Below are 288,358 nucleotides of genomic sequence, written 5' to 3'. Positions count from 1 at the left end.
ATATAACAGTGCAGAGCTTAAACAGCTTTTAGGAACAGAAACGCACATATTGTTTGGATTATAAGAACTTTTATTTATTATTACTTTGCTAATTCTTATTAAATTTAAAGCCGTTTCTTGTCTGGTAAACTTTATAATTTTTGAAGTAAATACACCATTTAATATGTGGTATATGTATGTAATGATTTTTAGGAGTATTTATTTTACTTATACGGTGCACCTGCAGTCAAACAACTCGTTGCGTCCGTGTAGATCTTGAGGTGCATATACGATAAATGCTTATAAATAATGTAGCAACGTGAAATTCCCATTTATCATCGATAAACATTATGCGTTGACTCCATCAACATCTACCATATATACACACACACACACACACGCGTAAAGCAAGAGCTAAAGGCATCATGGTCCCTAGTTGACCCTGATTATTTGACTTTGCCAAGCAATGCAATAAATAAAAGCAGCGTGTGTGTGCAGATTAAGTTGTGCGCTGTGAATTGCACTAAAATCGCCAAGGAGCGATTAAACTACTATAAAATTACACTCCTATGTAGTTGCACTCTACTACGAGCTAACATAAATTTAGTGACCGAAAGATAGCCAAAAGTTGTTGCTCGAAGTAAATACGACAAACGGGAATTGAAATCGCCAACCAGAATTTTCGTTGTCACAGCAAAGTAAAGACGAAGACGCGCGGGTGTGTCGCCACCGAAGCTGATTTACCGCAGCTTGACTTTGATGTTGAGTTGATATTGCAGTTATTTTCTTTTGGGCCACTTTGTTGTCAGCTAAGTATACTTGAGATACTCAAAGAACAAATTTACTTCACAGTTCTATGGAAGACAAGATGGTTTGTGGCGTGCATTACCTTCAACTCTAAATATCAGTATTACTAGTGTTACTGAATTCTTGCTTAATTTACCAATCACAAACCCCTCTCACACTTGGCTGGTATGCTCATTGATAGAGTGCATTTGGATGCATTGTCAGGTGGTTTGGAAATTTTTCTCTTGAAATGTGGTTAAATGAGTTAAGCCTTAGTATAGCTATCACCACTCTATCCGGGAAAAACTGACGCTGTCTAATACTACTCACCACACCTGGGAACAAGACGCACACTCACACCATACACGGACATACCACACGGGATATCACCACGCAGGTTAAGACTGCACATTATAACACCCCAAACCCCAATTAATAAAAAGCTACTCCTGTGGAACAATTCGATCAACCACAGCGATGTTGCAACCGTTACCTATCATCATTTCTTTCACATTTCGTTCCGCATCGAATCGTTATTTAAATTAACTCATTATTCAAATTAAAGTTACGTTCAGTGAGATTTGTAATAAAAATAAATTATCACTTATTTGTATCTGACACAAATCGCCCTTTTATTTATAAGATCAAACGCGAGTGTAAGTGACGCATTACATATTTACAGCGGCTTGTGCTTACCACAAAAAATCAAAATTAGGGTACTAAAGTATCATTTTCCATTGACATGTCGTGTGTTTTTTTTTCGTTGCAGCGTGTAATATGTATATTGTATATGTCTCAAACACTCTGTGGCATAATGACAAAAGTTGCAATGACAACAAAGCAGTCTTGAAGTAACAGTTAATGGAGTAAAAGTAGTTGTAACGGATGCGTTGAGTACCGCAAGCAACAACAAAGTGAACAAGCAAGAATGGTCGAAAGTAAGCAACTCTCCCGCGCTAACAAGCAAAAGTTTCGCGTTGCAAAGCACAAAAGTACAAAAGTATACATAAATAAGAGTAATAATAATGGATATGTACCAAACTGTAGTAAATTATACAGGAGAAATATTGTAATGCAGCAGTACAAGTTTGTTAAAGCGCAATTTTAACAATGTTAAGCAACGAATGAAAGTTTTCTCGAGGCTCGAAAAAACTTCTTTGGCAACGTTTCATAAGTGGCTACCTCCACGTTTTCATTATACTTGTGTAAATATGTCTATAGCTCCATACGAAGGCCTTCGCTAACTAGATAAACTTTTCGAAGATAAATTTAAAGTAAATCTTTCACACAATATTGCATTCAATATCGTAAGAAGGAAATCACTTATACTTTTCATATGCAATTAAAATTCAATATTTTCATAGTAGCTGTTTTCGCCAAGTGTTGACCAATTCCCTTAGAACTGCTCGTAGCGTGGAGGATCGCTTTGGATGAGGTGAACAATATGGACTATACAATTTTGCTTCGTGGTTGTGGCGTCTATGGCCACATTCTGTCGGATATATAAAAACATGAATCGGTGTATATAAAAATTTATTTCGATGTTATTGCCAAAAATAGATATAGGAACTAAAGAATTTCAAAAATATTTAAACAATTTCACTGCGTAAAGAGAAATAATTCTTAGCTTTAGCTTATTGATCCATTAGAAGACCTGCAACTGCAGATGCCCCTAGCCGTTAGAAATGAGAGAAATTTCATTAGACCTTGCTCCTTTTTAAAGCGGCTTGGTCACACAATTCAGTTTGGTTTTGATTACGTTTTACTTCGATTTGAAACTGACGCTTTGGTTGTCCAGGGATTGCCCGTCCAGCGGGCAAAGAAATTATTTTATATTTATCCAAAACGTTTGTTACCAGCAGCGTCACAGGGCTCGCTGTCTGAGATGGCAAGATACAGTGTGCAGGAGCTGTTGATATCTTACAACTCGAGCCGGAGATCAATGTTTTAGTTGTTGTCGGCAGCTGTTTCAACGACTTCTGGCTTTCTTTGTTTTGAATGACGTCCTTACAGAGTTCCCCAAATAGTTCATTCATGCACGCGCTGGGCTTATTCAAAGTCATATCGTTATTTTTTACTTCGGACAACACCAATTTATCCGGTCTCTCAGGCAAAAGCATTGCCTTCTGTTGCTCCGATGAGCCATGCGCGGTTTCGCATTGTCGCACGTTTGATATAAAATTCTGAGTTGATGTTTTGTACTCCGACTTGGAACGCGTGGACGAAAGCATGGACATGGTTGGGTCTTCAGTCGCCTTATTTGTTGTGGTGGCATCTTTTTGGTCGGCTTTTTGCTTGTTTTGCTGTAAGTCGGTTGATGCTGAGGGGTTACTTCTTGACATAATAAGCATCGAAAGGGGTTTGCTGGGCTTTGCGACACACAATTTACTGTAGTTTTCTGCTGACAGTTGTCTTTGTGGCTGTATTTGTTGTTTTGAACTTTTGAGGCATTGTTTTTGCAGTTGCAACAGCTTAATAATCGACTCTCTAGTATGACGGAGACTACTCCCAAGCAAAGGGGACGACGAAGCGACTTTTGGCGACGCCGAAAGCTCTTGTCCTCCACGAAAAATGAATGCAACCACTTGTTTTGGCGTTCTACGGAAACTCCCTGCACCATGTACGGTTGCGGCACCCGTTTTATGTACATTGCCATCAGCCGTGTGAGATATTTGACGCGGGCTTCGGGACGGCAGCGGTTTGCGTAAGAAATTCGGTTGCCCCGTCCGAAGTTCACGAAAGCTTTCGGACAAGCGCGACCAAAATTCGGCACGCGCCTTGGCTGCTGCTTCACATGCCAGCGTTTTTTGTTGCCTGTGAAGGCGGAAAGCGTGCACCGTTTCTACGAAGGCGTTGCCCTGGCGCACTATCTTTGCATATTGCATGGCACAAAGCCATCGAAGGTAAGACATTTCGACGTAGTCACCGTCTCTTTCCGGTCCTCTTTGCTTTGTGTTATAAGTCTCTTGAATCTGCAAGCACTACTTCACATAAAATTTAGTTTAACCTTTTATTATTAGAACTTTAGTGTTATTTTGTTCAATCGAAATATTTTAATGAAATTTTCCTGTTTACTTAAAATAATTTTCAAGCGAAGACAATTAAAGAAATCTAAAACAGTTTCAAATATATACATTTATTCCAAGGTACAGTAGTTCAAAAGAAACCGTTGAGAAGTGGAAATGTTGCCTGTAGAACTGGGATTATTTACATATTCAATATCCGCAAAAATAATGTTGGTAAAAATAGGCTTGTGTAAATTTTCGGATCGCAAAGCCTCAGTTAAAGCCAGACGATGTCGGCAGCAATTAAAATGTAACCAAAATAGACGGCATATCATTTTAGAATCCACTTAGCTGCTATCGGATGCTAATGTCATTAGTATAAAAGTCGGCAATGACTTCATGAGCGTTTGTATGACCGTCTACGCAATTTGGCTGAAGCGTGTCTCAAGAGCTAATCAATGGCTAACGAAGGATAATAAAGGATGACAAACGTGTGGTTGCAAACAGTTCTGAATACTTGTTATTGTCACTTAAGAAAGTTTTTGGCTGCTTGTATCAAAATATGCATTGACAGAAGAATACGTTAATAGATCCGGTAAATACCTGAAATTTGAAGCGTTCTTTATTGAAAGCTTTCATAAAGAGTGAACACCATAGTTTCGAAGCAAACAGTGAGTGGATATTAACTGCTAGCGTTGTATGACTTTGTTGTTTTACTCGAACACAGGATTGTAGTTACTTTCAGAGCAACGAGAAATATGCCGTCATGAACTACATGCTACATCTGTGTGAAGAATTGCTCAGATAGTTGGCACCAAAAGTGAGGCACTACATTAACCATCTGATTGCTGGTGCCAAGTGTCGACATCAATGATTTTAAGTAAACGTGACTGGCAATAGCAATATCCAAAAATGAGGATCGTGTTAAAATCTATGTGAGCTGTAGTCCATTAGACATTGCCAAGCTATTGCTTAGAAAACAGAAGGAGATAAGGAGCAGAATTGTCATAACTTAACGTTTAAAACTGTACATGTACAAAATATGCGTTCTACATGTGTGTGGATGTATTTATGTATGTATGTGTATGAATGACACATGTGTATATAACTGTTCGTGTGTAGATTCCCAAGTCGTGCAGAACGTGCAGCCTTTAGTAATACTTTCCTGGTAGAATCAAGTAGGCAGCGAGTAGGCATATAGAGTTCGGTATACATAAAAGTGTGAACGTGCTAATTACACACATTATTGCACACACACAATCGCATAGTTGCTTTGAAAAAATATAGCTACTCAAAGGCAAAGCAAAAAAAGATGTTTGCTAACAGCTTTGTGTCTGAATGATTATGCCAAGGCATGCTATTACTTTAGAGAATATTTCGGGAAAATTAGTCGTGCGTTTTCAATAAAGTTCTTCCTTTGAAGCAATTGTTTTTTTCATGTCATATGTGAGTGGTAGTGGATTGCGGCTGATTCGGTATTCCGCAAGGGTTCTTGAACATGTCTAACTAGTTTGGAATACCTACAAGTATTACTAAGCGATGTAGGCGAATTTGTGTTGCAGACTGCTTTTGTGCTGAAATAGGCTGCAATGCCCTTTATAGTGAAATGCCTGGTCACGCGATACTTAGTCAAAATTATGCATTCGTTTCATTTAACTCAGCCGACGACAGCATTGTTGGCGATGAGGTGGTTGATTGTGTCCAACGCAAGTAAGATAAATGGCCTGGAACGCCAACATGACGCTGCTATCGATTAACCCATACGCAGTGTTTGCGCCGTATAATAGAACGGAGGATTTTGTGTCAGACTTAATTACACATACGTGTGCCTTAGAAGGTATAGCTAATTAATAACATCTACATTACTCGTATGAAACAGTTAGGCGAGGAGAGATAATTGCGCTTTATTCAACTATCAGCGTATCATTAAGAGTTTATAAGGAAAACGTTTAGGAGTCGTTAAGTTATTATGAAAGCGTGTATTAGTTATATTGTTGTGGTAATTAAGCACAATAACGTTATTCGATTACTGTTTTCAGTAAAAGTCCTAATTAAAGAAATTGCACTGATAGACGTGAATGTGCTTCGTAGGAAAGATAAAACTAAAAAAATTCATAATTTTCCCAAATTAAATATGAAATTACAGAGCAAATCCTTTGTACCTCTTACGTTGATCGGCTATAGTTATTATCTATTATAACGCATTAACAATTATATACGATAACAAGTATTTTTTCGAATTGAATTATTAGTTAAGGTGACGCCCCAGACATAACGACTTCTGCACACCAACCAAATCAAATAAATTAATAAATATCAGTTAATGAGCATACAGAACGGGTCAGTAGTCCACCTACAGCTTTTGCGTTCTTCTATATATATGTATGTACACGTCTGTATATTGCGGTTAAATTATAGTATACAATTAGTGATAGTATGCACACAATAAGTTAACAAGTTAAACCAAGCACTAGCAAGGATCAGAGGAATGCTAGACCGCAACAACAAATTAGCAGACAATGTGCTAAGCGGCAACAATTTAAATTGGACCGCAAATACATTTACAAAGCAATTTAATAGAATGTGTATTTTTTGGTTGGAAGCTTTGTTATTTGACCACATTCTAATGTAGAGTTAATAATCTGCTGCGCTTGATAAAAACAAATAATACAAAATTAATAGCCGAATTTGTTTGGGTGTTTATTTCAAATTATAAAAGAAAAAGTAAAAAACAATGAAAAACATTTTCACATATCTTTCAAAAATTCTTTAAAGCCGATTAGTGAACTGCTGTCACCCAACGATTAGGTTTATATGCCGTTTTCGTTGTCTATGAGTAAGCAATTTTGTGAAAAATTGTAAAATAATTTGATGTTATTAATATAAGCCATCATATGAAATGGCAGCTTAAATCGAGCTGTTCGAGAAATTATATGCTTGATTAATAATATTGAATACCTTAAAGTTTAAGCCCGTTATGATAAATTAAATGTTGCAAATCCATAAAAGACAAATGAATACATACATACATAACATATCTATTAGACAATATTAGTTATACCCACAGTATACAGTAAACCAGCTAAGAGAAACAATAAATGCAAATATGCCTATTTCACAAATTATTTGCTTGTATTGGTTGATATTTCCTTCATAGTTTTCACAAACATTTTTCTGTCTTTTGCTGTGAAATTATTTTTCAAAAAATAAATAAAAACAAAAAAATGCCAAAAAATTATTGTAATTTAAATTGGTTAGATTTATTTTTTTAAACCAGATCAAAAAATCTCAAATCTCAAATTAAAATTTACATTACATATTTTTGTGATTTTTTTTTAAACAAGGTGCATTTTAGGGGTAATAAGAGAAAACTATTTGTGCATACAAGTACAAGCCCGTTCATGTATACATTGTCAAATAAGCATACTGCCAACGCACAGTGATTTCGCTTGTAAGGAAGTCGCGGCCATAACTATTTTTATATTAATAAATATCTATAAAAATATGAGAAATATATTATAAAAAATTGGGCACATTGTACGATTATATCCTATAGCTTTTCATAGTAACATTCACACTTTTTAGAATATTCGCAGTGATGTTGTAATAACAGAAAAGTAAACCAAGAACAACATTTATACATTCATATTGATATTGTCTCATCAAGTAAATCTATATTTGACTTTAGTAGCCTTTATTTGTGGTTATAAGCAAGTTTCCGTTGCCCGGTAATAACGGGATCAGCGCTTAAAAGCAATCTGTTCATTGAATCTGTATTTAAAGCTACGCCTAAAAATTTCCGTGTCTGTTGTAATCTGTACCTTTTTTTATCTCTAATCCTTGTCTGCCAGCTTTTTCAGAAAGCTCTTCAATCGGAATGAAGCAATGTTTTATTACTTCAAAGCCATGAAATAAAATTGCACTAGCGGTGCAGTGGGAATTACAACCAGGGATATATGCCAACCAGCTGCTTTGAGCTGATTCAAGAGCATAGTCGCCAAATTTTGCTGAATTAATCTTGCAACCCGAAGATATCGCTTGCAACAAAGTTGAGACTCTGAGTATTAAATCTTTATTAATTTCCGTAATATCGGCAGATATATCAGGATTATTGAAAACACACAAAAATACAGCACAAGAACAGGGCAAAGCAGCAAAAAGATGACGTTAGTATATTGCACATAACTCGTACCTTGAGACACACACAAATACACTGATTTTGATGCGACATTTGCTTGTTGCCGTTATCCGACGCGGAAATGTTTGTCGCAGTAAAATTCTCTTCAAACACACAGTTCTTAAATTTGCAAACTTTAGAAAAAAAAAATAAAAATTGATAAATTTTTTAAGCTTTGAAATGCCTTCGCTAGGATCGCAATCCTAAACTAAATCACCTTTTACTTTTAACATGTATTGCTTTATTTCAGTTTCTTTAAAATCATATTTTAAATAATGGTTTATCTTAATTTTATCTTCATAAAGTGTAGTGTGCTAGTATATATATGTGTATATACGAGTACCCGTGTATTAAGTATTAGTTGTTCAATTCACACATACTCGTCTCTGCTCATAAATACCAATTGCAGTATGCTTTTTGACTTCAATAATTGCAAACAATTGACGAAGCTATTCTAATATTAATGCTTGCAAATGCTTAGCAATCGAGTTTAATTGAAATACTTTGCAGTTTTGCACAAGTGCTAGCTATCATCGCTAATTCGCAGCCCATAAATCATGTGAAATGTGCGCAGTTTATACACAAATAAAAGCCAATACGAGTAATAAAGCCATAAATTAATTTATATGTGCGCAACACAGCTGCGGCTTGTTTAAATGTTTCAGCAATTTATTCTTCAATATTGGTTCAACTGAAAATTTAATTGAGCCTGAATATCGCACATCACAAACTTTCTCTTCCTCAATTGCGAAAATGTGCACAATATTAAGTTCATATAACACCTTTCCACTATTTTATTGTCGCAATGAATATTCTTATGAGCATTTATTGCATTATTTCAGTCTTTAATCGCTTCAGACTCGAGGCGTTTTACCTGCGCGTATTTTTTTACTTCAAACAACTGAAACTCAAAATAAGTGTGGTGCTTGGCATTCAGCTAAATATAGCTGCAAAAGTGCTAATTTCTCCGAATCGAAATTTTCTCAGAAATTTTAACTAAAGCTAAAGTCTTTATGTTTTTACTTTGAGCGAAATTCCGTGTAAAATGTGTGGCAAAACTTTATTATTGAAGGATAAAGGAAGTAAATTGACATTAGGTGCGCGCTTTTACAACCGAGTCACAAAAGAACACTCCTTATGCAATAGTACTCGCATAGATACAAGCCAAAATTTAATAATACTGAGGGATCATTGGCAAATACTTTTATTGACTGATTAAAAGTTTTAGTCAGCGTCACATGGTTGATTAAGGAAATTCATCGCAAAACCCGTTATATAATATTAGGTGAACTGAGTTAATTTGGGGTTTCTATTTTTGCTTTGCATGTACTCGTATTTAGTGTTATTTTGGAAGCCGGAAATGATATTAAGCTTAGCAGGGCTCCAAGAAGTCGTAAGCTAGAAAACAAATACATTTTTACATATTTTCGGGTTAAATAAAATTGTAAAATTTAATTTTTATAGCTTGTGCTTGCACAAACAAGAGCGCTGGAAAATTGCGTTATAAACAAAATGAAAGCAGATGTGGTCCTATTTTATTCATTCTTAAACTGAAGCTAAATTTACTTTATATCTGGAGCATAAAATGTGTAAAATTTGTGAAATTTATTTGATTATTCACCGAATTTCGTCCAACTTCACTGAAGTGGCTTGAATATGTTGTAACTAAAATTTCAGATACCAGGTTACAAGACCTCTAGACGTGGAAACCATAAAGGTCTGCTTTGTAGCTTAAGCTGCTTACGACTGCTTCGCCAAGCCCACTTCCATTTTCATGACAAAGGAATAGTATATTTCACTGGCAATTTGGCTATCTTGTGACAATTGCTCTTACGCACATTTTAGTAATTAACACTTGACCTATGGCGTAATTACATAGATGCACAAAGAGACTTTGTACTCAAAATTTGCTTCGCTTGTTGTGCTTCTTGTGCTCTTTGTTGTACATAGTTATATCTATAATAGGGGGTTTAATGTTGTTGCCATGAAATCGTGTTCGCTTCGTATGTCTTAAGCGCTTAACATCATCAAATGGAGAGCCTGCTTCAAACGTCATCAATTTGAGCGTATATAAACGTGCTAGTCGTGATAGTCGGACACTTCTAAGGCTTGACTTTCGTGGCTATTCGTATTATGGTGTGCAGTAGCATTTTAGCCAGCACTCTGGTTGTTGACTTCTTGCATTACAACAATACTACATTCGGATTTGAGCCCTTTTTGGAATTAGCTGCTGCTCATGTCGTAATTAATATTAAATGCAACCCGTGGCTAATTGAAAATTATCGAAATTAAGAAGTGATTATACTTTTTTTTTCATACTGTTTTTTAATGCAATTGGCTTAGTTAATGAGCGTTAGGTTATTGCATATTTAATGCTCGGCTCTTTTTTTAATTTGTATTGTTATTTAATTTCCGTTTCAAATCATCTGAAACAAGCTCGTTATTCAGTATTCAATTGCAGCACTGTTCGGAAAAGTCAGAAAAAGCACAAAAACGAAAAGTGCTGGAAATCGTGCGTTTGAAACTTTGTGCAACATGTTTTATCAAAAATTTATGCTTCATTATATTTATAGTAATATTTACAGCTTAGTTTGGCTTCCGGGCGGCTGAATGTGAACTTAAGCCTTGCAATTGCACAAAAAAAAAAATTATTTAAAAATTTAAATTAATAAAATAATTTTGGTCGGTTTATTGAATTTTTCAAATAATATTTAATTTTGTTTAATGTGAAAAAATAATTACTCTTAATTAATACTCATTTAACGTTTTTTACACCCAATCATAACCGCTAATTTAAATAAATTGCATGCATTTTGAATTATTATTAATTAGTTCAAATGGGAGCAGCAGTTGGTGCTTTCGTTACGTGAATTCATGTGTTTAATATTTATGTTGGGTTCATATATATATGTAGGGCTAACAGATGTGTATACTAAATTTAGTTTTCCCTAGCGCTTTGCATTTGACTGCAGTTAATTAAAATAGAAAATGATAAAATGTATTACTTATGCATTAAGGCAGATCAAACAAGAAAAAAAGGTAAGCTTCGGCTATAATACCCATCACATTTGCACTTCTTTTCGTGTAAAAGGGTATAAAAATTTTTATTTTGATTTTGATCGTTCAGTTTGTATGGCAGTTACATGATATTGTAGTCCGATAACGGCGATTTCAACAAATGAGCTGCTTGGGAAGAAAAGAACGTGTGCAAAATTTCAGAGCAATATCTCAAAAACTGAGGACTAGTTCGCGTGTATACGGACCGATAGACAGACAGACGTATATGGCTAAACCGATTTAGCTTATCATGCTGATCATTTATATATATATTTTATATAGTCTCCGATGTTTCCTTCTGGGTGTTGTAAATTTCGTGGCAAACTTAATATACCCTGTTCATGGTATTAAAACAACCATAATTATGTATGTATACAGCATTATAGCCACAAATGAAGCAGAAAACTGCTGTTTATATGCCCTAAAATTTCTAGCATTTTCCAAGCGGTGGGACGATGGGTAAAGCAAAGAAGGTCGCACTGTACATGGTGCTCCACGTAGGTTATAGACTACTTCGAAATATGATAAAATGCGAATAAGATATGTGGTCTAACTACCCAAGGCCACATAGTCCAACACGTATAACAGCGGACTACATCATGGGGTATCGGCGGGAAGCTATAATACTTTCATAACTACCTTTTTCTAATTCATAAAAATTCCTAAAAATATAAATATATATTAAATCTATATTTACTTTGATATTCATAGCAATAAGCAGAGTCTACTAAGTTTGAATGCGTGTGTATGTCATTATACACTTCACCTGCTGTCGGGTGAAATTTCGTTAATACTCTCTACGCAAGCAGATTTGATTAGCTGCAACGGAACTCCAAGCATTGCAGCATTTCTGAAAGTTCTTCCTACATGCATACAAATACACACACATCGAATGTTTGGAATGTCACACTCTCATACTAAGAATAGTCGGAATGCCTACTCCACAGCCTCTTGCAGCCAAATATAGATCCTTCTTTATCAGACAAACGGACTCACCACCAATTTCATTTATGACTACTGCAATTCCTGATCAATAGTTTATTGTCAGTTTGTTTTCTAAACATGTTGCTATTTTGCATGCCGATTTGGAGTGAAAAATTGCTCGACGCCCTTAGCTGCTATCGCATGATAACCTCTGAGATACCTTTGAGCACTCGTAGGCATCAATTCATTAACTCTGCCCACATTTCGTTGATATACATACGAGTACATAGCTGGCGTCAGTAAGCTGAAATCACATTTCAGAGAACGACGTTTGTGGCATGTTTTGCTTATTTTGGCAGGGTGCCCAAGATTGCAGAAACTCTATTTCTCGACAGTGTACATGCGTACGCAGTTTTGTAGTCAAAAGTCACAAGTAGGCAATTATGGCACTTTTAAATGGCTCAGCTTTAAATTCTTTTTTAAATTTCGCCTTCAAAGTTTTTTAGAAGGCATTAAAAAGTTTCTGCTGATATCATGATTTGAAAAGAATACTCAGGAAATTATTCTTCCTTCATACTCGGAAAGAGAAAATGACGAGTTCCATATTTGATCGGACCGCTTAGAAAGTATTTGACTATTGTGGCCTAGTAATAGCTCAGCAACTCAAGCAAATCAGTGCTGTGGTTTTATAAATACGATTTAACAATTAGGAGGCAAATTACTATTTTGCAAATTTTATTTGATGGTAAAATACTCATTTAGATAGTTTTTTTTTAATTCGGGCAACAGCAGCGATCGCATGCCTTGTTGGAAAATCTAAGAAAAAACAGAAGATTAGCAGCAATTAAATTATTATTTCAGATTGATAAAGTTTTTTTTTTTTTTTTTTTTTTTTTTTTTTTTTTTTTTTTGTTTTTTAATTGCCAAAGTTTTCGAGTGGAAAGTGAGGTCGAAATATCTCGTGGTTTTCTTCTCGATTGTCTGAGATTGAAATATCATTCGATGAACGCGAATTGGCTTGTATTGACATTAGTTGGCTCAACTTGTTTGTGTTAGACTCAAGAAGCTTGAAGCTTCGTCCATACATGAATGTCTTTAGATCCAAAGACCCGGTTTACAACTATTCCAGTGGAGTTCTTGTCATCGCTGTTGGAAGGATGTACTTAACAGTTTAACAGTAATCAATAACCATGTGGAGCTGCAATATTGACGGAATGAAAAGCAGTAATTATTGCTAAATAACTATTTACAACTTAACGTAGTAACTTTATTGCAACAAATTAACGCTAAGTGTTGGCCCGCTTGCCATAAATGCCACAGCAGGTCACACCACCTCCATAGAAGCACACAATCGCACAATACAAAAGTGACAATGTTTACAAAACGCTGGTTCGTGACTTCACTGGTTCGTGGGAATGCGAGCAACGCTTTGCGTCAATTTTTTAGTGTCGCCATTTTTTTTATAATACTTTATCCCACAAACATTTACTGTTTTGCTGTTGCGTTCATAGTTATTTAACGTTGGAAAAAGCCATAAACAAGTCACAAGTTATAAATAACAATAAAAAGGCCAACAACAATGACCGTTTTTGTCGTTAAATGAAAAAAGTGGGATTTAATTGTTGCAGTTGCAATCAACTCGCTTCGCAAGTTATGCAAAGGGATTTACAACAATAGCAACATAAAGCATTCTAGTGCACAAATTTACTTACGACTGCAAGTTGTTGTGTTTGCTTGTGCTCGACAATGCCGCATGTGTGTCAAATTCATGTGGCGAGAGCGTGGCTGCTACGGCATGCGACAACAGCTGTTTACTGCTGCACAAGAGTGCTGCACTACACACACACATACAATAACAATGCACGCATACACAGATTGCCACTATTAACTAGTCCTCAACCATATCCAACTCCAGCCCTCCGCCACCACCGTTTGTTATGCAATTTAGGCTGGTGCTGGGCATGTGAAAGCAAGATTGCAACTTTGTTTCAGCAATGCAGCCAATTTGTGCTAACTGCCCGCTGCCCAGCCTCACGTTCAGTCGCTGTCCGACAGCCGTTGCCCCCAAATGCTCGTTAGTATGTTAAGTTAGTTTGTCCACTGTGCTATATGCGGCATATTGTAGCTCTGTACACAGTCGACTGGTTGGTCAAAGGCATCTCGTTGTGCTGCAAAAGAGCATGAAAGAGGCTTTAAACGAGTTTAATTAGTTGCTTGCTTACATATTTAAATGAGGCGTATTTGTGTGTGTGCGTGTGTGTGAGCTTGTTGTTTAACTGCATGAGTACGCGGCTGTGTATGTGTGCGTTTAACATATAAAGAGCTTGTAATTAATGTGGCAACTGCGGTCGTAGCCACTCAAAGTAACTTGAAGCCATACCGTGCACAAAGCCAGCAGAGAAAGCCTACTTTTCGGCTTAAATGTTTTATTCGATTAAATTTACATTAAAGATTTTATTATGTACTTAATTGTATTTGTTAAATTCGGTATTGGCAATTTGTGTGTTTGGCATCAGAATCGCATTATCCTCTCAAACGCATCTCATTGCTCCACTTTTGTGCATAAATAAAGACATTTTGGGAAAATTTAAATACTTTGGTGTTGCCAATTAAATGTATTTAGTTGCAACAAAGCGAATATATTATATTACGGAATTAGTTGGATTTTGACTAAGCCGGTGAGTAAAATAGGTCAGTAAATGATGCAGCAAATACAGTACACACTCGTAAGTATACCCTGTAATAGAGGTTTTCTTTCAGTCATAAAGTGCATAATACATCAGACAAATGTATTTTATATGCCATCTGTGGCTGGCTCTCACTCAGTGTTTATTTGTGATGGCAAATGTTTAGGTATCACAATTGCTGGCTTCCTCTATATGATTGACATTGTTTGCGCATTTGAATATTAGATGCTTGTATGAATGTTCGTGTAATGCTGCTGTATATTCGAAGCTAATATAGAGCAGTTTATAATGGTCGAGAAAGCAATCTTTCTATTGCTGTCTTTTAGGCATGAAATTATAAGCAAATACAATACACAAAGGCCTTTACAACTTTTTGACTGTTTGTAGCTTAGAAAAAACTTATTTCCAGAAATCGTTTTTAAATAATAAATATAAATAATATAAAGATTTTATTATAATATATAATAATTGATATTGCATATTAAATGGACTTAATCTGTGCGCATAATGATAATAGCATATGGAAAATGAAAAAAATAATACCTAATAGAAATGTGAGTAAATTTCTGAAAATTTATGAGATTACAATTTAACAGATTTTTGAACGCCGGAAGCCCACACTGCTTCGAGGGCAAAATCAAAACAGATATGCGTTGTATCTATTAAAATATTGGCGCTAAAAATGGCCGATATTGTCGGAAAAATCGTGCGCTTAACGAGTTTAAATTTGTCGATATAGTAGGCTAACACATATGTACATATACTTGTATGTGTTGCGCTGGCCTACTGCAGCCTCATCAATAACCCGAAAACCAACGTTAACTAAAAGGGCGAAAAGAAACGAAACCGCAATTTTAGACGGGTAAACACGGCGACCGGGCAAGCTGTCAGATGAGCACTGCAGGGTTAATGTACAATAGTAAAGCTAGGTGTGGAGGACACATAGGTGAGTCGCAGCAAACAATTTTGTTTAAATTCAACGCTATACGTTTTAATATATAAGCGATATGCAGACGTTGTCATGCAAGTATGTATGGTACTATTATAAGAGCTCAGTTGTGAACCGAGAGGTTCTCCAACGTCAATGTCCGCCTTTCTAGTGTGTTTCTGATTAGTGTCCGACAACTGCAGTTTGAAGACAACTTATAACGACAAACGTTTAGTACAAAAAGCCCAACTCCGAAGTACGTAAGGATGGAGAATTGGCATTGCCTCACCAAATAAGAATTGAAAATTCGAAATTGTTTTATACTTAAGCAATGAGTTTTTAATTAATTTCTCACTGGGATTGAGCTTGCGTGTACGTGAGCTAGTGTTTCAGAAACCTACTTACATACTTTTGCAAACAAATAAACATGTCTGCCTTTGTCGGTGAATATACGAAAATCGATAGAGTTAACACTCGTAGTGCAATGGAAATGTCGATGCTAATGACGGTGTTGGCACTTTAGGCCATGGACGAGTTCACATGCATATATGTACATGCGCATATATGGCAGTTTTGTTGCAAGTTGTTTATACCATAGAGTTGTGTGCCTACGCACATTGAACACGCTTTATTTGTTGAACATGCGACTGCGAAAGAGAGTGAATGCAAAATAAAACTTGGCTTAATTAACCTGTACTCACATCGAATAGCCGTGCATTGGCTAACGGCCATAAGAGGGGTAAAACAAATAACATTGATTGACTGCGTTGCATTGACCTATTCCATTAGCCAGGCAGACAGACAGCGACAGTTGGCTATTTGAAACAACTACATCGAAATGGGAAAAGTCGAATTTATTCGAAAGCCTATATATACTATACACAAATATTACACAAAGCAATGGTTGTCGTGAGAGAGTGTCATTAAAGAATGTGTATCCTTTACAATAGTTGGTAAAAGCAGATGATCTTGCGAATTGAGGACCGTTAGGTGAACAAAACTGTTCTACTCTGCAGCAACATGTTGCAAGAGTATACAAATTCCCAGCTTACCCATGAGTATTGTAAATGGAGCACGAAACTGAAATGTTTGCTAAACGTTGTTAAGCAAACGCTGTGGTTTCTGGCTAAAGTGCATGACCGATGACGGCTGGTGGCATCAAAAATATGGCCAAGCTCAAACGTAAATATTTTGTAAACAAAACTTGCCCGCATGTATGCCAACAATGGTTGCATGCTGCACTTAATACAGCCAACGCATCCATGGACCAAACCATAAATTATGATGCAAACACATGGGCTCGTGTAGTGGGAGCAGTAAACAACAATAAAATGCGCGTGTGACAGGAAATAATAGCTTTTACAGCTGGCGGCGCAGAATCCAAATATGTACGAATGGAGTTTGGATATTGGGCTCGATGCGACCATTATCGCTTTGATCTGGACCTTTGTTCCTTTAGGCTATGCGTCAAAAACCAACCAGCAATTCGGCAGCCGTAATGCTGGCAAATTAGTGTGACTACTCAAAAAGGAAAATCCAAATTGGTCAAATACTATCCTCTGCAGTAAAATTTTCATATGCTCACATTGGAAGTTACATGCGTATAATAAACTCACCTACAAGTCGCTCTATTCTCATTTCTCATAATATTTGAGAACAATTTTATATGAGAAATGAGTGTATTGCGGTTATGAATATGAGCTGTTGCACTTATTTTATATCAAAAGTAATGTATTTAGCAAAGTTCTTTGAGATATAGAAGGTAAATCAAAGGCAATGTTGGAGGATATTTATGCCATTTCTTAAATGAGGTTACTGCTATACAACAGTTTTTAATATATATGTCAACCATACCTAAGCTGAATAGTACACAACTTTTATCGATATAGTTTCTTCTTTTCAACTTGAACAAATATTTTATCTATATCTAGCGATAAGTGTTCGAAATGTAAACTTACCACACTTCTGCCCTTCAGTAAACCATTCGCTTTGACGGTCAACTAAAGCTATAAAATCTTTAAATTTCAACTTTTACTGCTTTACTGTTCGAAACGTATACATATTGTTACTGCTGTTTGTATGCCTTCTAAACCGTTCCATGTCAGCAATCGATACAGATCAATAATGGGTGTCGACTGTGGCCGAGTGTAAAATCCACATTTCATCTGCGTTGAGAAGTTAAGAAGTTTGTTAAAGTTGCTGACAGGACATGCATCCATTTTGATGAGTTTCATCTGGGCTATAAGGGAATAAACCCAAATATATACTCGTGTCCAGAGTGCTCATGTAGGCAGATGTGTGAGCTGCTGTTTATAAAGGCAACACTTGACGGACAATATAATGTAATTGAAAAGTGCATGAAAGTGTGAGTGTTTGTAAACATTTGGTTTAGTAGAAACAATGAAAAGTGGTTGATGTAACGCAACTTTGTTTGATTTGACTTTGTTTCATCAAAATTGCAGTTTTGCTTTACTTGCTATGAAAACTTTCTTTACAGCTTCACTGAACATACAAGCCAAGCTAATTTCTACAGACATTTTTTGTTGTGGCTGCTTTATGGGTCTACGTTTGTATTACACAGATTTATAACGTTGATTTGTGTATAATATTATATTTACTAGAAATATCTAATCGAAAGATAAAGGCTTCACCAAATGATTTTAACGTGAAGTTTAGGGTCTAAAGAGTGTGTTTAATTGATAGAATTGCGAAAAAATTCGTTGCTAGAATCACTGCCGCTCGTTAAGGATTTTTTGAAAAATTTGTTACGCAATGCTAAAGAGGTTTGTTAGTTTAGCAGTCGGCATTTTGCATTAAATGTCAATAAACTCAAATACAAGTTTCGGTGATAAAGACTGCAAGAGATAAATTCGATTTAAGTTTCCTTACGCCCAGCATAAATTGTCAAGGTTAATTACACTTACACTGCTTAGCAAAGTTAGTATCATTCGAACCACAATTTAGTTTTCTTTCAATATAATCCTCTTTCCTTTAGAACATTTGGAGAAGAAAGCACTAAAAATTGGACTAACTTTCGTCATAACTGCTACTATCATAATTGAGAGCGCTAAAGGGTTTGTTTTTATTCAGCTACTTGTCAAAAATTTATGCTAAAAGCACGTTTCTGAAAATAAGACTTTCAGTGTGAGAACTGTCATCAAATTTTGAATCACTTAAGAATATTTACTAAAAATTCGTAATATCCTTTGACGTATCTTCTTTAACGTTGACGACGATGAAGCTGTTTTCATTTTTAAGTACTTTGTTGTCGGCGTTCAAGTTTACTACTTGGAAAATCTACCTTTATATTTTTATAAGCATATATAAGAAGCGCTTTAAATCAATTTGTGCGAGTTTCAAGCATGCTTATGTATGTTTCCATTTCACTTATTGGGTTATATTATTGATTGTATACCAAACACTTAAAAGTTCATTGCACCGCTACTGAGGCGATGGGCGCCGTTGAATGGTCTCATTCATTCACTTTCAGCACATTTTGGCACGATTTACACCTTAATCCAAAAACCACCACACCTTCCATCTTTATTATGTATAATGTAATAAAATTCGCTGGCCTAGTTTTGGCTCGAAATTGCGAAATGGCGCTTGAGCAACATCTTACCGCAGCACACCTGAAGGCTGCAAAAGAGAACATACAACTTTTGAGAATATGCTGAAAAGTGCGCGCCAAAAGTGTCCATACATACAAATATTTTTGTCTGAAAAACGAGAGAAGTAATGGCCGAGAAAAGGCAGTTGGCGCGTTGGCATTCTGGCGCGTTGCCAATGTTGCAACGGTAACGAGAGCTTTCAAGTACCTTATGTGTATGCGTTAATAGTGTATGTGTGTGCGTGTGCGCATAGACTCGTGTTTTCGGCTGCGCGTGTGTATGTATTTGTGTGTTCGAATTGTAAAAGTGCCAGAAATTCGCTTTACATGCTCGAGTAAGTACGGAAATTCTTCGAAGCGACGCATCTCAAAGGTTGATCATTTGAAGCTGCAGCGGAGCGGCTGGCAGCGCTGGCACATGCGCTGGCTGTAAGAAATGTAAACGTGCACGGAAATTCGTTAAGTGTAGTTAAAAAGGCTGAAGCAAAGGCCTGCAGGGTGGTGTAGGGTGGCGCCGGTCAGGGCATACATGCGCTAATTGACGGCATACGGTGTGATACATTAATCAAAGGAGTCCTAACGTTGAAAAAGCGCAAATAAATATCAGCGTTGCTGCCTATAAATACATATATGGAGTTACATATAATGTTACACTAGAGATTTAAAATTCCGCAGACATTTGTCGTTTTAATTAAATTTTCGCCTGAATATGTAATAAACATATATATGTGTGAAATAATTACAATTTGGAACAGTATACAAAAAAATTACGCATTTTCTTTTATGTTGCATGAGTAAGCAGCAAAGGAGTATAGTTTGCGATTAGTTCATAAACCGCAAAGACTTTTAGCAGGCCTGAAATTGCGCTTTAGACACACAAGCGTTTGGCTAGGCAAATGCCGAATTTAATTTCTTTGTTTAGTTTTGTTTGTGGTACTGCTGGTTGCGGTTGTTTTGCCTTTTACTTGTTGTTCAATCTGCACCACAATGTTGCTCTCTTTTCTACTTTACGTTAGTTGGTGATTTTCAAGGACGTGGCTTTTACCGAAATTCCCACATGTATTGCGACCATTTCGAATCATTCATGCTTGGCTTACACGAACCAATAACCGAATGCAGAGCTACTTGCTTCCGCAGCAAGCGCTTCAAGCGTCTAGCAGATTTTAGTTAGAACTCGCATTCGGAGATGGCAATCTCTGTTTCAGTATTTATGCGGTATAATTAAAATATCGCAAAACAAAACGGAAATTTGTTTCAGCTTCCAAAGTTCCTGTCATTTTCTTTTTAGTAAAAGGGATGTTTACGGTTTACCAAATCTGAGTTTACAGTCTTTAGTATATCTTCTTTATAAATTTAATTATACCCTGAACAGTCCATAAATTTTTAAGCTGTCGCTCTGAAATTTTTCACCTCTCATTTTCTTACTAAGAAGCTGCTTGTTTGGTGGTACTTTCGATATTGAACTACCATAGCATATAGCTGCCATACGATGGCATCTGAACAATCAGAGTAATGAACTTGTAAGGGAAACTTTTTTATTTGACGATGTATCTTCATGAAATTTGGAAAGGATTATTATCTAAAGTAATAATGAAATCTCCGAAGAAATTATTCAGATTGGATAACTATAGCATATAGATGCCATATTAACTGAACGATCAGAGTAATGTACTTGTATGGGAAACTTTTTTATTTTTTGCTCGTTTTTACTTATTTTTTAAGATCTACTTATATTATGTCTTTGTAGATTATTAAATACGACTTTTTTTTTGAGAAAAAGGCTGGCTAGTAAATAAATAGTATTGTATTGAATATGGCTTGGATTCTCGTATTTGCTGAAGTAAAATGCGATTGTCCGAATTTGTAAATTATAAAACATTTTTGCATACATTACGTAAGTGTATACATATGCGGTTTTCTGAAATACATTCCATTCATGTTTGCTGTCAAGCGCAAAAATAAGCACGATCAAATTGCTATCGAATATGTTACTTTTCAATGTTTAGTTTTAATTTGCTTTTCATAAATTGCAGTCTGCTCATAGCAATTAAATGTTCATAAGTGACATGTGTATTCGTTTTTCCAGCGAAAGTGGCGTAGTGGGTGTGTTTACCAATACGAAATGTAATATTTGAAATTTGATTATGTTTTTGCTAGAGTGTGAATTTTATATAAAAACTTTAGATTTTCATATTGATTGCTTGCTAACAAGTGAATGTGTGCATAATGTAGCATGTGGGTTTTAATAGAAAAATTAATACATTCTGATTTCGAATCGCAATTTTCGTTTAACAGCACCACAAAGTTGCTTAGTCAATTTGAAAAGTTGATTATATTCAAAATCACGCATTTGCAAATGAAAAAGAAAAACAGGTTTCGAGTAATAGAGGCGTCTCTACAAGTTATTAAAGGCAGTGACAATTATTAACAATGACTGTTGATGAAGCGGTTGAGTATCACTGAGTTCTCTCGAAAGATTCTGTGCACAAACAAACCTTCAATTGATACGTGCAAATTATGTCTTTGTTGCTCATCATCTGAAATGCCTATTGCACTGGTGTTTGTAGGAATATGTAAGATACGCTTTTGCTTATGAGTAACTGCAGGTTCATTGTTTTGTACGATCTTTTGATAATCGGCTGTATATTGAGCTTGTGTCGGCATATTTTTCCTGAATCGAAGTGACGCCTGGCGGCTGTGACTTAACAACGAATTAATATTGATTGCTTTGTAAATGATTATCAAAATGACGGAGTCTTTAGACCTGATATATATATTTTTCTTAAACATTATACATTACAGAATTATTTTATCTTGCTTTTGTTTTTGTTGTATCACTTTATTGCATTATTCATAAAGCCACGCTGTAGATCTCTCTTCATAAGTTCTCACATTCAGTTTAGTAGAAGTGGGCCGTATAACCATGTGCATAATTGTGCTATGCGTTTTCGTTGCCTGTGCCTGTGCAACAGGCGGGAATAGCGATGTCTGATAGCATGGTGAGGCGCAAGAAAACCGAAAAAACACAATGTTAGGGTGACTGTAGTTCTTTATATGTTTCTTCAACCGAACCCTTTTTGCTAGTTTTTTTTGTTTTTTTTTGTTTTACACTTTCTTCTTTCACTTTCATCATGACATTTTGCTGTTTTCCTGAACCTCAGCAACAGTCAACCTATTGGAGGCGTCGCTATTGTCATTTATTGTGACAGCAGCGACCGGTGTCCTTTGCTCTCACTATCCTCTAGTCCCTCTGTATATATATATATATATATGTGTGTGTGTGTGCCTGTGCGGGCGTGTTTGCATATATTAGGCAAGCCGTGCGCCCTCGATGCTAAAGCTGATGTCTGTGATGCCACTAATGACAGTTTGTGAGCAGCGCTATCAACATTACCAACACCTAAAATAGCAGCAAGACCCTTGCTATCGCCTAATCCTTATCAGCATTTGGGCAAAGGCATTAAGCCAGAGTACAGACTTGACGGTTTTAGTGTGCGCTTATCTGCTGTAATTTTTTCATTTGCTTTTCTTTGGACAAGTTCCATATTCACTTGGATTGTGTTTTATTTTGGTGGATTTTTATAACAAATTTCCATTCTTTCGCTGCTTTCGTGTTTATTGTGTACTATAATGGAACGAAAGTTATAGTTTTGCGTGCAAATTTTACACGAAAACCATTACACATACAAACTTCAAGCCACAAACAAATACATGCACATATATATTCTCGCTTTCAGTTGAATTACGGTCCCTTCATCTGCTAAGTGCTATTGTTACTGAGGGTATTTTTTCTGATTACAATTTAACCCTTTTTCTGCGTTTACTTGTCAGGTCCACTCCCGCTGCCTGGCTTGTGATTTTAGATATGCTATCAGCTTAAAGTCGCTAAGCTTCAACATAGTCAGTGCTTCAAGTAATCAAAGTGGTTGAGTGTTTAGATTCCTTGCATGATGAGGAACTGGAAATTTTAAATGCAAGCAGTATAGCGGAAGTGCTTTCAAGTTCGGACAGAGGGTAAAAACAATAGCAGGAACTTTCTTTCGCAAACATTTTAAAAAATAAGTATTTCAATTGCTCGCAAACTTTGGATATTTCTTTCGCAAATATAGAATTTGGTATTCAATCGTAGTCGTAGATGAATAAACTTATTAAATATGCAGAATCTGTACTTTTCTGTTCTCTAGCCACATGTTGCACAAAATTGTAATAGCACTGTTCACCTAACGGTTAGGTCAGATAACACTTAACCTTTCTTTAACTAGCCTTATCAACCCTATTGAGTTTGGGGCTAACGTAACAATGCCTTCTCCAGCCTTGTACCCCAAGTACCGTTACCGTTTCTTCTACTTGGTTACTCCACCGGAGTTTGGGTCTAGCTCTAAGTCGTTTACCACCGACCCTACCATCGAAAAAATTTTTTTCTTGAACGTAGATGTTTAATCGCTGGACAATGTTAATGGCGTGGTAAGGCTCATACAGCTCGTCGTCGCAAGTTTCGGAGAGGTCAAAGGTGTATTCATTTTACATATTGTCTGATCTTTTTCAGGATTTGGCCAATGTAGAAACGTCCAGGTCTAAAGCCGCACTGATAAGGTCTGATCAGTTTGTTGGCAAGTGGCTTCAGTTCACACAGCATGTTTGACACTTAGATAAACTAAGCCATTACATATGGCAGATACGTTGGACCTGATGTATTACTTTGCACTAAAATTTGTAGAACTGTTGTTGTGATTGTTGCATCCAAAGCTATAGTTGTTTTCATACCACGAAGAACTTAACGCAATTCTGTTACAAAACTATGATGTATCTCCATTAGCAGGAAAATAGCGGTATATCAGAAAATGTCTAACGAAACACACACGAAGGCATTAGTACTTCGATACGGTTGTGTGTATATGAAAGCACAATGCTGCAAAAAGGTAAGCGAGAGCACATACTTATATGGTACACACTTATTCGTGCGTGGGTGCCAACAACAATTTGAGCTAAACCGGTAGTTCGGAATATTACATCATTTATCAAAGTCAGCTGACTGGCAGTGCAAATCTATTACATCTACCCCAATATGTAAGAGCACTGGATCGAACATAAACATACATACATATATGTATGTCTATGCTGATGGGAGATTTTTGCAACGGATGAGAAATAATATATTCGGGAATTAATTCGACTATATAATAAAGTGATTGGTGCGCTCAAATAGCACCGTATGTGTTGAAATTATTAATGTGAGTGATTCAAGTGGAAAATTGAAGCATTTTTGCTGACAAATTCACGCAGAAAAACAATAAAGTTGTTCGACAAATGTATGCAAATAACCGCGCGCTTTTCATACACAAATATTCAGCTGCCAAGGCGCACACATGTGCACAATTTTGATGGTGTTTTTTCGTGTGTGTTTCTGAGCTGCTTTAATAGCATACAAATTTAGGGAATACTTGAGCGTTTTCATATAAATAAGTTGCTGCTATGGACATGCACTATAAGTCCACAGGCTGCTAATTATAATATTATATATTAACCTGTTTACCGAGTCATTATTGCATGAGCAGCATCTATATACATATTATGCATGCTGTTAAAAATTAGTTTTTTAAAGATCGTGAATTCGCAATATGTGGTACATGTGATTACAAGTGCAAGTGCTAATATATGTACTTATATGCTTATATATATTCTTTTTATACGCGTATACTTATACTATGCCAGTCCATGCGATGTAAGTGCCCTGACCTCACGTAAAGTTACGTGCCGATATGTGGGCACATGTACGTTTATGCAAGCCTCTGGATTCACATTCGGCGCCTACAAACAAGAAAGTAACATTGAATTTAACAGGAATTAACAGCGTCACGCTTTGACGGTGCAAGGCAAGACCTTATTGTGGTTCCCGTACGTGTTTCGAAGGCACTTACGGCTTGGAGTCGCTAGCGAAACTAGATGTATGTACAAATGTGCCTACGTGTTGTTAAGAGATTCATAGTATTTTAGTTTGCCTGCAAGGTGTTGTCTATTTGTTGTGTTTTTGTTATTCAACTCAATTATTTGTGTTTGTTTTGGTAACAAATACAGCACGGCATCATCAGCTAATTAATATGTGTGGACATCATCAAACACACATAGCTAGACGCTTTAACGAATAATAATGCAAAAGTTTCAAATATCAATATTTTGGTATGTCTTATAAGAACCACGAGGTATTTCAAAATTATTTAAGCAACATTTAAAAGTACTAAATTTAAAACTGAATTATTGGAATACACATAACCTAAGAACTTCCGGTAAAAATTAGCTTTTTCAAAATACAAAATAAACTATCTTTAAAGCATTTGCATATAACTTTGCTCACCTTTTTTATTTTTAAATTTGGCTATTCCTCTTAGCAGTCTTACTTAGTGCCTTTCTGAGCGAGAAAAAAAAGTCGTTGGTTAGCTCTTCCATAAATATATTGCAAATTGGAGTTTAATGCCTGCAACAAATGAGGAAATTAATCGAGCCCAGTATAGTATTTGAAATAGAACCATAGAAATTGATATCTGTAAGTATTGTTCCGCAGTTGCTTGAAACTCTCAAACCGCAGCAAAAGTTTCTTACAACATTTCACAAAATTATCAGTTATCGCTGTGCACTATAGCAGAGGTTTAGTACTACATTTTGCTGCAACTATGTGGCTGTAAGTATGAAGGATGCTGTCGACAGCTGCCGTCGAACAAGAATAGATTTTCCATACAGTGGGCGCTAACGCTCGAAGAAATCGATACTCAACTTAAATGTGCCTGTAAAGGAGTAAAAATGCTGAATGGTTTCGTGTCTCTACGTTAACTTTAATATACTTTATACTCGTATATTAGGATAGTCTGTTGGCACTGATTGCACACGACTTCAAACTAGTATGTACTTGTATATGTAGTTTCGAACCACACTAAGCTGCACTTTTAATAGTTAAGACTGCCTCACGAATTGTAATACAACATCAACAAAGGAGTCGTAAAATATTTGTGGTGTCGAAAATTCAGCGCTTCACTATCATCACCTGCGGATTCTGCGCTAATACCGTCATATTACGATTTAGTAGTGTTGTTTTTCGCTATATCTTATCTAACCTTGCTTTAGCCCATTTAAATTCACGTTTTGCGCTTATTTGCGCGGTGTCTGCGGTTTCATTACACCTTTGTATATGCGACATGCCGTCGAATTTTTAATGCAAATTAGTCAATGTGACGCTCAACGCGTGCACAGCGTGAATATTTGTAAACTCACGCCTCTGTCTGGATACATAAGATTTGACTGCCGCGGCGTATACGTAACGTCAGCCAGACGGTGCTATGTGTGCCCACAGCTATTTAACAAAAGCGCACATGACATGTGTGAAAATCTTCCAACAACGCCGCGGTAGACATTATTGCTGCATGCTGCATGGTGACAACTAATTTTATATGTGTGTCATTTTAGTTGTATGAGACTGTCGCGCAATTTGTGATTTGGGTTGTGTAACTTTGCAAATCGCTTTCACGTGTGTGCCAGTAGTGCGGTATTGTGTGGTTTTAATCCTTAGCTTGGAGCTTACGTGAGGTGTTAACAAGCAAGGCGCTGATGTATCAGTAAGTGCGTAAAAGTCTTATTAATTGTGGGAAAATAGTGGTGTTTAAATGATACTATTTTATATATACGAGTATTAAAGGGCACACCTAGTATGACAGCTTAAAAACATGTCGTTCTTTGGAAATTTAAACAAAACAGAAATAACTATATTATCGATTATTTTAAAATGTTCAGGATATATTTATACATGTTTCAAAAATATACAGTGAAAGTTTAAAAAGAAAAGTTAAATAATAATTATTGAGTTACTAAATCTCCGAGTTACTAGTTCCACTACAGTGATTCCGGCCTTTTCCGTGGATGAACTCTAAAGCCAAACAAGTAAGGAAGTACTAAATTCCGGTGTAAGCAAACATTTCATACTTTTGTAACTTGTCAAAGCCAGAAAAATACTTTTAGTAGCAAAACGTCAACCAGAGGAACGGAAGTCAAGCAATATTAGAAATATATAACTCATATACTGACCATCATTTAGTTGGGGTAATTATGGACCAATTTTTTATATTTTCGGCACTAAACTACAGTATATTAAATATTATACGTTCAGTTAATTTTGCTAAGATATCTTACATATTGACCAATATATGTATATATAATATAAATCCAACCAGAAGTTTGAAAATCTTGCATTAGGTATATGGGGGCTGCGAGAATTATTGATCCGATTCAACCTATTTTTGACATTCAGGCATACAATTATCAGAAAAAGTTTCTCTCGTAATTTCTATAATATATTATATCTCATAGATTGACCGATATTTTCAATCAAAAAGTGGCGTCCAGATATTCGGCAAAATTAATGCATGACAAAGTGCCGGATCAAAAAATCATTTAAGTCATTGTATGTAGAATTATATACAGAACAAGCAGAAATGCCATGTTGATCGGATCATTTGTCTTCGAGTTGTCATTGTAGCACATGCGATAAATGTTATTTGGAGAAAAACGCGTTTGAAAATAAACTAGTGGACCGGCTGTAACTCAAAAACTGTTTGAGTTACCGATTTGAAATTTTCATATGTTTTTTTCTATGATATAAACTAATGAAATATAAAATAAATTGATCTATTCAAAATGTCATGCTTTAATATGTCAAAATTTCCTCATTACCGCCGTTTGTAACAGTACATTACTTAATTATGCATTAATTAATGAATGAAATATAACAGTAACTGCGTCTAAACTGTCTGAAAAATTTAGACAGGCTTGTCAAATCAAATTTCTTGTGTGTCCTGTTGTAAATTAGTTTTTCACGTATTATAAATAAAAAGGGTAAGCTCTAATAGCCAGTAACTTTCCTACAATTTAGGCAATTGCTCCAGTGCAAACAACAAACCTACATATATGTAAATGCTTTCAAGTGAATTGGTTGTCCTTAAATTTCCGCTGAAAATGTAAACATTACTCATATCAAAATACTCAACCTACATGCCAAATTAGAAGAGAAACTTCAGAAAGTTTAGTGAAACTTGCATAGTCAAACAAAAGCTATAAACGAAATAGCAAAAAGTTCACATATTATATATAATGCAATACCGCCCACACGCCCTCACCATATAAGTGCAGCACGGCAACTTTATCAAAACAAAACTTTCAACTGCTTACGTTACTGCTGTCCGTTATCCGCCGGCAGAGTGAAATTTCAAATTCTTAAATGTCATAATTTAAGCAGTGAACACAAATGTATGCATGCTTCTTGAGAACTTATTCAACAAGACCAGCAAGATAGACCATTACGCACCATAATAGACGAGGTAGGAAGGCGTAGGGACAATGTTAGCCATAGCTAGACTAAGTAAACGAAATCTAGTCAGCTTTAAGCTGTGCGACAGCTTAAGCTGCTTAAAGACTTTGAAGTGAACAAATCGCAGAGAAAAAAGTAAGCGATGACTAAGACTACATAAATTGTATATATATAAGTATATAGAAGAGAATTACTCCCAACTGCATGCAAAGATTGGCAGAATTGTCAGAGATAAGAAGCGGACAGAGAGGTGTTGTCGTCCACGGCGCCATTAAGTGTTTATTAAACTTCTAGGACCCACTTCATTTAAATTTTCACAGACCCACCTACACACACACACACAGACTAAAACCTTACGAATAATTTACAAGCAAGGCAGTATACACTGCGTATACTTAACCTTAATTGATAAGGTGAAGTTAAATTGTATGTTGGTGAAAGTTTTGATGTCGCTAAGCTCCGGCAGCGCTTTGTGGGGTAATGTTTGAAATTGTTGCACATTGAGGTAAGTGGCGGAGACAATAAGTGGCGGGTTGGTGTACTGCCTGTGTGCGGGTGTTTTGGAAAATAAACGCAGTGGCTTCTGGTAGCTGAGTTAGTTGCAGCTGCATTTTGTGGTGCTAAAATGTATGGAAAAGTTATAAGCGCTTGCCAGTCGAAATTATAAATGTACAATGCTTGATCTTCAAAGTTTTAACATAGTAACCTCATTTAATATAAAATGCTAGAAATTGCACATTGTCTCCGCGCAATCGCAATCGAGAATTAATAAGTTCACAAAATGGTGCTTAGAACAATATTCTATATACTCTCTAGGCGCTAAGTCCTAAACAATAGCTATCAAAATATTTTGAGAGGAATAGTATTATGCAAAAAAAAAAAAAAAATAATAATAAATATGATCTGGAAGACTTGACGTGGTAAACATGAGAGCTTCAGCAGCGGTGTATGTCTGAACTTTATCGTTGGAGGATTGCGCGTGTTTGGCATTTTTGGAGCCAACAACGCCCCACTCCCCCTTAATTTTGCTGCTGGAATTATCCACTGCGCTCACGGCAATTACTATGCAGTACGACGTGCATGTAGTTGTTGTTTGTATATTGCGTGTACACTTGCAACAAACTGCTGCATGCACACGTACGTGACCGTTTTGGAATAAAGTCACGTAAAATGATTTTTGGCAAGTGAAAGGGAAAATGCGCACACAAGCGCTACCAGCTGCATGTGTGTGCGTGCAGAGCAGCCAGCAACGGAAAACTTGCAGCTAGCAATACTAAGTATGACAAGGATTTTCATTACTTTGCCAACGCAGCAAGCTCAGCAGAGTACATAAGTGCAAGGACGCGCACGCACACATGCACGCCACCCTGGATGATTAACAAATGTCTGTATGTATGGGTAAATATAAAGCGGATCCGCTGCCAAAATAGCAAACAGATGGCGGCTAAGCCGGTGAGCGGGGCAAAGGGAATTAGGTAAAAAACAAAGTTAATGAAGAAAATGGTGATGATTGCGGCGGTTGCGGTATGAGCGCGGATGAGGTGTGCAAGTGGGGGTTGCAGAAAAGCTTTAAAGCGCGGTTAGTTTATGTTGGTGTTTGGGGTGGCATGGTAAGCGGAATGCGACAACGGATGCAAGCTGGAGGTTATTTGCCATTTTTAGTGGCAGGAAGAATAGTTAACAGTAATTTCATGCTGTTGCATGCACCAGAAAGGGAAAAAGGCAGAAAATAAATGAATTAAACAAAAGAAGGGAAACACAGTGCATGAAAATTAAAAGTAAGCAAATGAAAGAAGTGTGGCGAAGGTGAGAGAGTGTAAACATGTACGAAAATATTTATTTTGTGCCACACGCAACACATGTTGCACCATTTGTATACGCAGTGCGCTTATATCCGTAATTTGTTGCCGTTGATGTAAGACACCCACACAATCATAAGTGTGTGCACACACAAGCGCCTGCACATGAGATGACAGCACCATTACGACACAGAACAAACTGTTATACACTTGCATCATTACACTTTCCCAATTTAGTGGTCCACACAAGCATACTTGTCTACACCCACTCACATATACATACTTGCATTAAGCGGAAAGTCATGCAGCAATCATAGTCGGATGTGATTATTTTGTTGTTGGCGCATTTTAAATAACAGTTTGTTGCACACCATTTAAGGCACCTAACGGATAAATTCAGAGGAGAAACTTTGCTCACAGCAATGAAAGCGGAACGCTAATTAGTACTCACTTAAACCAAATATTAATGAAAGCAACCATAAGGTGTGCATTTTCAATTCCCTTATGACATTATGAGCGCTTTCAAATTGTATATAAAAAAATAAGCTTCTTAAGCTTCGCAAATATCAAATGGTGTTCGTTCCCCGAATAACATGAGCCCGTAAGCCACTGAGTATGAGTCACGTGCTTTGCGCATGTGAGCGCCGACCGAGTTCATTCTCAATTGAATCAATTCTGTTCTCTTGACTTAACCTATTTAAATGTAAAATTTTTTGAGAACGTAAGAAAAACACATTTTGGCGTTAGTAAATGGCTTGAGTCTAATTTCTTCTTTTCATGCCCTTATTCCCTTACTGGGCATATATACTTGTACATGTGCGCAACTGTCATGGCATGTGTATATGATATTATGAAATAGCTAAATGGAATTCGTTAAAAACAAAACATGTCCACACAAACATTGAAGCAGAGAAAAGTCAGCGGTAGCGAGATTCGAAATGCCACATTGCCACTTAATTCTACCACTGCTGTATTTCTTTACCTATCTTACTGCTACAATTCATATAATATTTCCACCATATACATATGTGTACATGCACATATATACTGCGTGTTTGTAAACAAAAGCGGTAAGCACATAGTATTATTACAAATATACATATGTATGTATTTCGCTGTACGTGAAGCATTCAACGAGCACGGCCACTCAATGGCATTAAAGCAGTGCGTACCGCGTGGCATACAAATGAAAAGGAGCGCCAACTAACGTAGGAGCCTCTGTGGAAAATGCAAGCATAAGAGAATTAAATAGAAGCGATTAAAGAAATTTTGTTAATATTGTTGGTATTTTTCGTTGTAAGCCACGTAAATGCTGTTTATGATTTTAAAGGCACAGCTAGAGCATGCGGAATTCATTGACATATTTAAGTCTACATGGTGCAAATAGCGGCGCTAAAAGTCGATAAGATGATCTCATAGGTCTCTGAAAAAAGGTTCGCTGACTTTAAGACGTACATAAAATGTACCAATCTCAAACTAATTATTGCAGTGGAATTTGGCACTTTTCGCTCTGTAATATGTAACATTGATGTACATATTTCCTAAAGTACTCCAGTTAGCCAAGCAAAGTTCAGCTGAAACTCTCTAATCGACTAATAATCGTTAACACCCACCAGTATGAGAGCTAGCTCAATAAAATTTGATAAAAATGCGTTAAGTACAGTGTAGTTTGACACTAAAATGCTTCAAATCGGTCAACATGCAGTTTATATGTATTGATTTCAGTAAGTCCGTACGATTTTAAAGCAAACCTATTTCGGCTTCTGAGCAAGATATTTCGGTAATAAATTAATTTTCTATCTTCATTTAAACTAATTTGTTATACCAAAACACTGTTTATAACACGTATGCTAGATAACTGTACACATCATGCCAACATATAAAAGCTTCATACATTAAAATTTCATTGCTGAAATCACAATTTTTGTGCCTTCAAATCTTTATGCTGAAATTTGATTTAACTGATAACAGAAAGTGTATGTATAATTATAGACCTATATTTAAATGCAATACATTATTATCTCTAGTCAATGTAGAGAAGCACAACAATAGTTTGAAGTGTTGAAAGACATTTCACATTGGTGAGATAAGCCATTGTATCGTATGATAATCTTATATGTGTGCGTGCACTCACTTGCAAAGGGCTTTAGCTCTTTAGCTAGTCTGTCAGTGCAGGTGTTCAAAATTATTTAGAAATCCGAACAATAGTGGTATTTCTTTTGTCAAAATTTATTGCATATGACAGCTGATGCACAAAATTTGGCAAAAGCAATGTAATAACGTCTTAGTGTGAGTAAATAAATTCAAAATAAATAGGCAAATACATATACAAGTAAGTGCATGATTTGTAACGGGTGATGCAAGTAGAGGCAATTTTTCAATTGACTTTTTTTGACAAATCACGCGTGCGTCGAGTCAATCTACCATGTTATTTTTATTCAGTATTGTTTGGCATTTCATCATGGAAAGATCTACGCTTGAACAACGTCTACAAGCTATATTACAATAATTCACGTTCTGTAAAGAATGTGATTTACGCGCTTCGCTCAACTTATGGTCAACATAATCGGCCCACTGAGCGTACTCTTCGCAACACCATCACCCATTTTGAGACCCAGCATTCATTATTGGATAATATTCGACCAAATAGACGACGTTCAGCACGCAGTGAAGAAAATATAGCGGCCATAGCTGAGAGTGTACATGAAGATTGTGGAGAGTCGCCGTTCCAAGCAACTCGGACGTATGGACTGATTTCGCGCATTCTACGTCCAGATCTTGAATTGGAAGCGTACAAAGTGCAGCTTGTGCAAGAACTGAAGCCGATTGACCTTCCGAAGCGACATCGCTTCGCTCTATGGGCTCTTGAAAAGTTCCAAGAAGATTCGACGTTTTAATGCTTGAACGAGTCATCGATAATTAGACACAACGGATGATCTATGCAACGGGATATTTTTTCAAGCAATTGGAAACGAGATTTGATTTTTTCTATTTGATAATAAAAATAAAATAAAAAACTGTAAAGCGTTGGACCTTCCCGTTACAATTGAGAGCTCATACTTGGAGAGCATTTCTTAGAGGTATCTGAGAGCCTATTTTTCTGAGTACCAAACGAAAAAAAAAAAAATAATAATAAAATAATTTATATACAACATATTTATGAGCTAGACAGTTGGAAGTGTGCCTTGAATAAACGATCTATAAATAACCGTTGAATTATATCTAAAAAAACGTACGCGACAGAAATGTCACTTCTTTAAATAAAAACCATTAAAAGTTAAACCGCCGCTTGCGACACTACATAATAATAATTTTAGCGCGAAAGCAGTGTGGAAGGGAAGAGCTACGACGAAGGCGTCAACATTAAATGAGCTTTAAATCAAAGGCATTTCATATCGATAACATGATTAATAGTGAAAGCCATGGCATTTTAGTTGCTGCAAACGGAAGATGTGACAAGAGGGGTGTATAGATATGCGTTGATCTGGCAAATAGGCAGACTATCAAGAGTTCTAGATAGGTTTACAGTTTTCGTAAACTTGACATTTATATATTTATGTATTTTTATTTACGAGTAACCATTGCCCGGTAAAATATTTACGTAATTTTCACCTTTAAAAGCTCCACAAATGGCCCTTCTTGCTCCGAAATGTTATTCGTCGAATTGTCGAAACGCAACTGTCGCAACAAAATTCACACATTCACCACGAGTAGCCGTGATTGGGGCGAAAATACTGCCGCACAATGAACTGCGGATTTCCGGCGATAAATGCCGCAGAAGCGAGTAGGTACAGAGAGATAGAGAGACATAGAGATGGACAAATTGAGAGAATGACATGGACCAAAGTGCGCAAGGTAAGCGAGTCGCTCAAATTTATTTTATTGTTCATACGATTCACGGCAAAAAAGAGTTATGTTAAATGAAAGCTTTACTGAGTCCGCTATGGCGCTCACATGACTACAGCGAAGTCTGAACAGGCAATGCGACAGGAAATGAGAATTGCTGGTTTGTAACGAAAGTTTTGAAGAGCGAATGAGCAATTTATTGTATATGGCATCTCCAAAATTACAATTTAATGCCGAAAGCCTTCCTTGGTATTAAGCTAACACAAGCTCCATATACTGGACGAAATTACAGTGGCATTTCTACAGTAGCAACGTTGACATTAAAACGAGGCTTATTATGCTTTTGGAACGAAACAGTAGAACAGCAATGGTTTCTTTGAAGTATTTCTTTCCGCGGACGGATTAAATCTACTCGTTTTTCTTACTAACCATGTGGCTACTAAAACGAAGGCGAGATAATTTTTTTTTAGATTGAATGGAATTGCTTGTTGCTTTTGTGTTTTGCTTTCACATCACCTTTTAGTACCACTGTTTATTTTAAGTTTCAGTTTACAGCCTTTGACGTTTTCCATTATCATCGGTTTTGCTTTTCTTTCTTCTCTCCTACTGTCAGCCACATAATAGCACCACATGTACGGTCTGCCAAATACTTTGCTCCTCTTACTTTTACTCACATGCTTTTAGGTGTACGGGCGTGTTTGTGGTCAGCGGCGATAGCAGCGTGCAAACATTCGCACGACACGGTAGACAGGTTTGTTTTGCATGCTGCTAAGAGCTCAGGTAAAGACATGTCAAACAGCTCCTTCTTGTTTGCTTTGCGCGCGTTCAGTTTCTGGTGTACGTGCGTATGATGCGGACTTTATGTGCGCATTGTGTGTGTCAATGTCATAAATGCAACACTGATTGCTGCCAGATAAGGACTGCTTCCACTTGTTCATTTCCTCTCTGCTTTCATGTGAACTGCGATCTCATTTGTGTATCATATTCGAGTTTGGTGCCGTAAAATAGCAGGTTTTTAGGAAAATTCGAATTCTGCGAGAAGACCTAGTGATTAAACCAGTTGCTTGAATTTAACATTAGGTTCTCTATTGCGTTAGATATATTATGAAAACTCTTACTGTGTGCTGCTCACTTACTAGCATAACACCGCAAACAAATCAGCTTAGCATTTAGTAGTAGCAACAAGCAAATCCTTGAAAAATCCCACTGAACTAAGCATTTGCGTCAACTTTGTCCAATTTGTACAGCTTGTAATCAAACTAAAAATCATTTGCCATAAACACACAACATATCACCACAACCAACCGCATGAACGCTATTGAAAATGAAAACGAAAACGAGTGCAGAAACATTTACGAAAATTCAAGTTAAGGCGATTATATCGGACAGTTAATAGCTCGACCAACAAACCAAAGAACGAATTGCGTCGATGTAAGTCGGTGGTGAGTGGCTAAAGGCGCTGACTGGTGTTGGCAGAGCATGCAAATGAGCCTTCTTTATGCAATGTTCAAAAATATTGGCAATAAAAAACGGTTCATAATTTGATAAGTTCCGATTGTGCGCTCTAATAATGTGTAAATGTGCCCATTTGCCAAAACAAGCGCTAGCTAGTAAGCGTAAATGAAGTATGAGAGAATGTTATAAATATTATTAAACAAGAAAAGGTTTTAGCTTGCATTAACTGCATTGAAGATATAATACCCTTCACAGGGGTATTTTTTATAGCATAAAAGTTTTACACCCTTTTATCTTGATTTTGATAGATCAGTTTGGATGGATGCTATGAATATGAAATAGTGGTCTGATCTGAACAATTTGATCGAACATTGTAGCGTTGCTCTGTGCAATAATCTATGTCAAATATCGGGACGATATTTGGTCAAATATTTTCCATACAAAGGCTTAATTTTGATTGATCAGTTTGTATGACAGCTATATGCTATAGTGGTCTGCTTTCGGCGGTTCCGATAAATGAGCAGCTTTTTGGTGGTGAGAAAAGGATGTGTGTAAAATTTCAGATCGATATCGCAACAACTGGTTGACTATATGGCACATATGCAGACGGACAGACGGACCGATATGTTTAATAGTATATCTATAGTTGATAGGGTCCGACGTCTCTTTCTGTGTGTTACAAACTTCATGAGAACTCGTTATATCCTCTTCAGCGTTTAGGGTATAGAATAAAAGCCAAAGAAAAATTAGTTCATTTCAAGATTTAACCAGCACAATGAAATTCGAATAACTTTGGTTGGCATGGCCGTGCAACAACTACAAAGCGCTTTGAATTCGGCGCCAGTAATGCTATCAAAGTAAAATTTATGACGCCCAGCCCATGTTTTGTGGCATAAAAGCACTCCTACCGAGACGGCCGAATTGGAACATCTTTTCATACCGGTCCGACGTTGCTTTGTCCAGAGCGCCGAGCAGTAAGTGCCAGCGTCTTTTCTACTAGCGAAAAGACGCTGTACTGATAAGAGATACCTCAAGCAAATATAAATGTTTATATTTTATTGAAAAATCCATGTTTGTGTTTAGGCAAAAAAAAGACATTACTTCTAGATGATCTTAGTAGTGTTAATCCTTACTGGTTAAATTCAGTACTCTTAAACTGTTGATACTGTTATCTTATGATAGCTAATACTCCCGCTCTCCTAAAAGTGTCTACAATAATTGGTGGTGGCATGTTGATGAATTGTTCTGTGGCAGATCAGCGAGGTGAAAGGTAAATAATAAACCAATGGTTGAAATAAAACATTCCTGCAGGGTATTCCATAATTGTTATACAAGCTATCGTTTCAATGTGTGTGTGCCTTATTGTGTTAAGCTGTTTACGTACATTTCATTAACCTTCGTTAAGCTAAAAATAAACAACCCTAGTAAAATTGGTGACGCATGTGGACCATTCGAGTTTTTTTGGATTACTTACAAACGGCGCCACTCTGATTTTATACTTGTAAGTACTCATGCCTTTCAAATTATTGTCACGAGAGTAGTTGCGAAATTATTCTTCTGTCTGTACTCCATAGAGTACTCTGATGTTAAGTAGTGTCGCTCCTAGCCTATAACCACATATGTTTTGTGTATCCTGATTAATTTCGGAGTACTCCTTAACAGCGTTAGAATATATTTTATTTTGCATGCATGAATCACTCGCGATATTAGCTGGGTTGCAGCTTTAGTAATTTGCTATTGCTGTCAATATTTTTATTCCGATGTACTTAAGACACCTGTAAAAGGAAGACCATATACTGCTGCCATGAATTCGCATTCTTCATGCTATTTTGTAATTTTTTTTTTGCTTTTTTCCATCTCAACAACAATTCTTTTTTAGATTTTTTTATCTAACATGAGTTTGCCTTTAGCAGTGCTCTTATTATCGTTTAGCAAACACCTAAGATAATTTTCATCTTCAGCTACCGTCGCCTAGTTTTATGCTCATCATTTTATAATCTCTTTATCTCCCCCTTTGCTTGCTTGTTTTTCTTTTTACCAATTAGGTGGACCAAAGAATGTTGCTAATAGCTGCAGCAAAAGTGCTTATATGCGCCCATTAGTGCTCAAGTTGGAGTTCGGAGAATCATGTGTTAATTAATTAATAAAGTGTTATACGTAGATATATATTGTTATATGAACAAATAAATATTCGTATATGATATTTGAGATTTAAAATGGTAAAGGTCTCGATATAACAAAACTTTTCTACACTTGTTGGCAGAGTATACCAATATTCATCTAAGCGTAGTTCTTAAAAAAAACAATTAGTTATATATACCATATATATAATACATAGACCATGTATATATACCAAATATATATATATATATCAAAAGGGTCACGCTGGATTGGTTCAAATATTGGGCGCTCTGCGCAGGGTCTCCAATTTTTAGATAAAATCCTTTAAAATACTTGTATTACGGGAGAAGATATCGAGAAATCACAAGAAACCTAAATAATTGCCTTATTAAATATTGGTCAATTTAAGAGTTATTTTTATAAAAACTTACTCTTCACTAAACCTTAGTTTAATACCCAAACGAGATAACAACGGCCTTATCCTTACCTTATTATTGTATAATATAAAGTATTTCCATGCCTTCGATTCTTATAAATCGTCAGAGACAACCTGCGGCTGCATCTGTACTTACTGCTTACTTTTATACTTGTTACTTACTCGTTTATTCCATTTGCGGATGAACTGGCTCCTATTACACATCTTATTGAAAAGTCTTTAATTAAACTATTTCCAAATAAACCCTTTAATGACTGTCCATAAAATAAATGGGTATGGTTTTAAGCGCTATGCAATAGCGAAATATATATTATGAAAGAGTGCGAGTGAGTTCTTTCCACATTCATTCATAGCAAGTCGTTAGCAAATATATTGTGCGCAATAACGGCAACTTCACCAAAGCTGCGTTTGGATGCGAAACAACAGTTAGCAATATAACAGTAATAATTATAATTAGCTCACTTGTGTTGTCCGCTGTGCGCGCTGCAATTATGTGGGTGAGTGACCAAGAATTTAATTGCTATGTAGCTACCACTCGGCATATGGACAAACATTGTGCACCGAATTAGGCTAAAACTTTTCAACTGATTGCGGAGTTCCGCTTCTAATTGTCGTACAATAAATTGGATAATTTTCAATGGATGCTGGGTAGTGGCCGTTAATTTGTTTACGCATTTATGTCGGGCTAAAGTTTAAAACAATAACAGACAAATAAATGCAGACCGCACATCACGGCTAAACCGTAGTGTAAAGTTAGAATGTAGATAAGCTTTGAGTGGGTCATATTTGCAACACTCTTTAATGACCAAAGTTCTAAAAATGGGTTTATTACGAATTCATATGCCTCTGTATAGATATTGACATTTGCGCCATTATTGGAAGCCTCTTGATAATAAACCATACACAAGAACGAACACATTTTTCAAAGGCGCAGTCATAAACCGAATACGCTATGGTGTGATAATGACGTATCTAAATATAAACAGAAAATAGTAGGTGAGACCCAGCTGCAAGTGGGTTCACTTATGTCTAGGAATATCCGAATTTTGCGTAGCTTCGTAATGACATACAATACGCTTTCAAGTCTGTTATAAAATTTTCCCGAAAAGAATATAAACTTTTACGACCTTTTATGCGCCAATAAATACACACCTCTCACTTGCGTGTGCTGGGCTTTGCCTTAGAATCTGCTAACTGATTTGTCATTCATTTGTGCGACATTGCCAGTGGTTAACTACAGAGACCAGAGCTGTTGCCAAGTGAATGCATATCACACCTTTATTCGCGAAGTAATAAATAACAGCGAAGATTGAATACAATTTACACATCGTACATATTCATATATATATATTATTACTCAGCAACTTAATCATGAGGAGAGAGTGTGGGAAAAGTTAAACACGCATGCAGATCATAAATTTTATGGAAAAATAAAAATTATTCTTAGCAATCTTCCGTGAAACCTTATCCTCGCTGTTGACACAACACAAAGCAGCTGGGTTTCACACATATACGACGACAGACAAGTCCGCGCTTAACGTATGTATGCAAGGACGTAAAAAGCGATTCGAATAATGTATTCGAGCGAATAAAGTACTTCACACCAAGTACCCAATTTGGATGCAATCAATTGTGTTCGGTACATAAAAACACACTGTGCTATGAGAAAAAGATATGCACGAGTGTTGTAAGACAAAGTCATTATATGAAAAAATTATTGAAAAAATTATTGAAAAAATCTACGAGTTGCCGAGTACATATCGTATACTGCGAAACATACTGAGCAGCGCAGGTTTTGGGTTAATAGCAGATTTAAGCTTTCGCTATGCATGTTGTGCTTATTGGTTTCCTCGAATCGGTAGATGTAGCCTAAATTACTTCCAAACGCTTGATGGTTGTGAACTGGTTAGAATTGGTTTGTTGAACGTAAATACGAAGTCTTCAAAAACGTGCGCCGAGAGCTGCTTTAGAAGAATATTGTAAAGTATTTTTAGAATGAATACACAACGTCGTGTGTATCAGTGCTATAACTCGAATTTCTTAGGCTCAACATAGGTTAGCTTGGTCTTTACATTGACGTTGCAGTATAGCCCTTTGCGCCATGTTATCAAATACTCGCATATCCAATATACAGTTTTATCCCTTCGCACACTGCTCATACATACACATGTTTTCTTAGGCCTCTGCTTTATGTATAAACATATTGGCATGTGTTAGCAACTCACATACCGGCCCTACATCTCAAGCTCTTCGACAATTGAATTTATGATTGCCACATTTCCATATAACGTAATTAATTTCGGTAGCTTTGCTGGGGCCCTTCGCCCTCAGAACCTTTGATTTTCACTTTGTTGGGTTCTTTGTTTGTTCAGCGACGTACAAGCCGATTTGATATAGAACTAAGCTGCATTCACATACTCACACGCATACAGCCAACCTTTGTATGTGTATGCACGCACGCATTGACGTAACGTAAACACACCAATTCACCCGTGCCACTCAGTCATTCACAATGAGAGCTTCTGCAGCACCATTATATGTCTGATAAGGATGTTTATGCTGGTGTAAGCAAGTGGATTTCTGTTTTCATATGTAGCTTTGTATGTGTGTTTGTATGTATTAGGGTGGAGTGAAATGTATTAGGTTTTGGCTTAGACTAACCCTCAGTCAATTTGTACAATAGATTATAAAAAAAGAAAATTTTTGGACAAAAAGAAAACTTTTTTAACATCTAGAGGCAGCCTCTCTCTCAGTTTTAAAGTAAATTTCGGGTGTTTTTGGTTTAAACTCTTCCCATTGATATAAAAATAACCGAATTTGTGGGTTTTTGACTCAAAATTTATTTTAACGCTTAAGGAAAGCATGTAGTCGCTTAAGACTTTTTTTTAAAACTTCAATTGACCACAAACATATTTTTTAAGTTGATAACTTTTAATTGAACAGAAAGAGGAGTCTCCACAGCTTCTAGAACACTTATCAAAAGTTTTTTACGAAATAAAAACTGTAACTCGAAATTTACTTTAAAAGTGAGCGAGCTGTTTCTAGATCTTAAAAAAAGATTTTTCTCCAAAAATTTTTTTTTATTATAATCTACAAATTTTACCCTCAGGCTAAGTAAAAAAAAATATTTTTTTCGCTCCACCCTAATATGTGTATACCTTGGTTCATACGATCATGTTGAGCCTAGTAGGGCACTTAGCGCCGGTTGTTAGCAATCTTAAATGGGTTAACCGGCCTTGTAATGAATTGCAAAGTTGTAAATTACTAAGTTGGAATTTTTAATATTGGAGCAATGGATCGAATGGTAGAGATGAAGTGCGTCAGTAAGCATCCTCGATACCGGTGCAATTAGAAGAATGGAATAATTAGAATTATGCACAACGTTAGTTACGTTTCTTCTATGAAATCTGGCGCAATATCGAACGCATACGTTGAAAGTGATCTATTTACTACTTATAGTCATCAAAATGAGTTGTTGGAAAACATTTTTTTAATGATTATGATAATCCAGACGGTGATGTTTGCACAATTGATTATGGCTTAAAATATAATTTTTCCATATTTGTGTTAAATTTGTTAAAGTGAGGAAAGTGTTAGCAACAGGTTCCTGTGTTAAGCTTACTGAAATTACCCGATACTTTTTGACTGTTCTTCGAAATTGAATAAATTCGCACACGCAGTTGCTGCAATAAGCAGCAGATAATACAATTTTTGTATTAATGAGCGAATTTAAATTTTAATCTACTTGGTACTAGCTTAAATCAGTATTATTGTACTAAATTTAAAGCACTGCTATTCAATTTCATGATTTTTACTTCCTCTTCGACTAATGCTGAGAGATAGATGATATTGTTTTTGTCGGCTCTTTTTTCCACACTTGACGCGATTTATTGCAAACAATTAATTTGTTAAAATTGTATTTCACCCTTAAGACTGCTGTGTTACCGAGCGATTCTGTATTCACTACACAGCAAAAACCGCAACTCGCGAGCCACACGCCAGTGCACAATGTGACGCGTAAAACAACCGAATAACCATCCATCTGCCAATTTACCATTCATGCCGGCGGAATGGCTATTTTGTGTTGGGCACTAAAAGTGGCCGAAGAAAAATTGCCTCCAGTGCAAGACAGGTGAGGGCGGTTGTTATGGCGGCTAACGAGGTTAAAGGCCTGCCACCTCGGGCTTGCCGTTACAGCAGGTGGCTTATGCGCCTGAAGTTAGGCAATGAATTCTCGCTATTTATATTCGCTGATGTTCAGCGTTGTTTAACGGTGCTTCGTAGCTAGGGCGCTTAATGGTGTAAATGCTAAATTAATTTAAATTGTATACTAATGCATCTTATGAATGGTTTGTGTGTTCTTGCCTGTAGACCGCTATGTGTGTGGGGACTTGGCTTTGCCATGTACTAATTTCAAAATGTATCGCTTTTAATGCGTCGATTTATAAGTGTGTATTCGCTTTTGAAGACAAATGTTTTTTCAAGCGTTCAGCAAATAGCTGCAAGAAACTGTAGCATGTTTTGGCAATACCCAATAGATATCTAGCTCTGCTGCTCTTGTTACCCAATGAAAATTTACAGCGTTGCGCCCATTAATTTCGTTCAAGTACATAGCCGAACAAGATAAGAAGTCGAATACATAACGGTAAAATAAACAGTTGCTGGGCATAATCACACTGAGTCAACTGTATTTGCTATTGCTTTTGTTTGTATTCAAACATCACATGATTGACTGGAAGGACAACAGCATGCGGCCGCTATATTAACTACAATTGCAAATTCGATAATAAATGTCTGTTTATTACAATTTTAACAGGCATTAGCTATTGAAAAATAGTGGTCTAATCCACCTGCTATCATGTTGATTAATAGGCTAAAGGATTTATATATTGTAATAAGAATAGACGAAAGGCAAGGTTGAGGCACAGCTTTCCCGATATTGAAGTTATACCTAAAAGTTCTAATATGAATAGAACGTACTCAAATTTGTTGTTATATTCCATCTAGAATTGGATTGTTTATGAGGTTCTCCAACTAATTTCAGCTCCCACCACTTTTAGGTAAAACATAGACTATACTAGTGGCTATTAGCATACCGTTATCTGTGTAATGAGCGTGATAATATCGAACAAATTATGTGAGAATGCAAATTGTGTCATTGCTATATAAAAATTATAAATTTAAATAAACTTTTAGTTTTTTCATGCACTTTTTTACGTTTGAATGAAAGCTTAGTGCCGAAACCGACAAATATATCACTATTCCATTGCAAACAAAGTGAGCGTAAAAGATGAGCCAAATTTATTTTTCAACATCATTGTATGTTATAACGGTTCCACCGAAAAATATCTAGGGGGCGCGAATGAGTGAGTGCCGAAAAGAATAATAAACGAGCAAAGTGAACAAGTAAGAGTAAGAAATTTAAAATGTGCGTCAAGCGCAATGCCTTGCAGCTGAAGATGAAAACATACCAGCAACCTTTGATGAATTATTTAATATGGCGCACACAAATACATGCATACGCTGGAGCTTTCACTGTACGTGATGTGAACATGTATATACCATATACCGTCATTTGATAACCCATAACTAACCTTCACATCCAGAATATATGAATTATTTATAGACATTCACCTCGAAAGCAACGTATATGTATATGTAGGATAAGTGTGCTTCTATGCACACATGCTAAAAGAAAAGTAGGGAACGCTAAGTTTCCAGTTCGTAAAAATTAATTTATGTTTTCTATTTGCTGAGTAAAAATGTTTATTGAACATAACGCTTGCACGTGGACGGACAGACATATTACTAGATAGCATATGGAAAACAATTTGTCTCATTATCTCTATAATTTATATAAATAACTACATATCTATCTCGATAATTTTTAGGTGTGCCAAACAACTGTTAAATAAAAAAAACGTTTATACTTTGTACAAATGTTGTTTTGTTTGTGGCATAACTTTCACATAAAAAATTTAGCACATTCATATTAATTTACTTAAAGCCATTTTTTTCAGTTTTATAAATAAATTGATAATTTTGTGTACACAACTTTTTGGTTCTCGTAACACAAAACACAACGGTTTTTCTAGTGTGAGCGGTGGATTCCCATTTGGAAATATTAAATTTTACTGGGAATTTGCGAATCTGCATATGGAAGTGCTAGTCTTTTCCAATTAAGCGATCAAAATATAGTAAAAGATTTTAGTGAAAGTTTGGCATGAGTAGCTGAAAGTTGTACGTTGAAGCTATTATAGTATGTATAGAAATTTCATTTTGCACCGCAGTGCTTTGTTTGTGTACATTCACCTCCATTTAAAAAGGCATATATTGCTATATAGGCATTCCGCATTCGAAAGGATGAATGCGCATATATGAGGTAGAAGAGAATTTGTTGAAAAATTCTTGCAACTCCATTAAAATTTTCATTATTTTGCAATCAGTCTGAATGGCATGCGATATGAGTTGGCGAAAATTGAGAAACGTAACACAACCAGCAGCAGTGATAACACTGGCAGTCGTGTTAATGTACCGGTGTCAGCAGTCGAGTAGGTTTGAGCGGGTAGCGGTGGCGTGTGTCACTCACATGTGTTGAAAAAGCGATAAATCAATTATGAATTCATCAGCAGCAAAAAAATGTAGTTTATATATGCATAAACGAAAAAATTGCTGTTCAAAATAAAATGCAACCAAAATAGGCCGGCGCATATTCGAATCAATGAAGCGTGAATTTACATTTAAAAATTATCGGCAAATAAATGAAAAGAATTGGCATACATATGCACTTACAATTCATAGTATTTGTGTATGGAATTGTGAAAATTGCTTATTAAATCGGTGCGAAAAAATTTTACAATCAATAACTTACTAATTGGAAAGCTTAAAGCAACTTTAGGCGTATTTATAGCGAACTAATTGACAGCCCCGAGCAGCCACGAGCGATTTTCAGTAAACACATTTGCTCATATGGGGACGTATATAGCGGTATAACCCTCAAATAAATAGATTAAATGCGTCGTTTACCGTGCCATTAAATTCATTTATGTCATTGTTTCGGATGAGGTGTTTAAAAAGTATCGAAATATGCATACCCAATTCGCATTTAAGCGTTGGCGCTGAGCTACGCTCCATGCTACTTCGCGGTTTGACAGAAAGACTAGTGGTGAATCATCGACAGTGTGGAAGCGTATATTTTACGTAACTACAAAGCTTGATACTTAATACCATAAAATGTGAAATTGAAAAACGTTTGCAACAGTTTTTAAGTTGAAGCATTTTGTGATGAAGTGGGAGGTCTCAAAAAACTAGCACATGAGCATACCCATAATTTTAACCCTCCTAGTCATCTGAAATGAAAAAAAAAAATTATCAGTCTGCAATGGTGTCCCGATTGTATGAACTAGCGATAAGTAAAAAAAAAAAATTTTTTTGACAAATAAAACAAATGTTTGAAAATAAAACGATTTATTTTTATTTTTTTGTATATTTTTAAAATTGTAAAAATTGAATTGTGGCTCGTTGATACTTGAGAGGTCTATAAAGAAGGTACTCTGAAAATTTCAAGTAAATCGGTTCAGTAGAACTCGAGTAATCGTGGGTATCGTATTAAAAAGTCTGGTCTGAGAAAAACGCATTTAAAGTTTCGCGTAAAGTCTTTTGTTTGAGTAGACCTAGTCGAACCAGTTTGGAGACCGTGTCTGTAAAATGTCTATATCTCCAAAAATAATTTAAATTTTCAAAAATCCCCCTTTTTTTTAATTCAACACTAGAATACCCCCTTAAAGAAAATCGGAGCTTTGCCACATCTGCAGGACGGTAATGGGTGAGGGCCTAAAAAAAAAATCATTGTTTTGTTGCGAAAGTATGCAATGCCCACACCACTGCACAAGAAGTTTCCACTGGTAATAAAAGTGGCGAATAAGCAAATTTCCTCAATCAAAATATTTATGCTTGTTGGGTACATATATAAAGACGAGGAGTGCGCATGAATTAATATGCATATAGGGAAATTTGTTTTAATATCAACAAAATATTCGTAGAGGGTATTGGTAGACTGACTCCTGTCGCTTACAGCAGTTAGATAAACATGCGGAAGGACTGGTGAGTTGCCGCATTACAACACAGTCAAGCAAAAACAACAAGTATATTATATATAAGCTCAACGCGATGTTAGTAAAGTCGACATAATTTATCAGCTATTCATCGTTGAGCTGAGCTAAGTGCGACAGTGTAGGGTAATCATCACGACAAATTAATTTTTATTTTAATAGCTTGGATAATTATTTGATTGTTGATCATCGTAAAAGCAAAACTTGTCAGAAATTTTTATTTATTAACGCACTACTAATCGTGATATAGATGACTTTCACGTGTCTTGGGATTGGTATTCAATGCCATTTGGGCAACAGAATATGTAGTCTTTTGATGTGAGAAGCTGAAAACGGTCTCGGCAGACATTAGTTACAGAATATATTCCATGTCATTGCTTAGGAGTTAGGTATGCAAACTACTGCTACTAATAACTTTTTTGTGAGTGTTGTGCAAACTAGCGGAAATGGAATGCAAGCCAAGGTATCGCTTTTTGAAAGTTGGCAACACTGTACACGATTGCTTACCGTTGTGCTGCAAAATACCACAACACCATTTACTTTGGCTTCGTGTCGCCGTGAAAGTGGGCGTGCCGTTGCGGAATGGGGTTCTTGCATTTGCTACGCAGTTCACTTACTAACTTCTTCGCTGGATCAACTTTTGCCACAGGAACGTTTCTTGCATAACTTGCTACCTTTGCCGTACGCATATGCCAAGCTTAGCATTTCTGGTGTATTTGTATGCCACTGCCACAGTCACCGCGTGTTGAAATGATAATGAGACCCCAACCTTATGCCGCATTATTTAAATACCAAATGCGAATATTTTATGACTTCAGCGAGCTGGAATGAGGCATTGCGTGTATATGTGTGTGTTTGCGCATTTGTAGAAATGCGCAGAAATGTAAGCGTGACAAATTGCCTGCGCGCAAAATGCAGGGTGTTGATGTTGGTGTTGGTGTCTCCATGCGCCTGCAAGTAGGCTACAAAAATTTGTGCACGATAATTAGTTGTATCCAAAGGTATGCATTGCAACTGCCGCCTGCCAAGGCAGCCGTAATTTATGATCGCTTTGCCTGCTTCCTGTTTGTCGTTGTGGCTTCACAAGAATACATTTCCATTTCCAGCTTTTTTGCGTTAACTTCTCTTATTCGCCGCTGGCCACATTGACATTTAATGGGCCATAATTCAGTTTAATTGCAATTGTTTGCCTGTGTAGAATGAAATTCATTTTCAATTAAATGATATTCTCTCAGACCATTATATAATATAAAAGGCTTTATTTCTTTTTTGCAATTAAGCGCTTATTAATGCAGCGATTTGCACCTGCCGTTTTAATATTGCAATTATGCTCGCAGAATTATTGCAATTAATTGGGTATTTTTGTTAGGACTATTTTCAAAAATACGCAATTAATTGTAGCAATAAGCAACAGATTTATACGCCTTTAAATTTTTATGTTAAATTTATGCATAACAATTGAAAAAATGTTGTGAAAACAAGCTACTTATTTCATATTCAACTATTTATCTTAGCATTTTGTGTAGCCGTGGTGAGCTGTTGGCGGTCATCAACCCTCATACGCCATTGTTATACTCGCACAGTCATTGCCTGCGGCAAACAATCCGCAAAAATGCAGGTGTGAAATTTGTATACAGGCCAAATGCCAACAATAAATCACTTACACGCACACGCCACGCAGAGAGACACAACAAAGCGTGCGTTCACAGCGAAATGATGTACTTTTTTGTTTACAGCAATAACAACGCTTTTATAATAGGTGTAGACAAAAGCGAAGTCTGATAGCGATACATGCCATCTACAAGCACAAATTCACCACTGGAAAGCGAGAGCAAAATACGAAAATAATGTTTGTTTACGTAATTCTTTTACAATTTTGTATTCGCATTTCTTTGATCAAGATATTAGCAATTTTAGCGTCTGAACTCGCGCTTATCGGGAGCGTTTGTGTATTTCCAAACCACTTTTGTTTATCACTGTATTTATATCTATTTTTTGCGAGACAAGTTTATCAAAATATTTTACGTGTAAGATGAAAAATACACATTACAAAAACGATATGACTCACAGAGCTGATAGAAAACTGGAATTCTTGGCATTGTTTTTTTATGTTAGAAAAATATAAAATAAGTAGCGATTAATAGTGAAGGTAAGTAAGTGATTTGAGATTATGTCTGTGGACTTCTAGGCTACCTATCAATTTTAAAACCTTCAACATGTTTGCTTTCAGAGATAAAACGAAAGGTATATAATGGTATACTCGTATATCAAGTCAACCAGCTTTGGCATTCTATGCCGGCAACTGTACTTAAAACTGTAATTTAAAAAACAAGATAGAATTTTGTGGAGATTTTAAATATTACAGTAAAAGTATGTACCACATATGCGGGCGTCATCATTTTGCACTTTATTTCAGATAATAGTAATATTTTTATAAAAACAAGAAAAATGTTAACTTCGGTTGCACCGAAGCTATAATACCCTTCACAAATTAGAAGGGAAGGCCTTAGACAATAATCTATGCTACATTTTGTGAAGATACCTCGTCAAATAAAAAAAGCTTGCCATTCAAGCACTTCATTCCGATCGTTCAGTTTAAAGGCAGCTATATGCTATTGTGGTCGAGGAACTAATTTGCTTATACAGACGGAGAGGCGGACATGGCTTAATCGACTTAGCTCGTCACATTGATCATATATATATACGTTATGGCGTTTCGAACGTTTCCTTTAGGGTGTTACCATCATGGTAAACTTATTAATACCCTGTTTCCAGGTATAAAAAAATTATCCTAAAAACTGTGATCTTAATTTAATAAATCAACTTAAACGCGACTGTTCCACTGACATACTTCTCTGTGTTTGCATGTATTTGTATATTAATCACACAACATTTCGCATTATAATCACATATGCCCATTGGCATTTATCTAACTACATACGAAAACTCGCACGGTTAGTGATTAGCTGTTATCGGATTATAGCCTTAAAGATATCATTATTTATGTAAGGGATTTCGTACTTTTTATTGCACCTAATAAATGGAGGAGCAGTTCGCACTTAATAACGCAAAATATTTAATATGAACAATGATCTCGTGTGACTAATTCAGTCGTATCCCTGCAGTGACATAAACTAGTTATAAACTACTTACGACTAGTCGGAACTACTGGACCAACGGGTCAACCGACTGTATTTTTATTGCAAACAAGCTATTGGCATTTTGGCGCGGCAACTGTCAGACTTTGGTAAAAATATACCAGTCTTATACTAAATCATAACAGATGCATAACTTTTGAGTCTTGAATATTTCTTCAGAAAGCGGTATTATCAGGTCATTCAATATGCATGTTTCTTCGAATAGAAACCGAAAAGAATACAATCAAATTTGGTATTTCACTAACTATGTATATTCTAGGTCGGAGACTCAGTTTCAATACTACTTGTTGCTTGTCCGAAATATTAGTATTTAAATGCACCTATTTAACTTAAATGAGTCATATGTGACTAATGAAACGCTTTATATGGTATATAGTATATGGGTGCTAGGGTAATTTATGGTATTATACTTTCCCTTCATTTTGCTAAGATATCTCACATAGGTTTCAAAATATTGTAGTATGTGGTTGCTAAGTCAAGTATTGAACCGATTTTACCAATTTTTGACATAAGGGAATGATGTCATCACAAAAATATTCTCCCCAAATTTCAACACTAGACCTCACAGATTGACCAATACGTTCCATAAGAAATCCGCTATATGCACTGTGGTCAACATATTTGGTGTCTAGGTTCTTGAAAATTTTTAGTCCGATTTCGACAATGGCGTAAGATGAAATAACTTGAGAGAACTATGGGTGCAAAGTTTCATTCTGATCTAAATACTGACGCCGACACACCAGTGCCCTCTTTCGGGATCAATACCCAGCTTTTCGGACTGGTTAGTTTTTAGGCAGTAAATGTTGTTTTCTTGACCAGTCTGTGTTTCACTCATGCCGCATGCGTTCCTACGTACATAAACATGCATACAGCAGCAACTAGCGTTTGGCTGGCATAATGGCTAACATAAAATATAACTACAGCTGACATGGTGTGGAAATTCATAAAATCTATAGCTCGTAACAAGTTGCCAATACTTAATATGCTTATTGTTGGCCAAATTATTTGCTAATATGAACTGGCGCTTTGTATGGGCCGAAACGGAACGAATAAAAAATCTTGATAGACTAAGGGTGGTATATGTGTATATGTATATAATATGTGTTGTAGGTTAATTTTGTGCCACATAAGTTTTTATTGTCCTATCGACAGAACGCAGGGGCGAGAAGGAATTACCAGAGTGATTATATTCTTTTGCTCTGATCTGCTGTGCTGTTCGATAAACAGAGCCATGTAAATTGCTAATAATAAACAAAGCCCAGCTCTGTCAACAAATGCAGACACGTTTTCCGTATTAGCATATTTGATTGTACTTTGTTGTTGCCATTGCTTGTGCTGTGTTAGATGGATGCACATGTTTCGAATAGAGATACTAGTGAGGGGTGGCTGAGAATATAAGTAAGAGGGAGGTGGCTGTCCGTGGCGTAGGCAAACTTTTCCAGCAGCGCAATTAATATTTCAAAATTGGCTTGTTTTGAGCCGAAATTGAGTTATTGCTGATGATTAACAATTTTTGAAAATTAATTGTGTTATTTTTTGTTAGTAACTTCATCACCCGAAATACTGATGAACGGCTGGAGTGGATACTGGGGAGAATTTAAATGAGGAAAATTAAAAGGTTTCATTTATTACTGATAATTATCTGAAAGCAGACTTGCGAACCTTTCTAATCGCTTCGGTATACGGTTATGGGCTTCTAAAACTCTTGAAACATGTTGCTACAGAGTGTAATAGTTTTGTTCAGTTAACGGTTGTTGATTTCGCCTAAAACTAATATATGGTAAGATACAAGCGTGTTATTTCGTACAACGAATTGCACTAGAGTGGGGCATCTATGATTGAAACAATTTTTTCAAAGTGGGCGTGGCAGCGCTCTCTAATAAGTTTAATGAACATTTCTCATAAACCATTCCAGCTGTAATAACCATACTTGCTTAGGCATACCTACCAACACTGTAAAAATGGCTGATCGGATGATAAGCCCGCCAACTCCCTATATAATGGTTCTGCTAAAAACTACTAAAAGCAAGATAAATCAATAAATGAATACGTTATTTGTTTTACAACCAAGTTGGTAAATAAAAGAGCTATATGATGATGAAACCGGCTCCTATATTCATATTTGGACGTTGAGCGTGACACAGCCGAAAATATCGGTCAATTTGTGAGTTATGTCATAGATATTCGTAGATAATACTTTTCTGATTACAGTTATACGTTAAATCGGTTCAATAATTCTCCTACCCTGCATATGCTTAAAAGAAAGATTTTCGAACTTCCGGCTGACTTTATACCCCATATATCGGCAATTATGTGAGTTTTCTAAATAAATTTGAGAGAGCATGTTTTTCTAATAACAATATACCTTTATACATAAAAAGGATCAAATTGGGTGGAAACTTGTCCCATACCCCAAATAACTAATATCAAAATTAAATGCTTAAAGCCAGACACTTGTTCATATAAATCCGAATATACTCACTCGACTTTTTTTTGTAGGTTGCCTTTTAATTAGAGTTCACTCAATAAATCCAGACTCTTTTATTTCGTTAAAGATTTAATTTTAGTTACTTTTTCCAATAATATGCGCTACGACATATGCTTTATTCCCAGTTCCCACGAGAATTTCGCACTAAATTTATCGAATATTTTTATATTGAGTATTGGCTTTCTGGTTGTAACAGCGGTGACAGCTTGCTGCACATATTGTCACATAACAGCCGGTTGATTATGTCGCAAGAACGCTTCATATGTTTGTGAGCGTGTGTTTGCTTGCCTCAGGCGCGCAAAAAAACTTAAGCTGAGTTCAGCTCACAGGCTGACAAGGCTAGGGGAAGGGGTTAATATGTCTGAATCGAGAGCTGTCTCATATAGTGTTGCAGGTTGAAGGTTCAGACTTAAATGCCCGTTGGTAAAGTGGATAAAAACAAACGCATATTGAGAGTAGGTCGCCTCTCAGCCAAGTAGTACATTTTATTGGATTTTTATTTGGTTAAGAAAGATTATAGCATTTGAAGAAGAAAATCTGCAAAAATGGCTACCGGTGCGATATTCTGAAAACGACATGGAAATATTATACCTTTGAGTAGCAATAACAGAATCCAAATATAAAATATATAAAAAGTTTGTAAAAAGCTAGTAAATTTTTTATATGCTTAAATTCAGTAAAACCTTCGTTAACTTTCCTAATTGTGAAAGAAAGGAGCCAACCAAAAACGGGTTTGTGCTATTTTAGTGCTATTAGAGGTATTCTATTTTGCATTGCCTTCTATAATAATACTCGCATATGCATATATTCGTGAGTGTGTACCATTTTGCTGTTTCCTGCATAAAAATACCACTGAAAATATCGTATTTTGTGGACACATTTCACATCGACCGACCAATGTACGTCCACAATATGGTATACTGATGGTGTGAGTTATCAAAATTTCAGGTTGGTTTTTATAGTGAACTTTTCATTTGCAAGTATTTGTTTATCCATGGTTGTATACTGTCAGCAAGTGCATTGCCCATATTGACACCATAACCATTCGGGTCGGAGTGTCCTTTGCTGCGTACTCTTGATTATTTTTCCCCTTGTTGCTCTTATTGTTGTCGCTACTTTAACAGACGCTCATTCATATTTACGCTGCAATAAACGAGCATATCCCTTTGGGTTACCACATTTGCTGACCGCGCATACATATGGAATATTGGAATATATCCGCAGGCTGTTTCAGCAACAAAGTATTCTTGCCACACACCATATACCACGCGCTCTCCCAACCTCTCACTCAATCTCGCGCTTACGTTCGCTGTTCAGTTGTTGTGTGAACTTTGGGATTTGTGTGGGCTTATGTTGGGTTTATTCACATTTTTATGCACTTAAACGCCATTCAGCATAAAACATTCACAATAACCCACATATCTACAATATTCACAGCATTCCATATTCAATATTCAATATTCACGAAACTAGCATTGGAATTGTGCATGTGCGAACTGGCGGGGGCAACTCGGCATTTACAGTTCGATTATTGGATATCATTTGAAACGTGTTTACGACTATTTCCGCACAAATACATCCATATAAATGTATGCGGACAGATATGAACCGTGCAAAGCGTGGCTCAACTGGGGTGACCGCATGTGTATGTGAGCATGCGTGCGCGTGTGCAGTGAGCTGCTACTTTGTAATGCATAATAGAAAGTATATAAAATTTCATGCGTTATAATGTACCGAATATGAAGTTTAACTGCGTACAGTATATTTTAGCTGGTTATGCATGTGAGAGTATGTGAGATTAGCTGGACCGAATTTCAATGTTGGGAAATGTGGCAAATGGTGTTCTGTGTTGTTTGGAGCAAGACTGACCGCAATAAATGCCTAGTCCGGCAATTTCTATGCGAAATGCATTGAAATATTCATAAATTTTTGACTAAGCAAGGTGAATAAAATTGACCCTAAACGAGTACTGCAAATACATTTACATAACTTTATAATAATATGATCTCCAACTTTGGGATTGGCTTTCTATGCCCAACTCATCTTTGTATGTACAATAAAATATTTATGTTTTCACCTGTCAACTGATAATTTCGTATTTTTCTAAACACCTGGCTTAGGTAATATACTAATCCCGTGCTTATCTGAGCCGTACCACAGAATTGAAATTACGAGTGTAATTTATTTTATGGGTCAATTGCGGTCAAAATTAAAAATAAACGATTTTGTATATATATATATATTTTTATATATATATAACGATATTACTTCCATGCAAATAAGCACATGATTTTCGACAAAGAGTGTTAATTTGCAAATAATTCAATAAAATTTAACAGCGCAACAGAACCAGAACAGTGTGTCCCTCGACTCAAAAATTTTTTTATATCAGCTGTTGAAGTTGCTTACCTCAAAGCTAACATGGTAGCAAACATTTTTATGCTATCGCAACATGTTGCAAAGAGTAAAATAGTTTTGTTCCTCTTACGGTTGTTTGTATCACCTAAAAGTAATCGCGCTAGATATAGCAAAACTGTTCAACTAAACTTTCCTGAAACATTACCGATTGACACTTCCTTTTACAGTTTGGAAAAGATGGATCGGATTAATAAAATTGAGTGTACGCAAATATTTTTCCAACCATAATTTTTCTTCGCAAAGAGAATATATGGTATTAAATTTTGTGCCTTGTGGTTTCCAACACCTGAAAATATTTCTTCGCATTTGATTCTTGCTAACCGTGACTGAATGTAGCTTTTTGTTACACTCGAACTTAGCGCTTTCTTACTTGTTATATAAGTGATTTGCATCAATTTGTAACACAAACCAGCATTAAAACTTTTCTTCGCGTAGTTCGACAACAATAGTTACCCCTACCGTCATGCTGCTTGCGTGAAGCATAGCTATCGACAACATTGATAACACCACAATGCAACCATACCCCACTTACTGCAGTCATTCCTCACTATAATCCTGCAATCGGTAGTACGCACTTACTTCGAGTGCTTCGAGTTTCAGCCAGCACACACGCAAAGCCATGGAAACACCGAAAATGTGCCCGCACACTCTTTGTGCCTTGCTGCAGTTGCCTACTCGTTCCCGAATTCGAGTAGTCAGCAATTTACAGCTAACAATAGCCTGTGGTGTGAGCACTCTCATATTCAGCGAATTTCAATGCAAGTGATTTTTTATTGTTCAAAACTGCGTTCGTTTAACGCGCAGCTCAGCGGAGATCATCAGAAGTTGCTAAACAATAAAAAGTTTGACCAGCGATGCAAGAGGCGATATGATGGCGAAGGTGTATAACACGAGGCTTTGATGAGGTCGATTTCAATAGCCAAAATTTGAGAGATTCACTTGTGCAAACAATGGAATAATGGAATTTTCAGAAAGCGATGAAAGCAGCGGGAACTTATAGAAACTTTACTGAAAACTTATCTAATTGGTATAATTAGGCTGTGAGTGTAGTTCAAGTCAGCGAAAAGAGCTGTGCTGTGGGAAAGTCTTTAAATAAATTGGCAGTAATTAATAGCTTAACTTAAAAGAGGTTAAAAATTTCTAATACGCAGCTACTCGTAGCGATGAAATGTTTGCACAAATATTTATAACAATAATATTCTCTGTGTACGAAAAGAGGGTGACAAAACTAAAAGCGGAATATACTCGTGCAATAAAATGTTTTAAATGCCTATATTAAGAACGAGCATAAGCATATAGCATGCGTATTCATTTTATGTTTTACAAATCTTAAGATCGGCCACGGTCTTTACGGACAAGTGAGTTCCCACAAATAATTGAATATCTCAACACAAAGACGTGGAAATATTTCCGGGTATTTGCCAAACTTAAAAAAGTTTTGAATATTACTATATTATGTTGTGAGTGTTGCGAGAAGTTATATGTTAGTTATACTATATGTACAACAAAAATTTTTACTACCGAATCATCTAAGACGGGGATATCTGACTTACTAACACATATCAATAGATATGTATAAAAAAGGAAGGAAATCTGTGACATAAAATCAACCGAAATAACGACAATCATTATATTATTGTAGATATGTGGGGTGTTAAAAACAAGATCTTGTGAGATTATAAAAAAATATATGGTTCAAAACTGAGACTGAGGTCTCATCGATCAATATTACGTGAAATTTCATACCTTAGATTATATATTTTCACCAAATTCTTATGCTAGTTGCATTTTCCAGCCCACATATTTTCCCCAGTTAAATTTGAGAAGAAAGACTAGGTTTAAATTATATTTTACTGTTCTCGTAGGAGTTGCGTGCAGTCGACATCCTTTTGTAAATAATACCGCTATTTCAAAAAACGGCTGTGTATACAAGCTTTTTTTAATCGAAGTATAAATAAAACAAGTAAGGAAGGGCTAAGTTCGGATGTAACCGAACATTTTATACTCTCGCAAAGTCAAATGGTATACTCGTTTGAGATTTCTTTGTGGATTGACTGATATTTTCGGTAGAAGGTCAACTATAGGCACTGGGGTCCACATATTCAGTACCTAGGGGCTTGAACAGTTTTGGTTCGATTTAGAAAATTTTTGGTCACAAGGTGGCATACTTTAAACGTATTATTCACGCAAAGTTTTGCGCCGATATAATCCTCGTTGCTTGATTTGCATAGTGGAAAGTGAAAGAATCACTATTTAAAATGGTGTCATATGGAAAATAGGCGTGGTTGTAATCCGATTTCGCCCATTTTCGCACTATGACATAGAAACATAAAAAGAACGTTACGCACCGAATTTGGTTGAAATCGGTTAAGCAGATCTCAAGATATGGGTTTTCACCTAAAAGTGGGCTGTGCCACGACCACTGTCTAATTTTGAACGCGGTTCCTATAAAGTCTTCTTATATCATCTCAGAGATAAAATTTAATGTCTCTGGCGTGTTTAGTGCTTGATTTATCGCGCTTTTAGTAGTTTTTAACAGTACCGTTATATGGGGAGTGGGCGGAGTTGCCACCCGATTTCAACTATTTTCACACCGTCAATAGAAGTGCTAAAAACATTTGCTTCTAGTGAATTTTTTTATTATAGCATTAGCGGTTTAGGAGATATGCACATTAAACCTATTAGAGGCGGGACCACGCCCACTTTTAAAAAAAAAAAATTTAACTGCAGATGCCCCTCCCTAATGTGATCCTGTGTACTAAATAACAGTCTTGTATCTTATTGCGGAGCTTAGTTATGGCAAGTTATTTGTTTTTGATTAATGACGTTTTGTGGGCGTGGCAGTGGTCGGATTACGCCCATCTGCAATACCAACCGTCTCACGGTACCATGAAACATGTCTACCAAGTTTCATAAAGATATCTCAATTTTTACTCAAGTTAGAGCTTGCACGGACGGACGGACAGACGGACGTACGGACAGACAGTCACCCGGATTTCAACTCGTCTCTTCATCCTGATCATTTATACATATATAACCCTATATCTAACTCGATTAATTTTAGGGGATACAAACAACCGTTAGGTGAACAAAACTATTATACTCTGTAGCAACAGGTTGCGAGAGTATAATAATAAGTTAAGTGGAAACATGTTACAAAGCTGTAAAGCCAAGCCACAACTATATTCCATTGGTGTAATCATTTCAGGGAATATTTGCAGCTGAAAAACCACACAAAATCACAAACTCTCTCTGTGTGTAAATTAGCCGAGAAAATACTGTTTGGAAGATGTGTTTTCTATGAGCTTATGTGTGTTTGCACGCTTGCATGTGGTTTGTTTGAGATATGGTCGCATGAATAAAATAAACGTTTGTTGTTACAATACCTGAGTGTGTTACATTCACTCCGGACACCTTACCTTCTGTGTAAGTGCCCTGCAGAAAAACGCAACGATTCGTGTGCACGGATTCTTCATAAATATAGTGGATACCGCATAACCCTACAAACAAAAGACTGCACTGGTTAAAGTCCGCATTCCAATTAGATACAATAAGACCCCGAAATACGTTCTTGACTGTCGTCGCCGTCTGCAACCAAGCAGCTTTGTGTTTTTCGGCGTGGAATTGCTGTGCTGAAGTTTAGTTGGTAGTTTAGTAATTTATAAATCACATTTGTAATTGCAGAGCTATACTAATTTCATGCAGGTGTTGCACGTGCGATTAATCATACAGCTCGGCAACGCCTGCAAAAGTTTTAGTGACCAATTTCATTTATCATGCGAGTATGTGCAATAAAAACATCGCCCTACGCTTTGCTGTTGCTGAAAGTGCTATTTATCTGCACACAAACGAGAACGAGTTTATCTAAAGCAAACCGTGAAAAATTGCGGTTGAATCTCATATGGTTAGTGTGGCATGCCGCATGTGATTTTAATGACCTTTCCGCTTTACAGCACACATTTCGTGGCAGCGTCAGTTGACGCAGCGCTCTCGGTAAGTACTAAATGGCCTCCGTTCTGGAAACCATGTGTGACTTTTATTTGCATGTCGACACCTTTGCTCACTAAAAAAGGTATTTTAATTTAAAATTTCCAAAACAAAAAGTCCTTTGCTGCCAAATGTAGAACGCTCAGCGTGTCAAAGGCCCCGCAACTGCGAAGGACATGAATTAAGTTGCGTGCATATTCTCCCAAGTGTCAGTGCATGCATTCGTATTCCTGCACATGCACTCGTATCTATAAGCTTGCGTGCGCATAATTGCCTTTGTGCGTGAGAAATTAGTCAAAAGGCGCATCGTGGTGTGTTGCAAGGGCATTGGGGTGTAGTGGGGTCAGCGTCGACGTTGCGTGGTCGTGTAATGTCTGTTTACGTTTTACTGCTTTGCATTGGTGTGTTATTGCATGCACTTTGTGCTGGTGACAGAATTGATGTACAGCACTCCATATATATCCATATAGTCAGTTTTATTCGCCTTTTACTTATTAACTGTTCTGCAATGCCTCTAGGTCTAATTCCTCGCACGGTAATAGGATTCGGTTCTTGCGGTTGGTTTCCCACCTATACTACCATATAATGGAAAATGTAAAATACTTTCGCGTCGGCCAAGGTGTAAATTTTTTACCATATTTATTCGGTTTAGACGAAATATATTGCTTAAACGCATAGCGAACTCTGAAAGCCTCCAATTTTATATCAATCGTAACTAACTTAGAAAGACTATAATAATTTTTGAACGTAAAAATTCCTTAAACAAATCTCTAATAGGCGCCAATTTATCTCTTGCAAATCTTACCATTCGCATTTGTTTTTCGTCAACCAGTATCATGTCTTCGAACTCATAGTCAATCGAAATGTCTTCGGAGCCATCTGCCTTTGGCATTGAATCGAAGCCCAGAAGTGTTGTTATTTCTATATTATTTGTCTAAGAACACTTTCAGTCTCTGTGAAGTTTCTCAAGAAATAAGAACTTATTCGATTTAGTTACTTATTTGTAGACTTTACAATTCGATTTATAACAGACTCCGAAAAATATAACTTCTAAATATCACCAGGTTGCTAAAAATGTTTTGCTTTTCCTTTAGTTCCGGGAAGTTGTGTCACTATGTTTCTAGCGCGCCCTACTGTATCTGAAGCAGGAGTTTTATTCCATCTTTCATTTCCATTTTATCAGCCTATCTCCAAACACACCCATCTCTTCATCATCATCTTCTTGTTTGGTATTGACAATACTTTAGGTAAAGTAAAAAGTTCGTTCGGTTTTTTATTGATTTTTCAAAAGATGATAACTTTGTGTACATTTGTCCGATTTAAGTCAAATATGCGCCGTTTTGTTCGCAAAACTTGTTGCCAACGAGATGCCAATATATCATTATACCCCTCTCGTAGAAGACTGCGTCCCTATTGCCAAAAAACTCGGAGAGCAAATTATCACAGGCCTCTCTTGAGGCCAACTTCTCACCAACAAGCGCGTTCGCCATGGACAAGAAAAGATGGTAATCACTTGGTGCCAGGTCCGGACTATAAGGTGGGTGCATTAGAACCTCCCATCCGAGCTCCAGGAGCTTCTGGTGAGCCACCAAAGACGTGTGTAGCCTGGCATTTTCCTGATGGAACACAATTCGGCCTCTGTTGATCAAAGATGGCCTCTTCTGGATGAGTGCTGCCTTCAAGCGGTCTAGTTGTTGGCAGTAGAGGGCCGAATTGAGCGTTTCGGTCCATCAATTAAATAAGTGCTCACGTGCCGGTCTGTTTCCACTATTTCCATGATTTTATCGCAATTTTCAACGACAGGCCTCCCGACGCGTGGTGCATCTTTGACATCGAAATTACCGGAACGGAACCTAGCCAACCACTTTTGTGCTACACATTCGTTTACGGTATCGGACCCATAAACTAAATTAATGTTTTCAGCCGCTTTGGCTGCTTTTTCGCTTTGATCGAAGAAAAATTGTAAAATATAGCGAATTTTCTCTTTGTTGGTGTCCATCTTTGACGAGCACTCACAACGAACTGAGTAAATCAATCAAAAAACTGTCAAAGACAAACTTTTAGCGCGAATAGACACGTTTTCAGCGCCGTATAGTATGACATGATGCGACACGTAACACTAGTACTATGGACAATAACGCCATCTCTTAGATAAAAACCGAACGAACTTTTTACTTTACCTAATATATATAATAATATATATATAATTCACTCTAAAAATACATACTATTACAAATTTTTTTTTTCCAAAAATTTTCTTTTTTTATAATCTACAAATTTAACCTTTCGCTCCACCCTAGTACAAGCTCCCAAAGTTCTGAGTATATTGAAGTGCAGCCAGCAGCAGACACGGCGTCGCAGCAATTCGAAGAAACAAATTATAAACGAAAATGTATTTGAGCGGTCACAGAGACCGACGCGCATGTATTGGAAGGTTAATATGAAAACTTTTCGAACAGAAATGTACATATTTTAAACGTTAATTATTATAATAGAAAGGTGCTGTTTATTTGAAGAATAGGGGATTTACCTAAAACAATGACCTGAGAAGTGTCACCTGAAAGTGAAAGATTTTCACACACTTCGTATGGTAACTTCTAGAATACAAAATCTAATTATCGTTATTTTATGATTTATAATTTACTTTTCAAAAAAGATGAGTACATGTGTGTATATTAGTATGTTCGTTATTTCCCAATATGAATTATTTTTTACCAACACTCTCTGAATTTTCTGTTTTCACCTTCAAACAAGGTTCCAATACAAACAAATGCATTTATTTTCAAATTTAACCGTGCTTAAAACTTTTTACCTTTCCCATATACATATTTAAACTGGAATTTTTGAATATTTTGCAGAGCAAATAAACCTAAAACTTTCAAAAAAAATTATATTATAATACAACATTTTTCGATCTCATGAAAAAATTTCTTAAAAGTTATACGCAGTTAAAGTTATGCAGCAAATGTATTGAGTATTCATGCAAGTGCCTTACAAATTATGTGTTGCTCATACGACATGGTGCCCTACGAAAGCTCAGTTACTGAATTACTGAACCTAAATATACTTGATGTATAACTTTTATAGCAATATTATTTTGGTAAAAATCATAACGACCCTTTTTGTATAGGGGACATGTTTGTACTAAAATATTATTTTTTTCACGGTTGTTAGCTTACTTGTTTAATGCCAAATATAAAAAAGATCCCAAGATCCCATATTATATACACTAGGCACGTTTTCAATTGAAAGTAAAGAGTTTGTTTACATTGCATCCTGTTTTTAGGGCAAAAACTGTAATTCCAGGGGGCGTTTGCAAAAAAAAATCAACTTGGGAAATAACAGATACCGCATAAATCTTCGTAGATTCGTTAGTATAATGTGGACGTGGTACAATGAAATTATTTAAATGTTATGTTGTTGCCCTTTATTGTACGTATAGAAGGTTTGATTAATGAAATATATCGATTGATGTCATAATAATTCTTTATGGCTAAGGTTGTGTAAATTGAACCCTAAAGCATGCGAGCGATTCGAATGCTCTATTAAATATCATAAGCAGATAATTTTCAAAACAAATTAATTTTGATCCTGTACCAGTTCAAATGTTTGCTTTGTTTATCATTTTCATACCGCTCATAAAGTATGCATTTTGGTCAACTCAAAAATATATATTTCTAGCACACACCTTTTTACCAGCCTTATTTGTGTGTCTGTGTTGCCTCATGAGTAAGAAACAGGTGAGAGTCAAATTGCGCTTTTGCACACTGATATTTCAGTGAATTATCTCCTTTGCATCGTTCCATTAATCTTGACGTTTCCTATCGTTTCATATAAGTTTCATACCTTCTTCATAAAAATGGTATGCTATAAATAATGCCGTTTTCATAGACTTTTATTTCTGCTGGAATAATAATATTTCCATTCAGTATATACTATAAAGGACTTAAGTGCTTACAAAGTTGTTTGTGCGATATGTTTTTCCAATTAACTATGACTAAAGGGTCATCCGTCTACCTAATATGAAACAAGCTTATGGTACATAGAATTTATATATAAAGATAATGAGAAAATTGTGACTAAAATATTGTGGTAATAATGGAACGTGCTGTGAATTAATTACTCAAACTATAAAATTATAGTTATGTTAACAACAGCATTTATCAAATGAAATTTTGGCTCAAGAAGAATACAAAGAATCATTAAAAATAGATAATTTTTGGACATTTAGACATACTCCGGATTCAAATAACGCTATGTAATAGTCTTACTTATAAAAATACATATAGAAATAACATAAATATTACACAATTCATCATATACCAAAGCTGAGTCCAAGAAATTTATGAAACAAATATCTATTACGCAATAACTATATTTTACAACTGTATTTTTTACTCCAAATTACTCGAAATATGTGCAAAACGACCAATATTCTGCATCTGTAAACAAAAGCCGTTATACCTATATAATGCTGCAAAAACTGCAATCATACCTATACAATTTAGTGCGGCTTCAAGTGCGGTTTCCATTATTTCCATTCCTTGATATGCTTTTCAAAAGTATGCATTGTATTTATATATATGCGTGTAAGTCATATTTACTGCGCTATATTCCCTTGAATATTTCCATTCAGTTGTTTATTCATTATTTATTGTGTACAAATTTATGTTGCACTAACAGGTATTACTTTTCGTTGTTGTTCTGCTGTTGAGGTATGCGGCCATATGTTTTTTGTTTGTGTAAATCCTCAAAGCTGCATATTGCACTACCGTAAAAAGCGAAGTTCCAAATAGCGGTTTACGTCCTAAAAACTATACATTTTAGTTGAACTAGTTGCGAGTAGCATAGCCGAAGAGCAGAGGCATACACATATGCACATACATTATGCGCGATGTTGCAAAAATAGTGGAGAAACCCATTCGGTTGTGACTACAAACCTAACTGTGTTTACAAACCTAACCTTGCGTCTATGTGGATACCTTAGCATTTTGATGCCACATGAGATATTTAGGTTATGCTGCTACTGCTTAATTCAAGCTTTTTATACGCCTATTCTAATGCACACATACATATATAACACATATATATTTAATACATTCGGAAACAAAAAGTTGCGACAGATTATATAATATCTTTGCTTGTCTAGTGGAATAACCATATATTAGATAATTATAGATTTATAAAAATATTTAGAGAGCGAGTTGATTGAGAGCAGGTATTTGTGGACAGTTATTAAAGGCGGAGTTGAAGTTTAGATGTCTTAATAAATTGCCGCCGCTTTGTCCAGCATAGGGTATTAAAAACGATCCACAAACAAAAATGTTTAGATAAGAAATGACTCTAAACACACGGAGTAATCAAAGATTTTGCAGTTTGGCTACATTCAATCATATTGTGTTTTCTTTTCCCGATAAAAATTGGAACTCATTATATGGTAACATTATATTAAGGCTCCATTATACATTGTTTAGAGAAAAAATCATGCAAATTTGACGACAGAATAAATACAAAACTTTTGTGAGAAAAGAAAATGCTATAAGAATTTTTTAACAACGGTGGATGTCCTGCACTTTCAAAAGCTTTTATTCGTTTTGAGAACAACTTTTATTTTGTATTGTAAATCGATATAAATTAGCGCTGTTATCGAGCAAAGGCTGCTTAATTGATCAATTAACTACTGTGCGAAAAGACTATTATGGCATTAATTTAATGTCCATCTACTATTTACGCCCTGAACAGGGTGTATTAAATTTGCGACAAAGTTTGTAACACCCAGAAGGAAACGTTTGAGACCCTAAAAAATATATATACATAAAAAATTCGTCTCTTTGTTTGTATATACGAGAACTAGTCTATTTTAAAACATCGATCTGAAATATCTGTGTTAATATATCTTCATGAAATTTGGAATATATTATTATTGCCCAAGGCAACGGCATAATCTCCGAGCAATCGAAATCAAGACACAAATCTTTTTATACGCTTTGATGCTATATGAAATACACCTGTGAAGGGTATTATAATTTTGTTGCAATTGAAGTTAACAATTTTTCTTGTTTGACGGTGCGATATAAAGTTATAATATTTTTTAAACTTTTTGATTTCTAATACAGAAAAGTTCATTTCCGTATAATTTCTTCCACATTTGAGCTTACATACAACCCGGCGTCTATTTCCAACAATATTTTCTTGAAAAAACGTAAACTTCATTATTTGCCAAAACGGGAGCCCAAAGGCTCGGTGATACTCAGCCAACTAAGTTGTAATTCTTCAACAACCTTACGGCAAATGAATGAAATGGCGAGCCGAAAATTGTGGACTGCCTTTCAGTCAAAGTTGAAAAAATTTAATAACGAAGTTTTGGCCATAGCTGAACTTATCCCTTATACCCGCTCTCGGATGCACATATTTTTAATGTGAGCGCATTGCAGCAAAACTTGGGTTTTTATCTTTCGCCCTTTTAATAAAAATAAGAGCTCTTTTTGCTGCAGTTCGCACTTAATAGCAAAGTTTTCTGGAGTGTAAATATTTTGACGCCTAAATGCAACGCACTGTGCACAAAATTACCAACTAACTAACTCAGACACCCACTACGCCTTACCCTGCCAATTCATCCACAAAACATACTAGCAGAGAACTACATTTTGGCAATTGCGGTACAAAAAAAAAGATCCTAGAGTCTCTTGGCCAGCATCAGCACCGAAACGGCAACGCAGTGCCATAAGAGAATTCGCGTTGTGCTGCCCGGCGACGATAAGTGTAAGCGAAAACAGCGGAAATAAAACAATTCGAGAATTTCAAACTGGTTTTGAGCTTGGCGTCCGGCGCTTTTGCTCTGCAACGTGAAATAATTCCTTGTTGTCGGGTAGTTTAGTGTAATTACAATTATTTGTAATGTAATTGCTGATTGCTAGTTTCACCGCTCAGTCTGAGAGCGACTAGTTTAAAGCTGAGTCAGACAGCGCGCGACCGTCGGAGAAGCGTGAAATCGCTTACAACTCATAATCAGTGTAAGCTAGTGTGAATAATTTGAATTTGTTGTAGAAACGAGGATATTTAGGAAAGAGAAAAGTGTTGGCGCATGCGACCATTCAGCTGCTTGAATGTTCTTGAATCAGTAGCAAATTGCGTGGTTCTTCGACAAATATGCGTAGCTTGAATGTATGAGGCGGTACAAGTTGCCAAAAGATAGTGATGTGGAAAGGCAGAATGTTGAAATGACAAATGTTTAATAGAAGAATAGTTTAAAATAAATGTAAATTTTAAAGAGATTTATAGGTAGTAAAGAACGCCCTAAAGAAAACAATGTACATTTTGACAAAGCATTAATTCCGAGATCGGTTCACAAAAATTCTCACTTTTTCTTTCTTACGTTCCGTCCTAAAAAAAAAAGACAAATATGTAAATAAGCTGCATTTTTCCATATAACGCGATGCTGATCTTCGATTTGCCTCGCGTTGGAGAGTAGCGAATCGAAAATACTACATGCTTAAATAAGTTAACTCGATATCTCTGTTGTTGCATATAATTTTTTTGACAAGTAGCAGCGATCAAAGAAATCCGAAGTCAGGGAAATCAAAAACTATTAAGTAAAATTGAAAAAGAAGAACTTGGGTAAGAACTACAATCATAAACATTATTTGCATATTTCTGTTTCAGCTCGATTCCCAACTTAATTTCTGAACTACTTTTTGATGTGCTTTTAAATTTTGCTTCTATGAGAAAGATGTCTGCCATGTAATAAGGGATCAAAAGATGTTATGCCGGCATTTGATTACAATTTTTTTACATTTTTCGCGTTGAGTCAACACCGTTTATTCGATCATAGAAATAGCAGAAACCATCACTCGCTCTGTATTTACCTATCCTTAGTGCAATTGTATGAGTATATATATATATAAATATATATTATAAGTATATAGAATTGTATTTGCAGCTGAGCTTGTTTTTGTCAACATTGAAACTGACACGTACGCAAACTGTGATTCATTAGGTAAATGCGAGTGAAGTGCAAACAATACTCCAAAAGCTGTAAATACTATATTAGTACAATATGAAACAACAACAATACTAACAATGATAACAATAATAAACATGCAAACGTCAACTAGCATTGACATTATATATTGTACAATTAGGGACAATACGCATTACTACAACAGAAACAATAATTAGTGTAAAACATGGAAGGCAAATAGCAGTTGACGACAGCGTATAGATATATGTATGAATATACATATACAGAGAAATGCGGGTAAATGCCAACACCATAGAATATAAACCGCTCGATGTTTAACATTCAGATTCCAAAATTTTCAACACACATGTATTTAAACTGATTTCATTTCTACCAGGGATTGCTGCCCTCAATTGCTGAAGAAGCTAATCAAAACTAAAAACTATGAAATACTAAAAGGAAATGAAAATGGCGATACAAAGCGCTCAATTATTAGTTCACATTATCTAGCGAACGCTGTATTCACAATAAATTCATACACAGTTGCACATACGTGCAGGAAATGGGCAGTTTGACGCTACAAACAATAGAATATCAATAACTCTCATAATATTTCGTATGCGAATTTCATAAACATTGGTTTATGTTTGCAGACATGCAGTTGTTGGTGCACATGTGACTTGGCAGCTTTGGAGCTTCAGCGCTTCAGCGCTTTGTAATAATTCCAATAATTTATTTCACAACAACAACAACATGTTTAAAATTAACAATTGCACAACAACAAAATACCGCTGAGTAAATAAACAATAGCGAAACAATGGACAGACAGAACACGCCACTTGCCAAACACAGCCACATCACACTTATGCACATTTGTTGAACATGCAGTCATTTAAATTGAGGTGATAAGCTGATTGCAACACTTCGCTGCTGGCACCCAGTGACATTTGCTGGCGTGTAAATACGTTCAGTGGAAGGAAAAAGGAAAAAATACCGTGAAACATGCGCGAGCGCTTTAATAAAAATAATAATTTTCATAGCTGCAACACGCCAAACGTCAATTAAATGTCAAAGTACGACAGAATTACAGAACGAACGAAAACTCGTGGCCATTGTTGAGGTGTTGGCATTTAAATGGCGAAGCATTTGTCTGAAACACACGTATCACCTCTAAGTGTTCCTCGAAATCACATACAATTTTGAGTATTAATGATATATTTATCGATAGTTTCTGAAGGAAGATAGCAGTAGGTTTGGGCAACTAGGGCAGTGCATTATGTGAAGTCTTAACTTCTCTTAAGCGCGGAATAATAATATTAATATTTCTGTCTTAACTGATAGGTAGACTATCAATCTTACTCAATGTATCCAAGTTTCGTCAGGTTAACTAAATTTTTATTTGCACGCTCGCTTGCCCAAAAACTAAGTGTGTGCAACTATTAACTTTAGGCCTAAAATTTAAAAAAGTTGAATGCTTCAAAATACTTTTAAAGCATATGATCGAAATGTTCTGCAATTCCCTTGCCATCTTCGATTTTTGACCACTCTTATACATATATTGCGCCAATGCTTCAACACTCCAATATCGCTTACTGAAATGAGTAACATGTCTTCGCATAGCTGCTTGATGTCACAACAGCAGTCAGGAATCGATAATTGGCATTAATTAATCTCCACTGCACTGTCTTTCAGCGGGCGATGCGAGCTGCAAGCTGAACAGAGCAATCACAAGAACAATAACAATGGGTTTGACACATTGAAACATCAACATGAACCGACAACAAAAATTCCAACATGACTACAGTGTTAGCACCAGCAGACAGTGAGGTCAACATCAGCTAGCGATCGCCAGTCGATTGCTAGACCAGTAAAAAGACATACCAAAATGAAGGCATAAATAGGCCGAAATTTTGCAAAGCAGAATATGGAAAATTGTAAAGTTGGACAGACGAACTGACATATGAAGTAGCGGCAATTGTCGGGGCGATGGCAGGAAAAGGCATATTGAAAGCTGAAATGCCACTAAAATTACCACAAGTACATTTGCCAGAAGCGATTTGCAGCTGTCATTTGCACTTGCAACGATTTTAACTGCATCAACTGCTGTAGCAATCGAAGGGCAGTGAAGGCCCTTCATGCTCAGTGGCCGACCAATGGCACACACATTACAAATACTTTATTGAGGTTTGGAGCGAGACTCGGGTCGCCGGTAGGCAGAGCCAATGAAGATGTCATCACTGACAAAGGGTGCTGAAAATGACTACGAAATGACACTGTACACTGCGCAGCCTGTACTGTGCCATGTATGAGGCAATGTTCCATGGCGATGTGCTGGAAGCCAAAGTCGATCGACCAGCAAAGGAAACAGGACTGACAGCGAGCGGCGAAATCGTTTGGTCACTGAAAATTGCATTAATGCAAATTTCGAAAGTCCATGTAAACCAGCGAGCCTTCGAGCCAACAAGTAAGCATATACTGTGGAACACACTTTTGCGTACGTATGTACGTATGTGCCCAGCGTAGACCACCGCTGATGTCGTTCCCATTATGCAAATTCAATATGGTGTGAGCTCAAATTTCATTTTATTCTTAATTTCTTTATAAGCGCTTCGCTTATGGAATGTAGCATAAATTGACATCTGAAGCAAAATCTCAAAAAAAGTGAAAATTGCATTGCCTACGAATATGTATCGTGGGAAAGTTGAATCGCTTCCGAGAATATTTATGATATATTTGTGATATTGTGCGTGAGTTCAACTATAAAAGTAGAAGGGGTGTTGACCTTAATTACGACCCATCAGTACAGCTCTGCAGGTTATTTCAATAAAAAAATAAAGCTGTCATAGTTAACTTTTGGGGTCGGACTGGCACTCTCTGACCAAGATATATTAAGCAACACTTAAAAGGAAATATCGGAGACCCTACAAAGTATATATGAGTATACCATATAAAACATCAGCGTAATGAGCCATACCCGTCTGTCTGACCGTCTTTAAATATACGAAATAGTCCCTCAGTTTTTGATATATCAACCAGAAATTTTGCATATGTCCTTTACTCACCAAGACGCTGCTCATTTGTCGGAACCGCCAATATCGGACCACTATAAAGTATAGCTGCCATACAAACTGAACGAACGGAAACAAGTGCTTAGGATACACTTTTTTCATTTGACCAGATATCTATATATATAGCTTCGGTGCCGCCTTGTTTCTACTAGCATTATTTAATTATCAACAACGCTAAGCGATCCGCCTTAGTTATTAAGCTTTTCTGGACAAGCAGTCAAAATAGGAGTTGGAGCTGGAGCTGGAGAATACAAGTATATGAAAAGTCTCAGCTTTCGTTAGTGTAAGTACAAATTTGAAAAATATGCAAAACGGTGCGAAATAAATAAAGCATGGAATTTCAAAAATAAATATTGTTACTACAAAATTCAACGAACAACCACAAATATGTAAACCGTGGCGCAGCCACGTAACATTGCACAAGCAATGGAGCAAAGCAAGTGCGATAAAATGGAACTTCTCTAAAGAAATATGTGAGCAAGCCAAAAAGAGTAAAAAATACACTTGCACCGTAAGTTAGCTGCTGCAGGTGAGCAAGGACCTTGCTAGTTGGCCGGGGTATATCTACATGCTGTACAGCTGAGGAAAGATACAACGCCTGTAGTTATGCTGGCAAATATTTACTACTATAGGGGTGAGCGAGCGGAGTAGTCGGATTGTGACCAACAGCTGGCCATAAAGCTAGCCGAGTGGAGAAACAACCCAAAAAGCAGTCGGATGGTAGACACGAGTACGCCGCGCACCTGCAATGGCCTAGGCGAATAAATAGGGCAGGAATTTGCGTTGTAATGTTGCGGATGTTGCCACAGATAACGTTGAATGGTTGCAAGTAATAAATTCTTAAAATATAAGTCATTTATAAATATTTATTTGGTATGTAGATAGTGTTGCAAGCGATATACTACAGGTGCGTTGCGAAATTAATACCAATAACAGGCAGTAAGGCCTTTCTGTGTCCATGTACTTATAGATGGAAAGTAATGATTATTATATTATCGCTAGAATATCTGATTTTCTATATTTAACACTTTAAAACGATTTTGGATAGCATAAATCCTTTTCAGCGTTTCAGCCGATTTTATTTTTCTTGAGAGATTTTTCTTCACAGCGATGCGATTAGTTGGCCTCCTCACACATTTCTTCCGCGCCATTGCAATCTTTGAATATTTACAACGCTGCTCTCACTTATGACCCCAGCAATGGATGGTGAATAAGATATTACGACGGTAACATGGCAGTTATGAAAATACAAAAAAGTCAGAATGCAAAAAAATGAAAAATGCTTAAAATGAAAATCATAAATTTTATTGTTGCAACAACGAATGGCAAATGTCAGGGCAGGAAGTGTGTGGTGAGCGAGTTACCGGAGTGGCATAAAAATTGAACGCAATAAAATGCACATAAATATATATCTACACATAAAAATCAGCAATCGGTAGTGCAAACCCAGTCGATTGGGTGCGTGAGTATGCATGTGCATTCGAACATTTTATAAATTGTCCATAAATTTATGGTGGCGCTTTGACAAAGAAGGCAGCGACAAACAGCAGGCAAGTGGCCCGAACTATATGATAGCACTATGCAACTCCACGATAATCGATGAAAGATTTGCCAGCAAAAAGGGCAAGTCACTGGAATTTTACAATGCAACAACAAATATGCTCTAGCAAATAAAATAAATGGATAGCTTTAAGGTCGATGGTAATTTAATATTCTCAGTGTTAAACGCCACTTACATACGAGGGAATTTGGTACATTTATTGATAAAAAATGATCTTATCACCTAATGCTGGAAGCACATACTTGCTGTTGTACTAAATCGACTGAGACTCGGGAAAATATTTCTTTTCATATATAATTTCGCAGTAGGGTTTTTGGTTATGGAAAGCGTATCGCCGTGAAATCGACTCCTAAAATAGCGCCGTGAAATCGCTCAAATTGTGCATGTTGTTGCTCTCAGACCCAGCCGAATCAGTTTGGAGGCCGGATCAGTAAAATGTCTATAGCTCCGAAAATAACTGAAATTTTCAAAAATCTTCTGGTAGACAATCCTTAAATAGTTAATTTTTAAAAATATGAAAAAAAATCAATCTTTTTGAAATTTTACACTAGAATACCCTTTTAAGGTAATACTCACTTTACGAAGCGATAAAGACTGTTCGATGTCAATACGCGACAGCTTCACAGTCAATAATCCATGCCATCAATATTGGCATATGCATTGAAAATTAAAATAAAATATAGTGTGAATTTTGATAAAATATAATTATATATAAAAACACTCATACAAGAAACTCGCCTTCTTTACTCAAACAGCTATTATATATAAATATATTCAATACAATAAATAAATTCCCGAATTCTCTAATCTTAATCTAATCTTAAATATTATACACATACCCGTCAGCCACATATCGCTTATTGCTGTGAGGAGGAATTGATAACAAAAAAGTTCGAAGGTTATCACAGATCTAGGTATACGTTTCCATGTATAATATGGTGAACACAGATTGCAGTGGGACAAGGCAACATTTGAAATATTTTTAATAAAGTAATACATAAATTTTTAATAAGGTATACATAAATAATTAAAATCCGCTACGAATGATGGTTAAATAAAAGCATTGGAAATGCTTTTTTTCAGTGTAAACATTTTTCATATCATATTGAGTTGTGCTTTTTTGAATAATAATAGAATACGTGAAATGTCTCACTGTAAGCCATATCTTGCCCGGTATATACAAGCATTTATGTATATTGATAATTTGAATAAGTTTTGAGCTGGCCAGCACAGATTTGATGCAACAGTCACTTAGAGCGAGTTGCTTAAATTAAAATGCTCAGCTATTTATCGTTGTTATTACTGCAGTATTTATTGTGGTTTCCCGCTAAGAACGCTTGTGGTGAAACCCTTGATTCAAGCACGTTTTCTGATTGTAATTGTGATGTGCAGATAGATGTCGTTAAAACGTTGCTTCAAGAATTGGAAGCTGTGCGAAAGCGAGAAGATGATATTTTGACACAAATATCACTTATTCAAACCAAATTGCAATCGATTGACGAACAGCATAGGTACTGCAATCTATTTTAAATATTATTCGTGTTATTTTTGTGTAATGTTCCAGTGTTCGAAAATTGGTGCCTTCAAATTGTTTGGAGGCAGCAGCTGGAAGCTTGAAAAGTGGCGTTTACAATGTAACATTGCAGAAGTTTAGTGCCACGCCCTTTGCCGTGTATTGCAATGAAGAGGCAGACTATGGTGGTTGGTTAGTTATACAACGACGTGTTAGTGATTCCGTGAACTTTTACAGAGATTGGCGAGAGTATAAGGAAGGATTTGGTGTGCTAACTGAAAATTACTGGATTGGATTGGAAAAACTGCATGCGTTCACCAGCAGTTGTCAACATGAGCTGTATATTGAATTAGAGAGGTTTAGTGGCGCCAGTTATTATGCACGCTATTCGGAATTTGTAGTCGGCAGTGATTCGGAAGGTTATTCACTAAAAGTATTGGGTACTTACATAGGAACTGCCGGCGATAGTTTGAAAATGCACGTGGGTATGAAGTTCACCACCCGCGATCGTGATAACGACAATGCCCCCGTCAATAATTGCGCTGTTGATTACAAAGGCGCTTGGTGGTTTGCAAAGTGTTACAATAGGTAAGTTGAAAGCTGTTAATTTGTTTCAGTGATTTACGAGCATATTTGCAGCCATCTTAATGGAGAATATGGACAAAAGAACCCAAGCGTGAATTGGAACAGCATCAATCGGAATGAAGCTTTAAAATCGGTGCAAATGATGATACGTCCCACAGAGAAATGCATAAGACGTATGTCGCTGAAGACCACATAAAATAAAAAAAATGCCAATATTATTTGATTTTATAATTATATAATGCTTATTATTTAAGATATTTATATTTATAAACACAATTTACGACTCAGCTATTGGCTTGCAACTGTTCAGTTGTAATTGCCTCCTGAGCATAGCCTTTTGTGTTCACGTACTCGAACAAAAATGTTCTAACAGAGGCAACAACAAAAGAAGTTTCTTTCCATAAAGTTGTTGCACTGTCTCTTAAGGGGCATACCTAGTCTGACAGCCTAAAAAACTCGATTTTTGGGAATTAAAAAAAAAAAAAACTGTATCGATTGTTTTGAATTTTTCAGGACAATTTTACACATATTTCAAGAACGCTCAGTGCAACTTTCAGCATTAAAAATGGTCTTCCACTGCTGCAGTGATTCCGGCCTTCTCCGTGAGTGAAAAAAAATCTAAAATTTGCAAAACGGCGGTATCTAAAAAAAAAAGTTGAATGTTACCCCCAAAAAACAAAAATTTTAATGATGATCGGATCATTTTTCTTCGAGTTATTACTGCTGTAATTTCGTAAAATGCTGTTTCGAAAAAAAAGCTTTTAAAGATAAACTGTTGCAGCTGATTGGAGTGGAACTGAGGGTTCACTCTTTAAATGGCTGTAACTTGAATACTACTTGAGATAACTATTTGAAATTTAAGTAGTAAGTTGTTTTAAAGGTATAAAAAAAATCGATTAGGTCTGCCTCTTAAAAGATTGTACTCGATTTGTGGAACCAAAAAGGCGGAATCAATTAAGCGTTAGTACCATATTCAGTTTAAATATATAGTAATATATAATGCCCTCATCATGCAAACCATATTTTATGTTTTTTTAGGGTAGGAGTCTATAGCTGCTGCACGTTGAATCAGAATATGTTCTTATTCTGAAAATTACTTGAAGGTGCGAGTTTTGAAATTATGTGCACAATATTAAAGATCAAGGTAAGGTTAAAAACATGTATTTACTTTGACATCTGGTTTGACATATAACAACCTATAATAACCTATACCTCTACAACACACACCGTAAATTGAAAATCAAATTGAATTGAGTTATATGCAATATTTGGACTTTTTTCACATTTCTTGTGTACGCGCATTAAATTACACTTTATTCACATAACTGCAATTTAATCTATAACAGTTTGACTGGCAGATGGACATACTACAATACATTGCCTATACGCGATTAATTTCACATTAAATGCTGACAGATTTGACAGCCATTCTTGGTGATCAATTGCGCATTTAATTAGTGCTTTCATGACGGCTTATTTTAATGAAATCACAAACACTCAATTGAAATATCAAAACAAAAAATGCTTAGCATATTTGCGGAAATATTATCTGTATGTGTATATATCTCAGCATATTTCATTTGCAATTGAAAGTCCGAGTTCTGGTTTTGTGCACTAAACGATGACCTTTGCAGCAAATACATATGTATTTGTGTGTGCATAGCATTTATGAAATATTCACGTAGCATGCACACATCAGCACTAAAGCGCCAACCTCGGTGTGGTTTGCTCCGTAGCGCAACACGTCAGCAAATCACGTCGCCCTGTCGCATTGGCGGTCCGTTGACATGCGCGCCACTTCCGCTCGCGCCTGCTTACATGACTACAACCGTTAGCTACAATAACTGGCCGTTGTTGCTGTAGTTTTTTCTTCTCAAATTATATATATGTGTGTGTTATATGCACACATTTCACCTTACGGCTGTTAGACTTCCCATCGCATTTCACCTGTCAACCGAAATGTCGAACTTATTGCGCTCACTTCGAAAGTATTCGCTTGTCATTTATTTATTTTGCGCATTCATATTTCATTTACTCGTGGAGATCCTTCACCTTCCTATCAACAATATTTACTAAAAAGCGTTACGTGCCACAGAAAATAGCAGATTAGCTGAGCGCAAAAATATGAAATGAAACCAGGCTGAAATTCGGGTTATAAACCTGCTGTTTGCTCGCCCTTCAGTCCCTCTTCAGTGGGTCTTTGTAATCGAGTTTTCTACTACTGATTTTACTGTACACACATATGTACATATGTATGTATGTACACTTTATTTTGTATTGTGTGCTGTATACCATATTGTATTCGATGTATTGCTGTCACCTGCAGCCGACGGATGTTTGCGACTTTCGCAACAAATATTAGTCATTTCAGGTGAAAGTGAGTATTGGAGCTCCAACGGTTTATTCATTGTAGAGTTCATCTCAAATGCGTATAAAAATACCTATATAAATTACCGTATACAATTTTTTTTTTTACTGAAAATCAATAGTGTATTCGGCAATGCCACTATTATTAGTTTTCTCAATACTCCAGCCATAATTCAGTTTTTTCTAGTAGAAGGGGATTTACAAATGTATTAATGTTAAATTCAATGTTATTTTAATGAATACATGTCTTTCACTTCATATATCATAACAAGATCTAATTACTGCATTATTCAATATATTTGTTAAAATATTAGCAAAACTTAACCATTTGGCGGTGTATATTGCATATATTTAATTGCCGTTAAAAGTGTTTTAATACTATCGTCATTTTCTGTGAGATTTACAGAATGTGCCAATGGCATAGATGGAAATATAAAAATAATTATATGTATATTTTACTTTTAGACTTTTTGTTGAGCTTGTAAGACAAGGAATACCAATTTATTCAAATGAAACTCTCACTCTAACTCTGTTTAATTTTTTGATAAATTTAAGTCTCTTATTAAATCATTGAAATCTTCAGTGTTGATGAGACATGAAATTTTTGGTGTGTGCGCGAATAGCAAAAATGCTTAAATCATGCTTATTGCTTGAAAAGCAAATAATTTCGATTTGTAAGCATCTTTTATAATATACTTTTTGCTTATACACGTACGAGTATTAAGTAAAACTCATGCACAAAAACAATTTTCTTATTGTTGATCTGTGTTATCATTATTACATTTTTTTTTTGCTATTTCTACTTTGTAGTTAGTTAGTATCTGAGCAGCCGCTATAACCAACATGTGTAGCTTTATACACTTTTGACTAATTTCCGGTTCCTTGTTCTTTTGCTTTAATGCCGTGTCGTAATTCCATCAAACACAGTGCCAACGGTTTGCTCAATTTCAGTTTTAGTTTTCGATTGTTCAATTGTTGCCACCCTTTGCCAACATTTTCAGTTTGATTTTGACTGCAGTTTGTCCTACTTTTGTTCAAAAACTGCTTATATAGGTGAGTGTGTGAGTATGCGTTAAATGTTCACTTTTTGTTTTCAATAGTTTATACATTTTTGCAGTTGCTGTTTTTGTTTTTGGTTCTTTGTATGTTGTTCTTTTGTTTAATGTAGCTTGAAATCACATACCAACAAACTGTGCTTTGCTTTCACAAGTATATGCATTTTTTATCAGACAATACGATTGCTATTTTCACTCTTCTTTCACCAGAAAGTTGTGCAGTTTTTCGGCAGTAGCTGCGTTGCTTTATTTCTATTTCTTTAGGTATTGCTATTTGCTGTTTTTTTGCTTTTAAAAATATTGCATACAGCCTGCTGTTGTCAACTCTTGGATCGGTCTAAACATTGGCGGCTTCTTAATTCTTATGGAAATCATTAATGCACACTGTTGTTTAATTTGCGAAAGTGTTTTCTGAACAAATTGTAAAATTACAGAATATATGAATACTTTCACCGCTGTTTTACGATTTATTCCAAGTTTTTGCTGCAGCTTCGTTAATATTCTTAGAAGCATCGCCTTGGCTTAAATCAAATACGGTGCCTCCTTCTGCTGTAGTAATCTGCTAAGCAAATGCGCTAAAGCTTCATGAAATTCACGCTGTCACTGCTACAGTAAGTGTCGTGACAACAACAATAATAACAAGCACAACAATGTCGGTAAGTGTTTGGAGAGTATGAAGCTAAATATTCATCGCTGCCAAGTGGCAAACAGAATTCACTTTGAGCGGCGTTTCACTTTATTTTATTTTTATGCGCTTACCTAATGCTTGCGCGCTGCCTCCCACTCCCGCTATAGTTTTAAATAAATGCTGTTGCATTTTGCTTTTACCAGCGTTGCGCAGTTTGCTGCAAGCGTCAATTTTGTTGTCGTCGTGTTGCAACTGCGTGGCAAGTGCTGTACTTTCTTTGCTTTGCACGATGGTTTTGGCTCTTCTTTTGAAGGTTGTGCTTGTGTCGCTGTCTTTTCATGCAGTGTAAGCAACGTGTTTTACGCGACTTTGTCACGGTATTCTATTACTTTACGTTCTTTAGCTTTCTAATATTAACATAAATGGCGTGGCGCATGCGGCTGTGTCACTTTTGGGCCGCGTTTCCTATTTTAAAGCGCGTTCCTGGCGTGGCCTATTGTTCTAACATCTTACTTTTTGCAAGAACTTCAATTTAGTTTCAAATAGATATTGCAAATCATATCAATATAAGCCGATTGTATTGTTTGCTTGTTTCGCTTGGTTTTCTTTCGACGCGTTGCAGCAGGAATTGAGTTCGCGATCATTTGTCGCTTGTTGCATCAACAACGAGTACTTCGTATGCGATAGATGAGCACATTTATAAATATAAATTCAAAAATTTTTTCTTAACGCTTGTTGTTGTTTATGTTGCATTTGATAAGAACTTCGTTTGACTTGCCACAAGCATGTTTCAATGTAGTCGAGCATTACTTAACGACACTTTCATTTGCATGCCTTACACTAGCGCAAAAATAAATGCTTTTCATTAATATTAGTACACGAAGTATGATAGAAAGTAAAGCAATTTGAGTTCTAGCTCACTTTTGGCTGTTGCATTGTGTGCGTGCACGATTATAATAGCACCAATAATAAATAAAGGTTTAACTCTTGTAGAAAACACACATAATATAATATTAATCGAGTTGCAACATTTAGACAATATTTCGAAGCATAAATGCCAATGTGTATAAGTCAACTCAGCCATGTGTGCCAACAAAAGTGCAATTGCGCATGGCTACTGTCACAATGGCTCATAAATAATATTACGAATGTATGTGTACGCATGCAGTAGTAAAAATAGCATTCGAGTATAACAAAATTAATAACTTGTCAAATTTTATTACGATAACAAGACCAGGCACTGCAAATGTCATTTAATCACCGAATACCAACACAAAGCAAAATGCCAGACACAGACATGCGCATTCATATAAAATACATGTCATACTCATTTTACGAGTATGTAAGTATTTTTCATTTTTATTACTGTATGAGTTGTTATTTTTGCTACCAGCTATTTTGGCCATCATTTATCAACACAATTGAATAAATCACAATTATTATTGGCCTCATTCATGCACAAATTCTCCAGGTCGTTAACTAAATTTACTTTATTAACATTGTGTTGGAGCCACAAATCGGCAGTCAACAGACATGCAGACACCACACGTCATAAGTGTGCGGCATTGTTCTTCATTCACACAAAATTAATTTCTCCTACGACTAAGACATTACATTAAATCTGGCGTTATGAATAAAGCCCGCTTTAGGTGCCTACGATGCAAGAATGTGACATTTCCTAAATGAAATCACAATAATTTTAAGAAAATGCTTGTTTTTTTTTTTTTTTTTAAATAGCAATGCAATAATGTTTTCTGCATCAAATTTTGTTACATAACCGTAATTCTTGTAGAATATCGCATTTCAAAAATTTTAGTTGCATTCACCGGCTGCTGACAGCGCGCTTATTATAAAACTATTTATTTAACATATAAACATGCTGCCGATATCGGGCGGATAGCTGTCATACAAATTGAACGATCAAAATCAAGTTCTTGTATGGCAAACTTTTTTACTTCTCGAAATTTGACATGGATTATTGTTTAAGAAAACGGTGCATCGATACAAACTCCGAACAAATTGTTCAGATCAGACCACTATAGCATACAGCTGCCATACAAACGGATCGATCAAAATCAAGTAATTTTTTGGAGACCTTTTTAATTAGGTTGTTTTATTGTAATATTTGTTGCTAATTATACCAACATATGTTTTTATTTTATTTGTTAATTTTTGTTTTTTATTTTTATTTATTTTTTTTTTTATAGTTGGTAGCTTTAGGAGCTTATAAAGCAGCTTCCTTTGCATATACTCTTTATTTGGAACTGGAACTTATGACTGCATAGATATGATCCAATGCCATATCTTCGGTAAACTTTTGAGGAGAGAGAATAATAAATATCAAATTTCGGTGAAATATTTCAGGGTTTTTCAAGTGTTGCGCGCTAATACAGCTGCGTATGTGAAGAATTGTGATCATGAGATTTGCTTGCAACAAGTTATGTCATTTGTTTGAAAAGAGAATACTTAACAACAACTGACTATGTAACTTGTCAGCACAATAGGTGGCTTTGGCCCAATGCAATAAAGTCAAATAGTTGGAAAAAAAAACATTGCTATCTTTGCAAATTTCTAATTCAATTGTTAGATTACAAATGCAAGAGAGTTGTGGTAAAAACGATAACAAAGCAACATTTAGAAACACGTTCTCAAAGTTACAGGTAGATAAAGGCAATTAATACGACAAAAGAGCGCTGCTTCCAAGCAAGAGTATGACATGCATGCTTTGCTGCTGTGAAATACCCAACCAGAGGGGTAAAGAAAGCACCTAAAATTAGAATTGTATGCACAAAATTGGCACATGTTACTTTTTTATTTTTTCAGTTGTTGTTGTTGTTGAAGCTAACTAGCACTACATAAACACAAGCATTCAGCGAGCTTCACAAGTGGAAGAGGCAATAGTGGAGCAAACAAACTAAATCAACAAAATTTGCCTTTTATCCTGTACAATCGCAGTGATCCGCATCATACAGAGGTGAGGTGAGCTAGGACGATGGCGTAAGCAACAATTTGCTGCTTATTTTTATAAGCGCAGTGCCAGGAGCTGGCAGCACTAAATGTGAAAATACAACGAAGGAAGTAAGTCTGCAAAACTTGGGGCAAAGGCTAATAGGCGACCTGCAACTGCATACCTACATGTATTTGTGTATATATATATACTATGTATACTTACTTATGTACATATGTATATATGTATATATCTAAGCATGTGCTACTTTATGCTGCTGCAATACTTGGCGTGGCTCTGTGCATTGTGTTGAATCAGTGCGCCTTTTGAAGGATTAGGAAATTGGAATTATTTGCTTTGGAGTTAAAAGTATGCCGTTAGCTTTTATGCTTATGTGTTTTTATGTTATATACATATTTAGCTTGATAGCTAAGCGTTGCACGATTTGAAGATTTGTAAAGCACGGTAAATAGGAATGCTCACTGTGCCTCGTTAACTTTTTTTATTTCTACAATTTTGCCTGTAATCCTCGCTATGCCAACTGACACATTTTGCGGCTGGTTGTTATCCCTTTGCTGTTGGCCATTTGCAGGCTAAGTAAAGTAGGCAAGCGGTGTGCATAAACTAACACACTAGCATAGCTGTTGTGAAATACATATAACATATAAGGGAAAATAATAATAAATGCCATGTGGTTGCCACTTGTATTTTTATTGTTGCAGCAAATGTAGCAAATCCGCAGGCAGATAATATACGACACGTTTGTTGCCATACTACGAGATTGTGTTCAGACATAACGCTCATACCAGTTGAAAGCACGGTGCATTCCACAAAAACTCGTCACTTACCAAATGTGAATTAAAGTAAAAATTTGGCCGGAACCGGATAATAGGTATGATTGGTACTATGCTATCTACAGTCTTGAATGTAAATAGGTTAAGTGCAGCACCGGAAAAAATTGCCACGTTAAAGACACTTATGAAAGGTATTTGCTAATTACAAGTAACCACTAACTACTTCAGCCGTTTGCGCTGAAGGGTAATTTGCGTGTGAACTTTGTAATGAAGTGAGCGCGAAAAAACCCAATTTTATTCTTTGCTCTTGCTTTAGCGTCGTAGTAAAGAAAGAAGCGAACCGAACAAAAACCCAGCAGCGCAAAAAGGTAAATAAAAATATAAAATTTTAAAATAAATTTCATTCCTTTGTGCTTAAAATAGCCCATTCACACTGTGCTGTGTGCAATAATTCAACGATTTATTTATGTGTTTCTGCACAAAATACAAACCAACCCTCGAGTGAACCAGTAAAATAATGAGAAAGCGGGTGTTTGCATACAAATACATAAAGACACAAATTAGACGTCCCAATCCCTCACAAATGCATGCCCGAAGCTTTGTGCTGGATATCTTAGCTGGACAGAGCTTTCGCCACATATATCCATCAAGCAACCACTTCGGGTTGTTATTGTGCCGCATAATGACGGAATTGGAACGACTCAATTCATTGTCCGAAACAATAACAGGCCAACCAAAGAGATATGTGTACAAACTTCAAAACGGTAAACGAATATCAAAAGGCAAAAGAAGTTAAGGCCACAGGCCAAATGTACAACAACCAAAACCATGTACAAATGAGAAGTGAATTGAGCGCAATCTGCATTTGCAAAAGGGCCGTGTGTGACTTAAGAAAAGTGTGAGGTGCACGGCTTCGCACACAAATATGCACACATGTCCACCTATTTAAACAGAGTACCCGTAAAGTGAGTTGACACAAGCATAAAGCAAACTGAGGTTGGGCTGAGAGGCAGTAGCAAAAACAGCGTTGAGTTCCTTGGTCTCGTTGCTCGTAGTTGTGGCACCTGCAGCTCCTGCCTACCGCCTTAACAGCAATATAAAGTGAATCAAGCAGAGCGTGTCGGACACATTTACATTTGGCCAAATGAGTTTTGCGGTCACAGTAGCTTGAGCATGAACGGTCGCTGATGTTCAGCCAGCTTCAACGTTAGCGCCAGTCTACTTTGTTGTTGCAAGCTACATACCATTTTATGTAAAGCATTCTAGCTTGTATTTGTTATATTCTGCTGGCCAAGTATTGTTTTGTGGCACAAGTTTCGTTTGAGACAATTAAAATTCAAAGGCGCATTGACACGACGTCAGCCAGTTGCTACTCGAGATTGGTTAGCGCCTTGCCGGTTGTTTCTATTACATAATGCGGTCGGCATAATTGCAGTGGTGTTGTTGTTGTGTGATGTCACGGTTTGCTGGAAGAAAATGTCGACCGCAACGAATTGCGTAGTACATTTGCGGAAGCTTTACCAGTCAGCGTGCTGATTATTTCCGCAGATGAGTATTTGATATGCACAGTGAATGGGTATAAAAGCGCCAAAGTGAACATATGATATGAAACCGATAAACGTGCGGTAAATTATTTGGCAATACAAAAACAATGGTTGCATACTAATGCGCTTTCAATAGAGTGAATAGTGTCTTTAGTGGCTGGTAAGCAATTGTAAATGTTATCAATCTCAACCCAGGCCTATATAATACAATGGATTCTTAAGTGTGCGGTTGCTCACAAGTAATCACTGAAAACAAAAAAAGATACGTGTGGCACTCAGGGGCTGCCGCGGTGAAGCTATTGCATAGCATTTTTTATCAACTTATGCAATTATAATTATTTATTTATTTTTTATGCAGTATTTTTTTCATTGATATTAATTCAAGCTTTTTTTTGATATTAATTCAAGTTACGCTTTTTGAGCGTGGTGACTGATAAGAAAACAATGTTTTTCTTTTATTGAATAGATGAAAAGTTAATATTGCTTAAAATATCTTTATTATCTTACAATACATGTAGGTTAGTCCGGAATTTTTATCATTGAAACTATAGGCTTATGGTAACTGAAATAAGAAACCTAAGTTTGAGACTTGATATCCGCTATATATCTGAAAAATACCGCGGCATTGACGGTCCTATATTTTGTTGTGGATTCTTGTGAATCATAATTCAATTTTTCCAAAAGAAAAATTATCAACCGCTCTGGTTTTTTATTAGAGAAGTTGATGTTGAAATCACCAGCCAAGATAAGTGGACATTTGTTACCATTGATAATCCGATTGAAATACCTAATTTCAATTGTGTTGTTCAATTCAAAGGAGATACAGTTCCAAAAGGTGGGGTAGCTATTTAACAAAAAAATAATAATGTTACTAATATTATGACTCCGAACATTGCATAATTTATTTTCTATTAATTAAATACTTTTTAAATTCCATATTTCTATTTGCCATTAAACAAATTGTACCAAAAATATTTTCTCCGCTTGAGATATGCCTAAAAGTAGTCGATATGCCCAAAAGTATGCAAACATTTTGCGCATACTTTGTGATCGCGTTAGGTTTATTTCCGTTACGGAATCTCTTGATTCGGTCCCCAAAGTCCGCGATAGAAGCTATGCAATAGCTTAATAATGCTGTTGCAATCCAACAAGTGTTGATCGCTCCAATAAATACCAAACCAGCTAGCTACAGCATACTACTCTACTCTCTTGAGTCGCGAAGTAACGAGTAGTCGAAACGCATCCGACGAGATAGTCTTTATGATTTTATATTTAACATCACACATTAACTACAGCAAAGAACATATGAACGATGGACCAGGGCTTAGCCTCTGTAAGTGAAAGAAGAAAATCCTCTATTGGTTAGGACAGAACCTCACATCTGTAGGTTCCATTGTATGTGTTTACTCGTTAGATCAGCTGATTAATATGATAAGTATAACCAAAGTTTTTGTGACAATGTTCAATCTCAACCTTGCCACATATTATACCACACAACTACGCTGAAAATAAAACTGAATAAGTGGCAGCATTTGCAAGAAAATACGCCGAATTGGCAATTACATTACGAAAATTCGGTAAGTTAGAGAGATTTTTAATAGTGATACCAACTTTATAGTTTAACGAGTTCGCGATGGCGGATATTAATATACCCAGTTGGAATTCCGTGCTCCATTATTTTTGCTTAGTCGAATGCTACGACATGCATGGCAGTGTAAGCAAGTTAGTAATGTGTACGAGTTAGTTACTTTTACATATATACAAAATTGTATGAAAAATTTAATGCTTCAAAGTGAGTAACTTATGTCTCTGAGTTCTTGTGAGAAAAGTAAATTCCAAAACTTACATGTTGCTCTCTTTCTAAAGCACGGAGTGTATAAGGCACAAATGACAGATTACTTAACGGATCACCAAACATCATTGATTTTTCCAGTTGGGTGCACTTGAGCGTGTGCAAAGCTTTCAATAAACTTTTCAAGTATTTATACATAATTCATTCTAAGTGCCGTTGGCAAGAACCTTGCAAATAGAGTGAGGTGGAAATTAAACTCCGAAAAATAGTTGTGAAACTATTTTCCGATTTTGCGAGAACATGCTTATTTTAAATACACAGTAGATAGAAAAAATCCACAAGTTGTTGCTTGAAACTTAGTTGCATACATTACGCTCCCACGCTAAGAATATTAGTTTTAATTAATTTCAAAGTCTAATTTCTAAAGTTACCGAAAATTAATTACAAAATTTCATTTGCCACGGTGCATTTGCTTGGATTGTTAGGTGTTGCAAGTTGCCATTGACATATGTGGTTGCCACGCCCACAGTTATGTATGAGGCAGTCGAGGTGCCGTTGCCAAGTTCTTAAGCCGCTTTGTATTGTGGAGAATGGCTGCACCGCATGCACATAAATTAGGTTAGTGCAAAGACATATTAAGAATTAAAATTTATTTGCTAATGGGTGTGTGCGTGTGTTAGCAGGATCCATAAGCTTTCTATAATTTATTTGTTGCCATGCATTGGTGTACGTTAGCAAAGCCGCTTTGATATGTTGAGGAGCCTTGCAACTAATTGCACCTTTGAGGGCGTCTTCCTGCGACTAGACAGGAAGTGAAAATTCAACGAGCACATAAATTAAACAAGTAACCACAACACACGCACACATACAAATGTGCGCGCATGCATTTGATGGCAGGCAACATGCGTTTCTTTGCTACATTTAGCCAACACGCGGAGCTGTGGAAATTTCAAGTGCAGCTACAGCATGGCGAGCACAAAGCATGCAAGTGCAACGGCATATGCACTTGCAGGCGTGGCGGAAAAAGCGAAGCCTTGCTGCAGTTTGCTATATTTTGATTGCACTTGTTTATGGCCTCTGCCTGCCCAGCCTTCGCTTCCTTTAATTGCTGTATTAGTTCGCAGCACTCTTTTAATAATTTACGAGTTTGCATTTTGCCCTTGCCGCATACGCCCAACTCGCCACGCTGCTGCATGGAGTGGAAATTAATTTCAGAGCATAATTACGGGCGCTGCAACGTTCTCACCGTACCATTGGTGGCATGTTGGGTATGCCTTTTAATATACCATTGCAGCCGTTAGCTATCAAGTTGCGAATATTATTTCTAAGGAAGTTGCTGTTTTGTGATACATGCGCTATGTAAAGAGTGTTTAGTCGACAGCAACGCCGTACTGAAAGCATGTGTATATGTGTTGTTGTAATTTTTCATATTCTGCTTAAGGCTCTGTCACAGTATTTTCTTGAAATATTGAAACTCTTGAAATAAATGAAAGCAATTGAGAAGGCGGCACAGCTTTAGTTAAAAGGCACATTATTGAAACAAATATCGGGATTGTAGCAAGGCACTAATTGCTTTTGGCCTAGTATTAGCCCATAGGCGCCGTTAAGTCACATATGTAATATTTTAAAAAACCATTTGAATTCTTTCGAAATAAATTTTTTACAGCCTACGAAATGTTTTAGTTTTTTTAAGTGGAAATCTCATTAATCATTCACTCATTGCTCAAAAGCAAAAAAGAAGCCAACAAACATGAAAAACAAGGAAAAAAAAACATTTTCTGAAAATCTCCAGTGTTTCTACAATCATACTTGAATAATAAATATGAATATTTATCAATGCGATTGAGTTAAACTGCCCGCAATTAATACCAGCTACCGTAATTATTCAGCCAATATTACTCTTGGCCAAATTGACAATGACGTATGATATAACATGTTTTTGTAATTCATTTATGCACAAACATATACCTTATACCTTGAGTCTAACATAATCAACAGGACTGTAAAGTTCCCGGAAAGTATTCCAACTGACAGTGGATATCAAAATTTGCATAGATTGCAAATATGCATATGCACAGGTGCAGGTATGAGTGCTTGCATGTTGCTGTTAATTGAGTAGCGGAACATGCAACATGAATTGCATCTTACATTTGCCGTTACCACAACGCTCACAGTTGTCGTTTAATACCCGCTGCCGGAGGAGCAAATTTTGCATTTTCAATTGCAACTTTTGTTGTAAATACGCAGTAACGTGCACATACACACAAAGAGATGAGCATGCATTTTGACTGCGTATGCACAAAGTTGTTTACCTTTAACGGCAAAAACAAAATATTCGAGCAACTTGCAAAAGACATGCATATGCATCAAAATGCTTGTACAGAGTTTGCATTTGCACATGTAAATGAATTATAACCGAAACTGAAAATACATAAATTCCACATGCTGTTTACCAAGGAGCGCATGCCCGCTCAAATAAAATTGAAATTTTTGTGGCTGCCAGAGAAAATTGTTTGCCTACGGCTGCCCTGTAATGTGAGCTATGTGCGCATGTGTGTATGTGTGCGTGAGTGCGTGTATAGTCATCTGAGCTTTGTTATTTTCCATATAATCAAAACGACAAGTCAACGCATACACAAACACGCAACAACTGGCCATAGAAGATGGCCAAGCCAAGCAGCTTTCTGACATTTTTGCAATAACATGTTCTCTGCTTGCAAATATTTGTTCATAAAATAAAACATATATCAAAACAAATAAACAGCTACCACACAGAAGTAATTTCAAATGCCACACAGCTAAATCAATATGCAAATAATCATATTAACTTGCGCTCAGTTGGCTTTTATTTACCTCAAGTGTGCATTCTTCGTATGGGTGAGTGTGTGTATGATCTGTGGTTGCTTGTGTAAGGCAATTGCAATCAAAAGTAGCAACAAAGAAGCGCACAAGGCAGTGAACACCTTGACTTACAAGCAATTGCGAATGTGTGTGTGTGTGTGCATACATGAATAGCTGCAAATGCAGTCAGGCATGCGCAAATAAATGCCAACAAGTTATTTATACGTTTTGCCCTGCAACTCAGTGCAGCGTAAGCGAATTTGTTTTGTGCAAATAATGCAACACTTTAAATTGCAAATGAGTACGACTTTCGTGCCAAACAAATGCACGCTAATAAATTTCTTTGTGATAATTGTATCGTAAGTCACATGTTAAATAAATAAGCTTGCCGAGAGCGACAAACGCTTTTATTATTATACAAATCGCCTTGACTTTTCGTTAGCCAACTCTTTACACTTTAACAAATTTGTATATAGTGGAGTCATAACTGAAGGTAAATATTTGCCAAAATACGACCGAGTACTAAAACTTTCGCTTTTAATTAAGAATTCAAGTTAATTTGATTTTTTGTGCAAATATATGCATGAAATATTTTATTTACAAAAGACATAACAACTAAATTTCCGATTTTGAAAGAAAATGTTTTTTCACAGGAAGTTCTCTTCGACTTACTTGCGAACGAGAGAGACTGGCTGAGGTGGAGTCGAAAATTTAAAAACGCCTCCAAATCGTGGGCACAAGAGAGTGTGAAAAATTTCGCTTTTAAAATTTTTATTATTATGTAGCGTGTGCTCCTAGTTTCAACCCATGCAAAGTACAATGCTAACTTAGTTTTATTAAGCGGTTATTGTAGTGTTGAATATTAAAAAAAATCAAATTTCTCTTTCATATTTTAAAAGTTTAACTATATAAGAATATTTCTACGAGAGATTCACTTGAATGTCCAAAAATAATAGTGTTCGGTTTGCAAGAGCTAGGAGGTGATATTGTGACACCACATCAGACTATGCTCAGCGTGGAACATACAATTCAGCTAGAAGTTGTTGCTAGCACGACCATATGCGTTTTTCAAAATTTGGAACTGCCGTGTGGGTGGGGTGATTTTCCGATTTGTCCTATTTTCTCACCAGAACACAAGTGATTAGTTGATTTCGCTGTCAGTTCGTTCCATCGTCATGATCATTTTGATATATTACGTTTAACACATAAGCTCATAATTTTGAGTTCATATAAACCGCATTATTAGTATAAGCTTCCCAATAGCGTTATATTATATATTGGATCTACGGTAATATGGTTATAAAATAAAATTTAAATAAATGGTTTGGTATTTGAAAAAATATAACAGCTGAGCTGCATTTTCAGTTCTTTCTTATAAAGTGTGAAAATAATATTTAATATTCGGATTTGCAATGAATTCTTGGCATTTCATAATTATTGAAATACTTTTTGCGTTTTACTGCTATAAATTAACATATATTTTCTTCTGTAGACTATAAATTTCCAATTAAGTGAGGCGAGATCGCTTATGTTGCGTTGATTTCATTTTTATCTCAATATTCAGGCGATTTTCACGATTAATATTGTTAATAACTTTTACGTCGGTTTCCACGAACACATTTTAATTTGTGCGCTTTTACGCTTTTTTCTTTTTTTAAGCTTTTATCCTTCACAAAACTCACAGCATTTTTTCACAAATGTTTTAATCATATCTCGGGAAAATTGCCTCGACGAAAGAAAATAAGAGGAAATAAAAAAAGGAAAGCGAAGACAGGTACTCCAAAGTTAAGAAGCGAGACTCACGCAACGTACAGAGAAGCTGAATGAAAATGCGAGGTGAATGAGGGCCACAATTCTTCGGTGGGCCAACGGCGTGTGTAAGCGGCAAGTGCTGGCATAATGCTGTTATTTCTGCGAAAGGCAGAAATCTGTGCGTTGTTTGTACGAAAAGTCGCGCGCGTCCGCGTCTGTGCCGCTGTCTTAACAACAACAAGAATAAAAAGTTAACGTGAACAGGCGAACAAATGAGCTAATTATAGCTTTCTGTTTAATGAATGAGTGGTTGGAACGCCTGAGGAGCCACAGTTGCTGAGTCGCTGAGTCGCTCTGGAAAAGCGGAAATATGATTTTGGCCCAATGGCATAATGTCGGAAATTAAAAGCTGGACTTATTAAACTATTGCATTTTTTCACGAGTTACAAACGAACACACCAATTTGAAAATGCCACGCGCGCTCTGAAAATAAAATAAATCGCAGCTTCCTTTGTTACCACAAAATTATTTTAACACGATTTAATTACAGTTGCTAATTATCGGGCTTACTTAAACTCGCACACTCCAAAATAATAGCAAAAATAATTTGTGCTGGTTGGAATGGAATTTAATGGGTGTCAGTCAGTAATTGAATAACGGTTAAGCTAATTTTAAAGTTGCAGTAAGTTCTGTAGGTCTCTTGTTGCTCTTTCACTGGTCAAACTGCAGATTATCAAGTAAAGTTCAGCATTGACATTTGACGAAAAGTATTCGTGTACAAATTGGTTTTTCTGACAGCTGAAGAATACCTATCGCACACTAAACACAAACGAGTCACAACTCGAAAATTGGCAAATGTTCAGAAATCAGAGTACGCAATTAAAGCAAAAGCCTAACGGTAAATTTTCACTTAAGTAAGATAGTGATGACAATGAAATTTCTTGGGTAGATAGATATGTGCTCAGTGTGCGATATACATATGCACGTATATGCGTGCTTACTAAAATAAAGTAACACATGTATGTACATATAAGCATGTAAGCAATTGCCAAACACCACCTTTTTCTTTTCTTTCAAACAGACACATATTTCTGGCAGTTGTCTGCAAACACTACAGCATATGCCAAGTCGCATTTTATTTGTAACCAGTTGAACGAAGCTGACACAAGTAGTTGCTGACGATGGCATGCGCAACAGCAACAAATTTAAGTCACAAGCAAAGTCAAACAAAGTTTAGTTGTTGTTGCCATAGTATTCTCCACTGTTGGCTTGTCATCGTGCACGTGTTGGTTGTGGCATGCAACACCAACTCCTAACTCAATAATTTCAATTTAGCTGTGACGATGCATTGGTGCAGTCAACCACTCTTGATATAACAAAATGTTGTCAATATACTTAAAGGCAATTGCGCTTTTGTTGTTCTTATTGTAAACATTGTTCCAGCCTTCGGTCCGATGCAGTGGCAATTTTATTGCAGTGAACTTCTAACAACACGATTGGTCATACGCCACATGCAACGTCGTGTGCGCATTTTCAATTACTCTTGCAAAGTCACACACGAATTTATAGCTAAATTTTTATGTACATATATATCTGTGTATTTATATATATATGTATTTATGTACACATATTGTCCCATTATGCAGGGTATACGAATCTAAGAACTATAGCTTTGACTATATACGTATCCACGGAACATGAGCGCCAGTGCGGCTGTGCTTGATCGTGTGGAAGCGTAATACGATCCGGCATGTTTTCGAATGAATATATGTTTTAGAGAAAATCAGTTGAATACCATAACAAATTCTAGGCAGAATCGATCATCTTATAACTATGTTTCACTTACAATTAATTTTTGGAAGTATTTACACAGTTTCTCAATATTCAGATTACATTGCCAAGTTTCTTGAATGAAATAGGTATGTTTGAATGGCTTGAACAATTTTTTATAAGCAGCACTGCATTTAACTCATGCTTAACGAAAAAGCTTGTTGGGTTCGTGCACGTATCCTCGTGTGTAATGTGTAGCAAGGCACAGCTTCTAACAGTGACTACGTGCGACCACAAGTAATCTTAGCAAATAAATGAAGCGTAATTTTTATCCCAAACATTCTCGGCCATATTTTGGCAATGCTGACTAAGCTGCAGACCAAAAGAAAAGTCTGAAGTGAAATTGCTGCGTTTGTCTAGCATTTTGGTGATCGACCGCATGAGCTCGTGCGCAGCCAGCCAGCTAGCCAGCTGCAAAAGTTGCAGCAGCCAGGAAGATTGAATGCTTCAAGATTGGAAAATTCAATTTGTCTTTGACAAAGGGGTGATTTTTTTCGTTTTAGTGTGAAACTTTTATTTCCAAGCCATTGGTGATGAATTACGACATTCTTACCGCTTACAAGAAGCATACTAAAGCATTTCGCTTGAATATACACAAGTATTGCTTTTAATTAACGCTAAAGTTAGCATTAAACAAAATACAAGATATGCATTAACACCTTGCCTACATATGCGAAATATATTTACTGGAAAATGCCTTATGATTTTAAAACAAAATATTCACCACAATCTCGATTGTTTGACTGTCGTTTTGTCATGTTTTAAATAATAATTTACAATTATTTTCATTATAAAAGATTTTTATTTTTAAATATTGTGAAATAATAACTTTATTATAATAATTTGGAGTCGAGAAAATTTCCGAACGGAACAAATTATATCTAAACTCAGTTGGAATTCGGCAATACATTATCTTGCCACAATAGCAGCGATGCAGTCAAGCATGCAAAGGGGTATCAATATGACGCATAGACAAAACTAAACTTAAGTAAATCTATAGCCACACCCATATCCATATCGGCATTTCTATCGCAATATAATTCGAAACCACACAATTCCACGCTGTTGAACACAAATGATTTCGATCAAGCACAGATATGCCACGCATAGTATAGCTTTCCATACAGGTATACGTATGGAATGCATATATAGTGGTCTGCTGGCAATTATTTCAGTCCATTCAGTAAAATGTGCTAACGCTAATATTCTTTTTTAGAAGTCGCTAAAAGTGTAATTTTAAATTTAATACCATTATGCTAAAATTACAAAACATTGAACAGCGTTCGAGTAGTAAAGTTCCGAAAGGGGAATTGATTAGTGCTTTCCTGACAACGCTCGACTAGTGATTTCGCGCCAAAACTTTCTTGCAGGCTTCATCTGTAGTCATTTATCGTCGAAATTTTCGTATGCAGCTGCAGACGTGTGTCAGTCTGGTTGTGGCAAATTTTACCACACAGACTGCAAAACTATTCATATTGTAGACCATAAGTGTTGTTGTTGGTTGCTGTAACTGCAATGCTAAGAATTGTCGAGAGCTTGTTTTGACCAAAGCTTTCGGCCACTGCTCTAACCCTTATTGTTTTATTGCTGCTGAGCGGTGAGTTGTTGTTTGCGAAATTGGTAAGCTCGTCACCACTTGTTTGTAGGCAAGATAATCGGTGCTATCATCTTTCCTACTTTAGCTGCTTTTCGAGTTTCACTTCTGTCCGTAGGGAAAATTTAAAAAGTGGCGAGTCAAGTGTCAATACTGGTATAGGTAGTAGCTAGGTAATATTAATATGATACATAATTCAATAAAATTTCATAACAATAATATGTGTAATGAACAAATATCTTACTATATATATAACCTTACCATATGCTAGATATATTTAAATTATTTGTGTAGAGTACTAGATTTTTCAAACATTGTGACAGCCTATGGCTCAAAATTAGTACACGAAATTGCCGTAAAATTAAAATTGAAATAAAATTTTTTTTGTATTGCTAACCTGCATGAATGTGTTGGAGAGTTAATATTTGCTTGAGATCTATTGCATTGCGATGCATTCCGCTTGTTAGCGATGAAACACGCGATGTCGTGATTCCATGCAACTTAGATAGATCATAAGTATGTATATTGAAAGGCAGACTGCATCTTTTACAAGAATGTGAGTCTATAATGAAGAGTTTGTTGAAAAAATAGATTCTGAATTAGGTCAGAGCACATTTTTATGATTATTTAATAGATTATATAAGATAAGCGGTTGGTTGGGAGAAAGGATAGCCTTACATCGCTGCACAGTAATTTCCGTGAACTGTCAACATTACCCAATGAGAAGCCTATCTCTGTCTAATAAATGTATAAAGGTAGTATGGTAATGACTTTCTGGGACCTGATATAGGTATGCGCCGATTTTAGCCGTCTTAATGATTTCGGGACGATATTAGTAATGTTCATGTTTATTTTTGTAATGGATTTTGTTTACTGCATATATATAGATGTATACTTATATATCAAGAGTTTGCTGCCATAAATTTCATTAAATTTGCTAATGGAAAATGTTGAATTGTTTGAGTTGGCTTGTCGGTTTTCCACATAAACCGACAGAAACAATTTTTTGTTCAAATAAATTTATTGTGAACTGTGTCTTTTAACTATTGTTCCGGGCATGCTGAAGGTGGCGAGTAATGTCAAAAATCTAACCGAATAAGTGTTTACACACATAATTCTGTATGTCTAGTTGTAGTTGTGAGGACGGAAACGTAAATGTAATTCAAGTGATTTTCAAAATTCTCAACTGAATTGAGAGCCTGTGTACATTTTGTGCATTATCCCGTTAGTAAATATGCATGTAGCATTAGAGCAAAGAATTTATGTAGCAGCTGAGTGTTGCTGTTTGCTTTCGGCCTGTGTTATAACCACATTTCCTAAGCGATGAAATAAAATTTATTAAATGTAAGCTGTTGAAAGCTGAATACCCGACAAATGCATTTCCAACACACTCATACGAGCACAGCACAGCTAAGCACAACCACAGTTATGTGTGTGAACATTCTTTATGAAATAATCTAAAATAGTAGGAACCACAACCCACGTTTTGTAATGTTTGGTATTTTTACGGAGAAGCATAGTGGTAGAAGCATGTGATTTTACACCAAAGCTGATCATTTTATGGCGAAGTGAAAATGCTATGAAAAACCACAGTTATATCAAGTGAAACATGTTTGTTTTCTTTAACGGGAACATATTTACTAAAACCAAAATATCATGTTCTTTGCATTCTAAACAGAACTCAATACAATACTTTAAATATATTCTAAGGACGTTGCTCTGAATTTCAGTGATGATGCCACCACTGCTAGGTGTTTGTTCGCCGGTCGCGAGTGATGTTGTGTTGTTAATTGAAAGGGAAGTTTTAACTAGCTTCAACCCTGGTTGTTAACAGCACATTTGGCCTTAATGGTAGAGGAATTACTAACATTTGTTAAATATTACTTGGAAATATTAATAAATAATTTCAAATTTGTGCCTCAAAGTTATTCCTGATACCATCACCTCGCTTCCTCAAAGTGTTTTAGTAACTATAAGAATCGTCAAAATACGAGCAATGATTGTATAGCAATGAGCTGTTGGTCCAATGCTGCATAACAGAGACCACTCCAATATCCATTAGCCAAAAAATGGACCACTTGGTATAACAATATGTGTAGCATTAGTGCTAATAAATTAAAGAAACACACACAATGCGAGGCCTAATATGAGATTATACATCGAGAAAGATGTCGGTAGAGATATGTTAAGTATATATATATATATACTAACTAAGCAGTTTAGGCTTTGTGAATGAATATACATATTTGATAATGTAAGAAACGTCAACACTTTATGGAAGCCTATGAAAGAACCATGTAAGAATCTAGTGCTCAAATCATTTGTTCAGTTTTATTTCTTATACTTTTCGTTGAGTCATAGCAGCTAGGCGTACATATGTAGATTTGACAATGACCACTGAAGAAGGCAGGAAAATGTGTTCAGTATTCGAACTCACAACTAAAAGCAAAATCGCGCTCTTTAATGCTTGTTAACATTCCTAGTGGTCCAAATAATAGTAATGACAGGGTTTTGGTAATTCTGATGAGTTTTGCTGCACAACTGAAATATTTCATACGGCTGCTTGTGTCACATCTGCGTCCATTTTCCCAGGGGCAAACATACATTTATTTGGCCAAATGTAGAACTTGTAGATTAGACGTGTGTCATTAATGTGCAAATATGTATAGAAACCTCTAAGCGAAAGCTTACGCCTAGCAGAAAAGAGGATTATATTATATGTTGTTGCATTATGAATCTCATGTGGATATGTGGCCTTTTATGCATGTTATCAACTGTGTATGCGTTTTTGCATAAGCCTTGCGAAAATATGCAATTGGTGTACTTTACATGCAAGAAATTTTTCCCATTCAACTAGTTCAAAAGAATTTGATAATTTTAATGGTGTAGACTTCTGCTCTGGAGAAGTTGGTTTCTTCATTTGACTATTAGAGTTGGCTTCCCTCTAGCAGCATTTAAATAAAGTGAAGGAATTGGAATATATGAAAATTGCAAATATCTACGGTAAATATTTTAAAGTCAACTTTTGTTTCTCTAACTCCAAAATGCGTTACGATTTCCTTTCTACAATTTTAAGTAATATTGCAGCGTGTTGACAGCCGGTTTTAGATGAACATCATACATTCGAACTCTCCAACTTGCAACTGTATACAATGCAATCGATAAACACAAAAACTTCTCCAGTTGTCTCACTGTTGCGCTGTTGTCCGGATTGGATAAGCACGTTACCCATCGGCGTTACCAAATATGAGCGAAAGCTTTTCCATGCAGTCTTTGGAGCTGCTTTCTGTTTCAAATATTTCGCGTATCTACAATTGGTCTGAAAACACGTGAAAATTCGTCTGTGATTTTTTTATAACAAAAACAGTTTAACCTTTTCATGTTATTGCTACATTGGCGAAACTGTTTGTGCCAGTTAAACCAATTACGCGAATCGAACATTGCATAGCAAAGTGCATTTCGATTAAACAAGCATGTGATTGTTGCAACAAATACCATGAAATGGATGGCACTCCATGAGAGTATTAAGGTTGCCACAATACGCTGTCGACATGTGCAACACGTGCTCTAGTGGCATACCTGAATGATATTGTCAGTTACCTGCAATGAGACCATTCATATTTTTCGCATTTCGCTGTTCATATTGGTTGCTGCTGACGCATAGCTCGAGGCTGCAGGTTCTGTGTCTAACACTCGACGTTTGCCCTACTGCAGCATGTGTGTTGCGGGCGGGTATGAATATGCAAGCTGCAATTGAAAGCTCTTCGCTTGTTTGTTGAAAGCTGCTTAGTGGCATGACCGCCATTTGTGGCGTCACTGCACCGCATGCCGATTGCCGGTACAAATAAAAAATAAAAAACTCCGCCGACGACTGCTATGAATTTGCATTAACAATGTGTGTTGCAAGTGTAATTTAACACCATAAAAGCCTGTCGTTGTTCACGATAGCGCTTGAGTAGGCTTAACAAGTAATTGGTTGCCTTTTAATTGCCTTGTTTTGCATTATTTGTTTAATTTTTTACTTAGTTTTTGGTAACTAGTGTGCACCTATCACGGTTATTCCCAAAATTTTACCTGCTACAAAATTATTTCGATTAATCGGTATGGGCATTTGCCATTTGAGGTTGTTGTGAAATTGCTGAATGTGTTATGGCCATTAAATTTGCTAATTGCTGAATTTAGCAGAGCCTTGAGCGACGCATGCAACACATAATTCGTGTTAATTAACTATGTGTCGAACGCAACGTGGAGTCCTTTATATTTTGCTAATATTTTTCAATACCAAGCCGTACTTGAGTTTCAACAAATTTGTATTTTGATTACAGTAAAAGCAAACAATTTGATTAATTTAAAGCTTAAATCCATGCTTTGAAGTTGCAGAGATTTCGTCTTTTAAATGTACAAAAATAATTCTTCAAAAGAATTATGTCTGAAGAGACAAATATTTCTTTGCTAAGATTTTCAAGTTAGTATTAAAAATGTATATACTTTGTACCAAATCAATACTGAAGAAACAGAAAAATGCTGCACAGTCGTAAAAGCCATGTGCAAGAATATTTTTATGGAACACAGATATTTCTTTGTTTACTTTATAACCATTTTGTTGAGTCTCTACTCCCTGCCACCCGAAATGCAGTTTGGCGGCAAGAATCGCACTCATAAATGCGCTATAAAATCAGGCAAATGTATTCTTAAACTACTCATATAAAATAGCAATACTAACACATACTCAGGCGATCCACTTTCAAAGCTTCTATTTGCTTTCTCAGTTCATAACTGAGATATACTAGTACAAGTATTGTGTGTACTGACACTTCAATAATAAACATGTGCGTCTTGCCACGTCGAATGCAGCGACGTGCAACTTTTATTGACTGGTAGCACATAAAACCATTCAGCTATATTTGCAAAAGAGAGCAAATTCATTTTTGTGGTTTTCACACACATATCACTTGTATGGCGTTTCTGAGAATAGTGTTGACTTAATTTTTGAACGAAATCACTTTTTGTTATTACTATTTTTTGAGTGTCATATAACGGAAAAAGTCGATGGTATTATTACATAAAAGTGCATAAGTACAGAGTATAATTATCGTAATTATAGACACTGATTTCTGTTAATTTATTGCTGAAAACATCGAATTATGGTATTATTACATACGATGGTATTATTACATAAAAGTGCATAAGTACAGAGTATAATTATCGTAATTATAGACACTGATTTCTGCAAATTTATTGCTGAAAACATCGAATTAAAATAAGTATGTTAAATCACTGCCTAAGCAGTTCCCACCTTTATGGTCAAGTGTTTCCAATAAAATTTATATTATATATGTTTAAATCGGATTTATGAAATATTTGCTGAGAGCGCCAACAAATTTAAAATTTATGTTTGTATATTAATATGCATTGAAACCACATATTGCAGCATATGGCTTTAAGGGCATGCTCATAAAAGGTAGTGCTAATGGAATCATTAAGTGTGCACGAATAACAAAGAAGGTAATAAATTTTTTCCGTCTGTATTGCGTCAAACCAATAAGTGTACATGTCTACGCATACACTCACCGGTTCTTTTTGCTGTTGTTAACTCAAGCGTTTAGCCGAATAAGTAAGGACTAGGGTGCCCGTTATTTCCCAAATTGATTTTTGGCTCTGTAGCGCCCCTAAAATTTTTAATAAATGCCTTAAAAAAATCATGAAACCCATTTGAGCTATTAATATTGATAATAACGCGTGCCGCAAAGCAAATTCCTTTCCCATTCAAATAACATAGAGTTTTCGTACTTTTTGCTATTAATTTTTTCTTTGCGAAGCCAGTTTATACATTGCTGCGACATCGAGTAATTTTGATAGAAAATTGAACGCTCTACAAAAATGCTCTGTGACATTTTTCACAAAAATTACTTGCGTCAAAATTATTCGAGATCAGAATTGAACTAAAAATTGTACCGCATTCATATAGTACACCATGCCGTATGAGTAACATAGAATTTATAAGGCACCTGCATGAATGCGCAAGTCATTTGATGCATAACTTTAATTGAGTATAACTTTTAAACGAAAGATTTTATGAAAAAAATGATTAAGACTTTTTTTATAGAACAATAAATTTGGTATTAGAATATCACTTCTTCAAAGTTGTAAATTTAATTTCTTAATGCTAATGTTATATACATGAGAAAAGAAAATTAATTTAGGCACCGTCTAAATTAAAAATAAAAAGCTTGTTTATGTTGCATTCTTATTTTTAGGGCTAAAACTGTAACTTCAGAGGCCGTTTGAAAAAAAAAAAAAACAATTGCGTTTGCCAAAAAAACAACTTGGGAAATAAAGGACACCCTAGTAAGTACACGTGCCGGTACTTTTTTAGTCCTAGCAAAAAAGTCGAACTGTGAAATGAGAATGAAGGTAAGTTAAGTTACGTGTGTTGAACGTTATTTGACAATGCAGCAGAGAAATTTGTGACTGAACTGTTTTACAAATGAATGCTTTTGTCGCTAAAGTTGGTGTGTGGAATTTGTTTTCCTTCAGTGTTGGAAAATGATCGCGAGTAAGTACTACATAAGGGTTTAATATTTTATGTGTATGCTCTTTTATCATTGTACTCTCAGCTACAATGTAATCGAATTCACATAAAACCACTTTTATATACAACATAGCCACTATTTAATTGTTAAGATAAGAAAATTAATGCTCTGTGCACCTGTCATTTGTAGGAATTTTAATGGAAAAAAGTAAATATAAAATATGTGGTATATTTAAGAAAACTAAGTTCATATAAGTTATACACAAGAATGTTCAATTCTGCATGTGTTCGTTGTCAAACTCTGCCACATATTTGAAGGCCAAATTGGCGGCGCGGCCTGCATGGCGTATACGTTATGCGCGGCTGTGTATGCCGCCAGCATCAATACAGTGGAAAAAGTCGCTTTCATTTGTGCCGTGGGCGTGCTTTTCGTACGTGCTTGTACAATTACAATTACACTTATGCTATTGTTTACATTAAATTAACACAAAAATATGTGCTTGTTGTTCGTAAACTTTAGCAAACAAACCAATTGCACGCATACGAAAATATGCAGAAACCGTATTTATGACTTACTCTGTACAAACACACATTTTTTTTTGTGCAATACCACTCTTTGCACGAAATACGTGACTGAATCGTTATTTCTTTAACTTTAACAAGTTTTATGATTACGTTGATACTAAATTAATTTTATGTGAAAAATTAAAAACAAGTATAACGTTGCTAATTTTCTGCAAGAAATCTCTAGACGGAGCGCGGAACTGCAACGGAACAGCTTAGTCTACGTAAACTAAGTGAACCCGAATCATTTCGAAGCAAGTACAACTCTTTAAAATTTGACATACATGAGTTTCATTCTACAAAGCAAGTCTTTTAGGCGACCTTTGTACTAATAAATACATTTTCATAGATCCTGTGCAACACTCTCACTATTTTCCAGAATTGGGTATCGCAAACGGGTCTGGGGCTGAAACTGAAGAAAGCGGAGTTTCTTGTTTTCACAAAGAAATATTAAATCTTCGCTTCGGCAAATGGCACAGAACTCACGTGCAAGAACCACACCAAGTATCTTTGGGTAGTCTTGGACAGCAAACTGTTGTGGAAGCGAAATGTAGAAAAAAGCGTAAGAAAAGCTTGCAATGCCTTATAAACATGTAGGCAGATGTTCAGCACAACCTATTGATTTTCTCTTTCTCTTTCTCATGCACTGGGGCTGCAGTGGAATACTAAAACCAATTCTGCTCTACGTAGCTATAGTGTGTTGGGAAGGTATATGGATATCTACTTAACGGAAGCCAATGGAAAGGGTTCAACGGGTAGCTGCGCTGTGCATAACGGGAGCTCTAAAAGTCACTCCAATGGCGGTTTCGCTAAAAACTGCTCGGCCATATTGGTGGGATGACTACTGGCGGCAGGGTCAAGCACCAACCCTTCTGAGGCACCCTTCTAAGCTATAGGACCACTGCAGTTTATTTCAAGCAGTGGTATTTGCTATTGGGAACGCCGCAGAGCTAGTCTCTAATATATCATCAGTTAACTCTAGAGCTAACATATACGTAGACAGCCAATCAGCAATCAAGGCAATAACCTCAGTTCGTATATCACCCAAAAGAGGCTCAGGAAGTAAAACAGGTATAGAGAGTGTCGCCAGGAATAAGCGGCTTAACTTCCACAGGGTACTAGGTCACAAAGGCTTCGAGGGTAGCGAGATTGTGAAGAGTGGTGTACGCCTAAGAGTTGGAAATGTGACCGGCAATGGTAAGCCCATTGTCTATACGACGATCTAGACAGACAGAGAAGGCACTGTAGGAAAATGGTAAGAATGCTCACTGGTAACAGTCTGGTGGCGACGCACGCCTCCTGACACAAAGCAGACAACAAGCGCTAGTATTCTAATGGATGACTACTTTTCATCGACTACGTGACGGCAATGCAGCTGGTATCGCTAAGGACCAAACTCGTCTATGCTTAGCTTATTAGCCTAGCAGACTAACATAACTCAACCTAACCCATAGACATTACCGGAATCTTTTAATAAATATTTTTGTTAGGGTAAAGACGTTGAATGATGGATCTATTAATACGCTTAAATACCTTGCTATGGAATTGTAGGTCTTGAAATAGTGCTTGTAAAACAAAACTTTCTGGAATTGCAAACTCTAATGGCTTAATAATTTGTTGCAATATTTAGCCCACATAATATATAAAATAATAATCAAGTGACAACATTTCAACAATGTCATTGAGAATGTGATGAAATAAATGACGAAAACATTAAAAAATTCGCCACAAACTGATGGACGACACAACAAATGTGCTGCTTACAATGTGTCGCAAGCGAAAGGAAATTGAAAAATGAGTGACAGGCAGAGCAAAGGCAGACGGAAACAATTTTATCAATTCATATTTTTTATACATAAGATGGTGGGGAATGCAAATTTTGCGCGTGATCGGATGACATGCGTAAGGCAGAATAATAAACGTTGCATTCTCAGATTTCTCAAATATTTGTTACGTTTAAGTAAAAGGTATTGCATGTGAGAGTAATTTCAGTGATTATTCTGTTGAAACGACAACAAAGTAAGGTATTTTGACTTTGCGCCTGTAGCTCATAAAAAATTTATTTATTTGCAAAATACTTCAAGGAGAAAATACTTGTATGTTAGCACAAACACCAAGTGGTTGTTTGCCTTTTGAAAGCAACCCACGCCAGTGTAGGCCTCTTGCAGTTTAATATCTAGATTTAATTATTTCAAATTATGAAACTGATCTGGCAGCTTCTATGTTAATCCACAGTTTAATTTATAGAGTAAACTGACGGTGTTAGAAAATAGAATCCCTTGTACGTAACGAACTGGAAACACTCCATAGAGAAAAGTATGCGAACTGTGTGTGGAATAAATAATAATAAAAACTCATCAGCAAAGTGAGCGCTCGCAACCACTCCCACGAACACGACAATATATACCCGTACAACGGATAAGTGCGCGTAAGTAGACGCGAAACAATGCATGAAGCGCAGGTTGCGGTTGTAATGGAACGAAGAAGAAGAAGAAAATAAATAAATGTATGAAAATAACTCATGCTCTGTCATTATATACTGCACTCCACCAATATTTCTGTGCTATACAGATTGCTTGATTATTTTTTAAGTATTATGCTGCTATTTTTTTTTACACTTTTTTCTATGATTGCACGCTCTCCTTTTAAGTTATGAAGATTATTAAAATGAATAATTGTAAGTTGCGGTTCGCACGCATACACCGATATGCGCTTAACCACCGCGGCTAACGAGCGCTGGCATAATAAATTCTCACTTTAAAGTAAATGACTGAAATCGTGCTGTTCAGTTATGTGCTCGTACTACTTACGCAGCACGAAGCGGGGCGTATACGTAACCTCGCTTGGCATGAACTCAAAGTGTGCTGTCATATGTTGCTCAATTTGAGTGCGTATGCGTGTGTGTGCTGAAAACCATTATAAGCGCGTGCGGTTCCATTGCGTTTACACATCCATTTGAAAATTTTGATAATACTTTTCCACGCTTAAATATTTCAAAAACTGCACTTGAGATTATCGTGCGGAAGTTTACACTTAATAAATGATTTTCACCGCTGTTGATATATAGCAGCACATATACCAGTGTAGAAGAAAAATAATGTTCTAGAATTTTCATATATATATGTATCTATGTATATAGGCACGAAGCTCTTACGTGCGAATTAGTGTCTACGTTTGAGCTCTCGCAGCATTGTGCGTGACATAGAAGGATTGGAAGCGGTGCAAAACCGCGAGCGAAGTGTCAAAGATAAAGTTGTGTTGACAGCACTACCAGTCTAAAAGAAATTTTGTGTTTGATATCAAAGTTAGTCCGCAAGGGATGGTTGATCGTCGAACAGTTGCTTTTTTTACATGTCATTCGTATTTTATGCCGTCATATTATATAAATGAAATTTTTATATTTACACGTAGCTTAAGTGATCTTATGACCAATGAGTCCCCAAATCGTATGTGTTTGAATTGTGTATAATCTTAATAAAAAAGAGCGCTGAAGGAGAGATTATAATTAGAATAAAAAATTTACCCAAATAAACCATTTCATCCATACTAATTGGTTACTCGAACTTAATTAGCGTCCTCTTGGAAATATTGCGTACTTAAGGTAATCCTGATTAAAATATCAATGAGTTGTGCATGGACATGTGTTGGCTGGGTATCATTTCAAAATTACATTTAATTTGACCACTTCACGGTAATTAGATGCACACAAATCTCTTTTAATATATTTTCCAGCTAAAACAGTCAGTGTTGCCGCACGACACCTGTCAAAATGATTGCACCGTCATCTAAATAGGACAAAATTATAAAGGTTTTTGCCAAATGAGCCAGAAAATACAGCTTCGTATAGCGTAAAGCAAACACTGCGGGTACATAAATGATTGATAATATGTCTGGCGGCAGGATTAATACCACTTACTCCATTCATTAACGCAATTCAATAGATTTCCAGTGTATTTGCGTTTATTCTAATTCGTCGACCATATTTTCTTTACACGCACATTTATGTGTATGTGTGCGTGCGTGTAGGCATGTGTGCGTTTGCTATTCTATTTGCAAAACGTTTATATGGAAATGTATTTGGTGTTTTGTTGTTGTGTAATGCTGTTTCCTTCTAATTTGTACCTAATGATACAGATTCACCGCTAGCGGCCGAGTTCGCTGATTCGATTGTTTTCCCGTTAGAAGTGACGGCACACACAACTGTTACCAGACCACACGTTCACGTTGAGCTTAACAGTACATTGACCACATCGAAAATAAATGCGTCGAAATAACGGTTTATCTACTCGGCTTAAAATTTAACCTTTTTGAGGGATTTTGGTTGCTTTAGTGCAAATGCGGCACTTCGGTAGAAAAGTGTAATCACATGAAATCAAATACAATTGGAATGAGAAACATGTGCAGATATAAAGCTACTTTTTAGCAACTGAGTGGTGAAAGTAGTAATACATATATGATGATTTTTAAAAACAATATTTATAACTTGACTCTAAGTATACATAAATATGAGCCTTTAATAATATTCTAAATTTTAAAATGCATATTAATTTGACTGGTAAATATTAGTGGAAGCCAGTAATCGTTGTAAGGCCATATTAGTGTCGCATATTCCACTATTTCGTAACTTCAAAAGGAGCCAAAGCTCAGTTTGTGCAAAATCACAATTGCATTGAAGCTCAACGGCTTCTTTGGTAGCACAAATACAATAAAATGATAAATACAAAAATTTTCATACTTGCTTTGTTCTATTTTACTTCGCCTGCTAGATAGAAATCAGAAAACCTTTTAAACAAAGGCTGTAGCCAAGCATCACAGATAAAAGAAGCCATTGCGGTTGAAAATCATGCAAATTTCTAAATATTGTTGAGCATACAATACACTTACACAAGCATGGTACACATATAAACATATTTATCGTCATTATACAAGTATGGGCTCCGTAGAGAGTAATATGCGAGTAGGCTTGTGTATAACATCGGATTGCAACAGTTCTCAGTAGTCGAATCAATTCAGATGCTGTTTTTATATTGACTCTTCAAATCGTTTTCTTTCACTTCACCGCGCCGTATACTGACAGTTAGGTTGGAGTACATGCATGCACATAAACACTGCCGCTGTAGTACTCAGCGTTTACTATTTTTATTATCTACACACATATAACATAGACTAAGTTTTTGGGTTAGAATTAGAAATAGTGAATGCTGTATAGTAGGACAGGAATAATGAAGCGCACACCCACAAATTGTCTCGCTGCGACAAACCTTTTTCATGTTTACGCATTTTTGTGACAACTGAGCCAGCAGCTATGCGCCATACATACACACACATACATACGTAGAGATTATGGTCGTGCGACCGCCTATTTTGCTCTGGGGCCGGCAACACCATTCTGTAGGCTTTATTGCCTTTGAAAAATTGCGCAAATCCGAAACTCTTGATTTGGGTAAGTCTTGTTGGGCAGAAGCGGATTTTTTGCGGCGTGTACAAGAATTGTTTGTTGTTGTTGCCACTGTTATTTTGCTGTGAAATATTCATTCGATTGTGCTATTATTACGCGCAGCGATGTTGAGATTTGATAAATGGAAACGCCGAAAGGATTGATGGCTCAAAGTCATTTGCATAAAAATAGGCAGAAACGTTTATGGCGAAAAACTTTATAACTACAATAACTGCGTGATTCGTCCTTTTTCGGCACAAAAAAAAAAAATATGTTAAGCCAGCAAACACTCAAACTTGCTTGATTAGATTTCGTGCTTTTTGGTTCCTTTTGCTTTATTTTGGTCCCAGCAGTAATATCAAATGTATTTAAGAGCAAAATTAAGAAATATTTTTTTGGCTAAGCTTTAGTAGTCATATGTAATTTTGTGATATTTTGAATGCAGTCAAATTTATAAAATCATTTGAAATAAAATTCTTTATCTTGCACATGTTTGTGTGAATAATAATGACACTATTCCCGTTATAAGAGCAGCTTAACAATTATTTGAGAGGCTAAAAGTTGTCTTAGATAAGGAAAGGCAGCAAGGGTTACTCATTACTATAACAAATAGAAGGAGTAATAAAACTAATTTAAACCCCGCTACGTTAGCTAAGTTCAACAGTGCGGCATGGGCTGTCATAAATACTCAAAGCCTCAGCATCCATAGGCGAGTAGGGTCAAAGTAATGCTATTTCGGCTGAAGCGCAACGTATGAGATCAATATCTATAACGTAGTTTACCCACTAAATTAAAGATAGAAAGAGAGAGAGAGATAAAATTAAAATTTTTGCTAAGCAGGGCGCAGTTTATTTCATGATCTTAATGCTGGAAACAGTCACCGACGCAAAACCGTAGACCGACTCTGCTGATACGACCTATCTTATGAGAGCGCAACGTAAATGAACACTCACCACCACTTCTACCGTCCGCTTGTATAGAACGTACTATGGGATATCCGCGAAAATTGGATTTTTCCCGTAGAAATCAGTCAGCTGATTGCGCTCTTGCAATACAGGCTTGCCACTCTCGATATTTTGTAGTAATAAAAAAATAAGCTTGAATATATTTGGAATATTATTCAAATAACTCAAAATCACAGTCGAATACACTCATTTATAAATAAGTAGACTACTTTTAATAATTGCATTTTAGTTTTAAGCTTTTACATTGTGAAAAATTATAACTCAAAAACTAAATGTGTGCGAAATCATGTATACAAACTAAGCAATGGCAACATTAGTAAAATGAAAAAAAAAGAGAACAGCTGATTTCTATGTTCCCACTACGGCCATAACTTTTGACAAATTTTGTTTTATACGGGCGGTAAGTACGGAAGGGCGGTACTTCGGTGTTCGTTTCCAGCATTATGCTGAATTAATAACTAGAACTCTCTATAACGCCATATGCCGAAGAAACGTAGAATATTTCATGCACATCTCTTGTAAGGAAGTACAAGTTTCCGTTCCAATTCGCTAGTGCCTCAAACTACTCATTAGCTTCCGATTTGAGTCTTTTTTTTTATGGAAAATTAAGTTGTGTTTTAAGAAATTTAGAAAATATTGTGCAATTTAGCTTGTTTTTGTTTGATAAGTAAATTAAATTTTGGCCAGGTATGTATATAAGTTTGGGCTTCTATTTTATTGCAAGTTTGCTTAAAACATTACATGTTTGTCAGTAGCATACGTCTGTCTTCGTTATACTTCGGAAATTAATTTGTATTCTTATAAATTAAATAACAAGCAAACGCTTCCTACAATTTGCATACTTAACGAATGCATAGAGCACTGCTTCGAAAAAAGTAATGTATCTGCTCGTCCACAGGCGCCAACAGGTTACGTAATCCAATCTTACGCAGCCAAATCCTTCAGACTTAATTAGGCGTTCCTTATGTCAAACTCATCAATATAAATACGTAATTGGCTACTCTTGAGCGTGTGGGTGGCACAATATTTATATTTTACCACACCATTTCTTATGGCTGAGCTTTGAAGTACTTAATTAAGTGGCGTAAATTTTGCCGAAAACTAGAATGAAATAATTTGCATGCTCAGCTCTAGTTCATCTACGTTTTGTTGCTATATTCATACTTCAATAGAATTTTTGATATTTTTTCTCCTCGCTACTAGGCATATTCGGTTGTGGCTGTTCGTCGCCTGTGCCACCGTTAAGCATCGCATTCTCTCCCTTTCGTCTGTCGTCTGCCATTTCTCTCATTACTCACTTAGTTGCGATAAATTTGCCAGTGGCGTACGCTCAAGCGAATGAAGATTTTGCGCAAATCCACCGAACTGTTGCTGCATTCGCTTGGTTGCGTTCATTGTTCGCTGATTTGTGCCGCGCTGGCTGCTGCACTTGACTGCTGTGGTTCGTGTCTTGCTGTTCCGCTGGTGACTTCATTTCTGCCACATTTCGTGAATTATCCATGTCTTACTTTGCGTTCATTTCCCGCCATTACCAGCGTCGTTTATACTATGTTATTCCTAGACGGCCGCAGCGGTCGCGTTTCAGTTTCGGTTTTGCTCAGTGGCTTATGCACGACTAAATTTTTACAATAAACGAATTTCGTCTAACCAATGGCGCTTGTGTTTTGCTTTATTTGCAATTTAGTCTGTACAATTTGCTGTGCTTTCGTAAAATAGAACAGTTATAGCTTGTGCTTAGCTACTCACTCGAATGCAAATTGAAATATCGTAATTGGTATTTATATATGAAATTCAAATATTTATTATGACTTAACTTTTCATGCAGTGGAATGATTTTAATTTTGACTTCATTTTATTCTTTGCGTTTTGTGGGTATTTTTGATTAAAAAATAACATGAAACAAGTAAAAACGTTAACTTTAAGCGTATAACTGATTTATATTTTCTGGTCACGTGGTTCAATATAAACAACCTTCGAGTCAGACTAAGGTTACTTTATATTAACTTGGTTCGATCAATTTGAACGACAGCTATATGCTAAAGTGGTCTGACACCGACGGTTCCGATCACAAGTATTTCCAAGTTTCGCTGAAATATCGCATATTTATAAGAAACATTTATTTAACATAACAACATTGTGTTTCTGATAGCATTCGTTTAGTTTTGTCATATATCGTAGCATATAATTCCTTGTATAGTTCTATGAATATTTTGCACAAAGGGTTGAAAGCAGCGACAATAGTTCGTTGACATTTGGTGCCGCCCTTTCGCTTAAACTACAAGTAGGTGCAGACATGGCTTTTTACTTAACAACGTGGTAAGCACTTAAATACACATGGAGAAGAGTTAGGAGTGCTTTCGTTGCCACCTTTTTCCAGCACTATTGGGCAACGCATTACTAGAATAGTTAAAGCAAGCGGTTTTGTAGTTTGGTAGTTTTGTAGAGCACGCATGACGCCGCGCTTTTGCTGTTTACGCCTCCCTTTGGAGTAATAGACTAAGTGTTTTATGGCATTTCATGTTAAGCAAAGCGCGCTTGAAAACTCACAGGTGACAACACGCCAACAAAACCCTTCCAGGCATTAACAGGAGCACTGCGTTTGCTCATTTGAAAAAAAAGTGTGTTTGATATTAACAACAAATATACCTGGTTAGGTGAAAACGTAAGGGCCGTAAGCGTTATACAAATCTATGCACAAAGCAGACACATATACGGATTGTGTGTGTAAGGTGAGAAAATATTGGCGACCTTGCAACAGCAACAATCTACTAAAGCAACGTTCAGTAGGAAATTGCCGAAAATATATTCAGATGTTGTCTCTTGACATTTCCTAAGTGAATGGTGCAGCTAAACCAGTTTTAAACGAATACATTTTCCTGCAGGGTAATACAAACTTAACACAAATAAAGCTTCATTTACATCGCACACGTGCTCGCAGACACAGTTCAGGGATCGCCCAATCACGATTCAAAGAAGTGGTGATTACGACACATATATTATACTTCTCAGTTTCTTCCAGCTATCGCTAATAGTGCGTATGAATGACCGGCGTCGGGTACACGCTCAGCTCGTATGGAGCAAGCAAAGTCAGAAGTACGCCCCTTAGCACACGCATGCAACCAGCAATTACGCCGATTAGACAGACAAACGAACACACCAACTGTTTCGATTATTATTTCGTAAAGAACAAAATCTGGCTGGGCGGCAACAGCCAACGACAAGTCCACGCACTACAGTGAATATGCGATAAGAATCTTCTATATTTAAGTGACTATGCACGTTCGCCTGCGGTGGTTATCATACGCGCGGCTTAGATGTGAATGAGGTTGAAATAAGCGTGTTTTCCATTTGTTCAGTTGCTACGCATAAGTTTCAAATTCCCTCGATGATTTGTTGCTGGTGGATTAGGGGCGTTCACTTCGCGCTTGACCTGTCAACTGCTAATAATGCCACGCAATACGGACTTTACTGTTCCGAATGGATTTTTCGGGTCTTGCATGGCAAATTGTTAGCTATACAGCGCTATCTTATTGATCGGCTCATATGCTACGATAATATTACCGGATAAGCAAAGGGTTTATTTATATTTAAGCTAAAAACCATATATCCAAATTTATTTACATATATCTATATACCATATAGCTATGTGTCTAAACCGTTAGACAATCAATTAGTTAGTTATTAACTCGGCTTGGCTGTACACGCTGTACATGTGCAAAAGAAATATTTTCTCGGTTTTTACTTTTTTTTTACTGAGTTTTAGTGCGTCATCAAGATCGCGCCAATTAGATAACAGAAACAATAAAACAAATTTATGTTATGTCACAAGCTCCAAAACATAAACCAGTGCGCACTTTAGTCCATTGAAATCACTCGCTGGCTACTTACACATAAACGGGATATAAGAACGAACATGTGAATATTATGGCTTTCTGCTTGAAAACAGACACATTTTGCCTAATTTGGCTTCTCCCGGGAGTAATTCTGCCTTGTCTTGTCATCAAATGTTAATGGATGCGTTGTGCTAGCGCTAAGGGCGTTCCTAAAACAAATGCACTAAAAGTACTCGTACGTATCAAATATGTATAAACCATTCTGCTTTGTGATTCTACCCAAGCGGCGCCTATATGACATAAGTTATTAATATACATACATACATAATATGTACATATGTATGTATATGTTTACACAGAGACATATTAATTTATGAAGCGTAGGTTAAGTAGCGGCCAGCTATTCGGTGAAAGTAATAAAACAAGCTGAAGGGATTGGCGAAACAATTACGGCTAATACAGAGGGAGACAGTATTACTACATATCTATATACATATACATACATATACATAGGACACTAAGAATAGCGAGGAGCGCATGTGTTAATGTGGAACATGGATTTGCCAGATTTTAGCCACATGCGTAAAGTGATAATGGCAAATTCACAAATTATAAAAACGGAAGCGCAATTCCAGCGCAGTGAATTTGAGCATAACTTCAGTTCCTTTAAGTACAGAGATTTTTTTTTACTGAAATAAAATAAAATAAATAAATTATTTGCGCGAATATTGATATCTTTATTATGCTTCTGCTTTCATACGGGTCGTCTGTCACTGACCATTGTTTGTTGTTGCTGACGCTAACACCGAAAAATATATATAAAATAAATAGTAATATAAAAGAAATAATAAAATAGATATTTTGCTGGTTAACAGAACTCTTAGCCTCTTGCAAATATCATCAGCTTCATGTGGAAAGAAGAGACCGGTTATCGTGGAAGATGGTCTCTGGATTAATAATAGGTCAAAAGGTTATATGGCGTCATTAGTCTTAAATCTATTCGAACCGATTTTTTGGTAAGCGGTGCTAAGTTTTCGATAGCTTCTAGTAAGTATTCCGAGAGAGTGAGCAGCCGTTAGATATTTTAGAGTTGCATCTCTAAAAAAATAGTCTGCAAAATGCTCGATTATAATGATATATAGTAAGGGCCAATCCATTTCATAGCGTATATTAAGTTTTTTCCGTACAAAAATTTAATCTCTTTGGCTGTCCTCTATCTGCTTTGTACAATTATGTAACTTAATTGTAAAGGCGTTTGGGTTTTGCACAAACCACGTATAAAACCTACGGAAGCAAGAGCTACGACCTAATTCGGCTGCACCGTTTTCATAGAGCGTTTGACGGCATTTCCACTTAACCAATTTACACAAATTCAACAACAACAAAAGTTATGTATATAACTAAAGTTATAACGTTATAAAAGCCATTATATTACAATAACAACAACAGCAAAGCCACAGCGGAAAGTGGCCAAGCCACTCACCTGCTTTCACATACACAGGCAAACAGATTTGCACCAAACCGCATACACATACAAATATATAAATACAATTACCGTAAGCCAGTGGAATATACACAACCGTCTATAGCCGCAACTTGCAACATTCAGCATTCAACAGTTGCCATTGCATTGCCATTTCACTTCGTTGAATTCACAATTCCCTTTCTTCGTGCCGTCGTTTGTTGCCGTTTTCGCTCTCGTTGTTTTTTTTTCAGACATTTATATTTCGCTTTCGATTGTTTGTGTTACAGTTGTTCCTGCACTTCCACATTTCATGCTACACCACTGCAGTGCTCCACACGCTGCCTCTTGCAGCTTCGTGTAGCAAAGCGTTGCCGCGTCGGTTGCATGAAATGCAAATCAAAAATATCACTTCCATTAAAATTTACGCAATACTTGCAACCACAATGGTGCCGCGCTGACGTTAACGGTACAGCATCGCCTCCTTCCCATTTCAGAGCTGCCCAGCGCTGTCGACCTCACGTTCGCCCACACGAAGCCATTGCTGCTGCTCTTATTTTCGTATATTCTTAAGCTCGTATTATTGTTGTTCTGCGCTGTAACAGATCGCATGCCACTTATGTACCAACATACAGATATTCCATACAGACCTTGCAAAAAATATGACTGCAAGTGATAAAAGTTCAAATGGATTTTTACATTTATTATATTTTAGTTATCGCACAGTACCGTTATAGAAAAAAAGCGCTTCACAGTGCCACACGCCACCCAAGCACACCTCCGTCATATACCGTTCTTTTGCGCCTTGTGGCTTCACTTATCCAGCTGGAGTGCATAGTGAAAAAAATGTACAAAATCAAGAACGAGAAATTCACATAAAATGGACAATGAAAATGAAATTACTTAAAAATGGAAATGCCGCGTGGAGCGCACACGGCAGTCGAAAAGCCACACGAAATGCGCACAAAGAAGAGCACAAAACTGACAAATGAATATAAAATACATTTCTCTACGCAGCGCTGCAGCCCGTGAGCAGTAAAAGCGTAATCTTTTCTGAAATATGCATGCATTTTTATTCTCCAACAATCTATTGTTATATCGCCATTTACTTTGAACTAAACTGGTTCAGCGGGTCGTATGACGAACATTTTATTTGATTGCGCAAATCCCATTGCTAAATTGTATCCTCGGGCTTTTGCTTAGTTAAAGCAATTTACTACGCATGTAAGGGCTATGGAATTGCGTCTGAATTTAGAAATCTACGCTGTTACGTGAAAGCTATAAAGTCTTTGTCGATGACCACTGAACGAAAATATCCCGAAATGTTTACACGTCGCTTGAAATTTGTTGAATCTTGAATATTGAGAATTCTTTGAAATATGGCCTTCAATGCTTTAGAAATGGTTTTTATTAAATAAGTTAAAACAAGCAAAAACGTTAACTTCAGTTGTACCGCAGCTATAATACCCTTCTTGTACCCCAGTTTCTTGTAGAGAGAAGTACTATGTATGCCAAAGAGACTAGTAAACTCAGCTCGTCACGCTGATCTTCCACGTTACTCTCTGGATGTTACAAACTTCGTGACAAACTTAATCAACCTTGCTCAGCATATAATTGAAACAGCGTAAAATCATTTCTGAGTGTTGCCAAAGTACAACCATTTTTTTAAAACTACTTTCTTCTATTCTATCAGTAGAAGCCAAATAGTTACAAAGCGTCGTCAACATTGATGAAACCTCGACCACTAGTTTCAACAATGGCATCACTTAAGTAGCCATACAGTTGCCTTTCATATGCTTCTTTATGTCATATCGTCAATGAAGCTAACCGTCCGGCTAAGTGTAGCAGATGCGCTTGAAACACTCTACCACCATAAGCTGGGCAAAATAACTATGAAGAAGCCAAAGCAAGGCGATATGCACTCAAGTGGCTTTTTCAATTTTGAATGAAAAAATAAAGTTTCACCGATGTTGGCTGCGTTTCAAAATATGACTTAACTTCAATTGGGTTTTCGCATATTTTGTTGAAATTATACGACATATTTACATATACAAAGCGCTGCAAACGAAATATCTAACTGTTAAGACATGAGTTGGAGAGTTTACTTGCTTTACAAAATAGTCGTAGTGAACAGTCAAAGAGCAGGTTCTTCTGAATTGCAACGATGCGTAAAACTGTGTTAGTGCATTGTTGATGTGAGAATGTGGAAGCACTTACACATATGTGAAATTCGAAGAACATAGAGCTCTTCTACACTTTATACTGCTGGCGGTGGTGCTCTTGTCATTGTTCGTGTTATTGTATTTGTTAGAGTTCTTAGCGCTAACTGGATGTGAATTTGAAGAAAGGATTTATAGTGACAGCGAAACCATGAACTCTTTGACTGCTAGCTTCTATATCCTTTGCGCTCTAACTGGTTTAGTTACACCATTCCTCTTTACGTCGTTATTCATAAGTGCACCTGAAATATATATATATATATATATTGGAATACGAATTTTTATATGTATATGCGTTACGTTGCGATCGTTTTGTTATTGTTGTGCTGCTAAAGTTGAAATATTTTTTAAATTTGGCGGAGTTGAATTAATTTCTATATTAATTTTTATGCTTTTCCGATTTTAATTCTAAATAATGCATTTTGTGGGAGCGAATATTTTTTTAAAAAATATATCTTCAATCCTTTCTTCAAGATGGCGACATACATGCAGATGAGCAGTATCGTATCGCATTATCTTATCATTCCAAAAGTATTTGATAATTTTGTATGGAACAGCCATTTATTTTATGTAATCCAAATATTATTATTTTACGGCAAATGTATATTACTGCTTTTAAGCTCATTGTTTGCAACCGCAAAGAAATATTGCAGTTTTCAAAAGTTATTTTCAATGCCTTGTTTTAAAGTATTTTCATTAGTTGTCAAATTACGAAGACGTTTGTCGCACTCTTTGTTGTTAATGAAATATTCAAGAGGTGATTTAAATTTAAAGCTTAGCTGCTTACTCTGAGGCTGAGTGATTGTAGCGCATTTAGAATTAAGTTTTTCTTGACTCATAGATACTAATAAATGCAGCTGTTTAATAAATGCTAATCAACACAATCGCCGAGTCAGTTTAATGAACGATTGTAGGTGCTTTGAGTCTCACTCAAGACAAAATCACGATCTGCAGAAAACGTTGCTCGAATCAAAATTAACATAAGGCGATGTTAAAAGTCTGTCATTGCAATCATTGTATATTTATATAACTATTATGTAGTGTTGGGGAAATGGGAAATGTTATGTTGGCTAAAGAAAAAACAATTGTTGTTGTAGCCGTTGCGTTTGCGTGTTCAGGGATAAATGTCAGCATTTGTCAAATAACCACAACAATAAAGCCATTTCCTGCGTAATGTTATTTTCAAACAACAGTTGCATGTAGTGTAGTATAATTTATATGTGTAGGCACCATACAGGCTAATCGCCAGACGCAACAATGTTCTTGTTTCTCTAACACTGCGACAATCTGCAATCTATACTGCAACTACGGCGAGGAGCACGAGCACAAAGCAAAGACGACTATTTGTCATGCCGACTGCTGACTAGCCGTTTGGCATTGTTTTATGCCTGCTGACTGTTGTTATTGTACAACGTAACTTAACATATTTCCCGCACCAAGCTCAATGTACAAGTATTTCATGCAAGAAGAACTTTGTAGGCATTTATTGCAGTGTCTTTGCTGCAGCGACGGTCAATTTCTTCAACCAGCAACAAATTGATTTTAGTCACGCACGCAAGGAGAATAAAGGCCAATTCACATACAACCTGCCTCGCTTTACATGACAGTGCATACTAAAACAACGAAGCGCAGCAAACAAAGTTTATGCCAGTGTTTCTCTCTAATAGAAATGGCGACTGTTGCTTGGCAAAGCGTAAAAAGATGAGAGTTGCTTGGCTTCGCGTCGAAAACTTTTTATCTGAACGTATTCATACAAAAGCGTACATCGTACTTTTCTGTCTAAAGCTCTATCTGAATTGGGCATAAAGGTATGACAATGATAACAAAAAACAATGGAAGGCAAGTGAAGAGAGTAAATGCCAATTAGGTGCGAAGAGCGACCCCGGCAGACCACATAGATCAGTTGTGGAGGCCAGTGGCTTGGCGGCACCCTTTGTCACAACAAGGCGCATATATACAGTGTAACAATCTTAAACCGCACATTTTTTTAGTTCCGTTACTTATTTAACTTTACCGAATTAGAATGTTTGTGTACTTTGCTTTTGTCTGCGCACTTGAAGACTGACAAAAAAAACTTCTATTGTTTGCAGTTTAACCTCAAATGTTTTTTCTTCTAGCGCTCTTCGGTTGATCCATTTTCGCGGTTTGGATTGTTTCTTTCGGACGCCACTTCTGCTGTGTCGTTTTTTAAGTCTTACATAAGGCAAAAATATATACATATGTGAAGCAAAAATTCAACAAAAAAACCGTTTTTTTCTTCAAGGCACTGATGGCAGTCGTTGGCCTTGACACAACGCCGTCTTGTTCTGGTTATGCCTGCCGGTGACTGCATGCCATGTATGTACTTTTGCGTGCACGACGCATTGGTAAAAAAGTAACGTAGTTAGGGGTAATTGTTTTTACGAACGTTAAATTGGCGTACGTGTGCGTACGAAGATTTAAAAACAATTCTGATTTCGGCGGCATGTTTGATTTCTTCAGCTGTATCTATTTGTTAGTACGTGTTGGGATTTAATTTTTTTTATTCATTTACATTTACTCTAAAAGTGTTCAGTGTAGTACACCTTTTAGTACAAAGTATTGAAGCGTGACGCTTGAATTGGATTATTGAGTTGTTGAAAAAATAAGAATAATAATATAGTAGCAAGCATATTCTAACCGATGATAAATTTCGCATCAAGAAATCACTTTGAAATTTCGATTGGGTCTCGCGGTCAGCAAAATAGGCATTTGTTTTTATCTATACCTCTTCATTTGAATGAAATCCTTTTTCTGCGAGCCGTGGAAATCCGGTGAATACTATGAAGGGGGGCTATTTCATAATGTAATTCCTTCTGCAGTGGCCTCACTGATTAAGATACATCATTGCGTCCGGCAGGATTATAACTTGTGAATGATTGCATGAATCGTTGTCGCAATCTCCTAGTTAGGCCAAATACTTTTCAGCCCATGTAGTATATAATAGACGCACATGCATTCATTAAAGAGACGTATTGATATATGCAAGTATGTAGGAATAATTGTTAGACAAACAACAGCCATTGCTTGAATTTCTTTGAAAACTATAAATGTATGTGAGTATTTATTGCTGAAAAGGAGAGGACAAAAGTGGTTGTTGTTGTAGCGGCAGAAAACATTTCTGAAGTAATTTCGAGGAATGGTGTCGAGTCCTTGGCTGAATAAAAATCCGAGTCCGTTCCGATTACTTAGACCGGAGGACAAAAATCAACTGACGCATTACAAATTAATAAATAGGAGCTGAGGTCAATGCTTAAGTATATCAAAATACGCGCACACGCCCACGCACATAAACACATAATTACACAAACACCCACGTTATGTATTTATATGTGTTGCCTTTATGAATGGCGTTAATGCATAAATGTTGTAGCAGCCGGCGCGCGATTAGGACTAGAACAAATGCTTTTCGACGCGCCACTGGCCACTCACACTAATTGAATTTATAATTTGCGGCAAACTAGCGGGCATACGCACTGGTGCATATGCTTGCTAAAACCGATGTGGGCATGAACATATGTATATCGATCAGATTTTGTGGCAGCGGCGGCTGGTGGCGCATCGGGTTCAAACTACACGCGCGGCTTACAATTCACTTGTGCTTGGCTAAACCCTAACAACTAATAACTTGTTAAAGCATTAATTGTTTAGACTAAACGCCCGAATTAGCTTAATTGCCCTACTACTTGCAAATTACAATGCATTGTGCAAAATCTTGAGTGTTCGCAGAGACGTAGTTTTAGCAATTTTTAACAACTATTACACAATTTAATTTATATTACTACCGCCTACCTTTGTGTTACTTAGCGCTCCATTAAAATGCTATGAAAATAAAATAAATTTCGATTAATGTTTTGCAATTAAGAGCATTAAACTAAGACAACAACTTGGTGAGTGCACCAAGCGTTGCCAACTTGTAGACATACAACACGAACATCAGAACACAGCTGCACTACGGCGTGACTGTGTTAAATGAACGCACACTCACCAAGGCAAAGCGGAATACGCCAAAAGCGCAGGAAATTTACAAATTAATGTCAATTTGTGCAAAGTAATTAAAATAACAAAGGCGCTGCAGGGTATAGTGCTCAGGTAAACAAATGATTTAAATGTGGCTTTGTCGTGCAAAACCCGCACACACACATACACACGAGCATTTATTGTGTAGCTATTTGGAATGGACCAGACAGCAAATTGAGAGCAAGAATTAGATAAATAATTAATTTAAATGAAAAGTGAAGGAGCATGTGCTGCTACAGAAACGCACGCTTCAGTCACTAGCGCAAAAAAGGTGTCTGTGTAGCTCTCGCTGGCGTGGGCGGAGCAAGAGCAGTATGAGTTTGGTTTGAATAGAGTACAAGGTGGCGCTGAAGCGAGCACTTGCACATATAAGGTATATGATGTCAGAGCTAAAACAGAGACAAAGAGCAAAGCAAATATTTCAAATACAGATATCCGGGCGTACAAATCATTTACTACTTCGCATATTAGTTCTGCCTGCCGCACACTATTCAGCTTTTCATAGTTTCCGTTGCCTGAAGCTAAGAGCGCTTAAATGCTTCTCTTCACTTTTCTTCACAATTTCATAGATTACGCACGTTCATCTATGAATGTGGTGAACATTGCAAAAATAACAGACCGTTCGATAAAAGCGTAAACAACAGAGTTCGTGATGGTAACCACTGCACCTGATCGACCAAATATAAAATATTGATTTTTAAAAAGGGTATGCTTCGACGGTTTTACACTCGAGCCTCAGCGCTCAGAGCTTTCTTGTGCGCGTGTGATTTCACACTACAGACGGCAGTTTGAGTAAATGGCTATGAGCGATGTATTATTCAGGTCCATTTATAGATTTCTTTTTTGTTTCATTTACGCGCATCGCTCGTTTGCAACATTTAAATTGCTTATTGAGCGGAAGTAAAAAAAAATTCAACATCAACAGCAATTATAGCAACGGAGCGTTGCGCGTTTGGAATTGGTGCAAACAGAAATGGCGCGCAACCACAGAAACCGTTAAACACATAACACTTGGTATTGTTTGTTTTCCCGACTTCCGCGTGCTGACTCGTTCGCCATGTAAATATGTGTGCGTGTTTAATTTGCTGCTACATTCTGAGGCACGAAATTCGATTGCAGTGCCTAACGAACGTCCGTTCAAAGCGCACAAACGATAGGGATGCCAAGAAACAGCACAACCGTGACGCTGTTATCGTGTCCACGCGATTGTAAGCGCGAATTTGAGGGGCCCAACTTGTTATTTTTTAAGAGTTTTCGCCCGACTTTAATAACTAAATACATGTGCTCAATTGTTGCACGAAGAGAAATTTATGTTGGAGGCCTGAAAACCTGATACTTGCGTGTTATTTTGCGCCACATGAGCAACAACAACATCCTGTGTATATCTTCCGGTATGCGGATTGTCTACGTTGTTATCCTTTTTCTCGAAAACCACTTATTTTCGTCCCAACACCCACATAGTAGAAGTTTGCAACGAACGAAGCATACACAATATGCTTTCATAAATATGCACATATTTATATAATATGTATATGAAAACATGGGAAAACCAAGGATTTACGCAAACTGTATATATGTATTTGCAGCGAATCGAATCAGAGCTTAAGTGTGTTCGCAGAAATCCATCAGCCAACGATTGGCAGAAATTGCCGCCCATTTACATATAATATGTGCCTTCCGCTGTACTACAAAATGTCCAACACTTGACATATATAACAGTATATGTGTGTGTACAATGTTCGGTGCATTTAACAATCGTGACATTTTTTTAAGTGGAAGGCTCAGTGGTGTTAAACGGCTGTTCGGCCTGCACCATCAAATATGAATAATGCAAATAATAAATAGCGGAATATGTGGTGTGCTACCATAATAGTGTAGAAGGATGGAATATTAATAAAATAAAAACTTTATGAATTGAAATGAAATACCAAATATGACAAAATTAATTAATGACACGTTAGGCCAAATTTGGTATGAGTATCGATCTGTACATGCGATGCATACACCTTGATGGTAGCTTACATTTTTGAGTCCGCATCAAGAGAGCAAATACAAATGGAATGAAAAAAGCCGTCCAAACTCGTTAAAAGAGGAGAAATCATTCAACCAGCCAACCCTAAAAGGCCTATGGCTATAAAACGCCAACTGTTTCGAACATTTTATATCAACTTTTTTTATTTGTAATTTTTTGAGACAGCTTTTAATGCTTTTCTGGGAAATTTACTACAAACACACGCGCATATTACCAAAAGTAATTTGTTTATTTTTTTGGTCATCAAAAGGTCCGAAAAGAATTCAGCCGTGAAAGAGGTTGAAAGCATATTTTTGTGCGAGCGTGCTACTTTCTTTTTTCGTGTTCGTTTACGTCCACTGCACCTTCATAGCAACTACTTGTACATATTGACCTGCTATATTATTTTCGAATATGTAAGCGATGACCCATGCCTTCGTTTCTCTGAAATCTCTACACCTACTGTAGCCGCTCCGTATGCTTTCTCGAATGCCGTTGGCTTTTTCAATATTAGTTTGTTGCATAATAATACATTGTTGCTATCAGGCATGTTTTTGCTAATTTCCTTTGATTCCCAGCTGGACGCTTGCCTTTGGGTTTCACAAGCCGCGTGTGTACGTGAGTTGGGGCCGAATAACGCAGCAAATATTTTTCACTACTATAAAGTGTAAAAAGAAAATATAATAGCGAAAATGGGAAACTTCCAGTAAAGTTATTTGGTAATAAAAAAATATTAAAAATACCAAATGATGAGATTGCAGATGTGGGAGCACAAACAAGCGCATTAATACGGCAACAACGCGCACTAAAAGTGCAAAGGTAAAAATGAAGAAGTAGCATAAGTAACGCCACAAAAGGGTTTTGCGAGCACTTTGAAAATTTATGTCGATTACGAGGTAATAAAAGCTCAATAAAAAGCAGATAATTGTGCCAACTTGTTATTAATTCGATGAGGGTTAATGGCGCAAAGAAGTGCAATTTCATGTCCATGCCACGTGTCACAACCACATGCCACAGCGGTCAAAGCTGCAGGCACAACAACACAGTATTGCTTTAGAAAGCTGATATTTTACAAGGATATGAATGCAAAGAGTTCAAGGGTTCACACACGTTCACAATCCAGAATTGAATTTCAACAGATTTTAGCTGTTGAATTTGAACAAAATTGTGCTATTAAATGCGTTTTAATTTTATTTTTATTTTTCGATATCAAAAGCATAAATTGAAATATTTAATAAACAAAAATGAGCTTAGAATAAACAACATTGTGAATGTGTGTGTATATCTGTGCTTGATTAGGCAAACAAACTGCCTGACCACTCAATGTTGTGCTCTCTGACCACAAAATATTAAAATTGTTTATTTTTCAACCGGAAATTGCTTATTAAATTGCTTTTTACTACTAATTATGCAAATCGCAGAAATAAAATATATATATTTGACTGCGAAAAACCATTAATTTATATTCCTCATTCATTCCGACTGCACGGAAAGGTAAGCTGAATTAAAACTTTGTAAAACTAATAACAAATTATTTTTTAAAGCCAGACTGCTAAAAGTTTTCCTCAAATTAAATTAAATATTAAATAAGAATATGGTAAAAAATTAAATAAATTGGAGAGCTCGTGTAAGGACGGTCATAGGGTCGTTAAAAAAGGGTTTGGTAACCGCAGCTAGGCCTAAATAAAATGGTATTTTTGACTTGAACTATACATCAGTCATTCGATGTTGGAATGGATATTGTTGCTATAATGCGTGAACTTCGCCAGATCTCTAAAATGATATAATGTTTATTTCAGTTCACCGGCGAGTGTAAAAATATACATATGTAAATTATGTCTGTAATATTTTCATTGCTTATCTATTTACATTAAGGTTTGAATCAGTATTTTAGCAACGTTTGCTAATTACAAAATAAAACCAAAAACAAGACCGCTTGCCTACCCCACGCCCATATGCACGCGTTGACCAGGCGGCATGACGTACAACAATTTTTTTTACTCCCCACAGTGCATTTTTAAGTTTGCCACAAAGTTTATAACTTTACCTTGGAGGTGTGTCACCTTATGGCAAAAAATTGTACAAATATGGTGAAAACAATTCAAGCCACCAAATACCGGGAATGTGGACCACAAGGCTTATGGCTGACTTTTTGTCGAAAAATGAGAAAAGTTGAATCGGTCAATATGTGAGATATATAATTGAAATTAGGAGAGCCCCTAGCATCTTTTGTTGATAATAGTATGTCTGTAGGTCAAAAATGGGTTGAATCGAGTCAATATATATTTATATGTTAACCATCATACTTTTAATAGAAAGTGTTTCGAATTTCCGGTAGACTTTATACCTCATAAATCGGCCAATATGTGAGTTATTTCAATGAACGCGTATTTTACTCATAACGGTGTGCATTTGTGCTTAAAATGAATAAAATCGGGTGAATTGCCCTAGCTCCCATATAAGTAATATCAGGATTTTCAAATATCCAGTTGACTTTACTCCTTATATATTGTTGATGGTATGTGAGGTACTTAAATGAAACTCAGAAGGCATCTGTTTCTGTAATGTAAAGTAGTAATGCCAACAATAGATAAATCGGGTCAATCATACACCTATCTCCCATATAGCTAATAAACGATTTTCATACTTTCTGTTAGATTTATACCGTACATATCGGTCAATATGTAAGATATCTTAGCAAAATTAACTGAACGTATAATATTGCATATACTTTAGTTTAGTGCCGAAAATGTGTGAAAATATATTATACTACATATAGTAATTTCCGTTATTCTAAAAAATCATATTATATTATTGGTTTAGCGCTGAACATGAATGGAGTTGGTCCAGACCTTGGCCGTAATCTCATATCCCTAATATCATCAATTGCCATCTTCTAGTTTACCTTTGCACACCCAGTATTGAATTTAGCCTCTCCGCTTAAGTTTATGTTAAGTATATCCCATCTGAGTATGATTTTTATATAATTTTTGCTGACGGCATGTAAAATCTAATAATAAAATTAATTGCGTCTGTTCGCGCCTATCTGGCATCACCATTATAAACATATGTTTAAGCTTGCTGGACAGCACTTATGTGCTCTTCAATAAAGCATTTCGAACAGAGAGGTGGTGTTTAATTTCAATCCGCTTCTTCAGCGTCTATGACCTACAATATAAATAAATGTGGATTTTTTTCCCAACATTTTTTAATATGAAGACCTGATGGTATTTCCCCGTCTTTGGTTCTTGCAAGTGCAAGAGTATGAGATGTTTGGTTACATCCGAACTTAGATCTTCGTTACTTGTTTTCATTTATTTTCAAAAGTTAATATCAATATTCAAGAATATTATGTGATATTATGAAATATTATTTTACGTTATTGGCTTTAAAAATAATTTTAAGAAATGTTTTTGTTACTAATGGTTTGAAGAAAATATTAATAGACATTTAGCAAAGTCTTATACAAAAGTCAAGACATTTAGCAAAATCTCAGACACAAATCAAAAACAAATTTTACTTCAAGAAACAAAAAACCTACTTGTAGGCCACGGCCAATGGCATTCGCGCGTATATATAAGTAACTATAGTATTCAATTATGCTTGTTTATTTAATGAAAATGAGCTTGTTGCACGATCTTTTAATATATATGCACGCTCTTTCATTTTGCATTTTTTTTATTCATTCCATGTGCGAAAGAAACATTGACTTAACGTTTCGAATATTAATCCCAATTAAATCACAAAAATTCACTAAACAACTGCCGAAGAGCACACTTAAGGCTATTAAGTATGGAAAGCCAGATGCTTTTAAGCTTAGTAAGTAATCTCTAATGCTTATGAGGAGATTAAATTTCTGAAAAGGCAATCCCACCCCCCATACGTAATGAGGCACGTTATGGTCGTGCTGGCATAAGCCATATAGTTTATGTTCATATGTACTCGTATATATGTAACACAAAATACAGATTTAGTTTTGTTGTTTTTGTTGAATATTCACAAAAAATATCCGTAGTCAATAAACTAAATCATATTATTTAGATATAAATTCGTATAATTTACGTAATTACAAATACCAAATTGTATTACAATAAATAAAATGAAGTTACTAGGCACACATGCAAGCGCACATAGCACAGAGCATAGCACGCACTCATAACACACGAGTATGTACTTGTAACATAAATGTGCACACATACATAGATATTTTGAGTACGAGTAAGCGCACTTAGATAATAGGTTTCTTGTGCAAGTGCTTAAGTTCATTTCACTACTGGCGAGGCATATTCTAGGCACTTATGCAGAATATATGTATGTATAAAAATCTAAGTCAGTACTAAATCAAGAATATTTTGTTGTTAGCATGTTATGGTACAAATGTATACATAGAGTTCTCGGTATTCGACTAATCCGATTAACCGGTTAGGGCATTATTCGAATAATAATATTCGGTTTGCACTTTTCGAATAGTCGTAAACCGTCGACTATTCGATTAACCGTTCGTTGCCGACTATTCGAATAGCAAGCGTTCATTCATTTATATATATTTACTGAAAAGTAAACCACTATGTAATTGAATAGTATTATTCGTGCAATACTCATACGAACGGTTACAATCCGAATATACGAATAATCGGTTTACGGGTTATGCGAATAATTTTAAGCCCTAGTATAGATTATAATATATTAAATTAAATCTTAGTTAGTTTAGTACTAGTTCTATACATCTAGTTCAAATACATCTACATAGGCACATATCTGTGTAAAGACTCGTACAAAAGTACGTAATAAAGCTTAAAGTTTGCAAATTACCTTCATTAGCGTAGCATTCTGTCATTTGAACTTTCGTATTATTATGCTGTCAGTGTGTTTGCTGTAATTCCATCAATGATTTTCGGTTGTTTGCACATATGCGAAAGCAAATGGTTGGCGTAAATGTCAGAGATAATTGCACTTACGAGCAGTTAATGAGCGCCAATCAGTGGCAAGTGGTGGTTTCATATGCAAATCAGAGGATCACAAGTGATTTAAATCCAGCTTCAATGCACCTAAATTGTTGAGCTGACATTACTAGGAACCTCTTTCCACTTATACCAAGGTAAACCAATGTGTTCGAATGAACATAGTACATGAAAACCAAACAATAGCAACACCGCAGAGCTTAATATAATGAATGGCATCTTAATAAGTTTTGGATCGATGCTTATCTCTGGCATAGTATCTATAGTCTTCTTTGCGATAGAACGGTACTGGCGGTGTGGGGAAATGCACGGGTACATCGGAAAGTAAATAGGTGAACCCCGCAAGCTGGCGTCCTTTCCCCTTTGCTCTGGATCTTAGTGGACCTTTAGAAAAAACTTGAGAAACGAGGCTGCCAGGTGATTGCCTACGTAAACGATGTAGTTCTTTTGATAAAGGAAAATTCATAAACACCGGCTAGGAACTTAGCCAAAGGTATCTAAATGTGGTTACCAAGTGGGCAGAGAGAAATGCATTAGCCTCAAATCCAAATAAAACTGAGCTAGCTTTATTTACTAGGAAATAAAAAATCCCTGCTGTTACTATCTCTTCGTTGGAATGCTCTATTCTTCAACCGGTGGACCGGGTGAAGTACTTGAGGCTTATCCTTGATAGAAAGCTCGCATGGAAGCTAAACATCGAGGAGAGAGTAAGGAAGGCATTTGTGGCCTTGTGTCGCCAACAATGGCGCTCAATCCCATTCTACCCGTTGCACCTGTAGACATAGCTGGTAGATGCTTGGCGGCGAAGGCTGCTATTAGACTTAGGGAAGCTGGGTATACGACCGGCTCCGGATTTCTCCACTGCTTAGATTGCATTACTTCCAACCTAAATCACTGCATCGCAGAACCTTCTCTTAAAGGTTCCCTCGGGAGCTCTTCATCAACTCTAGTTTCAGACTACCATTTTTTACCGAGCCGGTATACTAGCTTTGAGCTCGCTGACTATGCGCCTAAAACTAGTCACTGAGTGCGTGACCTCATTAACAATAGCTTCAGACTACTTTCATATTAGGATAGGTGCCCGGCCATAGCAGAATCGCTGGAAACTGCAAAGCCGATGAGGTGAGTAGGGAGAGCGCCCTTTCCTCAATTTCAACCGATTGTAGTGGAGTCGGTTCTTTGATGTCTGTTTGCGTTCTGACGTTCGACCATTGGACCTCTTGAGTTCAGCAAACGTTGGTCAACAACCAAAAATTAAACGAGCTCTTTCTGGTCCGGAGTGAGCCATAAGAAGTCACACAAACTACTGGCTCTTAGCAGAGCCAATCTCTCCACACTTATAGGTGTCCTAACTAAACACTGTCCAATAGGTTTACACGCGGTGCGGCCAAATTTTTTGTCGGACGCTCTTTGCTAAACTATATGGAGGAAGGCGCGGTGAAATCATCTTGTCACTTCCTTCTCTATTGCCCAGTTTTTGCCAGACTGAGATTGAAATATCTTAGTAGACACACCTTTGGCGAACCCAGCGAAGTTGCTAGGATTGATATTAACCGCCTTAACAAGTTTGTGGTAAGCACAAAATGATTCGTCGATCGTTGAAGATCTGCTGATTCACCGAGTTTGGACTCAACCTAGACTTGCGGTTATCATGCAGTCAAGGCATCTTATTGTTATACCCTGAACAGGATAAGTACGCCACGAAGTTCGTAATACCCATAAGGAAGAGTCGAGACCCTAGCATATTCAAACGAAATATTCTCAGAAGTAAATCGAACATTTTCAACGTAAATGTAACAGATATTGCTGCAAGTATGTACTTGCATATGTATATTAAAATTATCTAGAAGTAATCGTTACATTTCATTCGTTGCATTCATCAATGGCTTCACAGCATTTTTGAATTCCTAGTTAATGCAATGCAAAACAAAGCCTTAGTCGCAATTTTTACGGTTCACATTAGCCCCAACGAACTAACGGATAATCCTCAATGCAGAAATCGTCAAACAAGTAATTGAATTAGTATATGTGTGTGTAGTATGAACCGTTGTGATTGTGTCTTGTGCGCACTATGCAAACTTGCAATTTTTTTTGCCTTATGTAATGCCAGCCGTAAACCGGATGTAATAATCAACTCGCATCCGAACGAAAAAACAGCGGTAATTTCAATTGAGTGTAAGCAAAGGACGACTTGTAGGGAGAGTAAACAGACGGCCGTGATTGCTTAAATTATAGATCGCGTATATATTAAAACAAAACTACATATGTCATAAGGAAATAATATAACTTCTCACGTTCTACGATCTCAATTTGTACATTCCACCCATTTAGTGGTAGTAACGCGCTGAGCTGGGAGAGAGTATTGCTCTCCACCATATATAATATATTGCAGTAAAAAATTGGGATATTTTTAGTTTTATGCAATACCATTACCTCTTTAGAATAGCCGCTGTTGCATTTTTAATGTTAAATTTGCAATTCAAATTCCCAGGCAAATAAATATTATATTCACATTATATAAATGTAGCAATGTCATTGCAGTTTTCAATATTTCTAAAAAGAATCAACCGCAACGCAACCAGCCAAGCTTAAATAAATGTACAACAACCGTGAAGAGGAAATAAATTGTAACAAGAAAAGTTATGACGGTTGCATATATTGCCAAAGATGCCAGTCAAAAACTTTGCAATTGTAAAATATTTGAGAAGAATTGACTTTACTTACAGGCATACGCATGTGTAGTAAATGTGGTCGTACGGATTTGAGAGCATGAACACATACATATGAACACATGTAAATTTAATTTGCCAAAATTGAACTAAGCAATGGAATCGCACGCATTGTTACAGTGGCATTATCAGACATGACGCCGCAGCTACACAAGCAATGTACAATACATTGCCAACCATCTGTCAAATACATTGCCATTGAGGTTGGCTTAGGAGGATGACAATGGAAAAAGGAGAAATTTAATAAAAATAGATAAAATCGGGACAAAAATACCTCCAACTCCCATTTACTATACATAATGAATATCGTTTTTCCAACAAGTTTTGTGGCGGGTATGCCGTTCAGTGTGTAAGCTATATATTTAAAAAATTGCTTGAGGTCACGGCAGTAAAACCATTGCGGCTTAAATGGGTAAATTCACATTTAAGTAATAACCGCTAAACATTTAATTGTATGTAAACAAGCCAACCTGAGATGAGTAGCAGAGTAACAATAACAAGAACAATGCACACGCCTGTACTGGATGGGATGAGCAAAATATTGAAAGGAACACATTTGCGCTCACAAAATTTTAAAACGCTTAAAACTGCCGCAACCACACGAGATAAGTTAACTTACTCTTCTAGAAAATGTTTGGTTTACCTCTCATCTAGCGGGGCGCATCAGCAATGCATTTAGTAAATAAATTTGAAAATGCTTGCAACTAAATATGCGTTGTACCAAGCACAACTTAAACTTATACTTAAGGACATGCATGTGTATGTGTGTGCTGGTGTGTGTACATTCTTGCACTAAGGTTAGTTTGTAACCACATAACTTAATTACATTTCCCTGACAATGACGTACATAACATGTCTGCGCGCTCTCTTAGACTCACAACTGTAAATGTATGTGTTAGCTGTGGCAGCTTTAATCAAACGAAGCCGCTCATATGGAAGCGAGCTCGCATATTTATGTTCGCAAGTAAAACAAAACCAAACAGGTGCGGAGGCGTAAATCTTTCTGAGTGCAGATTTGCAATAATGCCATGTGAAACAGTGAAATGTTAGTTTTCCTTCAGTCAGCACAAGCGCTGCACTTGAACAACAAATATAAACATAGATGAAACGCTTGGCAAAAGCTCGGGTAAACCAAACAGACGCGAGTGCGTACGTGCTTCTTGCCTGCATATGTAAATGCCAAGAACATTTGTATGTATGTGTGTCACTTAACTGCGTATTGAAGTTGAAAGTACGCATGTATATGAATTGTAATGTTTTTTTCTAAATTGTAGGAAAATTGCTACAGCTTCCGGCTAAGTCAGCAAAAATGGCATATTTGTGGTAGGAAAATTTGTTCATAAAAGTTGCCTTAAAATTGAGAAATCGACCAGCAAATATTTGCATATGCAATATGCATGTCTGAGTTTGATGTTGCCGCTTATTTCTAAAGTTTTGAATTGAATGTTGTTTGACAATTTTTAGTTTTTCTTGCAAGTTCAGCAAAAGGACTAACGCAATTTTTTTATTTTTATAGTTATTTTGTAAACTTTACAAAGAACTTATACATAACTTATTAAAAATACATAGCTACTATTATTCCAATTCTATATAAGTAATATATTTTCTGTTTGGTTTTTGATTGAAAAATGTGGCAGCTCGATTGGATTATAACTAAGTTAAGCTTTGAATTTTGTTTGACCAACTGATTTTTTACGGAAAAGTAGTCTGTGTTACTGCAAAAGGGTAGGCCCTTTTGGTTATATGTGAAAAACTTAAATTTGGTTTCTAAATTGTTACAGAACTCACTTTCAGACCGTTATTTAAATGTAGCTTTTTATATCTTCAACATCTTTAACACTAGAACTACGAAGATTTACCATATACCTATTTTAAATAGGTGTCTCTCTCTCTGAAAAGTAGAAGCGTAAGTAAAAATAATCTATAATAGTATTCTATACATAAATTTGATAAAAATCAAGACATTCTCGTAAAATATTACATAGGAATAAAGACGAAATGGTATAAATAAATGATGTAATCGGTCATTTTGACCGGTGCGTAGTTCTAGTGTTAAAGTAAAATATTTCTAAAATTGCATTATTTTCGCCCAATTAGTTTGCTGCAGCTAGAAGCATTCTACACACCACGTGATAACGGTAAGTTGTTACATCAATTAAAGTTCGTAAAATTTCCCGCTTAATTTCCCGTAAAGCGCTAAATTAGCGTGCGATGCGCTATGTGTTACATGTGGCAGAACAAATTTAAAGTTTGCTCGCATGCGGCATGCCACGCATGCAATCATATACCCAACAGAGAAAGACCACGAGCAAACAGAAATGTTCAGTACGACTAAATTACATAAAATCGTACATATATGAATCGCAGATGCTACTACCTATATGTGGTTATTGTATCTGGGAGCTATGTGGTATTTTCCGGCAAAATACAATAGCACGAACGCCATTGCTTATTATTAGCATGAATATACCTAAAACATGTGCTAGCTGTTTATCTAACTGTTCAGAGGAGTTTATACGGCGCGCAGTATTAAATTGCCTGCAACGGTACTCTTGCGTGTATTAGCAAATACGCCAACATATGTATATAAGTATATAGTGCTAGTGGTACGTAGCGCCTGGAGGCAGTTGACTTACCGCCGGTTCTACGGCTTGACATTTAGCGACTTTCACTGTGTTCGTTTCGCTCCGTTATCGTGCTTGTCGCCATATTCTGTTATTATGGTTTATCAAGCCTATTTTTAGTTTTTCCAAGAGCTCATATTTCACACACTTATAAGTGTTACAGTTGTTGTTGTTTGCCGTTTAATTAACCATAAATTTGCCTGCAATTAAAAGTCGCCGTCAGCGCCAAACTGTCATTGCTGTCGCACAAGTCTTCTAGGATACATAAGCACGCGCTTATACAAGTCCATTGAGCAGCAACTCTTGGGTGAGTGAGTGGGTATTGAAGACGACGCGCTTACGCGCCGTTGCGCTCCGCTATAGTTACATGCGTACATATGAAGGAACATAATCGTAAACACGCTCTCCACTTGCTTTCATATACACACACATACATATGTATGTACATATTGCTTAGCTGTGACCCTCAAGTTGTCTTGTTGTAATTTGTTCGTTGCTACTACTACAGGAGGAGAATGTTCGTGTAACCACTAACGGCATTTTGTTGCCATGTTGCGACGCGCTTTCAATTCACGACGGTGGTTGGGAAGTACACAGGCAGATACACACATATATATATATTTATTTATATTTTATTAATATATATATATCCATATGTAAATTCCCTTAGGCCTGTTGTTTTAGTGGCCCTAGCGCAATTACCGCATGCTTTAGCCTTATGAATATTTATTAAATGCTCATTTTACATTCGCTCCTTGCCACTTGCCACAACTGCGTCACATTGTTTTTGTTATTTTGTTGTCATTGTTTGTTATTATGAATATGAGTTTTTAATTTTAATCCAAAGTATGCATGTTTTCTCATTTTGTTGTCAATTAAATTTATCAAGATTTTGTATGCGAAATGAGTTTCATGTTTCCTGCCGGAACTTGTGAGCGTGCCACAATTAAAAATGCTACACAAAAGTGGCCAAATATTTCCGACTAGAAAGTAATAGTGGAAACGATGCCTTACTATTATAAACTTCTTAAAAGTGTGATGTCTTGTAATTTAACGCTGCGACAAAACTGCAAAATGCAACATTGTAAAATATATACTACAAAAACAAAATACAAAAAATTGCGTCAAAGTGAAAATAACTTTCAGCCCTGCAGTCAGTTAATATAGTACATATATTATATTAGCCAAACTGTCTATAAAACTGTCTTAAAAAACCACAAGTAGGGAAACACTAAGTTTGCGCAGAATTGATAAAGGCATGTGAAATAGTCTCAAATTTCTGTAATATTGTATTTTACAAGTATTTAATATCCTCTGTAATTAATATGTATTTAGTGCCGAATTTGTGCAAGGCGAAATATTCCAATATGTATAATTTCAAAATTGTTTGGGTCTGACTTGCCAGACTGCTGAGCTAACTGTTCAAGGCTAGAAGCTGATGGCGTTTAAAGTTATTGTACATTACATTGCAAGTGATGAAGGTGGTGGTGGTTCGGTTTCGCTCATTTTCAAATAGAGCGAAAAGCACGCAAAGGGAACGTTATGAGCGAAATTTAGTTCAAGTCCAACAATTCACAAATATAAATTTCACATTAAGTGATCCATATTGAAATTTAGATTTGCAACATACGTCGGTGCAAATAATATTTGTATAGTTACTCACGTAAATAATGCTCATAATATCATTACGGGTGCACCTATGGACATAATCAATGGGGAATGGAGAAAACACAAATCCATACATCTATTCGTTACAACCGCTAGCATATGTACATATGTAAATACATATTATTGCATACATATTAACTTTAGGAGCGCAGAGCAAAAGAAATCGCCCGTTATACTTGCCATTCACCATTCAAGTGGAAACGTGGATTCTGTAAATACAGCGCGTGTAATGAATTCAATTTGCTGGCGTAACCAACTCTGGTCGATTGCAGATGCATAAGTATGCGACGCACAAGTTGCTCGCAGTGTGTGCATGTATTTGTGCAACTGTTGCAATATCAATAAATTTGATCGTCATACGCATTGGTATACTGGGTCACAAGGACAAAAAAGCATGAAAAAGCGAGAAGCAATTCATTCAAACACACACTCACACACACACACATCATATATATGTATATATATATACGCATGCTTATGCACATATTCACATATGCAGATGCGTTCGTTTAATATGCATTCCAATACCAACACACGCGCTCATCCATTGACATGCCTTAATGGCTTCTGCTGATGTTAATGTTCGTTGATTCAGTGAGTGCGCTGGCATTATTGCATCCACATGCAGCACAAGTATTGTTTAACTGCATAAATTGCTGCGTCAAGCGATACCTGCAGATGATAATTCGAAAAAACCACAAGCAAAAACGTTAACTTCGGTTGCACCGAAACTATAATACCCTTCACAAATACAAAGATTTCTTACAAGAACTTGATACCGATCGTTTAATTTTTATGACAGCTATATGCTATAGAGACTCGATCTGAGTAATTTCTTCGGAGATGATGGCATCGTTGCCTTGGATAATAATCCATGCCAAATTTCGTCAAGATATCTCGTCAAATAATAAAGTTTCCCATGCAAGCACTTCATACTGATCGTTTATTTTGTATGGCAGCTATATGCTATAGTGGTCCGATATCGGTTTCCGTTTCGACAAATGAGCAGCTCCTTGTAGAGAAAAGGAGGTGTGCAAAATTTCAGATCGATATATCAAAAACTGAGGGACTAGTTCGCGTATATACAGATGAACTTATAGACAGACGGACATGACTTAATCGACGCAGCTGATCGTTTGTATATATATACTTTATGGAGTCTCTGACATTTTCTTTTGTGTGTTATACATATCGTGGCGAACTTACTATACCCTGTTCAGGGCATAAAAATGAACTGAAACAGTGAGAAAAATAACAGGTCGTAAAAGCTGAAATGTGTGAGAATGTAAACACAAACAAAGGCCTGAACACACGCATACGTATAACGGCAAATGCCATGACATAAATTTTGCTGTGCGAATTTTATTGATAGTGCTTGCAAGCAATAATAAACTCTTGGTTTGGCTTTGGAACCTACGTTTAGATACTTGCTTTGTTGTGTCCATGGTAAGTTGCATGCTCCAGGGTTGACAAACCCAAATAATCCTTTCATTGCCTCAACCAATGGTAAGAAAAAAATTATTGCGCATCCACAAGCAGTGAGTAAATAAAAGTCTTATGAAAAAGGCATCCACTATTTCGTCTTTTATCGCTTACCAGTGATATACTTTGAAACACCCGTTGTTATAGAGTAGTCAGCAACGATAGTTGTATTAGAAACTCTCTTTTTAAGTGCCCTCGATGAAGGTGTAAATGCACGCTTTCAAGTAATACATAAAAATCTTTTACAAGTGTGAGTAAGCGCCCAACAAATGCGACGCGTTCAACAAACATGATTCAATAGCTTTCTTCGCAATAATAAATTTTTCTTTTATGTCAGCAAAACATCAAATTCAGATTTAGATTTTCAATAAATTTTTTCATTCAAAACACAATAAAAGCATTCGATCTCAATGTGATTCATAAAAAATTCAATATTTGACCAATAATTGCAGCGAAGAAAATACTTTGGATCATATATAATAAAACGTGCCAGGTCATTAAGTAATTAGCTTCTGCTGACGTCGCTGCCTCAAAATGCCGGATGTTGTTCACATTGTCATGTATATGGAGGCGCTTATTTTCATATACTACGCAGCGCGTTGCAAGGAGCCGTGGGGGGCGGCTCAGCAAGAAGGCGAAGCCTAGAGTAAGAGAAGCTTTGCAACTCTAACTGTTCAAATGAAAGCGGCTTCAAAGTGACAACAAGCGGATAAACTGAATACATTTAACATATTATTTGACGGCACAACATGACAAAAAATTAATTAGTTTAATAAATCAACGGGTTTGATCACACGTAATGAGCGATTAATTTTTTCGCCAAACTTTTTTCTCTCTTCTGTGTCATAACTGCATGATTTAAAAAGCTAAATGATAAAACAAAAAAATAAAAAAAAATAAACAATTTGCTTTACATTTATTTGTGTGCATGGACATATGCATATGCAAAAAGTAATGAGCTCGTTAATTATTCGGATGACTGTGTAGTAAGTACTTGTTTGTTTGTGCAATAAATTTTGTCGCGCATAATTCTCTTTGATTATGAAAGCCATAATATATGCGGCTTAAACGAAATAACTTTAATGTATTACATATGTAGTTTTACGAATTAATAATTGCATACTTTTATGCGCATAGGTTTTTATTTTTGAATCCGCAATAAAAACTGCATTAAACATCTCGATAATCGCGTTAATTTTCGTATTATTTCATCTATCATATAAATCAAAATGATTAAAATCCTAGAACTACTAATGATATATGGTAAGATTTGAATAACATACAGGTTAGTTGAAAAATTTCTATTTTCTAAAGAAATAGCACTACTTGCACCAACTGGAACGAAAAAAAATTTCTCAGCATAATTTGGAGCGTTCTAAGCAGAATAAAACCGATTTTGATCATCGTTTTATAACTATGGATGAGACTTGGATCCACCACTGTGATGCTTAATTGAAACAAAAACGTTTACAGTGGACTAAAGTTGGTTGTACAGCTCCAAAGCAGGTGAAGTCACAACGATCAGCAAAAAAGGTTATGGCATCAGGTTTTTTGGATGTAAAAGGAATTTTGTTGATTGATTATTTGCAGAAAGGTAAAACAATCAACCCTGCATATAATTGCAGCCTTTAGAGTATTGCAGCCAGCTGGATAAAAAAATTCGTGAGGAAAGATCTTTTCATTTTTCATCAAGACAATGCACCTGCTCACATAGGTGTTTTAACAATGGAAAAATTCAACGAATTAAAGTACGAATAGCTTGAACATCCACCGTGTTCACCAGATTTGGCTTCCAGCGACTACCAGCCCTTCAGAAACCTGAAACAATTCCTTCGTTGAAAGGGGTTTTGGTCGTGTGAAGAAGCTATTACAGCCGTAGACGGATATTTTGTAGAGTTTCCGGAAAGTCATTAGTATAGCGATGGCATAAAATTATTGGATGCTCACTGGCATAAGTGTGTTGTAGATTAAGGAGTTTATATTGAGTAAAAAAATATATTTCGTAACAAAAACAGTATTTTTTTATTTCGAGTACAGAAACTTTTCAAAAAACCTGTATAACTCTACTTATCAATACCAACCTGTATTTACTTAACGACAAAAATTTATATCAAAAATGCCTACCGACTAAGTAAAAAAATATTAAAATTGACGTGGAGTGAATCAAGCTCAAAGCTGCGTTATTGTAGTACATAAAATAACTAATGATTTGGAGGCGAACGTGCGCCGGGTTTACTGAATTTGGTTGCTCTTGACATTCTTCTCTTTTCTTAGTTGGACATTCGTAGATACTGTTATGTGAGCTATTTAGTAGTTTGGTAATATAAAAAATATTTCTATTCTCATTGACTCATTGCTGAAACGTACTTAAATTTTATTTTTTCTTCAAATGTTGTAATTAATGTATAATATATTACAAAAAATCACTTGCAAGTTACGACATTTCCTATTATTATTTCCTTAAAAGAACACTGGATAATTGGAATCAGTCTAGACTAAAGCGCAGCTTAAGCGCACAACTACACCGTCAGGCAAAGCTAACACCTCAATAATGCTTGAACTAATTCTTGTTGTACTGGTATCTTCACATTAGTACACTTAAAAGTAAGCTTAATAATGTCATATGATATGCAAATGATTGCAGGTGTGTCGTGTGTTCTTTTACTCACCTCAAACTTATTACAGCGCATTAATACTGTCTTCAAATAATTATGTGTAAGTAAAGGCGTTGATTTTTTAATTTTAACATATACTTTTTATTTTACAACATTTCTGTGCCATCTCTTCTTCCGCTTAATTTTAAATTTCTATAGCCTAAACAAAAAAGAACCCGAAAAACATTCAAAATTTCAATACAAATAAAAAATATTTATATATTGGTATTTATTTTCACTAACTTAACTAACTAACTTTTGTTGTTTTTTTTGCTTTATTCATCTTATAAATACTTGTAATTCGACACACTGCATGTGGATTTATATGTGACTTACACTAAATTAATTCTAACAATTAGTAATCATCGGCGGAATAGTGTAACTCGAACCATGTTCAGCTACTATTCCTTCCATCCCCGCTCTGGCCTAAGCGGCAATGGACCGCTCTTTAGTCAATGTACCGCAAAGAGTTCAATATTTGGTTCTCTCATTTCTTTGTATCTTATTTACTTAATTTTACCGTTTAGACTCACAACTGTGTTGTAATGAGTGTTTTCAATATCTTACTTTTCTAATCACTCGTGTGGCATATAATATATTTATATTTTGTGCTTTATTTGCATTTTAACGTCTCTCAATTTAGAAGTTGCCTCTCATCTGTCTATTTTCGATAGCTTTGCTTCTTTCTAGGTTTTCTTTTTAACATATATACTTTGAATGGATTTTTGGTTTTGCATTCACATTACATTTAGTATTTTATTTTTAGTTTTAATATTTTTCAACTTGGTAGAGTAAGGTAATTCTCGGGTTACAAGGTTTCACATTTCAAAAATTCTTTACTTTATTGTTTTGGTTTAAGTGGCTATAATTTTACCTACATTCAACATCTGCGTAATATTCTCTTACATGTAAAGGTGTATGTATGTATGTTTATGAGTAGCGTTAATCGCCAAACGGACTGCTTAAATTACACTACACAATTTCTATATACATCTATATATATGTACATATTTATTTACATTTTTCAAAAATATAAGGGGTTAAATGGCTGTTTTTTGAACTTCAGAAAACTACGAGATCTAGGAACTTTAGAGGGAGTTAAAAACATTCCATTGCAAATTCCAATATTAGCATTACTACAGAACATGTTTGGAGGTAAGCACGCATAAACTTTATTTCGAATTAACAAAACTCAATTCGCGTTACTTATGAATGACGATTTCATGTTACCTATGAAGGACGATTTCACTTGGCGAAGTACTAAATTTTACCCAAAATTCATATATCTATCAGTTATATATTGGTATTATTATTAATTAAGCAAAAGCTGCTAAAGGATGAATTCAATCAATTGACGCTCAAAATTCACACGCCGGCCGTAATTAAAATGCAAATATTAACTTATTTTTGTATCCTGCAGGACAATGAAAAATTAATTGAATTATTCTCGTAATTTAAATGTATTCATAAATTTCATGCTCCAGTTATCAGTGGTTGGAGGCATGATACCAAAAACTAAACTCCCCTGTGACATTAAATTCGTGCGAAATATGCCATGCGCTTATTACAAAGGAAGTAATCAAGGAAGTACCAAAAACAAAAACAAATATTTAAAGCAAAATTAAAAATTAAATATTGTCATTGGCAACATTATGGCCTACTTTTATTATTGTGGCATAAAATTTGATGATATTAATAAAATTATATTTCCCTGGAGCGAACAAATTCATATGCATACGATATGCATACAAACAAAATGCCTTTTTGCATAAACGTTTAAAAGAGGCAAGTGTGCGAGCAGCAGCCGCGTTTGTACGTGTTTAAGTCAGATATAAATATCAGCTCGCGCACATTAGGGCTGCCAATTAATTAACCACATCAAGTTTTAGGCATACTACGAGAAATATTCCGTGTAATTTTAACAGTATATTTTAAATGTGTTTATATAACTGTTGGCCCTTCAAATATTTTCGAAAAAATGTAAAAAACTTTAATCCAAACTTCAAGCTTTAGTATTGTAAAAACAAGCAGTAATTTGTACATGACGCCGAGTCAATTATAAGTTGCTTTTCGAAAATACATAGTAAATTACCTTATCGTACACAAAATTGTTTCAGAATTAATTTCCAAACAGCGTGAAACAGCCTCTATCACAAAAACGTGAAATATTTTGTGAACATTTAAATTTAAATTTACAAAGGTCTTTTATGTACGTGTACGTGCATATTCCACTTCATAAACATTCGTGCTAACACTTTTTCTTGTAGATTTTTGTAGTAACTTCATATTTTACGACAAAAATTGTGTGTACATGAAAAATATGGGCACACTTGAAAAACAAGCCCCACTTGTACCTAGCCTCTTTGCCACCTTTTAGAATGCTCACCCAAGCGACAAGGGCGCTGCGTGAAATTATGCCCTAATGTGTTTTTATGAACGGAGCTGCAAAGGACAATTACTTGCATATGGGTGCATAAAAATTTTACTAAATTATTGCCACATGGAATGAGGAAATAAGTGGTGGAAGGTGTGCTTGTATGCGCACGAATTTCATGCATGGCCACGCAAGAGCGCTTAGAGCTGGCGCTGCTTCCGCTTACAAGTACTTGCGCGCTTATGTACACACGCGCATGCATGTGTACGCGCACAGGCACAGGAGCCTATACCAAAATATATGCAGGATATGTGAAAGTGTTTAAGGTGTTTAAGTGTATGCGCGCGTACATTTGTCGATTTGAGTGCCAGTGCGTCGACGCAATGAAACAGAGCAGAAAATTATGCGATTAGAAATAAATATGTGCCTGGTTCTAGGTATTAGCTGGTAAGCCACTGCACTAAAGTAGCTTATAGTACCGGGGAAGCTCTCATGCGCATTGGGATTTGTAATTCATGATTCAAGTGCCCAAAATAATTTGGCTGTCACTTAATAAATGCAAAATTGGTTAAAATTGCTTTTCAATTTAAAAATTTGTTTTTTATTATATTATATTTCCAAGTTTATTTCATTCCCGTCCATTCTATTTTTTAATTTGCTTTGTGTACAACCTACGATACCCAGGGAATGTGTTTTTGTACACATGTATGTATGTAAATGTGCTCATATTAGATAGGCAATGCCGCCCATACAGATTCTGGCGGGTGTACATTTTCCACAAGCACCACTTCAGGCAAAGACAATTCCCATCTTAACTTCTTAATTCTTATAACCGTGCCAAATGGTCCACGATTTGCTATAAATGCACTCCTACTTTATCATATAAGGTAATATTTTAAATTTTTAGGCTACAAAACAAATTAAATAAGTTTTAACATAAAATAAGAAAAAACGTTAAACTCGGCTGCACCGAAGCTAAAATACCCTTCACAGCTGCATTTTTCTAGCATAAATGGGTATAAAAAGTTCTGTATCTTGACTTTGAGCCGTCAGTTTATATAACAGCTATATGCTATATGGGTTCGATCTAAACAGTTTGTTATAGGATTGTAGCGATGCACAGAATAATAATCTATCCAAATTTCTTGAAGATACAAGCACTTGAGTTCGATCGTTCAGCTTGTATGACAGCTATATGTTCTAGTTATCCGATACTAGCAATTTCTTTGGAGATAGCATTATTGTCTAATACATAATCTAATGCAAATTTCATGAAGATATCTCACCGACTAAAAGAGTCATCTTTACAAGCACTTTAGTGGTCCGATATCGGCGATTTCGTTAAACGCGCAGCTTCTTGGTTAGAAAAAGACGTGTGTAAAATTTCTGGTCGTTATATCATAAACTAAGGGACTAATTCGCATATATACAGACGGACAGACAGACAGACATGGCAAAATCGACTCAGCTCGTCACGCTTATCAATAATATATATACTTTGTAGGGTCTTCGACGTTTCCTTTTGTGTGCTACAAACTTCGTGGCAAACCCTTTATACCCTGGGTATAAAAAATAAAATATATAGAGAGGAGTAATGAGCCGCTTAGTCTTTGGCGGTGAAGCAGTTCTGCATTTTTACTATGTTGAAAATGAGTTAGGAAATGTAAGAACGGACAGTGCTCTCTAAAAATAATACGAATTTTTCTTTAAATATTAAAAAGTCCAGCCATAACTGATTAAAATGCTCGTGTAAATATTTAAACCATTTCCCCAAAAGTACTTTTAGATTTTCGTTGCTTGCAATACTGTTTGAAATTTCTGTGCCTAATAGCACTTTATACTCTTTACAAATTTGTAGCGTTTAATTTAATGTTTTTCACCACACACGAGTATAAGCCATATAAATGCTAATCTTTATCATATACATTTATAACGAGTGATTTAATTACAATTATGATCTCATTAGTCGTACAATCAGAAAATGCGTTGTTTACACGAATTATTGTTCTTAAATGCTACGCAGCACAGTCAATACATCAATTATATAGTGTCGCATGCGCTCAATGATTCAGTTATTTTTCATCACCGATTTCTATGCTTGTCTTTTTATATTTGCATTTTATATGCATTTAAAATGTGATTTGGTTAAAATGCTATTTGCGCACTGCACCGAGGCATCATGAAAATGAAATTTGCGTTTAAACCGATCAAATTACAATACAAATGAAGTCGTATTAATGTCTGTCATACGAGTCCACTTCCATGCGCTTCCAGGCAACGCAATCACAATAATTGAATATTAAAATTTATCAGAGAGACTAGCAACTGTTCACCTTTCTGTGCATACTGAGCGATTGGTGAAACAAAAGATTAAAAAAAAAACTAAAACAATAAAAAATACACATGCCTACATATATACAATTACAACTACAATCACTAAATGTGCAAAATCGCAGTCGATACACTCCTCTACATGCCATTGTATCTGTTCATACTCGCTTATTTGCGCGCTTTTGCTCAATTTTGCAATCACCTGAGCAATGAAGCGCTAGCGGCCCACCGCCGCCAATGCCACCACCAGCAGTAGCAATGGTTCTCTAGTGGCCGTCGCACTTGGTGTCTCTGCATTTGCAATTGTTGTTGCTGTAGTTGTGCTTGACGATGCTGCCAGTGACCGCATTGCAGGGCCCACCTGGAGAGCAACCAACCCACAGACACGATGCACCAATTTGTTGTGGTCGCGGCGAGCAGTAGCTGTTGTAGCAAGCGCCAGAACAACGTCACAGGCCACACTGTCTGGCGTTGCAGTAGCCCGGTGACCAGAGGATGTTCACTTGAACACTTTGCTGCTGTTGTTGTTACTTTGGTAAAGCTTGCGGCCAGTGTGGTGAGCGCGCGTCGGGTTATTCGTTGGAGAAAGCCGTGTAGTGTATTGGATAGGCGATTAGCGCTGCTGTTGCCGTGTTGCATGGCGGCCGGGTGTTCACCGTTGATCACGTGCACCACCACCGATGCAGAATCTATACGAAGAGAAGAAAATGCGAGAAATGTATTAGTTGTGACAGACAAACCATTTTGAAATGGCAATGATCTGGTTGTGGTATTTGATTAGTCTGTGTGTTAAAATGATTTGTGAAGAGATTTGAATTAGTGTGGCTCATTGACATTTCACCCACAAATTTAAGAAAAGAGAGAGGTGAGGACTTGCGAGTAAAAAGTATTGCTTCGGAAATATTGAAAATGTTCTTCAATTTGAAAAACAGAAGTAAAAAGGAGAAGCAGCTGAAACAGGGAAGATTTCAAATCTATTTAAAGGCATGGAAAGATGTTGAAGAGACATAAATTCACATTTCTGAGGCAATCTTCAAGAATTTCATCACCAAAAACAGCGCCAACCGATCGGATCTACACCCAAAACGAGACTATATGACCTTTTTAGGTTAAATCTCAAAAAATCGGTTTTATACTAACGGATGTAAAGAGTATTCAGTTCTTTCCACTGCAACTTGAATAAAGAAACGCTACGAATAAATACTGTAATTTACAGCAAAAGCAAATTTATGCTTCGCGCTGTTCAATTGGCCACTACCTATATATGTTCAGGTACAAAATGGTATTCCTTTAAGAGAGAACTTTTAAATTGACAACTCGCTGAGTAAAACAAAGATTTCGCCACTTGACCGCAGCGTCAAAATGACGAGCGCGCATAAAAAGTATACAAAAAGTTTTTAAATTAAATTGTGCCAAAAATGAGCGACAATAAGGCGGCTCGCAGCAGCCTGGGGAATACGAAGATAAACCGAGGGGGAAAAAAAAAGTTTAAGTAAAAGTGGTTACAATGAAAATCCACAAAAAGTAAAACATTGGGAAATATCGGATGGTTGGGGCTGAAGAAATACAGCCGAGAAATCCGACCACAAGTAACCGCGCTGTTCGTATATCAACTCGTAGTATTTCGCGCGCGCGCTTGGTAAGCATAATTCAATTTGTTAAGCCCTTGCGACACCTCGGCATCAATAAACTCGAAGAAAAAATGAAAAATGTGACAAGTGTAAAAAACAAAAAGTTGAAATATTAAATATTTTCGTCCAAGAAAGCCAAGAGAAAATATTATATAAATAAATGTATTGAAGGGAGAAAGTGACAGCCAGCGCGAAGACCGAAGGACGAAACAAGAAACAAAATAAACACGAAATTGAGAAAATAATAAAAAAGAAAGAAAGTGACAGCCAAAGCAAGAACAAAAAACAAAAAATGAACTTAAAAATATCATATCCACCGTTGAGATGCGTAAATATATTTATGTATATACTTGTGTTTGTGGTATATGAAATATTGTGAAAGCGATGAAAAGTTACAAATATTGTCAGCTGTCAAGCCAGAAAATTATGATTTTTCAAGCTTGACCTTGACCGAGCGATAGTGTCTGCGACGTCCACCCATATTCCTTGCCAAGCTAAGAGCGTGTCCATCGTGTATATTGTGTACTCGTATGTATGTCAAAATGTTCACGTTTTCTTAAGAAGTGTATAATGCAAGCCGCATTAAGAAGGTAAAAATTTAGATAAATAATCATGCGATATGAATTAAAGAAGAATAAATAAATAATTCGCCCCCTGACTTTAGTCAACTCAATGGCCTAAAGTCCTTCGGTAATGTTGGGTGAGTAATTGAATTTGTCGTTTTCGGCACTAATGAACTTTGCTTGTCTGTTACTGACCCCGCTGAGATCGCCCACGTAATTCTTGCGTTGATGACTTAGTAACAAATGATAATATTTGTAATTGCTGGGCGCACAGTAAGCGCCGTTGATGATATTTCACTTACTTCGAAAGCAAGTAAGGTAAGAGTGGGTCGCTTGTGCCGCATTTAAAATTTCTTTCCTGGAATAAACACAACTGTTCCCAATCTAAATATCTCTAATTTTAATAAATTTTACTGTTGCGATCAATAATAGTTTAGTTAATGTGATCGACTACAAGAAGCTGTTGCCTCTGCAATTATTCAGCTGAAATTATAAATTGTGTAGGGAGTAGATTTATGCTCTGTCAGGTCTATTGTGTGCAAGTATTTTTGAAAACTTAACCTAAAAGTGCTTCATTCAATATTCCACTGCAAACATCGGAAATTGTACTAATATTCCTTTGAAACCCCACACCGTGTTGGCGCTCTTACTTAGTTCATGCTTGGGCTTCTGTTGACTTCACTCTGCAAAAACCTTTTAATCCAAATGTTCTTGAGACAATAAAACTTTTGACTTAAGCGCAGTTAATGGATTTTCGTGGTAAAACACTTTGTCTTTATTTGGTGTAATTAAGTGTGTGGCGGTATTTATGTGTGAACACAAGCGATTTCATACGAAGTATTCAGATTTGTGCTATATATAGGCACGTACATATATACTATATATTCACACTTGAGTGTAGTGTGCGTTAATTACGGCACCCGTTGTGTGAGCAAAAATAAATGTGACCGTGACGGCTGCCAATTCCACGTTTGCAGCTTGGCTGCTTAGCCTCACTTCACACACGGATTTTGTAGCTCAAACCGGTTTTTGTGAGCGAAGAGACGATGAAGAAAGACGAAGGGACCGTGCCGCTCGTGCTCGGGTGGCACGCTTTGGGTTCTTGTTCGTATCAGTTCGCTGCTACGCAATTCGGCATTCCGTTTCATTATGTAATTATTTTCATGGTTGCAATAGCGCTCGGTTTCAAGTGAATACGAGTATATACCATATATTCGGAAATTTGAATATCGTTATCTAATTTTTGTATGTAATATGCAAATATGCATAGAATAATAGATAGATAAGCAAGATAAAAAAGAATTAAAATATTTAATTAAATTTTTTACAATCTTTAGCAGTATGAAATGTATTGATATATATATATATATATAAATGAATCATAATAAAAATTGAGTTACTTTAACTTTTTTATACTATAGAAAAACTCGACTCAAGTAGCTAGACTCTTTTCGCTTGTGTGAATGCACAGAGCGACATCAAAGGTGAATTTGCCGACAATGAGCGACAAAAGCATCCCCAAATGAGTTACATCTTAACGATATGTCTGTTTTTTGTACCCAATGGAATTGTTTTTTTTTTTTTTTTGTTTTATGATATGTCAAAGTAAAATCTGCCCTGAGAACTGGGAAATATTTACTATGAGGTATTGGGCTTTAAAAATTCTCATTGTTTGAGGATTTTATTTGCTTGTGCTGTTGCTTTTCAAATTATTCTCTATTTGTACTGGAAGAAGCCGATGATACAAGGTAATACGTGTGAGTTTACAGTTACTTAAGTCAGCCCATGTACTGACACATAATAAGTTTTGGATACGTAGGCACCAACCGGCAGCTGTTTCAAAGACTAAGGAAATATTTTCATTTCATTTCATTTCACTCATCAAGTATAACTACAATCTGACTGGAATAGCTAATACAGCACCATCTTCTTGTATACAAATATATATTATATATATAAACCAACCTGTGAAGCTCATTGGTCCGCACAAGAGGGACATTTATTAACAAAATGTGTTTCTCCTTTCCACCTTTTGACAATATATTCGCCAATAAAAGCAACAATAGTAATTTTGTATTGACAAAGACAAAGCGGCTTACTGAATCATGGCAGACTGATAAACTCTTTCAATATCTTTGAAATAAGATCGGCTTTTACAAAGTTGGTGGGCTGTTTACCTTTCACTTACATCCAAGCACATGTGGAAGAACATACATACATACTTCACGTGCCTTTAAAATAACCAATAGCTTATTGGAGCAAATTCCTAACACACCACCAAAGCAGTAGCATGATGTTTGCATAGGCTACTCCCCCTCATACGTAGAATACTTGTACTACTTTACCTAAACAACAATTAACGCCTAGAGGCAGCAGAAATATAATAGACACTTGCTGTAGTATAAAGAGCAGATCTGAGAGTAAACAAATTGGAGCAAAGAAAGAGTAATTTATTAACCAATTTTGCAAATAACAGCTGTGACATCGTTAGATAAACTAATAGAGTTTCAAGTTCTAGGCAATGACATTCGAGTAAACAACAATAGTGTTGCAATGTAAACAAAAGCCAGTATAATTACGAATATAAGCTGAGAAGCAGAAAAAATTCACAAAGAAGGAAGAGAATGACTTTATGAACCCAATAATTCAGTAGTAACCAAACGAAGCAAACATCTATGTATATTATCACAACCTTATATAGGTACAATATACCTCTTATGTTGGAAACAGCCCTTCTGTACTTACCGCACGTATCAAACGAAATTTGTCAAAAGTTATGCACGTAGTGACAACGTAGAATTTAGTTATTCTTGTTTGTTTTCATTTGAACAATGTTGTCATTGCTCAATTTGTTCATGATTTTACACAAATTTAGTTTTTTTGCTATAAGTTTTCATAAAGTATAAGCTCAAACCTAAAATCCAACTATTAAAAATAGTCTTCATATTTATAAATAAATGAATTCGACTGAAAATTTGAGTTAGTTTAAGAATATTTCAAAAATACTCTAGTTTATTTTTTGATTACTACAAAATATCGAGATTGGCAAGCTTGCATTGCAAGGGCACAAATAACTGACTAGTTTCTACGGGAAAAATCCAATTTTCGCGGATAGTTCTGTACTAGCGGACGGTAGAAATGGTGGTGAGTGTTCATTTACGTTGCGTTCTCATAAGATAGGTCGTATCAACAGAGTCGGTCTACGGTTATGCGTCGGTGACTGTTTCCAGCATTATAGCCATGCCTCTTGTTCGACAAGTGTTTGTGTTGTTCATTTCCGCATTCACTATGGCGATTACAAGCACGCAATTAAGTATGCTCCAAATCTAAACGCTTCCAGCAAAAGATAATGAACCACAAAGTTTGGCTTTCACACATCAAAAGAAGAATGCGTGGATTGGAATTGTATCGAAAATATTTGTATTCGGTCGCATTTGATGTGGGTAATGAAGCGACCCGGATTCTTTGTATTGATTGCCACAACCCGTTATTTGTTTATTGTTTTTGCCACTTAATTAGAATGAGAGAGAGAGAGAGAGAGAGTGTGCCGTTGGCTAAATAATTGGTTTATCCAGCAGTTGGGGGTTTGACGAAGACAATTCATTTGTAGTACTTTATTCGGGTTTTCTTTTTCATTTAGAGATAATTAATTATATTTGCTTTATTGCATAATTTAATCTTATTTTTAACTACAGGAAACTCTGTAAGCTTAAGATATTGAGTTCATCTTCGATTTATCGAATAGTCTTATAAAAACGTCCCAAGCTTCCTCTAAAAAATTGCAGAATTTTGCACCACGCTGAGATGTCGGTTATCAGATTTCGGTCAGAAATAAACCACTTTCATTCTAGCGCAGAATAGACGCATAACTGTGTAAAGAAAATTTGTAGTTTAATTCCCCAATTCTGAACGAACTCTGCTTGATGTGGGCATTAAGGCCTATTTTTCTGGATTTTGCTGAACTTGTTTGATGTTGCAGTGGTTTTATTATGTTATTAAAGATAATTTAACGGTTTTTGTTGCAAGTGTGCGTTTCACTATATCGCCAAAACACGCTATCATAATGTACTCGTGGCATACTCGCTAAGCTATTATACACATTTACGTGCGAGTATAGCACCAATGATAATTTGATATTTTGAGCGTCATAAAAATCATAACATGCAAGAGTGCTGGTGCAACACGTACATGCCACAAACTTAATCTACGAGTTTAAAAAATGACAGCGTAGAGCTGCGGCTTGAAACACAAGCCAGCTAATACTTGTACATTGGCATACAAAGGTGTACCTATCGCAGTGATGTGGCATTTTTGGGGCACACCGCATCGCAGCGAAGCACCGCCTACTTCGCAGCGGGGTGAAAACGGTTGTGTTGTAGAAGGATTAAAAGATGCTCGCTTGGTTTTGTTGAGTTCTTTAGTTATGTGTGTGTGCGAGTGTGCATGTGACCTTACCTGAACTGCTCGGCGAGCATGTATAATTTCCAGAATCGGCTGGCGTTGCCTTGGCTATCAATAATTTACTGGTCCGTGTCGAACGTTCCGTTATGACGTTGATGCCGCCACGTTGTGAATAATTCATCACGCGTTTACCCTTATACCAATATATGAAGGATGGCGGTATGGGCGATTGCATGGCGAGACAGGTGAGATTTATGTCACTGCCGCTTTTGATGAAAAGTTCCGCATTGCCAAGAATTTTTGCTCGAGATACTGTAAGAAAATAAAAGGTGAAAGCACCGTCAGGAAATTAAAAGTAAACACATAGTTACGCACATATATACATGTATGAGAAGCAGTTGGATAAAAAATCAGCCACGAAAGTTCTTCAACTTTTTGGCGAAACGGTAGCATCTACACAAAAAAACAAAAACTCTGCGCTATTGCACTTAAATGAGGGGTTGAGAAGGACTTTATTGCTGTCTATAATAGCCTTGCAGCTCGTTCTCTAAATTAGGTGTTTCGACTATATTTTGTTTAAGTGTTTATTTAGCTACTTGAAGGACAGGAGTACATGACATGTAAAGTTTTAAAATTATAGACATTCCAGCATTTTATTTTTTTAATAATTATACAGCATTGAAATATTTCTTATTTTTATTTGAATTTCGCAAATTAAAAGATACAAAAGCCATTTAATTTATTCACAAATATAATTTGGTTAGTCAGCAATAGCGCAACCACCTGTGTAGTAAGTGATGCAAATACTTATATATATCCACCAGTTACGTACATCTACACGTTTAAATCTATTCATTACTCACCTACGACATTCAGTCGAAATCCTTGACTTATCTTCGGCTCAGTGGACACTTGACACTCATATGTGCCAGAATCTCTTGGCTGCGGCGACGATATTCTCAATGTCCACTCATCGGAACCCTCGGTGTGCAGCGATTGGAATCGTTGGTCATTTGTGTAGGTGAGTATGCCGACGGTGAGTATATGCAGGTCACGTTTACGTATCCAGGACACCTGCAAAGAAAGCAAACAATTGCTGCTTAGAACTACTTGAGAAATTCAGCGTTCAACTAAAACACATTTAATGGTTTGAATTGAAGACACTCGTTTATGATTGCTAAGCACTTAAACCAGTGCGATGAAGGAGCGATATTGCAAATACTTTCAGACATTTAACAACTAATCTCTTATGGAAAAGTCAAACAAAAAACAAACATGCTTTATTTCAGTGCAATGACATGTTTTAGCATTCATTGTGTTTAATCAAAAGTCACCCAAACTTAAAAAAAAAAAAATCAGTTATATAGAAATATAACAATAAAATTAATAATAATATTAAATAATTATAAAAATATGGAACTATTACTAAATTGAAAACTTTCGTAGTTCAGCCTGTTGGCATAATCCTGTTTATAAACCTTTCCATGCATATTTCTTTGTTTTTCTGCCCACAATATACGAGCACGCGTATATTCTACAATTCGTAAAGGGTTATATCCACTTGTAATTTTCAAAAAATCGATTATTTGCATTTTTCGAATGTACATATATTTGAAAATATTCTCCGAAAATTTCAAGACAAATAGCTTTGGAGATATAAACGTATTTGTTAGAATTTTTTAACTTAGTGTATTGAGCACCCCAAATTCTAAATGCGTTTTTCGCGAAACGCTGTTTTCGTGGTCGGTGAGAAAAATGTCTCTGAAACGGCTGAACATTCTTAAATATATCTTTCAGGCAATGATCGAAGAAATAAGATGTTTGACAATAGTTTCGATTTTTAAGCCACTTTGAATTAAAATTTTTTCACAAAAATTGTTTTTTTTTTAGTTTGGGCAGCCGCCATTTACTCAAAAATTAAAGCTTTCACGATTTATTGGATCATTACCTGTATTCATCTATTGTAATACTAAATTTCATTGGTTTTGGTTACAGGTAATTTGACGGCGAAATATCTTCCTCACCGCCAGACACCTTTTTCTGGAGGCCCTCTGAAGATCGGCTATAGAAACAAGGGGATCCAAAACCTTAAAAATTAACCGCTAATTCTAAAAGAACATTAAGTTCTCTTTATGTTAATTTTTTTAAGTCGTTAAATAAATAAATTGCCTTCGGGAATATGTATAAAAAAGCTGCACATTTCTTATTTTAGATGTTCGCGTATATAACATTTTGTGTTCTCCTTCTAAATTATAGTATTAATAACTGTTGAATGTCTGTAGTTCAATTTAGCAAATATAAAATTTCTAAATTCGATTAGCTGCGCTTAACATGATAGTGATATTTTATGTTCATGACCAAACCTACGCCAAAGGTTTCGAAAATTAGTTTATAGACGTATATATGGCTGATAAATTAGTATTGTTTTAAAAAACAAAAAATTATCTTTAACTGTTTGCTCGTGTAAGCGCTTAAATATTTGAGCACATGCTGCCAAGCTCAATCCCTTAATTGCTTTGCGGCTCACGTTCAAAATGTCATTATCTATTAATGCCTATAACGGCCAACCTAGTAGCCTACGCTACTCAAGCCAGCAGCTCACATGCACTTATTTATGTGTCTAATTTTGTACAAATCCCAGTAACAAAGTGTGCGGAAAGCAAATACAAGCCTGACTCATTGACTTCGATACAAAAATTAACTAGCCGAAAGCGCCCGATTGTACACTACAGTTAAGAATCGATGAAACAAACATTACTGAATTTAAGTAGTATATACTAGACAATATATGTTGGAAGCTATCTGTGATTAATCACATTTTTATTAAATTCTCTGCTGGGTATAAGTTGTGGCTTTACAGTCTACACTGGAGCGTGTGTGTTTGTGTGCTTTTATGTGAGCGCTTGTTTAGTGGCTGACCCTTCACATGCCATGCATATTTTAAGCCTTCAATGCGCTTATGCAAATTTTATGGGCCGATAGTGTAACACTTCAATAACGCTGCCTTTTTTTATTTTTCCTTTCATATTTATTTTCATCTCGCTTCCTCTACGAAATTGCTGCAGCAGTGTGATATTATGTGTGATGCCACCTCTCTTTTCTGTATTATGCAGCAGCATTTATTGGTTTTAATGGCGAATTGGTTGTCATAAAATATTACCTAAAGCATAAAGGTGCAACCTTTCCAGCAGCGCACGTGGCACATACACAGGCATAATCTTTTGTGTGTGGACTACCAGTGTTGTATACTAAAAAAAGTATATGAATGCTCCCTTCCTCTGCGCTATGAGTTTAAAACCTATTGCTTCTTTTTTCATTTCGAACATTTTTTATGTCTTCGGAGTTCGGTAATAACTTAACCCCCGTTCTAACATGGTAACCTCCATTGTGGCAGGGCATTGTGCCGGCGAAATTATGCGGCGCTAGCAGCAAATTGAGCATCTGAACACATGCGCTTAAATCTACAGGATAATAGGTCTCTCTCTGTGTGTGTGTGCTCCCGAAGTGAAGCACATATATTGACGACAGTGTAAGGCAGCTCATCGATAAGTAAGTTATGTAAACTTTCCTTACAAAAGGTATTTCATACTTGAACTGTTTGGCAATAAGAAATTCTGCTCGCTTTGCATAAATTGATGTGCCATTAATAAAGAACTTTTATGAGTTCGCAATCCAAAAGAGATAAAACCAAACTGCCAACACTAAAGAATTTTAATTTCATTTTCACATGATTTCGTTATGACTTGGTAGTACGTAAACGACCATTTCACGACCTGCACTGAACTGGCTAGAATTTTCAACGATTAAAGTGATAATTGGGAGCTAATAAATTTATAAAAATGTCTGTACTATTGAGTTTTTCAATAGGGATGATATGATTTCTAAGTGTCGTTTCGGCCATTTTTAGTATGCTATGATCTGCAATTTTTTTTTTCATTGTATTCAGTAATCATTACAATTTCATAATGGAAAGATATAACAATATTTACAAAACAACGTTTACAAATTAGAAAATTTTATTATCAAAATAATGGTTCTCCGATTGCAAATTTTCGTGCGCTTTTGCCATCTCCGATGAGGCTTACTTTCATCTGAGTGGTGCGGTAAATAAACTGTCGATTCTGGTGCGAAGAAAAGCCACAAATTGTGCATGAACAACCATTACATTCACCTATAACAGTTTGGTGGGGTTTTTAGTCTGTTGGAATCATCGGTCCGTACTTCTTTCGAAATGATTCGTTACTGTCAATGGAGAGCGGTATAGTTCGTTGACTACCAACTTTTTATGGCCGCAATTTGAAGTAGTTGATCTTGACAACACCTGGTTCCAACGAGACAGGGCTACGTGCCATGCAGCACGTGCAACAACCGATTTATTGCGAGAAAAGTTTGGAGATTCGAGTATTTCAAGAAATTGTGACAATGAGTGGCTTCCAAAAAGTTGTGCTTTAACACCATTAGACTAATTATTGTAGAATTATTTGAATTCATTGGTCTTTAGCAATAAACCAGACTCTCTTCGAGCTTCAGAAGTCAATGTGGAACGTGCTATTCACGAATATTCCACTAAAAATGGTGGAAATGGGAGAACGAATATGAAAAACTCTGCACTTTATGACTTTATACAGAATATATCGATTAATTAGTGAGATAACTGAATAAATGAACATATTTTTCTGTTAGTAATGTGTTGATGTGTTTTATAACGTATGTATTGGTCAAGATGTAAAATATTTTAGAGTCACCTGCTGTGCTATCGCGGCACAAACAAAGAGTATATATCGTAAATTGATTATTTATGGGATATTTAAAAATACAATAAATCTGAGTCAGCCTTGGGTTATCTATTATCTCATTGCTGATAATTGTTGTTGCGAAATCAGTGCTTTAATATTTATATTCACAATCATATGTAAATCAACCATTGCTATGGATTGCACTTATTAAAATAAATTTTAACACATATCCGTCTGTCTGTCAGAGTACTTTATCGGGCGTTTGCAAGTAAGTGCACAAATGAGGACACAGAGGGAAGTGTGAACATTCTATAAAAATTTCTTAGTCTGCACACAGCGAAAATACAATGTAGGTATATAGCAAAATGCTGTTGTTGCGCTAAATTATTAGTTTATATTAAGTCTTTTTCTATTATGTGCCAAGGTGAATGCGAAACCGCAGACAGATAAAAGTAATAAGTTTATTCACAACCACTTGCACAAACACAAATACCACTTTACATTTATATCTACATATGTGTGTGTGTGGTTTGAAGTACTGGCGGGTGCTTGTGCAAGCAGCAGCTGAGGCTTCATAAGCCTGCTATTGTGAGCGCTTTAGGTATGCCAGTACAAGTGCTTATATATACATATATACACGCGCGTATTTAAGCGAAAGCCTGAAGCAAATACCGCAGGGGATACTTTTGGTTTGTTTTCTTCTTTACTCGTATTTATTTGTGTTTCGTTTTCACTGCACTCTATTGTGTAGTGCCGACAAAATTTAAAGATAACAATAAAATGTGGTTTTGCCTTTGTTGGTTGTTGCTTGTGCGTGCCTTGGCGATTGTGATGTTGCCACAGTTTTCCGACAGCGCGTAAGATAATGCGCGGCAATGCTCTTATGTGCCTGCAGCGTGCATTTACAGATAGACAATTATGTTGGCGGCCACAATATATGGAAATAAACATCTACGTGCATTTTCGTGTGGCTTAATTCTTTTGTGTTTCATTACTTCCTCTTGATCACTTCCTTACGCATTGTTTTCATTGTGCTTTATTCTCTTGCTTGAATTTTTTTTTCTCTTATCTACTTCGCAGTTGGTGTTTTGCAAATTACGTGCGAATGGTGCAATTACATAATATTGTGGAGAGACTTTACCTTGAATTTTAAAAATAGTGCCGTTGTACAATTTTATACAACTTAGTGAATGAAAAATGCTTAAGTCTATGTGCATATGTATTTATATAGATTCACCCCGAAGTGATTGCAAAGGAAACTATCTTTTATTGTAATTTCTGGAAAGCTCTTTTATAAGTCTAAAGGTAGATACTATGCCTTGAGCTATTATAAAGCTATTTATACTTAATCCTAAAAGTAACGGCAACTTACCGCTCTATCTCCTAAATTGCGTACGCGACAGTGCAACAGCGCTGCCTGGCCCACTGTCGCTGTCACTTCACGTCTCGATGAGTTGTCAAAGTAGGGCTGAGAATAGGGAGTTTCCCAATAGTGCGGCGGCACATCTCCACATATTGTTTTGGTCTCTGTAAATTGAAAAGCGCATTTGTTGTTTTAGGTGGAAACATGATTTCTTTTTAATGAATAGAAAAAATAAAAAATGTTGTGTGAAACTTATTGTGAATACAGTTACAATTTATTTTTTGTCCTTATACACCTGATACAAAACAAAAATCAGCAATTTTTTTTTTTGTTACTTAAAAATTTTATGAAAATATAAAAAGTGCTTCCCGCGTAACATAACAATAAACAAAGTAGCGGTAATTGTACATTATAAATATATTGCGTGTGTAAAAATTATATTTTATTATAAACAATTCGCTTAAAAGTACAAAACTTCTGCTGGCTTATTGATGCTCTTTTCGAACGAGTGAACACAAGTAATCCATGGAAATTATTAAAATAATTCATGATTTTGTTTTACTGTTGAAGTGACTCTTTCTGCTATTTATATATGTTGAAAATGTTTACCTTGCCAAAACTCCACATCGAACAGCCTACCCGACGGCAATCATTTTCATACAGCCGATGCTCTTTTCAAGTTATGTTCGTATATGCACCGTAGCAAAACCACAACCCTCGTGCTTTTATTACATCGACACCAACAGCCGACTAAAGCTCCGATTAAAGGCAACCAAGGAAGTGAAAAGAACGCAAATTATTCCTGAATTGCATGTAATCTGAAATCTTGAAATGCGATGTGCAGCCATAAGGTCGGAAAGATCCGTCTAGCATTACACTGTTAGCATTCGGCCTACGAGATGTTGAAATAGTCCGCGACCAGTGACGCCCTTGAGATGAGCACAAACCAAGCTTGTTTGCTTGAACTATTTTTAACTCAGAATACATCGAAACCTTTGCGAATTTAAAATTGTGTAACAGACAGCGTAGATGCAAAGCTTTTACTTACACAAGAAATGATTTGTAATTTGTACAGATTTCAAATATTATCTTGCATTCTTTAGTATTCCGGTCCAATCCTACTTATCAAGTTCTTCATCATCACCATCAAAATGTCACACCTGGCGTATCTGTAAACCTTGCTATTAAAAAATAATTAATTTACGCTCCAACAGCTCACCCTCCAGGTCCTTTATTATCAGCACATACTTATAGAGAAGCAGCACGTAACGGTGCACCTTTTCATGTCATCAAGTCTCATAATCGTCAAGCAGCTTTCCCAACTCTCCAAAAATTTACACACGAACGCATATCTGGATGTTCATGCTAGTATTGCTATGGCAAGTTCATACCTACATATATATACATATATCCACTTGGAATCATCGCAAAGCAGTTAAGTTTTATTCACAACGAAATTCTACTATGAAGCAGTGTTGGGGCTTAATTCAAAGTATTTTATGGGTTTTGTCGACGGTTTGCATATGAGAATTTAAGTTGGCTTGGCTTTATAGGCATTAAAGATGTCGTTCAAAACATTTGTTGTTGTGTTTTTTGCAAATAAAAAGCTCAAAATGGTGTTTCGAGGATAATTTTATGCAGTGTAAATTGAATTTGTTCCACGCATGGCAGACTACGCTGTTAGCATGCGTGCGTGTACGCCGCCAATGTTACGTATACGCAGTGTGTGCCTTAAGGCCTATTCATAGGAAGGAAGGTAGAGAAGTATGCCAATTAATTGAATAGGAAATATTACAATCACTCAATATCTGATGACTACAAACTGATTCGGTGTGTACTTAACTTTGATTCCATCAGTACTAGGCTAACGGTAATATATAGGCTAAAATTCTTATTAATCAAAACCAGCTCTTTTTATAAGGCCACTTGACTAAAATTCCAAAGGAATAAGCTATGGTCTGCTGATGTAAACCAAGCAGATTAAGCGAATTGGTAGCCCCTCAGCTGACTAAGTTTAAAAATTTGAACAATGAATAAAAATAGCTAATTAAAAAAATTTTATAATATATGACATCTAAGTGTTTGTGAAATTTGCAGCTGCTTTAGTAATTATTTTGTACTTGTTTTCATAGCTTATAAATAAAAGTATTTACAACATTTTTTTACTGTATATTCATATATTAGCCTCAGGTGGCTTTTATTAATTGCTTTTGTCATTTTAATTGCGCTGCGTACAGCCTACCATTACGTAACATATTTTCTTTGCTGAGCAATTAAAAACGGACTGCCTCAACAATTACTTCATTAAATATTAAAATAAAAGTAGTGAGTATTTAAAGCGCAAAGCCAGTAGGCCACCTCAAGGGACTCACAGCTGCCAATTTCACATTTTTTGAAAAAATGTACATACTTAACTCAGCGACGTTGCATATTTGTAGAAACGTTTTTATTTCCTCTTCTTAATTCTCAAAAAGTGTACTTGGCACAAAGCGCTCGGTTTATTGTGCATTCATCTAGCTTCTGTTTTGGTGTTGCTCGACTTCGCTTCACCATTTTTGTCCAGGTAAATATCCGTTCTTTCACTCTCTCAGCACAGTCAAGGCAAGGTCATGAATATCTATCGCTTTTGCTTACTTTTCCATTTGTTATCACTTTTCTGCGCAATTTTGCAACAGTGTTTGCTTAAGTTCACCTCAATCCACAGGAGTTTGGTTTTACATAAGCTTTCTTTCACATTTTTTGTTTATTTAACTTTTTCTCTTAATTTTTTCTATTTCTAAATTTCTGCTGAATTGTATGTGTAGCTGAAGGAATCGTACACTTCGTATTCAATCCTTATTGTTTTTCAAGCTGATTGCTCAACGTGATTCCTTTATGTTAATATTCTCGTGTTATTCTGCATAATCATATTGCTGTGGCTGGACAACTTGGCAATATATCCCGCAAACTTCAATTTTATGCCACTGTTAGCGAAATGAGTTTTGCAAAACCAAAAATAAAGACTAAAGAAGGGCAGTACAGTGCTGCTTTACTTATTGAACTTCAAGTGATGAACTATTACTCAAACTCACTGGTTGGTAAGGACCCTATACTCCACTTAATGGACCTAGCAGCATCCATAATCTTAATTATTTACCGTAATTTAAAAGAACAAACATACATATGCAGTAATTAACATTTTTGGACCCGCACTATTAAGGGAATATTATCATGGCGAACCGCGGCAAATATAAAATAATATTGAAATGAAATTTTGTGGCATTTTGACGACAATCATATCTTATTTATTCGACCGAGAGATCTTGAGGTGACACATCACAAATGAGAGCCTCTACTTTCTCTCTAATGCTAACTGGACGATTTGTGAATACAATTTCCGCCACATACTTTCTCATTTCCGGTATCGAAGAAAACGACAACTTTTTAACGTAAAATGCACTTGATCAAATTTTTGTGTGGAGAAAAGAATTAAATGTAAAATTCACAACATGACGTTTAAACTTCAAACGCATACCAAAGTGAACTGTGGTTTTTGACAAAATTGAAATAACAAGAAAAAAACTCAAATAAACACTTGTGGTGTATATGAAAAACAATATTGAAGCTTGTTCTAAATGAATTTTTCGTGGTTATTTGTATTAGTTTCCTTTATTAAATATGCATGTTGCTTAATAAAGTAGATAGATAACTTCTTTCCTAAACACAAATAGATACTTGTATGTATGTTAATACAATACGCTACTATTTTTAGTAGCGAACCGCCGGAACTGTTGACCTATTCAGCATGCCTTTCCTCTTCTGCTTCTCACGTTTAGTTTCGCAATTTGCATTTCTAAAAACGCTCATATTTCGACGCAAGGGTGCAACTTCGAGGCTATACCATAAAAGCACTTAAACACATTTATGTTGAACACGAGTATGCGAAAAACAGCGAAACTGACAGTAGTTACAACTACAATGTCACATTTAATTTAGTCGAATTTATATTCATGAGCGAAAACACACACTCTAGTTAAAAAACGGGCAGAAATCTCAACGACAGTGCTGGTACACTGTACATACATACATACATACATACATATGTATGTGGAAGTTTACGGCACTGCCAAACAAGCAGTTAGTGACATACTTCCAGCGAATTCCGGGCGGAGTTCATGTGTTTGCGAGAATATGATCGCCTGTAAGTGCTGACACACGTACAAACAAACACAGCAACACTTTTCTGGGTTTAATGTGCACAGCTAAATGCACGTAAACAGTTTCATTTATCAACACATTTACCCGAACATATTCACCGTAAGGCGAGCGCTCGGCTGCACACATATATACACAATCACGCTCGAGTGAATATCATTGCTGCAGCTTGATGCTGACGTTTCCACTGTAGCCGGTATCATAGTCGGGGCAAGCAAATAAAACAGAAAAAAATCCAAATTAAAAACATCAACATGGAAAACTATAAAAACAACAGTACTATAAAGTGATGACACACAGACGCGCTACTTGAGCATTTCGACCTAAATTTCCCAACAGTAGACATTTTCATTTATCGCCACCGGTGGACGAGAGCAGCAGTCGGTCTGTCTGCCTGTGTGTTTTCGTTACTTTCATTCTCTACTGTGATGTGTGTGTGTGTGTGTGTGTGTCCGATTGAGTGGCAAAACTTTCTTCTCTGAACTGGCCCAACAATACTCAGAGCGTTGCACTAAACAGCCCCTCAGTTGTTGCAGCATACCGTTATGTGACTATGTGACACAGTTGCTGCAAGTAAAAGTGGAAAAAAAGGAAACGCTTGTATCTAAACGCTTCCACTTGAATGTGTCGCCTCGCTTCATTGTATTTTTTATGCCATTTTCGTGTGAGTTCACTTTAGTTGAGTGCCGTTTGAGGCTATTGCTAGTCGCTAGGCCTACTTGGCAGCGTCAGGCTACTCACTTGAGAACAAAGTGAGAATGAATGTCACCAGCAGCAGGAAATATTGCCCACTATTGTATTTCCGTTGCGTTTCGTTGCAGCTGCTTGCGTGTAAACACGATTAAGTGTGCCAACCTCAACCTGCCAAATAACATACTTTGAACAGTGTTTAGCAAAAATGTAAACTCAGGGTTGTTATATGCGTTTTCTCGTATACTAGCTTCAGTAGCCAACAGTAAAGCAAAATTCTAAAATACATATAGTATTCAGCGCATGCATATCGGCAACTATAATCTAACTCGCATACATACGCACATCAGCATTGAATAAATATCCACGCAAATTTTTTATCTGATCTCAATACAATCATTGTAATTGTTTAAACACGCAAATACTTCACGAGCCTCATGCTTTTGGCGCTGGTTACATTCAACATTGTATACAAACACTGTACAAGTACGTATATACGTATATACATTAATGTGTCCGCTATTTCCCAAGTTGTTTGTTTTGTTTGTAAATGCCCCCTGAAGTTATAGTTTTAGCCCTAAAATAAGGGTGCATCGTAGACAAGCTCTTTATTTTTAATTTAGACGGTGTCTCAATTAATTTTCTTTTCTCATGTATATAACATGCGATTCCTTGATATTTTGCTTTAAGAAATTAAATTTACAGCTTTAAAATGGTAATACTCTAATACCAAAATTATTGTTCTTTAAAAAAGGTCTTAATAATTTTTTTCATAAAACCTTTCGTTTAAAAGTTATACTCAGTTAAATTTATACATCAAATGACTTGGGCATTCATGCAAGTGCCTTATAAATTCTATGTTACTCATACGACATGGTATACTATATGAATACAGTACATTTGATGCATATAGTAGTTCAACATTGACCTCGAATAACTTTGACACAAGTACTTTTTGTGAAAAATGTCACAGAATGTTTTTGTAGAGCGTTCAATTTCCTATAAAAATAATTCAATGCCGCAGCAATGTATAAACTGGCTTCGCAAAGAAAAAATTAATTGCAAAAAGTACGAAAACCCTATGTTATTTAAATGGGAAATGAATCGTCTTTGCGGCACGCGTTATTATCACTATTAAGAGCTCTAATAGGTTTCATAATTTTTTTAAGGCATTTACAAAAAATTTTGGGGGCACTGCAGCGTCAATAATAAATTTGGGAAATAACAGGCACCCTAATATACAAAAGTGAGTAGGAATTTCACCATGTGTGAATTTAATTCGAATAAATAATTACACCAAGTAAAAATATGTACATAAATTATGTATATGTTTTTCTCGGCGGATTTACAAATGTACTATTATACACACATATGAAGTAACCTATTTATTACATCAAAAACACACATAGGTTTCATAAAAAGGCTGCAGCTGAAATAAAATATTATAGAAATCCTTCATAAAGCTATTAAATTTGCATGAAAAATTTCAAAAAACTTGTAAGATAGGCGGCAGAGCAAAAGAAAGGTTCAATCCCTGAATGAAAATTATTTGCGCAAGCGCTCCATAGGGTAAGCTGATGTTTTGCACAGTTGATGTATATGAATGGCACTGCTCGACGACATTGAACAATTAAATCGTAAAATATATTGATATTTGGAGTAACTTATATTCAGCGGAAATTTTTATAGCGGATTTGTTGCACATATTCAGAATTGTGGCCAACTGTATGGGTCTTTGTCGCCTTCGTCGTGAGTTAGTTGTATTAAAATACGAAAAACTACACGAATTAAATAAATTTTTGCAAAATAATAAAACGTTGTAACTAAATTTCGCTGTTCTTTAAAGCGATGCATATTTGCCCGCACTTATGTAAATTTTGTAATGCACTTATGGCATCTTGATGTGAAATTATGTTGAAATTATCTTCATGAATTTTCAATTTAGACATTAGGTGCACATATAATAGCATAAATTTACCCTAATGTCATAGCCAACAGCGGACTGCTTGCTTTCCACATTTTCTCTCAAACAATTTTACTTTACTGGGTGGCTTGCAGCTGCGCACCGTGGTGCTGTCAGGCATTCTAGAGGCATACGTGCAACGCAAACGATGCAGGCAGTTCCTGCTAACTGACTTTCCACTTTGCGTTAAACTTGAGTTTTTATTATTGCTTTCTTTTCCAGACGGAGTTCCCTTACTTTTTTCACTTATCTCCTGCACACCACTGAAGCGCCTCGTCAACTTTACTGCTGGCGTCATGCTTGCAACATGCTGTGTTGCAATGTTTTCCTTTAAGAATTGCCCCTTTTATTCACAGGTCCTGTTAGTTTATAAGTTGCTTTTGGTAATTTAATGCTACTTACAATGTAGTTGAGATACTAGATACGTTAATACTCCTCGAATGAAGGATATTTTATTCATATAAGGAGAAAACCAGGGCTGTTGGAGGTATTATACGCGGTACCATATACGCATTTCTTTTCGCCTTTTCCGCCCTTTCGTACTTACCGTCCGTACCAAATGAAATTTGTCAAAAGTTATGCCCGCAGTGACAACATAGAAATCAGTTGTTCTCGTTTATTTTCACTTGAACAATGTTGCCATATATGGATGGATTTGCACATATTTAGCTTTCCAGTTATAATATTTCATAATGTAATAGATCAAAACTAAAATCCAACTATTAAAAATCGTCTACTTATCTATAAATAATTGTATTCTACTGTGATGTTGAGTTGTTTTAAGAATATTTTAAATATACTCGTATTTAAGTTTATTTTTTAATTACCACAAAATATCGAGACTGGCAACACTGCGTCGTAAGCGAACAATCAGCTGACTCGTTTCTACGGGATACGGGATACGGTCTACGGTTTTACGTCGGTCATTAACTGAAGCATTAGTTACTATTTTAATATAATATTTGCACTAAATTTTCAACACTTTAGTCTTCGCGTGCTCTTACACTTACACAAATGCGCTGCGTATGTGTGTAAATCCCAGAGTTTTGTGCGTTTGAACAACTTTTTTATGTCATTATATTATATACGAGTATGCATGTGCTTTCGTTAAGGCACTCGTGAAGCGCATTCACTCCCATTTTATTCACATACATAAATACATATATTTATTTATTCAGATCAGTCAGCCTGGCATACATACATATTGTTAAACCAAATAGTATTTCGTTAATTCCAAAACGGTGTGTGCGCCTAAAGCCAAAGCTGTGGCAGCAGAGCGAATGAAAGCATTTAAGTGCCGCATTTAATGAATGCGCACAGCATAAACTGCTAGTATATATGTATGTATGTATGTATATTCATATGTGGTACTAACACATACACGCTCATCACTTAAACAAACAAGGCGCAAATTGTTTTTTGTTGTTAAATATTCAGTAAATTCGAGCAAGGCGAGTTGAAAATCTATTTACTACAACGAAATGTGTGCAAAGCAAGAAGAGTGTTTAAATTTAATTCAATTACTTGAAAGGGATTTTAATTACGAAACACTTTGCGCAAATATTTTTCCAACTTTTTCTCTTGCTGGATTTGAAAACAATTTTGTTTTGCACCGCTTGCCGGAATAAAATTGCAAAAGGGATATCTTAAGCATTCTCTAATTTGTAACAGTTTGGTGTTAATGAAGTGTAGTAAACACTAAGAATACTTCTCATTATGAAGTGCTAATAAGAGCGGAGCACCCTTAAATAAAATGAAAAAGACAAAATTGCTGAAAATTACAGCAAAAATAAATAAAAGTAGGCACTCTTCAGCGTACATTTGAGAGCGAACTGAATTGGCTAGTAAAAATATATTCAACATTTCAAATACAACTACTTTCAATATCGTAAAAATTTGTTTATTTTATAACAGCATAGCTGCGAAAATTTCTATTGAAAAAAATGAAAAATAATAAAAGTTTTTGCGCTAAGACTGTATTAAAATATTAAATTAAAATATTTGTATTAATTAGGTATTGAAGCATTTCTGTCAACTTTTGAAATTATTTAAATCCAAAGTACACTTGGTCAGACTTACGACTCAAATGTACTAACATACAAACCTATTTATATACCTTCGTAAGTATGTGTTCTTACTGCATTGAATACATCTCTCCGACAAGCTTTGTGCGGCGAAGCTCTGTCACTGATTTATGACACAACCATTGTGCAATAAAATTGCATATTTTGTACACATTTTTAGAACCCAATATAGCAACAATAATAACAAAGCACCTTGAGATGATTTATTACAATGTACTATTAAAATAAAAATGCAGCAATGCTCACAACGTACTACAAGATGAAATATTTTTGTAAAAAAAAAATTAAATTTTCTTGAATATTTCGCAATGCATCAAATATTGTTTATTTTGATGTGTGTTAAAAGTGAAAATTTTATGACAAATTGATTTTGAATTCATGATTTTGTTTTGAATTGTCTATCACACATCATATTCAGCATCGCTTATAACTTATTTAACAGTAATAAAAATTTTAAAAATTCTGAATTTGTTTATTCAACACGTGAAAAGACTGTCATGCTAAGAGAAAAAGCTACATGCAAAGCGGTATACTCGATTGTTTAAGGGTTTGCGTAACAGGCGTTCGGTGCCACCTTACGACTCTTTTTCAAAGTTAAGTCTACTTAATGGCTGGCGAGCATGCAAACAAAAGCTATTGAATTTAAAATGAACGGAAGTCCACCGCTATAAAAGGAAGTACCGGCTTAAGGGAGAATTACAAATGTTTTTAGCAATAAGTACAAAAAATGAAAATGACTGCATTTCAGAAGCAACACAGTCGTTGCACGTGACGCTGCCAAAGAGGGCGTTACATAATTTTTGAATTCCCATCTCTATATGGAAAAAAACTCGTACTCATGCGCAAAAAGTGATGCGGGGAAATATTTTACAATAGCAAGTCGCAAGAATTTCAGATTCATACTTTTTTTTATTAATTATATGCAATTATGCAACTCATTGTTGGCGAATTGCCACTCTTATATGGAGATATGAAAATTTAACAATTGGGTTCTGCGCCAAAGCGTTGGCAGCACACACAACGAGCATGAAGAGGCCGCCTGGCAGGCCTTAAATCGTCCCTGTCACACTGCAAATGGGTAATATACATATATATATATATGTATGTATAAGTGAGCAAGCGAAGTCATACGCGGGAACAATAGCACTATCAACTGATAGCTATGAATTCTAAGTGACTTAGCCAAACACTTGCTGCCGTCTATTATTTCGCTATAAGTGTGTTTACCCACCCACCACTCTCTGCCAGGGCACGGGTAAACAAATTTCCACAAATATGGCATATGCATAGGACACACAACACGCATATAACTAAGTGGAAGTGTTTGCAGAATTTTAGAAACTAGAAAATGAAGAGCCAACGGCTGATGGCAGCCTGAGACTATGCGCATGCAAGCTAAATGCACTATCTTGCACATGTTGTCGGTTACAAGGATGTAATACTATATATTTTGTTGTTATTGTACGCATAATGTTTGCTTTGAGGCTGTACGTAAGTGGTTGCAACGAAAGTGTCTTATATAAGTTGTACAAACATGCATACGCACTGGTTGTTTTTGAAAAACCAAGTTATTTTGCCAAAATGCACTGCTTCATATTATATATACGCTCTCGATCAAGTCATGTTTCGTATGTTGCACTTACGTTGCTGTATTTTATCCTTGTTAGCATTGTTGCTAACACATCTGCTGCCGCGCCGCGCTGAGTGCATTTTTTGGCATACTCTTTAATGACGGAACTTTAGACAACTAAATACGAATTTTCATAGAATCGGCACAAAAGATTATAGTAATAAATTTATTGCAAGTCGAACACGAAATCATTTGTTATAGAAAAATGTAGATTATCATGAAATAAGGGCGTGAATCTATATTGTTTGTCGTTTACGTATTGTTGGTTTTTGCGTTGAATCGATAATTGGCAAATCAATTGCCTTGTTGGTGCAATTTATAACTCAATTTAAGCGTCAAGTCCACTTGCACACACACATATCAGTGTATAATTATATTAGAGTGTTGGTAAACATTTATACATATGAAAGAGTATGCGGCTGCAAAAATGTGCATTATTAATGCAAGTATGGCACGTTCATTTAAATCAGGCGCAAAATAACTTATTATATTGTGCCATGTTTATAAATGTGAATATAAAATATTGCGAGTGCATTAATTTAATTATTTTTCAATGGAAAAGCACATTCTTGTTTTTACTATGAAGAGATTCCGTGGAATTTCACAAAATTTAATTTCAAACTGATGAAGTGGCAATGCACAAAAAACACTCTCGATAGCTATGTATTTATACAATACACCGCCTTTGTAGGATTACACGGCGTATGAGTCACATTCAACTTTCAAAAATATTTAATATGCTGCATATTAAATTTGCTACCGTTTCAACAATTAAATATGTTATTAATTTTTTAGAGAATTATGAATGGTATGTGTAACACTTGAAAAAAATGAAATCACTGATAAACATTTATTTTGTGCGTAAATTCGCAAAATTACTTATTGAAATGTTAGACTAGTGCCGATTTCTTTGAAAATAATGAAAAGAAGGAAATTCATGGCACGTTAGTTTGAAATACATCGGAAATGAAAGATAGAATCACAAACTTTGAAGGAAAAGGAATTAGCGTGCGATATAAACTCGGTAAAAGGATGGGGAGCGGCGTGATTGCACTATTAAAGGGTATTCTAGTGCAGAATTTCAAAAAAATCGATTTTTTTTAATTAAAAAATGTGTCTACAAAAGGATTTTTGAAAATTTAAATTATTTGCGGAGATATAGATATTTCATTAACTGGTTCGGCTGGGACTAATCGATCAAAAAAACTTTAAGCGAAATTTTAAATGCGTTATTCTCAGCCCAGACTTTTTTAATAAGATACCGACGATTTTTCGGGTTCTACTCTCTCCCGATTTAGCTGAAATTTTCAGAGAATCTTCTTTATAGACCTCTCTCGAGTAAAAACTAGCCTCATTCTCAAATTTAAATTTTTACAATTTTAAAAAAATACGAGAAAAAAAGGTAAAAAAAAGCCTTTTTGCCGATTGCAAGCTGCCTTTTGTATTCCATTTTCCCTTTTCTGTTAAAAATTACCATAGTAACTTATATATTTTTATACCATTATAAATAGAATTTTTAGCAAACATAAAACCTACAGACTTTTTTAAAAACTCTGTAATTTTGACGTGAGAGTTTTTGATTGAAAATAAATTTTTTTTCGGTTTTAGGTCGAAATAAGGTTCCCTCCTTTATATATTAAATTAATAATTTTAGGTACAGGATAAAAATAAAAAACCCAAAAACTTCGTTATTTGAATTTATTACAAACATTTTGATGTAATTTATGTGAAAAAGTCTATATGCAAAGGCTATAGATCTGTTCATTACCTACAACAGTTCCATATACTTCTTTTTATAGGATCGGAGATATACCGTTTTGAACTCTTCAAAATTCAACCATGCCGATCCCCTTCCTCTTTCCTGGTCTATGTAGTATAAGTGTCATTGAAATAGTAAAATTAATCTCTAACTGGTTAAGCAAAAAAAAAAAATGCAATGTTTAACTTGAAAAATAAAATAATAAATATATCCTAGCAAGTGCATAAGTTTTTAAATAGCATCTTGCACGTCTTTAAGAACTTCCGCTAAGAATACCTTTAACTAACTTTAATCGCTATTTCCTTGAGCTCACATAATCCAAGAAAAATGCGAATGTGTAATAATTTGCTAATAACAAAGACGAAATTGCAGTAGCAATCAGCAACAGTTAAAGAAGTCTGAATGGCTTTTCCCAGTTCTATGTTGAATCGCTGGCTAAGCTCTCACATAAACCGTTACGCACATAAGTAGAGCTTCACTGATTTGAGTAAAAGCGGAAAAATTAAAACTGCATAAATAGTAAAATATTATCTAATCATGTGATACAAACTGCAGAAAAGCAAATGAAAGAACTTGAGTTTTTAAATAAATAAATAGCAAAATGAAAGAATATGGTACTTTGGTAACAGCGAAATGGAGAACATAAATGCATACTGAGTACATCTTGAATAAATTATAAATAATAAAAAAATATAATTAATTTTTTTGTGTACTAACATCCAATGAATAAAGTGTTCAGTGCCCAGTACATGGCAGTAATCGCATAAAGTTAAAATGTATTTTGCTGGCAGCTGTATTAACTTGATATCCTTAAACGTAAATTTAATTTGCACAAAAAATATTTAAAAATGTTTTTAAAAATCAGCTGGAAGTGGATATGAAAGTTAGGGTTTTCAAAGCTTATTCAATATAATCGATGTTAGTGAACATACAATTACTGCTTGAGTGTTCTTCACATATGTAATACTTTAAAAATCAACATTTTTTCCTGGAAATTCCAATTCAATATTTCTCGAGCATACTTATACATGTAATGATTCAGCTTATACATACCAAAACAACCATCTCTTCGACCCACTTGAACTAATTTAAGGCCGCTTAGAGTATGGGTGTATAATTTTCGCAATTAAGTGCACACGGACTATAAAAAATGCGTTTATTATTAGCAGCGCAAGTGCACATACATATAAGTACATTAGGGTGTCCGCAGACGCCCACTGAAGTTTCAGTTTTGCCCTTAAAAGGTTGTCAAACGTAAGGGAGCTCTTTATTTTCAATTTAAACCGTTCACAAATCATGTTTCTTTTTCTCATATGCAAGTATATAAGAATACATTCTTTTTTTCCACCCTAATATGCATACCTATATAATTACATAATCTTTTGTCTGCTTGAATGAATCTTCAAATAGGTATATATTATTATATACAAGTACATAACAGCAAATGATGTCGTGTTCCCATATTAAGCCAAACATAGTATATTATATAATATTATAGATATATATATATACATATTTATAATATACATTATTTATAATTGAGATATCCGCGTTTGCTGAAAAATATACTTCAAATTAGGAATGTGGTTAATTTGATTAACTACGTACCCAAATATAATTAGTGTACCTCAGTTGCCATAAATATTTGTAAATTTTCACGTTGCAATATAAGTGTCCACAAACATCAGCTTCATCAAATGCCATAAATTCTCAACAACTATATTATCAATTACTTTTGTGGAAAATTTCGAAACAACCAACCAAAAATCGCATTAGAGACACACAACCCAACATATTCTACTCGTATTCTATTTTTATTTGCCTAATTAATTTATACGGGTTTGCTTGGCTGTTTCGCATTTGCCTGTGTGCAATATTAGTACGCATGTCTGCATGGGCGGCATGCTATAAATATAATTTGTGCGAGCCACAAGAGAGGCAAGCGGTCAGCGATCGAGCTTTTGTTTTGTGAGAACTTACAAAATCTATTATTATATTGAATATTGGTGTATTTCTACTAACAACAGGGCTCGATATTAAATCAGTTGACCAAAAATTTCAAGCATGGCATTAAGCTTAATGCAGCATAGCATTACGAGGAGAGTGGTTAATTTGTGTTGAGAGTGATCTAAATATATATATTGTAACTTAAATTTTGGATTTAGACATGAACTTACACATACATATGTATATATGCATTAGAATGTATCGATGAATTTACAACAGTAAATTCAATGAAAGCGAATTCAGATGAATTCGTACAAAGGTGGGGCTTAAAAACACATTTAACAAAATAGTAGAAGACGCCGCTTTAGTTATAAGCATATAGCTGTTTGCAGGTCCTGCGAGATATTGCATATTCTTGGTCACAAAGAAAGTGGCTTGTAGCAGGAGTGATCCAACAAATCTATTAAAACACCAGAACACGATGCGTGCAATGGCATACATACCTACTGCCTAAGTCTGGGAACACATTGAAACTTGGTTGGCACTTATTTATTTTGGTATATTTGCAGAGCTTTGCTTGGGATATACTTTGTGTGAATGCGTGCTTGCTGTGTGGAAATTAAATCAAATGGAAATTCACATACTCGCCTTACAGATATGTCCATATGTTACTTATAAATATATTTACATATCATATATAGCAAGTCGAAATGAAGGCAGAATGAAACTGGAGAACTGATCTATTGAAATTGTAATTTATATTTGAATGGACCGTTAAACAATCACAAAATTGAAACATATATACAATATATTTAGTTGTAAGCACTTTGTGCGCAAGCAAATATATGTGGTGTATCCCTGCTTGAATGGCATGCCTTGCATGCAACCCGTCCTACATCTCATATTGGCATGCACTTAGTTGCTGTCCACAAGAAAATTCTGCTTCATTGTGGGCATGCAAATATTTATTTTACTTGCATCTGCAGATTCTCTCAATTGCATGTTTACTCAAATATACTTTAGTCGATTTGTATTACCTTAAGCTACAATTTGTAGTAGCATGTCACTGATGTACTAAGATTGGTTAGTAAATATACATACCTATATATCGCATTTAAATAGTTGAAAACGTGTTTTCTGTCAGAGACAAAGAGTTCCTTGGAAAGCAATGTGAAGCCATCAGATATTCTTGCGGTCTACAAGATAATCTCACACAATTGCATTTAATGCTATTACAATCCGCATAACCACCCAGCATATCCGTCAAACAAAAGCACAAGCTCACAAACGTCTTATATTTAAATAGCAAAATTGAAATGAGCTTGAATAATATTACTTAAATCTTCTATTTCTTTTAAATTTCACATGTTTTCAAGAATTCGTAGGAATTAAATTTTTTTTATTTGATGCAGAATGGGAAGTTGTGGAACTCGTAGACAGAATAATACCTTACATTTGTCTTGTCAATTATGAATTACCCTTAACATATTTTAACCGCATATAATCGATTAATTTTATATTTCTAATCAAACCGCATAAACTAACCTAAAACTTAAAATTGCAGCAATCGGTTTATCGCTTTGAAAAGCAACTGTGCCGAAACTAAAATCTAAATTTGTTAAAAAAGTTAGCGTTTTTTAAAAGATATGCACTTTTCAGCCTGTCTACTAAATAAGTTACTCAATTGTCAAGGGTATTGCACTGATTTTATTACAAGTGCGTATTTACACATACATAAGCAGAACAGTTACCATGGCAAACGGCAATACAAACACATGATAAATGGTGATCAAAATTTAATTAATTCAAACAAAATTCCGAAAATTCACAATACCCACTCAAATTTTCACATTCAATTACGGTCGTCAATTATTCCTATTCTTTATATATGGAATGTCACTATTTTATTGTGAATATTACAATTATACTTGTTATGATTTATTGAAAGTTTTTTTTTTGTTAGTTTGATAGGTATTTGTAAAATTCAATCAAATTAATATTGACTATTTGCCAAATACAATTTAGCTTGGAAATAGAGAAAGAACATTAATTACAAATGAGAAATTTAACTATGCAGCAGCTAATCGCAAAAATTCAAAGCTTTTTTTCACCAAGCATGTTTACTGAATATATTTCTTAAAGAACACGTACCATTCATGCACGAGAAATAACATCGAAATGAAAACCATTTCGTCTAACACGAACAGCGAACCAATGATAAATTTGAAATTTGAACTAATATTGCAATAACCTTGACACGAACCTCCTACAGCAGCAGTTTATTACACTGTTCCATAAAAAATAGCTTAGTGCTACAAAAATACCCATGCATCCGATTTCACCGAACTTCACTGCCAGCTGAAAAGAGTTGCAAGGAAAAGTTTTCTCGGCAAGATACGTAACATTTGCTTATATTGGAGCACGCAGTCAACAGCGGGCATAGCATGTGCTTGCATAGAGGTAGAAGAGGGCGAGGCGACACAATCAACGCAGCAGAAATCGCTAAGAAAAGTTCAGAAACTTGATTATAAGTTTGTAGAAGTGCAGTTACACTCATACCTACTTATATATTATTATTATAGAGGTCGGATGAAATGAAAAAATCAACGGAGAAACGAACGAAAAAATTAGTTGGGTGGAAGCGGCGAAGTGCATTTACCAGTGATATACTCTGTTTGCACAACTGAGAGGCGGCGCCTCAATACCCATTCGTTAATTGATGTGTCAGCAAATAGCACAGTTTTATGCAAACCAAGCTAAAAACCAGGCGACTTCCTCAATAATATGAAGAAAGTAAAATCGAAAGTCTCAAACAATCGCAAGAAAACTGAAAACTTTCGCAAGTGTGATGGTGCAATGGCCTTGAACTAAGTAATTTCGAAAGAGCAAACAAAAAACGACGAGATATTATAAGAAAAAAAACGGACAAACATTTGAATTATGACCAAAATTTGCTTAAGTAAAACAGAAGGAGTATGTCGACAATTCCAATAACAACTTTGGTATAAGTAGTTTTCTTTTTGGTTTTGAAACTTTAATGAAATTGGAGAATGGCAATAATGATGGGTGCAGCAATGTTAAAACCTTTGTTTGAGTTTGGAATGGAATTCCAATAATTTTTTATTATTTTTCGCACAAATTGGCTTGTATAGAACGGTTCTTTGAAGCAAGTTGATATTTCGCTTGCATTACTTGGCAATTGCACTAAAATCAATCGTAGGAAAATCGCACATTATTATCTTTAAACGTTTCTTCAGCGTGAATTATGTACGCATACACAATTTTTGTTATTTATATAAGAATAATTTTGCTCAATAAGAGATACCTTAATATCGTACTTATGTATCATATTATATATCGTAATGAATGAGGTTGGTGTATGGCCAGAGTGTTGTGTTAGGCTACCTGATTCGCGCGTACCTTGACAGCTGTCATTGTTTTAACCACCTAAGTACATAAATAATTTTTTATTGAGAGTAAAGATAAATAAGTTTATAGCACGCTTACACGCATGGAAATTTTCAATGTAAATAAAAATGCCACCATGTATTTATATGCATATACATATATATGTATAAATTGACACAGAATATGCAATATACAAAACTATGAAACGGCTCCATTGATATTAATTAATTCCGCCGTGTTTATTTGTCTTTACTATTTATGTTTTCAGGTAAATATTGTCGCTGTTTTTATATTTGCAAATAAATACTCAATAAAACATTGGGCAAAGTTATTAAATTTTCCAACCTACGCTTAGGGCTAATTTTATTTCAAAATTACACCCAACATATTTCAGCTTTTACACAAATGGCATATTAATTAAATATTTTATATAAAAAAAAAAGGTGAATCTCTGCAGGTTCAGCAAATATTACAAAATGGTCTGATATGAAAAGTATCGAGCTAGTACTTGCCTGCTATTAAGCATAATATTGACATGTCAACTGTGCATATCGAAAATGTAACGCACGTGAGTTTGACTCAAGCAAATTGTAATGCATTTGGCCAATATGCAAAATTTATGCACGCTGGCTCTGTCACGTTCGCCACACCCACACACGCACAACTGTAGCTTATTTACATAGCATTTACCGTTAAAACGGTGCGAGATGTGTGCGCATTTCAATTCAATTTGCTGGTGGACATATGCGTGGGATATCTCTTTTAAGGAAACCGCTACAATAACAACAGCAACAAGATTTGGCTAGCGTTTTGCGGTCAAATAACATTACTCACATTACTCTTCGTGTCTGTAGCTCCGATAGAGAGTGATGTTGCTCGGGGGAATGTTTATGCTGCTTCTTGTACGCTAATTTTAACTGCGTCCTCGTTGGGACCAAATTGTACATGAAATTGCATTCCATTGGCAACACATTTGCAACATGGATCTTATCGGGTTGAGTTAGTGAATGCTTACTGTGGTATCTGACCATGTCCTTCTAAAGCCATAAGTATATATGTACATAGATAATTGTGAATGTGTTCGCAGTTGATTGTTTACTTACATTTGATATGTCACCAGTTGTGACGCTAAAAGCGAATTTAAAATTAATAACTTTACTTTGAGTACAAAAGGGTCTTAACAGTGTGGTATCTAATTACGAGCGTGTGTTTTATTTTTTTTGCTTGCTTCTAGCAAGGTTTTCATAGCTATTGAGTTAATAGCTTGTCCAACTCGTTCGAAAAGGTTTTTGCATCTGTGTCCGAAGTCCGCAGTTCAAAGTTCAATTCATGTGTCGCTCTGTCATTGAAAGTTTTAATGCCATGAACATCTTACTGCTGCCACATTTTTGCCCACAAATGGTAAGCTGTGTTTGTTATGTAGTTAACCTGGTTAATATATAGACGTAAATATGAAATGTTGCATGCAAAAGCTTTGAATAATTCACACACACACGCCATAAAATGTCAAAGTGGTAAGGCCAACAAGAGCGTACATTTTTGTGACACATGTCACAAATGTACGAGTATTGCCACGAGTTGCGTAGGCGTGGAGACCAGAAGAATGGATTGAAAACCATTACTTTTATTAATATATACTTTAGTTCTTTACCCAATGAGAGGTAGAGAAGCTTTGTTAAATTTTCGAGAGTATTCAACATACTTAAACGTTTTCTGGGTGCAGGCAAAGTGATTTTGAGAATTTTGTGGTAATCGAATGTCACACACCTCGAAATTTTTAAGTATTAAAAAAAAAAGTGTAGTTGAACAAGAAAAAACGTTAACTTCGGTTGCCGAAGCTAAAATACTCTTCACAAATACAAAGGTTCCTTACAAGAACTTGATTCCGATCGTTCAAATTGTATGGCAGCTATATGCTATAGTGATCTGATCTGAACAATTTCTGCGGAGAATACACTGTTGCTCTGAACAACAACTCGTGACAAATTTCGTCTAAAGCAGCAATATGCTATAGTGGTCCGATATCGGCCATTCCGACAAATGTGCAGCTTCTTAGTCAGAAAAAGACAGGTGCAAAATTTCAGATCGATAGCTTAAAAACTGAGGGACTAGTTTGTATATATACAGACTGACGGACGGACATGGCTAAATCAACTCGGCCCATTATGCTGATCATTTATGTATATATTTTATAGGGTCTCCGACGTTTCCTTCTGGCTGTTACAAACTTCGTGGCAAACTTAATATACTCTGTTCAGGTTATAAAAACTTTTGTCGTTACTTGGTTACACTTCGTTACACTTTAGCCTAGAACAAGCGATTTCGTTTAAAATGTTGCGAAATCGAAGCTGTTCACAACTTGAGGTTTTATTAGATATCACCATAAGTTAAATGTATCGTACTTACCAGCTGCTTATCTCTAGACAGCTTTGTAGAGAGTTAGCTACGCTGCCTGTCGCATTAATGTTGGAACATAAAAAATAAGCCAAATATTGCCCCACCCGGCCAACAACACAACTAATGCGTGACAGCGCACACTTTTATGCATTCATGTCTAATGAGAAGTGTACGAACAACTTTTCACATTACGTATACGCTCTGTTCGACGCGCAAAATGGCAAAGTGTACATACATCCACCTTATGAATGCAGACTGAATGAGATTCGTGTGCATAAGTTAGTGTGTACGTGCACGCATACGCAGGTGTGGCCAATGATGGAGGCAACTTTCGCATATTATTATTTAACTCGGCTATTGCGGTATTGTTTTTGGTGCGCTATTTTACCATATTTATGAGTTTATATACATATATACATACATATATAATGCAGATATACATATAGTGGCTACAACGGTTGGGTCAACATTCATGCTATTAGCGTGGTTTGGCATTTCCGCAGCAAACTTTTGTATTAATATTTATTTGCTCTGCTACTCGGTTGTTTCCTGGTGAAAGTTTTTATTGGCAAACATATTTATACCCAGCGTACAACTTCCTATACTGTGCTGTATTCGAAATTAAATTAATATCATGATTCTGCACTTTATTTTGATTGATTGATACAACTTTGAAAGGAGTTATCTGGATTAGTAGTCAAATGGGCGTGGCGGTCGTGGTGGCCAAGTGCGTTCAGTGTACGACATTCGCTGTGTGGATCTTGTGTTCAAGTTCGAAATGTTGAAAAGCGTCTACCTTCGACGGTTAGCAGTGTGAGGGAGATTTTAAGTTTTTCTAATTTAAAGTTATTGCTTAGTGTCTCTAATACTTTATATACTTAAACTAATATTTTTATTGAATTAATTATTAACTGAAACATTACGATTTTTTATTGAAAACCGTGTCTTAAATAGTTGGAAATTTGTAAACTTTTTTTTTTGTTTTTTTTTTGGAAATTAGAGTATATCAAATTTTAATTTCTGTTCTACTATGAGCTATCGAAAAGCTTTATTTTTTTTAATTTTGATTTGTGACACATATCAAATGCAACAAACGTCTGCCTTGCACGCTGGGTATGCGAAATCGGTAGCCACTCGCACATGTAACTTTCGTACTTGTTATGGCAAATACAAAGTAGTTTGTGTTGTGAATTTTAGTTTATTTTCTGATTAATATTTGTAATTCCGTTATATCATGCCAACATGAAACTTTCTGTTTATTCGCAATTATTTTGCTATTTTCGCGTTCATTTAATACTCGAATGTCTGGTCTCGGTGCACTTTTTTCAATGCATTCAACACATTCACCGATATCCGTTGTGTGGCGGCCAGTAAGCCAAAATAAAAATGTGAACTCATGCACATGGACTAACACAATAAGTTCGTGCAAGTGCAGATGGGTGAAAGTTTTCACGCTTCTATGGCGCGGTTTGTGTTTAATTGGCCCCATGAAGGCCGCCATTTTACCATTTTAATGCGTACACATAATTTTCCATGTTATCTGTGTCGCAAGTTTAGCCAGACCTCATGTTCGCATGAGACCTGAGTTTCTCGTTCCCCTCAGGCTTGCTCAAAGTTCGATTTCCTACATAAATGGCTAACTAATTAGCTGCACATTAATATAGATTTATTCGCACAAACGAAAGAGTAGATTTGTTAGCGCGTTCTTTGTTTACTCTTTCAACTTTTCCGCAATTGTGCTTCACATTGTTTCATGTGTGAGTCGTAGCTGGAGTACGGCATAATAAATTAACTGAATTTAGTTAATTAAAAGCAATTTATGTAGAGAATAGCAGCAATTAGATGATTCATTTCAAACAGAAGCAAACTTGCACAATAATAAGAACAAATACATGGCAACTCTATGTTGTAAAATCGCATCAATTGAGCCTAATTTTGTGATAAATAAGTAACACTTTTGTCTGCTGATGTTTCCATACATTTCCGTAAATATATATACGTGTGTTCAAGTGTTGATATACGCAAAAACAAAGAGAAATATGTCAATGCGTGTTTTTAATTGGTGTACTCATGTTGAAAACGTGCTTTGACTATAATATTTCAGCGTGTTCAGTTTACTTAAAATAAATATTTGTCAATTGGTAATTTCAGGCCTAGTTATGTCTGCGTGAGGTTTTGCCTGGACTTTTGTAGCCACTTTGCTTGGCTAGCGCTTGAGAATCACTTTATTGATAACGATTCTTTCTGCAAATTTCTTTGAGCTTCTGGCTTTTATCTGAATATAAACTTTTATTAAATCGTTTGTTTTTGTAGTGATGATATAGAAGAGATGTTCAGCAGATGTTCAGTTAAGCGCAATATCATGAGCTTAGAAGTTCAACGGCTACAGTAAGACAAAACGTGGAACAGCAATCTTTTGTTTATACTAAATAAGTATTGTTGGCTTTTTATTTTTGTTTTTACTTTATACGTATTGGTGAGTTTCAGGGTAAGTAACATGAATTAGATCGCATATTCGCTTGAAACAGTTTTATGCATTTCAGCATAAACTAAACCAAATTTATTTTTATGGTTTTTTCTCGCCAGCAATTATACCAAGTTAATGAAATCGTTTCACTAAATCAAATTATTCAGCCAAATATACGCAATAATTTTCAAAGTAATTGCTTGACTTATTTATTTAACAGCAACATCAAAGAAAATAATAACGATAAAATTAAATTCTCGAAAGAGTGAATAAACAAAACCAGCTGTTTGTATAAAAATATTAAAAATCAGCTGACCCATCACATGTAGAAAGCTCTGAAACAGATGGCTGAACAAATTTCTTTCTCAACTTGCTCACGCTTATTTATTGATTATTTTTTCCCAATTTTCAATTCTCAATTGTACGTTTAACTGAAGTTTGTCGTGCAACGTTAACAATTTAATTATAGTCTGAAACCGTTGATAATATTGGCAAATCAACAACACGCACAATGAAAATACCATGGACTATGAAAGTGATGGAAGTAATTTAGCAAATTATAGTGTTCCGGAATGAAAGCAACAGTAATTATCAAATAAAACATTTTATGAAAGCGGCACGGACGAACGGCAGTTAAACCCCCCCAAAACACACTGGATACCAATCCCGGCCTTCGATAGCCAGTAGACGAGTTCGTATTCGATCAGCAGTGTTACTGACTTTCTCTCCGCGGCGTAGCCACGGTAAATTTACCAAAATTATTCATTTATAAACACTGTAAATGTAATGTGCAATGTGTCGGCGAGGATATGAGTGAGTCACATGCTGGTTCGAGGAATAAAATATTCAAGCAAATTTCCTCAAGAGTAGTTTGTTTATGGGTGTGTTGCTGAAATATGACTTGAAATCATTTTTAACGCTAAAATAATAACAAGGAATAAATTAATTAAATAATACACAACATTAACAGTAAAGTATTTCGCTACAATCCAGTCGACTTCTGCATGAATTTATGCAATTTTCTTTGTATGCTCAAAGGCATTAAATTCTGTAAAATAATAAACAACGGAATGCAAATATAAATATTTTGTGTGCAGTTGTGCAAAAAAATTAAATAAACAATAGTAGAAAATAACTTTGATATATTAAATTTTTAGGAATAATATATGTATGTATATACATTAAAATTAAATTTTCTACAATATTACTTCGTTTGCGTCAGAAGTTTATTTAAAATTAATTTGCACTCTAGAGGCTTTCAAAATTATTTTATTTCGTTTATCAATAATTACTTAAAAGAATATAAATAAAACGTTTACACATACACTCTGGACATATAAATAGAATGGAATAGGTTTATAAATATTTGCATGAAGATGACGCACGATTAATACACGCACACTCACCTAGCAGCATAAGCAGCAACAAATGAGTGCTGAAGAGTAAGCCAAAGCGACGCAAGTGATCCATCAGCATGATTGCCTTTTAATTTGCGAAAGCAATTTGTGTACCTTAAAACCAGCGCTGCCTGCCTTCACGCCGTAGCCTAGTCCTCTTTGTTTTACACACAAAGCAGCAAGACTTATTCGCGAGCAGTTTTAGCTTTTTCGTTCGTTTTACTAACCAAGCTTGTCATTGTGCCTCTGTTGACTTTCACCTATGGGTCGATATTTTCACATTGTTCTTACCGTATAGCTAGCGGCAAAATTTGGCATTGGAATGCACAAAAAGTCGGAATGACGATTTGTTTGGCGCGTTTTATTTGAGTCAAGCTGAGTTTGGCAAACTCATTAATTTCAAAAGTCTGCAACAATAGAAAGAAAAAGCTTTTTAATAACAACAACAACGTCATGTATGTATTCAAACTGAAACACAATAATATGCAGAATGGTTCAAAATTCACTGTCAAAATTTAACTAAAAGCGGATTGCATAAATGAGCCTGCAAAACACTGACTGTAGACTGAAGCTTCTGATCAAAAATTTGCCTATTCGACGTTGTAAATAAAAAATCAAGTTTTTACCACAATTTTTTTTCCTTTTCAGGACCACTGCGCCATGGAAAGACATAGGGGGTGGATCATATAACGACTGTATAGCGAGACTGCAGTTTAGCTCGTGGATTGTAGGATACTGCAATTTCTTCGCCTCATTTCATATGCCACTTGTGCCTTTAATCAAATGCACACTTCAATTTAGACATAATTACAAGAACAATAATAAAAAATTATATAAATGCTACACGAAGGAAGCGACGAGAATATGCACATCAGGCGAGGCAGCCACGTGAGACCACACACACACAGGAAGCAGCAACGATTGAGTGATGTTTAATGAGAAAAACGTTCACATGCAAACAATAGGTATTTCCTATCCACCGCGAATGGCTCACAAAACCAGCCAGAACAATAAAATGGACGGCAACGGGAGCAGCGCCGAGAATGCCAGACAAAAGGCGTTGGCATAAAAGCGGAAACAAGAGCCTCTACAGCAGGCAAGTGAACAGAGAGAGAGTGCTCGAAGGGGTTGACCTATGCAGGAGTGAGCTAGTCGGTTGCGGTGTATTTAACCTCCGATGCGTTGCCGGTTAAAGTATAAAAGTGTCGCCGCGGCAGCCATAATCACACAACTTGGCCTCGAAGCCCATCCAAGAGCCAGGGCGGAGGACGATGGCAGGAGATTTCAATTGGTAAGCGGCAACTGCCGCGCTGCGGTTGAAGGCAAGCAATGAAAGCAACAAAAAGCAACTGCAGCAGCAAAAGTAGGGTGAGAATGCGCATAATGTACAATATATAGTTATATAGCTTGGGAGCAACTGCGTTAGAACCCTATAATAAGCACATACAGTAACCGACGGCTGCTTGCTTCATATTTAGAATTATGGACTTGGCTGCGCGTACACAACAAGAAATATGTGCATAAATGTGTGAGTGAATATATAGGTGTACAAGTATATACTAAGTTGCATCAAGATTACTGTATTTCTGTTTCACAAGTTTATTTTTTTCACCACTGATGCAAGTGCTGCGTTGCACATTGTAATGTTGCAGTAATTGCAACATTTTCAAGGATCCTCGAGTATTTTTAATGCAGTGCAGCGTAGCAGCGCGCCGCTTGTTGTTGCTATACACAGTAAACATAAAGCGAAAGTTGAGCATGCAAGGTCTCTCTAAGCCACTCACCGGTGGATTGTTTATGCAAATCCCGCCATATCAGCATGTATGCGTGCAATACACATATGAGTATGGAGTGAGATGGTGGGATTAGACAAATACATTTAAGCAGTTGTCTGCTGACTTTGCTTCGTTGATTCGTTACTTATTTGCAATTAAGATTTATGTTGCATTATGATACGAGCATTTAAATGTCTGCTTCGAAAAGCAACAGAAATGCATACATATATACATAAATTGGTGCATGAGTGGAAAATAGTGCAACGCACAGAAAAGCATGTGACGGCCACTTGCTCTTATGGTGTGTTTTTAAAAGTAAAAATAAGCGCAAAATAAAAAAAACACACATACGTAATTTTGCCTGCCTTACAATTCACTTGAGGAGCGTGTCAATGCCACCAGCGGCAAGCGACGGTACACTCACTTCTATATATGTACATATATAACACATGTTGGTATGTCATATATTATGTGCATTTTAACACAAAAGGGCACATGAGCTCATGGTTGCCGCCGTGTGGCTCACTTTTACTGTCGAAATGAATGCAAATACAAATTCATGCACTTAACAGCCCTTGCATTTAGCGTAGGGCGGGGCTAATTTGAAAAACGTTCTATAATACATAATCCAGTAGCAGTGCACTTGTAAGTACCGTTTTAATTGCACAAGTCTGTGCTTCAAAGTTGCAAAGCACACACGAAATTATATCTCCATAACGAGCTAATATTTACTAAGTAAGCATTTTTAGCGCTGAAAGTAATTCTTGCTACTTGTTTAGTCGCATATACTCGTACAGCTGTATATTTTAATGTAATGCGATATATTGCGGTCTCGAACAGCTGAAAACTGCGCATTACGACGATATCAAGCCACATATAAAAATACACATGAACGCGCCTCGTAGCTGTCGACGATTAGTCTGCAGTTATTGCAAAAATTTGCACGCACTCAAAGTACTTCTCAGCATTTCATTAGACTTTGTGTTTAAGTAGCATTTCATAAGCTATTCATTCAATATATGAATATTTTCATATAATTACTATCCAAAGCTCATCTGTTGCTCAAGAGATAAAATGCATAAAAATAATTTCGACAAAATATATGCTAATTATTGAAAAAGCAAATGATGATTTGAAAGAAGTATAAAATAAAATTTGCAAACAATTCAAGAGTTGGGAATCTACGTAGCGTATGAGTAACATTTTTAAGCGTGCATTCTTTTCGATTTTTACTGATAAGTTATCTAATTCACTGAACGCTTATAACATCGTGGCCAAGCAAAACAAATTTCAGTTTATTAAATACAACATCAAGCATCTAATTGCCATTTGTTGCAACTACGCATATTTTCTGCTTAAAAGCAGACTTTACTTTATTTTGTAAATAGTTCGCATAATCCAGTATTCCGTCGCAATTTGGAAATTTTGTTTGAAAGAAGAATTCTTGATACTCCAAATATTGCCACCAAACTACGAAACTCTTCTGATTTTTAGTTTGTAAAATGAAGAAATCTTACCCAGTATGTATTATATAATATATATATATTCCGCATTGGGAAAGCGCAAAGTTCTCGCAGACCGTTTGTAACACCAACGCGGCACTGGATTATAAAGTCGAAAACCAGCTGTTACAGCAATTATTACAAGAAGCATACGCGTTAAACTTGACACAGAGCATTCACTGAAAGTGGCGGCATTGACATCGATTACAGCCAGTCAAGCAGCCACTAATGTTGCAAGTGTTTCTGCTACAACTACCAACGCCAGGCGGGTGAAGGTTGCTACTCCTCACTTTGCATGAACTGCTGTTGATTTTAGTTTTGCATGCATAAAACGTGGTAGTTTTTGTTGTTGCAGTTATTTTTGCATTGTAGACAGTGCAATACCGGTCCATTAGGCGCCAAAAACAACGTCTGCTCGACAGCCTGAACTTACTAACCAGAAAAAGAGAAAATAACGAAAAAGGCAATGGTGTAGCCAACGAGAAAAAAGTACTCATAGTAAACTCATACCGCATGAGACGCGCCACTTAATACATGAGTATCTACAAGTATAAGTCTACTTTTGCATTTTTTACATCTCTTTCACACAATACTGTTTTGTTTTGTGATGGTTTTGCGCGGCTGTGGCAAGATAATGTTGCTATAATCCGAAGCTGCAGCGAAAAGTTTAAGTGTCAAAGTTATTAAAAATGCTGCAGCTGCCTTCTACCGCTCTCAACTGCACACACACTCTCCGTTGCAACAGTGCAGCTACGAGTTTTAAATATGTATGTCATAGTGCCCAGATTGTCATTACGAAATGAAGGTGAGCTGCACGGTGCGACCCAGCTAAAATACCCAACTACAATATGACATAATGAGCGAAGAAATATGAAATCGAATCGATCGTTGCAACAGTCAATAATCCGAATGTTTAAACCCAAAGCGTCATTGCAACTATCGCTCTAAGCACTTTGCTTACATATACATTTTCTTTTTGATACTTCGAAGCAATAAAACTATCTCACCGTGCTACTTGACCTGCTCAGTACACAAGTGGCAGAGATGCAGTTTTTGTGTAAGTACTGCAGTCATCAGCACTTTCAGTAACAGGGTGCTTTATTTTTAGATTGACCTGAAATTGTCTTCACTGTAGCTTTTATTTACTTGACTATATTTTCTGCATTTGTCTTTCTGACATTCTTTTTCGACTTTTATTTGTATTATAAAATGTTTGCTAGCGGTAAATATTACGTTACGTAAATGAGAAAAATGAATGGTGAATGGAGTTTTGCGACAAAAGAGCTCAACAACTGTTGCAGTCAGCAGATGCTTTTACTCATTAACACTCACAATGAGCGGAGTTGCATAGAAAATAGTACACCCTATTTAACACGAAGCGGAACCCTCCGCGTTGAAGTGTTAGAAGGTATTATTGTTGTTGCAAGAATCCTACAAGCTTTCCACAGCATTTCGTTTGCTCCGCTTACCCTTACGACTAATAAAATACTCAGCTAGTCCGCGACGGTTTTGTATAATAGCATATTACCTCGGCATATTAACGGGTTTCGAAGATGAAAACCACAGGAGTTAAGAGAGACAGAATAAAACTAGTTTTAATGCAGAGTTTTAATTGCAGAATACCATTAAAACAGATTTCTATTGAAACTATAATTTAAAACCAACCGATTTCTTAGTAAAAATAAGAGCTATATCATCGCTGGACCTAATAAAATAAACTGAGAGAGAAAAGAAATAGCTGCGAGCATTATATAGTCATCGCATTTTCCACAAGTTTTATTCTCATCTCTGAAAAGATAAAAGTTATGAAAACCGCTAATTATTTCTCTTTGCCATACATAAATAAAACAAAAGTGATATATTCGAATATAACTTAACAAACATAGTGCTACGTAAGAACGCCTATGTTTATTCAAACATGGTTTATAATTTTTCAAGCTACTGAGTACCGAATACGAGGTCTTCGTACCTATGCCGAAATTTTTACCGAAAATAGCAGCTCATTTAATTTCACACGTAACTGTAGCCAGTTCATACTTTCTCCTAGTTCGATTATATCTAATATAGTGATTTACGACTTTCCAGTTCCTACCTAAATGAACATGTTTTCTTGATGACCTCAATGTGGTTTAGCATGAAATATTAGTGAAATTCATATAGCAAATTTCGCCGCTTTTTGTGACAGCTACATATTAATTTTTGACCTCATTTACTTAGGAGTCTTTTTTAAATAACTTCATATATACGACTGTATAACTATTGCATTCGACTAACTTACATCATATACGAGTATGCCTTTGTTACATCGTAAACATGCCACGAAGTAATCTAACGAACCCGATAGTTTTTGTTATGTGTGTGGAAAATTAACTTTTAAATCTCAGCGTCGGAATTTCGCATTAATATTATGTACGGCAAGTGAGGCTACTATTAGGTCGTATTAAACAAGAACCCCGACATATGCCATTTGCTATACCAATGATTTGGACCACACCAAAAGTTTATGTAAGTCATTGATATTTTTGTTTGACTCAAACAAAATGCATTGCATCCAAGTTCAAACAGACTTCCTTGCTTGTCTTCGGCACATTCATGTTGCAGAGTGCCGAACGGCCTGTGCCAAAACCTCCAAATCGATCATAAAATCAGCATGCTACTCTGGAACTTGTTCTAAGGCAGCATGGTGAAGTATCTGAAAATAGTGAACTCATAAACCATAAGAGCTTTGCAGAAAAACTGAATGATCAGGAAAAGCTCGTACTGTATTGTGAATGTTCCGTGAATGTTGTTTAACATATTCTAGGCAACCAAAAATCGGAAATTAAAAAGACTTAATAAATGAACTTGTAATGTCCTATAAAGCTTTGGGGTGTAATATATTCTTAAAAATGCATATGCTGAACGCTCAGCTGGATGTCTTTGCGGCAAATGTGTGCGCTGTGTGAAGCGCTATCAAGGGAAATGTAGCGCAGGAATGCCAGCAGACTTAAAAAAGACCTTCTAGAAGTCAAATACTCACTAAAATCATAAGTATATTTTCTATATTTAGCAATAATTTCTTTAAATGTAGCTGATGTTTGTGATTTTTAAGAAAATGTATGTTTTGATGTCACAAGAAAAACTGGCGTGTCTATTTTTTTTATACACATGCTTTTTATTGTTTAGTGGATATATTTAAATGTGACGAAAAAAAATCAAATTTTGTTAACCAGTGTTATTTATTGACAGATTACCGATTGTTGTAATTGCACAAAGGGCCACACCATGTCATTGATGTGGTTAACTGATTGAAGGAAAAATTGTCACTAGTTGATTGCAAAAGGTCAAAACAAAATAATTGCCTTGCGGTTTTACCACTGTAAGCACACACGCCTCAGTGATTGGTGGCAGGTGTCATTTACTCTGAAATTAATATGGCTAAGTTCAGATGAGTATACCTAAACAAATAGACTCGTACATGTATACATACATATATATATGTTAGACAGCCTTGTAGTGTGTTGAACTACCGATTTGTGCCACATATTGTTACAATTCAAATGGTATTACATGAAATACGATCGTTAATTAATTAAAGTTTGGTCATATAGTCAACTATATATCTGTTGAAATTAAAACACAATAAATGGGCACTCATATGTAAAATAGCCGTCGGAAAAAATAAAAGGAAATGGTAAGTAAAGTTTAAAAAAAGCAGAAATTTTAATAACTACTTTTGGTTGAATATAAAAATGACTATGACCCGAGCATTTCCGCCAATATTGAAGCATGCGTTCAAATAACTTACCTCTTCGTAAATTTAAATACAACTTATACAAATGTTTAACAAAAAAAAAAAATTATATATGCCTTATGACAATATATTATGCGATATTTGCTTACATTGTTTTATAGGTGAACTGTTCGGCCTGAAATTATTGATTGATACCAAATAGCACGAAATTTGGTAGCAGCTTGTGGCTTTGTAGTACATTTGGTGGTTTCTTTTGCATTCAGTGTATTTGCACTCTTCTGTTTGACTACACACACCGTAATCTAAAAGTATAACTTTCACTTTCCGAACTTAAGCTTTCGGTTCTTACCACTTTATTTTATCTGAATTCTTAGTAAGAAATTTTTCAATTCGAATTCTTTTTTTTCTGTTTATTACTTGTTTTCGTAATTCATCTTACGTATTGTATTGCAAACACTATGGGTATGAATATATTTGGAACCTCTTCACTTCATATGTAACTTCAGATGCATCACATTTCTCATCTGCCAATATATATATATATAGTATAAATATAAAGTCCAACAGCACGTCAAGAGTTGAATACACCAGTAAACGGCTGTTGCCAGGATGGACACGTGCTAGATAGCCGCCGCTTATATCGATCGGACGGCGTTACTTAGCTTGAAATTGGTTTTATGATTTTTTATTTTTTCCCAACTTCCACCAGTTTTCACTTTTCAATCGCAATATTTCTTATTATTCGAAAAAAGTAATCACCCATTCAATAATTTGATTAAGCTTCACCACAGTTTTTTCGGCTTGCTAACTATTTGAAACATCACTAATACACACGTTTCTCCTTCAAACCTTGATATCTGTACATCCGGTTTGTATTTATAAATTAGTTTGTTTACATAACAGAAGCGGTTCATACACACATTTCCACATCCGCTTTAGCTTTATTTGTTTTCACAATGAGTTATTAACACAATATTTGTTGTATTGTATATACCGTTAGCTATTTCGAACGCGTCTTTAATATTTTAACATCCTTTCGGAAGGATTTTCGTGCTGAAACTGTTTCAAGAAATGCTGCATGCCACGCTGTTTGCATACCCTCGTCAAAGCGTGACCAAAAAGCGCGGCATACTTTCATCTATTCGCCGTCGTTAAGTTCGTGTATGCGAGCATAAACGAAGAGCAGAGAGTGTTTTCAGTTGCAAACGGCACATTAACAACACGCATACATAAATATAACCACGTGTCTTGGAAGTGTCAAATATGCTGGAGCGTACGTCAAAGCTTTGAGAGTCGAAGTTTAGCGCGAGAGTGGCTCTCAATGCTATACAATGCAAACTTATAACCATAAAGCGTTTTAATCATACAACACTATTCAATTTACTTACCTATTACGCATAATAACATTCGCTTCTTAGCTGTTGGTACTCTTACGTTGCAGCACATACTCTTAAGTTGATTGTTGATACTCTTTATAATTTGGCGCAGTTTGAAGCATAATGCTTGGCGCTTAATATTGAGTTTGACGCGATAGTCTGTTTGCATATAGTAAATCTCCAACTAATAATTTTTAGTTGATCAAATTTTGGATATCTGAAATTTTAATAAGGTGCTTATAAATATATATATCTAGAAACAAATAATGAGTTAAAATTTCTTATTCATTCAATCATTTTGTAACAGTGCGTATTACTAGTTGGTATGGCACTAGTTTTTATTAAATATAGTGGATCCGATTATTCTGATGTGGACATGGATACATAGTTGGAAAATTACCAAAGTACAAATGTCGCTCGTCTTCTTAGCTTATTCAAGAAACTTAACCTACGACACGACTGTAATGCGTAGAGCAAAATAAACATGAAAAGATAAAAGCAAAATAAAGTTCTTTTGAATATGATTTTCCTATAACTTCGCCTATCTAATGTATATGGTATATATCTGCTCGTGATATAGAGCTCACTATTCTTGCACATGTGCTAAAGCGGCTTCACCCTTAGCTATATTTCTTTGTGTAAGTCGCATATTGTTCGATAGTCGGTAGATTTTGGATAGCTAAATTTTCTCAGCTGGGTTTTCTTCATTCGATTATAAATACCATATATTCTATATCCATATGAGTACTATAGGTATAGCTGATTTTTTATTTTTTACTGCTACACTCTTTATATCTTTCATATTAACATCCTTCAGAGTAAAGGATCAGCCAGATTGCGTCTCCGGTTACAGCATCAATGCTTCTCTAATCATCTCAACTAATGATGAAGTAGCATTCTTGGTGATACAAAGGCGTCCCAACAACAAATCGAAATCAAAAAAATAAATAAATATGTTCGTTACCAAATCAAAACAAAAATGGGTCAAATATTATGAATTGGTAAATATTTTCGCATGATTGTGTTCCTAGACGATTTTCAAGGCCTTTGAGCTTCATGCTTATGAAACTTTTTACTAATACTTGTACAATGAGTAAAGCGCCAACGATACCGAACAAAATTTCAAAAATATTGGTAAAGGTGTTCTCGAGCGAAAGAGGCGTAGCCATGAAAAAACACCGCTTCTTTCGTTGCCGTCTTGTATTGTTAGATAATGACTTTCAGCAGCTCGCTTGCTTACCTGAGTAGGTATGTTTGTGAACATTTGTGCTTCATTGCTGGGCAAAATCAATATGTGTATGCTAACGTTGCATCAGAAAAGCAATTTAAAGCGACTATTTTTTAGCTTATATACTATTGGATTGCATCAAATAAATTTTGAAGCTTTTCGGATAGTGAAAGCGACACCATTTTCATTGATTGTCTGCTCGAGCAGAAAGGCGAACCCACGTCTAAAAGATGTGCACATTTCGTTTTTACATCTTGCATATAAAATTGGTAGTTTCTGTAGGTGTTACATGACCAATTTTTAGCGTATGGAAATTGCTGAGAAGTAGTTTTGGAGTGAAGATATTTGTATAAGTTAAGTTTGGCTTGACTCAATCCAAAAAAAGGACATATAATAAATAAAAATCGAGACAAATAAAATAGGTTTAAAACTTTGCATTAGGGTGGATTAAAAAATAACTGAAAAATAAACTATTGGAATTGAAACATGAAATTAAACATGTTATAACATTTTATAACATTTTATAACGCAAATGTTCCAAATAATACGAGTAAACCAAGTCTAACAGTGAGTACTAATATAGCAGAGTGGTCTTGAAAATCTCCAACGAGTGCTGTTCCATTGCTTTCCGATATTTCATTGAGATATAGTATATATATATAGATCGTCGGAACTTTCATTGAGATATAGTATATATATATAGATCGTCGGAACTCAATTTGATTATCTATTTTCATCTGATGTGATTTCGCCTTTGTTAGTAGCGTTTAGCTCAAAGCTGCGCATCCTGTTAGAAATTTTCACTTCGCATGCCTTCACATTATTCTTCACTCACTACACACATGAATATTCTCAGTTTGATAGTGGTTGTTGTAAATATTTGCGTTATCAATGTCAATAGATATTGTGGTGTCGCCTTTGTCACTGACAATTTCACACATGTTGCTTCCCAGCTCTGACAAGTAAACAGTCTGTTGTGAAACCAAATCCATTTGGCTGATATGTTTTTAGAATTACATACCAAGTCACTCACAGTTGCCACTTAACGTAACTTGTCTTGGCTGTTTTCAAAGCTTTCAACTTTTCTGTTGTTATAGTTGTTACTTTGTTACTCTTATTGCAACTCAGTCGTACTTATTTTGTGTAGTAGGCGTAAAGTAACGTCAAACTTTTACTTTTATTTAATCAAATAAGTAAAAGCTTTTCGATTAATTAACATTTATAATAATTGTCCATATAAGGAAACATAAAAATATGCTCAAATGAAGATGATAACTTAGTTTCAGTCAATTTAAAATTCAATTCAGACCTCTTTATCTGCTTTAAAGCCACCTAAAATATCTAAACTAGTAATGGTGAACTAGTGTCTGTTATTTAATGGGGCTTATTGAATCCCGCGCTATAATTAACAGCAAATAGTTTAAAATTAAATTAACTTCTATACTGTTTTTTGCCGTCGCAGCGCCGCATGTTGTTTACAAAGTGCCAGCACTTTTAATTCTTTATAATACTTACTTTTCTAACTATTGTGCTCTTTAAATAGATAAAATGTGGTTGCATTTAGCGATTTGTTGAACCCAATGACTAGCGTTGTCACGCTTTATTGCAAAGATCCTGCGCCTTCAAGCTGTGGCATTTATTCCTTGGCAATGACAACGAGAATGTTTCGCTGCGGCAGCAGCTGCAGACGCGCGCACTCGCCTAATATAAGTATTTTCCAACTTAGTCGGCCAGCAATAACACAGACCAGGCTTAATACACTTTTACAAGCTTGTACTTTTTTTTTACTATCTTTCCACTTTCTCTAAGCCACGCGTAAAGCAAGGGGGTTTTGTCGTAATAAACAGTAGGTAAGTGCGTTTGCGCGCTTGTAATTTCCCTTTAATATTATAAATAATAAATTAAATTGTACAGGCACTTGTTTCTCAAGTTTCGAAAATCTAAAGGAGCAAAGTAATTCTGAGAAGCTTAAAAATTTAAAAATTTTCAACTTCCACATGGATAAATATTCCACTTGCTGCCAACATTTTGCTATGGAGAAATTTGACAATAAATACCGAAAGTTTTTGCGCAATTACACTTATCAGTTCAAGAAAGTGCTGCTGTCGTTTCTTAAAATCGCATAAGACTAGCGGCCCAGGCATCTCCCCTTGGCTAACAAAAATAATCATATATCAGCGTTCGCTCCACACCACTTGACTCCTACGGCTTTCCTCTCATGGCAGTGACACACCTCAGCAGGTATAAATGAGTGGCGAAAAGAAAAACTTGCTGCATTCTTTTACAGGCCGAGTGCGGTGGAAAGTGTGCGGCACTTTTGTAAGCAAAAAACTCGCTCATGATTTATTGTATAAAGTTTTTTGACTTTGCACAGTTCGTGCCCTCGCACGCTTCTTTATCGCATACTTTTGAGCTGCAGCACGTCTGTCGCTTTGTTTTTGCCAATTCTCCTTCACCGTTACTTACAACTACTTTTTCATTTGCGTTCGTCGATTGTACTAGCATAGGTATGAGTGCCTATATCTAAGCATGCAAAGTTGGAAGAACGCTCGCACATACGCATGCACGCGCACAAACATTGGTTCAAATAACTTGATGCACTTGATTTTCCCACTTGCTGCGAACGCAATTTGCAACGTTTCAATTGAACACAAATCGCACGTGAACCCAATCGAATTGTTGGAAAGATTCGACACTTTTGAGCGTTGCATAAATGCGCTTTTAAAGCGAAATTTATAAAAACATTCAATTTGCCTTCAATGTGTGAATTTAGTTTAACTGCAGAGCGCAGACAACACATGGCTCACTATATCTGAAAACCTGGATTTTCATATATAAATTTTATAAGTGACAAATAACTCAAAAAAATATATGATGAAAAACTAGATGATGTGCCTAGACGGATGATGCCAGGCAATAGAATAACTTTCATACGAAGAATCTTTTTGCTATTTTTTGAAGACTTCTGATTCAGCTATAATTTTAAATCCACTGTTGCCTGATTTCCGTTCTACAGACGCGTACATAATTGTCCACTAAACGCATTGATTCTTCCAATAAAAGAACCTAACACGAAGCGTTATCATTAAATCGAGCTCAGCCCAATTTGAAAACTTCTGTGAATTATGCGTTGTATCCTCTTCATTAGGAAACAAAGTACCTTTGGAATTTGCAACATTAAATCACACCTGATAAATCTGTTGTGCTTTCACTTGTGCGTGCCATGCACAAACATAAATAAGCCAACATCGACAACAAGGAAAACATTTATTCGCATTAGCGCGTAAAACAGCAATTCCGAAAATGCACATACATCCGTGAGCGTACTTGTGTTTGTGTGGAGAATAGGCTTAAAAGACTTATGTATGAAATGCTTAAGCATTAAAACTTGCCACAGAACGTGGCACACATGACTCCAATCTACATACAAACGCGCTCAAATATATATAATCTTACACACACGGAGGGGAAACTTTTGTTGAGCAACTCTTGCCAAATGAGCAAAGGTATTGGTGCACAGAAGGTTTGGCATACATTTTACACCTACAATTGTACCAATGTGAGCGTGCCGCGCAGGGCGTAGTTTCCGAATTTACACGAGTGCACTTCGTGGTTGCTAGCAATAATTACAACCTGATTTATTCTGTGTAACGTTAACACAGCTGACACAGTGAAGTTAGTTAGTGGCAATCGAAGATATGTTTTGCAGGTATGCTATTCTGCATATAATAGATGTAAAATGGATATGTTTCCAGTTTATTTCCTACAGGGCCATTTTTTCGGTCAGTGTTGAACGAAATTGGTCACAAAACCAAAAAATTAAATATTGTAGGCGTGTACTGAAATAACGCAAGTGTGTGCTCTAAACTATCCCTAATGAAAACCTGAACCCTGTTCATTTATATCGGTCTTGTTGCCGCTTATTGTTACCAACTCTTACTTCACCTGCTGTCAGTGTAAGAATTCGTTAGAAAGAAATTCACATAAATACTGCTTCGATCTGTACACGAAACGACAAATCGTTAACCTTAACCACAACCTTTTAATACACTTTACTCGTATTTATATATGTATATCTATATGTATGTTCAGTCGGTAGTATCCCGGGTTCAAAAAAAATTTATTTTTTTTAATTTTACATTTTTTAATAGAAAAATCTTTAAGAAATATACTGTACAATTTCCAAACCGAAATTTTCAATATTTTCGAAGTTATAGCCACAAATTAAGAGCGCGCCGTAGTGCGCTTGAAAGTAGTGACTACGTCAGCGGCAACTGTTCTGTAAGGTCCCTCTTCCATTGTCTTTCCGACCTTTAGTATTCAAAGACACGCAGGTATATTTATTAAATCAAGCGTTTTCGATTGACAAAGACGCATTATAAGAAAAGGAGAAAGAAATATTACTGTATGCACCTGGCATAGCTGATTGATATATGTAAGTTTTATTTGTTGTCAGAACTTTGAAAGCGTTTTTTTTAAAACTATGTTTTTAAAATTTCGGGGAAACACTGATTTACAACAATTTAACCGATTTGGCTAAAAATTTAACTCGTTATTCTAGCTAAATACTTAACCTTTGAAACATTAATTTTTTGTTAATCTATTAATTTTTTTTATTATTAATTATTAAGAGAAATTAGTAAACGACATGTCTTTAAGTATCGACGATCTGCTGTGCTTGTGCTCATACCTGAATTTACCGCGTGCCTAGAAAGATAATGAGCCCTTGTATTAAAGAACGTGTGTGAAATAAATTCCTTTTATTGCTTTCAGTTCGCACACTCATTATCTACAATTACTATCAGAAAGACATGAGCACCGTTAGCTTTTCCACTGCCATCTAACTGAATCAGTTGTTACATTACATACACGCCAAATAGCACGAATTCGCTTGCCGAGCAGTATATCGCCTTACGGCAGGCAGCGATTTATGGTATGCAATTAATTCGTTGAAATTGTGTTTCTCCAATTGTCTGTCTTTAGCGAAGTGAAGCAATAAGCTTGAGAATTGCATTAAGATATGTGAAGACCGACCGCAACAGTGGGGTCTGCACAAGAAATTCGTTGCACGATCCTATATCTATGTGGCGTTGTACATGCCCTGAGCAGATATAATTCGTAAGCAGTGATTTTGAACCTGTTTTGCTGCACGAAGTGCAAGTGCCACATGTTAGGTGCTAGTGTCTGTAAGTGTGTGTGTGTTGGCGCGCCAATGCTTAATAAATTTAAATTGAATGTAAATAGATTTTTGCACATTTCCACCCTTTTACAGTTATCTTCTGCATAAGCTTTTTCTTCAAGCTTATTTCTTTTCTCAATTCAACGCGCTGAAAGTGGAGCAAGCGCATTTCCGTTGCTCCACCCTAGATCTTTATCGTATTAGTGAGCGATGAGCGCGTTGAATGCTACTTCTGACAGACTACCTGCTGACTAACTGATGGATTGGGGCGTATACTGAGAAAGTGATTCATTGAATGGCCTCCGCTTTACTCCTACGTGGACTTACTACGAACTGCTTGACTGCTGGACTGCTGAAATGTGAGAAGACGCCAACATCGTTGTGCTCTCATATATCCTTTTGAAAGCTTGTATCTTCCCCTCTACATATATATATATGTATATTGCTGGCATATATGTATGGGACTTTGAGAATTTACTGCTCCGCTAGTTGGCTAATTTCATTTTCCGATTTCGTATTTATTTCTGCAGATTGCAAGTTGCAACATGCAATAAACTCAACGCCCGTTACATTACCTATGATGTGACCCTTTAAGGCACGTTCACTGATTAGCTGCTTTAGTGTACTGGCATAAGTCAAAAACATACAAAGATGAAGCGATATTTGCAATCAGGAGAAAAGTAAGACCTTGCGCCAAAATTGGCATTATACAATACTTTTCTCCAGCTTTAAAAAAAAACGAAAAAGCGCTAAAGCCTTCTTGTTACTTTAATACAAAAACAAACACAGTTTTTGCTACCCTGGCAAACTTAACAAATTTCGATGCTAATTTCAGACTATTTACCGAAAATATGCGAACAATTTTGCGAAAGGTTTTAAGGTTTCACTGAAAATCAAACGTGGAGATATCTAGAATTAGAGTCTACAAAATGTCCTGTTTTATTCAATTAAAATCGCGCTTTCGCATCAAAAGTAATGCGTACGGACTACGCAGAAACAGTGATATTGCCAATTACGCAGATATCGTTGTAGTCTACCAATGGATATGAATAGGAGATTCTTTACTTTTGATGTTGCAATTTATTGATTATGCTTAACGGTGGTAATGTGAAACGGATTAAGCAAAGCACCAACTTTTATTTAGTATTGCATAAGTTTCGGCTCAAATATGGATTAACTGTATACGTGACAAATGAAGGTGGATTAGTGAGGGCGAAATATTTTACAAGAAGCAGTCAACAGTTTTAGGCTTGTTAATATTTTAGTAATCACGCGATTATGAAACTTTACTTTTGTACATATGCGACAGCTCTTGCCGCTCGACAGCATATAACAAGGGAATTGTTATTAGCACTGCTCCCACACAAGTACTTCGACATTGACCAAAGTAATGGAGAGTTAAAACCATCGCTGCTTCCGAGCTTGTATTTATTTTGCCTTTTATTATGTCACATATTGTATAGGCGACCATTAGGTGTAGTAAATTTAGACAGAACGTGTTACGTGTAATTGAGAACGTTATAGAATTTAGTGTCGAAACCGAAAAATGAAAACACAAAGACCTGGCATTTTTACGACGAGTTTGTGCATAAGACAAAATGGTATAACCGACAGCTGCCACGAGAATCACACGCACTGGCTCCTAAAAAAAAGACAACATTAGCATTACGACACCATAATAAAGGAAGTAATTTAACCGTGTTACACTAATGGAACACCATAAGTCGCCGTTTGCTGCGACACAATGAAGTCAGCGGTTGTGTCAGCTCCTCTCAATGAGACACCCGTAATTTTTCATTCAGCATACTTGTTGTAACGGTTTTCAGAAGTTGGCTGAAAAGCCAGTGGCAAAGACCTGGAATATTTAACTGCTGGCTTGAGAATGCTTAATGCAACGACAATTAATACCATATACAAGTAAGTATTCACGATGTAAAGGCGTCATTCTCGCAATGTGTGAGAATATGGTTCATAATACTATTTTCTTACTGCTACGCCTTTGCAACAATTTCAAAAGTATGAACGGCAAAATGGCTTTTCCCGCTCAATAAAATTATGCTTGTATAAAATTATAAATGGAAAAGGATATAAACACAATGTGACGCAAAAATACTGGGTGTTTGAATAAAGATTTCCCTTGATCGCTTTTAGTCCCGCTAAGTGCGTCTATTTTATTTAGTTCAAGTGGGTTTTCAAATTCGAACAAAATGGGCGCTAGAAGAATTTATTTATTCTTTTTACTTACTTAAACTCGCTGGTATTCAATCTATGTTTACCATTTTCCAAATTATCATACAGAAATTGGCAATCAGTAGCAGGTGTTTGTATTTCTACCTAAACGGTGCCGAAGAAATAGGCAGCAAAGCCAATGCCATCAATACTATTTGAAGTTGTGCTAAAATTAGCATATGACTAGAGTGTGATCTTCAAATGGTCTATTGTGTTATGACAAGTGTCCAAATGCCAATCGCAGCAATGACAACAGCACTAAGAACCTAGCAACACATATACACACATACTTACACATCAAGAATTTGGCAGCTAAAACGTCAATTTTAGCATTTTTGTACAATTCGCTTCCAACTTGCTTGTGTACAGAAGTCTACTGACAGAACAGTTGCTATACAAGTGCGAGGCAAGTGAAGCAGAGATGCATGTGTTGGAAAAATTATTATATATTTTTAAGAAAAATAGTTACAATAGTATATTATGCGCGACTACCAAAGAATCTGCGAATTCTTCAGGCGTTTAGCAATAATCTTCATTGCGTAATGCTAACATTCTTCATCTGCAATTTTTTTGGTTGTCCAGGTAATTTTTCCGGATCCAAGCCAAAATCACCACTTTAAAATCGTGCGAATCACTTTTGGCACGTTCACCGTAAACTTCCATCATATTAAGCGGCTATACTGGTGTAGACTCCTAAATTTTAGTTATTTTTCGGGCTAAGATAAAAAAAGGAAAACAAATTTTACCATCCCTTTTTGTATATGATTTTTATTGGCATTTAAAGAATATTAAAAAAAAAAAGCAATATAAAATATTAACACGTAAGGAAGGGCTAAGTTCGGATGTAACCGAACATTTTATACTCTCGCAAAGTCAAATGGTATACTCGTTTGAGATTTCTTTGTGGATTGACTGATATTTTCGGTAGAAGGTCAACTATAGGCACTGGGGTCCACATATTTAGTACTTAGGGGTTTGAACAGTTTTGGTTCGATTTAGACAATTTTTTGCAAAAATTTGCATAGTGGAAAGTGAAAGAATCAGATGGAATTGAAAATGGTGTTACATGGGAAGTAAGCGTGATTGTAGTCCGATTTCGCCTATTTTCGCACTATGACATAAAAACATGAAAAGAACGTTATGCACCGAATTTGGTTGAAATCGGTTGAGCAGATCTCAAGATATGGGTTTTCACCTAAAAGTGGGCTGTGCCACGCCCACTGACTAATTTTGAACGCGGTTCCTATAAAGCCAATTTATACCATCTCAGAGATAAGATTTAATGTCTCTGGCGTGTTTAGTGCTTGATTTATCGCGCTTTTAGTAGTTTTTAACAGTACCGTTATTGGCGGAGTGGGCGGAGTTGCCACCCGATTTCAACTATTTCCACACCTTCAATAGAAGTGCTAAAAACATTTGCTTCCAGTGAATTTTGTTATTATAGCATTAGCGGTTTAGGAGATATGCACATTAAACCTATTAGAGGCGGGACCACGCCCACTTTTTAAAAAAAAGTTTTAACTGCAGATGCCCCTCCCTAATGTGATCCTGTCTACCAAATAACAGTCTTGTATCTTATTGCGGAGCTTAGTTATGGCAAGTTATTTGTTTTTGATTAATGGCGTTTTGTGGGCGTGGCAGTGGTCCGATTACGCCCATCTGCAATACCAACCGTCTCACGGTACCAAGAAACATGTCTACCAAGTTTCATAAAGATATCTCAATTTTTACTCAAGTTAGAGCTTGCACGGACGGACGGACGGACGGACGGACAGACAGTCACCCGGATTTCAACTCGTCTCTTCATCCTGATCATTTATATATATATAACCCTATACCTAACTCGATTAGTTTTAGGTGATACAAACAACCGTTAGGTGAACAAAACTATTATACTCTGTAGCAACAGGTTGCGAGAGTATAAAGAATCGTTGAACTACAGGTCGGTGGATTAACGGTGCTACCTGGTTGACATGATTCCAGCCCTTCTCGAGATCTAAAACAAATAAATCGAAAAATTCTTCATTTGTAAAGATGACCCTATCGGATTGATTCGGATTGAAAGAAAAAAAATCACGATATGGCGTCGACTTGAAAAAAATAATTTTTATGCACTTTTTTTGACTCTTTCAAGTTTTTTAAACATACTTAATATTAAAATTTTTTAAAATGCGAGGCTGGCGTGATAGAGAGCTGTATAACAAAGATTTCTGTTAAATTTCAAAAGGTATCGGTTAAGTAGAACTTGAGATATCATATCAACCAACTTAAAAAAAGTAGTTACAAAAACGCGTTTAAACTTTCGTCGTTCGTTAAACCAGTCCAGTTGCCACGACTCTACGGCTATAACTATATATACGTATTTTTTTTAAAATACTACAGTGGTAGAACTGTATGCAGGCGCTACAAAAGTCAAATGTGGCAAAAACACTTACACTTTTTGCGGTTTGTTGTACAATCTGAGCTAGGAGATTCTCACAACAATATGTATTGTCTATGGTATCCAGGGAAATGAAAGTAACAGGCCTCCTTCACTCAGTTTTATCGTATCAATTAATAAGTATAAATAATTAAGGCATACCACTTATATATGTAGTGAGGTTTTTTCAGAATATGCACATGCATATGTATATGTACATATGCAACATGTCATATCCCGTGCTGACTGTCATAAGTTATGTTACGGTATTTTATTGTTTTGCATGTCCGACATATTTTACATACAACGAAACTTTTACCTCAGTTAGAGCACCAAACACACATACATATGTAGCAAAATACACATAAACCATATTATATACGATATTTACCGTAAATGCCATACATTTATTTTGAATCAATAAATAAAAAGCATTATTCCAGCACAGCAATTATTTTGCTTATTTGTTAGCCATATTGCTGCTGATGACATTAACTATGCCGTTTTTATATTCTCTTTTCAAATGTATGTTAAGCATTATTGTGCAGCTTGGCAGCCACTCGCTGCCCATATGTGTGTGCGTGCGTGTTATGCAGCAGTTTTTACCTGCCACTATACAATCCTCACACATGTAACTCATAAATTATCGCCGTCGCATTGTTGTAAGTCAAAAGGCTTAACAATAATAACTACAACAACAACGACACCAATAGCGAAATAAGAAATCAGCGTGAAGCAGAAAACTGCAGCCAAAGAGAGCACAAATTACAAATACGAATATTTATTGCTATCAAGCCGCGGGCGTAATCCATAGTATATGTGTAGGCGTGTGTGCATAACAGTTGAAGGAGGTGAAAGGCGGAATATGGGATAGAAGAGAAAGAGAATTATGCTTATTTGAAGTGCTTGTAGGTTGTTATGTAATTGTGCGAGAGAACATCAATAAATTATATGAAGCTTTATAAATATAAAAATTATTAGACCGGGTCAAAAATGATTTAGGGCGACTGTCTGCCCGTCCATTCGACCGTGTAAGCGATAACTAGAGCAAAATTAAGACAGTTTGCTGAAACTAGGTACCATATCAGCACCCGAAAATATTGTGTTCGCTATCCCGCATATACCTAATCTAAGAATTTCAAACTCTCTTTTGGCTTTATACCGTACCTATCAGTCAATATGTAAGATAGAGTACCAAACGTAAATGTACGACAACGGATAAACTGTAGCTTAAAGCACAAAATGGGTGTAATCGGTCCACACATTATCCCAGCTCCCGTACACTATACATATATGTAATTATTTTCGTTATTTTGGCAGATTTTATTCTAAATATATTGCACAATGCGTGAAAATATTTTTTAAATTATATTAATATCTGCTCGGTCCTTGTCCAGTCCCAATATACCTATATAGTGAATTTCGACAATGGCCCGGAATGTTTGTACGATACTTAGGATACTCCTGAGTGAGTAGTGGACCAAGAATATTATTGCAACACCACTCGTGCGACTTTCTAATGATCGATATCACTGGCCGATATATAATCGGCTGCCTATTAGGGTGAGTTAGCAGTTCAGCATGGATATCATCATTAAAATAAAAACAGATGTGTTAAAATTTAAACATTTACGTATTTGAAACCCAACTTTTCGACCTTCTCTTTTATTATATGTTAAAATGTCTGTACATAATATAAATTACGTTAATAATTTGAGAGTTGTTACAGAAGTATTCGCCGCTTTGTATCTAACTTGTACATACTGTATTCATGTACTTATATTATCTATGCGTGACAAGTTTATTATATTGCAATGATTTATGCACAAATTTACTACATTATCCATAAAAAAATATTTCCTTAATAAATCCCACATATGAATATAATTATCCATTATAAACCACTTATATATTATTGTATACATACATACATACATATATGCTTGTACCTAAAAGTAAAAATTTAATAAAAAAAATAATACCAATATATAGCCACCATATACCTAATACAAAAATTTTCGCACTTCCGGCTGACTTTATACCACACATATCGGTCAATATGTGAGTTATCTTGATTAAATTGAATGAGCCTGTTGTTCTCTTAACGGTGTATCTCTGTGCTTAAAATGAATAAAATCGGGTGTAAACTTGCCCTAGCTCCCATATAACTAATATCAGGGTTATCATACATCCGGTTGACTTTACTAACTAAATATTGTTAGCGGTATGTCAGGTACTCAAATGAAACTCAGAAGGCATCTAATTCTGTAATGTAAAGTAGTGTTGCCAACAATAGATAAATCCGAAATAAAATACAATTATTATATTATTAAAAATCATATTATATTATTGGTTTAGCGCTGAACATGAATGGAGTTGGTCTAGACCTTGGTCTTAATCTTATATATCTAATATCATCAATTGCGAGCTTCTGTTTGACGTTTTGCACATCAATTAAATATATTAATTTTAGCCTCTTCGTTTAAGTTAAGATCAGAAATATCTCATTTGTGTATGATTTTATAATAAAGTAATTTTCGTCGAATAATAAATATTGAATTCTTTCGCAACATTGCTTCTTGGAAATTGCAAGGGTATGACATGTTCGGTTACATCCGAACTTAGCGATTCTTTACTTGTTTTATTCTTGAATTAATATTTTATTTTGTCGTAAACGATTATAATCATCTGTTGTGTTATTTGAATATACGGCCGCCACTCAATAGTACTAAAATTGTATGCTTCCCATGGTCAGTCTACTAAAAAAATGGCTGAAATTTGCAGCATTTTTTTATTTAAAAATAAATAGAGAAACTTTTCCAAAAAAGTGTAAAAAAAGAAGTTCTAAATAGAAATCCGTTATTATTTAATATATAAAAAAAGCATTGTGAAATGATAAAACAATAATACATATATACCATGATACAACCAAACAATTAAGAAACGTATTTTACTAATAAAACATTGTGAAATTAAATAGCAAACAGTAATTTATACTATATTGTTGACTCAACCAAAAGATAATTGCAATAGTACTTGATATCACTGCATATATATATAACTGAAAATAGATCGTCTTCAGGTGTGATGATAAGATAAAACACGTAGTAATGGTCAATCATAAGTACCGGAAAATTAAATCAGCAATAAACAAGTAAGGAATGGCTAAGTTCGTGTGCAGCCGACCAGTTTATAATCTGGTAATTGGTTAGGCCCAGAAGCAGTTTCCTTCAGTTTCTTTAGTTAACCTCCTCAGAGTGTTAGGGAATACGTTTACCAAGTTTATCAAACTATCTCAATTGTTGCTCAAGTTATCGCTTATACGGACAAATGGACGGACAAACAGTCACCGCAATTCAACTCTGCTCGTCATCCGGAGATATATATACATAACTCTATAAGTATATCCATTTCGATTAGGTGTTACCAACAACAAAACTATTATGCTCTGTGGAACATGTTGCGAGAGTATAAAAAAATAAATTAGTAAAACTAAAAACTATTACAAATTTATATTTGACAGTTTTTAAGTAAAGGGTGTTTTGTTTAGACATTTGGGTTTTAAGAAGAAATAAGATTTAATTTAATGTTATAATTAAGAAGTTATCTTTATTATAAACATTAGGGCTAGCCATTATGTTTTAAAAACTAATTCGAGCAAGAAATCGCAATTCGGGTCATATGTCAGCAATATCGTGCTGTATAGTTTCTTCGAAGCCGTCAGTGGTCGCGCGCTTATCAGCGGTTGTGAATCGCACGATCTTGGCGCGCACACCGCATGCGTACGACGCGATAGAGTGCGCTCACCAAAAGCTGGCCGACTTTATTTTTGTAGAAATATGGCCAATGATTCCTTCAGCCCATATTTTTTGATAAGTTAATCTAACTTATATGCATAGACTTTCCATACGCTTATTGTACCGAAGGTAGTAAGGAGGTTATCGTACTTTCTGTTACTGCTATATTAATACTTTAATAAAATTTTATGACAAAGACAATTTGAAGATATACAAGTATTTGGACATAGTAGATCTGCTCTGTCCGAGCGAATACGTTTTACTTTTGCATTTATTTCTTCTTTATTTCGCTCGGAACCAATTTTTTCAGGCACAAACTTTAAATTAGCATATTCCCAACTTCTAAGCTATTCAAAGCTGATAATTCGTTAGTTGGTAAATCGTTAAAACACCTAGCTATGAACATACTTTTTGCTCTATCACAGTAGTGTGGTATATTTTGTCTCAAAAGAGATTTTGTTGCGCGCAGAAAATGTAGTATTTTTTCGCAATGAATAAAATGAACTTTTTAGGCAACGACACAAAACAAACATTTGATGTTACCAAGTAACAAAAAAATTATCAAGCTTTGCCAAGCGGGTACTTCGTTACTCGGTAGAACGATAGTTCGTTAATTTTACAAAAAAAAATGTGGAAAACGGTTGGCCTCAAGGGCCATCCCTGCAACTTCCCGCTAATTTCATACGCTAACGTTCAAATTTCGCTTTTTTCACTGCTTTTGAGCTCTTCGAAATTTTTCGTTTTCAATATCTCGCAAGTAAATCAACCGATTTCGACCCGGTTTGCGGCAAACGATGTGTTTTTTCAAGGTTTAGAACTGATTAGTTTTTGGTGTCGATCGGTCAAGTCGAACGAAAAACGATTTTTCAAAATTTTTATTTTTGAGATTTCTCAAAATCAACTGGTCCGATTGGGTCCAAACTCACACGAAATTCAAGCGCAATGAAACCCTTTGGAATGCCGTTTAGTTTATTCAAATCGGTTGAGCCGTTTAAAAGTTATAAGAGGGTCACATACATCCACACACATACATCCACACATACATACAGACATACGGACATCATCGTAGAAATGTTCGGGGAAGTTTCCTCGACCCTCAAAACGTCGAGATCTGTTGAGAACTCGATTTTTGCAAAATGGGGTGAAACCAATATCTTCCCGATTTTTAGAAAATTTTCAATTTTCTTAGCGGGAAGTTAAAAATGTACGTAAAAAACTATCGAATATCGACTAACGAATTGACAAAGCTGGTCTGAATACACCTAATATAATATATTTTAGAAATTACATTTTCAGAAACTAATTATTTTAAAAAGTACTACAGCAAAAAACATCTAATCAATATTTCTAGTAAAGTACACAATTATTTAGTACATAGCTAGGTTACACCCGCTACTATCAGCGTATGTCAAATATAATATAACAATACGATTAAGGCCTCTCTTGTAATCCTCACTCTCTGAGCTCATTTAACACGCTATTAAATCTTAGACACTCATAAGATCAGTCCTGAATGTGTGTGGAACACAACGGCATAATTACACGTGGAACGTAAGTATATACCAATATTTGTATTTGCACTTTTGAAGTTAAATAGTTTACGTTATCGCTTATCAACGAATGCTCATGTGCATTAATGTTTAGGAAATTATTGTTTGTAAGTTACTAGTAAAATTATAATTTACGTTCAGTTAAGTTTTAGAATGCTTTCAATTCACGTTGTATTCAAGCGCAATTAAACGGAAACGAGTAATAGAGCATGACCGGAAACTCCGATGACTTCAATGCCGATGAGCTGCAGACGCCCGAATGGATGAACACAGATTTTTTCTTGAAAGTGCTAAAGAACTGTGAGCAGAAAACAAGCAAAATAGAAATTGTGAATGTGAGCATTTCACCAGCTTCCATGAAGGGTGATCACTATGCGAGCGTGATATTTCGTGCGCTGCTGGAATTTCAAGTGAACGGTGTTCGCAAAACCAAATCTGTGATTTTGAAAACTATGCCAGAAAGCGATGGACATAAGAAGGAGATGCTAGGCAAGACGGATATTTTTGAAAAGGAAATAAACATGTATACTAAGGTTCTACCGCGCTTCGAAAAGATCTTGCGCGACTCTGGTGATAATACAGTGCTGAAAGTACCGTTAGTATTTCACAATGAACAAACTTGTTCGATTTCACATACAACTAAATGAACAAATAATTTCAGGTGCTTATACAGCGCTTTGATGCCTAAGAAAGTAATTGTTTTTGAAGACCTAGTGTCCGCCGGCTATGAGGTAGTGCGTGATCGAACTCTGAACGAAAAAGAAGTGAAAGCAGCCTATGCTATGTTGGCCAAGTGGCATGCCATCAGTTACAAAATCAATCTAGAGGTTCTTCTAATACTAGAAAATTTGCAAAGGCTTATTAAATATATTTTCCAATTTATTTGCAGGAGCCGCAGTATTTTGACGAATTTCAGAGGGGCGTATTCAACATGTCCAACATAGCCAATGAGCCATTTATGACTAGCGGTATAATAAATTTCGTAGATCTACTGAGAAAAACACCTTCTTTACACGCTTATTTGCCATATTTTGAGCAATTGAAACCCAAGCTCCTGGAAAGTTGTCGCGAATCTTATGCCGAGTACCGTGAATCGCCGAAAGAGGGCGCATGCTATGTTCTTTCTCATGGTGATTTTCATGGCAAAAATATGATGTTTAAACATCAAAATGAAAGTGATGAAATGGTGAATGTTATGCTTTTGGATTTCCAAATTTGTTACGTGGGTCCGAATGTCAATGATTTGATATATTCCATTTACTGTTTATTAGATGAAAACTTACGCTTAGATTTTCCAGCACTGTTGTACTACTATTATACTATTTTCAAAGATACTTTAGCCAATATCGGTTTTAAGGGCACTTCACCGACACTTATGCAGATAAGACACCAGTACATGCGCCATAAAAATTTGGGTAAGTGCCGAGCACTAAAACGCCTTTTCAAATTGTTCACATATGAACGTCATACTATTTTTACTAGAACTTTTCCTTTTGGTGACATTTTTGCCTTTGTGGTACGCATTGAATGAAAAGGCTGACATGGAAGACATGATGACATCCGACGAATATCGGCGCTCTCTGTACAACTCTAAGGATTATATAAAATATTTGGAGCACGTTTTACCACGTTACCTGCATTTAGGCTATTTGGAGGAATAATTGTCATGACAACAATAAAAACCAAATTACTACAAATTTATAGCAATCATTATAATTATGATGTATATTTTCAAATTGAGTTCATGTTATTTTTCATTTGAATCATTTGAAGTCGAAATTAGTCACTTGTAGTGAGTGTTGAGTGTCAGGTTCTAGGATTGGAAAAATGCTTTTCTCTTTTCAAGAAGCTGCTCGTTTGTCGGAACAGCCAATATCGGACCACTATATCTGACCAATCAAATGCAAGTTCTGAGTATGGAATACTTTTTTATTTATGAAAGCTATTCTTATTTCGGTACAATTGAAGTTAACTTGTCTTGTCTTGTGTGTATATAGGACGAATGCGTATTTGAAAAAGAAAAAAAAAATTAAATAAATTTTATTTACCTACAAGTATAATAATTATGAAATAATTTTAGCAAACAAGTGAATTGATTCTATCAGGAAAATATCAAAGAAGCCTAATTAGCGAAAGTAATCTGTAATCAATGAAATAATCTTTACTTTTTATTTTATACTTAAATGCATATTTTAAATGTTTATTATAAGATAAAGTTCAACTGTAATGTTATTGGAAAGTACAGTTAATAATGGTCTTTGCTTTCTTTGTATCTGTATCTGTGCGCTCGAATAGTTATGGTTCCATTTGATTATTTGTTCATTGAAGTTTGTAAGCAATGAGACACAGATCTTCCGTGAATATAGAGAGCTTCTAGAAATTTGCAATTCGACACGGAATTGAAGTTCCTGAATTGTCACCGACACTCTCATGCACTGCTGCGATATTGTCATTTGAACGACTTGTGTTTGGACGACCAGTGTGTTTGTAGTCTCCAACGAATTCTATCTTCCCGAATTTTTCAATTAATCTCTTCACAATTGACAAAGTTAAAACACTCTTCCGTCCATATTTCGTATGAAATTTTCGAACTTTCATAATTTTTGAAATGTTGTTCAACAATGAAGATACGTTGTTCTATCTTGTAATGCTTCCTTTTTAGTTTTATACCATAGTTTTGTTCACCTAATGATTATTTGTATCACCTAAAACTAATCGAGATAGAATGGCGGCAAATTTAAATATTGTCTAAATTTTGCCAAATTCCATACTTTTGTTAAGGAATATATGGAATGTTTAACACTTCCATGACACAAGTGATTGAAAAATAAGTATTTTTTTTAGCAATCAGTTCATCATTTAGGCACAAAGTCTACCATACACGTAGCGCAGTTGTATTCTAAATAATGATTAAATGCGTTGCTGCTTGACACAACCTAAACTGTGTTTGAAATAATTACCGCATTTTGTTTTTGTTGAATAATCTTATTTTCTCTATGCTAACGTCGTATGCAAACTAGATAGGAAGCATATAGTTAGAAACACGCCTGGGCACCCCGTCTTTTTATTGTAGAATAATTACTGTCATATATAAACTAATTAAAGATCTATCATAACTGCCATGTATACACACGTGTATATGTAAATTTGTCAGAATAATCTAGCTAGCCCACAATAATAAAAGTAAAATCCCCACATTTCATTTGATTGCCGACCGAAGAGAAATTTAGTTAATTAAATGTTTATTTAATTTAGTTATTTAAATATTTGCAACACATTGCGGTAATAACTATCTAAAACCCGACTTTACAAATAATATATAGTGGCATAATCCGATATATGCTTTTAAGTTTACAAGTAGTTGCAATACTCAGAGAGGCCCATCGGATAGCTGTGCAAACGGTACTCGAACTCAATATTTATATATACCAAGCACTTTAGCGATAAATTAAAAACTATACCCATTTCAGCGTATTTACATAAGTATAATATATCACTTAAGGTTGTGATAACCGCACCAAAAAAAAACAAAAACAAAACGAAAAAGCACCTAACTACTTTTAATGTCTCTATTTCCACTTCATTACATAGAATGTTTAGAGTAATTATCATATGTAATTATAAAATCTTGTTTGGTCATTTGAGAGAAACTGCATTCAGCGCTCTGTGTTTTAGTATTTAAAGCACTGTTCGTTTAACTGCAGATCACAAAGTACGCAGAGCGGTCGACAACTAAACACTGGCTAGCAATTTTTGACAATATGAGACCTAAAGCCGAAGACTACAATGAAGATGAGCTGCAGCCGCCAAAATGGTTGGATAGTGAGTTTTTTACAAAAGTACTGCAGAATTGCGAGCGAAATGCAAATGATCTGGAGTTGAAAAATTTCAAAATCAGTCCCGCCACTGTTAAGGGTGACCACTATGCCAGCATAATGTTTCGTGCATTTGTGGAGTATCGGTTAGAGGGTGCAGAGAAAAGCAAATCGATGATTATCAAAACAATGCCAGAAGTCGAAGGCTTCAAAAAAAATATGTTGAAGAAGTATGACATATTCGAAATCGAGATTGGTATGTATACACGTGTACTGCCACGCTTTGAAAAACAACTGCGAGATATTGGTGATAACACAACGCTAAAAGCCCCGTAAGTACATATGGATATAGTAAAACATAAGGGAGTTAGAATTTATTTTACGCTTCTAAGAGTGCTTTACCATGCATTGTCGCCACACAAGCTCATCGTTTTCGAGGATATCGTGCCATTGGGTTACAATGTATTGCGTGGACGTTTTGCGAATGAGGAAGAAGTGAAAGCCGCTTACGCCAAAATAGCCAAATGGCATGCGATCAGCCACAAAATAATAAAAGAGGTAACTGCTGAAGACAAACTTGAATTTGATCTGATAATTCTGCTTACAAAACGACATTTAGGAGCCACACTACTTCGATGAATACCGCACCAGTTTCTTCTCGCGGGATATTAGGAATAATCCGTTTTTCTTAAACGGAACGAAAAAATTTATGGCTTTCATGCGAAAAACACCAGAATTAAAGGAATATTTGCCGACTTTCGAAAAACTTTATGAAAAAGTGGATCTGCTAGACGCGGCAGTTTCTTCCTATACAGAATATTGGGTTTCGCCGCTTGATGACGCTTATTATGTGCTCAATCATGGTGATTACCATATGAAGAATATGATGTTCAAGCATAATCCAGATACCGGAAGATTTGAGGACGTTATGCTCTTGGACTATCAATTTTCTCATGTTGGTCCAATAACGAGTGATTTGATATACTCCAAATTTATGTTATTGGATGGTAAGTTGCGTCCGCGAACAGCTGAATTGCTGCATTACTATTTCACGATTTTCAAGGAAACTCTTGAGAAAATAGGATATGATGGCCCCTCACCGACTTTGGTCAAATTTCGGCAGAACTTGTTCCGTCACAGATTTACAGGTAAGTGCGCAAAACTTCCAAGGTTTTCGCTTAGATCGCCAATCGTACTTAGATCGACAATCGTTGTATGCACGCTTTTTATTTTCTTTTGAAAGAACTGCTGATGATGACCACCTTCCTTCCGATGTGGCCCAAATTTTGTCGAGGAGAGCTTTCACAAGAAATGATGCTAAGCGACAACGAGTGCGCTCTTAAAATGTATGACAAAGAATATCTCGACGAGTTGCTGCAGATTATTCCGAACTATTTGCATTTGGGTTATCTCGATATTTAATACAAATTTTAAATTGTAAGCTTCTTAAAGGTGATAAATATGTCCATGATTTAAGTGTAAATCAGTGTTAGCTTTATTAAGGCATGCATTGTAAGCAATAAAGTTCGTGAGGCAAAAAATATTAAAAAAAAAAAACTTGACATAAACCAATTAAGTACCAAATTTTGTAATATATAGTATTATATATTACCGATTAATAATATTTGAAAGCGGCACATTTGCGTTTGGACATAACTGATGTAAAGAGTAGCCCAGAATGAAAGCTTTTGAAATTCAAGCGATTAGAAAAACAAGCTGTGATACCATTATGGTTCGAACCCTAGTTAGTTTGACACGAAGTTTGTAACGCCTAGAAGGAGACGTAACAAAGTATACTTATGTATTAATAAATGATCAGCGTGACGAGCTCAGTCGACGAACTAGTCGTTCAGTTTTTGCGATATCGATCTGAAGTTTTGGGTAATTCTGCTTTTTTGCAAGAAGCTACCCTTTTGTCGGAACTCGACATCGGTGCTCTCTATAGCATATAGCTGCTATTTAAACGGAGCCATCAAAAACTAATTCTTGTATAGAAAACTTTTTTAATTGACGTCAAAACGTCATCACGCAGTTCGATACAAATTATTGCCCGCTGCAATCTGCCTCATATGTATTATAGTTATGGTACAGCTGAAGTTAACGTTTTATTCTTATTTTATAAACAATTCAACCATCACTTGAACATTGATTTTATAGCACTTTTTGGTCTAGACCTCTATGAGTGATATACATTGCGATACTAAGTAAGAGGTACTTGTCAGTTTTAATAAAGCCACTGAAGTAAAATTAGAAACGCAACATTAATCATGATCTGGAACACTTGGTCCTTACCTTACTATTCAGCGCACTATAATTATTAAAATTCTTCACCGCAAGCACCATAAGGAATAACGGTAAGCTGCGCTCAAGCAATCTTCTATTTACTACCCAATTTCCTTTAGCTAGTAATGAAAACTCCTAAGAAAATTGTCTGCGCTGAATGCGGCGAAATAAGTAAACAGTTTGTTACGCTTGTTAAGGCAAGGTGCAACATTTAACGCCTGCTGTGGAAGACAAGCACATCCGGCGGACAGGTACTCGCAGAATAATACAATATAAACAAGCAAAAAAACAGCGCAAGCTATACACCACAAGTAATGTAATACCTTAAACTTCGTTCATTACGTTTGCAGGTGAATTTTTTTTTTTAGTTTTTCATTTTATCTTTATAACTAAGAAAACTACAAACCAAGCAAATATAATACAATTGTTTTTAGCCTTCCGTGCACCCACTATTCCCACCGTGGCCGAGAAAGTTGCAGCCACCTATTTCAGTATGCGTGGTATCTTAACTTTGCTACCGGAAGTGGCACCAGAAGATTTATCTTTGGCAATATGGATGTGTATACTTATGAGCTCGTGCAACGGTATTCAAGCAACCGCCGTAGTTGAGTGGCTATGGCGTTAGGTGCAACCATTGTTACAGACAACAAGATTGATTATGCCCCAAAGTTGCTTTCAACATATCAGCGCTTCAGCTCTTGAAAACGAAGCTGCAGCTAAAGCGTAACAGAAACTCAACATGTGCATTAATGAAAAGGGTAGAAAAACGCAAAAGAAAATGACAGCTATGTAGGTATAAGAACTATTTTCACACAAGAGATACATACATACTCCTTGTAAGAAGATACACAATGAAAACGGAAGTTAAGACACGCCGTAGATGCGATATATCTATTTCGCTTTATTGTTATAGAATTAAGGCTAAATAAATATAAATAGATGGAAATAACAGTTTAAAGTGTATGTGTAAACCAAATTTAAAATATAACTGAATATATTCCGACTTTGTTGTTTTTGTTTATGTATTTTCAAGTGCTTTGCCCACATTGTTTCAAAAGATCATTTAAGTACGGCAGCTTAAAAAATAATTTTGAAAAACCGCAACTTGTTTGCTCGTTGCAGAAAAGCCAATGCTTTGAATACTACAGTTTAAAGGTCTTTGTAAACTTTCTTTGCTTTACTCTGCAGCTGCTGGGAGAACCAATGCTATTGCTTGAAAATCAATTTGAAATGCAAACGCTTTTTGTTTGGAGCGTCGATTTGTTTGATTACTCGTTTACGTAGTCGTTTGGAGACAGCATTGGCTGATGAATCGCCACTAGCATAATGCAATTAGAATTGCTTTAATTGGAATGTTTAACAAAGATAAATCGAAAATCAAAATTAAATTAATTCGCTTGAGTGTTGTGAATCGGTTGACTGCTTGGTGTCCCTTCCGTGGTTATACGCCTGCTAATTCTTTATCTGTCTGGCTTGTGGCTTGTTGATTTCTCAAATTAATTTCTATACAAAGACTTGAAACCCAAATAGAAAGTGTGGATGACTGAATTGACAAGTAGATCATAGAATGAGGTGTGAATAGAGGCAATCAATAAGAGAGAGGCGGCGGTGAAGAGCCAAGTAATTACATTTCTGTGTTTGAGAAAAATAATAAAATTAATTTGTGGTTTAATTAGCAATAAAATCAATAAGCATCATACGCATCTATTAAAATAATGCTAATTAATGTCAATTGCTATTAAACATGCACATCATTTGCGCAAAATAATTAAATTTCTCCTGCCCTATCAAACTTTAAACAAGTTATTAAAGCCTTCAACTAAGAAATTGTGCAGTTCATGGCTTCACTTTAAAAAAATCAGTCCTCTTTTACATCATTAGCTTGCAAAAAAAAAAAAACGGCCCCATTTTTATACACTTGCAACTAACCGAGGTATGGTCCCCATGGTCCTCACAAAATTAATTTCGTTATTCTAGTTGAGTTTATCATAGATATGTATCTCTGCTGAATATGTAATAACTGGTATTGTATTTTAGTGGCGAGCACGTGTCGCTTCGGTGAGTGATGAATGAATTACCCGAGCCTCCTTATGCTATTTGCTGTTCGATATTCTATAAGTTGCTTTTGGTTCTTTACTTCCTCCTTTATAAACTCTATAAATATATAGAGATGCGTTTTGAAACTTGAATGAAGTTGTGTTAACAATCCTGTGTATATCTGCTGTACATACACATTTACACGCGTGTGCCACACGATTCCACGCAAAACCAATGACACAAGTGAGTTTGAAATTTTTCACTGTCAAAACTTTAGTAATTGAATTCCCGCCGTTAAATGCTTAGACTACGCTGAAACTAACCCATACTGTACGAATACAGGTGGCCACTTCCGTACATATGGGTAGGTGTGTGCGTTGTTGCAGCATGCAGTGATGTCGTTGCTAAAGTAGCGGCTTCGCATTTTTGCAGGAGCAAAAAGTTATATTGATGATTTTGTCTGCAGTCAGGAATGTGAACTCGAAAGGGCGCAAAGCGGGTGGCAGTGAGCTGACGCAAATAGTTTGAATTTAAAAGCTCAATCGCGCATTTTACACGCGCAAATGCCACTTCTCATGGTGACAGCAAAAAATGAGTTGCATTTTCTACGTATTTCCAAAGAGTAGCGAAAAATAGTCAAAATTAAAATTGAAATCTTATAAAAAAAAATGCAAAACTAACACACATTCAAGTAATGTAAATAACAGAATTTTTTTTAATAATTTGTCATTACTTGAGTATCTAAAGAAGTGTTCGCCGTCATCTGTGCCATTGTTAGCATGTCTTCAATTTTTTTTTCAATGGCCACGACGTAGCGGTGCATTACAGAGCAAATACGCGCGATTTTGACACTCTTACTATTTGCGTCCAAAGCCTTCTATTGCTTTTTTTGTATTAATTTCTACTTTAGTTATATTTTTAGAGCTGTGCAACTGATTTTATTTTCACTGCAGCAGATTCGATTATAATATGAATTATTGACAGCGTTATTACTGAGATTGAAAATGTGTCAAGAACTTTTTGGTCAGCAAGTTGTGTGCAGAAATTTGTGTGGCTAAAAGATTTTATGCAGAAAAATTTAACTGACACAATTATTGCACAAGCTGCAAATGCTGAGGGATAACGAAATGATATTGTTCTTACATTTGTATTATAATTACAAAATTTCAACGTACTGGACTAAATAACAAGTAAACAGCAAACTATTCCTAAAACAATATTAATGATGCCTTAGTAATGGCCATCAAAAATATATATTTCCAAGTTTCATTTCCATTATTTAAGTAGTAAATACTTTTCGGTTTCTTAAATTCAATTATATTGCTTTTAATAATAAAAAACATTGTTTTAAATGACATGCTTCTGAAGTTATAAATATGCATTGAGTCGTCCAAATTAGGTTTAACTGCGTTACAAAAATATGTGTATTTTGTGCGCTATTTTCGTTGAACACTGTTTGATTTATATCTTAGCTTAGCACAATATATACTATAACTCTGTGCCTAACTACTTAATGTGTTTGTTCACATACGTACATTATCAATTATTACTAGCTGCGTTCGATTCGCCATTTCTCTGCCGCTATCTTTGCGCGATGCTCTTTTGTCGAAAAAAAAAAAAAATGTAGCTGTTATATACAGTTAGTAGAAAGAAAAAAAGTGAAATTTCCAAAAGTGTTTCTGAGAAAACTTTTAAATTTATTGATACAAAAATTTATACACATATTATGGTATCTTTTAACTATATTTTAAGATTTAGTACTAGTAAAAATATTTTTTTGGAAAAGAGCTACAGCTGATCTCAGGGAGCTCCTCTCAAAAAAGGCGTTTTGCGGTGACCACTATATCTCTGAACTGAATTCTCTGAAATTGAAAAACCAAACAGATTTGGTTAGAATAATGTTAAATCTAGTAATTAATCGAAGGAATAAGCAAAATAAAATTTTTTTACTAATTGACGGTTTCTAAAAAACGAAAATGACGATTTTGCACCGATATTTCGGCCTTAAATTGTTTATAAAGACAAAAATATTTATCGGGGTAAAATCTTCGATTAACTACTAAAAAAAATATTTAAGAAGCTCGTGTTAAAATTTTAAACAAATCGGTTTAGCGTTTTCGGGTAGTGTTGGTCACCGAGTGTGAAAATACCATTCTGAGAAAAACGCGTTTAAAGTTTAGTCAGGTAGTTGCTGCCGCTCCGGTCTTGTACTTCCAAGCACTCTTAAATATATGTACAATACATTAAGAAAAAAATATATAAAAAAAATCGATTTTTCGAAAATTCTAACCGTATGTAACCCCGTAAAAGACACAACAAAGAGGCACAACACGATTGCAACGCAAGTGCAGCCAGTTTTTTTTAAATTATTGGTATTGCTTGTTCGATTGACTACTCTCCTAAAAAGTGAATATAGCTCTAATTCTATTGCCGCTTAAGTAGCAGAAATGTTATAGTAACGAGCTTCAGTGTAACAGTTCATTACGAAGTCTGCAGCAAAAGATGTTAATGTCACTCTTTGGCGCTTTTATGCTAGATAACTCTCACGAAAGTACAATACTTGTATTTCCTTATCAAATTTGTTGTATCAGTTAGCTTAGTAGTAGACTAGTTCGCAAAAAAAGCAAAAAAGCTTTCGCTCTCAGCACGAGCAACTTGAGAATTTCTCATATTTTCAGTATTCACTCGACGCTCCGCACAACTTAGAGAGAGAGAGTCATACCTTTAATTCGCCTCAAAAGCGTTATTGCAGTTATTGTTCTATAAATAGATAAATGTATTTTATTACAAACGAAGAGCTCTTACCAATGTTTGAGCGGACAATTGTATACCTATATACTTATGTATACCCGGTAGCACATCGTCATTATTGTTTTAATAAAAACAGCAATCACACCGCTGGAATTACCTGAAGAAATAGCACGTCTTGTGCACACATACAAACATACTCGACATTACAATGTATCTACCATATTTAACTAAACAAATTTTCAATAGTTATACACATCTCTTTCATGCGGCTAATATTTACTTATTTTGACAGTACGTAAAAATGTTTCTCTTCAAAATTTTTTGAATTCAAACATCATCTATAAATGTTGTTTGACAGAATGCTAAAACAACGCATTCGTATGTTAAGCATGACATCTCTTCCTCCGTCGTCGCACAAACGTTCATATCCATTGACTTGTGTATATTCAGCTATATATTATTGTCAAAACAACTTTCGTGTACCCGCATACGCGTGAGCTCTAAAACATGTCCTTAAATTCCCTCTCTCCTCTTGTCTAACAGGTGTTCAATATACCGTTAAATGCGCGGCTTCCGCACACGCATCAACTTGAGCTGTTTGTGATTCTGCCGCTTTCAACACGAAACTCAATGCCAAGCGCTTTGGCGAGACAAAAACAAATTTTGACGTCCCAAATAAAAAACACTACAATCGTTTTGTGATGATCTGCACACTCACATGCCGCACAACGGCGACAGAAAAACGAAAGCCAGAACGGAGAAGGATGAGTGTCAGCAACGGAAAAATTTACATTCAAAAAGTAAAACATATCAAAAGAAAGTCGCGCTTGTTGTTTTCTTTTTGTGTAAAACTTCTTTACTTTGTTTTCGTTTTGAAAAACTTTTATAATTAAAATTTCGACAAGTGAGTATGCAATGTGTAGTCATCTAAATGAAGAAGTGCAGTTGAAGGTGCGCGTGTGTTAGAACTCGCAAACATATGAGGTTTTTGAAGGACGAACCGCAGACACATATTACAATAATGATTTAGCACAGCGTGTTTAGAGAGTTCGTAATTAAAAAATGCTTACTAAGCCATACTTGCTAGAACCTTTGATATCAAAGTTTGAGTGAGCTGAAGTATTATATTGGAAAAAAAAAAAATAAAAATAAAAATAAACAATGTGATAGACTTAAGATACACATAGACTTCGTAACGAAAATGAGTGTGAATACACAACTCACGATTTGATCGCAATCAATCTATATATTTTAGCAAATACCTCATTATAACCTTAAGGGGGTATTCTAGTCTAGCGACATGAATTTTAGGTAATTTTTAAAGTGTCGTAAAAAGACCACCGATTTTTTTTATCAGTTATTTATTAATGTTACAAAAGAAAAAAATTAACTCAAAATTAATTTGAAAATTTCAAAAACTGGCAGCTGATGAAGTGGGAGATCTCAAAAAATTGGCACATGAGCACCTGATACCTTCATTTGATATATTTTTTATTTACATACGTGTTAAAATAACTTTTCAGATGGACATTCACAGAAAATATGCTCGTGGTTTGCTAAAGCCATCCCGCAAATTTCAGCAACATCGAAAACTTAAGAGGCTCCTTAAAGCCTTTGAGCCACATAAAGCATTACATCATAAATGGGAGGAGTAGCTGAGTCAAATATCTCTAGTATCACCATGAATGAAGAACACTAACAAATGCTGTATTTTACAATTAAAACTTCGCAAAAGATACACATCTTTGACATACGATTCGATTAAAGAACGTGTGGAGCTAAGACCAATGTCCAAAAAATGTTAGCGTAGTTTGTAGGAAACCTCTGAATCTGTATTTGTTTGCTGGCCTGTTTAATTTTTTTGCATTTTTGTTTTCTTACTATGTATCATATATACATACATACACGAGTATGATAATGGCTATTTACTGTTTCTTCTATGTGGATTTTAAACATCATAAATTATAATATGACTCACAACACGCCCTCTATTACACACCAATACAACAATAAGGCATCTAAAATCATGGCAACATACGCAATCGGAGATAAATCGTTAAACCAGCCGGAAAAATGTTAGTTTATAACTAGGAAGGTTTAGTCGAAAAACATTGCATTTTGGTCAATAACCTGAGAGGTTGACAGTGAAAAAGAGCTCAACTACGTCGGCGAATTAATAATTTTTATTAAATAATCGCTAAATCTGAAGAAAACTCAAAATAGTTTTTTTTTTGTAATAAATAAATTAAACCAAGAAGTTATATATTTTGACAGTATGACACCATCGCTTAAAAACCACCAGTTGGAAAGACGACAGTTGCACTACAGGGTAGGTACAGTCATTTGTCGAATACACGCACATATTTGTGGACATGTACATATGGGAACATTATTACTTGGCAAACGTAGTTTATCATGATTTCGTGTCATAAACGCGCCATGCCCATTCACGCGTTGAGAGAGACATTCAAGCGAACACTTAACATATATGTATATAGCCGTGTATATACGCTCATGCATTTTCTACTCACTAACTGAGCGTATGTACTCGAATGCATACGCTCCAATGAATTTACGAGCACATACACAAATACATTCCCCACATTCAGGCGCTCAGACTCCACATCTTAACAGCCGTAACTACAGTCGCCGCCGCATTGAGTCGTTATTTATGACAGTTTTGGCAAATATACAATATTAAGATTTATGTTTATCATACTTCAGCAGCCCCACTGACAAACGCGAGTCAATGCGCCTGTGTGTGTTTGACTATGAACGGTTATTGCAGTGCGGTCTGTTGATGAGGCAGCCTGTGAGAGACGTGTGTGTGTGTCATGGGGGTGTCGTGCACACAAACATTAAGACACTTTAAATTAACATTTCTTTACTTCATTTACGTTTATTTTGTAGTACGCGTATGTTTTCTTAAGAGTAACTTTGTAGCCTTGTAGAGTATTTTTGCGATAATTGAGTGTATTTATCTCTAAATAAATAAAGATAAACTTGAAAAGAGACCTAATAAGAATATAGTCGCCACTCTGTTAAAAGCCGGTAGATAGTGAAATGTGTAATTGGAGGAAGACAGTAAAAATGACAATGTACCTTGGTAAAATTATTATAAAACAAGTAAGGAAGGGCAAAGTTCGGGTGTAACATTTATTATATTTTATTTATCATTTTATAGTCTTGCAATTTGCAAAGATCAATGGATCTTGGGTGTGACAAAACTTTATATTAAACTAGAAAAAACGATAACTTCACCGAAGCTTTAATACCATTCACAGGGGTATATCTTAAAGCATAAAAGGGTATACAAAGGGCAGCTTATCATCTGTAGTGATCTGATGTGAACCAAATATTCGTAGATTGTAGTGTTGTCTTGAACCACGGCAAAAAGTGGTTCGAGTGATTCCGAGCAATTTCGTTTACATTCGCATTCAATGACCGTTTTGTTTACATTTTATAAAATAAATGACGCCATTGTTTAAATTTAGCTAAGTCAACGTTCAACGGACAATGACCTTTTTTGTTAACATTTTACCAAAGTCAACGACCCCTTTGTTATTATTTTGTGAGTTCAATAACCCGTTTGTTTATATTTAGCCAAGTCTACAACCTGTTTTACATTTAGCCAAGTCAACAACATTTGTTTAAATTTGGGGTCAATGACCGTTGTTTATATTTTATGAGGTCAACAACCTTTTAGTTTACATTTAACCAAGTCCTCAACCTTTGCTTGCACTTGGCATATCTACAACCTTTGTAAATTGTTCAGATCGGACTACTATAGCATATAGGTAGTTGTCGTACAAAATCACCGATCGAAAACAAGTCCTTGCATAGAAAACTTTTTTGTTTAACAAATATTCGAACAAATTGTTCAATCGCATATCGGATCCATTATAGGATATAGTCGTGGCTCAAGCGGAGCAATCATATAAGCGTGGTCCGTTTACTTTTATGGTAATAGCAGGTCAAATTTAAGTACTGCCCCGAATTTTGATCAATTCTATCATTAGTTTGTTATTACTTAAAAATTGAATTAATTATTATTTTATTTTATTATTTTATCGTTGAAACTATTATTTAATATTAAAAAAATAGGCAGTTATTTGTGATCCTATTATTATTATTATTATTTTTTTTTTTTTGATTGAGAATAGAAGTAGTAAGTTTTTTAATATTTTTTATAATTTTTTTTATATATTTCTTTTTTTAATATTTATACTTGAGCGGCGTATATTAAGTTTGTAGTTTGTTTTACTCAAGTTACAGCTTGCAGTGATAGGCAGACGGACGAACAGACAGTTATCCGGATTGAAACTCGTCTCCTCATTCTGATCATTTACATATATTATATATTTATATATAACTGCATATCTATCTCGGTTAGTCTTTGGTGATGCCGTTACGTGCACAAAACTATTATACTATGTAGCAACATGTTCCAAGAGTATAAAAATAATGTTATGAATTCGTATTCTGTATACCATATATACATACATACATATTCAATTACAGAAATTTGTTATGTGGTGGAAAGTGTATGGAAATCCTCAATGCAATTTACTGAAGACATATATATGAACTCGAACTACATAATGGCTAACAATACAGAATAAGCAAATGACTGTTAAATGCTTTAAAGTAAGAGAGAATTATTAATTCCTATCAGCTGAAGATTTTAAAACTTATTCCACAACGCTATTCAAGATATTGCCGAAAGCAGTGTTATTACTTCCAAGGAAGAGACTGTTTCTTTATTTGAACTCCGGAGAAGCAATATAACTTCCGAGGATGTCAAAAAGGATTTTGATACTTGCTATTCCGATGACTTGACCTTCGGTGTGTTATAAAATTTTTTTCGACATTGTTCAAGGTTTCGCAAGTAAATAATGCGTCAGTTAAACTATTAACTCAGGTTTCTGCGCTTGTAATTTAATATATGTATATGTGCTGCACTCGTGACACTTTGACTCGCTTTGCTGCAAAAACAATAACTCTTATAAAAGCTTATTTCACCACGTCCACACTTTTAATGATGGCCGTAAAATCTGCAATGGCAACGAATACAAAATGGTCACGTGTGGAGTGTCGCGTGCGAAGCTGCAAAACTGAATCCCACTACAAGAACTCACTCAACAGCAGTTGAAACGAAATAAAATTGTCATATCGCTGGCTTTTGAGTTTAAATGCAAAAAATCGGAAATCAATAAAACACAAACTTTTAAAAGTCCACGCCAAACAAAAAAAAAATAATGTCAAAGATATGTACACATATTTGATTCATAAATCCGCAAACCAAAAATTCAGAGCACATAAGCGTCCTCACTGTCGAATTCTGGCACGCACCACTATTCGTGCCTCGACATTTGTTGCAAACCAGTTGACTTCAGCGAAATCACCCACTTAGCGATGGAAGTCACTGCCAGTGGCAGCATGACTCTCGACGCAACCTGCGCTCTGCCGCCCGACTACGTGATCGATAACAATTGATATTTTCACATATGTGTGTATGTATGTGTATGTAGCAGCAAAGCCAAAGTCTCAATTGCCAGAGCTGTTTGCGCTGACGGAATTTTCTTTTGCTTTATACTGATTGTGAGCGTTCTGCATTTTTAGTAGCCCAAGGCTGCAGTCCTAATAAAACTGCATACAATGCAGACATAGAGTACATACATATGTGTGTATATATTATATATATGTACATTCGCCAACGCAAATTGTGCACACAATCAAAGTATTCATTGGGAAACTGCACAATTATAGTCGAGTGCGCTCGCACAAGCACATTTTCGCTTTCCATTTCATTTCCTTTTTTGTCTTCATTGCTCGAGAACAATTTCGTTCCACATGTGTATTGAAATTTCACCATTTTAGCTACACACATTGCACTTTCTAAACACAAACAACGGCACGAGCGCATACATGCTTATATATTTTATATATTATATTTGGCCCTTTTCACAATGCAATGCCATTTAGTGGGTTGACAGTTTTATTTCCCTATTGCTTGCAAAATGCGCTAAATATTGACAACATTCGCGAGCTAAAGCATCGAAACATTCGAATGTCATACATGCAGCATAACATAGGTACATACTTGTACTTATACAAATGGGGCAAACACACAAAAACTGGCGCGGGTACTCGAAAATGTAAGTGCTTGTGCGTGTGTGGTGTGCACACATCCAAAACAATTAACTCCGTTTCCAATTTCGTGAGAAAAGTAACGAGTGCAAAAAGTGTAAATTATTTAGGGACTACGTTGGAGCAGAGAGGGAATCAGACGCCAAGGGCATATTAGCAATATAAAAATGCATTCAAATTACTTTTTAAGCCATCGTCACAAAATCGCCTTATATTTTTCGCGTGAAATTTCGTTTCAAAATGGGAATAACAAGCTCGTTCTACAATAGCAATAGCAGAGACTCAAGGTAATTCTCATTTTATATACATACAAACACATTATTAAACACATTTTTAAACACATTTTTTGATATTTTAATAAATGTGCTCGTGCATATCCCGTTCTTCCAGTTATTCATATTGAACACCATATTTCAATTATTTGTTCACTACATAGTTTGTAAATAGGTTAGAAAAATAATGCACTAACATCCGTGAACGATTCTGAGCAGAAATCAATAACCGCTATTTTTCTATTTTCTTAATTTGCTTGTATTTTCCAACTACGCGCAAATATATTTTCATTATTTTCTTTTTTCAAATATTCCTATTACAGGTGAATGTGGTGCCAGTAGAAGCTTGATATTTCATAAATAATATACACTAATTAGGTAATTTACATAAATTTAACATGTTTATGGTTTCCAGAAATTTTTTTCCAGCAATCCATGGATTAAGATCGCTGGTATACACCATAAACACACAATAAATGTATAATAGTATTTTGTGGCATTGTATGATGGTAATAATTTCGTAATCAATTTATAAGTAGAGATTTTCCTGCGGGGTTACATGCACTACTCAGGAGTAAGAAAATGTCAACAGCTGAAGAGCGGGAAATGCAAATATAATATTTGCTATTATTGTAGCACACATGGATAATCCAATCAAACAAACACCACTCAAGCATGAAATAAATACTGAAACATTTGAAAACATGAAAAAAGAATTCCAGACACATATTGATATACTATAAGTATATGGGTATCTATACATCTGTACACTTCGTCTGTCTGTTTCTGCTAAAGAACGTGTGTTTACTTGTGTTTTTATATACATTAAAGTAAGTGTCAATGTCGAGACAAAGGAAATTCTAACTTCATACTTATTTTTATTTGTATAAGTAAGGGAGAAAATTAAAGTTTTATACCTGCAAGTGTTATTTTCATATATTCAGCTCCCCTGCAGCTATATTTCAACAAAAAAACTGTAAAATATTAAGCAGTAATAAGCAATGAAGTACCAAGTTCAGCCGAAACCAAGCATCACAGGCTCTTTAATTATTGCATTATTGGCATCCACTGAACCTAACTGCCAGAAAGGCAACGGAATATTAGTTTGGTTGCATGTACACATAATTTCCATGAGGTATATCTCGAATGTACCAATATTTTCGGTCTAAAGTCAAACGGAAGTACGCAGATCCTAATGCTCTGTTTATGGTGGCTACAAAAAGTATGCACCGAATTCGATTTCCGATTTTTTGCGATGAGAGCTACACTTGCCGCATACACTATCTGTTTTTTAATTTTATTTTAGTAAAATAAGTTTTACAATGCTGCAGCTACACAATATGCAGAAAACATTATATCATTATAAATAAAATAATAGCTTTCTATTTCGGGGAAAAGCAACATGCAACACAAGTCATGCGCGTCGTGCAGGTACTATTGAAATATATAAGTAGAAAATTTTACAAAAATAAATCTTGTTTTTGAAATTAAAATACCTTTCGAATATTTTCACAGCTGCAGAAGCGCAACAACATTTTTTGTCTCTTTATCTTACGTTTCGGCGTAAATTGTGCCCGCTTACGGCTATGAAAGGTCCTGGCCATGGCATCTAGAACAAAAATTAGTGGTGATGTATCTCCTTTACTGCATTGCAGTCGAAGATCGCAGACATGAGTAACCCTGTGCGCACATACAGCACATGAGACAACATTTGTGGGGTCTATTAGATGTGCTTATTTATTTTTGCCGGTATATTCAGTGCAAAAATATTCACTTTAAAGTTAAAAACTGCAGTTTTATTTGACTATAGTTAATGCTATTACAAACTATTTTTATTGACTAATGCTAAAATATTGCTAGATTATAAGCCACACTTATATCCTCGATTAACTTATTTCCTCGGTTAATATTTGCACCTATTTTTCCATACTAAAACAGCTGGGACAGTAATAAACTCTTTATATTTACCGTCGTTTTATAGAAAACACATAAACAACAACAAAATCATCATGTATCCACCCTAACTAAGCATCTATTATAAAAAATTCAAAAACAGCTTAATTCTTCGGTGAAAATTGCTAATTGGACACCATATATCATGCAATTGCTGTTCGTAAAAGTACCATTGGTGTTATATAATATAAATTATAATAAAGGAGCAGCCACAAAGTATTGCTTTGATTCCAGTAAAGCTAGCACTGCGTTCGTAAACACGAAATGAAAAAATATACATAAGTACGTGTTAATACTTTTATATGTACATGTGTATGTAGGTATGTGTCAATGCGCTCACAGCCACGCACCGATTTTAATAAACTCTTTAGTAATTTCTGCGAATTTATTATTATACTACATACTACTTTGCAATTTTGTAGTGCAAAAAAAATTTTAGTTCGAAAAACTTAAAAATACATTTATAAGACGGATTAAGTCGAACAATAAATATACACATAACATACACTAGCAGTCATAAAACTACACTCCTCTGCAAAATAAATGTTTACTGCTTTAAAACATACAAATTATTATTTAAATAACTGAAAGTTTTTATATATACAATTATTCCCTATAAGCTAAGATGCTAACGGTACTAATCATGCCACACAGACTGGCGACGCCATAGATAAGGGCACTTTTTTTATTGTTTATATATTAGATAATATAAATAAATACCTTTTTGTCCCGAAGAAGCTGATCATATGTCGGAACCGTCGATATCGGATCCCTATAGCATATAGCATACAAACTGAATAATCTAACTCGAGTTCTTGTATCGAAAACGTTTTTTATTTGACAAAATATCTTAACGAAATACTGCATAAATTATCATACAACGCTACAATCTTTGTACAAATTTTGCAGATCGGATCACTATAGCATATAATATGAAAGAAAGATAAAAATCACTCCTTATATGAAAACCTTTTTTAATTGTGAAAAGTGTTTTTTAGCAACCGAAGTTAACCTTATATAAATTACAGGCATTCAGTGGCGTATAAATTTTTGTTTTATTTTAGTAAGAAAATTTCCACGGAAATGAATAGGCATTAAAATATCTAAATATACCCGCTTTATGTATAATATACTTGTACTTGTATATGTCCGCTGTGAAGTATTATATTGCATAAATAGATACACTAGTCGTCAAACCGCTTTGGCTAATGAAGATGATGATTTAATTGCACTCGATTCGTACTCAACTCAATTGGTTTGCGTGTAGCTTAATTGGTATGCTGATTTTTTAAATAGAATTTAATTGCTTTAATTTGCGAATAAATATACAAAAAAAGTTTCTGAAACAACTAATGTAATATTGTATTTAATAATATACTCATTAATTATAGTTAAGTAACGGTAAAATATACAAGCACATTTTTTTTTGTTTCATTTTTTTGTTTCTTAACACTGACACTTTTTATCTGGCATACCAGTAGGGAGTACATATGCTTATTTAGCTACAGCCGTTCTTTCAATATGTAGATAAAATGTAAGGAAATCCAAAAGCATGTTGGCTTTTTGCTTTTTAGAGCAAGTTTGTTTATTTTTTACTTTGCTGGAGCTGCATTTGTGCTTTCACTCCTCATACATAATTGTGGAATTTTTTGGCGCTTATTTGCATGTAGACACATACACATTCACAGATGTGGTTCTTTAATGTCAAAATAATTTGACTATGTGGTCCATGTGTGGAATACTGGAGTACTCCACAACATGCTCTTCGCTGACACAGCAGTGGACCAACGCACGTCTCCATATCAGTTCATTGCTATACGAACTTTGCTCGTGACCATTTGCCACACGTTGTGTAATCGATTGAATTTAAAGTAACGGGTGCGTTTTTTAGACATTGGTTCTCAATGAGGCTATAATGAGGTGGCCACCGATTCCGATTTTCATAAGAAAATTTTGTTCTACTATGCAGCTTACTTTTGGTTCAATGGTTATATTAATAAACGAAATTGTCGCATTTGGGTAGTGATGATAACCCACAAGCCATTGTTGAGACACCGCTATAGTCACTGTTTAGTATTGGTTCTATGGGCAGATGATATCATTGCTCTATGAATGAAGGCGCCGTAATATGATCGTCAATTGGAACTCTATAGAGCCACGATTAATGACTTTTTCGTATCCTGAATAGGATGATGTTGATGTGGACGATCTTTGGTTTAGACAATACGACGCTAAATTCCATACAGCCAACGTAAAAATCAATTTGTTGAAGGGAACTTTTGGTGAGCGCATTATCTTGCATGATGGGCCAGTGTCGTGGCTTGGATTTAATACCGCTGGACTATTATGTGGAGAGAATATTGGACGCGTTAATGCTGACATAAAAGTTTATTTGAAATTAGGAAGCAGACAACTGAGTATATAATTATAATTTCAATTATTTCAAAGGCTAAGTTTTAATATCAGGATAGCAGTGGAGAACGAGTGCACAAATTTAATATGTATAACACGCGGCACGAATATTTGAAAGTGCACTTATATGGAATGATATTTAAGAAACCAAAATACTTGCAGCTTAAAGCACGAAGCGTAAATATGCATATGCAGTGATTATGTCTGCGTGGGCACGTATTTTCCTTCTGTTGTGTCCGCTTTATGCTTCAAACCATCACCGACATTCGTTCCTTCCGTACTTACCGCCCGTATTAAACAAAATTTGTTAAAAGTCATGTCCGTAGTTGCAACGCAGAAATCAGTTGTTCTCTTTTGTTTTCATTTCATTTAGTTTTTTAGTTATAATTTTTCTTAATGTAAAAGCTCAAAATTAAAATCCAACTATTAAAAATAGTCTACATATTTATAAGTAAATATATTCGACTGTGATTTTGAGTTAATTTAAAATTATTGCAAATATATTAAAATATATTTTTTAATTACTATATAATTCGAGACTGGCAAGAGCGCAATCAGCTGATTCGTTTCTACGGAAAAAATCCAATTTTCGCGGATATCCTATCTTACGGTCTGTAGAAGCGAATGGTAGAGGCAGTGTTGAGTATTCATTTACATTGCACTCCCATAAGATAAGTCGTATCAGCTGATTCGGTCCACGGTTTTGCGTCGGTGACTGTTTGAACAAGTAGTTAATCCTATTTTCTCGTTACATACGCATAATCTCTATTAGGCGGTACACAGAATGCGGTTTCCACGGTTGTTCCTGAACACACATGCATAAGTTGATATATTAGGTAATAATACAGTAGCTGTAGCAAATAGAACACAAGTAAAGTGTCGATCTCTTTTACAGTTCCATTAGCTCACAGTAGTATTAAGGCGATGTTGAAAAAAACAAAAAACAGAAAAGAAAGAAACAATTTTTTATTTTGCTGTGTTCACATGTCCTATACGTAGCACTTCAATGTTCAGCCACCACATTTGCGCGCGTTTTCATATTGCGTTTGCAAATGGACAACATTAAGCGGATAAACTTAACAGCTTAACGCGTTTATTATTTAGTGGCGGCAAGTACTAAGCTTAAATAATTGTTTGGAAATCAAATAATGAACTGAAATGCTGGTGAACTGCCATCTAATTGATGATGGTCGTATTCAAGCGACTAATGTATAATAACTGATAGGAAATTGTTTAATGTTTGATTCTTGTTCTTGTGCGCTGAATACAAGTATAGTAGTTTTTGTCGCAACACTTAAAATTGACTGGGATAGGACATAACCAATAGAAAAACCAGTCGGTCCACGTCAGTCATTGATTTGGTTAAAATTTGGATATTTCGATGTACGAATTGAACCAAATTTGGTTCATAATATTTTCTCAAGTTTCTCAAGTCATCAGATATTTAAGTATAACAATGTGGGCACAATGTACTTTAAATTAAAAATCGGTGATTACACTGCCCTACGATAATTAATGTATCGCCCAGTATATATGGACTAAATGCTGACAATTTGTGACGCATGTTGACTGAAGACATCAAGAGAATAGCGTTTAGGCGGTATTGCACCAAGCTGAGAATATTGTGTCATAAATACGGATTGCTTTGCATGCTTGTAACCAAAAGGGGTTGAGGTATCGAAGGGTTTGATTTAATATTACAGTAAAGGTAGAAATGAAATTCCTCAAACATAATATAGCTTTATGGCGCAATAGAAGGCTTGGCGTAATTGTCTAAACACTTATGTTAAATGAAAATGGATGAGTCAATTGTCGATAGCACTTGAGATGCCGTGACACCATGCGTACAATTCATGCAACTGTTGCTCGTGCCAGCCATTGTCATACTCAGCTACATTTGTAACTACATTGCTTATTGTTACCATTGGCCATAAGTGAGATTATTTTATGAGCTTGTACTCAGCCATTGCACACTGCAATAATGTTGCACTTAACATACCCTTACGCTTGCGCAAACTCACAGGCATACATGCCTGGCAAAGTTAGTATTGCTATTAGCTATTACCAAGTACCAAAGCCAACGGTTCAGCCCGAGTCAATTGCCTGCAGTCAACCAACTTAGTTTCGCTACGTCGCACAAGTCACGACCTCACTCGCTCTCTCATATCAAAGTGTCAGCTCTGTGACACTGGACTGACATATACCAGCTAAGTGGCTGCTTGTATATGTGTATATGAAGCATTCAATTTCTCATTTCTGTAAATTGTCGTTTGGCGGAAAATTGCTCCTGCGTCTGCGGTTTCATGTAGCTTGAAGAAAATTAAAAACACTGACGTGTCAAATAAGGCGTCAGTGTCAAAGCAGCGAAGTAACAAAAAATGTATAATACACATATATAATACATGTGAACATAAAATCCATACCTTTACTCTACGAGTACAATTCTAATCCAGAATATGTCAATCACATTTTACCTACATAAAAAATGGAAAGTATTAACTATATTTATGTACAAAATTAAATCAGTGCAGAGACGGTAACACGGGTTTTACGGCTTCAAAAAACTTTTTTTATTGTCTTTTTTAATTCTATAATATAACATCTCTAGAATATTGTTATTAACTCTCAAGTTGATCCGATTATTGCGCGCTCGAGGTCAGCTATACAGTCACTTAAAACTTTAAACTCTTTATTCTCGAAATTGTGTTTTCAAATTGGGTTGTCAGGATTGCTCACGAACTACTCAACCGATCTTAATGAAGTTTTACACAGGTCTTCAATATATGATTTGCAAGGTCTTAAATGAAGAATTTTTTTTTTTTGTTCAATAACAACTATTTAAAAAACAAAAAATGTCGAGAGATTTTCACCAAAATTTGCATATTTTGTGTAAAAACATCTGCCAAAAATACAATTTTAGCTTTTTTGTTTTTCTGTCGTATAATACCTAGTAAATAATGGTCTTAATTCAAACACGTATTTTTTTATTTTATTTTAGACGTTCTTTCAGAAGTGCTGCTGTCAACGCCGAGGCACATTTTTTCCAAGGGACTGTCAGAAATGATGTCTTAATAGCCGAGTTTTGAATATTTTCACTTTGAAAATTTTACAAAATATTTATAAAATATGTATCTTTGGAATTATAAAATGTTTGAATAAAATATTTCATTTTTTATTTAAAAAAAATTTATATGGAATATAGGCCGTTTTTTGCTCGACGAAACCCATGTAACCCCTTAACTAATATTCCGACAAAAACAAACTAATTTACATCGTGTTCGATTCAGGTGAACCAAACACCCTTTCCAGTTCACATTTAAGAAGGGCAACGGTCAAATTGAATAGCGTGTCATTTCACACACTTTGCGTATCTTTCCTTTTTTACAAGTATTTTTCACCAGATATGTTTTTGCATTTACTACTTGTATTCATACGCGGTCAATGCTTTATATACTTCATTTATCCGACACACTTGTAACAGAAATGCAGTGTACATTAAATTGTTATTAAGAACGCACAAATTTGATAGCAAAGCCTTCGTGCTTACGGCGCGCCATCAAATCTGACCTTGAAAGTCAATTCAGTTCTACTTTTATGCTGGAAACAGTCACCGACGTTCCATCCTTCCGTACTTACCTCACATATTAAACAAAATTTGTCAAAATTTATGCCCGTAGTTGCAACGCAGAAATTTGTTGTTCTCTTTTGTTTTGCATACATCTAGCTTTTAAGTTATAATTTTTCATATTGTAAAAGCTCAAACTCTACCGTCTACTTATTTATAATTAATTGTATTCGGCTGTGATTTTGAGTTAGTTTAAGAATATTTCAAATAAGTATACACGTATTCAAGTTTATTTTTTAATTACCATAAAATATCGAGACTGGCAACCCTGCGTTGGAAGAGAGCAATCAGCTCACTCGTTTCTACGGGAAAAATCCAATTTTCGCGGATATCCCAACGAAGCGGTGTTGGTTGTTTATTTACATTGTGCTCCCATAAGATAGGTCGTATCAGCTGATTCGGTCTACGGTCTTGCGTCGGTGACTGTTTCCAGCATTAGCGTTTTTTCATTGCATGCATCTTTATTTGTCGCATTGACACTGACCCAGATCTCGTGTGTTGAAACAGTTGTTGTTATTGTTCACCAGCACATTCACTGAGGCGACGCGAAAACATAGCTTTTCAATTCGCTCCACATTCAGCATTTCCCGTAACCAGGGCAGCGACGACGACTGCCGCTCGCACAAAAGCAGCGCCGCATGCATGCAACTTAATACCTACGGATTTAGTTATTGCCTTTTAGTTGCGAATTTTACTTTCATTTCTTTTCACTTCCGCATATATTTTTCTTTCACTTAGTATTTCATTTACGCACGAATAACGGCAAATATTGTTGAAACTTCGCCACTTTGAGAGCGCAGTGTGTGTTTAGCTATGCTGTTCGCAGCAAAACACTAGCTTAAATAATGGCAAACGAAAGAATATCTAGTAACAAAAGGAATAAGTTCTATGCTCACAATAGTGGGGTATTAGCGAAAACTTAAGCTGATCGGATATTTTCTGCTACTTTTACTCGTACACTTTGAGCGTAAGTAAATAGCAACGCGAATGAGAAGGAAATCGAATGTACTTATTTCTTACAATTCTGATTTGTAGATAGAAAGGAACGCATTTTGTTCAAACGATTTTTGAATCATAAGCATACAATATTACGAACATACACATGTATAAAAGTTTTGCCTTTGAAGAAGGAATAAAACGTATATATATATATGTAAGTATAAGAAAATCTTAAAGCCGGACTTCAAGTTAAGGTTACTTAATAAGGAAAAATTATCTTTTATGAAGATATTTATCGTGATTTTGATCGGTCAGTCGAACTTGATTCCGATCTTTCAGCTCGTGTAACAGGAATGTGCTATAGTGTTTCGATCTGAACAATTTCTTCGGATATTATGTCATTGCCTTAAGTTATAATCCATGCCAAATTTCGTGAAGATATCTCGTCAAATGAAAAAGTTTTCCATACAAGAACTTTATTCTATTTTTTTCTATTTTTTTAAGTTTGCATGACAGACAGTGGTCCGATATCGGCCATTCTGACAAAGGAGCAGCTTCTTGTTGAAAAGCGTTATATGTTAAATTTAAGATCGGTATCTCAAAATCTGAGAGACCAGTTCGCCTATATACAAACTGACAGACCGACATGGCTAAATCAACTCAGCTCATGTTTCCTTCTGGGTGCTCAAAACTTCGTGGCGAACTTCAAATACCCTGTTCAGGGTATAAATATACCTTGAAAGTACGATGGGGCTTGGTTTATATACTCTTAAGTAAAAGAATAACATATATTTTAAAATTCTGATATATGGGAGTAGGCGTATTTGTTCGATTTAGCCCTTTTCACACTGCAACATAAGATTACCAGGATATGCATAAAATTTGGCTGAAATTAGTTGAAGAGTTCCAGAGATATATTTCAACCTAAGTGGGTGTCCACTTTTTACACAGTGTTCGATGTCGTATCTAGTTTGTGAGTAGAATGTTTCAACATAACCGCTATATGGGAAGTGGTATTATCCGATTTCATCCATTTCCACGCAGCATAATTAAATGACAGAAAGCGGTAATCCTTATTAAAATCTTTCCCACCGAATTTCTTAGACCATCTTATGCGCTTAATATCGAAATAAATAATAAACTTGGCTCAAATTTTTGTTGTTTTTAATATTAAAATTCCCTTAATAGCTGCTTGGGTAATAAATTCTGCGTAAACTTATTAAAATTTCAATTTATGACATGATCAAGAAAGAATTTTGTAATTAGTTGGTGCAACTTGACTAAGCGAGATTGTAAGCCGCAAGAAAATGTTGGCGGCGGGAAGCCTTAGCGATTTCACGCTGACGGGTAAACACAAACAATCGGCAAAGATTAACGGCAGTTGCATAAATTAAAAGTGTAGAAGCAGCATGACTGGGGTGCTCAAAAGGAGTGAGAATCCACCCACTCCTTCGCCATCAAAATACTGAAATTTCGCCGCTTGCAGACAGTATCCGAAATCTAAGCATAAGTATTTACGAAACTTACTGCGAAATTATTTGTCAGAATTTAAATCTATGACAAATTACCGCACAAATTTGTTAGTTAAATTACGAAATCATTAATAGCAACTTGGTGCAGCGAACACAAAAGATGTCGGCATTGTTGGCCGCAGTTTCATTAAACAAGTGGGAGTGATACAATACAATGTCGACAAAGTAATGAAGCAAAAGCAAAAAAAAAAAAAAGGTTCTTACAGACACTTTTTCACTTCCATTAAAGCTCGCTTTTTCTACAATCCGAAAACCAGTACTGGGTGGCATTTGTGTTCGAGTCTAGATCACTAATCCCTTTCACACGCAAGTCACTTCATCTTGCATTGTTGCCAATGCATGATAATGTTATTGTCTTCTTTAACCTTATACTTTTTGTTAATGCTAGTTCAGCTTGTCTTGGCGTTTTGCCTCCTTTTTCTGGCGACAAATTTCGTGTGTCAAAGAGGCAAAAAAAAAGAGAAAATTTGTGCGATACAACACAATAACGGTTAAGAGTGGCATGAGCTGCAAGCGCTTGACGCCGCTGAGTAATTTATGACTTGGGCAGCGATTGAAATTTGGTTGCAAGCAGCGAAAGGTAAAATAGGAAAAACAAATAATTAATTAAAGGAAACGAAAAATATCTTACAAAGCCGAGAAATATTTCTTCGAGCTTCGAAGTTTTTGGCTTAGATGAGGACTAAGTTCGGCGACAATCGAATGTTGAAGGGGTATCAAATGATAGTGAACTGAAACCAGCATTTTAAAGCGTTCTTCTTCTTCTGAATACAATTTTGGCGAATTAGGTATATGCCTTGGATATTACTTTCTATAGTTACTTAACTTACTTTCCTGTATCGGGAAATGGAAACTTCATTTTCAAAGAAATTGAAGATGTTCTATGTCATGAATTTCATAAATCGCAATCACTATAACATAACAAACTTAAATGAAGAAAGCAGCAATAAAAAAAATAAATCAGCCGCGCAATGAGCTAGTGGAAGTAGACAGATTCTCAGCCCGTATTTATGCTTGAGTATGCGCTCAAAGCAAGTTGGCAAGTTAGTTAAGGGTTCTTACAAAGGTCTAACATTATATTTAAGCTAATTCGGCTAACCGATAACCAAAACATTGTGTTTGTACAATAAAGAGACAATGTTGAAATGCAAAAATTTGAAATACGCGATTAATTGATAACTTCTTAGTTATTTTAGAAACAAACTTCCTTTTAGCTATCGTGTACTTCCTGGCGTTTACCCAAAGTGTGAAATATCTTTGAATTTCCTGTGAAACGCGCTCTCCTCAGACACAAATCAGCATACAGCATTTGGCATGCATTGTAAATGTGAACATCAAATGCAGATGTGATTGAAACCGAACGAAAAGTAAAGCAAAACAAAAACCAACATTTACAACAGTACCATATAAGAATTACAGCAACAACAGCAAAGTCGCAGCCAGCGAAATGGACACAATACCCAGATCAGTTGATGAATTGCCACGAAAACCAGGAATCCTAATTAATATCCGAACTGAACGAATGTAGGCTCTCTATCGGCAGGCGTGAGCAATAGCGACAATTGTGGGAGACCGAGGAGGAAGTACGCATCGAGCTCTATGGTCGCTACTGCGGGGTGAATGCGCCGATGCGTACTTCGATTTGCATGCGTATATGTGGTTTTGGAAGCCAATATTTTCAAACCCAGAATGCTCTAGCAAGCCCAAATTCAATAGCTGCCGTTGACAGCCAATGACAGTGTGGTGCTAGTGCAGCTGATACGGTTAAGAATGCGAAGGGGGGAATGGTAATTTGTATGAAGAAATACTTCACTGAAAGTTTGTATATGTATATGTAAGTAGAGTAATCGCATCGGTTGCACCGAAGCTATAATATCCTTCACAAATAAAAAAGTTTCAATACGAGAACTTGAGTTTAATCCGACAGTGTGTATGGCTAATACGTGATATAGTGGGGCGATCTGAACATTATGTGAAAATTGGGCTTGGGCTATAATCTGCACAACATTTCGTGAAGATATTTGTTAAATAAAAAAGTCTTCCATACAAGGGCTTTTCTGATGATTTTATCGTTCAGTTTTGTGAATATATAGGCGGTTCCAACAAATGAGCAGCTTCTGAAAAGAAAAGAACGTGTGTAAAAATGTACATTGATATCTCAAAACCTGACTGACTAGATCGCGTTTATTCGCACACTGACAGACAGACAGACAGGCAGATGGACATGCCTAAAATTACTCATAACAAGGTACCTGTAAAACGCGCGACATGGGAACTGTGAGCAAAAGCTTCTAATGTTTTTGTTGTCAAAAATCGCATTTTCGCTATACTGTGAGTCGTAAGGAGATAACCCATGGTCTACTTGTCGCGATGCGAATGATTTCTTTACATATCGTTTCACAGCATAATTGTCCCAGAGTGGGTCCTGTCCTTGCATAAATATAGCGATGTGTGCTTGTGCCAGCCCTTCAAAAAAGGTGAGGTGAACCGTGAACATTCGCTAACGCACTGTCGGTGCCATTGCATTTCGCACTAATCACATTACTTAAGCTACCCGATAAATTGTTATGCACCAACAGCCCGACGAGTGAGCAAACGAAGGTGTGGAATGGAAATAAACAAAATTAACGGAATATGAAGAAATATACTTGATTAATGATTTTCCAGTATTCGACGAAGTGTGTCAAACGTACCGTTACAAGTGTGAAAGTTACGTGACTAAAAAGTTACGACCGGTGCAGCATTAGCTTATTGTAGAAGTAGCCCTGTTGGAAAACCCGGAAGCGGTGATGATTTCCCATATTCAAATTGTAATTACTGAGATAAGTGAACAAAATGTTTATTCAACCCTTTTAGTGCCGGGAGCCGATATATCGGCAAAATATATATTGAAAATACAAAGTATATACTTTATAATAATTGACTCATATAAAATTATGATGAAAAGATGACTATGCTTATAATTTAATGCCGGAAATTTAAAACTGTGAAAAGATGTTCCAAGTTAGGCGCCGCATTAATTCAAAGTCAGTTCTGTGATGAAATTCCAAAAAATTATAAGCAAAAATGATTCTACTTATACCAAAACCAACGTCAGAGAACGTTGATACGTTGAAGGATGCTTATGCTAGAAATAGTAACCGACGTTCCGCAATTCCGTACTTAACCCCGTAATAAACAAAATTTGTCAAAAGTCATGAATGTAGTGACAGCGAAGAAATCAGTTGTTCTCCTTAGTTTTCATTTGAGCAATGTTGCCATTTGAAAACCATGAGTGAGAGAGTTGCCATGAGTGTTCATTTTCCCTGCTCTCATAAGATAGGTCGTATCAGCTGCTTCTGCCTACGGTCTTACGTCGGGGACTGTTTTCGTTTCGTAAGAGTATAGATGTATGTTGGCAAAATATTTTTTCTCCGTCATGATTTCGGTATACATATATATGTTATGTACATACATATATGTACCTATATACACTTACCACAAGGAAATTAAAAATTAATGAGTTTCTCGCTAAGTACCTAAACCATTGTGAGTTAGCTGTACGTACTTATGTCAAGAAAACCTTTTTCAACAATTTTTTGTTTGCAAATTTTCAATAATTTTTCATTTGTGAAGAGTCAATCCAAAGCTCACATTAGTTTCATACCGAAAGACTCCGTGGTTAATGGCCATTAACCACAATTTTCTAGCAGTTGGTTGCCATAATGAAGGTTAAATTCTTTCATACATAAGTACACGATTAAATTCATAAAACTTTTGATCAGCTGAAAGCAAGGTTTGCGAACGGCGGACAGTGTCGCAAATGCATATGAGTTATGGGCAAGTCTACTGAAACAGACCATAGAACTTTTACACTTCATAATTTCTCCGCTTGATTTAATTTTTCTAAATCGAGAAATTCACAGAAACTCACTTAGACAATTATGGATTTAGCCTTCCTCTTAAAATATGTAGCAGTTTTGAATATTGGCCATTCTTACTACACTGTGCGCTGAGTGAAGGCGAAATTAACAAGCGTTGACGCGTAAATGACGTCAGCAATTAAGAAAGTTTTCCCGAAAGAAGATCGCGTACAAGCTACTCATCGATTTACAATTGCATGTTGCATTAATTACACGTATAACATAATTCAGGAATGTTTATGAAAAATTTCATTTAGGCTCATATGTATGTGCATTCTGGCCATGATATTGACAGTCACTAAAGCCATGGTATATTTATTCGAAAACAAAGAAAAAACAAGTATTTCAATTTTATGGAAATATTTTCATTAAATAATAACTTATTTGTTGCAAATTGTGAAATTTCGATTTATGTTAAAGTATGTAATGTAAACGATACTCGTACATATGTACATATCAGGACCAAGTACAGAGAGCCACACGCAACTGTGTATGTAAGAATAATTCTCTCAAAACTTGACTTGTTGTTTAATAATTGGTGTTATATTCATATGTAAGAAAGCGTCGATAATCTTTGTGTGTGTGTGCGCTAAATTTGCATATAAATTGTATTCTCGAGACATCTTTGTAAACAAAGCATTGATTGCAAAATAGGCGTATAATTAGACGAATTTAGCAAATATTGTTGCAACCACAAAACAGCGGTGTACAGTTACTGGCATACTCTGGTGTGTGCTAATTTTTGCATATTCTCATACCAGCACATTTATTAATATACATAGGTATGTAAGTATGTATGATGTGTGTGGTATGTGCTGAATGTATCGTATGGTAATTGAGTATTGAGCGGCAGAGAAGAGCGCTGAAAATGTCACTTAGTGGGCAGCTGAAATGTTGTAAAGGAAAAACGCTAAGATGAACTCCGGTGATAGCACGACGAACAATAACTGTCTTTTACCATTTCATCATGACAGTTTACCGTTGGGGATTTGATAACGGTTCATAAAATCACTATTTTATCGCAATATTTAATATTAATGCCAAGCCGAGAAAAATTCAACAAATCGCTGTGCCTGTGTCCACTAATCGAAATGACGCATGTATTTTTCACCAACCCAAACATCGAATTAGTGATATCCTCAGTCAGATCTGACTTCAATATCCAGTAATTACTTCTTTATCACTTGTAAAACGGAGACTAAGAGTGTCATAATAATCCATTTTAATGTTTCTTCAGTGCATATAACTTCCAGTTAACTTGATTACCATACACAAGTAACGGTAATAAAAATTAGTTCCAATTTAAAGAAGCAAATAAACGCATTAAAAAATTACATACATATATCATGGCAGTGACGGCGTCTAAATACCCGTATCGCAGTGTCATAATTGTGAAGAAAAGGGAATAAATAAACGAAAAGACTGTGACATAGTTGATGGTCATAATAAGCAGGAAGGAAATGTAGGAAGTGCGGAAGCACAACACTAAGGAAAATAAGATTGGAGCATGTCTCACGATTTTGCCGTATTGCCGTCGTCGTTGAGTGAAGCCCACGGCGCAGCATTGTTGGTCTTCCGTTGCTTGCTGTTAAATGAACTCCAATTGGACGGCCCACTCTTTCAAAGTGCGGATAACGAGAGAAAATCGGCTTACTTCGAAAAAGTTACAAACAGGCGAAGAAAATAAAGAAAGTTGGAAGTTGCAAATAAATATGCAGCGAAAAGACAATAAACCAGAAACACAGTAGTAATAAACAAGTAAGGAAGCGCTAAGTTTGGGTGTAGCTGAACATCTTATACTGCTGCTACTTTACCAGGATCAAAGCTGAGGAAATATCTTCAGGTGTAGGAAAACTTAATATTAAGAAATCTTGCGAAAGAATTCATATAATAATCGGCATTTAAGTAAATTTTACCCAATTTTATACGTTCTGCTATTTTTGCTAAGATATCTTACATATTGACGAATATATACGGTATAAAGTCAACAGGAAGTTTGAAAGCTTTTATAAGGTATATGGAATATAGGTGTAGTATTGACAAATTTTATCTATTTTTGGCATTACTACATACTATTAACAGAAACAGATGTTTTTTTTAAGGTTAATTAAGGCACCTCATACATCATCAACAATATATAAGGAGTAAAGTCAAGAAGTAATCCTGACATTAGTTATGTTGGAGCTAGGGCGAGTTTTCATCCAACTTTATCCATTTTAGGCACGCATTTTAGGCACGCTCACTCAATTTATAAAGTCAGCCGGAAGTTCGAAAATGTTTTTATTAGGAATATGGAGACAAAGAGAATTATTGATCTGTTTCAATCCAATTTTGATACACACGCAACTACAAAAAGGATTCTCTCCGAATTTCTATAATATATCTTACAGAAAACGTTCGCAATATGCACAGGGGTCCCCATATTCGTCAAATGGGAGCTTGAATAGTTTTGGTTTGACTTTTACAGTTTTTTGATCATAGGTGGCACACTGCAAGGGCACTCGTGCAAACTTTTATCCCGTTATAGTCAAGTCATTGATGCTTGATTTGTATACTGAAAAATGAGTGATTCAGGTAGGAATTTAAAATTGTATTATATGGAAAATAGGCGTTGCTGTAGTCCAATTTCGCCATGTTTGCATTGTAACATAAAACTAACAGAGTAGTGTTACCCACCGAACATTCTGATCATTTATATTTACATAACCCTATATCTAACTCGATTAGTTTTAGGTGATCCAAACAACCGCTAGGTGAGCAAAACTATCATACTCTGTAGCAACATGTTGCAAGAGTATAAAAATAGGTATATCAATATTTCGATGTAGATTTCCTCTAAGTAAAATTATATTTTCTTCTTTGTATTGTATTGTATATTCCTCATGATTTAATTATGCTATTTCCTGTTCTGCCGCTGGGTAAAGCAATTATGCTCGCTTCTGTTGATAGTGTACGGCGAAGATCGGCGCTCGTTTGTAAGTTTAATTGGACCTAAAAGCCTTCATCGGTTCAAAACACAATTGATCGTAAGGTAATTAGTATATAAAATACAAAATTTATAAGTGTCTAAAAAATAAATAGAAATGTGAAAAAAAAGGCCGTTAATTTTATCATACGAAATAGCATTATTTGATACGTATATTTATGTGTAACTACAGTTCCACTGTATAAGCATTTCGCTTTTTCTTTTATTTCGGTTGCAACAGTTCTCTGATTTTATTGTAGTAGATAACGATCGAAGAAACTTTATCGTCATCTTAATGCATTTCACCATTTTACATTCCATATAAGCACCTGTGTATATAAATATCGAGGCAAACTGCATCTTTTATCAAAATTTTCGTTGTGTTTATGATTGTATGAACAGGGTATGTTAAGTTTGCTTCGATGTTTGTAACACCCAGCAGGAAACTTCGTTTGTCTGTTCATTTGTCTGTATATATGCGAACTAGTCTTTCAGTTTATCGATCTTAAATTTTACACACGTTCTTTTCTCCTCAAAAAAATGCTCAATTGTTGGAACCGCCGCTATCGAATCACGGAACTGAAAGATCGAAATGAAGTTCTTGTAATGAGTCTTTTGCATATGTGAAGGGTATTGGTGAAACCGAAGTTAGCGATGTTTTTTGTTTATATATATATATATGCAAATACAATATATTATATTTATGTATAAACATAAAATTTATTTTTCATTTGCGTGTCACAAATACTAAAATGCTTTCATCCCATCACTTATCAACACACAGTTAATGTTTGCTTCATATAATTTAACTGTATTTAATTGCGTTCTAACGTTAATTTGTCAATAAAAATATTATTTTATTTTGTAAAGAAAGACACACAATCTTTAATTGCATCCACTTAATCACGCATACATACATATTTACATGTTCGCCTTACTGCGAACTTGAATTATTTCTCGCAACAATATGTTGTATATAACTATTTCAGTCCCAAATGCTATCTGCGTACATATCGTCACCTAATATGATAAATAACGTAACATCACTTTTCATAATTTTATAGGAGGAGAAGTAAATGCAATAGAAAGTCTAAAATACTCACATTGAAACAAAATTTGAGTTTCGGTCATAACTTTGTTAGCTCTGATAGCCGAAACTTAAAATTTTTAATTTATATGTAAAATGATTTAGCGAATCGAAATCATTAAAAAAAGTAAATTTCCGATATTTTGATTATACATTGTTTTGCATTTTAGTTGTCGACTCACACAGTTTACATTACATTGCGCTAAAAATATTAATTGCCTTAATTTCAGTGAAGTGCACTTATATTTGAAAATATTTATTATGCCTCTCATTCGTTACACAATACTTCCGGAATACTTACAGCATGTTATAATAGCTGTCTTCGTTTCGCCAAGCGTTGGCAAACAGCAAATCAAATAAACTATAACATTTTAGTACTCGCTTGGTTTTGAGCGATGTGCATGCCCTTTCTATAAACAATTTTATTTTATTTTAAGACCTAAGTTTTTTTGAAAATCGTTGTATTTTTACGGGGTATTTAGGGTATAAATTTCAAAAAAATGGATTTTTTTTATATTTTCAAAATTTAACTATTTAAGAATATATCTACGAGAGGATTTTTGAAAACTTAAATTATTTTCGGAGATATAGACGTATTACTGACCCGGCCTCCAAACTGGTTCGGCTAGGTCTAATCGAACAAAAGACTTTACGCGAAACTTTAAATGGGGTTTTTTCGGACCAGACTTTTTCAGTACGATACCCACAATTTCTCGAGGTCTACTGGATCGATTTACTTGAAATTTTCAGGGAATCTTCTTTATGAACTTCTCTCGAGTAGGAACTAGCCTCATCGCCAAATTTCAAGTTTTACTAATTTTAAAAAATACGAGAAAATAAAAAAGATGGTAAAAAAATGTTTTTTTTTTAAACAGACGCCATTTTGTCAAATTTTTACTTTACTCTGTCTGTATATATACAAACTAGTCCCTCAGTTTTTATGCTATCGATCTGAAATTTTGCACCTGTCTTTTTCTGACTAAGAAGCTGTACATTTGTCGGAATGGCCGATATCGGACCACTATAGCATATTGCTGCTTTAGACGAAATTAGGCACGAGTTATTGCTTAAGGCAACAAATTATTCTCCACAGAAATTGGTCAGATCAGATCACTATAGCATATAGCTGAAATACAAATTGAACGTTCGGAATCAAGTTCTTGTAAGGGGCGGGCCTTTGTATTTGTGAAGGGTATTATAGCTTCGGCGCAACCGAAGTTAACGTTTTTTCTTGTTTTTCATTTCAAATGACTAGGAAGGTTGTAATCATGGCATGTCCCTAGACTAGAATACCCCCTTAATTTTTGAAATTCAGAAAATTTGTGCCTTTCGCAATGATAAAAGAAGTCTAAAATGTGTACTACATAACAGTTAAAGGGTATACTAGTACTATGAGGTATCCGCGTACTTACTCTCTTGTATCGAAATTAACTCGCTATCTTTGTTGTTGATTTTTTGAGATAAGAGCAGCGCAGAATGATAGCGAGCAGACAAGTGGGTAATCGAAATTTTCAAATACTTAAACCAATTAAAGTTACTGTAATCAACCTAAGTAAGACTTCAAGATTTCAAGTAATACATTTTACGATTTTTTCAAACAAAAAAATCTTTTGAGAAAACCGAATTTGTATGCAAAAAACACTGTGCATTGCCGCACCCATATTAACTGCCATGAGTCGACTTTTTCTGAATTAAATTATAGACACGGTGACACGGTGACACGCTCGCTAACAGATAGACTGCATATAAATAGCGTGTGAGGAAAATACTAAATAAATAACTGCTCTAAGTAAGTATTAAATTGTATGTTCGGTAGTAGTATGTTTATCATCGCCGTTATTCATTTAAATGTGTTTTACAAATTTGCTTTGGGTGTTGCGCATCTCATATCATTCATATCAATGTACGCATTTACATTAGAATTGAGAATATAGTACACTGAAAGTAATTCAATGTAAACATAATACAAAAATAATAGAGTTTCTATAGTAGGAAGCTTACAGCGGCTCCAATGTCAACAGCATTGTGTAATTCCCAGCAATTGCATTTTTTTCTAGTTTTTCTGTAAAATAAGTGACTGTGGTCCAATCGCTCTTGAATTGTACATCTGTAAAGCTAGATCCGCTTAATTTTTTGTGAATCTATATCTCAAGAAAGAGCAGTTTGGTGCACCTTCTTTAGAGCACAATGGAGTTATTTTTATGATGAATGTAAGAACTTTGTTCGGCTGACGTTCTTGAACGTTTTCGCTATGACTATTTCAAAATTGAGAAAACTAAGCGCAGCCCATTATGTCAGAACGGAATTTAGACATTTATTATAACAAATGCTACTTTTAAGAAAGCAATTTGCATGTTATGTGTACATCTGAGTCGTTAACTTAGGAGTAATCTTTCTTTCTCAGTGATTCATTTAAATTTATCGCTGATTTTATTAGATACACATACAAGCAAACAGTTAATAAGAGGCGACAGAAATATCATCTCGGACGTCGAATTCATATAAATGTAAGCTATTAGTCGTGGTTTTTCGCAGTATTTGGGTATTGCTGAAAGCTGCAACAACACAAACAGAAATCGTAAAAATGGCGCCAAATAATAACAAAAACTATAACGCTGATGAATTGGAAGCACCTGTGTGGTTGAATGATGAGTTCTTCACCAAAGTGTTGCTTAGTTTCGAAACCGATGCGAAGAAGTTGCAGCTATTGAAGACGGAACTGTCGCCTGCTACGCTCAAAGGAGATCATTACGCGAGTGTTATGTTTCGTGCCATTGTTGAGTACGAGTGCGATGGAAGGCACAAAACAAAAAAGATGATTATGAAAACAATGCCTTCGGCGGATGGACACAAGAAAGACATGTTTGAGGAGTCGACAATATTTGAAACAGAAATTGACATGTACACGAGGGTGATACCGCGTTTCGAGCAGATATTACGAGACATCGGCGATGATACAATACTCAAGGCGCCGTAAGTCGAATTTTCAGTGCTCTCTGATAACTCATATTCAGTTTTTTTAAAAAATCTTCACAGCATACTTTTTCATGAGCTAAACCCCAGAAAGGTTATAATCTTTGAAGATATTGTACCGTTGGGTTATGAAGTACTACGCGAACGTTATGTCAATAGTGAGGAGATCAAGCAGGCCTACCTCAAGCTGGCCAAATGGCATGCCATAAGCTACAAAATAAATTTAGAGGTGAGTTTATTTGAATATTTCATTGCTAATCAATAAGGCATAAAGGGAAACTAAACAAATGTTCGCTTACTTTGTACAAGGAACCGGAATATTTTGAAAACTATCGCCAAGGTCTACTCTCGATGCCCAAAATCGAAGAAAATGAATTCATGTCGCAAGGCATAAGTCTTTTAATCCAACAATTGGAGACAATGCCTGCAATGCGCAACTTAGTACCACTTCTGCAATCTATTCGCGAAAAGCTATTCAAAGGCGCCATAGCCTCGTTTAAGGAATACCATGAAGCACGAAAAGGCAATGCCTCTTATGTGTTGTGCCATGGTGATTTCCACAGCAAAAATATGATGTTTAAACACGATTCGAGTTCAGGAAAAGTACTGGACGTGATGTTATTGGATTATCAGCTGTCTTATGTCGGTCCAATGATCAACGACCTAATTTACTCGTATTATATGCTGCTGGATTCAGAACAGCGTGAAAACTTTCCTCAGTGGCTGTATTTCTATTTCACAAATTTCAAGGAAACCTTGCAAAAAATTGGATTTGAGGGACAAATTCCGAGCTTGGTGCAGTTGCATGAACAGCGTACGCAGCACAAATATTTCGGTAATCTGACATATAATATATTATATATGCATATACTCAATGTGCTTCGTAAACTTAACTGCTTGTTCCTAAATTCCATTTTTATTTACTTTTTATTCCTTTTTAAGATGACATTTATATTTATTACCTTTCTATTTACATGCGCAGAGCTCTTCCTGCTCATCACATTTCTACCTGCCTGGTTAGCTTTCCGTGGCGGTGATACTGGCCCAGATGAACTAATGACGTGCAATGACACCCGTAAGCGAATATATGCTGGCCAAGAGTTCCTCGAAGAATTGGAAAAGCGGCTGATAAAATATCTACATCTGGGTTATTTTGAAGACAACTAAAGTTCCGAACATTGTATATGCACTTGGTATAATACCTGAAGTATAGAGTTAGTAGGTTATTATTACAATACATAGCGTAAGTAAATGTTTTTATACAATAAGGTGACCCGAAAACACCGTAGAAAAGTAGCAACGAAAAAAATTTTATGGAAACTGTAAGAAATTTCAAGTTTACGGTATTACTTAGTTATAATTATAACGAAAATTTAAGTCGAATGTGATGAAACTTCAAAATCAATAGGATGTCTGGGTACCCCAGCACTAGTTTATTGCGCTAATTAACAATATACCAGTTTAGGAATAAGCAATTTGAAAGTGATATTTATTTATATACGATAATTGCTAATAATGGATAAAAAATGATACTTTTTAAATATTTAAATCAATGCATACTCTTGTTTTATTCTTACGTTTTCTACTTTTTGTATAAAGCTAGCAAATTCAATTTTATTATTCAATAGAGTTGTCATTGCGGACAATACACACAGAGATTTTCCAAATCTTTCATATCATTTTTGCAGTATTATTTGTATTTGGTTCAAAATGGGCCTCTTACCTGTTGTCAAAAAAAAAACTGTCTTGAACGAGCTTGAAGTTTGATAATATAAAAAAAAGTTACCGGTCTAGGTCCGTTTCCGACCAGTCCCGTTTCTTCGATTGTCTCCCTCAAATGTTTCACTAACGTTTTATAATATAGTGCAAATATATATAGTCTCTCAATATTTAGATGAAATAAAGTAGTGGTATTTTTCAAAGTAAGAGTATTAAATGTTCGTTTACACCCTTCTCCCACTTAGCCCTTCTGTGATTGTTGATATTAGCAACAGTTTTCTTAGATTTATGCTTTACCGAACTGCTTAAAAATTTAATAAGCCAAATATTCATTTGAGAAATATTTGCGATGATTTTGACATGGGCTTGTCTCCCGAAGTGTGACAGGTATTCGAAAATTTACTTCGAGTTCCGTGCGTGAGATTTGTATATTTGCAAAACTTAATATGCTTGCAAATGTAAGATTGGAAAATATTATTTAGTAAATTCAAATTTAAGTGATTGAAATAATTTGCAGAAAATATTGTACATGTGTACATAAATACAATATAAAAAGATTTCATGTTAGTATATTGAATCAAAAGGTATGGTAAGTAAGATAATTCAGAAGCAGAAAATGTATGTATGTATTAAGTGGATTGCAATGTTCAATTCATAAGTAAGCCTTCATAAATATGTAACTAAGTTATTAAGTGCGATTTCTGACTTCAATATAGCTGTCAATTTTATAGACAAATTGATTTCTTTTATGCTTGTCTCCATAGCATTTATCTTATTTTTGGTGGCCGCCGGCATAGCTCGACTTATAAATTGAATTATACGATTACTTGATGGTCGCTAATATCTCTCGGAAAATCGACAGACTTTCTGTGGCATTTGTTATCGAAAAGCCTTTTGTTGTTTGGTTTATTTGTACTGCGGACATAATTTTTCATTTATTACTGGTTTTTGTTAAACTGTATTTGACGTTTATTATTCCGACATTCAGAGATTTTTTTAAGATATTTGAAGCTAGAAATTATCGAACGATGTAATAGTGTCTAATGATTAACATATATTAATGGCAATGCAGCTCGTGTAAAATATGTTTTGTGGCAATTGAATAGGTAACATACAAGATATACGTATTTGTTGTGCTTAGGGTAACAGACAGCCAACAGGTGTTGGGGACTATACAAGAGACAGCTATAACATACAAACCGCCTGTTTGTACCTATAATATTTGGTCTCAAGTGGCATTAATTCAGCTGTGATCGCCGTGATTGTCTGAAACTGCTGTTTCATGTGAAATATGGTGATTGATAAGCAGCAACGCCAACTTAGGCATGCACAGGAGTATGTATGTATAGTGAGTGCGGTATATGTGTGCTTGTCATTTGCAGCGTTGTGTTGCCAGTGAATATGCAATAAGCGTTATGTTGCTAATGATAGTGGTTGTTGCTGTTACGCTTAAGACAATCATTGTCGATAAGAGGATAACTTCCTTTCACAGGTTACATAATTGATATTGATTGGGAGAATGTTACGGGGTATGCAACTATCGGTAATCGAAGGTGCCTGTAACCACACCAACGCTCCGCTGACAATGCTAAGAGCATAACGGTTATTTATGGTCTGCAAGGCAGCCGGTGTCTCTGGTATTTGTGTTAATGGTCATCAAAGCCACTTGTCAGTTTGTCAACAATCATTTAAGCTTGTTGTTGTTTGGTTGTTTTTGCTGTTGATGCTTATGTTGTACAGGTGGGTGCTGTTATCGTTTGTCTAGCGATATTGTTGCAGTCGTCGTGTGAATGTAATGTGTATTCGCCCTGTATCGGTTTCCGCCAGAGTCTGCCAATAACACGACTCAACAAATCTGAAGGAAAAATTTGCGACTGATGTGCTAAGCGGTCTGTGGGGGTATTTGTAGTGTACTGATTACGAATTAAAGTTCAAAAATTTTCCATTCCTTACAACTATTCTTGTCATTTTAATATATGGTGGTGATTTAATAACCACACGCCTATATACTTGTTAAGACATTTTTACAAGCATTTTCGGTTTTAGCAACCCAAAATTGGCAAGAAACAGCCTCCAACATCACAGTCGCAAAATGACTGTAAACTAGTGTAATCGTAGATTTGGATAGATACATAGTTGTTTTGACGGCAGCAAGAAAGCCAACTTTATACCAAATACGAAAGAGAAGACTTTAATTAAATATTTTTCTTTATTTAAATATTCATTTAAATATCAACCATTGGACCAGATTGAGAAAAATAAAAAAACCATATATTATTGCCTTTTTAATGCGGTTTTATTTTACTTTGTGGAGCATCCACTGATGACCTGCAAAAGAGAGGAATAGCTTTTCCTTTAGTATCGCAATGAGTTTTTTTTTTTTAATAAATGAAATTTTAGTTTTTATCTCTTGCGTGTTACTTGCACTTTTTTTATTTTAATGTGTGGCTGTGCATATCGGTACTCGTATATTTGCAGACCTGTTGAAGTGCATTGCTACGCATTAAGGCTGTCAGTGCCAAACATCTCTGCATTGACGGAGAGACATTTGTTTGAACGCGTGCACACATCTGATTAATTGCACGATACAAAAGCAACGATGACAACAATAATAGCAACAGCAGACTCGCCTTTTCAGTGATAACCTATAACAATAAGCAGCTGCATTGCATAGCAAAGCAACTATCACAACAACAGTTGTATGCTCTTACTTGCGCAAAATGGTAAGGCATGCCTGTGTGTGCGTGCGAGCAGGACTTTCCGCTCAGAAGCATATTGTAAATTTTAAAGGCCATAAACGCTCGATGCCAAATGGCAAACAACACTTGCCGAAGATTTATGACAGCAGCAGCTGTAGCCGTCTACTGCAATCAGAGCTGGGTTTTTGTTGCTTTGAGTGAAGATAGAGTGCAAAATTTAAGTTTGCATAAATCTGAAATATATACCATACATATATATGTAAATGTTTATTTTTTCATAATAAAAGCTACAGCTCCACTTATGCTCGCCTTCAAAAAAATAAATATAAATTTTCTAATTAAACTCAAATTAAAAAACAGTTTCTCGAGTTTGTGATATAATATAGAGATATAAACGAAATCTGCTTTTTTATTTTGTGAAAATTTCTTAAATGTGTAAAAATTTAGTAACGTTCCACGCCTTTATACGTTCAATTTATTTCTAAGGCGGTTTTCAAATAATTAAATTTAATTTCGTGTATTTTTATAGTGTGGCTTTTGGTTTTCCATTGTTCATTTCGCGGCCTTTGTTTTCAGCTTAACACATTGCTTCCTAGTGTTAAACCAACTAATTGCACATTAATGCAGAACTTGCATGGTTGCTCACAGGAACTCATTCTTAGCCGCAAAACACAACACCACCACCGCCATTACTACAAACAACAATCGGCTAAGCAAATAAATGATAAGAAAATGGCTTGAAGCACGGCAAACGAAAGACAGAAAAAAGTGATAATAAATGTATCAAAGTTTGAATTTGAAAAACGTCCAGAAGTAAGAATGCCAGTACAGCGGAAACGTACCAATACATACCAGTATATATGGTATATACCCTACAAGAAACTGCCGATGGGTTCAACAATACACTTAAATTTGTTATATTAGTACTGACGGTCAATTTACCCGTTAATTTACATGTAAACAAATCAGTTTTTGCAGGCTCTAAAGAAAATTATATAAACTTTGTGCTGCGCGCTGACAAAAATTTTTCAGCTGTGACTGTCATATTACCGGTCAGATGACTAACACTCTTTTTATAGGGTATACAAATGTGAAGCTCATGTGTCTTGTAACTGGTAGAAGCATAAGGAAGTTACACCCATGTCATAACATTGCATTCGTCTGGCTAAATACATTACATTTGTATATACTTATGGTATACATTTTTATTCTTTCTGCTTTTACGCGCCTATGCCTGGTATTGGTTACATTTAATTACAGGTCGGCACGCACACACTCAAACGGCAGACCCGACATTATGAGCGCTGTATTTATAACCGCATATCGCATGCATACTCGCATACAAGACCCTTCGAACATCCGTTACATGCATACGAACGTACACACCTTCATGTGTTTATATGTACATATGTATATGGGTGTAGAGGGCTTTTAATTTTATGTTGCATTTTTTTTTATTACCAGCTTAGTGTAGGCGAATGCTTATTAGAGGGCGATTCTTCTTCTACTTCTCCTTACGCACATACACACATGCGCAAGGCGTATTTTTAATTAGCCTGCCATGTACCATATATGTATGTATGTATACGCAATTACTTGAATTTACATATAGAATACTTGAAAACATACGAGCAACCAATGTGAGCAAATATAAACAGCTTGTTTAGGATGGAAGCCCTTGCTTCTGCTTCGGCGTGCGTAAGGTGTAGTCTTTCGCCGCTTAAGGTCGTCATGTTGTGCATATAATGTTGGATGCTTTGATGCCACTATAACTCATATTAAATTGCCCAGAGATACTCATATGGAGCCTTCAAAAAAGCACTTCACTACCTTTTCACATTTTCTTTCTGGCGATTGGAGTTTATTTGATGGCATTCCGTTCGTTTACTTCTATGGCATTTCCCATCAACTATTCGCAATATTTCAGTACGCCTTTTCATTATGAATTCCTAAGGAACTATGCATAAATAGTACGAAGTATATGACTTAAGCATAAATTTGCAATCAACTATGATAAAGTATGCTGGTCATTTTGAGTTGATGAGTCCATTTAGATGGGCAGTATACATACCTATTTCGGTTGGTATAAAAATAAAAGCATTCCTTTAAAAGTGAAGATAAAAACCTTCCTTTTTAGGTTACGAAGAGCTTATTGCATAAATAATTATGATATTTTGCTTTTTCAATTACATTGCATAATACTGAAGAATAAAATTGTACAATAGCCGTCGACAATAGCATGTCTTTTGGAATTCCCTTAATGTGGTTAGCTCAGGAAAGCAGGCGCTAAATATTTATCCCTTCAAAGTGAAATAGTTTGCTGGTAAATATGTATAAAATAAAATTCGAATACTAACTGAAGAGAGTCTTATTTGCTAGGAATTATAATTTCTAATTTAATTTTTTAAAGCTTTGTAAATAAGACAACGTAGCCATGATATTTTATAAGGCAAATTTGCAATATGCAATAGTTATGTTCGTAACTCTTAAATATTGTACAAGTATATCTATATACCATACATACATAGTGCAAAGATATTCGATTATTATTTTTAATTCAAAAGATGGCATTTATTTTTTCGACACATGGCAATTCTTATTCCATTAACACATGAAACTCTTACCATCTCCACATCATTCAAAATATTATAAGTCAAGAACCTAAAGCATTATAAAAGGTTTTAGGTTAGATCTAACTTGTTCCTAATCTCGATAGCAGCTTTGACCTCAAAATTTCCATTAATACGTATAATTCGTTCTATTGTTTCGTGACCTTGGAGAATATTTCGCTGCAAAACATGGTAGTAAAAATGATGCTTGGAAACTTCTGAAAAGGAAAAATTGGAGTACTTCGACATTGGTATGTTAAGTACTCTTCGTTTTCGAAGTTCATTTGCACTACGAAATTGGCACTGGCTTGGAATAAATGCATTTATCTGTAGGATGAAAACAACTTTCGAATTTGAGATAAATTATTTATGTAATCGTACTTAATGTATTTGCTTTATATTGGCGAAATGTCTCAAATAAGAAAATTTAATTTAATTGTCAGATTTAAGAAGCAGTAAAACCACTAAAAATACATAAATCACAGACAGAAAAGAGGTCCTCATATGTAAATGTGCATAGAGATATACACAACAAAAATATAAATTTTGAAGATGGCAAGTTCTTCGTGTCCTTTTCTAATACCCAACATTTTATCCGTCCAAATGCAGCAACAATAACAAAACAAGAATACCAAGTATGCCGGATATGCGAGCTGCAGGAAGCAGGAAACGGGTGCGCATTTAATTAGCAACATTTACACCATAATTTTTTCATCCAACACTTTTTTGCTCTAAGAGGTTTTTTAATTTGCATTCCTCGGTTTGTTTGTCTCTTTCCGTTTGTTATTTTTCACTCAGCTTTGTTGCAGCACACAATTTTTTCAAGCAAAATAGGAAGGGGCACACATAAAAGGTCTGCGGAAATAGGATAATAAAATGCATTACAACTGTTGACACATTAGCAGCAGATGTGAACTTGCCACCACCGCAAAACGCTCGCCACAAACGCTGCGAACATTTGTCTCTAATGTTTCTTTGTTTTTTGTTTGTTGTTGCTGCAAAGCTGACTAAAACATTAAATTGGGCGAAACTCGTAAAATTTCTGTTTCGGACCGAAATAATGCTTAATTATTCCCTAAATTACTTTGCTAAAATGAAAATCTATATTTAACAGATTTTCATGTATGAATAATAGTGTGTGTTCAATTAAATCGTGTTTCGCCGCAGTGGATTTCAGAAAGCACTTATTTTCTTTAGGCTACCCAATCCACTAGATATTGGCACTTTAGCGTAATGTACTCGTCTTCAATAAAAAATTTTGATATTCTTAAGCAAACCTGAAACATTTTGCCTCATGTTCTGATTGGCACTCCAGCGCATATTTAAGAAGCCCAAGATATATTTCCATAGAATATTATTGTGTGTCAGCATATCACACGAATCATATACAATAAGTGTCTCCTCTGTTGTCAATTTCTAATTTGATTAATTATTAACTAAATCTTATATTATATACTTGTATTATATATATTTATACCACACCCTTCCCCTCCTTTTGTTGCAAACTATTTATTCAGCGGTCTCTGCCGATTGATAGCGCTTATGTTTAACTATAGTAATCAAGTCTTCAAACCATTTTAAGGAAATTAAGATTATTGCTAAAAAAGAGTTGGAACTTTGCTTACAAAGCGTGGAAGTTAATGCTTACAAAGTACAAAGCACTTAAGTAAAAGCTTTTCACTGAAAGTAAGCTGTAGATTTTAAAAGCTCGAAAGACTGAGCTTTTATAGTAGCGCAGTTTCAATAATATCCACTGCAGAATTATTATATAATATATGCAAGCTTTAAGTTTTATATTTAACAATGGCAACCTTGAACAATTTTAAATATAGTGCATTTTACAACCACAGGGAAAGCATACTGCACCTCATAGCATTCGTTACAGAAAGCTTGAAATTTCATATAGGTAATAATTGCATTCCATAGCTTCCCCCTCAGAATTTGCAATCATAAACAATTTGAAATTTATTCCGCTTATGTTTGTATTGTTGTTGTAGCGGCAGCATACTGTCAAGTTGACAGTCCTTGGCCGTATAAAAATCCGTGTCTGGTATCGAGTGTCATGGAAACGTGCAGCTATATAGTAGCTATTGAGATATTGTGTTCCCATCTAAAAAATTAGTTGTGCCATTGCCTTGGCCAATAATACCTGTCAAATGAAAAAGTTTTCCATGACTTCCATGACAATTCTGACATACGCGCAGCTTCTTGAAAAGAAAAGAGCGTGCGCAAATTTTCAGATCAATATCTCAAACATTGAGGAATTCGTGTATATAAAGACGGATAAACCGACAGACAGACGGACATGGCTAAATCGACTAGGTTCTCCGACGTTTTTTTCTGAGTGTTACAAACCTTGTAGTAAGCTTATTATACACTGTTTAAGGTATAATACGTAGCAAAATTAAGTTAGCATTATTTCTTGTCCATATTTGGGCATACTAAACAATTATTTGCTATACATGTATATGTCTTATGGCAATATTATTTCGAGTATTGTGAAGGTCCTATTAGACCTAGAAATATAAATGTAACCATCACACTCGACTTCATGAAGATATAGACGAAGCCCCTAGTTTTAGTTATACACAATCGGATATTCAAACCAATGAGTCCGCTTAAATTTGTTGAAGTTTTAAACACCCTCAGTGTTTTTGATAGAGATAAAACATTTTTTTTAATTGAGTTTGAAATTTAGAGAGTTTTCTTCAAAAGCTAATAGTATTTATACCTATCATTACATGCGAAAGAGAAAAATTTTGAGATAATATAAAATTTGTTTTATATTAGTAAATCTAGTTATTTACAGGACTGTTACTTAAAATTAAGGAAAAGGTAGTACAATGTCTATATCTCTAAGAATCGGGGAGTAATTATAAGCGCTACTGTCGAAAATCTATGTAATTGTTGTCTTCACCTTCGCTCCTTTCTTGTGGCAGGCAGATTTAAAAAGAATATTGTTTTTTGTCAGATATACAAGTATGAATTGACGTTACCCAGGTTCTGGATTCCGATAGTTGCTCGAATTACTATCCCACGTAAAGTGCAATTTACTAACTCCTTTCAAACTTTCACAAAAAGTGATGCAACGATACAGAACTAGTACTGCACCTTTTTCGCAAGCATATCATATACATGTATGTACACACATATTAGGGTGGAGCGAAAAAATAATACTTTTTTTTACTTAACCTGAGGGTAAAATTTGTAGAAAAAATATTATTTTTTAGATTATAAAAAACTTAAGTTTTTTACATTAACTTAAAGTAAATTTCAAGTTAAAATTTATTTTGGACAAAAAAATTTTTGATAAGTGTTCTCAAACTTAAAAAAAAATTTTGTGGTCATTATTGGAGTTTCAAAAAATGTCTTAAACGACAAAAATTTTGAGTCAAAAACCGTCAAATTCGGTAATTTTTACATAAATGTGAAAACTTTAAAAAGTTTTGAGAGTGAAAAGTTTTGTCCAAACAAATTTTAACTCGAAAATTACTTTAAAAGTGAGTGGGTCGCCTTTAGATGTTAAAAAAAAATTAATATTTTTATAATTTTCAAATTTTAGCCTCAGGCTAAGCAAAAACAAATTGTTTTTCGCTCCACCCTAAGACATATATTGCTGCAAACTCGCATTCCCACCAACAACAGAATGTGGCTTATCGAGCCGTGCACATACTCCCGCACAACAACAGTAATAACAGTGACCAATAAGACGCAAACATTCATCGCAAATAGTACATTTTCCCTGTCGTGATATCCAGCGCTGCCTGCGCTAATTCGAAAAGTTGAACGAGGGAGCCATATAACTTCCACTCTGACCCTAAATGTGGCTTTAGTGCAGTCCTTTCAGGGATTTATCACCTTACGAGTTTTTTCTTTTGGAAACGACCACAACGTATAACAACTTACAGGAGAAGTAGTCAGACATGGCTAGCGTTGCTGCAAATCAGCAATCTAATTCGACTGCAGCAAAGAAAAAACAAGTAGATCAGCACCCTTTAACTTTGCTTAAGCATTTGCAATTTGCAAAAAAACATATCGAATTAGGATGCTTTAATAACTGTAAAAAATTTAAAACATTAAATTTGCTTCTTCCACTTACCTGTTTTCGGTTATGCTATGCAATTTCCAATACTGTAGTACTATTATACTCGCACAGTTTCAGCCATCCGGTGACAGCTGTCGAATGTAATTATACACAATTGTACGCTACAACACGGTAATACAGCGGCTGTCGAACGCATTTCAATTAACTGAGTTCGCATGGATCAGTTCGGGGAAAATTACATATGAGTGTCCTTAAAAAATAAATATACCAATACTTATTTTACTGTTGATGAATAGCTTCAATACCTTCTTCACACAAGTAATGAATCTATTAAAAATTGTGAGATGTTCTCTTTAATGTTTGCCGCTATTAAGTTATATAAGAACTACAAGTATATAAGCCCGAATAAGCATTTTCTAGGCATTCCAAAGACGTTGAGCGGCAAGTTACCCTTTTACGATAATATTAGTCCTATTCAGCTGCTAGTAAATTCAGATATCTCTATGTTACCTTTGGGAAATATAATCACAGTTTTCAGTAATGGTGTTACAATCTGAATTCAAACAGCATTCTGGGAATTTCAAAGCCAAAAAAGTAAATTTTACGTTGCAGCACATTTTCTTTTAGCAGGCAAATTAAGTTAAAATTTATGTCACTCGGTGAAACGTAGGGCAGCATTTGTGTCTGTGTGCATTAAACTAAATATTTACGCTATAAAAAATTTATGGACAAGTAGTGCGTGCTGTAGCTGAATTAAATTGTATTAATATACGGGTGGATATTCTTTAAATTCCAAAAATGTAAGAAATAGAGTATTGTATTTCTTAACAAACTTTTCTTTAGGGGTCGCATTTGGCTGAAAGCCAAGGTTTTCAATCTCAGTTCTTCGTTATAAAATCTACACTAAACTGTTACTCTCGAAAGCAAATTGGCTTTTAATTTTGTAATGTCATCAGCTAAGATAAATTTTTAGTACTGCATTGACATTAATTTTCAAGTTGCTCACATCATTAAATAATCGCGATATGCACTACCCTATTAGATTTTTTATTATTATTTTAAGTTGAAGGTGGTCTGTCTTTATGCCTATTTTAGCTTAATCATGCAACAATTAGGTATTTTCAGTGCTTCGGCCGATACTTATTTACTTTGTTATTTCGGAAAGCAAGTTTGTTATTTACTCACTCACACAAAAGACCGACACTTGTGGACCTTCAGCAAAGGCTTCCACAGCAAAAGAACAAGTGATGGCGAAAAATAAATATTTTTTAACGAATCAAAGACAGTAACGTGGCGGCAACAATATGCCAAGCTTATATTATACATATAACATTACATTTGCTTAAGGATGTACGACATGGCGAGAGTCACAAATCAAATTAATGTGATTTTGGGACGACGCACAGAGTAACATACCTGCCATATGTACAAGCATGTTTGTGAGTAATGCTCGTATGAGTTGCTTCAAAAAGGGATTTGTCTGCTGATGCAAGGGTGTTCATATGAATTGTTTGACCTAGACTGCGTCAGGCAATTTACATAAAACCTATTTTACATTGCAGATCTACTAGTGTGAGATAAATAGATTTAGAGTGTGTGTATAAGCGGATTGTGAATTTTTGTGCATTTTATAAATTAAACGTAGGACTGTACTGAGCTGGACTTATGTGCTGATTTTATTGACGATGCCAAGTGTTTGCATGGAAGTCGCACGCGCAGCTACACCAGTGTGAGATGAAAATACCGCTGATACGAAGAACCTAAATAAATAAAATGTAGGAGCAAGTTTTCTTTAAATTTTTTAGTTTTGTAATTCTTTATTTCAAATCTTCCTCTTTCGTTATTTGAGGCTACCACACCTGATTTTACTATCACAGCTTGCAGAGCTGACTTGGTCATTACAGATACATATATGATATTAATATGGAAGCGCTGCCTGCAGGGTGACGAATTTTTTAATTTAAAAATTTTGGATCAAAAATTAGATTTTCGTTTTTTAACTCCAAGGTTGGGATTTCAAATTAAATTTGCATTTTTTAATCCAAGATGTTTGGGATTAAAAATTGAAAATATCATTATTTGGTTTGAATGAACGCGAAAAAATATTAATTCCAAAACAAATTATTATTTAATTATTAATTGATTGCCTGAGATTAAAATTTTTTTTGTTTTTTTTCCAACCTGTAGTTGAGATTAAAAATTAAAAAAAAATAAATTTATTAATATATATATACTTGTATAAAAAATTATTTAAATTTTTAATTTATTTTTAATCCGGTTTTTGAAATAAATTTTTTTTTATTTTTTAATACTGTATTTGGGATTACAAGATAAAAAAAAATTAATTCAAATGTTAATTCAATTATGTTTTAATGTCATTACTTACAACCCTGGCTGCTTTACACAAAATTATTCTGCAATGGGTTTATTAAAATTATCTGTAAAAAAATACTTCTCTGAATGGTATATTTATTTGCGTCAAGTTAATCAAACCAGTAAAGAGGCTTTCAGTCGGATAAAATTTTCCATATTGCTGTTTTAAGCAGACAACAAAAATACACAAAGGTAATTATCATCGCTTTTCTCCAATAACTCGTATTAAAGCGGCGTATGTATGTAGAATATGTGAATAACTGAATATTTCTTAATTGTTTAAGGACGTCAGTTTAACTGTTAGCTTTAATGTATTTTTTCAGGAACACACAGTGCTTGCAAGCGTTGTGAGCCAGTGTGCGCGAAGTTTTGAACTCTATTGTACCATATACGTCGTACATACACGTATAAGCTGCTATTTGTACAGCTGTAGATCCCTCAGTGCTCAGGGGTCCAACTACGAAATGCGATAAACAACAGTGGTTAACTCAATTTACATAATGGTTCACCAAATAATGATTACACCACTTTAAAATTCATTTTTCAGGTTTCATACAAGTTGTTGTTGAGATTTGGAATTATGTGCTTTATAACTCTGCACAAGTTGATTAACTTACTATTTACCTGACATTTTCACCCACTAAATTTTGCATGTGATGCTAGAGTTTTCATATAACAATAATCAATTTTTCTGAGAATTCGATTTCACTGAAACTTGGATTAGTGGAAAAGTACCGCTGCTGTTCATACTTATATAGCAATATTATGTCACACGTTTATTAGAAACGTGTAATGCGATTAGGATGCTGCTGCTTGTACTTTGCTTGAGTTACTTACACTTCCTTTCTTTCAGTTAAATATTCACAAAACTCTAGCACAACACTGAGTTCAACTTTTCACTGTTGTTTTAGAGCTTATCTCCTTAAGTGCGGTGTGTCGTAGCGGCATGGCTAAGTTGCAGTTAGCTTTGTTTGTTGTTTCATGTGCTCGTAAAATATTAACATCGTGTAAGACGCGAAGCACCAATGTGGCTTTATATATACAAGTAGGTTTTGGTAAGTAAGTATCTATAAACATATATGTATGTAATGAGTATATATAGATAATGATATTAATTACATAATTTAATTGTCGTAATTCCAGAAGACGTAGTATACTTTGTTGTTGCATAACAAATTGCATGTGTCACAAATAGTTATTACTCTGTGCAAGTGTAGATTGTTCTCTGTTTTTGTGAAATTGTTATTCCAAGGGTTTAATTTATGTGTGTGTTGCGCCATGTTGCTCTTAAGCAATGGCCTATCAAGCAGACAAAGCTCTAGCGCTTGGAGCAGCTTGTACCATTTGCGATGTACATGCGGTTTAAATATTAATTTCTCTTTATTGCTAAAGTGCATATTGTCATAATCCTAGCCTATTTCGAAATATTTGTGTGATTAAAATGATTCACTCGATTGAAGTGATTATTTTTATCTGAGTCTGGGAATCTTTCAACAGTTTAAATACTTGACATTCAGTTTTGAGGATAAGTTTTAAAAAGAGTTTAACTCTTTGGTTGGCTTTGTATTTTCCGTATAAGCGATCAGTATTTTCCACTTTATGTGACTCTTCAAGTTAACGGGTTCCTGCAGAAAATACGAGTTAAAAATATGCCGAAGAATTAAATTCAATTGCGGTATTATCACTTCAGAATTAAAAATTAAATGTTGGTTAAACAAATATTTGTCAGTAAAAGTAAAATGCGTTCGTACTGTATACATAGAAGTAAAATGCTCTTACTACAGCTTAGTTAATGTTATATATTCCGAAACTATAGTTAACTGTCCTAGACACTCGAAAGATCAAGTTTACGTTTATATTATAATTACCTACTTACCGGCATCAACAAATTTTTCAAAAAATGATAACAACAAATTTATTTGACTTTATTTAAAAGTCAAACAAAAATATTTATAAACTAGTATTTTTCTTACCACTTCGATAGCACTTAAGAACTTCTAGTAACTACCACTTTCACCGCATGGTCTCATATTGCGCTGCGGCATAATCCTGCATACACATACATATGTATATATGGTACACACACTCAAACATTCACAAAGAGATATTTTCAAATTTCAAATGAATAATTTAATAGTTTTATTTCACTGCTTAACCTAACTTTAACAGGCAATAAACATGGGTAGCGTTGCTCTCAGCGGTGTGATAAAAAATGTACAAACATTTGTAATTCAATAAATTTGAAACAATTGCACACGGTTTTATGCACGAATTTATTACTTATGATAATGATCAAAAACTATTGTATGCGGTGAACAGTTTTTTAAAGTGAGCACTTTATTCAAATAAAAATGTGATTTTTTGGCATATATATATACCATAAAAAATTTTATTACCAGCAAGCACACGCCCATTATGTACTTATGTATGCAAGTGCATAGGTAAATTCTATGCTGGTATATGCATGTATATGGCGCACTCTGCTGTTGACACTTTTAGTCGGTAACTCAAGGCGAATTCCTGAAATGCTTCACAACACAGCGAATTGTGTTTGACAATTATGCCTATCTGGGTGTCAATTAATTAACCAGCGTTCGGCAATCTCAGCCATTCGCCAACGGAGTGAATGTTAACCGAGCGTACTATTGTGCTCAAGGGACAACACCTAGCATTGCTTTGTTTATGTGCCACATAGAGTGTTTGCGACAATCACGCCCACACAAAAGCACATACTCACTTAGTCGGTGTTATCTTCGGGCTGCACTAAAGCGCATCTAAATGGTCCTCTTCCAGTTGTTTGACTAAAGTGGCGCTACGGCGAATCACATTAATCAATGATGATAGATCGATTGCCCTTCGATGGCAAAGATGCCTTCAATGTTCGTTGCAGAGGTAGCAGCGGCGGGTGATGAATGCGCAATCTAATATTATATGTCGACCACAGTCAAGGTATAATTCGGCCTCAGTGCTTCTATTGCTATTGGTATTATTGTTGTTTCTGTTATGGAAGGATGATGAATGCAAGCGTTTTGTTTATTGCTTTATTGCTGTGCAATTCTCCTGAAAAGAGAAACTTGAATTTATTACAATGAAACATCCAATTGCAGATGAATTATAATTCAATAAACATATATATGTGTAGGTGTGTTTGTACATATGTTTTTAATACAAGTTAATAATTGGTTATTCCGAATGCTAAGCCGTCTCTTTCAGGTAATATATTAAACAAATGTAATTTGAGAAACCTAGCAAGCTTCAATAGAAATATGCACACAATAAACTGTTTATATATATATATGTAAGTTAGAACGTCTCACACAATGACACACGAGCAGCGCCCTCAGACAATGACAGTCAACGCGAACAATGGATCTTAATTCCGGCGAGTAATTTCGACTTCTCAGCGTTAAGTCGGCAATTACTATATTTTTGACTCGGATTTTCAGGTGGCCAACAACACACTTACACCGGTACACAGGCACACACATACATTGGGTCGCACAAACAAAAGAATAGCAAAGCGAAAGCATCGCCCAGTTAAGCTTTTCATTGTTGTTGCTGACGCTGTCGGCTTAATTGCAGACGTCGCCACTTCATTTGGCCGACGGCGAAGCGTCACAGATGCAGCTTTTGTTGTCACTTAAGTTGCCAACGGCGAATCAGAAAGCGAGGTGCGAGGCAAGTGCTAAGGCGACAGTAACTGACAGGGCAGCGGAACTTTTCTGTGCATCCACCAGCAATCGCTTCGATAAGGCGACAGCGACACGTTAACCGAACGCAGATCACTGGATCTTTATAAAGCAAAGGACGAGTGTGTAAGAAGCAACGCCAAAAATTGTTAAGCTTCCGTGCGACGGAAGTGCAGCTAATGAAATGCGAAACTTGTGCATATTTTAATGCAGCAGTGGAGGAAGAGAGCGCAGCCGCAAGTAGATAATTATATTTTTAATTGACAAAGAGCATGCTACGCACAATTAATAAGAACAAAGCACAGGTGAAAGTATAAGTATATTTATCTTCAGCTGGATGCATGCTTTTGGTCTTAAGTTTGAAGCCTGAGATATGAGTGATGAAGACATGAGCCTGTTGCTTGTAGAATAAGACTTTCTTTGATATCATTGGCATAACGAAATGGCGGACATTGGATTCCAATCACATATAAATTAAGAATAACCTTTCTGAAACGTGAGACGTGACTTATAAGATAATACACGATATACGGTATTTAGTAAATGAGATGAGAACACTAAATTTGTTAGCTGGTAACAAGATCGTGCAATGATGTCTAATATGCTTACAAATTATTCGAAAGAACGTTTGAGATTTTAGAAATACTGTGTACTATACGTTTCAAAACTGTGGAGGACTCTAAGCTGCATCTCACCGAATCTAAGTGACGGTTGAATGCTTGTGCTCTACTGCTGGGATATCACCTGCGCAGCCAGACATTTATGTATCACACACACATACACATGTCTTTAGCAATATTTAACTTTATTTGTTTTGCAGTTTGTTTGCTTTAAAAGACTAGACGCAGCGAAGGAGCAGGTGCACATTGGCGTATGTGTGACATTAATTCATTGAAAACAAATATTTGTGTGTACTTATATAGATACATACATGTATAATAGGGGGGTTCAAAAAAAACTTTTATTTTTATTTTTTGATCTGACACACAAAAACTAGTTGCTAGGTACCTTTAGAGAGTACTCACCTAGTATGAGCTTTTAATTTTAATGGGAACATGATGCTCATCATAGTTTTCTATTTTCAATTTAGTTCGATATTAAAATGATCACATCTTATCTCCAATAGCTTATTGAACCCGTACAATCGTCATAATTTATAGAAAATTAAACGCTCTACAAAATTGATGTCTTACACTTTTTTCATAAAACTAAACAATTAAAAGATATTTAGGGTCAAAGATTGAAGAATTTAGAAAAAAAAAAATTTTTTTTTATGAATTTTATGACCTACGTAGTAATTATTATTATCCAATGAACTTCTCAGATTTTTGTAGAAAATTCAATGCACTACAAAAATGGTCCCATATATTTTTTTGATTACTCGACCATATTCAAGATATTCCCACTTGAACTATAATATGTACTGATACTCATAGTTTTTTGATAATTATTTTTAATTTATACGTTTTATTCTTAAATTTTTGGATAATTCAAGATTCAGGAAATTTTTAACTCAAGCTATTGTGTGTAATATATCGATTGTTGAGAAGATATTCATACTTGAGCGCAATTGTAGAGAGAATTTATTAATTAGGTATTTATCTCCTTTTAGTATTGTTATTTTTTTGTAGAACTACGGATCTCTTAAGAAGTCGTAAATGAATTAAAAAACTCTCTTAACATTTGCATATAAGCGACCAACGTCAATAAACACAAGAAAAATTGTTCACTTCGATTGCACTGAAGCTATGGTACCCTTCACAAATACAAAAAAAGCCTTACAAGAACTTTGTTCGGTCAATTTGTAAGCAGCTATATGCTGTAGAGCCTTGATCTTAAAATTGCATTGTCTTCAGAGATTGCAACGTTGCCTTGGACAATAATCCGCGACAAAAAGTTTTCCTTATAAGCACAGCTATATCGCTGTCGTTTCATATTTGGTGTTGCAAATATCGTGACAAATTAAATATACCCTATGCAGGGTATAAATATTTATAATTGACAGGTAAATGCAAACAATGAAATTAATATTCTTGCACAATCTTCAGTTTTTCAATGTGAGCGCGATCTTCATGCATATATCATTTACTGTTTTAGCCAATTAAATTTTCAGCATTTTCGCTTCAAATAAAAGCATATTTTTCGGTGAAAATTCATACATTTTTCATCAAGCTTGCAAATATTCAAGCGTTCTTCTCCCACCTCAGCAAGGCATATAGCATGAATGGCAAGGTATAATTTTAACTCTTTGATATAATAGTTAAAGCATAAATGCCGGCATTAACCTAACTACGGATCCAAATTACGTAAAGAGTCCTTGGTAAGAATCGCATTACGAGCTACACAGGCTAGCGTGTGCTTTATGTTGCATTCAACTCATTTTCCATGCCCGCGTGTTAGTCTGAGTAAAATGCAGACAGTTGTCGCAAGAGCAACAAATCGCATATGCACAGAAATAACAAAAACAATCAGCGCAGAAAAATAAAATAGCGAGGAGAAAACAAAAGGACGCGGGACAATAACGGATAATAATAAACAAGCCACGCGACATAGAAACATCAATAAAAGTGACAACAGACAATGACAAGTGTTGTTAGCGCTGCCGTCGCCCCTACTGACATTGTGTCACGGCTGTCGCATGTCAGTGGCATGTCGCATTTATACACACACGCCACACATGTGTGGCACCAATAAGCCGCCTGTGTGCTGACGTTGAGTATAGTAATTGACGTAGCGATCGATGTGGCACTCTCCGTGTATTATAAAGTCACCTGTTTTGCTGTTTATTATACGAATAACAGCAATACAAATAATACGAAAACAATTGAAGCAAGAAGACATACAGCTGCTGTGAAGGCAGCACATCATATTTGTAGCGGAAGTCACGGCATATATAATAAAAATAAGCAAAATCAGAGAAATCCAATTTATAAGCCATATGTGCAAATTTCGCTGTCTATGCACTTGTGCAACAGCATGGAATTAAAGGTGTTTTCTCCACCGTACTCCCCAAAGCGAACTATACACAATGAGCTATGGCTGACACCGGGGAATACGACCTAAATGAATTTCTATTGTGTGTCAAGGAGATATTGCCATATGACAGTCTCCAACCCAAAGCACTTGCGAGTTGCTCAATTTGCTGGCTATAAATTAAAGGCTTTGGTTTAGATTATATGTGTTACTCGTCACGAAACAGTTATCACGACATTCACGACAATGCACATAATAGCAGTACTGCTCCAGATAATTCCAATTAATACTCGTCATGTCATTAAAGCGCGACATTTAAGTTCAAGTTTTAGGAAAAATCTGTGTTGGCAAGCACGAAGTCGAACTATGTTATATAACGGTGTTGTGCTTGTGCAATTTCTCGCTTTGCTTCAGTCCCATTTTTAATTATATAGCGACTTCGTTGGAAATTTTACCGCAGCTTGATGACATCATAATTCCGCATACATACGGTATGTTCAATATTGGTCAAATCAGAAAACTTTTTCTATTTTTTATATATTTAGATTTGAGTATTCGAAGTTTAGTGCCAACGTTTATCAATATCACGTGCCGATATTTCGAGACAAGCGTATTTTGTCCTCGAAATACAGCAAAACTAGTCTGTCAATTTGACAGTGAAATTTTCGATAAAATGACAAAAACTCGAACGGAAAATAAAAAAAACATGTAGTCAAGTTTAAAATTGAATTTCAACTTTAATTAACATGAAGTTATTCAAAGCTTACCATAAAGGTAAAAATAAAGGGAAACGTGCATTCGAAGCTGCAACAGAAATTTAACTTTCGCCACTTTGCAGAAGAAACTTTCTTACAAATTGCTTCCGCAGAGACTGAACAGTCGGCTTCACCACACATAACAGGTAGGAAAATTCGTCTTACGCATACACTGACATTTCTTACAGCGTGGCATCATCGTTCATCGATTGATTACCGCAATTTCTCAGCTTCAAGCAATTAACTTGCAATAACTTGTGACGAAAGTTGTTGCCGAACTGAGCGAAAATATTTGGTTCGCCGATTCAAATTCAAACAAGTCAATTTAAAGCGTAGAGGAAATAGTGTTTTGTTGTTAGCTTGCACAATCTTTGTTTTTCCATTTTTGTCAACTTTGTGATTGACTTATTATTTGATTAACCCAAACACGCAAAAATATGGCCGAAATGTGTAAATATGCGTTTGTAAAATTATTTAGTATTGTAGAAAAGTGAACAAAATCGCTGCAAGGCGTAAAATAATCCACATAGTAGGATATAAAACCTCACTGAAAATTTCTGCTTTTATAGCAAGGTTTAAATTTTTTTTTTGGTTAAATTTCCATCTTGGTACATAAGTAAGCAGCCGATAGTTTTATGCCTTTTAATACCGCTTACTATCCTTGTTTTATAGTGTGCTAATTTCGTCATTCGTTGGCAGATTACAAGCAGCTGTTGGGGGTTTAAGCGCTGGTAAAATAACGGTGTAGTAAAAATCTTTCATTAAATTACCGTGGACGGTAATTGGCATTTATGTAAGTGTTATAGCTGACGGTGATAACAAAATAAACCACCAACTGTGAGCACTAAACACAACAACTGGCGATGATGGGCCGCTGCAGTGCACAGGCGGTGCACGTGGCGTATGAGTAATGGGCGGATGAGCTCAATTTTAGTGACGCTCGCGCGCGGTAGTTGTGCGAGCTTAACATAGCTGTTTGCATCCAGCACGCTCGGAAAGTGTGTTGCGAGGGCACTGAATGACAGCAGCAGGCGTAAGATATCGTATTTAAAATGTTTTAAAATTATATGCTCGAGGGAAAGAGATCTTCGTTAGTGCAAGGGCAATTTAAAGTAAAAGTGTGCTTTAAAAATAATATTGCACGCCATGGCTTAAGATTCTATATAAAATAGCATAACTAAGAGAAAGATTGAGGTGAGCTAAGAGAAAGGTTTGTGCTTTGTAAATTTTGATTACAAACAGTAGCGCAAAGTATTATATATTATAAAGCACACAAAATTACAGAAAATAAAATTTCGCACTTCTCTTTTTTGATATTCACATAGAACGCTTTTCGAAAGTATATACATATTGTATATTAATAAATATACCTATAATGATAATATACGAAATATGGCTTTGCTGCAAAAATCAACTTACGTTTCGTTAGTTCGGCTGTGGTAATTAGTTGAAATATGAAAGCGTGAATTTCTAAAGCCAGTCTGCCGTTGTTTTCTTTTAGGTTAAATCAGGCTTGGCGCTTAGTATTACGCTAATAAATGCGAGCTTAATCACGCTGAATAGACTTTTTGAGGTGCATGATCTCTTGCGTAAAAACCAGTAACTATTAAAAAGGAAATCGATGGTTAATTAATGCTATAAAACTCGTGCGGTGAGCACCATCTATCACTTGTGTACGCACAAATGTATGTACAGTTAATTAAGTCCTTCAAATTACTTGAATACAAAGCTGCCACGCAAAGATACGCATTTACATGCGTACGTGTAGAAGTAGCAACAACGTTTGGTTTATTCCTGCAGCGGCGGTTGCATGTAATTTGCATTTTGATTCTGTGGTAACGAATTTACGTATAGATTACGCCTGCATTTTTGTTGATGCTTTGTATGGACACTGAAGAAAGCCTCCGGCAGCATTGTACGTACATTGAGTGATATAAGCTATATTTACATAACCATTGAATTTAATAACACACCTTGTCACTTGTGTGTTGTGAAGATGCAGTGTTTTATTTGTTGTAGCTGCACTTTCTCTGAATCACTTAGTTATAAATTACGGATGAGTTGAGGGTAATCACTATATGGTAACAAATAATTGGCAAGTTGATAATAATATAACATATTGATTGCTGTGCTTGAGTACCTTCGTCTGCTTGTTTCTTATGTGTGCGTGTTGTGCAAACGAAATGGATTGTGTGCTAAAAACGAAAGGGAACTATGAATTGTATAAGTGAGTAGGAGGATTGGTGTATTTTATGTTAAAATTAGTGGGCGAAATTTTCTATTACACCAGCGGTGAGGCAAAAACAAGGGTCAACAAAGAAACCGTAATTTATATACCAAGAACCATACGCAGAACTCGTGAGTTTTTTTCTGTTATATCTCAATTAAATATTTTTAATAATAAAAAAGGTCGATCACAGATTCTAAAAAATAAATTCTCTCAAATAAGACAGCCATTTTTATGCACTGAACAGGGTAACGTGCAGAAGGAAACGTCGGAGACCAAGACCAGCTATCTTCACAAAATTTCGCTTGGACTATTTTCTATGGTCTACAATCACCAAATATATTGCTCAGATCGGATTAGTGCAAAGCTAATAAGTATATTATATATTATGTATAAGATTGCTATAAATATACGATGTAACAATTTTATCTGAGCGATGGCAACTGCGAAAATATATTTGGTTCTGGCAATGCGTGTGTTTCTCGCACTTTTTTGAGTAGCTTTCGCCTATCGATGCCACTCAGTGTTGAACGTTTCTAAAGTCGATTCAATATGTTATGCCTAGGGGAGTTCATAGAGCCTGTTTCAGTTTTTTGCACTTTTTGCTCCTTTATGACAGAGAGCACAGACTTTTTCATCTCTGTATTAATTTTAAGACTTTATCTTTGAAAATCAGTAAAAACAAATGGAGGCTAAAATGCCAAGATGCTGCTAAGTCTCAACGTACTAAAGCAAAATAAGCATCATGCACGCCCGACTATGTGGTATTTATGAAAAACACCATAAGTCGCAAGTAAACTGTAATTCACTTTGCTTATCCTGTAATCGTTAGAAATACTTGGTAAACAAGTGTACTTGTGGGTGTACCGGTGGTCGTAAAACAGTCTGTCAACAGTAGCAGCAGTTGATTAGCTTCGAGGCCTGCCTATTTACGCTGGTAAGATTACAGACACTGTCACTTTTGAAGTTGAATGCAGGCTTCAATAATATTTATACTTGAACACTACAATATAGATTGAATAAAGGTTGGAAATTTAAGTTTCGGCGCGAAAGCTTTAAAACTTTTGTATTTCACCTTTTATAAACACTTTTTGTGTAGATAACACCCCAAAGACATTTTCGTCAAATGCAGCCATGTAATGCATCTGTTTTTTTTTTCAAATAAAATACTCGTAATTTAATTCAACTGACGCAGGATATCCGACGCAAGCGGTCATACGTAAAGCGCTCACACTCAGCTCGAGTGCACGAGAAGGGAAACCACCGCAAACCGTAGAGAAATTGGATTTTCGAACGTGGCGTTGAGCGGTGTAAAGGCCAAGCAAACTGTCACCCCACATTGCGGACCGTCGCTTACACATGAAATGTATCCAAGTGGTGAAAGTGTCAAATGTGCTGCACTACACGCTCCACATGCACTTACACAATATTTACCCTCATTTTTTGAATGCTATCCAGACAATATAAGCTATGTAGGTATAAACAAACGCACATCCTGGGGCATACAAACAAGCATTTGTGGCACCAACTAAACGATTTAACCGCAATGCAACGTCTACCCTTAACGCAAACTGAGACTAGATATGTGTAGGGGCCACAATGCAATTTTTCTTATCTTTCACTATTCTACTCCAACTTTCTTAATGCGTTATTTTCTTGTTTCTATGGATAATAGCCTTTGGCAGTTTGCACTTGTTCAAACGTTTTTCGTTGCATTTTCTCGCCAATAAGCATCAACTGACATTGCGTTTTCTGTTTCACTTTTCACTGTGACAGTGCGGCAAACAGTTACTTCAAATGGTCCGTAGCAACAGAGTATAACCGGAGGGTTGTATGTTAATCGTTATAGATTCGTACGTGTATAGACCCTGCAGGGAAAGACAATGGTCTCTCGTAAAATGCCGAAGCTAAATATCTTTTTTCGAATTCCGCCTGCATCAAATGCAGATTTTATGTAGACGCCTCAATCGGTTGCAAACTATGCGAAATTGCTCTGGTTCTGAGCCTCGAACTTTTGCTAGCATTCCATGCTTTCCTGCATGGTTTGTGCAGATGCATGTACAATAACTTTGTGTAGTATGAGAAACTGGGTAGCTATTGAACTGTTCAGTAGGAAGCTGTGAAGAGTTTGCTTAGTTTGGCAAACAAGCAAAAGAGTATGTAGTCGATTTTATTTAGATAAGAAAATAATAAATTTTCAAAGAGGGAACACATTTTTTCAGGATATATTTCTCTTTCAATATTGCTTCAATTTAAAAGTATTTATGAATATTTCGGTTTCAATGAATGGTCACTTACGTTAAAAAATTTTCTTTAGTTTATACAACCTACGCATTGGCTATACATAAATGTGTAAACACGAAGTAAAGAATGCATTATTAAATTTAGAGGCATTACTGTTTTGATTAAAATTACATACTATTTATTATTTAGTTTAAAATAAAAGTATTTGTTATTTCAAATCAAAATAGCTGAAGCAAAGAGATGACCCAATGAAATCGCAGTTTTTTCTCTCAGCTGCCAGCAGAAACAATTTACTGATTTTTGCAACGACATTCTCACACAATATACATAATTCAGAATATCCTGATAGCTTCTGTGTGACCTCAGTTATACGAAAGGACCCTTAAAGCCAAAAAGCAGCTGTTAGCTGATGTGATATAAATTTAATTTACGGTGAAGGCGTGGTGAAGGCGAGAAGAGTTGCCAATTGCATTCATCGAAACATACGAACTTTAACGGTTAATAACAAACTTATGGTACGATTAACACGATTTATCTAAATTCGGTTGTATAAATAAAGATTCTCCTTATGTCTAGCAGCAACAAACGCTACTCATTGCTTAGGGTTTCGGAAGGTGTGAGGCAGTGTACAGCGGCGCTCTGGCCAGCTTTTGCAGTGTCCGCAGAGCTCCCATGTGCAGGAGCGTGCTGAGCGAATGTTGAACTTAAATTATCTCGCAGCTTAAATTTTATTCGAACAACATTAGAGCATAAAATCTTAAGTCTGATACACAGACAGTAAAATGCCAATGTTTGCGGAAACCTGCTTAGCTATATGTAGGTATATATAAGTACATAATTCTATTTAACGCCTTTCTTGAGCAGCCATAATTTTTCTCATGCTCTAGTAACGATGGTGTTTATTTATGGTGCCGCCGCCCGACAACGCCTCGTGTGTATGGCATTAGGCTATAATAAAATTTTATGCCCAAAATGTGGCGCAGTGTCATTACACAAATGCCTGACGGCAATCTTATACTTGTCAGTTAAGTTTGCCTGTCCATCTGCCGGGGCATATCTTCTGCTTTCATGGTTTCGCTTGGTAATGAATATCATTAGGCATCGATGGAACCATAGAGAATGGCATAAAAGTAGAATACGATACGACTAAATCGAAGGACATACCGCAAATAATAGCTCGAATGGCTATGCACAGATCGTTTTCGTATGTAAATCTTTATTTATATGCACACAAAGTGGGCACGCCTTAAAGTATGCCACAATAATTTTCATAGCCAACTGTCTGCGGCAGGGAGAAATAAGTGGGAAAACAGAGTGTGAATTAAACGGCAGACCCTGAATAACTGAATTCGAAATTGTCACAAAACCGAAAGCAAATACTAATAGCAATAACAACAACTTTAATCAAAGCAAGAAAATGAAATCAACGAGAATTCAATGAATAATTTTCGCCTCTACAAAATCCGCAAATACAATACAACTAAATGGTGACGACATTGTCGTTGAAAAGTTTCGATGTCACTTGGCGGCTGCCACTGCCTGGCGGCACTTTGTGCACTCAATTGTTTTATTTTTATGTGCTGCCACTTGTTTTCCACTTTTGCTTTCGCTTTCGCTTTTACTTTTACTTTGTCCATGTACATACTTTGCCTCATTTGGTCTACCAAGCTTGAAAGCTTCGTACACACTTATCTTGACGCTTCTGTTACGCAAACCTCTCTTGCTCACCGTACACTAACAATCGGTACGTGGATAGTGTAGTCTATGTTGAGGTAAGTCGACGAAATCAGACTATCGCTAACAACCGGCAGTTCGTGATGGCTTTGACCCGGCTTGTGTACAGAGCTACATAAGTGAATTTGTGTGTTGACGGAGCAGTTACAGTTCATTGCTCATTTACTCATAAACTTCATATATCACATGCAGGCCGGTGGCACAGTTCGGCAGTGAGTGTGCTGAGACACTTTTTCTCATTTCAGTTTTATACAACTTGCAGCATTCTTTCTTTATTTACACAAAATATTTACAGTTTGTATTATAAGTAATTAAACAAAATGCCATTGCGTTATTTGAAACTAAAAACTAGTTTAAAGTTATTCTAAAAACTTAACTTATTCACTTTTAATTTTAACTAACATCTGAATTTTCGTCGGTATTACTTTCGCTTTAACAACATCAAATTTGAAAGCATTCACAAACATTTCCACACATACATATCCACACAGATACTCAGCAAGTTGAAGGACAAAGGCTCGCAATGTGATAGTGCAAAAATCGGTTTTCGGTTAACCATAATATTGTAATGAAACGAAAAATTAATTTCATTAAGATATAAAAGACACATACATTTACTTTCACCTACATATACCTATACACATAACTTGAATAGTAAGCACATATTAGTTATTCATTAGGCCATCTCAAATTGTATGAGCTGTTGGAAAATAACTTGACATGTCTGGTTTAATTTTTCGTCTTGCTTGGCTTGTAGAATATGTGAAGAATGTACACAGAAGCCAAATAACTTTGCGTTCATCAGTTAGGATTATTACCATTCCATCGGGTTTTTTTGTTACAATGCCATTCACTGGAATACGGTTTTTATAGTAAATATATAAAGAATATCTTCAAATTGGCAAGCGAGCATTGCAAGCACAATATACGAACTTTCCGGCGTAGATTTTAGTTTCTGTTTGTTAAATTTAATTGTATGCAGTCTGGGGGCAAAGCTGAGCGTTTTACTGTAGTAGTCTGACTGCGAAACATATCGCACATTTCGCACTGAAACACAATATGGCGATTTAAAGCGCATTATTTTCTTTTTCATTTCATTTACTTTGGTATTTACCGTTAGGCGCATAAACAATAGTTAGTTACCCAAAATCATACTTACACATTTACACGGTCGTACTAAAAGCTTTTCGATGCACACATATACACACCGTGCGTTGTACACATTAAGTATCATTTACTGAGTAATTTAGTCATTTTGGTTCGTTGCATATAACTGCTTTAGTACTTCACTTATTTGCTGTAAAGTGAAAGAATCATATATAATTCAAAATTGTGTTACACGGGAAGTACAAGTGGTTGTAGTACGATTTCGCACTATATGTTATAAAATGTGAAATTAGTTGAGTAGTTTCTGAAATATATAATACGATTTCAACCAAAGGTGAGCGGTACCACGCTCATTGTCCTATTTTGAAAACTGTTTACGTATTTTTAGCGAGTTATCAGACGTTTAGTAGTTTTCAACATAAACGTTATATGGAAAAAGGGCGTGGTTATACGCCAATTTCACCTATTTTCACGATATATGGGGAGATGTCGAAAAGTTTTGTCCTCATCAAATTTTATAGAAATAGTTTTAGTAGTTTGTGCGATAAGTACGTTGAAAATATTAGGGGCCACACCCACTTTTGGTTTTCAATGTCAGCTTACAGTTGTCCTTTTACACTGCGATCCCCTCTAGCAAATTAGCTGAGCAATAGCGCTTTATAGGTTCCAACTTTATGGGATATATTGATTCGCATAGCTTGATTCCGGCGATCTGCGATACCGACCTCTCTTATATGCCAAGGAACACCTGTACAAAATGTCATTTAGATAGATATATCCCGGACTTCAACTCGACTTATCATCCTGAATATTCATGTATATAACTATATGCACATTAGGGTGGAGCTGAATTTGTAGATTATAAAAAAATAAAATTTTTGGGGGTAAAAAAGTGTTTAACATCTATAGGCGGCCCATTCGCTTTTAAAGTAAATTTCGAGTTGAAACTTTTATTTCGTAAAAACTTTTTAATAAGTGTTCTGGAAGTTGTGGAGAGTCCTCTTTCTGACCAGTTAAAAGTTATCAACTTAAAAAAAAATTTTTGTGGTCATTATTGGAGTTAAAAAAAAGGCTTAAGCGACAACATGCTTTCCTTAAGCGTTTAAATAAAATTTGAGTCAAAAACCGTAAAATTTAATAATTTGTATATAAATGTGAAGAGTTTAAACCAAAAATAATTTTTTGTCTTGTCGCAATCAGTTTTAGGTGTTGCAAACAATCGTTAGTTGAACGAAACTGTTCTACTCTGTGGCAACAAGTTGCGAGACACTAGCACCAAAGCGTGTGCATACCTAGTAAAGTAGTTAAACGTAACAGCTGTTGAAAATGCGCATAAATTAAATAGGGTAAGAGTAATGAGCGGTGAAAAGGTTGCTTCTGAAGAAAAACCGCTCAGTGCAGAGATTTCATTTTTGTTCGCGGAAAATTTCGCAATAAGCTTGGGGCTTTGGCTTCAGATAAATATTTTGATAATTTTATATTTGCATTTGCTATCACATTGTCTCAACCACCCATGAGGGTGCATAAACATGACAAATTTCAATCAAGGTTTGCTGATTTGTAGGAGAGTTTTTGGGTTTAGTGGAAGACTGAACTACTTTCTACTTTAAGAAAAGATTCAGTAATGCTGAAAAACTTACATTTTGGCGCATTATGCGATTTGTTTTATGAATTTATATTTTTTATGGAGGAAAGTACCCTAATATATATACATACATATATATAATCATGTATACAAACAATGTTGACTCTCATGTCAAAATAGATGTTGATTTATTATTAGCTGTGTCGCAAAGAGCAAATAAATTCAACTCTTCCTATAGGATTTACAACTTTTTGATTTATACTTCGTGAAGTCATTTTGGCTCTTGCTTGCTCACAGTTTTATACATATATTTTTGTTTCTTAGAAGGGAAAGTAACAAATCGATTTTGCGGTGAATATAAGTTTCGTTTCAAATATAGTGTTGTAATGTGTAGCTTACAAAGCTTTTGGAAATATTTGAAGAAAAAACACGTTTGGCAATTCTAAAATGGTGTAGCTATGAAATACGAGCTAGTGTAAATTTCATATGCTTTAGTTGCTATATGTCTATGAGAAATATTTGCGAAGTCACATGACTTTGATTACCGCCGTTTCTACAATTTTGCTTCCGGTCTGGAAAAGAAAACTGAAGTTTTTCTGTACAAACACACATACGCGCATGCAACGAAAGATTAGTGCAATAGAATTGCTGCCGCACAAAATAATTGCGAAGCGCGCAAAACGCTGAGAAAAAATGCCGACAATCGCCGACCGAGAATGCGCAGCTGAGGCATTTGAGTTGCGCTTGACCGCCCCAAGTGCTTTATTACTATCAATTTGTTTTTGTACAAAATTCGCCTTTCCATGCAATTCACTTTGCCTTTGCGTTCGGCGTGAAGGCAAGTGTTGTGGCAAGTAAGCAATTGCAATAAAAATGGTTCGCGTGAATGTATTTGTGCTGGTCAGTTTGCTATTTAATTGCGGTTGCGACGCGCAGTCGGTGAATTTTCATTGCGATTTTAATTCCTGCTATGATTTCATTTGATTCAATCTGGCGCTTTGAGAATGCGAACGAGGAGCAATGGTTTTTACTCAAAGCTGTTGTAAAACGGAATGTAATAAATCGACGTTGAAGAAACACGCTGTGATGGCTGTAACGGCCTAACATCTCAGAGGTATTATTAGCGCGCTGAAAAAAATAATGGGGACAAAGGGATATGTTTAAAATTTTTAATTATATTTTGCACATAAAATAATAATTTCTTGTTGCAATGCATAGACTATTACAGTATAACTGGTATTTAATTAATGCACTGTTTGATATCATTAGTTTACAGTTAACTTCAATACAAATATATGCATATCTGTGCTATAAAATATGAAAATAGAAGTCCCTATTACTTTTTCCAGCTTCCTATCAAAACAATTACATCTAAAATCAACAACAAAGCTATCGATTTGAATTCGTGCAAGTGAATATGCGGATACCACATTTAAGTGGTATAGCCGCTATCTTCAGTGCTACCAACTTTTGTTTTGCATATTTGAGATCAGTTTTACTATTGTGAATGCTTCAAATTACATAATAAAATATAAATATTTTTAAAAACTTAAGACTTAATATCAATAATAGTAATTTATAGAAAACAAAAATTAAGTGTTGCATTTAACGCGAAAGAAAAAAATGATTTTTCTATTAAGAAAGCGTCAAAAGACATGTTAGCGCAAGGTTGCACAACAAGTGTTTGGTGCAACCGAAGTATTTTGTCTATTTTAATATTTATAGGCAGCATCTGTCAAATATTAAAATACACACGTTCTTATGGGCGCAGTTATTTAAATAACAGCATGACTTGCAGTTTGCAGTTGTTACCGTCGCTAAATTAGAATTGTTTCTAATTTTGCCGACGACAGTGGGCAGTTGTAGGGGTGCCACTAATATGTGAAATGTACATTCGATCCGTTAACGGAGCTTGTTTTGTTGTCGTTTTTTAGCGCTTACAACTACTGCGATTACAACACTGAGCCGACAGCCACACAACTTTACTTTCAGAGTCCACAGTTTGGGTTTTGCTGCAAACTGCTTTCAAAGCAATCGTGCGCCATTTGGAAATGAGGCGAACATTTAACACAGCCTGATGTTTTATTGCAAATGCAATCGTGCAACAGGTGGCGAACAATGTGTAACACGCACACATGCATAACTCTGTATGTACTCAAACGCGTGCCGGCGCAATTTCCTTAGGTGTCGTGTAAGCCTAAGTGGTTCGTTAAAGCGAAAAATTACACAATTACTATGCTGTTATTAGAGTCGTGTCAGCCCTTACGGAAAGTATGGATGTTGTGAAATGTTGCATGAGCCATGCACAAGCGACTTATATGCGTGATTTTCGAAAACCAATTTGGAAACAAAAACAAAACCGAATAAGATGACAGCAGCTGCATACATTGCACAGCCTGTTACAAGTAACAATTAGCAACAAAAGAAACGAAAAAGCCCAATTTCCAACAGAGGCCATGAATAAATACAGCTGAGTATGTATGCAAAAACACCCAAGAGCAAATGTCGGTGAAACTGCGAAGCGCACAGCTCATCAGCAACACTTGCGTTGGCAACAATAGCGCCACAAGCCAGCAGACAGGGAAATGTCAACTAAATCCCACAAAAATAGCAACTGTTGTGGCATGCATTACGCATCCTCTGCCTCAAAGCCACAGCTATTCATACGTGAGGAGGTGCATTTGCATCAGGATGTGTTGCCAGCAAACTTTTGACAGCAATTGTAGTTCGCAAACAGTACAGAAGTTTTTGCATCAATATGCAGTTGGTGTCATGGCATTTACTAGTCCAAAGCATAACAAACAGGCTCTTAGATGAGACACACGCCTCCCACCAACGCCTGTTACAGGCGCATAGTCTTCGCTCATATGCTAATGCGCTCGAAAGTAAAGTAAGTTATCGACAAGTTTGCAAGCGTCAAGCAATTTTTGCGTTTTGCTCTACGATTTTGCCTTTCACACATTACACACACGCCCGCATTCGCACGTGTTTGGCCAGCAAGCAAGCTTCGCACTATCAACTATGCTATCCCAACCGGGTCTAACTTACGGTTGTGTTTATGTGTTTGAGTGCTATCAGTTGCTAACACGGGATTACATGCACGCAACGAGCATGTAATTTTTGTGCACACACATACGTACACACATTCATACTCATATGCATGCCACCAATTTACTTGCGTACGCATGTCCAAATAACGCTAACTGCGCTTGTGCGTTGCATATGACAAACTTTTGCAATTATTACTTCTCTAATTATTAATTAAAGTTTGTTTGCTGCTTCTTTCTCTGTTCATTTTTGTTGTCTGCTGTCAGATGATGTATTATTTTCCTGCAATTGCTCGTAATGTCACAAATTTCTGTGCAAAAAGTGTTTAAATTACGAATCAGAGCGCAAAATGATTTCAAAACAAAATGTTTATTAATAATAAAGATCTTCACCAAGTCAATACTCTTTAATTTTAACTTATAACTGGTTTCAAGCGCTTTTTCCCTACTTTCATTCATTTTTATCAAAAACGTTTTTAATAAATTTGTTAGTGTTTTACGCTGCGCTTCAAACCTCAACGCACTTTGTGATGTTACATCGACTTCTTCTCCACGCTTCGAAGTTCGAAAGCAGCGATGAGTCACAGGGTGTTTAAAGCAGATTACGAAAAAAAGTCTTCTTTACGAAGATCCTTAACCTTTTAGAAATTGTTTCTTTTGCAATCAAAAATGTTTTTAAAAGCTGTGACCCCAACATGCCGAAAATTTAAAGACCTTATTTTTATACCTAGAAAAAAAATCATATAAAGTTAAGCAAATTAATTTTGTGGACACTGTGGTGTATCAACACTAAACATTTCCAAGCTTCACTTTTTGGTACAGTCGGAACTTTGATAAAATCTGTGTCGTTCATGAATCGGTGTAAAACCCTAATCATGACTGGAAAATAGTTTTATTATCAATGAGCTGATAATTGATCAATTGTCATAAAAACAGGAGCACATTTAATATTTTTATGATCAAATTCGTAATCTGAACAATTGAAACTATCAAAATTTGCTAATACTTGTATATATAGGACAACCACAAACATTTTATTGCTGTGTTATTGTTTGAAAGCTTGGAAGTGCATTTTATAGCACATATGAAAAACGAAGCGCTTTTATGTAAAACAACCAGATTTGCGATTAAATACTTGTAAATCGTAATTTTGGCGCTTAAAGTCGCTCATACGCCGCGTATCCTCTGCCATCGGACATTGCCTGCAATAAAACAAGCAGTAAAGAACTATATTATTATTAAAATAGCAGTGACATTGCAAACTTTTGATATAACGTAGCAAAGGGAAGAACACGAACAAGTGCTGGCATTGAGGATGCAATTTCAAGCAGTTGGCGAACAACATGAGCACTGAAGACTCTCACAGAAAAATATGAAAAAATGCCAGCAAAACCGAACAAGGATAACAGTTAACTTGCGAAGGTATATTTTATTGTTGTTTCTGGTTATTGGGTGAGAAAATTAAAAGAATAACAATCGCAAAATTAGAGGCACAAGTAAGCCAAGCTGCTGAATATATATATATATGTATATATAACGAACTTGCAGTAATGCATCAACTCATTACAATTTCCTATACCTATAAATATTAAAAGTTATCTCTTGTGCACCCACACACTGTATGTTTTGCATTGAGAAATTAGAAAAGCAAGAAAGTGTAACTACTGGTAGCACGCTATACCCTTGATTATACAATAGTTACACCAAAAGTCATCTTAAGCGGAAGCCAAAAGTCATCTTAGAGGCCGACAAAAACTACTTTTTCACGATTTACTTTTAGGAAAATTAAAATGGTGCACATAAAATTGATATATATATAGGTATATATATATGTATAACAGCGCATTGTTAAAAAAACACATCTTATGATGATAATATAACGGATGAGATAATTTGATAATGCAAATGCAAATGACTTATAGGAGTAAACGAATTTTGTATTCTCTCAGACAAGCAATGTTAAACATGTAAAATGTTGGTAACAAGCAGTTTATGCTACCTCCATACATTCAAATCTTGCATAAGACTAACATATGTACATTTATTCAGCACCATAAAGAAAAATTTCACTGTCCATAGTGTGACTGCGTTCACCTTTTTTTACTACCACCAACCCCTTCTGTGCGCCTGGTTAACGGCGAGAGAAATTTCGTGTTGAGCTTCCTTGTTTTTTGTTTATGCTTTGAGCATTTTTAGATGTGTGTTTGAGCTCTTCTAGGCAATGATTTTATTAGCCATAGCTTCTGGCATATTACCATGGCAAAAATCCCTTAGCCTTTGCAAGGGTGAAATATGTTATGCGCTAGTGTTTTCAGCTGTTGACAAAGCCTATTGCGTTAATTCTTTTCCATACTGAATACCTGTCAAAAGTTCTTTGTAAAAAATGCCAGGCGTTTTTTAAACTACATAACTCCATATGTATATGGTTATTACGAGTAAAAAAGGTACATTGGTATGCGAAGAGAAACTTGAATGTAATTAATCACTTGTTTTTCACTTGCAACACCTGAGCTGCATTCAATTAGCAAAATTAGATTTTTGAAGAAAATCAGAAGATTCACTTAGGAAATGGCATACAATTGAAGCATAATGTACCAGTGAACAAAGTAGTCGTGCCTCAGACTGTATATGATCAGTTGCTAGCGGCCCAGAACAGAACAGCAAATATGTACAGTTTAGTCAAATAAACATCAAAGGACATTGCGTAAATAGTTTAACCGCTCAAAACCGCACGAAACTGAATGAAAGTTTTTAATTTGGTTAATTGAAACCTCAGGCTGCTAACGTAACGGTTTCGTGACGTGCAACGAGGGCAGCGTAAACAAACACTTAGCAAGTAATTAGTGTAAGACATTTAAGTAAACAGCTCCAAAGTCTAGTAGACAACGTGTTGTGCGAAGCGTTTCAATATTTACTTGTTGATGCATGCCCCCCAACATATGCGTGCGCCACTGAAGCGGAAGAAAAGTTATTCAACTTGCTACAGCGGCGACATTAGCGACGTCTGCCGATCATATTTACATACATAGTTCTTTGCGGAAGGTCGCCGACCAAACTTGTTAAGTGAAGCGTAACTACATAACGGTAATGAAAGGTTGGAAATCAACTCGAGAGTAGATGAGTTGATGGGTTTGGGCATGAAAACTTTGACTTCACTTCACGGTAAACTTGCCAGTTAAGTGACTCACTTTCGATGGCAGGCATCTCAGACGGCACACCTTCGAAGAGAACACATATTGTTGAGAGGAGTTGCAGTTTACTGTTAATATTGCATGTAAACTAACCTTCATCAAAGTCGGGTGAACAAAGCGATCTAACATGACGTACACAATGGCGCTAAGGGCACCTCACTTATTGGTACACAAACACATAAACACATATATACATGCATACCAACATATACGCGAGATCTTTATGTTAAAGTTATGTAACTGTTTAATGCCCACATACTAAACTCTTTAATATGCACTTCATGTGGTAAGCTGTTGTTGCTGTAACACTTTGTGATTTTGTATCTTAATAAACCTCCATCAAATGGGTCGCGAAGACAGAGAAATGAAAGGCATAAAATATTTTGGAACCATACCTGTCGCAATTATCTTTAATTATATGTACAGGTTGGTTGAAAAGTTGGTTGGTCTCACCAATAAATAGCACTACTAGCTCCAAATTCTCGTTTTCATGTTGGTACATATCGGGAGAACGCATGCAAAGTTACAAGTCATTCTGTCAATTAGTTATTTGTTTACAAGCTATTTGAAGTTGACGTGTCAGAGTATTTTTATTTTAAATGGAAAAAATTTAATATCGCGCAGTGATTAGATTCTTTGTTTCGAAATGTTTTAAAACAAAGGGAATTTTAGAACAATTGTTAGAAATTTATATTATTGTAGTTAAAGGAGTTTATATTGAGTAAAAAAAATATATTTCGTACCAAAAACAGTATTTTTCATTTCGAACGCAGAAATTTTTCAACCAACCTGTATATAGCTGTTGTAATCATAACGGTTTTGTTGTAGGGTTTATAAGTGTGCGGGGTGTGCACAATTGCGGTCGGTTTGACAACTCGGTTCGATGTTTGTGATTCGCATTTAATTACAATATCATAAACATGAGATTAAAAGGGTTGGAGTTTCGTAGCTATTTGATATTTATTGCTACTTTGTGTGGAACGGCACGATATTTTTATGGCACATCCGATATACGAGTTAACATACACATAGTTAAACGCCTACGAAAACGAAAAGAGTTCTCGGGACAAACAGTGCCTTCATTCAATACGAATCACGAATTACGTTAAACATGCGACGTCACCATGAACCTGGTGAAAGGCTATTTGGAGAAAGCCCTAGCAAAAAGGAAACAATTAGCGTGATTCCGTAAAATCATACGAGTGACATTTTCAAAGAATTCCCTATCGGCTATGGACGCACAATAGACCCGATATGATGGCAACTTGCTCACCGAATTTAGCAAAAGCTTAATTTATTTGGGAAGTATATTAGGCTAATGGTGACTAAATTTCTAAGCTATTTCTTTCTTTATTCAATTGTTTTGCCAAGTTCACTTTTACTTAATTAAATAGCCATTTAAAAAAAAATGCATTGTTTACGAGCAAATACTGAACTTAAATATTATATAATAGAAAATAATTACATTAATTCGGCCTCCATTAACCTTGGCCATATACAACGTTTCAAACACACGCCTTGTCATCACACTTTACGCCGTCGCTGCTGGTTGCTTACATCCTCGCTGAAATGTCAGTGCAGTTATCCAACAAAACGAAGAGTACTTTAAAAAAATGTAGAACACTGCTTCTTTTAAATTTTTCAATGTTGCACCCTCGGTCCATCTGAAAGTAATAATGTTTGGTGCTGTCGTTGTTTACAGGTTTTATACCTAAAATGAGGTAAAATAAAACCTGCGTCAAACCTTTCGGAAAATTTTATTTGCCATCGTTCGTAGTAGTTAACCATTTTGCGTGACATAGCAAACAATATAACGATGTATCCACGGCATTTTAACAGCTTGTCAACGACAGCTTGCGGAAGACCTTCAAAGCTGCCAACTAAAGAATTCAATGAAATGTCAGCGCTAATTGTCCTCTGGGTGAACAGTTAAGAAAGTTGTTGGTGCCTATTAGACCTACACACACACACACACACAGTTAAATACAGACAATGCGCAGACAGAACCTTCAAAATATATATAAACATGGGAAATCTACCCGCGTCTGCAGCAAACTTTGTTTTGAGCACACATAGGTATATTTTAAACCAATTGTTTCAAATATGGCAAATGTGACTCTTTGATACACTTATTTTCATTGTAAGAGGCCAGACTATGAGTCACAGCAGTACTACCACTAACATACACACATACATACACGTTACTTTCGCCACGTGCTCGAAAGATTGACAAAATATTTGCGGGTCACACAACGGCATTCGCTTGTATGACTAACAAATTGGCGCAGCCACGATTCATTACCCGTACTACAATGTGAGACGCAATCGCCCGCTCGCCCGCTTACCAGCCTATATATGCGTACAACATAAGTATGTTTGTTTACCTCCCATTCTCCAAGTAAATGACCTCGGCAATCACTGATCCTTGGCACTGAGCTCCTTTGCCTGCTTGTTTGCACTTGGCAGGCGTCGTTTCTCAGCTCATGCTTTGCATATTTCACTACGCAGCTAACTAACGTCGGTTTTATACGCTTATTATTGGCCCCGCAGCGATGCTCGAAGCTCGAATATATTCCGAAACGTCTGCTTTATGCGTTGGAGCGGTAATTTAATGATGCACGATGGTTACAAAAGATGAAGAAGGCGGCAGTATGTTAGACAAATTTAGGCTGGATTTCGTTCGAGTACTCTCATCTTACCGAAGTGTCCATATGAATTACTTTGAAAGCATTCATTTTATTGTTGTCTCTACATTTAGTACGCGCATACTTTAAGAGCAAACGAACGTGCTCGAGTGTTTCTGAACGTCTGCGAAAGGCAAGGTGCTGACATTCAAATAAAATTAAAAATTAAATTGAAGCATTTTTCTTTAATAGAAGAATTTCAGAGCCAAGGTAAAAGTGATGTATGCAAATACAGCTCTAAATAAGAGGCCCTCGGGGAAGGCTCTGTAAATAATTAATAGTTATTGCGTTGCCAAATTAAACGGAATTTATTTCAGCTTTTATGGCAACAAATCTTTTTTATGTTCTATTTCAAAGACCAACAACAGGTTGAAAGTACTTTAATGTGGATTTACGAGCTTAAAGTCGAAACCGGAAACTTTTTATATTAAGTAAAATATATTTAGGATTGGCAAAGTATTCTTTTGCCGCTTTGGTAAATGCTTCAGAAAAGCAGATATTGTTAGTATCTGAAATGTTTTGAAATTTGTATGAAATTTATTTCGAGAAAGCTAGCGTCGATATTGACTGCACTAAATACATGTATTAATCGCCAAATAATCACAACAGACTATATGTATATTATAACAAACTGTCAACACTTCAAATAAATCTCTAATAAGCAGTTTGTTATGAGAATTCGGGAAGTAGGACTCATTTGACTTGTTCGTAGTTTTAATGTATTTCAGTAGGCATTCAAGTCTGAATTTAAACAGACGAAAAGTTCAGTTACCACAAATATTTCTTTAAACTGTCTCATTTAACACATGCGTACAACATATCTGAGGTAATTTCAGCGGCTGAGCGACGCTGAAAGTTGTAAAGCGCTTTCAAACTGTCGACCGCTTGCAAAAGGTCAGATATAAATGTAAATGATGTATGATGTGGCAAATATAAACAACTCCCGTGCAAGCGACCCTCGACCCACATTCGTATAAAAACCGTAACAAGTGGCGCATAATGAAAAGAGTTTGTGAAGAGATATGAGCATATGGCAACCTACGTAAGGCGGCAACGGTCACAGAACCTGCATATGTTGCCACCGAAAAGCGACATTGACTAGAAAATAAATAGCTGAGCAATGACATTTTGTTTTTATTCATATTTTATTGTAAACCACAAATGTTAAGCTCATGTTTTCACCTAGTAATGCATGTTTGTACCCTTATGTCTATATGCATTTTTTATATGGACTTCCAGAAAAAAGTTCAAAGCTTTGCATAATATGCAATAACTTTCATAATAGAATGGAAATGGACCTAACAGTTTGGCAAATAGTTGACTCTTTTATAAGACCAAATTATGTAGCATAAACACGGCTTATAGGTGTCCATTTCAGAAAGTGTCTTCGTTTTAGTTTTAAAATTTCACATGCAAAATGCGTATCGAGCAAAGTCAAAGAAGTATTTTTTTTAGCTTAATATGTGATTGATTTGGCTAAAGTCCATATAGGTGCAGTTCTGTCAGTCCAAGAAACTAGAAAACTTATATACTTGTATATAACGGTATTTCAATGCATTGCTGACAATTCCTTACAAAGCAAATTTTGCAAAAATACATATTGATTAGTAATTTTATGCAGGACCAGTTCGATATAAATTTTTCTCCGTTTCCGCCAAAGCCTCTCAAACGCCTTTGAGTGTCATTTATTAGACATACAGACATGAAATTTACTGGCATTGTGATTACGCCAATTGCTACAAACATCTTTGCTTTCCAATCCTGCTCATTGATTTTGCTCAATGTCAGTAAGTTACCAACAAGGCCATAAACCGTACGAGTTTCAAACCAAAGCATTTTCCTACGAAAGTTGGTTCATAAATATGCAAATGAATGCTAATGGGCGTGTGTACACACAGGTGGCATGGTCACTACCACATATAGAAACATGAATTATTAACATCAGACGAATACTTAAATCTACGAGTGATGTATTGTTTTCCAAATATGATGCACTTTATGGCAGATTAAGGTAAGCATTTACATTTCGGTAGTTGCACTAAGCACATGCACAGCATACAAGTGTAATATTTATTGAAGGTTCTTGCGAATATAGTCAAGTGGTGAAAATCTGTCGTTTTTTTGTTTTTATTTTGTTTTTGCTCTTTTAGTTCAACTTAATCGGAAGATGATTATTACGAGGATTGCTTATTGCATAGTCAAAATTTTTTACAACAAAAATGTAAGCATATATTAATCGGCGTCAACTGAACTCACGGCTTCCTTACTTGGCTATAGTTTCCTCTGAACTTGCTTGTAAATATATTACTTCATTTTCATGAATTATTCTTGCTTTCAAATAATGAAGTTTAAATTAATATACACTTGATAACAATTTACCGTTATATAGGTAATATGGTACTTATTACTAATCAAATGAAACTACAAATAGGCTTTATATAATATAGTCAAGAGATATAATATATATCAAAATTAACGACATAAGCATACGAATGAATAACGTGATGGCGTTCTGTACGAAGAGAAATATATAGTAATATAGTATTCTAAAAAGTACGCGTAATTAAATGCAAGAATCAGCTTTTTGAACTATCACACTCATATTCGCCGAAAGCCATAACCCATTAAAAATGTCAAACTTAACAGGAATGTTAGTATACTATAATAGCAGAGGCGTGTCGTCACGACTTCCAGTTGAAATTTCTTAACTGTGACACTATTTCACCAGTTTTCGAACCACTAAGACACCAACAACAAATCAAAAGTTAGTTGAATTGCTGCGTGTTCAAACCGGGCATCGTATTCTCAAACAGATTTTGGAATTTTGTATACAATTTTATTATTGTAATCACAAAGATAAATTAAAGTAAAAATAAAGACGAAATAAAGTGCTTCACTAAGGAGTCTAATGTTGGCAATAGTGTGTTTGTTTAAAGGTGCGTTCTTAACTGACAGTAAAGATGTCGCTTACATGCCATTTACATGCGTCTACTTCGGCTTTTCTGTGTCTTAGCATTCGCAAGGTAAATACCCGGCATGTGTCAGTGCCTTTCTCATGCTTGTCTGGCTTAATATGTATGTATGTACACATAAATTTCAATTACTTTCGTATGTCTAGTGTCTGTTTGCGTAAGTGCCACTGAACTTTTTATTTAAAAATCACATGCTCGCGAAATTTTAATAACTCATTTTAGCTTTAATACGCCACTACCCCAAAGCCATGAGTGGTGCTAGAATGCCGAAAACACCCTAGCTTACATTTTTTGTTTACGTTTTCATAAACTGTTATACAATATTTTATGTCTAACAATAAGCAATAAGCTTTGAATACTGAGAAATTTTAATTAATTTAAGAACTTTTGGTGAAATCGTATGAAATCAATGCTTGAAGTTTGGTTTTAATTTAACAGAGTATTCGCGTGCAAATTAAATATTATATAATGCCAATCTACTTTCTATGAATATGTACATACTTTCACTTAAAACTTAATGTTTTTATACTAAACAAATTTTCGTCATATTCAAGCAAGACATTAAATAAATAAATGTATTATTTGATATATATATATTATATATAGTACTTGTATATTACTTCAGCTTGAATTGAACAATTTTTACGCTAATCGCTATCTCACGCAATGTTGATATTAAAGCTTCCCAATTTTATTTTCAACCTTCAAATTGTTTCGAGTAACACAATGTATATATAATCAGATAAATAAGGTGGTTAATAAATAAGTTTAATTTGCAACACCACTCTCTGCCCAAACTTGGTATTACCCCACCTGTGCTGGAAAATATTTGCTGATTCTGTTATTGTTTGTGATTAATTTATAGTCAGAAGTTTTGAAGTATAATTTATAACATCATGGAATCAAATTTACATTATTTTCATTTTTTAGAAAGCTCGGTGCTCTTGCTTTGTTGATTGTTTACAACAGCTCTATGAAGGTGAAGTGCCAAGGCGACAGCGTCCCACAGGCGCCGCTTTTAAGTGGTTGTTAGCGAAGACATACTGCTGTAGGGTATGGTGAGCTCAAACGCACTTATCTAACAACTTGTGAAGGACTTTGAGGTTACAGCTATTCGCAGACATATCAAGGTTCGTGAAAAGTGAAAAGCTGTAGGACAGAAAGCGCTGGCATCAACAATATGGTTGATAAGGCAATATTTATTTTAGTTTAACATTTTTATTCTATTTTTTTATACAAAAGAGACATTAAATTGATACTCTAAAAATATGTGGAATTTTTTTGATTACCAAGCATTTTTTTATAGGAAATTTGTAAAAATTGTATTTCAGTCATTTTAATTTGCGTATTTCTGATTTTGACTAAAACTTTAGACTGGTTGCTTTTTGGTTTTAGTTGGAGCGTTTAAGTTATCAATTTACAATTTTTTCGTTGTTTCGTTTCGCTTGCATTTCATTTCTACTTCGCTTTCCAGAGCAATATGACTTCAAAACTTTAAAATGGCCGCGAACCACCTTCAGCCATTAACCAAGTACTATGTACACAGTGACTCTAAAAAAAAATAATAAAGGGGCTTAGCAATACTTGCTCCAAACAGCAACTCAATGATAAAGAGGGGTTACGGATCACACCCGGATTTATTTGTTTTTACTCGTATAATATATATTTTACCATACATACATATTTATCCATGCAACTGCATAAGTGTTTATAACTATATACCCTTGGTAAATATACTTTAATGGATTTCAAATGCGAGAACGAACACATTCAACTAGTTTTTATTTTCAAATGTTTCCATTTGGTTTTCAAGTACACAAACAAGCGGTAACAGTTTTTCTAAACATAGCACGCACGGTTATGTGCTTTCTGATGCTCATGGACGTGTAAGCCTGTAAACACGATCTAATGTAGCCTTTGTTTGTATGCGCAAGTAAAGTAAATCCACTCGTCTGGTCTCGAGGATTTAAAAAATTGTTAGCATTGCTGCCGACGCAACAAAGCAGAAGTTGCAAGAGGCCTTGCGGCTAAAGTAAAAACCAAACAGTCGGCTGAAATTAATTAACGGGGTCACTATTTAGATTAGGTTAGCTTGAGAGATCAATCCTAACAGGGATCTCACATGGAGATCCCTGTTAGAACGACGATCCGTTGTGGTACTTAAAAATAAAACTTCTATATACTGGATCATAAGGTCCTTACAAATCGACAAAGCACTTTGCGCCTATCACAAACTTGTTGAGACGGCTAATGTCAGTTTCAGCTTTGTCTTCTGGTTCGTTGAAGGCAAGGGCGCCCCGTCTGGCTACGTCATTGCTTTCCAGTTCTCAGCGACTCTGCTGTAACCAGGCACCTAAACGCTCTGATGATGAAGTAGCTTCATGATATTTCTAGTGAGGACCTTGACTAGATTTGAGCGCACAGCTAGCGAGCTCGCCGCTAGTATTTCCGTTAGACTGTTGGAATGAATGCTCGCCTCCCTGAAAGAATCTGCACTTCGTAGCAGTACGAGCAGTGATCCAAGTTTTCAGGAATGCAGTTAAAGGAGATCTCCTGCACCAAACATACTGTACAGTTGGGTATCTTAATTTAGTGCTCAGTTATGGCACTTTATAGATTTTATTTTATTTGCGTTTAGTGGGCGTTTAGTACCGACCTATCTTGGGGGCCAAGGAGCATATGTAGATTCATCAAGTTTCATCAAGATATCTCAATTCATATTCAAGTTATCGCTTGCAAAGGAAAAGTTACAAACATAATGGTTTCGTTGAGCCAAAACACTATATTTGGTGAGAGATAAGGCAACCGATAGTTGTATTCAGGTTTAATAGTTTTTCACTAAGTATTGTACGTTTATAATCTTGGTGTATTGAAGAAATCTCAACATTGGTTTACGAATGAATTTCACAATAGGTTTACCGTAGGTTTCAATTCTCAGTGAACTGCAGCACCCCACTTTAGGTTTTAGCCTTGTAATGCTTTGTAGCCAAGACAAATGTTGTCAACAGTGAGAGTGGCCACACTTGTCGCTACGCTTCGTCTTCTCAATGCAGTCTTTGCAATTTCGCAACAGCAGTTCAGCTTCGCGTTGAGCCTCTTGTAGGATTTGCATAATTCCTTATACAGCACATACGCCATATGCGCCGCTGCTGCTACCGCGGTGCCGTATCCTGGCAGTGGCATACCCTGCTAAATGGGTTTTTTGTTGCGGCTTTGCATGAGCTGTGACGCTGTATGCATTTGCACATATGCAAGTCCCTGCCTATTTGTCTAAGAATTCACGCATTTTTCACCGTCTCGTTTGCCATTAGTCACGTTACTCAGCTGCTGCGCTCAACGCTAAAACAGTCAAATACTTAGATGCGTGTGCTGCGGAGAAGCACGGATATGTCGCGCGGTTGTAGTGACTAATATGCGCGCATTTGTAACGTTAAGGAAGTTTACTCACACCCCTCAGACTTGCATGTTATGGGTTCCATGGCGCTTTGTTGTATTGTCTGTTTTCACAAGCCCGCAATGCATCTGGAATATTCTGCAAGACGTGTAAATTCTCGCACTTAGCGCTGGAATTGATGACGATATTGTTTTTCTGAAGTTATTGGCTTGCATTGTCTCTCACTGATTTTCATTTCACAATTTTCAATTTGCGCGCACAGTTATGCGTTCTGTCGCTTGGATTACGCCTCGATTTTCTAGAGCAAATTGATTTGCGTTGTGCGAAACAAGCGCTCAACCTTTGTTGACATAGTTGGGTTTTGCTCTTAAACGCAGTATTTGCTGTTGTGGTATTCCATCAGCTTTCTGATTTCCGCGGTATTTCTTGGCGATATTGGACCCAGTCGCATTCTTGTCACGCGTTCCTTGCAACGCTTGCTGATTGCTACTTGTTGATGTTGAAAGCCAAAGCACTAACAAGAAAATTTACTATGCTTTGTTGGCAAATTGCATAGAAGGCGCGCAAGACGAGCAAAATACGGAGTAGTGATTATTTGCTTTTTAGCATAGAATTAGCAATGCTTTTGGTGTGAGCAACTGCAAATTGATGAACACATATCATTACTCTCGAATTATATTAATTCATCATATGTATGGCGCTTTTTCATACTTTAGATTTGTATGAAGAAGAAGAAAGAGGTATAACGCGCCCACTACTACTAATTGCAAATGAAAACAAATCGAATAGATTGTTTAATGACAGTTCAAATTTGAATTTAAAAGCCCACATTCTATTAAAACATTTAATTTTGTGGACTTAATTTAACTAAATATGCTTACTATGGAATAAAACTCCCTTTATTCTATTCATAATATTATATTTTTCTAATATTCATAATAGTAGCGGTTTGCAACTTGAAATATTGTACGTGCTGCCATACTGTCGAAAAAGCAAGAAACCAAAAAAAAAGTTAACATAACCGAAACTTAGTTGCTAAGGCAACGAAACTTTGCGGTTACTAATACGAGTACAAACTTAGTCATTGCTTGACACTACGGATAGTACAGATTACGTCGAACGTCAAAATATATAAATTTTGAAATAGAATAGCGAAAATAATTAAAAAGCAAAATACGGTTTTCGGTTCAATCGTACGCAAAATTCAATAAGAAATCATACAAATTCCATTTGAGTAGCAGAAATCATTCAACATGTGACAAAGAGTTTCAGCAATAAAACAAATCTTGAATAATTTTAAATACACAGGAGCACATATGTATGTTCAAAGCATACATATGTATGTATATTTTATCCCACAGATATTTATAATTATATTATATAATGAAGTAGAGGCGTGATATCAATCAGTAAGGCACTAAAAAGTATTCAACACGCCCATTTTTATGCCACGTAACAACTGATTATTCAATGCAATGCATATAGATGTGAATACATAAATATATAAACGTATTTATACATACGATTGGCGTTTATAAATTAGTAGTGGGGTCCTTGCTGGTTGAGGGTTTCTCATAGTCTGTAAAAGCTTAACAAACACAGAAACATACTTGCCTTCTCAGATTGGCGTTCGTCGCAACCGTGATCGATTCCAAGCCCTGCCAATAGTAGTGTAATAGTAGAGTTCAGTACAGTTGATTAAACAAATCACAATGTCACAAATTTCGTATATTTTTTTCGCAACTCATTCTGTAAACTACGACAAGGCGTGTAAATTTGAATATCTTCGCACGATGGCTAATGCGGAAGAACTGAATTGCTGGCGAGAGCATTCTGCGCAATATGCAACAACAAAATGTGAGCCGAGCAAATGCTTCATTTTGCGCACAGCTCACAGAAAATGTTGCAAATGCACTGAGAGTATTCATGAAATTCAAATAATGTTGCTGTGGTTCAAAATATAATATAATGTTGCATTAGTCAACGTTGTACCGCATAAAGAGACTATTGAGTCCGACGAGAACACATTAAATATTTCACTGAAAACGTACAAAAGAGAGTCGTTTTAGAGAAATGTTAACGCTACATTTCGGAGAAGAATTGCTGAAACATTTCGTCGATTTATCCATGAGCAACATGTTGTCAAAGAAATATTTTTGTTTATTCCTTTCGGTAAACAATATAAGATAACATAAGCATACTTTTTCATAAGAATCGCACTTGCATACTGTATTTTATGTATAAAATATAATATATAATTTTACAAAAAAAAAAAACAGAAACCAAACAATGCCTCTACTTCGGTTGAACCAAAGTTAACGGTGTTTTTTAGACGTAAGGTTTTTTATGAAGCAAAACTTTTTTCGGAGTTGATATTTTTAAGGGCTGTTACTTGATTTATACTCAGTTTGGTTTGCCGTTTTATTATCAACAGACTAACTCCGAAACAATGTTTGCAAATCGTGCAAATATATTACCAAAATAATGATATGGTTCACGCCATGCATAATTCGAGCAACCATGGATTGGTTTTGCACTACGTTTACTTTAGTGGAGAATGCGCAAATTCAAAGACGCGTTGCAGTTCGCACCGAAGACGCTATTGCTGCTGTGGAGCGAAGTATCAAGTGGAACCGCATGAGTGCATCCGTCATCACGCGCAACATTTGGAGTTATGCTCATTCACTTCATGGCAGATCTTGCTGAAGGAGCTTGGTTTACGTGATCTCCGTTACTCAGGTCGATTTTACTATTACATAATTGCACGCACATAATTTGCGGTTCCACTCGTACTTGCTATATAAGTAACATAATTGGTATTTATATAACAGACACTGGTGTCAGAGTGATGGCTCAAAAGTTGGCAATTAGAATTGAGTTCTTATCAATATGCGCTCTTAAGCAACTTCAATCATATATATTTCTCTGGAAAGCAAATAGGATAATCAAGCTAGTTGCAAATAGCAGCTATACTCTTAAAATTTATGTGGCAGATATTGAAAGCTCAATTTGCTTCTTATCGTGATATATGTAAAAGTTAATGAAGCTTTCAAGTCTTAATTTAGTAATTTTCAAATACAAACACACTTATATATATTTGTGCATCTATACTGAATACACAACTCTGCAAATATACGCATGGAAATATGCAAATCAGATTA

General features: G+C 35.6%; 5 protein-coding genes and 8 long non-coding RNA genes across 17 annotated transcripts; 8 read left to right on the top strand and 5 right to left on the bottom strand.

The window, feature by feature from the left end:
* Positions 1-325: 325 nt before the first annotated feature.
* Positions 326-2,193, top strand: LOC138857957 (uncharacterized). The gene is made up of 3 exons (XR_011397210.1): positions 326-1,421; positions 1,535-2,072; positions 2,130-2,193. It is a non-coding gene; the product is annotated as an uncharacterized lncRNA (long non-coding RNA).
* A 68,844-nt stretch (positions 2,194-71,037) lies between these two features.
* LOC118683701 (uncharacterized) lies at positions 71,038-71,641 on the bottom strand. Its single transcript, XR_004979537.2, has 2 exons — positions 71,487-71,641; positions 71,038-71,400 (listed from the first exon to the last, which is right to left on the bottom strand). It is a non-coding gene; the product is annotated as an uncharacterized lncRNA (long non-coding RNA).
* A 490-nt stretch (positions 71,642-72,131) lies between these two features.
* LOC106622806 (fibrinogen C domain-containing protein 1) lies at positions 72,132-73,239 on the top strand. The gene is made up of 3 exons (XM_014242110.3): positions 72,132-72,421; positions 72,475-73,011; positions 73,063-73,239. The coding sequence occupies exons 1-3, from the start codon at positions 72,186-72,188 to the stop codon at positions 73,202-73,204; spliced, it is 915 nt and encodes a 304-aa protein (XP_014097585.3). The 5' UTR covers positions 72,132-72,185; the 3' UTR covers positions 73,205-73,239.
* A 37,688-nt stretch (positions 73,240-110,927) lies between these two features.
* LOC118683702 (uncharacterized) lies at positions 110,928-113,884 on the bottom strand. Of its 2 annotated transcripts, XR_004979539.2 has the most exons (4): positions 113,465-113,884; positions 113,163-113,406; positions 111,675-111,770; positions 110,928-111,611 (listed from the first exon to the last, which is right to left on the bottom strand). It is a non-coding gene; the product is annotated as an uncharacterized lncRNA (long non-coding RNA). The 2 variants fall into 2 exon arrangements; XR_004979538.2 differs by lacking the exons at positions 110,928-111,611; positions 111,675-111,770 and having other exon boundaries at positions 112,944-113,406.
* A 21,531-nt stretch (positions 113,885-135,415) lies between these two features.
* dpr4 (defective proboscis extension response 4) lies at positions 135,416-185,237 on the bottom strand. Of its 3 annotated transcripts, none has more exons than XM_036377335.2 (6): positions 185,065-185,237; positions 176,676-177,073; positions 152,740-152,894; positions 147,495-147,705; positions 146,686-146,943; positions 135,416-140,725 (listed from the first exon to the last, which is right to left on the bottom strand). In XM_036377335.2, the coding sequence occupies exons 2-6, from the start codon at positions 176,743-176,745 to the stop codon at positions 140,235-140,237; spliced, it is 1,185 nt and encodes a 394-aa protein (XP_036233228.1). In that variant the 5' UTR covers positions 176,746-177,073; positions 185,065-185,237; the 3' UTR covers positions 135,416-140,234. The 3 variants fall into 3 exon arrangements, with proteins under 3 accessions (XP_036233228.1, XP_036233227.1, XP_036233229.1); XM_036377334.2 differs by lacking the exon at positions 185,065-185,237 and adding an exon at positions 183,826-184,826; XM_036377336.2 differs by lacking the exon at positions 185,065-185,237 and adding an exon at positions 183,731-183,816.
* Positions 168,915-170,723, top strand: LOC118683704 (uncharacterized). Its single transcript, XR_004979542.2, has 2 exons — positions 168,915-169,508; positions 169,580-170,723. It is a non-coding gene; the product is annotated as an uncharacterized lncRNA (long non-coding RNA).
* A 7,636-nt stretch (positions 185,238-192,873) lies between the features above and the next one.
* On the bottom strand, positions 192,874-193,562 carry LOC118683703 (uncharacterized). Its single transcript, XR_004979541.2, has 3 exons — positions 193,368-193,562; positions 193,157-193,314; positions 192,874-193,101 (listed from the first exon to the last, which is right to left on the bottom strand). It is a non-coding gene; the product is annotated as an uncharacterized lncRNA (long non-coding RNA).
* Positions 193,563-201,481: 7,919 nt separating this feature from the next.
* On the top strand, positions 201,482-203,194 carry LOC106623187 (uncharacterized). Of its 2 annotated transcripts, XM_036377331.2 has the most exons (5): positions 201,482-201,561; positions 201,635-202,049; positions 202,116-202,281; positions 202,344-202,869; positions 202,937-203,194. In XM_036377331.2, exons 2-5 carry the CDS (start codon positions 201,664-201,666, stop codon positions 203,113-203,115), a joined length of 1,257 nt encoding a protein of 418 aa, XP_036233224.1. In that variant the 5' UTR covers positions 201,482-201,561; positions 201,635-201,663; the 3' UTR covers positions 203,116-203,194. The 2 variants fall into 2 exon arrangements, with proteins under 2 accessions (XP_036233224.1, XP_036233225.1); XM_036377332.2 differs by lacking the exon at positions 201,482-201,561 and having other exon boundaries at positions 201,596-202,049.
* A 1,964-nt stretch (positions 203,195-205,158) lies between these two features.
* On the top strand, positions 205,159-206,845 carry LOC106623188 (uncharacterized). Its single transcript, XM_014242609.3, has 4 exons — positions 205,159-205,601; positions 205,662-205,827; positions 205,889-206,417; positions 206,513-206,845. The coding sequence occupies exons 1-4, from the start codon at positions 205,216-205,218 to the stop codon at positions 206,689-206,691; spliced, it is 1,260 nt and encodes a 419-aa protein (XP_014098084.1). The 5' UTR covers positions 205,159-205,215; the 3' UTR covers positions 206,692-206,845.
* A 208-nt stretch (positions 206,846-207,053) lies between these two features.
* On the top strand, positions 207,054-208,577 carry LOC138857954 (uncharacterized). The gene is made up of 2 exons (XR_011397202.1): positions 207,054-207,902; positions 207,987-208,577. It is a non-coding gene; the product is annotated as an uncharacterized lncRNA (long non-coding RNA).
* An 8,527-nt stretch (positions 208,578-217,104) lies between these two features.
* LOC138857935 (uncharacterized) lies at positions 217,105-226,260 on the top strand. Its single transcript, XR_011397166.1, has 3 exons — positions 217,105-218,777; positions 219,086-219,140; positions 226,126-226,260. It is a non-coding gene; the product is annotated as an uncharacterized lncRNA (long non-coding RNA).
* A 4,863-nt stretch (positions 226,261-231,123) lies between these two features.
* LOC138857953 (uncharacterized) lies at positions 231,124-231,832 on the bottom strand. Its single transcript, XR_011397200.1, has 2 exons — positions 231,476-231,832; positions 231,124-231,340 (listed from the first exon to the last, which is right to left on the bottom strand). It is a non-coding gene; the product is annotated as an uncharacterized lncRNA (long non-coding RNA).
* A 7,865-nt stretch (positions 231,833-239,697) lies between these two features.
* Positions 239,698-241,703, top strand: LOC106618108 (uncharacterized). The gene is made up of 4 exons (XM_014235686.3): positions 239,698-240,150; positions 240,214-240,379; positions 240,460-240,985; positions 241,133-241,703. Exons 1-4 carry the CDS (start codon positions 239,762-239,764, stop codon positions 241,315-241,317), a joined length of 1,266 nt encoding a protein of 421 aa, XP_014091161.1. The 5' UTR covers positions 239,698-239,761; the 3' UTR covers positions 241,318-241,703.
* Positions 241,704-288,358: the final 46,655 nt, after the last annotated feature.

The sequence above is a fragment of the Bactrocera oleae genome, chromosome 2 (genome assembly GCF_042242935.1).
Source record: "Bactrocera oleae isolate idBacOlea1 chromosome 2, idBacOlea1, whole genome shotgun sequence".
NCBI classification, from domain to species: Eukaryota; Metazoa; Arthropoda; class Insecta; order Diptera; family Tephritidae; genus Bactrocera; species Bactrocera oleae.
The sequence above is the reverse complement of the archived record's forward strand: the minus strand, read 5'-3'. Positions and strand labels throughout refer to the sequence as shown.

Coding starts and splice junctions, on each gene's coding strand:
- LOC106622806 (XM_014242110.3), top strand. CDS start 72,186: ATGCTCAGCTATTTATCGTTGTTATTACTGCAGTATTTATTGTGGTTT. Junction 72,422..72,474: donor TCGATTGACGAACAGCATAG/GTACTGCAATCT, acceptor GTAATGTTCCAG/TGTTCGAAAATTGGTGCCTT. Junction 73,012..73,062: donor TTTGCAAAGTGTTACAATAG/GTAAGTTGAAAG, acceptor GCATATTTGCAG/CCATCTTAATGGAGAATATG.
- dpr4 (XM_036377335.2), bottom strand. CDS start 176,745: ATGCTGATGGATCACTTGCGTCGCTTTGGCTTACTCTTCAGCACTCAT. Junction 146,944..147,494: donor ATTTCGACTGAATGTCGTAG/GTGAGTAATGAA, acceptor ATTTTCTTACAG/TATCTCGAGCAAAAATTCTT. Junction 140,726..146,685: donor ATGCTCGCCGAGCAGTTCAG/GTAAGGTCACAT, acceptor CTCTTCGTATAG/ATTCTGCATCGGTGGTGGTG.
- LOC106623187 (XM_036377331.2), top strand. CDS start 201,664: ATGACCGGAAACTCCGATGACTTCAATGCCGATGAGCTGCAGACGCCC. Junction 202,282..202,343: donor GTTACAAAATCAATCTAGAG/GTTCTTCTAATA, acceptor ATTTATTTGCAG/GAGCCGCAGTATTTTGACGA. Junction 202,870..202,936: donor CATGCGCCATAAAAATTTGG/GTAAGTGCCGAG, acceptor TATTTTTACTAG/AACTTTTCCTTTTGGTGACA.
- LOC106623188 (XM_014242609.3), top strand. CDS start 205,216: ATGAGACCTAAAGCCGAAGACTACAATGAAGATGAGCTGCAGCCGCCA. Junction 205,828..205,888: donor GCCACAAAATAATAAAAGAG/GTAACTGCTGAA, acceptor AACGACATTTAG/GAGCCACACTACTTCGATGA. Junction 206,418..206,512: donor GTTCCGTCACAGATTTACAG/GTAAGTGCGCAA, acceptor TTCTTTTGAAAG/AACTGCTGATGATGACCACC.
- LOC106618108 (XM_014235686.3), top strand. CDS start 239,762: ATGGCGCCAAATAATAACAAAAACTATAACGCTGATGAATTGGAAGCA. Junction 240,151..240,213: donor GATACAATACTCAAGGCGCC/GTAAGTCGAATT, acceptor AAATCTTCACAG/CATACTTTTTCATGAGCTAA. Junction 240,380..240,459: donor GCTACAAAATAAATTTAGAG/GTGAGTTTATTT, acceptor ACTTTGTACAAG/GAACCGGAATATTTTGAAAA.